This window comes from Raphanus sativus, chromosome 1 (assembly GCF_000801105.2).
Source record: "Raphanus sativus cultivar WK10039 chromosome 1, ASM80110v3, whole genome shotgun sequence".
NCBI classification, from domain to species: domain Eukaryota; kingdom Viridiplantae; phylum Streptophyta; class Magnoliopsida; order Brassicales; family Brassicaceae; genus Raphanus; species Raphanus sativus.
The window spans coordinates 25,689,217-25,970,097 of NC_079511.1; the positions used below are offsets into that span (position 1 = coordinate 25,689,217).

The window sequence follows — 280,881 nt, forward strand, 5'->3', positions numbered from 1 at the left end:
TCCCTTGGAGCGACCCCGAGAGAGCGACTCCGACTGCTCGCTCGTCTTCTCCGCAGCGACCACCCGGAGCGACCCTGCCTGGTCGCTCCGCACCCGCTCCAGCTCGAAGATTAACATTTCTCAGGGGCATTTTAGTCATTTGTATGCACGTTTTTCTGTTCAAAAACCTAAGTTTAAGTATTGTGTTAGCCACCAAAGGCTGATCTATCTTTGTTACTTGGTAAACATCAAAAAACTATTGGAGATTTCATCTTTTAATCATTGATTCTCTTGTTCTTATCTTATTTTCTTGTTGAATTCAGTTCTCACATCCCTGTTTATGATCAATCTGAAACTCAAAATGAGTTCAAGAATGATCATGAACCTTAGTGAGTAATCCACCATTGAATTCATGGGTTAGGAAGATTTAGGGTGATTAAGTTAGTTCTAGGATGTTTTAGTATTAATCAAACCTTATTCTTTGCCTAGGAGAGTAATCGTTATGCATCTATTGAGTTGGCCTCTCAAAAGTTGATCTTTAGACATATCCCACCCGCAAGGTGTTCGATGATATGTCTGAGTCAACTCTCCTAAGCTCTTAACACACTTTACCAAAGGCATTTGTTGTTAAGGGTGTTAAGATAGCCAATAGACTTGTTTGTTAATGATTGCTTTTGTATTATTCAGCCAAAGACATTTGATGTCTGAAATATGTTAGCAAATGAGCATTCATCTAGACATAGAGTTTGTTTAAGATTGTGTCTAAGCTTAAGGTTGATTAGTTTGATTGACTGTTGCCATCCTTAGTTCGGAGCTTGATCACCCAAAGTCTAAATTCCTATACCCATGAGTTCTCCTTTCTCATAAAAGAAAGTTCATTGATTTACTGTTTTTATTGTTTAAGTTATTGCTTATTAGGTTCTAGAAATCATCAAATCTTCGATTGCGCTTAGATTAAGGAAGTACTTGCATTCTTGGTGCTTTGAATCCCTTGGAATTGGTTCGACATTTCACTCATATTACAACATTTGTTTTAGGAACTTTGAAATTCCTAGCATCACGCATCACCAGCTGTTCCAGCAGGTTGTATAAGTCGTTTATCAATACCATCAAAACCCTTAAACCTCTTGCTTGGTTTTTCAACCAGCAAAATCGAAAATCCAAAGATCAAAACCATGAATCCAGTCAACCAAAAATAAAATCGAAATTAAATCCCATCATTGCATATCTTTGAATATTGATGTTTGCTTTGTAACTGTTAAAAGTTTTATGATTTTTATAAATGCAAAATCAGATTTTATAAATGCATATTTGATTTTATTAAATGCATATCTTTGACTGAAAATGTTTATAAAATTTTATAACATATAGTCTTGATTTTAATAAGATAGAATAAATATGCATGAAATCATTTGATCATATAGGTTGATAGCTAAATAATTGAACCAACCTTGAATAGATTTCATATCATATTGAATATTGATCACATAAGTTGATAGTTAATCTTGATCTTTTACCATGCTTGAAATTGATGATTAGATTATATAGTAATCTTGTTGCATACTTGATAGCATATTTGAATCATCTTGAATAATCTTGAACCAACTTTGAATGCAATTGTCATATTGTTTAAAATCTGACCATGCATAATTGTCATATTGCTAAGACTGATTTTATGTTTGCATATCATTGACAATCCTGATAAATAGTTTATATAAATTAAAAATGGTTCATATTGCTTGCATCTAAATGATTCACACTGCTTGCATATAATTAGACCAAATCGGTTTTCATTTAAACTTAGCATGTTTGCTTTGATTGAAATTATAAACCTGTTTAAACCGATCAAACATGGATAAGTAAATTGTTAGATCATTCACATATCATGAACTGATCATTTCCATGCATCTTCTTGTCATATAGTTTTATTAAGAATTAAGCATGCTTGCTTTTATTAAAATATAAACCTTCCTTGAAACCAATTGATTGAAAATATAATTGAATTTGGTTTAGACATTTGCTGAAAATTATAAATTTTCTTGTCTTGGTTTATCCGGTAAAGGGGGAAGGAATCGGTTATTATTTTATGATCTTTGAAAACCAAATATCCTCATGCATTAAGAATCACATTCATATTATTTTCGGTCCAATGTTTAGGACAGAACATACATCCGATTAGTTCTTGAGCCATGCATTTATCATTCGACCATTGTGATTAATTTTCATCCATATTGCTTGATCTCATTTAAAATAATGATTGATCCTTATTCAAAATTCTAAAGGGCTTGGAAACCCTATATGAAATTATATACATAATCAATCCAAATATGAATTATAATTAAAAGGATCACTAGATGCAGTGATCAATTGATCATTGTCATACTAGAATTTCTTAAAGCAATTATATTATATGATTTGGGGGAAGCCTTATTAAATTATTATTTAATCATATAAATTATGGCTTGATGCGTGAAAGAAATGTTAAATATTCAGATGTTGAAAATCATCTTGAAATCTAAATATTGGTGACTGTATCTAAATTTCTCACTTTTGAGATAGATACAAGGCGATTTTCTTAATCATACGCCATCACCTTACTGAAAGTCTCAATGATCAATATCTCACTATTGAGAATCCTCTTGACCTTTGGATAGAACTGAAATCCAGATATGATCACCATAGTACGGTGCTATTACCAAAGACCCTATATGATTTGAGGGACCTAAAGATCCAAGACTATAAGTCTGTGGATGAGTATAACTCGGCTCTATTCATGATAGTCTCAAAGTTGAAACTGTGTGGAGAGACTATCACATATGCTGACATGTTAGAGAAGAAATTCTCTACATTCCACAAGCAATGTTTTGCTTCAGCAATAATACCGTGAAAAGGGTTCCTCCACATATGCAAATTTAATCTCTTGTTTGTTGCTTGCTAAGCAAAACAATGAGTTACTCATGAGGAATAGTGAGATGAGGCCTCCTGGATTTTAAGGCATTGCCTAAGGCATATACGGCCACAGAGCCATTTGAAAGAGTCAAACCATGGCCATGTGAAAGGCCATGGAAGATGGCAAGGGTGTGCGTGGATATCACCCACAGTCACTCCATAGTCGAGGCCGAGGCCAAGGTTATCAACCTAGCCGTGGGTATAAGTCCGATTTTAATACCCATGCCTCGACCAAATCTGCTTGCCATCGGTGTGGGATTAATAATCATTGGGCCAACCGATGTAGAACTCCCAAACACCTTATTGAACTCTACCAGGAGAGCATAAAGGGATAGAACCCTATGGCCCATTGGGTCCATCTAGATGGTGCGAATGATTTCGACCATGAGAATGATGATTAGCTTGAATACGAGACTTCATATTGCCTTAAAGAGGCCAATTAGATTTCGACATCATTTTACTTTGTCTTCGTTCTCTATAGTGGACCAAGCCACATTACATTAAGAGATAAAAGATATTTTATTCAAGGTCATGGCTAGTCCAACCTCATGATGTCTAAAGGCACACATCTGAAAATCTCTGATGCATTACATTCCCCATAAATCAAAGTGGAATTTATCAAAGTTTCAAAGACATTCATATGAATGGTCTATATATATTGAAACTATGGGCAAAGGAAAGAAAGGATTCCTTATGATTTATGAAAATGCCCAAGGCCAAAGGAAAGTCCTAAAGACTATACCTACTATGTCTATAGGCCTTCATTAAGCCAAGATAAATATGATTGTGGGTTAAGTACCCCAAATCACTTTTCAAAGAGTTCAGATGGCACGACATGCTCGGCCATCCAGGCTCTATTATGATGCATAAAATACTCTTGAACTCATTTGGACATTCCTTGAAAGAAAGGAAAAGAAGTCCGACCAGGGCATTGCCTAAAAGGCATTATATTCACCCTATAAGTCCCATTGAATTAAGAAGAAAATATGGTTTCCAACAATGGGCAAAAAGAAATAAGAGTACCTAAATTAAAAATCGCCTAAGTGGTCGAGACTACATTCTCTATTGATCTAGAGATCAATATGATATTAGGCAAATAGCCAGGGTAATCATGTTTGATTGACCTACGAAAATTATCACTTAGATGGCATTACCATACTTAGCCATCTGAATTATGATGCAGAGATTTAAAAGGGCACAAATGCTATCCCATAAGATCTCACGTTTGTGCAATATATATATATGCACAAGGGAGTTTATTGTCCCAAGCACCACGAATTAGAGTATGTTCATGAGGGGGAGTGAAGACAAATTCCATGATACATGATCATACTAAAATCCGTGAAACATGGTCCACAACCATATTACATATTGGTTGAATTTATGATATTATGACCATTACCTATAAGGTTCAAAATCTAAAAGTCCATATGCTTGGGCACATCATGAGTTATAAAAGATTAACTTGCATCAGGCCATAGATATTATATCAGGCCATATAAGTGATAATAAATATTCCCACCTCAGACTAATACGGGTCATGAGTCCAGACATATATCATATTAAGATATTATGAATAAATCCACCACAAATATATGTGCCATCTAAGATCATATGATCTTAGAATCTCATAAGGAGGATTGGAAATATATGTTGGATATATATTATGAATATACTTTCTCCATAAGTTTAAAAGAAACCTTGAGTCAAAATGGGTGATTTAATCATATGCCAAGGAACAAGGATTACATAAAGTTTATGAATCCCAATATCCAACATTGAAAGGAGAAAAGTAATAAGCTGGTAAAGAATGGTATCAACCATCATTGTCTTGGCAAAGATCCTCGGACTAGAAAAGATTTATAGACGTCCATATGCTACAATGGTAGCAAATAAAATGCCAGACACATTGACCCGAGAAAGAATGACTATGTCATCCCAGCTTAGCACCACACGGTTTTGATGTCTTAAAGACACAACCAAGTTGCTACAGAGTCTAATATAAGACTGAATATATGTTCCAAAAGGAACCTCGGAAATTAAAGAAAGGTGCAAAAGAAACCGAGGTCATAGACTTTCCAGACAAGGCCGAAATGGCTATGCCGTCAGTATCAACACTTGGGGTTCGGGACGCCGGGCCTCATGGTACTGAAGGCATTGATAATGATGAGATCTCAATGAATTATTTGATGTTTGGAAGGAAACCATATATATATATATATAAATGTGTCGACACAATACATTCATAAGAAAAAGCGTGAATATGTAGCACATGAATAATGAATCAAGGATCATGAACCCACGCAAGAGTACTCATAATTATGAATAAAGAAAGAAACGTGGGGTTTCTAAAGTGACAAATTAAAGGCGTATTGAATTTGCCATGAATATGTAAACGCCATATGATGCCCAGTGAATAGATAAATCCTGAAAGAAGGATAAAATCGTGAGACAGACCAAGGGAGGTCTATATAATCCAAAGTGGTGGATAATACTACATATGTCACTACATATAATGTCTGGAAGAAATTCAAAAGATGTAGTATGTTATATATGACTCACTGGATGATGATAATATTATTGGTACCTAAAAGGTTTACCAAAATATACTGAGCTCAGAATCATAAGATGAGAAAAGAAGTTCTCATGAACAGCATTTTCCTAAAGCTGTCCATGGACTGAATTAAATTGCTACATGTAAGCAAATGAAAAAGTTCTATAAGAACAATTCAATTCAGTCAATAGAGGAATTTTTAAATTTCTTGTGATATACTAACCAGCCTAAGATAGGTTAAATGGTTATTCATCAAACCTTAGAAAGGTTATAGACCATCACCACCAATTAGCAAAATTTGGTAATACTTATGGTTGGTCAAAATTCTCAGCATGAACCAACCAAGCTGTGGTATGAATGAATAAGCTATCATAAAGATAAGCTATAAGATCAAAGTTCATCTTTGAACAAAAAGGTGTAGGACCGCATTATGCGTCCATATGCGACCCAACGGGTCCGACCATATTATAAGATTTGGTCCATGATAAAGCTGTAGATCATGGATGTCATTAGACATAAATTTGAGGATCAATTAGATAAATTCTATGTCATGACCATGTCCGGCCTAGATCAGTCTAATCGTCCATATATATATGTGTACGAATTGCCTGCACACTAAGACTGCAAAATGACTTAGATCGATCATAGATAAACTATGGATATAAGGATCATGATCTAACAGACATGACCTATGTATAAAGTTGTCTATGGCAAATAATATTATACTCATAAAGCTAAGGCATGTCCATAAGTCCTAAAGAGCTAAGTAGCTCATACTTGATATAATGATGATCTATATTATATAAAGGATCTAAAGTACTAGCCGACCAATATTATGAAAAGGAATATAAAAGTGATTTGGTCAAAGACCATAATCAAACGACCAGAGTATAAAATAGTACATTTTATCTAAAGTACTTAAGTGGTCGATATCAAAGTGGTACATTTTCTAAAGTATCATCAGGATTCTAAGAGACATGATATGTCCGAACAATACAAGATTGTTCAAGTAAGAATCCATGAACATCTATTCAGCAAGTGATGTTCAAATCAGGGAGAGTAGTATGTGTTGTACTCTTTTTCCTTAACTATGGTTTTATCCCAATGGGTTTTCCTAGTAAAGGTTTAATGAGGCAACATTAAGCATATTATGAACTCATATGGTTATGGCATCCAAGGGGGAGTTTTATAAAATCCATTGTGTTGATGGACCATAACCAAGTACTTAACCAAGTACTAGACAAGTCCAACAAGTACAAGAGGAAGTACAAGGAGGTTTACATCCGGTCTACATCGGTTCATCTACAAACCGGACCGAGATCAGAAGACTCAGTCAACCTTGGAGATATCACCATGACCAAGTCTTCTCTATGACATCAATGTAGTCAATGTAATCAATGTGTAGATTTTATTCCTTGTAAAGCATTTGTAAACCCTTGTATCAAACCACTATATATTGTGGTGTTGGCTAATGAGAAATACACACAACTTTCTCACAAATCACTCTCCACATTCTCTTTAGTTTATAACACATATGTTGAACTTGTTTGATGATTCAACACCCATGATGGTTTCTTTGTTTTCTTAAGACATACTATATGTGAAAAACCTTTAGTTTTTCAACATTCCACAATAATGTCGATAACATTATTGGGGATGGCTATATATCAGTAAACTTCAGGTTTACTACTCATTTATAATTTTTGCCATCCTTCTCTTATGCATGTATTTTCATCATAAGCTTTTATAGAACCAATAGTAATTTTTACATATATTACTAGATACTATATTTATTTATTTCGAGAGAGGATAGATATTTGTCACCTTTAATAGCCATGTATGATGACCCAATATCTGTCAAGTATATCTATCTCCATCCTGAATCTCAAAATATTGTTTAGAAAAATAATTTTCATGTCACATCGATATTTCCATTTATTTTCTGAATTACCCAGAAAATCTTAAAACATCAAGATGAATATTAAATCCATGAAAAATGGTCTGGATTCATAAGAGATGAAGTCTATTTCACTTCCTTTCTCTTTTCTTATCAATACAGATAGGCTAATATTTTGGCGTACGACAAATACGTACCAAACGTTTCTTTTCTTGCCATATCTGTAGCAAACCTTTTCTGTTTGCCTTTTATCACTCGACCATTTTCATTTACGTGCAAGTTCTTATTATTTCATAGGGACGGTATATTCTTCCTCGTCCTCTTCCACGACCACAAAAGCGGTTTCAACCGCATCTACACCCTCGTCCTTTTCTAATAGGACCAACTTAATGGTTTAGTATCATGATTTTCAACTTTTGAGTTTTCATGGAGGATTTACATCAACTCCAACTATTCAGTAAATCCTTTCTTTCAAGGATTTAGTTTCTTAAAGATCTTCTAGATCTTTTCTCATGATACACCTCATCTTATAAACCATCATCAAATTGGTGTAAATATCATGACTTTTCTTTTCTCATCTGATTAATTTATCGATGATTTCTCAAAGCTCATTTTCTCTCAGGTGTATATTTACACCCAGTGCCCAGATCATATAATTATTTTCGTAATATCTAGGGCATTAATTTCAAGCTTTGTCAAACTCAACATGATTACTGAATTCATAATAATATAAATATAAACAAGAATTAAAAGCATAATTTAAATGCAGAAATTAAAAGCATAAAATAAAGGCAAAAATTAAATTGCGTAAACTTAAATTGCAGAAATTTAAATAGCATAAATAAAATTGGGGGCCTAGTTCACCATATGATCCAGGAGTCTTAGACTTCCATATTGATCATTTTCAAAGGTTTGAGGCGACATAGTCGGCCATATTAACTTTTTTCTTTTAATCAAGGTCCGAGTAGGCTTAGCCTTCCATTTTTGACCTTTTATTCACGGAGGTAAAACCTACCACGTGTTTCTCTGATCGTGAAGGCCTAACCTATCTTAACGATCAGTTGGGAAGACAACGCCTATCATCCCGGAAAATAAACGGAGAAGGCCTAGCCTCTCACTCCGAAATAATAAATAAAAATTTAAATAAATTAAATATATTTAAAGACATAAATTTAAAACTTATCTCGCTGGTATAACTTTGCATCGGTATAAGAGAGCTTGTCGTGCTGATAACATGTTGTGAACTATTAGCTCAAATGCATCCTTGGTTATAATATGATTTATGTTTATTATAATTTTGTTGGTGTTTTTGGAGAAGAACAAAAACGTGAGAGAGAGAAAGTCATAAAGAGCAAAGAAGAGAGATGTATTCACTTATCAATGTTGTATCATGTACAAGCTATTTATACTAGAAGAAGAAAAGATTAGTCATCTTCTTTTTAACACATACGAAGACATGTGTAATTGATGACAATGATATAAATTGTAATGTCATCACACGTGTTTGCCAGATGGATGATCACCATTATTTAACAAGTTTTTTGTTTGATCAAAACTTTTGAGTTTTTAAAATACGAAATTCTATGTGCATGGCGCGAATAATATCTATACTAATAAAGTAGACTTTTTATCTCCTTGGGGGAAAACCAAAATTAGTTGATGTGATCTGGTGTTAGTTTATTTTTGTTATTCTGGTTTATTTTGGATTAATGTCTTGATTTTTTTAGATGTCATAATTCTTATGTTACAACTTTTTAGAATAGTCTAAACTATTTCTTAATATTTTGTATGTACACTTAAAATTCTTAACTTTAGTTTTTATATATATATTTGTTTTCATAGCTAATATATTATTATATAATAAAACTAATTTATTTTTTAACCCGCAATTCATCTGCGATTAATCGAATGATCCAGTAATTCGGTAAATCATCTGATTCAATGTTTGGGTCGGGTTTCAAAAAACACTGGGTTATAGGATTTTTTTGTATTTGATGTTGATGATGGAGAATATAGCCTCTACAATTCTTCCAGTTTAACGCAATCGACGTCATTCATATAATCAATCCAGAAATCACATTCATCCCACCATATCCTATTGAATGGTTCTTTAGTTCCTGCTTTCTCAGTTTCATTGTATACTAGAGTCGGCCCGCCCTACGGGCGGAATGTATTTTACTTGTGATATAGGTTATAATTAACTTTTAATGATTTTATGATTTTTTTTTATATTTTCATTTGTAAGAGATGTGTGTGATAATGATTTTTGTCTTTTAAAGAATTTTAGGTGAGAAAAGATTATATGTGATAAGATATATTTTAATTGTTTACAATAATTGTTTCTGCTGTTTAAAAAATTAACTTTATGATACTTTATGTTAGTTAAATTTTATTTACTAAATTAAATTATTTGACATATAATGTGTTGAATTTGATGATAGTGTATACATGTCTTTTATCTGTAACTCAATTAAAACATCAGAATATTGAAAGTTAACAAAAAAATGAACAATGAATTAATTTTTAATGATTTGTTTGTGTTTATAAATAGTTATGTTATTATTATTTTATCGTATTAAGTTATAGTTTTTACATCTGTCCAATTCAAAACCAGTAAATTTTTTTAATTATTTTGTCTATTCATTTGTCGAGTATTATAAACTTTCTACAATATATATATATATATTATTTATTTCATTATATTGTGTCGATATAATGAATATCCACTTATCGGTTAAATATTTATATTACCAAACATTATCGACTAAAGCAATAACTTCATTTATCGTAAAATTTGTTAAGAAAATAAATTTAAAACTGAAGTGAACATATAGAAGAGCACGGACCAAAACCACATTGTTATGTGTGATGAGCATTTCCAAAAATAATTTCAAAACTTCAAATAGGAAATTTCACATCCTCTTTAAAAAAACTTCAAAACTTCATATTTGAAACTCTAGTGTACAAAATTTCATATTTGAAATTCCTTATTTTTAAGTTCTTGCAATTACTTGTTTTTAGTGTCAACTTTTATTGTTATCACTTTAGTCCTTATAATTTTATTATCTTAAATAATTTTTGAAACTTTTAGTTTTTATAATTATCTTGTCAACTTTTATCTTTATAATTTGCCTTTATAATTTTATAATCTTATACAATCTTATATAATTTCATATATGTTTTAGTTATCATTTTAGTCATTAATTAAAGTTTTAGTCATTGTTCTTATTTCTTTTGTGTAATTATGTATTAGAATGTAATATTTTACTGATTGTATTAATTATAATATTTTATTATATATTCTACATTAATTTAAAAGTATTGTGATTCTTATTAAATTTTATCAACAATAAAGACTAAAGTGTAAAATATATAAAAAACTTAAAGTATCGTGATTTTATTAACTTTTATCAACAATAAAGACTAAGCGTAAAATATAAAAAATTTAGTTAGATTTGAATTCTTCTTTTGGAGAGACACAGCTTCAAATTACAAATTTGAAGTTTTGGCGACTTCAATAATCAAAATCTGGTTCAGTTTGTATTGATCTCAAGGCTATGTGTGAAAGAAATTCTGTCAAGGCCAAAAATTTATTTATTTAATTCAAATGAAACAAAGCCAAATAAACTGATTCAACCACAAACTTCTGAATACTTTAAAGAAACTAAAATCTGAATTCATTTTAGCATATGAATGGAGCATCCGACTATCGGTGAAATACAGCCCAAGTTGTGGAGCATAACATTTATAGTCAAGAAGCTATCTCAAACCTAAAACCAATTATTTGTTTGTGATGTTCTGACCATTTTGTCTCAGAAAGTATTTGTTATATTATCTTCCATAGGCTTCTTCCTTGGTGCTTACTCTAAAGTTTGATCAGTCTGACATCCACTAAGCTATGTACGCTTCTCTTTCTTTCTCGCTACTTGTTTCTTAAACCCTTGGCCTTCACTTTCCTACAGATTCATTATCTATCCTTCACCATCTTCTCAAAAAATTCATGTGAAAGAGTCCTTCGGATATGCCCAACTTTATATCATCCTTCCCTGTTTCTTGCGTTAGCATATTGATTATGCTCTGCAGAGACATAGATCTGATTGCGACATGGATAAAACAACCTTGGTTTCCAGACATAAGCTTTCTAGTCTTTTATGAAGCTCGATGGCAAGCCCATCAATACACAAAGGCTAGCACCTACATCACTGCGAAGAGGAGATGACGTTAGGTGGGATGATGGAGACAGCATAGTTAATTTTGCAAACTCTTCAAGTTTTCAGTTATACCTAGGATGGTACACTCAATTTGGGATTTGCAGAAAGCGATCTAAGTAGAGTCTCTGGTTTCAGCATATCATTCTTGAGGGTATATAACCATTATATTATCTTTGAGTCAGACCATCCACTTATGACACGTTTAAATAGGGATATATAAATAGAAAGTAGAAACAAAGCTGTTTGGAAACATGAACTCGTAAACAAAACTTATTAGAAATTAATTAGTTTTGAGAAAGTAAATGTGAAGCACTTGGAATTACGAATGCACGCTATGCGTATTTAACAAAATCCATCCAAAAAAGACAAAAAAGAAACAAAACTCATCCAAAATCCTTGCAGAGACACTCACCAGTCATTTGTTACAGGTGTTGCATACCTGATAATCAGAAAAGCATCCATTTTCAGCGTTTGTATAAAGTTATTAGTTTTCTATTATTTTTTTACTCTATCCAGATTAGAGTCGGAGTTAGAAGGTACCCAACTTCTAGTAATAATTTCACCGGAGACGTTACCGTTTTGCTGCAACTCATCAGCAATCACCGAGAAGGATCCAAGATGGCTGAGTTAGAAGGGAAGTATGTCCGGTAAGGTGAAGCGGCGGTGGATCTAAACTGTTGTTCACCGCTTAGGAAGACGACGAATCACTCAAATAGAGAAGCTCCACTGCTTGTGTAGGCGGAATCTTAATCAATGAAACCACCAGCATTCTCGGGAGTTGGCTTTGTTAGTTGTCGTTGCCACCACCGATATGAAGCGATCCAAGCTATGTTGCTTACTGGAACCGCCCAACCCCGCCAGATCTAGATCCGAATGCTCTGGTAAGATCGAGCAACATAACAATTCCGAGCAACACGGGAAACTCTCGAATCAGAGAGACGAAATTTACAAAAGCTTTTGGAAGCGTGAGAATGATTCTCAAGGGATGGGTCTGAATTTTTTTATAGGTGGAGATCTACTACTTGGAGGAGGGATAAGATTCATTGAATGACTGATCTTGGTTGCAGTGTATTGAAATAGTTAAGATCTCCTTAATGAAGTTGAATCAATGGAAAACGTAACGCGATCCATTATAGAAATGGCTACAAATCTCGACAGTCACCGTCTATGCCGAAGAACAAACCCTTTTCACCCACACGAATTGGGGTTAGCGCAGAGCAAAGTGGTCGCTGGGCTGAAAACGAAATACAAACTTAAGTCCAATTTTCAGACAAAGCCCAGATGGTAGACAAAATTATGAATCGCTGAGTTTTAAATAACAGGACACGTGGCGGCATGGCAGAGCTCGAATTGTTGCGCTGGCATCTGATGTGGAGGGCCCTGGAGAGAGGGAACTATACTTTATATATAAAGATGTATAGATGGTGTGAGAGTTCAGACGATACTCCCTTTACTTTTTCCAATTCAATCATTGTCGAATTTCCAGTTTCATTGCTCGGAGTTAAAGACAAATCAGTGTAGAGATGTTCAAACTAGGCTACAACAATTTTGGCAAGCTTGAAATGTTAAGAAAGGAGAAAGATATTGGGGTTGATATGTTGTTGATTAATGGGAAGGTACACCGATTTCTTATTTCAGTTTACCAGTTAATGATTGCTTACTTTTAAAGTAGCAGTTTTCTTATGCATCATCTCCTTTTTCAGGTGGTGTTCTACATGCGTTAATCAACTTTTTAAGGTTTAACACTTTTAAACATTTCTTGAAAGAAAGCTCAATCTATGACACGAGTATTTAAGATTCCAACTAAAAAAAAAATTTACGACTATTAATTTTTATTCTATTTTTATTAAATCGATTAGTAACAACTACTTATGCTATTTTACTTTAAACTAAATAATTTCAAAAATAATAATATATTACGATCGCTAATCATTATAAAAAAATCAGAAAATATTATTTTTTACATATTTTCATTTTACATATTTTATTTACTAAAAACATATAATAAATTATAAATTTAAGTAAGAAAAAAACATACAAATCCGGCGCGTAGCGCCGAAATATCACTAGTTCGGTAATATGGTAATATAGTAAAGTTTGAAAATGTGTCAAAAATCGCCCAGGACGAGCCTAGGTTGGGTTCAGCCCATGGGTCTTAGCATAAGTTTAAAATTAGGAAAAACCTCATTCAAGCCCACTAAAATAACGGAAGATTCTAATACGACATCGTTTCCTATCGAAGCCACGCACAAATATCCTCCGTGCCAATAGAGAGAGACTTGAAAATCAAATCCGAAATTAACAAAAAGGTTGAAGACGATATCCCCTCTGCAGCAAAAGAGGTTTCGACTCTCTTCCTTTTCTTCTGGGATACTCTTATATCATTTTACCTATTTTTGAATCTTAAATCCAGTCGTCGATCTGCTGAAACTCCGATCAGTCCAATTCGAAATTGATTCTTTTGAATTTTTCTTTTGTTGATTCCAAACTTACATAGATCATATGTAATCTTGGATGATTCTTCTGTGTTATACTAGTTCTGATTGATTCCGAGCAAAGTGACGTCGTTTTGTAAATTTTTTGGAGTTAGGTAACAGTAAAGTTTGCTGTTTTCTTTGTTATGTAATGATCATTTTTGAGGTTTGTCTTTTGTCTCTTTTACTTCAGAATGTCTGGAAGAGACCGATACCACCGAGAGATTCAAGACCCTTACCATGACCGACGTCGTTTCTCTCCAGAGAGACCATTCCTTCGAGCACCTCCACCTCCATCATTGTTAGAAGATCTTCAGATACAAGAAGCTGAAATCCGGAGGCTTTTGGGTGATAACCACAGACTAGCTGACGACCGTGTGCTCCTGGAGAGAGAGCTCGGTTCTGCCAAGGAAGAGCTTCACCGGATGAACCTGATGGTTTCTGATCTCCGTGCCGAGCAAGATCTGCAGTCGAGGGAGTTCAGTGAGAAGAGGCATAAACTTGAGGCGGATATTCGTGCTATGGAGTCTTACAAGAAGGAGGCTGTACAGCTGCGTGGCGAAGTTCAGAAGCTGAGTGAGATCAAACGTGACCTGAGTGGAGACGTTCAGATACTTAGGAAAGATTTGGTGAAGTTGCAGTCGGATAACAAGCAGATCCCTGGGTTGAGAGCTGAGGTTGATGACCTGCAGAAGGAGCTTATGCACGCTAGGTATATTCTAATGCCTGAAACATCTGGTTTTGGTTGTAAATGCTAAAAGGAATTGTTTTGCTTTTGGAACAGAGGGGCTATTGATTATGAGAAGAAGGAAAAGTTTGAGCTTATTGAACAGCGGCAGATAATGGAAAAGAACATGGTTTCTATGGCCCGTGAAGTTGAAAAGCTACGAGCTGAACTTGCGACTGTTGATAGTAGGCCCTGGGGTTTTGGTAGGACTCTCCTAGATCTCTCCTGGATAGATTTTTGTACTTCAATTGATGTCGCTAACTGCTGTGGTGTGATGTTATGTGTCCAGGTGGATCGTATGGGATGAATCTCGGCAGTATGGATGGCGCTTACCGTGGTTCTTATGGAGAAACCGATGGTTTTCTGGTACTCATGCTTGTATCCTTGTGTAGTTTGATTTTTTCTTGTGAACTTGTACTTTGACACGCCTTATTATATTGCTTGTTTCTTAGGGATCTTCGGAAAGGAGTCAATATTACAGCCATGGGTCTGGTTCGCAGAAGAAGCCTCGCTTGGATCGTCACTGAATCATAAATAATATTTGGAAAAGAGAAAGGTGAGTCTAAATTGGCCACTTTGAAACAGTCCTCTTGTTGTTTTATGGGTATGCATCTACTCTAAATCAAAACGTTAGCTCTTCTGCTCTCTCAATAAGACATTTTAATTAAGTAAGTTAGTTGGCTAAACTATGTCGTATGTTTCTATAATTCAGTGATTTGGTTTCTCCTGTTTGATAATAGACATGTCCTATTATCCCGCTTATTCTTCTGCTCGCATCTCTTACTCTCTGACTGTTTGTAAATGATAATTCCTCTGATAGAAACCTCAGAGGAGGATGCCCTTGTGCCAGTAAGTTTGAGAAAACATACTGGCACTAACAAAATAAGGGAAATCTATATGACATTCCCCTCTTCCTGCTTCAATCCCACACTCCTTCCTTCTGTTGTATTTTTATTTATAAAGATCTGGTGAGCTAACCTAACCTAACCTAACCCCTTTCTAAGGGGTTGAAGGCTTTAAATATAAGGAGAGGTTTGAGAGAATGTAGTTGATTGTGGCCACATTTTTTTGGAGAGTTGCAATTGCTTGTTTATGGAAGCTAAGAGAGAGAGAGAGAGAGAGAGAGAGAGAGAGAGAGAGAGAGAGAGTTTTACCACACGGGTCATTACTTTTATGTCGTGGTGTTATGTAATGTTCTAGTAGATTTAAGGTGTATAAGAGAATCTCAGTCAAGATGAAGTGGAAACTGGAACTATTGGAAGGCACAACATTATGGGAGGAACAGAGACATTGGTCCTCTATGGCCTTCGAACCATGATAATGATAGATACCGAATGCTAGTGCTGACGTGGATGATGGTTGCTGTGTTGGCAAGGAAGTGAAGTTGTTGATTCATAGAGACGCTTGGCGGTTACTGAACATGGAGAGTATAAATAAAGATCTATGAGTGTTGCTGAGGGGTATCAAAAGATCATAGAGAATTGTTAGGCAAATCAGAGGGTAATCTTCGGTTTTGAAGGCTCAAGGTCTTGTTTGATATCTTGAGATTGTATCGGTTCGTTGAGCAATAATATTGTAGGTGGTTGCTTATCAAATCACCAGCTTCTTAGAACGCATTCTGGGATTTACCAGTCACCCTCTTCTGGGACACGTTTGAGGGTCTTCTGGATCAACGTGAATGGGATCTTTCTTTCTGAGCGATCGGTGTCCTTACCCCCAACTGCATCTGGACAGAATATATGTGCCGCCTTGCCGGAAGCGCTTTTCGACTTGGTCAGAGTTGCAGGACCCTACTGCCTACTGACAATCGTCTGATGGATTGGGATAATATACACCTGGCCATGGGAAGAAACCTACATCAGAAACCTAGCCATGTGAAGAACGATGATCTGGAGCTGATGCACAGCATTTTCTGATGGGTGGCTGAATCTCAGTTTCATAGATTGAATACTCCGAACAACATAAAACGAGTTCAGAAGTTAGGAGGCTGAGGGTGAAGATTATAACTCATGGATGACAGATGGATATATAGAAGACATATCGAAGGGACGTTTCATGGAGTTGCTTCATCAGAGACATGGTAGTTAGTCTACAGAGTCATCAGGTTCCTTCATCAGTTTTTAAGACTCCTACATTTGCTATTGGGCGGGTCTACAAGTTATCATGAGGCCGGAATTATCTACCGAGATCCGAGCTCTCTGGTAATATTCCAGCGGGGAGACAACTCCTAACTACTCTATTAGGACTGCGTTGATGAATTGTGCAGAATTACTCCATATTAGTCTGAAACGTTGAGAGTAGATTTTCTGATGCATAAGTTTATTTCTTGTTTTGGAGCTTTCGGGATGAGCAGGAGAGAAGAACTTCGTTCACGTGCAGTGTGGCAAATAAGATGGGATTTGACGGCGGTGCATCCCATGATTAGGTGCTATTTTAGTGGATCCTAGTAGTTGATTGAAGAAAAGAAAGTTTGGAACATTCTTACGGAGAGAGCTATAATCTCAAAGTACCTTATTATCCTATCATTTACTTACCTTCAGAGGGAGGAATTTTTCGATATATCAAGAGATCGTCAATGGCTTTGTTGTTTATGTTGATGGTACATCAGTTTTTCGGTTTGCACTTTCCAAGGATGTTGATGTGCCTTACAAAAAAGATCTCCCAACGAGTCAGGTATGCGATCTTCCCAAGAAAACTTCGCTTACGAGAAAGTTTATTTATATAAATTCTGGTTATATCTTTTAGAGGTTAGCTATGTTTTGTTTGGCATATAGGTCCTCATATATGTCGTTAATTTTTTGCATATAACGGATTCATTTTTTTTTTCTGTGTCCCCAATATTATTTTTGCCACATAAATGTTGGATTCTCTTTAGTGATGTGAAAATAGAGGTTGTATCAGTCCTTTTTTTAAGAGAATTTGTGAGACGTTCTTAGATTTCACATTAGAATGTTGATAGAAATGAATTGCTGGACTGATGTACAAGTAGTTGTTCTTGAAGATGGTTCACTACATTGGTCTCTGGTGTTCCGTGGAAGAAAATTTCTTTAGAATTGACTGGACAGGACTATCTTAACGATGTGAAGAGTTTCTGGAGGCTGCAAGAGATCTATAGATAAGAATAAAGGCAAAGCTTTTGTAGATGAGAAAAACATAGGATCAGTTCACTTAACCTTGAGTTGAGAGCTACTGATGTAGTTTTAGTAAAGGAGAAACTTTGAAGCTTTAGAGGATCAGCTCACTTAAGCCTGGAGCTGACAGCCACTGCTGTAATTTCAAGCTTTGAGGCTTTATATTAATCTGAAAGTAGATTGGTGTAGGTTTGACCAGGATGAAAGGTTGTACCCGATATAAACCTAGAGGTAACTTTGTCTACTCCTCTCTTGCTTTTTTGAAGACTGAGAACCTGTATTTTAAAAAGCGCGCTTTATCTTCGCGCTTCTTTTTGAAGACTGAGACCCAGACGCCACGTCTTCTAAAGCGAGGCTAGGTCCTAGAGGAAGGCGCCTTGAAGTTTCTGTTGCTTCCATTTGAGTTGAATCTCGTCAACGAGGCTTAAGGTGTCTTGGGTGCGTTGTTGGTACTAGCTTTATGCATTGAAGAATCATATCTGGATGTGAATGGGTCAGGCTCACATGTGCTGCGTATCGAGTCTGCAGGATATAGAGAAAGCGTTTGTTATTGTTATTGCTGTTGAATGAATCAAATCGGGAGAAGCTGTTGGAAGAGGAGTAATCGTGTGCAACAGGTGCTTGAGACAGAGTCGAACATGAAGGGACTTCTTCATGGGAACAATTTGTCTGAACGGGTTTCCACCAAAATCAGACGTGCTATATGCAGGAGTTCGGACGGGGTTATCTAAAGAAGGATTTCTTTTCAGGAAACGTTGATCCGTAAGGCGAGCGCCTTAGTGCACCATGGCGCAAGTGGAACTGTATTCTCTGCAGAAGTGCAGATCAGCATGTTGAGGTAGACTAGATTTGTTACTCTGGATCTGCAAGACGATTGGTTCAGGTACTACAAAGATTCAAGCTTCCAATAATGAATCTTCTTGGAACAATACACGGTACAGGAAGGGACAGTTTGTACTCAGGCATTTGATGAGCGTTGACACGAAAAGAATAGTCCTTCAAGCTCCATACCCGTTTCACCTCTTAGACATATGTGTAGAGATACTCGTCTTTTTGTGTCATGTAGCATTTGTAGGCTTTGCATGAAATTTGTATTATTTTGTAGACATATGTGTAGGCTTTGCATGAAATTTTCAACTATTAAAAATCTGCTCTGTTTTGGTCATATGTGTAGACTTGTTTTGATTATTTTTATCCTCATTTCAGGAAACAAAGCTGGAAAATGACAGACTTCGAGGCCAGTCATCAACTAGTTGGAACCGAAAAAAGAAAACAAAATGGTTACGATAGAAACCAGTAAGTGTGTGAAAAACATCATTACATAGTCAACATCTATATGCACTTTATTATCATAATCAACAAGTTGAAAGTTACTTATACATTGCAAGTTATGTTCTGATAAATGATTGATGATCCTGACATTTTCTTTCAGGTTGTTAGAACCGGAGGCAACATCTTGGACCTTTTCCCTCTCACCAACGTCTTGGTATCAGGAAAAACTCCGTTCCCAATTTCCTCAACCGCACCATCTTTTGTAACACTAATAGGGTACGCCACCAAGTGGACACCGTTCATATCCACGACCTCGTCTCCGCTGTAAATGTCCCACATTTGCTCCCCAATTGTCATTAACCCTCGGACGCATTCAAGACTCTCTGGCTCCGAGAAAGATAACTCATTCACTGTGATCTGGCCACCTGTATGCTCGTACCAGAGCGACAACCGGTAAGTTCGAATCTCATTGGTGTTGGTTGTATCTGTTTGGTAGCAACCTATTGCAATCTCCGTGTCACGACAACCGTCCATTGATCTCTGGTTTATGTTGGCTGATCCTATTAAAACGTATGCGTCGTCCACTACAAGCACATAGAGACAATAATAAGTAAACAATCTTCAGTTTTGTTTCAGGTTAGGAGTTGAACCAAACCTATCATGATCTTGGAGTGGACATAGACCATGAATCTCCTGTTCCTCTGTGCGTTCCAGTACTGTGTTTTGGGATGCGGTGACGAAACTGCTTCATACTCTCCGTCTCTCTTCTCTTCTCTGTTTGCGAGACAGAAGAAGTTTAAGTAATCTCTCGGATGCGTCCCGTCTCCAGTCTCCCGTATCGCCTCTCCTATGATCTTATACATCATTGACATTGTCTCTCTCGTCCAATGAAGCATCTCTTCCACCGTTTCGCTCTCTGGTGGCCCTTCCGGCCACATTGGTATCACTATATACACCGCAAATCTCTCCTTCATGCGTATCTTAGCTACGATCTTCAACGCTATTTCAACCGGTATCAAGTTTGTGCATCCGCTTCCGTTCTTGCTCTCCCAATGCTCGCAGCTTCCCATGAAGTACTGATTCTCAATGTATATAAACCTCTCTGCTTTTCGAATGGCTGCGACGTAGCCGTCGTGTACACTCCTCTCGACCTGTAAGCCTCTTGGCATCTCCGTCGCGGACACGTGATCTATCGATCTCAGGACTTGAACGTTCCAGTTCCTGTCATCTTCCTCAGTGGTCTCTGGTCCGGTTCTGTTTACTAAGTTTCTTATCCCTGAGGTGTTGACCAAGACTGAAGGGTTACACTGTTTCGTCCACCTCTGTTCAAAGTTCTTCAAAACATCCCATGCTGCAGCCCCGACCACGCACACGTGACAGTCGTGCCACGGCTCTCTTGGTCCGCCTTTACTTAGCTTAGCTCCAGCAAGGCTTGTTTGATAGAAGTCATCACTAGTTCCGAGTGTGCGGAACAGAGAATGCTCCTCTGTGTCATATCGACCATCGCAGAAGTCGAAACCGCCGAGGAAGCTCATGATCTCTCGCTCTTTTGTGTTCGTATTCGTTACACGTGTGTCCACTGTGATGGTCTTTTGGTGATGTGCGAAAGCCGTAGGGAGCTTCTTGTGCGATCTTGGACACAGTCTACAAACAACACTTGTGTCTCTGAAGTAAGCAAGAGCTGTTTGGTCATTTGTTCGCATTACACCTTTGTTCCTGATCATCGGTAGAGAGGACTCGTCGTTCCACAGCATCACTCTCACCGCTACGCCTTCGTGTGCTTTCCGTTTCAGAAGCTCGCCGATTGTTACTCCCACTGCGTGTGGAATCTCTGTCTCTTCATCACGTACGAGAACGAGATTAGGGTTGAATGCCCATCCTGCAATGTAAACCAAGTGCCTAGCGCAATCAATCGCTTTGTAAACATCTTCCCATAGATTTCTTGCTTCACAAGAAACATCATGAACCCTAGGATCAAACGTGGCTCTATGGTGCGCGTCTTGGTATAATACAACTCTGCAGTTCGATCTCTGAGGAAAACTCGCGTTCTTAATACCTTGAAAAGGCTCTCCTTCAAGGGTTTTGCACCATCCCGGTTCTAGATAAGCCGGTCTGAACCACATCATACACTTGAGTTTCAAGTTAGGTTTTGTTGATCCGTGATTTGTAGTTAGAGGAAAGGACCCGTTGACAATAGCTGTATTAGAAGTAAGGATCTGTTCTGCAGAGATCCTGAATCTTCCGAGAACAGAACAGTGAGTCTTGAGCGTGATTGTGATGGTCGTGTCAGAAACGGGATGTGCGCAGAGGATCTGAAAAGTCTGGTTCCAGACACGGTCGTGTTCTGAGCTTGTTTTAGCAACTTTCTTATTGTTTAGCTTAATGGTCACGTAAGCTGGTCTTGGCTTAGTACATATACACTGCGAATAAGATAACAAATACCTCATGAGATTTTAAACACAATGTTACCGTTAACGATTCATCATAAACAATATCATACTTACATTGAAAGGAAATGTGGGAGAGAAAGGTGTTGCGTCGAAGATTGTAATCTCGAGTGTTCCATGGAAGAACTTCTTCTGTTCTCCAAACTCCATCTTTTACCTTTATACGAAAATGGATCTTTAAGAGTAAGAGAGAAACGTTTCTGCGATTATGTGTGTTGAAGCTTTGTTAGTTACAATCTGCACAAGGATATGTGTCTATGTTTATTTATACACGTGTGTTTGGTTTTTGCTAAAACTTGGAGGATTCTCTAAGGACAGTCTTAAAGAAAACATTCAACAACATATTTTATATGTCTATTAATTTAAAGGTGAAGTGTCTTGGAATACAGATCAAGCATTCGGCTTTGGTTTATCACTGCGAGTTGTAAAAGCAAACTATTGAAGTGTATCGAAATATAAGTTTTGGGATTAAGGTGGCAGATACAAAGAGAAAGTATGGTGGTCTTGGTAAATTTCATGTTGGATAAGCCACGTCTATAACACAGTAGCAGTAAGCCGATGCTGAAAAAAAAACACTTTGGGACTTAATACGACGTTATGTAGCTGATGACAAAATAATCCTTTTTAATTATGTGCAAAGACACTAATCCAATATGTCAAAACTCAACACAAACTCTAGCCCTTTTAACTGAAAGTAACTGAATATTGAAAATGACTGATGATTTTATTTGGTTTATGTTTTAAAAGGATGGCTAGTGATTTGTATACTTTGGAATGGAGAAAAACATCAATATTTTCATACGACAGGATGAATTAATATTTTATGGAATTGAATCCCGGATTATACAAGTATGAAGTAGCATATATAAGTATTCTTTTCTTTTTTGTTCAACTGAAGCACATATAAACCTCTAAACTTTTTTATAAATGTTTTATTAGAGTTGTACATTTTATCTTTTAAATTTGATTATATCTTTTTATATTATAAATTTGTTATTTAAGTTATGAAAAGTTACTTTTATTATAGTTTGTAAATTAATAAAAAATACATAAATTTCCGACTCAGTGAGAATAGAATTATGATACAAATAGTTTATAAAAAGAAGAATATGATATATAAACCATGTCTTAGTGGTTGGGTGGTACATATCATCTCCTCTAATTATTTTTGAGAGCATCCTAGTCTGATTGGTATCGATGATTAAATTTCCAGAGATTAGTTGGTTGGATCAGATCCGCCGGATATCCGAATTAATAAAAAAAGAATATAATACGTAAATTTTTGAAAACAAATAAATTTATTGATTATATTTTTTATAATACTCCTCATAATTTGTAATGATATATTAGTGTTAATATAATATAATATTTGGAATTATATGTAGAATTTTTTTTATTCTGTATATTACTGTGCAGGATTATATAACAGTAAAATATGTATAAGTTATGTATTTATTTGGTATGTTATATCTACTTCATTATTCTATCAATATGATGTCTGCACTATTACCTAATACGTAGGAACTGAGCAAAAATATATAATTTTCTTTTCCAGCAGATACATAAATGTATTATTTATTTATATAAACAAATCTCTCTCTCTCTCTCTCTCTCTCTCTCTCACCCCACGCCGCGTGAAACGAAATGACGAACTACGGCTCGATCCCGACGTCGTCTCATCCATCTCCGCCGATCGATCTCGAGTACATCTCACGCGCCAAGCACCGCATCAAAGCAGGTCTCGCCACGCGCCGGCCATGGAAAACGATGTTCGATCTCCAATCGATGAACCTCCCGCACGGCTTCTTCGACGCGATCTCGAGGATCAAGACGAACCTCGTCTACTTCAGAGCCAACTACGCTGTCGTCGTCCTCTTGATCCTCTTCCTAAGCCTTCTCTACCACCCGACGTCGCTCCTCGTCTTGGCCGTCCTGGTCGTGTTCTGGATCTTCCTCTACTTCCTCCGCGACGAGCCTCTCGTGGTCTTCGGTCACCAGATCGATGATCGGACGGTCATGATCTGCTTATCGGTTTTGACGATTGGTATGCTTTTGTTCACGCACGCGACGGCGAATATTCTCGGGGCGGTGTTGACGGCTCTAGTGTTGGTTGTGATCCACGCAGCGGTTAGGAGGAGCGATAATTTGTATCTTGGTGAGGATGCTGCGGCCGTGACTGAAGCTTCAGGGCTGACGTCATATCCATAACCGAATCAATTTGTTATTTTATCTTTTTGAATGTTAGTGTGTTTGATTGAGTGGCTTTTGAAAAAATGATCGTTTCTAGTCTGTACAATTTGTTCTACTCTGTTTATTTCTCTTCTCAACGATAATCTTGAAGTGATATGCAGAGAACTGATATAGTAGTAATTGGTGTTGTGAGTTAAAAGTTAGAACAAGTCATATATGACTTATGAGCCAGGCTATCTGGCAAAATAAATCAATTGGCAATTAGCTTCTGGATGGTCAGAGGTGTTATGCATGATTCAAAAATGAACTATGTTTCAATGATAATTTTGGAACAAAAGAACTTTGTGTAGGTACTCAATGAGTAAATTAGTGTATATTGTTAGCTACTTCTCAAGCTTAGAGATTTGTTTTCACCAAGAAAAAGCCATTTCAGTGGATACTTGAACAGCCTTATCAACAGTTATACAGACAACTTCCCTCTGATATTCTCTTTTGTTGACCAAAGATTCATCTAATATGGAAAAGAGGGATGATGATGTTACTGATGTTATGTAACCTTTAGGTGTCTCGCTCACAGGAGCTAAAATTTGATACGGCGTCGTATCCCTTATTTTGGATAGGAGAAATTTACACACAAAGTCACATTTCTAGTTATTAATAGAAACAATTACACTCAAAGGCTCGTTACAAAGCAAAAAGAAAAAGCAAACTCAATTGCCTTTTAACCATTAATCATGCTAACTAGATTTTAGGTTGGGCGGACTTCAATACCAGCCATTGATCTTTATAAACGACCGACGGCTCAGATTATTTTCTTAGATCTGGATAAGACAACTAACTTCCTTCAATCCAAACCGTCAGATCTGCATATATACATTGTACATCGACGGCCAATATTATCTAATATTTTTAATCTTTTTCTTCTAATATTCTTCACCGTCGACTTTTTACCTTTTTCAGTCCTCCTTCATCGTGTTTCACTGTCGGCGTTCATCATCTTCAGAGCACCATATTTGTGTTAATCAATCACTGGCAAGGGTTGTGTTTTTTTGGTCTGAGACAAGCCGTGTCGATTTGGTCAAAATCGATTAACAAATTGGAAATTTCAAAAATCACAACTATGGGTCTTAAATTGTTGTTATCGTAATTTTCTTGCTAGATTCATAAGTTTTTTTGCTTAAATGCTAGATTCATAAGTTAAGGCATAAACCGTGAGAAAAACTTAGAAAATGATTATATAGACCAAAACGGTAGCCATTAAAAGGTTGCAGAGAACTTAAAAGCTTAATGAAGAAGATGAAAAATTTACAATTATGCCATTAGTAAAAAAAAATGAGAAAAAAAATATTTGGTTCCACTGACCACGTCCATGTGTACAACAAAATGATACACATCCATGTGTACACCCGATCTCGTCTACAACTATACATATGTCACCCTTTTCTTATTTCTTATAGTACACAAAGAAAAAAGTTTACATTTCTTGTGTACAACTATACATATGTCACTCAATAGGATACAAATGAACATAGTACAATGAGATGTAACTTATCAAAAACTGTTTTTCCTTTAAATAGAAAGTGTACATATGTAGAGGTGTACATGTAGATATCGTCAAAGTCATTTTAAAATATAGATGTACATGTGGATTCTGAATTTGCTATCAAAACTGTTCACAATCGAACACATAACATGTACACATCAAATTTACATCAACAAACACAACGCGTACTTGTCAAAATATTCAACTAGTTTTGTGGCTTGATCATCAGAAATAATATACATGTGTATAACGAGACCTATGTACACTACTCATTCATACAAGCTACACTGTACATGAGGATACAATTTGGCTTTATCATCAGAATATGCAGATAAAGAATTCAGCCAACTCCATCAGAATATGTCAACAGAACAGTCAGACAAATCCTCCACATCTGGCTTCTCAACACCTGTAGCAACCAACTCCATAAACTTCACTGCTCCATAAACTTCACTGCTACTCAATGATTTGTAGCAAATAACCTCTCGGGAAGTTTAGGATCTGGTCCATCAGAATGGTTTTCCTCTTCTGCAAAATATAAAGAAAAGGTTCATCATCCATACAACACAAAAGAGATACAAGCCAGTCTTGAACCTAAAACACCTCAATAACCCCAAAATCGAAAAAACCCTAGATCCAAAATTAGAGAAGACCAGGATCCCTATCACCAAATTAGCACGAAACACCCAGCAAAAAAAAAACAAATCCGTTTTACACAAAAGAACTCCCAAGCAATGGTCTTTAAAGTTCAGTTGGGCATTTTTGCGAGCACATGGTCTGCAACTCTTAAAAAAATCGATTTACAAAGAAAATACTATGAAATTACAGAAAATTATGAGAGGATTCTAACCTGACTTCATGGCCTGAAAACTCTGTGGCTTTGTCACCACCGCGGCAAACTCTCGTCGGGTGTGTCGTCAGGACTTGGTCCATCTGCGATCCAAGATTTAAATCATCAAAACCACAATTAATCTCACTATTTTACTAAAACTGGCTTTCGCGCGGCTTAGATTGAAACCCAGAAACCCGAAAAGGCAAACCTCAACGAAATCTACGAAAACCCTAGAAATCAAAAAGCAAAAGGGAATGCCTCAGCCGGAGAACTCACCAGAAACATGCTCTTTCCCCTGCCGTCTACGCCTACTCGTCATCACCCTCCGGTCTGCTGTCTAAATCTCGCCTGGAAGTCTCTCGTCGCACAGTTTCTCTCAAATAGTTACAAAGTCTCGGGTTTATGAAATGAGAGAATGGTTCCCTTTCTCTGTCCTCACACCCTTCCAAATAAAAAACAAATATAAAAAAGCCCAAAAAATTTGAAATTCGAAATCCTAACTTATCTAAAGACCAAATCCAACTAAATCCACTCTGGTTTCCTTTTCCAAGGCTACTATAGTAATAAACCACAAATAAAGGGCCTCAGTAGTCTAATGTGATTTATCATATTGTCCAAAGTCAAAATGTGACTCAAACCGTCAATTTCTCTTTTGGATAGTCCAGACATTGGTTTAACCCGAACCGAACCGTAAAAGTATCCATGGCCAGTCAACACCATATCTTTAAACCCTAAAATGTAAACGCGATCTCAATCTGAAAATCAGCTTGTTCCGATGGCGTCTTCTTCTTCTTCGAAAGTGTGCAGATTATCATCGAAGATACACTCTTTAACCCAGAGGCTAAGGAAGACGAATGTCCACGTCTCCTCCATACCCTCTCCCATTAAATCTTCATTACCCACTCCCCCTCGTATCATCAATCCTTCTTTTAGGTCATCTTTCTTTCTCTCTCTCTCTCCAGTTTTGAATGCCCTCGAATTGGTCTTGATTGTGATGATTTGTTACAGAGTACCAGTGGAGCTGAGTAGCTGTGTATCACTGTTTCCACTACACAGTGCTATTGCATCCTCCAGATTAGTGTCAAGTCTCTCTGCTGAATCCATGAGCTGGGGTTTAGTTCCTCAAGGTCACTCTTCTCTCTCTCATTTTCCAAGAACTTACTTAGTTCAATTATCATTTGGCTTCTTCTTCTGGATTAAAGAATGAGGCCTTGTTATATTTGTACCTGAAGTGATATATCAAAAATATTCCACCTTAATGTCAGAGATTGGATCTTGCATACTTTTACATTCTTGTTTTTGCTTGTTATCAGAAGCTTAATTTGTGGTAATTGATATTGTTGTCTTTGTAGTGGAAGCTTTAGTTTCATTTCATGATTACTAGGTTTCTTACTTGTCATTGAAAGTCTACTTTGTTGTCTTTGTGTATGCGTATGGTTTTCATGTAGTAGCAGCTTTTCTAGTTTCATGATCACTACTAGCTTCCTTACTTGTCATGAAAATCCTACCTGTGGTTAATTGATATGGTTTTCTTTCTGTGTACTTATGGTTTACATATAGGTAGCATATTCATTATCTGAATTGGTCTAATCAGATATCATTCTTGAGGCTTATATTTGGATATCAACTTGTTGTCTAGCTAACTAAATCTAGAAGTTGACATTTTTTTTGTTTTGTTTTACTCTGACATTGCAGGTATTTCAATGCCTTTATAACAGTATTTTCATCTTACAAACCAGTTTCCAGGATGAGAAAGTTGTGTGGCTCTTTTCATCTCTCTTCGAATCTAAAGCTCCTGAATTCAAGACTGGTTTTATGCTCAAACTCTTATTTTGAGTTGTCTTTTTTTTTGTTTGTCGGTTTATCAGGAATTGAGTGATCAGTGTAATGTTGCTGGCAAAGATTATACTCTTTAGTTTTCATTGAAATGTCTCATCTTTTTACCATGAGTCGGTAGTTGTTGGGATTAATAAATTCTTACACATATATCATCTTTAGATTGACATAAACCATAAAAAATATACAAATAAAATGTTCAGGAAAATTGAAATCAATTCAGATTATCACAAAACATATCAAAGTTCGTTAATGTTCAGTCCAAGTATACATTTTTGTTTAATTCTTTATCCGTTAAACAAGTTTGCAATGAAGAAAATAAAAAGGATGTGAAAGGATGGAGGGTAGTTACTGATTAAAGTTTTTTTCCACTTGTTTTATTTATAAAAATGAGTATACGTTTTTCCAATTACACATAAAACAAGCATTTGCTTTTTAATAATCTTTTTTTTCAAAAAATTATTTATATTGAATAAAATCTAGCTGGTAGAAAATTCGGTATAACTTGCAACAAAAAGAAAACTTCATATTCATGCATTTTTAATAAGTCCACATAGGTATTAAAACGAAAAGTTAAATATAAATTACAAGAGTTTCAAAAAAAAAAAAATATATATAAATTACAAAACTCAAATAAGCCGGTAAGCCTAATTATACTACTTGTAAAAATGGGGATGATAAAGAGCAAATCAGAGCTCTTTTTCCAATAACTCCAAATTAGAGAAAAGTCAATCGAAAAAGATCATGAGCAAATCAGAGCTCTTGTTTACTTTTTCTTTTAGAATATAGGCAGTGCGTGTTGATAATGATTTAAAGAAATTAATATTTACGTTGTCTACAACTACAAGAGACATGTTTCTTGCAAGGGGAAGTCACGTAGTCAAGTTCAAAGTCTTTCCAATAATCAAGTAATTATACTACCACTAACCGATTACAATCAACTGCTGGATAAATAGTTATGTAGCGATTACATCTATTCTATTAATTCTTCAACATGTACAATTGATATGAAGTTATGTCTAATTTAAAAAAATTCAACTTTTATATAATTATATATAATCTACTTAATATAAAGCATGATTTTCTTTATTAAAACGGTTGGATCTATGTTTTTACCTTTTTCGTGTATCAAAGGATTTGATTTCTCCTCAACTCATCCTTTTATACCCAGATTATTAAAAACAATCACTAGAATTTCAGATATCTCCATAACCCAGATTATCAAAATAATTCATTTTTTCTATTTTTGAATCATTGCAATCGAATACTGGCTACCTGATCTGTATATTTGATGAAAAACAATAAGAAAAAGGCTAAGTCATAGCATTGTTACGATGAAAAGAGTTGCAGGAAACTTAAAAACTGTCTTGAGGAGGAAGACAATTTAATTATAATTGTACCATTAATAAAAAAAATCAAAACAAAAAAGAAACATACAGGTTCGAACAGGAGAGCAGTGACCATCCCTTCTACAACCACTAGACCATAATATCTTATTACCATAACTGTCCTATTCTCTTTACATATCAAAATACAACTAGATTTTATTTCAATTTCATGAATTACAAATTATTTGACTAATTTATCTACCAGATTAGGATTTTGCCTATAAATTAGTAAATAATTATTATTATGAAATTAAATTTAAATTGAATTTTTAAAAAATTATTAAATTTATCTAGATTTTTATCGGGTCAACCATTGCCAGATCACATATCAATGACGAACTTTTGAAGTTTTTAATCGGATTTTATGGATATCTAAAATATAGTTTTATAGCTAATCCTAAATTTGAGCCGGATTATATGAGGATCACTAAATTTACCTTTTTTATCCCGGATTTGGATCTAATATGAAAACATCACAATCAATATTTTCGAGTATATAGGCTGGACTTAATGGGATTTGAGATCCAGACTTCTGGGTAGGTTCCACATTGATTTGACCAATAGATATTATTTTCACCGAAAGGCATTTTTTCACCTATTACGAAAGAAAATATATACTATTTTCACCGACTATTGCAGTATAACATTTAATTATAATAAAATTTGATATTTTCTACAAAAATCATTATCGCAATAGGACATCATAACTTACATCACAGCTCAAGAAATTATGATTTATTCAACCATACATTAATTTATTTAAATTTTAAATATTGCACATACATTAAATTTATTAATTAACAAAGCACATGATGTTAAAAAGAGAGTTTAATAAGGTTTGAGTGGATTTTTAATAGAAATAATTATTTATATAAACTTATTTAGGTTAACGGGTTTTAAATAGGTTATTCGATTAAAATATACTTGATTAATTATGTTAGGTAACTATTAAGAAAATATAACATATTGTAACTTCTGTTAATAAGATTTAAAAATAATTTCAGAAGTGCTTATGGTATAAGAGAATAGTAATGAAACTTTATATATTTAATATAGTTACCAAAAATTATATTAGATTAAATTAATATTAAATATAATTAAAAAAAAATACAAATATGAAAAAGTTCTCAAAAAATAAAACAAAAAATATATCCGCCCTTTTAAAGGCAGGTCAGAATATATTACTTATTAATTCAGTAAACCATGGGACATAATCAGACGCCGATGCAAACCAAACCACGAGGTTTTTCAGATTACATATAAAATTACAAAAACACAAAATATATAGGGAAAATTTGGAAATATACTTTAAAAGAAGAATTTATTTTGAAAACTACACTTTCATTTACTTTTTTTTGAAAATTACACTTTCCACAAAGTAAAATGTCTAAACTATCCATATTGAATGTTTATAATCATTCTAATATTTGAATATAAAATAGAAACGATTGAAAAACTTACACTATATACTAGTCCTATTTCAATATTCTATTATATATGATGTAAATGTTGCTAAAAAAACGAAAACGCTACCATACCTAAAATCTAGAATGTGGAACGCAAGTTGTGTGATTTTTTTTCATTCATATCGCAAATATGATTTAAGTTTAATCTAGAAAGATGACGATGATGGTGAGTTTTGGTAATCATCAAGAATTAAATTGAAAACCTGTTCGTTTTCATCGTCATTAGAAACTTACTAGACCAAAGTTTTATTTGATCATAACTGAAGATACCCAGAGGAACACGCAGTCTTGCTAAGCCTTTCTTCAAAAAAAAAAAAAAACACGCAGTCTTGCTAATGACCAGAAATATAACAGGTAATCGATCCAGCGATTGTATTCAAAGTTCAGTAACCAATTACAAAACCTTAAAAGAAACTAACAATGCAGAATCTAAAAGAGAATATACTTTCTCTGAGTTGCTGAGACTTGAGATACAAAAACAAACACTCTCTTTTCCTTCAACATGTAAATAAAGAAACAAAGCAAATACCTAGTTTCAAAAGATCTAAGTACATAACGTACATTCAGACTTTCCATGTTACCCTTATGTATTATTCTGGTACTTCTTCTCAGTTCCAGATGTTGAATATGAGTTTAGGAAAATATATTTTTTTGGAAGATCAAATAAGAAAAGTAGGAAACTCGGGTATGTCCCTTGTACCGTGCAAATCAAACTCGTTGGAGAAATAAGTTAAGGGTCCTGAAGGACAAAGAGAGGAAAAGCTTGACCCCCATGAAATAGTAACACAAATAATAAATCAAAAATTATCAAAGAAATCACATAGAGTAGATAGCTTTTATTTATTAAGATTAATTCCAATTAAAATAAGGATAAAAATGTCTTATCACATAGACAAAGGAATAGTTTTCAAAAACAAGAAAAGAGAGATGTATTTTTCAAATTTAAAATCATAAATAAGGTATTTTTCAAATTATCCCAAATATATATGACAATTTTTATATTTTATATAAAAACCAGTTTAAGATACTCTGACCTCTCTTTAAAAACTTTCTCTTGGTATATTCAGTCAATTTGGAGTTCATTTAAAAACAATTTTTAATCTGATTAAATTAGGAATATGTCCAATTAATAATAGTTGATAGATGTATGATATTAAAAAAATATCACACATTTTCTCAACTGTTTAAAATTTTAATTTAAACAGTGTTAAAGAAAATACATTTGAAATATTTTTTATCTTTAGAAAAAAAATATTTAAATAGGTTTAGACAGGTGTTAGGCATCTCCAACTCAACTGCATAATTTGCTGCAAAAGTGGTTCGTCGAATTAAATATATAAGCACGTCCAAAACATCAATAATGCAGAACATAACAAATATACTCAACAGTAGCATCACCGTTCTTGAGATTAAACCACTTTGTCCGAGCCTCGACATAGCCTCTAGCAAATCTGAAAAGCCCACTTCCTCCAACGATCGGCATTTCTCTGACCTCCGAAAATGGGGTGTTCCGACCAAGAATCGTGATCGTGCTTCCGTTGTACTTCCCTGTCTTAAAAACAAAGTTCATCGCCATTAAAAAACCTAACTCTTTTTGGGCCGCTCCAGCGTAAAACCCTTGGGCCTGGCCAACTAACGTGGAGTTCGTCGGGACTTTCGCAGTCAACGCGTTGTCGATCATAGTGATTCCTCCAAAGTAGGTAGTAGAGTTTGTAACCGGTGGCTGGATCATAATGGAGGTTGGGTTTGGACCGCTTAAGATGTCGTGCCAATAGACTTTGAAATGTGTTAGCTTCTCTTTCCTGTGAAGACCGAGAAGTTTCCTATCTATGGTTCTTGCAAAGTTTTCTCCATCATCTCCAGTGGAAGAAACGACGGACAGAAGGAGGATTTGGAGAAAGATGAAGAAAATGAGCTTAGCCATGACTTTTTCTTTTTGGTTTTAGTAGAGGTTTGTTATAAATCATGCATGAAACTAAGGAGGTGTGCGATGTTATTTATACATGTTGAGCTGTAGAGATGTTTCTAGAGAAAAATTAAAAAACTGTATATATTACTATATTGTTTAGTAATAAATAATTGTATATTGTTTAATATATTTGTGAATTCGTTTTGATTTTATGGATTTGCTAACGAACATTGACTAGGGAATGTGATTTTTTTTGTTTATAAATTTAAATAAGTGGAGGAGGTTGATGTGTATTCATGTGTGATGCGCGTGTATAGTGTAATTTATATCTATATATAAGGTAGAGTTTAATCACTCTTCCTTGCGCCACGTCAGATTCCAGGTCATAAACTCATTGATCTTAGTGTTGACACGTTGAAACTCAACGTTTCATTTATTCAAGATTAATATTCGTTTGGGCTTTTGATTTCACACGGTTTTTTAATGAAGCTTTGTAAAGCTCATATGAAAAAATAAGAGAAAATCATCTTGAAATATTTCGTTTTCTACTTCAAGGGTTGAACCCTTAGTCTTCTCCGCCGTCGTGATGTAGTCTCCAACTCTAGGTTTCTATTCGTCTTCTTCCTCCCCTGAATTTTACCAGTTTCACATTCTTCTTAAAGTCCTCCTTGATTCCATCATTCACAATCTACATTTATTGTATGCTTCGCTCTTGCAAAGCAGTGGAAACCTCAGTATATAAAGGTTAGCATCCTTATTCTCGAAATTATCCTACAATCTATTCAAACCGATAAATCCATTTAGATTCTGGAAAATGGCTATCTCTCAAGTTTTTCTTACTGACTTGAAGTCTGGAAGATGTTCTTCCACGATTGAGATGAGGTTGCTTCGTTTCTGGAGGGCGGCGAGCTTAAGGACGTCTACATACTCCACCTCGGCGTTAAGGTAATCCCGGCAAAAGAAAAAATCAGTCTCTTTCCTTTTCAATGAATATATTTGAGCTTTACAATTTACAATACCAAACATTTGACAATTACAAGCTCTTTGATTTGATTTCTGAGTTATATTTTTAGTTCTGTTTACGTCTTTTTTTTTGGTTTTAGTCGAAGAAAAAATTCGATTATGTTCATCACACTCTAGAGTATGAACCTTGGCACTTGATTCTTCTTATGGCTTGCTTTTCCATCCGTTGAAATATCTCGCTCTAACAAGCAATATGATTTAACAATCATTTTTTTACAGATTCCAATCAATTGTATGGTGCATCATGAGGATCTGATAAGTTTAAACATTCTATGTCAATCAAATCAGCCAGAGAATTGTAAGTTTCTGATATCCGTCGCTCTAGATACTGTTTTATTTGATAGATCTAACATCAACCAGAGTTTGGAAAACAACTTTAATGATATGAAAATGTTTAAAAGAAGCTCTCTGATCTCCATAATACTAAGAGCTCTGTCTAATATATGTTACGCTGAGTCTTTGATTTGTATTTTGGTTCTTATTGGCCCAGGTTCTTCTTCGACTCGAACTGAAGTAATGCAGGTTGCTCTTGGTCGTTCTGCTTCTGATTGCAACCTGTCGTGCCATCTTTGAAGTCTCCAAATTTGTGTAAGATGCTTCTTAAAGTTGTATTATATGACTTTGTCTAGACTGTTGTCTGATGTGTTTTTACATATGTTTTGGAATGTTATTCAGCTGTGTCATGGTGGAGCTCGACTTCTTATTACGGATATGCCAAACGGAAAGTTGAAAAAGTATCATCTCTCTCCTGAAACTCCATTGGCTTACACAGTGAAAGACTTACACCGTATATATATCTCTCTTGGCTTTTCCGTTCCTTTTTTAACTGTTTCAAAATTATTCTTTGGCTATCATTGCAGCTTATTTAAAGCTTATGGTTTTTTTTTGATCAACTAGCTTATGGCTTATTTAAAGCTTATGCAGGATTAGAATTTTCAAGGACCGGAAGCACTGCAGTAAAAACGGTTTTTGATTAGAACTATTGCCAGCTTGATAAATAACCAAGCTTGATTGTATTATATGTGTATCTTATCGAATTTTGTTTAACAGAAATCTTTATTGTAAGTCTTTTTGTATGTTTTTGTACATTGAAATCAATGACAGGGTTATTAAAAAAAAGAATTGGTTAATAAATAATGTTGAGATATAATTAATGTGGAGGAGGGAATTAATGTTGTGGGCTCTAGCTACAAGCCTACAACGAACCAAACAAATATGGGTAAAACGTTTCTTAAAATTGCAAGCGGGTCACTCCCAAATTGATATCGAAAATGAAGTTAATCAAGGAGAAAGAAAGGCCTGGGCGAGTACATGGCGAGACCGTAATTAGTGTGAGCTTGACATATTGATAAAAGCACACAAAATGAACTGAGAAAAAACCTTGCGTTTAGTTGATTAGCAAAAAATGTAGAAGGGTAGGTGATGTCATACTATAAGAAGTTGATTGTGGGGGCTCAGTTGGTTTGTAGGCTATGCTCCACCTCTCGAGTTCAATTAAAGAAGATGAGAAGAAGAGAGGTTGTAGGTGATTAATGTATTAAGTATAAAATTTAAATACATGTGTAACATCTATACTTAACAATAATTTTATTTGATAGTTTACTAATGAAGCTATGTAACATTTTTCAGCTTCAAACAAATTATGGTAGAGTAGATGATCAATATTATAGTCTCTAAGACACATGTATTGTATACAAAGTTTTCTTTTTTTAATTGATATTTTTCCACGATTTTAAACACACCACACACTGATCCTCGACTACAACTTAAGAATTACAAGGTCAAGCTTCTCAAATATTCCCTACTATTTTACACACAACAGACGATGTGTTCACAATTCATAAAAAAAAAGAAATACGACACTAGGTGATCATACGTAACTCATACAGACTGCATGCACCTCTCCTCACCCCTCAAAAAAAAAATAGTAAAACTATTTGTAGCTCGAATGTTGTATTTGCGTTCATTATTTTTGTTCCATCCTATTTTTTTAACTGAATTCCATCCAAATTTATCGTTAAGACCTACGATATAAAACATGACCCGAATGTCTATTTGAATTGTGTTACTTGAAATGTGAGTATATTTTATTTTGTTGGAAATCACGAATTCGTGTATGATAGTATTCGGGATATAAATCTCTAGAACGACAGCTGACTAAATTATATACACTAATTATAGATTTTTTTGTATGTTTATTTCTTGAATTCATTAGTTTTTATGAAAAAATACATTTTCTCTAAAACAAATAATGATCAAATGATGCTGAGTCTAACAAATCATAGATTGGGTTCTATGCATTAGATTTAATAGACAAAAATCTAATGCATTTAGGCCTAAGCACCTCTTCCATTTCTTTTTGCTTCAAATAACAACTAAGAATGCTTTCATAACATTTTTAGTTGTATAATTGGAATTTGGTGAAGACAGTAATCATTTAACATATCACATTCACAATCAACTGAACCTAAAATAAAATTTACACAAAATTATTTTTCATAAAACCCGATACATCAAATCCCGCGCGTAGCGCGGACTTGCCCTAGTATCTATATAATCGTTGGTTTTATTCGCTGTCCCTTCGTTTACTTCAAAAAAGTTTCTGTTTCCATATACTTTTTTCTATATATAACGTATTTTAAGCGGCATTAAGCATCTTTATCGCTGTCTTTAAAGCGTCTCTTAAAGTAATTTTGGTTTTAAAAAAATGAAAAATACATAATTAGAGAAGAACCGTGTCTTAATTAGAGACGAGATGAGGCATCTCTTGGTGGCACGTGTAGGCGTGTAAGAGGACAGAGGAGGGGCGTCTTCTTTCTTCGTCGTTTCTCTCCTCTCTCTCGAAAGTTCTCTCCTGCGACGAAAATCATCGTCGTCGGACTGTGTTGATTCTTCTTCGTCTTCTTCAGTGGCTCCACTCCTGAGGAAATGCTACGAAATGGTCGACGATTCCTCAACCAATTCCATCATCTCGTGGAGTAGTAATGGAGACAACAGCTTCGTTATCTCGGACACGGCCCTCTTCTCTGCTCAACTCTTGTCCAAATACTTCAAACACAGCAAACACACAACACGACCCTCTTCTCTGTAAAGTTGATTTCTTTATTATTTTAAGAAATTTGATTACTTTGTCAAACTAGTGGTTAAATGATGAAATGGGTATATGCTAATCATCAAGAAATATGTTTTTTTGTCAATATAGTGATGTGGTGGTGAGAGTAAAGTTTGTGTTTTTTTTCTTTTTATTTTTGGTTTCAGGAATTTAGCAAAGTTGATGCAGATCGTTGGGAGTTTGCTAATGACTGGTTTGTGAGAGGACAAAAAGAGTTGTTAAAGAATGTTCAGAGTAGTAGTGAGCATCAGAGAAAAACTACTGCTGATGATGCTTATCAGGAAAAAAGGTCTGGGGAGAGTGAACTGTGGAAAGAGGTTGATATTTTGAAAGGGGATAAGAAGGCATTGGCGCAGGAGCTGGTGAAAGTTAGGCAATACCAGGAGAGCACATACGCTAAGATGCTACACTTAGAAGACAGAGTTCAAGGGATGGAAGAGAGTCAGCAAGAGATGCTTTCGTTTTTGGTTATGGTTATGCAGAACCCAAGTCTCTTGGTTCACATTGTTCACTAGAAACAGAGTAAAGACAGTTCCTTTGTGTATCTGAAAGGACATGATCAGTGAGTTGCCTGAAGCTTTGCTCCTGCATATATTGTCTTCAGTTCCAACAAAAGATGTCATAGCAACGAGTGTTTTGTCTAAACGGTGGAGATATGTTTGGAAGATGGTGCCAAAGCTCAAGTATGTATCTGAATTGACCATGTCTCTGCAGAGGATGTTAACAGGTTGCTGATTTTGCATGAAGGTCCAGTTCTGGAAATTTTGCATCTGTACGCATGTGTATGAAGCTTGTGTAGTCTGGTTTGTATTCTTTGTGTAGTCTAGTCACTTGTGTAATTAGGGATGGCAATTGGGCTCTCCCGTCCCGTCCCGTCCCGTCCCGAACCGCTGCGGGTTCGGCTTCTGGCGGTACACGGCGGACCTGTCCCGCGCGGGATGCGGTCTTCAAACTAGCTGCCCAATCCCGTACCGCGAAATATGCAGGACTTCGCGGGCCGTCCCGCGGGACATCGAATATTATATTGCTTGTTTTTATATGCACAAACAAACATAGAAAATAATTGAGTTTGAGCTTACACATGATCGAGCATACACATGATCGAGCATACTCTTACAAGATCAATATATTAAGCTTATACAAAACAAATGCTTTTATTATCACTTATGATAGCTTGAAGAAGCTCCGCCGGTGCAGATCAAAGACGCTTGGAAGACCGGAAGCATCATCGACCCTGAAACCACCGAGCTCCATAATGTCTAATCCATTATGATGAAAGCAGAAATGGAGACTTCAAAATCCCGCAGTTTAACCCATCCCGCTTTCGGTCCGTCCCGCTTTGAGCCCGTCCCGCTTTGAACCCGTCCTGCTTTGAGCCCGTCCCGCTTTGAACCCGTCCCGCGAGATCCGCAATTTTGCGGGTTTATCAAATGGAGGTCCAATCCCACCCCGCAATAAGCCTTTATAAACTATATCCGCGATCCAGATCCTTGATTGGCATCCCTATGTGTAATGTATTTTCTTAAAAACCCCTAAATAAAAAACTTGCATTGGAGGACATAAATATTCGTTTCTCTTAAATATACCTCTTAACTTCACATTTACTACTAATATTATTAAAAAAATATTAAGAAATCCATTTTGAGTATATGGGATAAAGATGGTCTTAGACTTTTTTGCCAAATTATCAACCCTTACATACGTAATTTGAATATAAACAAACTAAATTATTTATTAGCGAGAGGTAGTTCATGAATTTGTCGTGGTTCACCTACTAGCAATGTGGCCGTTTGTAATTGGTGCTTCGGTAGAGAGAAACGAAGATGATTGGTCTAATTTCATAATTCAATTCATAAGGAAATACCAACGCATGAGACATAATACTATTACTACATTATACAGAGTAACATATATTCATTATTCTTGAGTTTAGGGGAGTGCATGATCAACGCATACATATACAGAGTAACATATATTCGTTATTCTTCAGTTTAGGGGAGTGCATGATTTCATCAGAACGTCCGTTACGTGAGGACCACTTTAAGATTTAACCACCAAACATCTGTCTTTTTCCAGCGAAGTCGGTACTGACTAATTAGGTGACGTCTTTATGAAGAAAGTGTAGTTTGTAAGTACTAACAGTAGTGTTTCTTTTTTATGTGCTACCTCCATTTATGCCTTCGTTTTATGGCATGGGGACCGACATAGGCATCACAAATATGACAAAGTTAGAGAGATAGACACTGTTGCATCCCTGCAATTTGCAGTGAAACTTATGCTTAGTTTTGGAATTGCTTGATTCTCAACTTAGGTTGTTAGTCTGTTGTATATATATTCCTTTTGTATTTCTCCAAAATAAAAAAAATCTATAAAGTATTGTGTAAAATAGTTGATCAATAACTGGTGAATTTTACTGAAAAATTTCTACAAATTTAAAGTAATAAATGATGTTTGTGACTTCTGAGCTATCATTGCTACGTAGGATAAAATGATATGGAAAGAGAAAATAACATTTAAGAATTTCATTGTCCGTAAAGATCTAATTTCTTATCTGCAATAATAATTTTTAAAATTTATCGTAGTGTTTTTTCTTTTGATTATTGAATTTATACTAATTAAACAGAATTTTTTTTTCGAGGTGCCTTCTTGTTTTGTAAGTATTTACAAAACTGAGCAATCTAATCTATTAATTTAGGATTCTATTTTTATCTACTATTAGAAGTTGTTATTAGTTTTTGGACTTATTCATTTCTCTAGCTTTAACACACACGTCAGTTACCTAAAACCACGTTACATAATATTTACATTATATAGTCAGCAAGTCCCAGTCGTTCAAAAAAAAGTCAGCAAGTCCCCACGAAACTAATTTAATAATACTGTATGAACTGTTATCCAATATAATCGATCATAATAACATAGTTTAACGAAATAGTACATATCTAATCAACAAATATATATATTAACTGACGTTTTTCAGTGGTAGTTGGTCTACTTATTTATTTTTACTCATCAAGTTCTCTTTACCGCACACCAAAATCAATGTTTCTCCTCACTTGATGTCATTTACACCCAGCATAACTTCTTTTAAGGTATAAACTAAGACATAAGGTAGAAGAATATATATTCTATCACTGAAATATTTTTTTTAACTCTTTTATAATACTAACCATTCAAAAACACAATGGACATACGGGTAGTTTAATCAAAACTGGTTCGTTTTTGCATTTGAGAAATTTCAAATTTCAAATAACGATATATCTAGTAATATTTCAAATGTAGCAACAAACTAATCTTAAAATCAGTATATACTTAAAGAATATTCATTTTCATTGTTCCAAAAATTTATCAAAACACATTAAAAAGAAGTCTTTTCTTTTTGAAATTAGTTTTTCAAAATATTTACAGAAATGCCACTGTCATTTAGTCTGTTATATCAAAACAATATCATGACCTATTGATAATTGTTATGTCCAACAATATATTTTATTTATTTCAGAGATTATTCTATTAAATTAAATTAACATTAAATACAAATATAATTACAAAAAATTCAAATATGGAAATTTAATTTTCCAAAAAGTTAAAAAAATATCCGCCCTTTCGAAGGGCGGGTCATATTATCTAGTTACTTTATTTAAAACATATGCTTTTTAATTATCTTATAACACCACAAAATCTTTTTATTCCAACAAATAATATCTATTTGATTAAAATAGAAATACACATATAGAGTACCCCTAAGATTTGTACAATATATACAAATTAATACTACTGAGAATTTAACTAAGTTAGCGTTAAAAAATACTTGTCTTCTCCAGTTATTAAATATTTTCTTAAAATGATCAATACTATTTAAAATCACACTGACTCCCATGTAGAAAATCACACTATAGTTTAGTTTATATGACTGTATCTTTATATATTAGTCGTATTGTTTATAATATTTTAGGGAAAATCTCGTAAAAAACCTCCAAAGTGGCAAGTACTTCCACTTTAAACCTCCAAATTTTATGTTTCCATAATAAACCTTGAAATTGAAAACATTATTGACAAAAACCTTCAAAGTGGCTAACATGTTTTATGTAATGTTAAGATAAACATAATAATAAACTCCGTAAGCCTTCATTATTAATTATGTCTCCTTTTGATAAAATATGTGATTTATTGAGACATGAGTGAGGAAGAGATCATGAAATATTGTACACAACATGGAGTAAGATAGTTCTAATATTTAAAATCTTCTTATTCAAATTGTTTTTTTTTTAATTTGTTGAGATTCCCACAAGCTTTATGTTTGATTTGTAAAAAAAATTCAAATATGTTTGATTTGTAATGTGTATGATAATTCTGGGTTTGATATGTTATTTTAAATGAATTGTGTATACTGATAAACTTTATTCATTTACAATGCAGTGACGGAGAGACATTGAAACTAAATATATACTTTGGTGGAACAATGAAGAAAGAAGCCGATGATTATATTTATCTTAGTTATGTTTAAAATAAGACGTTAACACTTTTATTATTCTGTTTATCTTAACATCACATAAAATATAAAATATGTAAGCTACTTTGAAAGTTTTTGCTAATAATATTTTTAATTTCAAGGTTTATTATGGAAACATAAATTTTGGAGGTTTAAAGTGGAACTACTTGCCACTTTAAAGGTTTTTCATGGGATTTTCTCTAATATTTTATGTGATTTTTTATTGTGTAATATTAAAGGGTTTCTGGATATTAATCTAATTATGAAATAACCAAGTCTAGGTTATTAAAGGAAGTTCTTAAAAGCCTTAGAAAAGCTTTAAGAAAACTTATCATATTTGGATAGATAGTGAATACTGGATAGATGGCGTGAATATCTGACTTGGTTGTATTGTATATATAGTTTAACTCGACATGTGTATTAGGGTTGTCGAGAATAATTGTATTCTTAGCATAAGAGTGAAGTTCATTAAGCTTGTACACAAATGAATAATACTAAAGGCTAAGAGAAAGGCTCTAGAGATCTTGTATTTGATCTTAGGACGTGTGAAGATAGGGAAACAAATCAAGAATAGTCTTGATCTTGTAAGGATTCTGTTTAAAGAGAGACTTGTAAGTTCGCTTTTAAAGAATATTAGTATACATAATATCTTTGTAGAGATATTCTCTGGTATATTCTGTATTTTACGTTTGTGCTATAGCTTTTACATTAACAATTTGGTTTGAGTTTAGATCTAATATGTTTTTTTAATGTTTTGTACTTATTTTAGTCATTCATTTGGTTACAGGTATGGTTCGAGTAAAATCCAAGATCAAAAATCCCATATACAAGACAAATTCGGGTGTATGTATATATGGATTGATGTTTTTGGCTTAGTTCAGTTTGAATTTTGGGGTTCGTTTCTTTTTCCAGACCTAACATGGAAAAATATTTATTTATGGCACAAAACAATATATGCAACAAAAAAAACAAGTTATGCTATGAAATCCACTAGTTTCCATTGGTATCCCCCTATAAACTAACTGAGAAATCACTTTATTGACTTCTACTGACATGTTATTCATACATACACTTTCACAAAAATCCTTATGATTTCATTGGTCGAAATTCTTTTTTCGCATTTATTTTTAAATAATATCAAACATTAGTAACTTATCTTATTTTGAGTACATATTACTTGCAAGTTGATATCATATTTATTACATTTATTTAATGTGATTTACATTAATGATTCTTATTAGTTAATTGGTGATATTAATAATCTACTTTATCTCGAATATGGATTACTTGATATCATACTAATTGCAAACCACTTTATGAAATATAGTTTTAATATCTTTTAAAATTTTCTAATATCTTTCTTTAAATTGACATCATATTCGCTTCTATAGAAATTATAGAAAGAATCATGAAATATCATTGAAATGGTTTTCGTTGATAAAAAAGTAATGATATTACTAATTTTTTACAACTCTGAACCATTTTTTATTTTTATTGTAATCAACTAAATATTTACAATTGTAATAATTTTTCGTAACTATTTATTCTGTTTTGACGCTACTCTTATCAATTAATTATTTTAAATCATAACTTTTAAATGTTCAACCAGGAAACAAAAATTCATGTTTAAGTTGGTGAACAGTTCATCAAAAAATTTGAAACAATATAACTGAGCATGATGTTATGGTCATAGAGTTATTCAAAGTGTACACAATTGTTGGTGATTATTAGACAAGTACATTGCGCACATCTTTCAAAAGTAGTTTTTATCAAACAATTTTCTTGCAAAAGTTGATGATTCTCCAAGTAAAGTTACCAAAAATATTTTGAAGAGCTACAATAATACTAGCTGTTTTTCTATGCCGTGCACATAAATAAATTTTTTGTTAAAAATCAAAATTGATTTCTGGTATCCCAAAAAGTTCTGATCCCAAAAGTTTGTTTCAAGCTTGGCTTATTTTTCTTTATTAAATATCTTAACCTTATGTTTTCTATTTATACATAATTTGCTCTATTATTAAAAAAATCCGTCACTATCCGTCCGCACAGGGTGCAGACCAGTCACCTAGTAATATCTTAAAATATGATTCTAAGCAATTAAATATAGTAATCTGAAATAATATAATTATACAACTAAATTTAAGTTTCAAAGATAAAATTGAACCAATTCGAAAATGCCAAATGCTTTCATATTTTTAATGAACATCTCAAAGTTTTCTGAAATGAAAATTTCTCTTTATTCTCTTTTATAAGAAAAATACAACAATGAAAAATAAACTTTAAACCCAAAAGCCTGATGAAACTTGCTTTTTAAAATAAATTGTTTTTGTTCTTTAATTCTCTCCCAAATGAATTGCTCGAATTTTTGGAAATATGTAAGCCATAATAATTATCTCCAACACCTATAAATGTGAAAACGTAATAAATTCTCATCATCCAACCAACCAACACATCAACACTTACATCGTATATATAAAGACACTATCACACATTTATATTTATCCAAAAGCGAGCAATCAACAGATACATATATACAGAGAGAAAGATCACAAAAAAATATATATCAAAACATCGAACCATGGAGCAATCAACGAGAGCCCTAATCATAACCATCGTGATAACCTCCATGTTGGTAGGGTTTGGAAGATCAGATCTGAATCAAGACAGAGAAGAGTGTACGAACCAGCTGGTAGTACTTTCACCGTGTCTCACCTACGTGGGTGGAAACGCAAAAGCTCCAACAAAAGATTGTTGTGGAGGTTTTGGTCAGGTTATAACAAAGAGTCAGAAGTGTGTTTGCATATTGATCAAAGACAAAGATGATCCTAATCTTGGCCTCAAGTTTAATGCAACCCTAGCAGCTCATCTCCCCACCGCTTGTCATATAACGGCTCCTAACATCACCAAGTGTATTTGTATGTCTCACTCTTGCTTTTAGTTGTTCTTTTTTTTTATCTAAGTTTGGAGATCACGTACGTATACAAGCAGGTAGTCATCCATAGTACAATGTACAGCTTTATACCTATTATTACTTAATTATATGAATAAATTACTGGTGTTTCAAAATAAAAAAATAGTTCCAAACACAAAATATGAAGAATTCTTCATTTAGTTGTTATATATAAACTATTACGAAGGTCCATGAAGTTTAGCTAGTATATATGTACACTTCTAATTAATTTATTCTACTGTTTTATTATTAATTTTGTAATAATTAGATGATTCACTTCAGTTGGTTATACCATATGGAAATGACAGTATAGCTGATGGTATTTAATGAACTTTCCTGAATCACGATTTTATTATTTAAAGTAGTTGTGACTTGTGATCATTTAAAGTTAATTTAGTTAGATTCTTTTTTCTTTTCTTAAACGTGTTTGAATTTGATTCTATGGGAAGCGCTTCTGCATTTATCTCCAAACTCGACATTGGCTAGAGAGTTTGAGAGCTTAGGAAGGATTGAAGCAAGCGCCAACTCCGTACCTCCTTCGCAAAATGTTAAAGGTAACTAAAACTTAAAAAAAAAACTTGTTCTTTTAAATTAATTATCTCAACATTACTATCTAATTAGTTTCAGAAAAAAGCATTACTATCTAATTAAGCACACCCTTGAGCTAATCACGTAATTATACATATTATTAGGTCAATAGTTACATATGATCAAATGTACTGATTCTATAATCCTGCTTTTTGGGGGTATATATATGAAGATGGGACAGAAGGAGCAAAAGCTGAATCAGTGAAGAGTGATGGAGAGAAGAAAAAGAAGAGTTGGTTGGCCGTTGAGCTTTTAATGTTTGCTCTTTTCTCTCATCTTCTTTTTGTTATCTCTTCTTTTACTCCTTCCTCCTTTATTTAACGTTATTTTGCATTCAATATCTTATGTACTTTATAATGTTCTCAGTTACATAAAAAAATATTGTATGCATGTGTATGCATATGATCTTATGCATGTACATGATTGAAAAAAATTAATGGCTTAAGTGTTTGTAATAACTAAAAACTAGATTTTGATCCGCGCTTTCAAAACGCGGATTTATTTTCCTTTATTTTTTCTAAATTGATAAATATTTAGTAAATGTCATATTTTCATATATTTGTTTTTTATAAAAGACTTAAGCTTTTTATCTTTTTTTATCGTGTTTTATTTTAAATGAGTATAGGCCTAAGTAAAATATTCGGACCCGAAGAAAAATCCGATACCGACCCGAAAATCAGGATCCCGAACCCGATTAGACCCGGGGTAGATATTCGAATGAGTTCTAAATTGCTGTATCCGAAGAACCGGTCTCAAATCCGACTCGAACCGAGAACCGAATGAGTATCCGAAGATATCCGAAATGTGAATATATATCTTAAAATATATGTTTCAATTATATTTATAATTATTTAAATATTTTAAAATTAATATTATAAGTTAACTATAGTAGTTATTTTCGGTACTTTTGAGTATTTTTGGGTATTTTAAATATGATAGTTTGTATAAAAATTTACCCAAAAAACTGTATAGAATGGATATTTTTGGATACAAAAATTTGAACCGAATCGGATACTTTGGTTACTTTGAGTAAAATAACCGAACCCGTTTTAGATACTTTGGTTATCTGGTTAATTTTAGATTCTTATGCATGAGAACCGAACCCACCCGGACCCGGAAAGATCCGACTCGAACCCGACTCGAAATTTTATAATACCCGAATGGGATTTAATTTCAAAACCCAAAAAACCCGATACTCGAAAGAACCGATCCGTACCCGAATGGTATAACTCTGATAAATTAATTTTATGTGGTTAATTTTTTTAATAAAAAATTTATATACTTTTAATAAAGATTTATACTTTTCAATGAAAAATTCAAAATTTTTTATGAATGCTTAATTATGTTAAAGAAAAGAAAAAACATAATAATTAAGTGATTAATTTTTGTTCACTACACAAAATATTAAGAATGATTAAAAAGAAAAGGGGAGTGGGCTGATTTCTTAATCGGCACAAGAAAGATCTGATGTGGGCAGTGGGCTGGATAAGAAAAAATGAATCAATATAGATGTGTTATTAATATTACTTAATTGCCTTTAATGAAATATGCAATATTTGTTAAGAAAAGGGTATTTTTAGTAAAAAACACAATAGAATTCTGCTTTAATAGTATAGATAGCTTTTAAATTTTCCTCTTAAAGTTGTTAGTAAGCTTTTTTCTTATTAATCATACTGTTTAAAATTATTTTAGGAACTTATTACAACTTATACTTAATTGAAGGTTGCTCAAAAAATACTTAATTGAAGTAATTTCAGCAAATAATATTTGGGCTCCCCATTGAGGATTTACAAAACTGAGTGATCAGCCGCTAAGACTACGGTTCAGTGTTAATGACACAGCCCAAACTTGTCCTACTATAACAAATTAGCTTAAAGAAACTGAAATATATATTATTGAAAACAATTAAAAAATTGAAACAACAAAATGCTGATTTAATGAAGAAAACATATAAACTTGTAAAACAAATCCAAAAGCCTCTAAACAATATTGTTTTTTTATCATACTTCATATATGTAATTAAAATATAGGAAATGATGTGAAACATCAGCTTAGACAATGAACTGTAAATAAAGTATATTAACATCAATCTTATCCATTATTCAAATTTTCATATTAATTAACTAAAAAAGAAATGCGTATGTTCAATTATAAAAAAAATATCATCCTACTCTATATATAATACATATAAATGTTTATAGAATGATCGAATTATAGACAAAAGACTTGAGATTAACAAATCCACCAAAAAAAACCTATAACAATAGATAACCTTCCTAACAAAGATTCACAACACCAGCAAGAGATGGTCATTTATGTTCTTCTTACTCTTGTTTGACTGTTAAGACGAGACACAAGTTCTGAAGCATACTGACCTTCAAAGATTCTCTGTCTCTATCTTGAAACAATTCTGGAGCCAGTTAGCAAGAGTTACTTTGCTTCGTCTTATCTTCTTAGAATCTCAACGTGGTTGGTTTCTCCTCAACATTGTTGAGTTTCCTTTGTCAGGCTTGAAGCACAATACGACTTTTCACAGCTCTTCCTGCTTTATATTATAGACAATGCTCTTGGGTTGTCCTCTCACCGCAATATTATCCCATAGCCGAGGACTGTTTCTTATCTGAATTCAAAACATCAACCAGACTCATGCTCATGTTGTTCCTGATTATACAATGCTGGGTTCGAATACAGAGCTTTGAGCCGGGAACGAGCTTTCTTGCTATTGTTTTACTTTAAATTTGTTTGATAATCATACAAGTTTCTTTAGTTAAGCAACCAATTGGTTTTATAATCTGCAAGTGTACTTTCTTATGGAGATGATGGTTCAGCAGTTGGACTAATAAAAGTTATTAATTACCAGATCGTAACGCTCTTCTCTTCCTGACCACGAACCAATAAATGATAAAAGTGGTAAACATAGCTGCATTCGTTTCTTCAAACGTGATACATTCATAACCAACCTTTCACATAGAATCATCAGAATCTTCTGATTCACTTCTCTCCTGCTCAACTTCTGCTGGAGTATTATGATTGTTATTATTAGTCCCTGCCTCAGGAGCTTCTTCCGGCTTTTCAACAGGTGTAGCAGCAGGTGAAGAAGTAGAAGAGACTTTCTTATTTGTATTCACCTCCGCAACTGTCTCCTCTTGCTGCTCATTTCCCTACACACCAACACACACACCAAGAACTACATTGAAATCAAATTTAATTAACCAATCATCAGACTTGAAAAAAAAAAGAAGAAGAAGCAAATTTTACGTTTTCGACAGTTCTACCACTCAAGATGTTCAGCAAGTCCCTCTCAACGCGCTGTACAAGCTCCGGCTGCAACAATTTCGACATTGTTAAGAAACCATCTAGTAAAGTAATGGCGCAACAATGTGTTGAGAAATGGAAATTTTACATTAAGATCAGGCTCTCGACGAAATCTTCTCTTACGAGCATCCTTCATAGGAGGAGTTAGACCATGTCTGTACTCAACTGTATTAGGCGCAGGATCACCCTGCTCCCTAACCATGATCATCTGTGTATCATATAGCCAAATCAAAAAGGCAGATTTTGAGTAGTAATGCACAACGACCAAAAGTGGGAGTAAAAAATTTGAGATTTATACCTGGCCAATGTCAGCAGTTTTGACAAGTGCAGAGTCATCATAAGTTTTAAAAGACTCAACAACAGCAGGAAGGTCCAGCAGAGAAGCCGGGAACTCTTCGTTTCCAATTACAAACGTCCCGCTTCTCCCATCCTCTGCACAAGTCACACAAACCCCCATTAAACAACAAGTTTGATTCATATATACAAATGTTTAAATGGATCTCTAGACACACTTCAAAATCCATAAACCAGATTCAAGAATGGCTTTCAGGCTTGTCAGATAAAATAAAACATTGAATATACACAAATCAAGTTCCTCTAAGGAGATGCTGTTCAATTCTTGAAACAGATTCAAGAATGTTTCTCTATGGAACATTCAAGAACGCATTAGAGAGACATAAGCTTTAAAGAAAGAAAAAAAGGTTGAAACTTTGGAGGATTAAACCCAATTTAATGGAGCTAAAAGAGAGAGACAAAACTCTCAAACCTGAAAAGCACAAATCTAAAGGGATCTCGTCGGAAGTAGAAGAAGCCTCGTCGCTCAAAAGGCGATCGATTCGCTCTGAAACAGACTGTGGAACCCTAAGTATGAACTGTTCCTCCATCTTTACCAACGGGGCGTGGCTTTGAAGAGACAAGACAAGAGAAAGAATCTATTGAACCCACCAAGGCTTTCTCTCTCTCTATCTTTGTTATGTAAGAAAAAATCACAAGAGAGAGAGAGACAACCTTTCTAGAAGAATCGGAATAATGATCTTCTATGGTTTTACTATTTTCCCCCTTAAGTTTTAAGATTTTAGATTCTCACCCAAATAGTTTCCTGTGATGGAAGAAAAACCCACCAATGTGCTATCTATATCATTGATGTAATCCTCTATATATTATTTTATAAATAACATTTATGAACCTAAACCTAGACTCCCATAAACTTGAGGAAGTTAATTTATGGAAACTGGAATTTAAATCTCTATGAGGGGGTACATTATAAAAACAGGGAGTTTGAGGCTCAAAACAGTATTTTAAAAGGTTTCGAGGGCTAAAGTGTAAAATAGTATATTTATATAACCCTAATTCTCTCACAGACAGCAACGCTTTCTCCTTTAAGTTCTCTCGCCGCCGTTCATCATCACCGACCTTCGTTCTCCGGTAAGTCTTTTCTCCCCCGCCCGTATATACTATTCATCGTGTACACGGCTCCCTAGTAGATTAGAGATCCTTTGATCGTCGATAAATTGTAGTAAAGTCTGTATTTTTATATCTCGATTTTAAGGATTGATCGCACTGTAGACGAAAGGTGTCGCCTTTTATGGAGGCGAAACTAAACATGAATTTAATCTCCCCATCTGAAACTGTTTGGGATCTCAGTTAGTTAGTAGTATTGGTCTCTTTGATACGTTTTTTTAGTTTTTCAATTGTAACAAAAGATGGATCTTTTTGTGATGGCCCAGTCATTTAGGTGTGATGGCCCAGTCTTTTTGTGATGGCCCAGACTCTATTTGCTCTTGCGTTTGTGGTGTCTTGTTTCTTTAGCAAGCAACCGTTTTTTTGGTTTATTTTCTGACCTGGCTAGTGTTGACAGAGAGAGAGAGAGAGGTTGAAAGCTTGCTGGCAATGAGGGGAAGGAGCTACACTCCGTCACCACCACCAAGAGGTTATGGAAGGAGAGGTCGATCCCCAAGTCCTAGAGGTGGCCGATATGGAGGAGGATCTCGCAGCAGAGACCTTCCCACCAGTCTTTTGGTTCGCAATCTCCGCCATGATTGCAGGTACTTCTCTTATCTTCCCCTTCACCTAGCTATCTAATTGTTTGCACACCCTTTTAAGCTATAGGCATGATATTCTCTTTTTATCTTCTGTGAAAATTTCATGTATGCTATCTTGATTATTATGTCTGGTTTCCATGAATAAACCTTCTTCTTTGTACTCTTGACATTCACCCTTTTTTCTTCAGGCAAGATGATCTGAGGAGGGCATTTGAGCAGTTCGGCCCTCTCAAGGACATTTACTTACCAAGGGACTATTATACTGGGTGAGCATGACTAGTCCTTTAATTACCGTTTAAACAACTTATGTTTACTTGTTCTAGTTAGATAAGTTCTCTATTTTTTTAACATCCTCTTTACGACCTTTCTTGAATCTTTTTTTTACGATGAATATATAAGGCCTGGTGAGTATCTTCTAATATAGGCTGGCTGATTTCATAGAGTAAAATTAGGCTCCGTCTTTTCATAACATGCGCTCTTCATTTGTAGTTTTAAGCCATTAGTTTAAGGTGTCAAACAGATTGAATTTAGTACCTGTTGAAGCTTCATACTCCTTTTTAGTCCCTTAAGGATAAGGATACAATGTTTGATATGTTCCATGTGTGTGAACACACTATGAGTGTGATAATTGAGCTTGTTGAGGTTTAACAGTGGAATTTAAAGAATTGAAGACATCAAAGAGATAAGTAGACTTCTTATGAAGATGTTCTGTATGATAGTGAAGAGTAAGAGTTGAAGTGAAGTTGAGTTTGTATTCAATTTGAAGATGAATTCAAGTCTTCGTGAAGACATCTTTATACTGAAACTTTGCGAAGTTAGCAGGCAAGTGCTTGCTTATTTCATGTTTTATCTTGCGATATCTTCTGTTGCAGGGGATCATATCGCCAACTGTCCCTCAACTGGCTTGTTCTAAAAGTGGTGCATCGTTGTCTTCATTTTTGTATGTTTGGTTCCTATTCTGAGATTCTTCTGTTGTGTCAAATGCAGAAATCCGCGGGGGTTTGGTTTTGTTCAGTTTGTGGATCCTGCCGATGCTGCTGAGGCGAAATATCACATGGATGGTTATGTTCTTCACGGACGTGAGTTGACTGTTGTGTTTGCGGAAGAGAACAGGAAGAAACCTACTGAAATGAGAGCTAGGGAGCGTGGTGGAGTAAGGTGCATAGACCTTTCTCTTTTTGAACTTTTCTGTTTATCATCTATGTAGATAGATCCTAACAACCCTATCTTTTGTGTCCGTAGGAGGCGTAGCCCCCCTAGGTATTCTCGTTCTCCTCCCCGTCGACGTGGTAGATCTCGGTCAAGGAGTGGTGATTATTATTCTCCTCCCCGAAGACATCACCCAAGGTTTCCACATGTTCTGTCTGAACTCCATTACACATCTATGTGTGGATAGTAACCATTTCTGTGCTGACCATCTCAATATTCGTCGCAGGTCTATCTCTCCCAGGGAAGAACGATATGACAGGGGGAGGTCATACTCGCGCTCACCCGCCTACAATGGCTCAAAGGGTCGCAGTGTAACTCCAGCCAGAGGTAAGAGCCGCAGCATAAGCCCTAGCCCAAGAAGAAGCATAAGCCGTAGCCCGAGAAGAAGCATTAGCCGTAGCCGTAGCCCAAGGGGAAACAGGAGCCCGGGCCCTGGGAGAAGCATAAGCCGTAGTCCGAGAGGAAACAGGAGTCCAAGCCCCAGGAGAAGCAGGAGCTACACACCTGAACAGGCCAGAAGCCGCAGCCCACCGCGTGGGGAGCAATACGAAGACCGTTCACCAAGCCCGTGATTGATTGTCTTCACTCTTTGGATATCCATCTCTGTGTTATGGTTGTCTCTCTTTTTCGTAGCTTAAGACATTTGTGATGATTTGAAAAGATGAGATCTATCATCTATGTAGGATCGAACCTTGGCTTTAATGCTTTGTGATCCATGGAGTCTTATGAGAACCTGTTAGTGTAACTGTGTCCTCTTTTAAGATTAAGTCTTTATGAGTTATATCGAAAGTTGCAACGTTTGAGCATTTGTACAATATGTTGGTTTGAATCAGAATCTTGCTTGGTATTTTTGTACTACGTGGAGAATGTATCTAACGAAAACTCTTGGCTGCTGGCTCAGTTCCAACTGGAATCTCAGTTTAGACGGTTAGATTCGGTTTAGATGGTTAGATTTTGGAGGAGTGTCTACCATAGCGATGTTGATGCTGCAGCGGAATCTAAGTCCGAACCTTCTAAGAGATAGTTGGAGTCGAACACTTGCTATTACAAACGTTCTACAAAGCCATCAGACTGATTATTAGGGCTGGGCAAATAAACCGAACCCGAAAATCCGAACCGAATCCGATCTTATAAAAATGAATCCGAACCGATCCGAACCTGAAAAAAATACGAATGGATCTTGTTTTTTGGTATTTCGGGTTATGGATATTACCCGAACCGAACCCGAATCTAAATGGATATCCGAAAGAACCCGAAACGTTCAAAACCTCAAAAAAATCTATACCAAACATAATCTCAATTCATAATATGTATTCAAAATACATTAAGATATATTGAACATCTGAAATATTTTCTATTACATAAAGGTTGGTGGTTCTAATACATGAAAATTGATGATTAAAGGTGGCCGTTGAATTTTGAAATATTTAGATTTAGATTTAGATTTGTTTTCAGTAAAAAATGTTTCTCATTTCATGAGGTCGTAGTTTTCGTTTTATGATTTTTCTTTCGTTTGATTTTGAATGATCATGGTTGATGCTCCTTTCTTATTTTTAAATCGATTTTATTTATGTTTTGGTTACAAAAAGGTACAAATTAGGTATTCGAAACCAAAACAAACCAATTTTACTTATGTTTTGGTTACAAAGTAGATATAAATCAGATATTTTTAAACCAAAAAACCGATTGGGACCCGAACCCGAAAGTACATTGGATTGTACCGGTTCTTTGAAGATTTACTAACCCGACCCGAACCCGATAGAATCCGAACCGGTCCCGAACCGAACTTTTAAATAATCCGAATGGGCTGATTTTGATAAATCCAAAAAACCGAAACCCAGTTAGATAAAACTGAAACCCGATTGGGACCCCGAATGCCCACGCCTACTGATTATCTTCACCGAACCTGGTCTCAATGTAAGGGCCAAAGAAAAAATGTCTATATATGCAAAATACTCGAGTTTTGACTTTTTTTTTTTTGTCAACCATTGTATTAAGCCCATGGGCTAAACGTGATTACAAATGGAAATCAAAATTAAAAACCCAATACATTTGATAAGCCCACCCGCAAACCAAACTCTAAAGATAAGGATGACCAGATACAAACCATCTGTCCACCACGTGTCAATTACCAAAACAAGGTGAGAGCTACGTGTTACGCCGGGGCTCTGAGTCGCTTCTTTGCCGGATCCGCCGCCAGCTCCGATGGCCAAATCATTTCCAAACTCAGAAGATCAACTCTAATTTTGATTCCATTTGCTTGCCTCACTCCCTTATACGCCTCTGCCTCCAGAGATCTTCATCACTTACACCGGATGTGGATTCATCAAGAAGTTTCAATCAATTGCGTTCAGCCATCGTCGAAACACTTACAGAAAGCAAGCTTCAACTTTTCTTAAACTGGACCAAACGATGAAGACAAACATGCAAAACTCGATTCTTTATCTTATTAGAATACTTTGCTTAAATTTTTACAAGCAAAGATTGACATCTTCTGAAGATAGAGATCAAGCATAACCGATAATAAGGATAGGACCTCAAAAAAGCAGTCGGGATTTAAGATGAAGAAAGAGAGTAGAAGCATTAAGACTTTATTAAAATCAAATCAAAACCGAAAATAAATGATTAAGAGTGATGAAAAGCTTCAGTTTGATTTGAAAAGAAAAACACAACAAAATTCCGCAAACGGAAACTACAAATCGCCTAAGCGAAAAGAGAATTCGCCTAAGCGAAAAGAGAATTCGCCATGCGAAAGTCAAAATCGATCCTAAGATCGAAATATTTACAACCAAAAGATGAGACATCTCATCTCTTCTTCTCCCGTGAAAGATCCAGAGAGAGAGAACGGTGAGAAGAGAGAGAGAGTCTCGTACTCGAGTTTTGACCAAAGGGAACATATACAAACTATCTGTATTTGTATTTTCGTTCTTTTAACATTCTAAATTATTTATTTTGGGGGTTAAATTGTAGAGATCAATTCTTAGAGCCGTGTTCAGTGGGAAAGGGCCAAGATGAGTAGATTTTGTTTCTCAGCAGAGACAAAGACTATGGTCCGAATCTTGAGTAGTTTGGTTTCATTCACAAAGTCTAGATTTAGACCCTTTTTTGTTTTTTAGGGAAGAAAACAAAAAAAGAGTCTTTCTCATATTTTGGCAGTTGGGAGTTATCTTGTCCACGAGATCTACCTACCACCAGCTCCTAAGTATTAAAAGGCGATGATTTGTATGGAAAAGATAAAAGAAAAACATGTTGAAGAACATAAGAGAACTGAGTAGCGAGGATTATGTGAAAGCTGGATTGAGTTTGGAAGAGGCCAAGGGGTTTCAGAAAGTGGTAAAAGATGTGATTTCAAGAGCTATTGACCCAATAGTTCAGTGGAAGGCTTTGGTGGATGAGAGTGTACTCAAGCCATGGCATCCTCATCCTCTGCACCAGCTTCTCTATTACTCTATCTATTCAAACTGGGATTCCTCTATCCATGGCCCTCCTCTCTATTGGTTCCCTTCTCCGTACGTCTCTTGATCCCTCTCTCTCTCTCTCTCTCTGTCAAATAAACTTTATTTTTATTTGTGGAACTTATCTGTAAGGCACACCTGCTTGTCTGAGTTGCTGAGTGTCCGGCTATTTTCTTCTTTGACTGCGTTTTAGATCTCTGTCAAAATCCACAAACTTAGGAAGGCTAATGGAAATTCACGGGCCAAGGCTTCTTGGTGCTTCATATAAAAATCCTATAGAAAGTTTTGAGCTATTCAGGAGATTCTCAGTTGAACACCCTGATGTAAGCAAGCATTTGCGTTGAACATTAAAGAACAGAAAATACTCTTTGTAAAAGCTCTGCTTTGGTCTTAATGTTAAAAGGGTTTTTTGTTCCCAGGTTTATTGGTCTATCGTTATCGATGAGCTTTCACTTGTGTATCACACTCCTCCGAGGTGCATCCTTGAGAAATCAAGACCTGAAGGGACATGGCTTCCTGATGCAGTTCTCAACATCGCTGAGTGTTGTCTGATGCCTTCAAGCCATTCCCAAAGGGAAGATGATAGTTTGGCTGTTGTATGGCGAGATGAAGGCTCTGATGATGCTCCTATCAATCGAATGACATTCAGAGAACTCCGCCAGCGAGTAATGTTGGTGGCGAATGCGATAAGTGGAAGCTTTGCAAAGGGTGACACGATTGCAATAGATATGACAATGACAGTCGATGCAGTGATTATCTATCTTGCAATCATATTAGCTGGCTGTATTGTTGTCTCCATCGCAGACAGCTTTGCAGCTAAAGAAATTGCAACAAGGTTGAAAATCTCCAAGGCAAAAGGCATTTTCACTCAGGTTCGTGTTAAAGTCTTTATATATTCAGCTTACCGTTTCGGATATAATAAGATGATTCATTGTTCATATTCTTTTTCTCAGGATCATGTACTCAGAGGAGGTCGGAGATATCCTTTATACAGGTGGCTAATCTTAAAACTCCATGAACCAACAACATAAACTAAACTGAAAACTTGTCTTTCTCTATCTTCGTTTTCTATGTAGTCGGGTGGTTGAAGCTGGTCCATCAAAGATCATTGTCCTCCCAGCTTCAGGGACTGAACTGCGCGTTCAGTTAAGAGAGCAGGACATACAGTGGAAGGATTTTCTGTCCAAAGCGAGGTAAGTTTTTCTTACATCTCTACTTAAAAGAGTGTATATAACAAGAACATGGCTCCGATTTGTCTTGCAGTGGAGAGAACAAGTATCGCCCCATCTATCTACCTGTCAACTCTGTGATTAATATTCTCTTCTCATCTGGAACTACAGGTAAAATTTTTTTTTATTATTTAATCGATATGGTTAGAGCATCTGTTGATCAGTTCGTTTGTTTTTTTTATAAACTAGGTGAACCGAAAGCTATACCTTGGACACAGCACTCGCCAATCCGTAGTGCTTGTGATGGATGGGCTCATCTTGATGTCAAAGTGGGTAACACATATTGTTGGCCTACGAATCTTGGATGGGTGATGGGACCAACTCTTATATTTTCTTGCTTTCTGACCGGTACAACGCTTGCCCTCTATCACGGGTCTCCCCTCGGCCGCGGTTTTGGAAAGTTTGTTCAGGAAAAAAACACCACCTCCAATTTGTTGTCTCCTTTTGTAAACATTTGATCAAACCCCACACTTTAACTGTCCTTTGATATTAACTTCAGGATGCTGGAGTAACGGTTCTTGGTACTGTTCCAAGCTTGGTGAAAACTTGGAAGAGGACAAACTGTATGGAAGGCCTTAACTGGACAAAGATAAAGTAATTAACAACAAACCTGTGACTTATATGTTATGTTTTTTCCTGAGAAGATTTGAGTCAGATGTTGTGTGTTTTTTTTAGATATTTCGCCACTACAGGGGAAGCTTCCAATGTTGATGATGTTCTCTGGCTTTCTTCTAAAGCTTATTATAAACCTGTGATCGAAGTTTGTGGAGGTACAGAACTCGCTTCTTCCTACATCATTGGAAGCCCTCTTCAACCTCAGGCGTTTGGAGCGTTTAGCACACCCTCCATGACTACTAGAATCATCATCTTTGACGAAAACGGCGTCCCATATGTAACAAACTGATACTTTATGACATGTTTGGAGTGTTTTCTTAAGATTTGTGCAGAGATTGATTTGAGTCTGTTTTTGTGCAGCCGGATGATCAACCGTGTACTGGAGAAGTTGGTTTGTTCCCGCAGCACTTTGGGGCCACGGATAGACTTCTGAACGCAGACCATGACGAAGTTTATTTCAAGGGAATGCCAATGTATAAAGAAACAGTGAGTAGTTTAGTAAAGGACTTGTGTATTCACAGCTAAACCAAATTGTAGACTGAGCATCATTTAAAACTGTTTCCTCTGTTGTGTTCTGCAGCGACTTAGAAGACATGGTGACATCTTAAAGAGAACCGTAGGAGGATATTTCACTGTTCAAGGCAGAGCTGATGATACCATGAACCTTGGAGGAATCAAGGTAAACTACGTTGTGTTATATACATCTTGTTTCTCAAAGTTTTTAATATTCTTTTTGCGCATTTATATAACACAGACAAGTTCTATTGAGATAGAAAGAGTGTGTGATCAAGCCGATGAATGCCTCTCTGAGACTGCTGCAGTCAGCATAACGCCGCCTAACGGTGGTCCAGAGCTACTGGCCATATTCGCAGTCTTGAAAGAAGGGTTCAAGAAACAGAGCGAAGAAGAGCTCAAGAGAAAATTCTCAAGAGCCATTCAAAAAGATCTTAATCCTCTCTTCAAGGTAAGTAATAGCTTTGGATGGTTTCAGCAAATTCGAAGTACAAAGAGTTTTCTTCTTCTTAATAATGGATTTTTTTTCTTTGCAAAAATTTGCAGGTGCGTTTCGTGAAGATTGTGGCTGAGTTTCCAAGAACAGCTTCCAACAAGTTACTGAGAAGAGTGTTGAGAGATCAAATGAATCAAGAAATACGATCCGTAAGGAGTCGAATATAAAAGCTATGGAGAGCAGAGATACTATTGGACAACGTTGGTGTTTTATTGACTATGATCCTATTAATAAATAAGATAACAATTATGTTGCAAGAGACCTCTCCTGTTGCTTTTGGGGTAGAAAGTCCTACCAGAGCTTTGACTTGAGATGCAAGAAAGAAATGATTCCATTTAATCATCAATTTAATTGCCCTTGCGATATTCATTTAATAAAAGGAAGGATATAAGGGGGTGTGGAGGGGAGTGAGCTTTGAAGGTAAGTGACTATCACTAGAACACTTGGAGAGTGATCTTTGTAGTTGATGTTAAACTTTGAAATTAAGCCACCGTGAATCACAATATTAACTCACATGCATGGAAGGGTTTTATGAAAACTTGTTGAGTTAATATCCTTTTGAAGTGCTGTTGCACTTGTGGCATTGGCTTAGCTGCTTAGAGGAAGTATCATACAATTGATCCTAGTCTCCACAAAAAGTGATTGAGTGGTATCCTAGTTTGTTGCTGAATTTGTTTTCCATCTTGCTAAACTCGCTCGACATCTCTTGAGTGTAATATGGAAGTGGCGTCATTAAGAAGTTTCCTCTTTGGCTTTTTGCTTGGACATTCTCTCTGATGCCACACCAGATTTCTTCCTCTTTTTCTTATCAGAATGTGCCTCACGCTCAACATCTTTCTCATGCATGTCGTATGGACTCTCAATTCTTATGATTTGCATCTTTCACAAGAGCACCCCAATGTCTCTTTCCAAAGTTTGTGTGTTACACAAAACCCAAAGGGAGAGTTTTGGTCTTGTGAGAGCCACGTTCATTCTTCTAGCATCCGCATTACAGTAGGCACCAAGCAAAAATAGTTTGAAAACAAATAAGTGAAGATGATAAAGTATACCTTTTTCTGTATGCGGGTTCTGGTCATTTAGAAGCTTTGGACTTCGAAGAAGCTTTCTCTTTGGCTTAAGCATCTTATCCATATGTGTTGAAAACATATTTAGATATGTGGGAGCACTAATTCTTCTATAATACACACAACCATTATATTTTTGAGATATGGATATTTTGGACTTGCACTAATTTGACACTATGGACTATCAAAATAAAAATAAAAAAAATACAAAAGTAATGAAATAGATGAATTTGAAAATAATAGATAGTAAATGTTATCAGAGCAAAGAAGATCTCATAGCACATACCAAATCTCCTTGGCGAACTTGATTTGAGATGTCAAATTGTGGCCAAGAATAACAACTCTTGTCAAGAAGCTCCGGGTCTATTTTGATGAGAGCTAAACCATGCAATATATGATATTTCACCACTATCTCAGTCAACTATACATAATTGTGAAGAACTATTTCCATTTATACAAATAAAAAGAAATGAATAGTGAAAATTTGAACAATGAACTATACATCAAAATCTGCTGGTACCTCTTTTATAGAATTGTAGTATATGCAACTTTGAGCCAATTTAAAAAAAAAAGACAAATTTTATTTTCATTTTTTATTAGAAAATTTCCGTAGTTTAAATGAAAAAATTCTTCTAATGTTCTCTATGAATTTATGTTCCGATATTATGTCACCCCTTTTCATATATTTTCTCTGTTTTTATTATTTTTATTTCATTTTTTTTTTATAATTTCTATCAGTTGCGATCCCATTTTATTTTATTTTATTACTGTTGGTAACAATATTATTTATAGTTTTTTTGATCAACTATTACTTATAGTTTTTATAGTATAGTATGTCCCCCCCCTCCCACCATAAAAGTTTGGTCTAGCTCCACCACTGGTTTAAAAATAGTATGTATATTAGGTGATAACCTGCGCCTTGCGCGGAATGTGATTATTAATTTTGTTATTTAAAAAAAACATTAATCTGGATATCAGTTTAGTTTTAGGTTGGTTTTTAATCATGACTTTCATTTTAAATCAATATTTATTTGGTTTGTTAGGTTAAAATGTTTGATGTTGTTAGTTTTTTCTTGTGATAATCAAAAGTTACAATTATTTATTCGTTTTCAATGTTATGAATCTTAGATAGCTGTGACATCGAACCAATAGTTCCATATTATAGTTTCTAAACAGATAATAGTTAAAAAAAACAAATATTATTTATACAAATCATTTTACTTCAATTTGGTCGATACTGAAAAAAGCATTAAGAAAATATTTCAACTTCAAAAAAAAAATATTTCTGTTGTGGTAAATACATAATCTCATGTGCTAACGTTAATATGCAAATGTATATGTATGTAAAGTATATAAAGATGGTTGAAAATACATAAAGATACTGTTAACTAAAATTAAATGATATTTTTTCAAAATAACACATAAAAAATAAAAATTCTTAAAATGAAATTATTTAAAAATAAAAATATTGTAAAATTTATATAAACTATAATATATAACTTATATAATTCTTTAAATATATGCAAATAACGGATCAAATTGGATATTCGTTCCTATAAATATTGGTATTTGTGATTTGCTTCTTTTTTATGTATATTGCATTTTAGTATTTTGATTTGCTTCGTAGATATACAAATATCTTGATTTTTTGTTTGAATAAAAACGAATAACAAATCGAATCAAAATTTATGAATACTTTACCTAGCTCTATCTGTAAACAATAAAAATAATTTTGCTTTCGATTCGATATTTATTTTGATTCGGAAAAAATTGGATAAAATGAGTTTTGTTGGAATCATGCATGTGAGTTTTATATTAAAAATGAAAATTAAATAGGTGAACACATTTATATAGAGTTTGGCTGAAAAGCTCTCTGAACGTGACATGTGTCAATTTTAATGTGAACGTATTTATTACAATGCTTCTACATATGACATATGTCAAGTTTAGTGTGAATGTATTTATTACAATGTTTCTATTAAAGGGATATATTTCATTAAGAAAAAAAAAGGTTAGGGACGTGCCGATGTGCATGAAGGTTCTCGATCCATAGGCCTACTCTCCAGAAGTTGACATTGACAAATATCTTTCTGTTCTTATTGTTTTGATGATTTTTTTTTTGTTTCTTAACTCGACAGACCATGATGTTAATGAAAACCCCATAATAATAATATCTAATACAAAGAGTTTGTTAATCCATGTATGTCTACGATTGGCTTTAGCCATATGAGTATTATCCAAGCTAAGATGGTACATACAAAAGGATATAGCTTAATTAGCGATTGCATCAGCACATTAGTTAGATTGTCATCCTCCAAATGAATAAGTAGCTAGGTTGAAACCATCTTCTTGTCGTACCAAACATCTCTGTTGTGAATGTATGTAGTTTTGTCCCTTCCTCAGGATTCTTTAACACCTCGATTAAAGAATCTTAAGGAATGAAAATATATACACTTCTCTTCGGGTCCATCATTTGTGTATCCATGTGCATGATATAAGATGGATGACCAAACAGTAACGGTAAAAGTAAATTAAGAAAAAAAAAACACACACTAGGCTTCAAAACCTGTTATTTTTCGTCAACGTTCTCAATTATCACAAGTGCTTACAAACCTTTTCGATGAAGACAAAAACATACAAATAAGTGAATATGATATAATAAAAAAAGTTTTTTTTTATAATCACATGCACACTTCTTCGAGTAATGAATGTAACAATCCCCATTTGAAAGGGCAAAGATGTGACTGCTCTTGAGGAGTCTCGAATCTAAGTCAGTGTGTGTCGATGTCCCCCATACAACACAGTCCACTTATCAAGATAATAAGCAGAAGAATTTCTTAGCAAAAATGAAAAAGCACAAGGATTCCCTGACAAGAGGCAAGTGACAATATCACAAATACTATATGAGGAAACAAAAGCTTCAAGCTAGAGACATATCAATTAATCAAAACACTAACGAATGTATATGGGAAGAAAAACTGCTTAAGATGTAAAGAGTGATGAATTTACCAATAAGATACCCTCCAAGAGCGTAGACTTAGTTCATCACAGGTTGGTCTTTCTTGGCCAAAAACTTTTGTAGAGTGTTGGTATGAACTTTACTAATAAAGAGCTGCGTATTTAGTTCCATATTGTTTAGGAGTAAAAAGTAGGAGGTTGAAGACAAATTAATTCCACTGATTGATAGAAAATGCATGAGATTTCGAAAATGCAATATAAACAAGGACAATAAGATCACGAAATCAACGTTTCTGAACTGTTCTATCCCCAAACAAAACACACTCTGAGAACATGATATATATAGCATGCTGGTGGCTCCTACATTGTTTAATTTCTTAATATGTTTATATAATATAAAGAGCGAGAAAGCTTATCAACAAAGTGGCTGTAGTTTAGTGGTTAGAATCCCACGTTGTGGCTGTGGAGACAGGGGCTCGAATCCCTTCAACCACACTTCTTTTTTCCTTTGGACCAAGGCTGTTAGGAAAAAACCCAAACTAAGAGATAAATATAAATATAGAAGATAGGGTTTGTCGAAAATTAGGGTTTAGTGGAAAATGTTTAATTTGAGACGTCGTATTGCAACAGGTTATCTGATCCATCTATGGAAGAGAGAGACGAGAATGGTGGTGGTTCCGTTTTCTTCTTCTTCTTCTTATGCTGCTGAGAACCCCAACAGGCAGATCACTACTCCTGCGTTTATTATGACTTCTCCTGCTGTTGCTGAGAAGAGCTGTATTTTCGGGAAGCTGCAGCCTTTTGTCGGTGAGACCTTAGATTTCATCACAAGGGAGGAAGAGAAGAAGGGTGTTTCTGTTACCAAAGAAGATCTCGTCAAATGGGCTAAACAGCTTAAAAAGGATGGCAAATTTGAACATGCCTACGAGGTTCTGTCATTGAATTCATAGTGTTTTTTTTCAATTAATTCTTTGCTTGAGATTTGATTTGATTTTTATTTTGGTTATTATGTGTGTTGTTGATAGATCTTTGAGTGGATGGATAAAAAGAAGAAGATGGAATTTTCTCCTTGGGAGCTTGCTGTTTACGTTGGTCTCATTTGTCAGACTAAAGGCATAGATGTGGCTCAAGAATACTTCAATAAAGTAGAACCAGTCTTTGACAGAAGCAACAACCTTGCCAAGAATGCGCCTGCTTATGTTACTATTGTGGTGAGGATCCTTGAATATGATAGGAAAAACTCTTTGTGTCAAGAAAGGCCAAGGCGTGTTCGTCGCATTCGCAAGAACGTTTAATTCGAGAGTTGGTGGAATTAGTTTGTTTGTGTGTGTTTTCATCTCTACTTTTCTGTTATCCTTGTTTTAATCTCTCGCCCAAAACAATAGTTATGTAGTTCCTCTTTGTTAATTTTTATAAACCGTTTGCCTTTTTTTCAAGAAACAGTTGTTCAAAAAAAAATGAAACTGTTCTCAACTACTACTGGATCAATCTTAGGGATTAATCTCAATTTATTGAGGATGATCCAGAGAATAATGAAGAAGAGAAGTTGGATGCAAAGGAGGAAGGTAGCGAATTCGAAGGTGATCAGTTGGAAGATGACATATTAAAGCAACATACCAAAGAGAAGAATAAAGTGGGGGCGAAGAAAGGGGCAAGAAGAGTACGAGGGGTAAAGCTCAGGATGCAAATCCAAAGAGCACAAGGCCTTCTCGGAAAAAAAATTGATATGGCGGGCTTCTTTTGGAATGTGAGAGGATTTAACAAGTCTTTAAAGCATTCAGTAGTGAAGCAGTGGATAGGAAATAAAGATATGAAGTTTGGTTGTTTACTTGAGACAAGAGTCAAAGGAAAAAAGTCAGAGAGAATTATGCAGGAGGTGTTTAAGGATTGGTCATGATGAATAATTATGATTGCAGTCTGGGAGGTAGGATTTGGGTTCTTTGGAGGGATTCTGTTTGTATGACACCAGTTTAGAAGTCAGATAAGTTGATCACTTGTTCAGTTGGTGTTGAGAAGGAGGAAGAGTTTTTTTGCACTTTTGTTTATGCGCGTAATCAGGTGGAGCAGAGAAAAGAGTTGTGGGATGATAGTGAGTATTGCTACTGCTGGAGCAATGGAGAGAAGAAAGAGATTCTGCTTTCGTTATGCTTTTCATGCTGCCGTGTACTCTTTATGGCGCGAAAGAAACAGAGTCAAACATGGAGAAAGATTGACTCCGGTGACTGTGTTAAAGAAGCTGGTTGATAAGGGAATTAGAAATAAATTGAGCTTATTGAGATAGAAGGGAGTGAAGGGGATGCAGGATTCCATTCAGTCGTGGTTTAGCATTCGTGGCTGAGCTTGGTTCTCTTTGGAGTTTGTAGTTGGGTTTTCAGTTTGATGTAGGTTGTGGAGTTGCTGACTTGTCCCCTTGCTAAGAGATTCTTACTCTTTTCCCCCATTAGAGTTTTGTCCCAATTGAGTTTTCTCTAATGTGGGTTTTAATGAAGAGAATCTCTTAGCACTTCCAAATTTGACTTGTTCCTTATGGTCACATTTGAGAGGGATGGGAAAGCATTGGTGAAGAGAAGGGTTGGTTGTTTTCTATTTGAGTTTGTTTGTCTCTCTTTTTTCGCTTGTTACACAAGCAAATCAGTATGCATTAGTTTGTACCAAAGTTTTTTTGATGAATAAAAATTTAACATTTATTCAAAAAAAAAAAAAAAAAAATCTTGGGGATTACTTCATGTTCAAGGTCTAGCTTGTGTCGCATTGTGGTCAGGTTCTGACTCCAGCATGCCCTCATCTAGAAGTGTACTCAGCACAAGTTTCATATATTATTTTCCCTTTAGTATTATTATACTACTAGTTCATATTGTGTATTTTGTGGACTAGGACAGGTTTTTTTCAGGCATTAAAAATTCAATCTTTTCAACATCATCGGTTCTATTCATTTTTTTCCTTCTTGCTTGAGATTTATTTGGTTTCATTTTTTTTTAGTTTTGTTGCTGGTAGACTATTTTATATAACCATCATGGCTTTTGTGTGGCAGTTTTACTTAACTATGCTTTTGTGTCTGAGCAAACAGCATGAGTTTATTTAGCATCAAGTATGTCTTCTTTTGGATACGTTTATTACATACTAATCCTGTTTTCACTCTGAAATAATGATTCAATTCTCTGCAAGAAGACAAAGGCAACATTACCGAAGTGGTGTGTGTTCAGAGAGTGTCATTGGTTCTCCAAATAAGCAGAATCTTTAAACTTCCAGACAACAGAGGACATATGAGAGATTCTAGTCTCATGAAGCTTACTCATGAAAGATACTGAGATCCAAATCAAGAATCTATCCAAAGGGCTGGCTTAAGGGCCTTAGGACAAAAAAAATTAACCCTCTAAAATTTGTTTTTATTTAATATTTTTAATATTTTTTTTGTTTTTAAAATTTAGGCTGTAATATTTTGTTTATTTTTTGATGAAAACAAAAGTATATACATATAAAAGTATTTTGGATCCCTTTTAATTTTATTTATAAGTACTTTTAAAAATATATATGTAATTATAAAAAAGATTAGACCCCTTAATTGTTAATATATGGGGGACTCGGGCTTAGATCCGGGGCGGTCGCATTGTTTGTCCTCCTTATTAGCCGGCACTGTCTATTCACCTCTTTTCTCTTGGAACTAAATGTTTAACCACACATTCCTAAAATACTATACCAACTAGATGCTCTTAATTAATTCCTTCAAGAACACACTTATCGACTGCACAAGGCCGTCTCGAACTTTTGACAGATCCTGTTCAAAAAACAAAGACCTCTTTTCACAATCTGAAATAATTTTAATTTTTTTTACAAAATATCATTATAATATAAAATAAATACATCAATTTAATTAATTAAAATCTAAATAACATTAATTTTCTAATTTTTAATGCAAAATCATTGATCAAATTATTAAACTTGATTATTTAACATTTTCAATGCAAAATCATCGATCAAATCATCAAATTTGACCATTCTTCTAACTTTTTCAGTTTTTTTAAGTTTATTATATCCGCAATCAAAAATCATAATCTATAAATATAATAGATTAACAAAATCTGGATATTAAGCTATATACTCTTGATTGGACAAGTCACTTTTTTTTTCAACACAAGCTATATGCTAGCTTTATTTTCTTTGTGCTTACTATTTTTAATTAAAAATTATAAAATATATTTTTTCGCGGTATTTGTAATCACTAATTGATAATTGTTTCCTAAACATAATCAATTAGCTATAATATTAACTTTCTATACTACCATTGAATATTCACACACATCAACAACTATTTATTACTTTCCAAAATATATAATTGATATAAATACTAGTTACTTCCTAATTTATTGCCTCTTTAGTTGGTTATATAAACAAAATAAAAAATTATAATTTACATTTATTGGTTATAAATACGAAAACTAAATTCAAATAATAGTCATTTTGAACTTTTATAATAATATGATTTTAAATTTATAAATATTAGTAAAACAAACAAAAATTATGGACCCTCTAAAATTTTAGACCCTGTTCGACCGCTCCATTTGCACGTGCTAAAAGACGGCTCTGCGACTGCATATCAAATCTGAATATAAGAAGAAATAAACTTATATAACTGAAAACAATCTTTAAGAGGTGAGTCATTAATCAAGACAAGAAGAAGTAAACCATTTTAAATGTTTTACAGAGAATACTTAAAATTTTAATATCTTTTTGTATACATAATTAAATTATGAATTTGATATGCCATTAAAAAGATAATTATAATATTTATACATTAATTTTAAAATTACGATTATAGTAAATCAATAAAATTTAAAAGGACATATTACTAAATTGACGTGAGAAATCACTAAAGTGACAAAATAAAGATTTCTTAATTTATCATAAGTCATAACTCAAAATAAATAAATAAAAATAAAATTGGGTTTAATACAATGCAAAAATATAAAATAACAATTATAACACATAATATACTAGAAACTTGAATCTCATACTCTTGAACCACTTGCAACATTTTTACCTTCCCCAACTTTATCATCGACATAAGCTTCAACATCACCTAAAATTTAAAATTTAAATTAGTCAAATATATAACATAATCCTTTCAAGTGAAAATTAATATTTTGCCTTTATTTTTCATAACCACACAACCATTTAATAACGAAAAGTAATGCTTGCATATTCTTTTGGAATAAGACGGTTTTGATATGGAGTCAACATTTGACCTCCAATATTAAAAGCGGACTCTGATGCAACTGCAGTAATTGGAAATCTGAGAAAATCACATGTTAGACATGCTAAATCACCATGGTGTTTCTGAATAATTAGAAGAAGAACTCGTCTAATGCTAGCTTGTATATTATTTTTAGAGCAACTTCAATTATTTACATCGACTTCAATTTTTTTATACGAAGTACTGAGATCTAGCTTATCATAAGATGGTTTGAGTATTTGAGTCTTGAACCTTGGATCTAAAATATCACACATTGCTAAATGATACTATTCTCATCTCCATACTTTATAAACTTTCAATCTCTTAGCAAATAATTCCACATCTTCATCATCACATTTGCATATATCCTTATGTTCCACACTTCTATGAAGTAAATATTAGTTGTATGATACTTCACATATGAAAATATGTAGTGATGGTTCTAAAAGGCTTAAAAAATCACAAATTTTTTTGTCCACGATCATATTTTATCTTTTGATGTCAATGTGTTATATCTCATTTCACACGTTTTAAAATTACCAAATTCTTTACATAATTTAATATTTATAACAAACATCTCATAAGTCTAAGTTTCAACAAATGAGTACATCTAAAGATAATCTGAATCCACTTTTATTCCCTGCACTCTCAACATATGTTGCAAATGAAGTTTTTACTTTTTTTTTTTTTTTTGATAATGAGGTTTTTACTTGATTCAGAGGTTTTCACAAATTTCACACTGTTTCGAATATTCTCAAGATGATCATTATCTAATTATAATCATTCTTTCATTATAAGATCAAAGATATGAGCACATCACATCACATGTAAACATTTTCTTTGACACATCGATCTATTCCTACTAATCAAATGAAGATAATGTTTTAGATGTTTTTACATATGAGTATTATTAGTAGCATTATCCAAAGTGATGGGGAAAACCTTGTTTTCTAAACTCCGCTCCTTCGAACAATCCAAAATATTTTTATTAGTAATTAAAAAGGACCTTAAACGATCAGTCACATGGAGAAACAAATAGATAAAGTTTTCTATTTTTTTATAAATTCATAATTGATTTCATGAGTTTTTATCGATCAGTCAAATGAAGAAACAGATGACGCATGAACACAATCTTCACTGCGAGTCATGGGGATTAGAAGGAGAATCCTACATTCATACAACGATTCCCTAAACTATACCAAAACTATCATAGATTCAAACAAAATCATTGCTAAGTAATACTAAGTAAGGAGTATCTCAAGACCATCGATTGATCGATGTAAACCTAGAATACACTTATTCATCGATCGCCGAAGCTCTGTCCTCTTCCTTGTTACGATTGGTCGTCATAGATAATCTTAGATCTATTGCATGGAATCACTGGTGTTCTCACTCTTGGAATCAGAAACATGATTCCTTAAGCTCTTGGAATCACACAAGAATAAGATCCTGAAAAACGTGTTATAATGAAGAAAGTCCTTATAGTTTTTGCCAAAAATTTGATAACTAGAGTGGATGAAACTCTCAGGCACTTTTCGCGAGAAAGGTGTTTAACTTTTAGCAAGTGGGATCCTTCGCTTTGTCCAGTGTTTTCTTTCCTGTTTGGGACATTCCTTCCCTGCTTTCTGGATAACTTTTCAAATTATTCTCCACTTTTGTCTTTATCCCCTGGTTCATCCCCTGTTCTACGCCTAAATCCGCCGGGTTCTTCCCCCGACCCGAGTCGGAGGGACCGCTTCCGCCGCAGCAGCACCGCCGGAAGAGGAGATGAAGATGATGAAGCGACCAACTCATGAAGTCTGGAGGAGCTCGATGGAGAGGAACCGATTTTGAGCTCCAACTCTGTTCTTGAGTGGGGTCTCCCTGTTTTAAACCAGTGGTTACTGGATTTCCGACCTAGTTCCAATCTAACAGAGAAGCTTTACCTTCTTCCGATCTGTTTCTCTGAGACTCTAATCGACTGTACTCTGCAAGAAAATATTTTTAAGGCGGTTGCCTTCTCTGCAAGTACTCACGAATCCATACTGCTGTCACTTGAGCTCTTGTACTCAACTCAAGGATGCAAAGAAGAATTTCATCAGCTGAAAAAAGGTAAGGCGGTGGCTCTGGAGCACCGACCGGCACCTCGCAAAGCCAGAATCCGTGTGGCAGAACCGGATCTAGCCTCCGTAAAAGAACAACACTCTTTTGAAGATTATTGGTAGGGTAACAAACCCCTCAATGCAGAAGGTTGGGTCTCTTATACCCTTCTTCACCGATCATTGGAAGGCGGACATTCCCCCGGTTGGATCTGATCTTGGCCTCGGGATGTTCCAATTCCAGTTCGAGTTGGAATCAGACTTGCTCACGGTTCTGGAGAAACAACCATATTATTTCGCCCGATGGATGGTTATTCTTCAGAGATGGGAGCCTACTGTTGCCCCTGATTTCCATTCAATGATTCGTTTTTGGATCAAAGTGCAGGGTATCCCAGTTCACCTATGGACTGAAGGTACCATACAAACTCTAGGAGAAGATATAGGCACGATTGAGACATCAGAGATTAATACCACCACTGTTCGTATGAGGGTTCATATTAATGGAAGATTACCTCTTATCAAGCATTCTGTTATAGAATATGCTAATGGAGATGAAGTCTCTGCCACTCTGGTCTACGAGAGACTAGAAAAACATTGTGCTGTTTGCCACAGATTAGACCATGAGGTAAGAGACTGCTTGGAAGCAAAACATCAAAAGAAAGCTCTCCTGGCTGTGCAAGAAGATGCACAAAGGAAGCAAGGGACTCGAGCTATTGGCACTGCGCGTCGGAACTTTGAAACACACCCGCCATCAAACTACAGAGAGCTATCTACACACCGGCGCGAGGAGTTTCCCCGACGATCACACGATGGGAACCCCTCTAAATACTCTACAGAAAGACACTTGTCTGCTTCGAATAAAATGCAACAAAGAAACAGCCATAAAATTATTGAGGAGAAGACCCGCGAGCTGGATAAGGCTCTCGCGAACCCTGTGAATGATGCAGTGCTGATCCAGGATATCTCTGCAAAATTAAATGCTGCATACTTAGCTGAGGAAGAGTTTTGGAGACAGCGGAGTCGTCTTCTCTGGCTCAAACTAGGCGACAGGAACACCGGGTTCTTCCACGCCATCACAAAGTCCAGGAAACGAGCAAACGCCTTCTCAGTTATTGAAGGGGAAGAGGGAGCAATGTACTACAAAGAAGATGAGATTGTGCAGGTGATCGATGCATATTTCCAGAAACTATTTACCAGCAGCCCGGGTGAAAGAAGCGACACAGTAAGACAAGCTTTGAGGCCGATAGTTTCTGAAGCAGAGAATGAGATTCTCACTGCTACTCCGTCAGCAGAGGAAGTGCGAGAAGCTTGTTTTTCGATCAACGCGGATAAGGCCCCCGGACCGGATGGATTCTCGGCCGGGTTTTTCCACACCCACTGGACTACCATCGGACCAGATATTGTGAGAGAGGTGCAGGGATTCTTTAACGGCCAGAAGTTACCGGACAGTACCAACGACACGCACATCCGGCTTATTCCCAAGATTACTAATCCGCAAAAAGTCTCGGACTAACGTCCTATTGCGCTGTGTAATGTGTACTACAAGATCTACTCCAAACTCATTACGAAGCGCATTCAGCCCCTGCTAGATAAACTTATCTCCGAGAACCAATCGGCATTTGTCCCGGGCCGAGCGATAGAAGATAATGTGCTAATAACCCTCGAGGTCCTCCATTACCTCAAGACGTCAAAAGCGGAGCAGCGGTGTGCTATGGCGGTTAAGACGGATATGAGCAAGGCGTATGATCGTCTTGAGTGGGACTTTATATCCCTAGTGTTGCTTCGGTTGGGATTCCACCAAAAGCTCGTAGACTGCATTATGCAATGTATCTCTTCAGTTACATACTCCTTCCTCATTAACGGCTTGCCTAGAGGGAAGGTAGTACCGAGTAGAGGAATCCGTCAAGGAGACCCTCTTTCTCCCTACATATTCATTTTGTGTAGCGAGGTTCTCTCGGGATTATGTAACAGGGCGCAAGAAGATGGCTCTCTCCAAGGGCTGCGGGTGGCGAGGGCAAGCCCTCGGGTTAACCACCTTCTTTTTGCGGATGATACTATGTTCTTCCTCGATTCTAACAGAGGAAACTGCGTAGCGCTACGAGATATCTTGAGCAAATATGAAGAAGCCTCGGGTCAGACTATAAACAAAGACAAATCGGCAATTACCTTTTCTCGGCGGACGCCGGAAGCAATTAAGTTGATGGTGAAAGAGGAGCTGCAGATCCAAAAAGAGGGTGGTACGGGCATATATTTAGGTCTCCCCGAACAGTTTGGGCGACGTAAGCGAGATGTGTTTGCCTCTATTGTGGACCGAATCAAACAAAAAGCTCGGGGATGGTCTAATAAGTTTCTGTCGTCAGCCGGGAAACTGGTTATGCTTAAAAGCGTATTATCCGCTGTCCCCTCGTACTCCATGTCTTATTTCGAGTTACCAGTCTCTCTGTGTAAACAGATACAATCTGCGGTTACTAGATTCTGGTGGGATAATAACGAGAACAAGAAGAAAATGGCGTGGGTTTCTTGGTCATCAATGGCGACACCTAAAGCCCTCGGAGGCTTGGGGGTTCGGGATTTCCAGACCTTCAACATAGCGTTGCTAGCCAAAACGGGCTGGAGGCTTCTCCAAAATCCGAACTGCCTCCTATCCCGAGTGTTGCTGGGAAAATACAGCCCTGACTCAAATATCTTGCTGGCCACGGGATCTTCTGATATGTCTCACGGTTGGCGGAGCGTTCTGCTAGGGAGGGACCTGCTGATTAAAAACTTAGGCTGGCTTGTAGGAGATGGCAAATCTATTCAGGTGTGGCAAGATCCTTGGCTGAGCGCCACCACCCAGGAACGCCCAATGGGTCCAGCAAATGAGCTTCAGCTGCAACTTCGAGTCTCTGATTTGATGCTACAAGGGACGTGTGACTGGGATGAAGGAAAAATTCTTCAGTATGTCCCTGAATATGCAGAGAAAATCCAGTGCTTAAAGCCTAGTAACACCGGGGCTCCGGATAAACTAATATGGCTGGGAACAAAGACGGGCGTCTACTCCACTAAATCAGGATATTATTCAAAAGTGGACAAAATGTTGAATGGAGATGTAGGCCTGGGAGGAAGAGATTTTAACTGGAAAAGGAACGTTTGGGAGCTGGATTGTGCCCCAAAAATCAAGACGTTTGCATGGAAACTTCTTAAAGGAGCATTGCCGGTGGGAGAACGTTTAACTGATCGACATATCCCGGTAGACCCAAGCTGTAAAAGGTGTGGAGCCTCAGAATCTATTACTCATCTTTTCTTTCAGTGTCCGTATGCCCGGAAGGTTTGGCGCCTCGCCCCTTTCGTATCGACAGTGGAAATTAGCGGAGCAATAGATTTAGTCGGCTTGTGGCCGACTCTCGTTTCAAGCCAATGCTTACCACCTGCGGGAGTTACCTCTAAATCTCTAGCCTCTTGGATCCTTTGGAACTTGTGGAAGGCTCACAACAAGTTTGTATTTGAAGGGTTCTCCTGCTCACCGGAAGATACCCTGTCCTTGGCTATGCAAATGGCGAGGGAATGGGAAACAAAACAGAGTAAGGAACCTGTGCAGAAACAAATGAAGTCTCTGAACCAGATTCAGCCGCCTCCAGGCTTTACGGTGGTTCGATCAGATGCTGCGTGGTCCCCAACTGGAACGATGGCGGGGTTGGGATGGGTTGTCCTCTCTCCTTCTGGCCATCGACCTTTCCATAAGCGGACCACCTTTGTATCCTCTGCTCTTGTGGCGGAAGGACTGGCTCTCTTGGAAGCTGTTCGCTCGAGCGTTAGGGAGAAGCTGACGACGGTGGTCTTCGAAACCGACTGTTCAAATGATTAAGGCGCTCTCTTCTGGCAACTGCAGGCCGGAACTCTATGGTGTGGTTGCAGACATTCTATCTCTCTCTGCTTCCTTTGATTTTATTTCCTTTCGCTGGATTGGCCGTGAGCATAATATCCAAGCTGATGCGTTGGCAAAGTATGCTTTGAATGTTGCTGGTAGCTCGGTTGTTGATGAAATTATTGTAACCTCCAACTAACTTTTCTGCTTGAATTTATTAATATGTGTTTCAAAAAAAAATGAAGAAAGTCCTTTTTAATTAATTAATTAGTTTATTTAAATAAGCTAGATTATTGAAAATATACTTGTAACTAGTATTGCGTTTCATGCTGTACATGGATCAATGTCTTCTAAACTAAATGCTGATGAAATTCTAAAAGCTATAATAATTTATACAATTTTTTTAAACAGTATAAAGTGTTGTTTTAGTTACACATTTTCTTAGTCTTTATGAATAGAATACTTTTTTTTTGAATAAAATGTTAAATTTGATTCAAAGAAAAATACACTTTGTTACAGCATGAGCTATTTGTTTTTTACCTTTTCAAATAGAAGATAGAAAAATAATCAAACTATGTTCCCACTGAAGCAATCATTTTTCCAGTCTCTTATCTTGGTACCTAAGAGACATGATCCTGTTTTTGATCATCTTGTAGACCATTTTGAAGAGGCTCTCCATAGGTCGAGGGTTCTCGCCATGTTTCCTTGCATCGCGCTCTCGCCAGATCATATACACTGCCGTTTGGAAACATGTCGAGCTAGAAAACTCTCAATCTATGAGATCTTTAACTTTAGCTGAGACATATGATCCAGAATGACATTCCACTCCTCAGTGTACTTGTTTCCCATTATCTTGCTCATCAACTTATACCATAAAGTAGAAGAGTAACTATAGTTGAAGAAAAGGTGATTCCGCGTCTCCAAGTGTTGATTGCAAAGCACATAGTTCACATCTGTAGGAACCTTATTTCACTGCACTGGAGAAAACTGATATTTATAAAAATAATAAGAACAAAATTAAAAATTACAATACCGAAACAACAAATAAAGAAGAATTGCAGAGTTAGAATGATTAATCTTTTTCCTTAAATCTTTAAATGCCCCGTAGTATGGCGGTTTAATAGTGCTCAGATTCCCATAATACAACTGTAGTATTGTTTCTATTTACCATCACCAAAAAACAGAATCTATCGATCTTAGTTTTGTGTTGTACTCTCAGATTTAAATGAAAAAAATACTAGCATAACTATTCAATGTAGGAGGATTTTTCTTTTCATTGTTCATCTGAATGTTTCTTTTTCTACATTGCCATAAGGCTTTATATAGAAAATAATGAAAAGTACAAGTTTTATTTTTCAACATAAAATGATACCTCCCATGGTGCACTAATGGAATCTTTATTTCTTGTCAATTATTATGTGAATTCATTTTACATTTTGACCAATAAATTAAAGAGTAAAATTATTATTGTTTGACCAATTCAAACAAAATAATATACTTTAAAATGGTTTTTTATTTATATTTTATCAATATAAAAGATCAACATATATTTGGTTTACAAAATTAAGTTAATGAACATGAAGTCCAACTAACAAATCAAAACCCAAATCCAAATATCTGATGTGTATATTTGTAACTTTATACAAAATTTTCAAATCACACACATTAGACCTCAATTTATCATTGATACTAACTTTATTTTTAGCGTATTCCAAGCAACCATTCGGTCCCCTGTAACATCTCTCTAGAATTCTCTCTATCTTCTCTCTAAAGGTGATGTAATAAAGTTTTCGCATCCTCTGATCTGCGAATTTTGTCTGTCTAGTTGTTGATTAGTTGTTTACTTCAATCTACTGATGGACTTTTGCTTCCGCTTAGTCGGATTTCAACTTAGCTTGGGGTTGGGGAGTTTGTTTTTTCGTTTTATTACTTTTGTTGTGTTATCTCGAACATAGCTCTTCTTTCTTTATTTTAATTTTTATTCCGTTCGTTTCTAACACTACAATAAATATGGGTATTAATAGCAGACGATTAGCGCTATGTTAGTGTTTTTATAGCGTTTTCATAAATGCTATTACAGCCTATGCTATAATAAGATGGTATGATATGATATCATTTTTACCAAACGCTAATATAGGATAGCATATAATAGCGTACTAGGTGATTACCCGCGCCCTGCGCGGGATGAAAGGATTAAAAGAAATTATAAATTTAATCTATAGATATTGAAAACACGGAAAATGACATATTATACATAGAATAGATTAGCATAAGTAACATTGATATCCAGATTAATGTAAGGAAAACTAATTTGGAATGAGATATTTACTGAATTTTTCAAATAACAAAAAAGCTTACCGAAGACCCGGATAAAGATAACCTTATTATGGTTGATAAACAGTAATTGTCTTATTATTGAAGTTAAATCGTTATATTTCATTAAAATTATAATGGTTTTGAAGTACATAAAAATTGTAAAAGAAGATAAATATATTGAAGTAAATAATAATAAGTTGGAAAACAATAGAAAAAAGAAGAAACTAATATGAATTTTCAAATTTAGTGGACTTATTAAGACTCAAAATTTCAAAATAGACCCTTTATCGAACCTTAATATTCATTGTAATTCAAAATACATATGAACCTCTTCTAATTTATATTTTATTTATAAAAAGTGTTTTTACTAAAAAGTTTCGAGGAAACACGAGACCAGAAGCTACAGTTCGATTGTTGGATTCGATCTCTTTTCTCATCACCTGATATATCTAGATGTTGCCACAAAGTAATGTTGCAAATCCCTAATTGTTCTTAGATTTCCAAACAATTATATAAAGTATTATATGTATAGGGCGAAAATTAAAGAAATCCACATTAAAAATGACGTTCTCCTTAAATTTAATCGGAAATAATTATATGAATTTCCAAATTTAATGTATGTCACCATTTATAAAAAATTTCTAATAATTTTTTTTGTTGCAAAAATTAATAGACTGCAAGAAATTTAATAGGGAATTCCTTTTTGAATGTATTATATAATGTTTCAAGATTGCTCATAAAATTTTATTTACGACATTTTGATTTTACAATATAAAACAGTTTATATTAACCCCCACTTTGTTATCATTTCCCATAAAAATATTAATAAAAATAAAAGTCATATACCAAAGTTTTATAATCATATTTTCGAGTCCCTAAAAATGGCATGTATTATTTATGAATCTAAAGAAATTAAATATTATAAAATATGAATCATATATATATATATATATAGTCAAACCCTATCAATTTTGACTATATATAAAGACTATCCTATTAATTTCATATAGGATTATAATTGTAGATTTCAAGATAATTATAGAAATTATTATACACATATGGCGAAAATTAAGGAAGTTCACATTAAAAATGGTTAGTTCTCTAAATTTAATCGGAAATAATTATATAAATTTTCAAATTTAATATCTTTCACCATTTATGATAATTTTGTAATCAAAAGTATTGTTGCAAAATTTAAGGGATTGCAAGAAAATTAATATGGATTTTTATTTTGAATGGATTTTACAATTTTTCAAGATTGCTCATAATTTTTTATATACGATATTTATTTTACAATATAGAACATTTTGTATTGTTCAGTCCCAAAAATAAATGTCATGTATCCCATAAAATATAAAAATATTCAAAATAAATGTCACCTACTAAAGTTTTGTAGAAGAACATAATTATGAATCTTTTATATTTTCTACTCCCTAAAAATATCATGTATCATTTATGAATCATAAAGAAATTTAATATGATAAACATATGAATTGTATATATAGTCAAAACTCTATCAGTTGTGACTATATATATCAGACTAACCTATTAATTTCGTATAGGATATAATCGTAGATTTTTAGATAATTATAGAAAGTATTATATGCATATGACAGAAATTAAGGAAGTCAATATTAAAAATGATATTCGCCTTAAAATTAATCAGAAAAAATTATAGAAATTTCCAAGTTTAATGTTTGTCACCATTTATGATAATTTTGTAATCAAAATGTATTTTTACAAAATTTTAGGGATTGCAAGAAATTTAATATAGAATTCTTTTTTGAATGTATTTTACAATTTTCAAGATTGCTCAAAATGTTTTATATACGATATTTTGATATTACAATATAAAATAATGTATATTGTCTATCCCAAAATAAATGTCACATATTCCATAAAATACAAAAATATTCATCAAAATAAATTTCATGTACTAAAGTTTTATAAAATAACATAATTATGAATCGTTTATATTTTTCAGTCCTTAAAAATGACATGTATAATTAAGAATCATAAAGAAATTTAATATCAGAAAAATATGAATCGTTTATATATCGTCAAAACCCTATCAATTGTGATTATTGATATCATAGTATCCTACTAATTTTGTTTAACATTATAAAAACCCTACCGGATTTGATATTATCGTTCATATCAACACACGTAACCAATTAACATGACCAAAACATTATGTTAAGATACATCACAAAATCGTGACCAATTAACATGACCATGCTCGAGTCAACTTTTTATGATGTACTATGAAAACAATAATATAGACTTGTGATTAAGTCAAATAATCAATGTTGCCTTTATGAATATTCCATTTATAGATTTCCGAAACAGTCACACAATTAATACGGTTTTCTCCACAATTAATTGTAAAGACATAATGGTACATAGATGCATAAAATGAAGGATATACTATATGTTTTAGGCAATGGCATGACTGTAATAAGTCTAGGCAAGAAAGGGTTTTTGAAAAAAGGTTGTGAGGTGAATTGTGGTGATGCCAAGTAAGTAATGGCAAACTTGTTAATCACACATGATTAAAAGGTTTATTTATAAATGGTCTCCTCAAATAATAAGAAGGGGATTGTTAATGCTATTTTATATTTATTAATGACACATGAACCGTGCTATATTAAACTATATAATAGTGGATATATGTTGCTATAAATAATTCATTTGTAGCTATATTTCGTTGCTATGATTAATGTTATTGTAGCTTATTAAATAAAAATAATAATTAAGAATAATTAAATTAAATTTGATTATTTCAAAAATTAAAATTAAAATAAAAAAAAATTATAATTAAAAATTAAATTTATTTATCAATTTTAATTAGCATACAAAATAATTACAGAACACCTTAACCAAAGATCACTGCTTCTCTACACAAGCTAAAGTCAGAAACATTGGATAAAATAGGGAACTTTACAATCTAGAACGAAGAGAGAGAGATTAAGCGACGAGCAACGCCCTCAGCCTTGCCCTCAGCCTTTACCTTCGGTTATCGCAGTACCCTTTTCGCAGATCTGGAAACAAACAAAAACAAATCTAAAAACAGATGAGTGGAAGAGAAGAAACAAAAGAACAGTAAATCAGAAGAAATAAATCGCGGAGATGAATGCTAAAGAGGAAAACAAGTTTTGATTTTGTTGATAGAGATTAAGAGATTGAGAGAAAATCTATGAAGAGATGAAGTTTCAGACGAATAAAAAAATAAAGGGAGAGAGATAGAGAGTTGGTCGACAGAGAGGGAGAGAGAGAGAGAGTTGGTTAGATTTGGTGCGTTGGATGACATTCAATCCAACGGTACAGGATGTGATCCGAGTAGATCAATATTAGTGGTCCATGACAATTTTTATTTTTTTGTTGTTTTAACTTTTAGTAAATTTATATGGTAATTTCTTTTGGATAATACTAAATTATGATTTTATGTTTCTGTTTCATCATTAAAATTCAATTTTTAATTAAATATAATGGTTGTTATATAGCATTTGAAATATGTGATATGGTTTAATGTTTTGAGATGTAAAGTTATGATAATATATGTTAATATGTAATATGTAGTTTAGGGTTAAGAGTTAGAATAAAATATATTTTTAAGTTTGAAAAGATTGGATTATAACTTTATATGAAGATTTTATGTTTGGGGTATAGGGTGTAGATTTTGAAATTTGTTAAAATTTTAAAATTTAGATTGGAAGTTTGTTTTTAGTAGATGAATGATTTTGTTTGAAGTTGGGTTTAGGGTATGAAATTTGATGGAGAGTTTAAGGTTTACATTTAAGATTTAGAAGTTTAATGAAAATTAGATATAAAGTTTAAGTTTATATTTTGGGTTTAAAATCTGAAAATATTTTATTTAGTATTTAGAATACCATTTAAGTTTAAATTTTAGGGTATTAGATTTAGGGTTTAGGGTATTAGATTTAGTTTGAATATATATACATATATTTGTTAACAAAATTCTAATTGTCAATTTTTATCATTTAATTTTACACTCAAACATATAAACTAAATATAATTATTTTGCAATAAATGATATTTTTTATATCTAATTAATTGTATAAAAGATAATATTTTATAGCAAAGCTCCAGTTATCATCTCATACACTACAACTGGATCTATAAATAAAATTTTATATTCATTAAATTTATAAAATATACATTATTTCATATATCATCCAAATACACATAAACCAAAACAATTCTCAAGTCTAGCGACTTCATCTTTAACCCAAGCCATTGAGCCTGTTTCATCCTCGCCATCTCCTCTGTTAACAAGAAGACACAGGCCTTCTTAAGACACAAGACAGTGAATCAATGAACAAGATAACGTTCTTGTTGTAGTTCTGCAGAACTTTCTGCACACCACGAGCAGTGTTGTAGTGCTCCTCACCTAGAATGTGAGGCGAGAGCATACGGTGAAACCAATCCGACCGTACCTTGTAAGCATCATCCATTCCATGTATAACCAAATGAGAGACAACCTCCTCACTTGAATGGCGATACAGATTACGACATACAATCTTCCCATTAACTCCTAATTTATCAGTAACACCATTGACAAAACCTCGGGCAGCTTTCTCGTATGCAAGATCAACTCTTAAGTTCATGAAAAAAAAAAGTTATGACGAGAATTTTTGAAATGTATAAGCTGAACACTTAAAGAAATGTACATACCTACTTAAATGCATCCACGACTTGTCCAACATTAATATTAAGACCCTTGCCACAGTTCAAACAAGTGTACATGGTTCAAGCAACAACAAGAATATAAATTTTGCTTCAACGTGTAAACCGCAAACAACAAGATCAATGTCCACAAAAGTTTACAAAACAATTAGAAAATGAGAATAAGTGATCGATGTGTCTAACCTCGAGAGAATATAGAAGATGCAAGCTTGTGAAGACACGAACTTGAATCAATCGATTGAACCTGCAAAAAAAAAATTATTCTGATTAATGGAAACAAATATGAACCCAAAACCTTACTAATCACAACTTGAGTCAATCGAATGTAAAACCTATCTACTTTCACAACTTCAATCGAATCTAAAACATTGATCACAACTTGACTCAATCGAATCTAAGAACTATATAATTTCAGAACTTCAATCAATCGAAGTTAAGACCTCACTCTTAAATTAGGATGAGAAATCAAGTCGGAGATGGTGAAGAGATGTTGTGGAGAGGGAGGGTTGGTGAGCGATGAGAGATCGAGGCGGAGATGGTGGAGAGAGGTTGTGGAGAGGAAGGTTTGGTGAGCGACGGAGTCGGAGATGGTGGAGAGAGGATGTGGACAGGAAGGGAAGATTGAGAAAACGAGGCGGAGATGGTGGAGAGAGATGATGTGGAGAGAAAGGGATCGAGTCGGAGATGGTGGAGAGAGGATGTGGAGAGGAAGGGATTGAAGACGATGGAGTCGGAGATGGTGGAGAGGAAGGGTTTCACGGTGAAACGAGTGGGAGATGGTGGACAGAGCTTTGAGCTCGATGGAGGTAGAGAGAAAGGGTCGAAGACGGAGACAACGAGGAGAATTGAAACCCTTTTTTTTTTTTAATGCTATGAAAAGTTTATGTTCTTAAAACATACCGCCTAAATCTTTTTTTCATTAAGTGTTGACGCTAATTGAGTGATTAGTGAATTTTTTTTCTGTTTAGTGATTTTTCGGCATAGCATAAGTAAAATGCTATAACTTTGCTACCCAGACTTCCAATTACTTTTCTATAGCAATTAGGAAAATTGTGTTTTTGTAATCTGCTATAAATACCTATATTTGTTGTAATGTAAAAGAGTAAATTTATCTGTGTTAAAAAATGTTGGTCCTTGATGCCGTAGAGGAATCAATCTTCATCACTAATAATGAGTGGAGTCTCCTTGAAGATCAAGGTTTGAGATGTGTATAAGCTAAGAGGATTACGGAGCTTCCTATGTAAACGTTCCGACAAGGCTCTGTATTTGTTCTTTTCTGAAGCTTCTCTTGTAACAAAAATGTAAGAAGAGATGAAGAGGTCTAGAAGAAACGATGGCGACAAGAAGAAAGAGGAGCATGCAAGCAGTTCCAAACGGAACGGAGACGGAGTGTGACGTTGAGACCGGCAGAGCTCCGGCGACGCTTTCTCTTTCTTCGAGACGAAGCCACATGGTGCAACGTGTCAATTGGCGAGACAAATCGTATGTTGTTGCTTCGGTTTTGGTTATGGGCTGTATATTGGTTTGGACAGTTTGTATTCAATGCCCATTGGGCCTACGAACGAAACTAAAATGTTGACAAAAGAAAAATGGAAAAAAAGAAAACCAAAAAACCTAAAGGGGGGAGTTGAGTTCGTTTGGATCTGGTTTTACATGAAAAGTGAAACCACGGGAAACGAGTCGTACAGAGAGAGAGAAGATCGTAGAAGAAGAAGAAGAAGAAGAATCTTCCGATCACTCTTCCTCCGACAATAGTCTTTGCCTTTATGATTGGAATCGTGCTTCCCGAGCTTCATAGTGTCTTCACGATTCATTCAAAGTAGTGAGTTTGTTTGAGTGGGAGAAAACGATGTGGACCAATGTTTTCAGAATTGTAAGTCATTCTCTCTTTTATTCTAAACCTCTTCTTCTTCTTCTTCTTCATACTAAAAGCCTGAGAAAAGAAATGATTTTGATAACCTTGTACTACTACTTCTTCCACAGGGGGGTCTACATAATGTTTCTTGGTTTCAGTTTCTTCCTAGTGAAGCTGAGCTTAATCCTAGCAGGTTCTATCTTTTTTGTTCTTTTAATTCAATTGGGAGTTTTAGTGAGTAACTAATCTGTTGCTGTTGCTGTAACTAACTCGTTGTAGAGGTGAGCAGAATGATGTAGCGACATATCTTGTGCTTTCATCTCATCTTCGGTTGCACAAGGAAGGCTTTCTTACCACATGGACCAATTCTTTTGTTGGACCTTGGGATCCTTCTCAAGGTTTATACAACCCTGGTAACTACTTCAGCCCATCCTTGTAAGTTTTTAGCTGAATATATCTGATGATGATTATTTACTATTTAGATGAAAAGATCAAGCTTTGGCTTTTTCTTCCTGGACGGCATTCCTCAATCACTGATAAAGCCCAGTCTGCTGTCTCAAAACTTAGAGGTACTTTTTATTTTCCTAATGCTTAATTGATCCTTTATTTTTTTTAAAAAATCTCTATTCTGGTTCTCATGACTTTTTTTCTGTTAAAAGTTGTTGCGTCAGGAATCTGGGTAGCACCTGGGGACTCTGAGGAGATATCAGTTGCCTTTTCACAGTCTTTACGTAATTGCATTGAAAGGTTTTAGTTTCTCATGGTCTCTACTGATAATGGTTGGATTAGGGACATAATGGAGTTGAAATATCTCTTCTTAAGCTGTTTGATATTGTGACAGAGCGTTAAGTGGACTTTCCTACATGAGATTTGGAGACGTGTTTTCAAAAGTCAGCCCTCAAAGTGAAGAATATTTGAGGTTCCTTTAACCTCGTTTTCCCCCTTAAGCAAATATACTTGTTTTAGCTTCTGCTATTCACTAAATAGATGTGATCCTGCAAGACATTGGTTTCCTGAGTGTAATTTCTAAAATCAAAACAAGTATATATGATTAGGTGTGTGGCTAATGATCCTTGGTTCTTTATGCAGGAGGGGCCGGCTTACTGTTGAATTCGTATTCGCTGCCACTGAAGAGGCGGTTTTTGTCCATGTCATAGTTTCTGCCAAGTCCGTAAAAGACATACTTGTCATATATGTTCCATTAGTGTGTCTTATTGTTGCATTGTGAAACTAACATTGTTTTTAATGCGCGAAGGAATGTTCGGACACTTTCAAGTGGCGATACTGAGAGTCTGTCAAGGAGTTCTTTAAAAAACTCCAGTTATAGGCTTCCAGGTTAGTCCTTTCTTCAATCATCACCTGCAATGCTAAATTTTATTACTTGTCTGTGATAACTGAAAAGAAGTTGATGATACTAGTACCAGATGTTTCTTGGCCTATTCCTGATTTGTACTGATACTACTGAAGAATTTAGAGATGCGATTTTTGAACTCAGTATTCAGTGCATTCGACTCTGTAAAGAAGCTCGTGTAGTATAGTACCATCTAAGTTCCTTGAGCAGAGTCATAGAATCTCTCTTTCTTTGGAATGGCACAAGTGCTTATCGCTATTTCTTTTCCTTCTGGGGTTCTCCAAGAGTGGAGATAATAGACTCTGCTAGATGTAATTCTTTGAAGACAAAAAAATTGTTGAATTGAGACCTTAAATGAATCGTGTGTCTTCTCCACATGTTTCTAGAAAGATAGGAGCTTTTTTTCTTTGATAGTTACACTTCTCACTGGCTTATGTTATTCCACCAGTGATTGTTTCTCCTCATGGAATGCGGGGCAGCCTCACTGGATTCTCTCCCAGTGACCTTGTCAAGCAAGTCTACTTCAGGTCCCACTCGACGTTTTTTTAAAGTGCATAGATGTTAATCTGATCAAACCATTTTTTGTCAACTAAGATTAGATTATTTTTCTCATACAGTTCTGGAAACTTAAGGTCTTCAAGTGGATATATTGGTCTCCCTCCTCATGCTGGTAGTGGGTCGCGTCTGATAAACGGCGACCACTGTTACGTGGAAGTTACACTTGGTTGCTGCCAAAATATAAATGACAACACAAGTCAAACGAATTCAACCTTTGCGGTCAATTTGCCCTACAATCAGTGTCCTGAACCATCAGTTGGGAGTAAAGATCACCGGAAAGGACACCCAGATATATCATCCATGTGTGAAAAAAAGTTCATATATCCAGCTGAGGCAGTACTTGTGCCAATATTACAGTCGGCATTTGCTAAATTTTCTTTGAAAAGGTAAAATGTCAAGGTGAGGAAGTTATTTAGAATTTGTTGGATGATTAACGGTGAGATCCGAGTTGGCTATTAATGTTCTCTAATGACAATTTATATCGCTTCGTTGAATTTGTCTACAATTTTGTCAGGATGTATTCAGAAAATTGACTTTCTAGGATCATAGTGAGAGAGGTTTTAGTAATTGTTTAAGACACGCGTTACAGAGCGTCAACTTGAAATAGATGTAATACTTCTTATCTTTCCCCAGCTTGGAGCTGATGCAAGGTAAAATCATACTTGCAGATTTTGGCTTCAAAACTGGATAGGACCATCTCTGGCAGGCTCATCGTTATTTATGCACTGGTGAGTCCTTTTCTTCTATTTCGGATACATTCTGAACATCAAAGGGAACTCATAGAGGTTTGAAATGCAATCCTCATGATTCGCAGCTCCATAAGAGTGAAATCTGTTGCATTTCTGAGTTTTCAAATATTAAGCTTCACTATTTACTTTTTATTATAGTAGTCTGTTCATGATCCCTGAACATTTATTGTCTATTTTATGCAGGGCTGGTGATTTTGACTTCTTCGGAGCGTCTGGAACTAAGAGTGATGGGTTCTATGAAAAAAATGGCTATAATAGCAGTGGCAGTAGCGGTAATAGCAGCATTAGTTCAACAAGTAGTGCTTCTAGCGGCAGTGGTTGGAGAATGACTTCAAGAACTGGTGACCTTGATGCGGATGCAGATTCTTTGACTTGTAATGATGATCACCCAAACATGGTATGGCTTTTATCTGTGGCAAGGGTAGAGATGAATAGTACTGATAACCAGTCAGTAACATAACATCCTTTGCAGGGTTCCAAGCGGCCGCGAACAGGGATGGCAGAGTCATTCGGTCAAGTAGGTACTGTCTCTAATGCACATATTCAAGAAGCATATACGTCAGGATTGCGTTCTACTAAAACTAATAAGCTGATATTCCAGGCACTGCGAATGATCAATTTGGTTGGGATTGGGATGATGAGGATGATGATGATAGAGGAGTTGGCATGGATATCCAAGCACTTCTTTCAGAGTTTGGAGACTTTGGTGACTTCTTTGAGAACGATGCGTTACCTTTTGGGGAGGTAATTTCCGTCTTCTGTTATACTTATCCTTTATTATAATAAAGCAACTATTACTTGCGTTCCCTATGCTGGTGAATGATATTCCGCTCCTGTATTGGTTCAAAACTCTAGACTGTATCTCATAGAGGTTTGGGTGGATGGTTATGCCTTTTATTGTGTTTTGGTCATGTTGCCTTTGGTGTTCAATCCTTACCTAACAAAGCACCTTATATGTTTGTGTAGCCGCCCGGAACAGCAGAGTCGCATTCCCTCATACTTCCTTCAGAATCTGCTGATGTAGGTTCTAGTCCAATGGAAATGATGGATGTATCAGACCAGATAGTGTTACCCGTTGGGTTTTCGTCTTTTGAGAGCTTTAATCATGCTCCCCCTATCATTGATGAAAGCCTTATCAAAAGTCAAGAAGTCCTCAACAACAGTGTCATTTCAGCTCCTTCAAATCAAATGTCAAGCTCTTCCAATAGTGAGTTCGATCATTTGATGAAAGCAGAAGCTATGATGACCTTTGCTCCTGAGTATGGAGCTGTTGAAGCACCTATTAGCGAGATTTCCTCGACGTCTTTCAAAAGCCCATATCTTCCCAAGTCTTTTGAGAGCTTTAAAGCGGAGAGTTCAAATTCAAGAACCAGTAACTATGTTTATGGACCCACACCACCTGCCACTGATTCTGATGGAGCAGTCGATAAGATTTTGCTTGGATCAAAAGCATACATTGGTAAAAATGATGGGAGAACTTTGTACACTAAGGTAGAGGGCAGAAAGGACCAATATGATAAGCTACCTACTTTAATTAGTGATAACAACAGTAAAAAGGAGGGTGTTTCTCAGTTAAAATACTCAAACTACAATGCTGCTAGTACTGTTAAGACCGTGCAGGGGAAAAAGACTGACGGTATATCTGCTGTTGTTAGTACTTTATTATCTTCAAAGACCTTACTGGCAACAGACGTGGGAAGCGTTATGTTCCAAGCCTTCATGTATAGGATGCGGCACAAAGCTTTTTCTTCGAAGCACAGTTCACCTGTTAGCCTGAGTAGGCTTAGTGGAAACTTCTTCCTGAACCAGGTGCCAAATGAGCCTAGTAGTCTGACGGACAACGTATCTGCAAGGAACGAAATATATAAGAAAGAAGTACCTACTAGAATAGCTGGAGATTTCGATGGAGGAATGTTAGATAGCCACATGAGTGCACCAGTTGGCGTGTGGCGGACTGTTTCAGTCCCAAAAACAGCAAAACCTGCTAGTTCGCCAAATATTGAAGCAGGCTCATCCTTGCCTCATAGTTCATTTAGCGAAAACAGCTTACTTTCTTATGGACAAAGGCAGCCATTGCAGGAGCTTCTAGATGGAATAGCGCTACTTGTACAGCAAGCTACTTCTTTCGTTGATTTAGCTCTGGATTCAGATTGTGGGGATGGACCTTATGGTTGGCTTGCACTGGAAGAGTTGTGGAGACGGGAATTGTCGTGTGGACCCTCTGCTGGCCATGCAGGTTGTGGGGGAACTTTGGCGTCCTGCCATTCTCTGGACATTGCTGGTGTCAAGCTAGTTGACCCACTCTCTGCTGAGGTAACTTATAATATCTTTGAGCTTGTTAATATTTATCCTGCTGCAACCTCTTTTCTTCTCTGTGGGACTGCTGGTTATTTATATGGTACATGATGTTCTGCCGTTTTAAACCTGATTCTGGAGATTTGTTTTCCTTTCCAGGTTTTTCCTTCCTCTGTAATTACACTACTGCAATCTGACATCAAGACAGCTCTGAAATCCGCATTTGGTCAGTCAGACGGCCCGTTATATGTCACAGATTGGTGCAAGGGCCGAAATCAATCAATGGATGGAGTATCTATTTCCGAGGGATCTACTGCTGAGTCAGTCCTGAGTGAAGGTAGCACATGAATTTTGAATATTTATCGGTCGCTGGCTATCATCTTGTTGAACTCCCTATTGTTTTTACTGTGGTTGGTTCTGTTATTAATGAAAATCTTTGCATACAAGCAGTGTCAAATGCAATAGATGGTGGGAAAGGAGAGGAGTCCGCTCAGAGCCAAGATATATACAGTTCAGAGTTACTCCGACCAACACTTTTTGTTCTTCCATCACCCTCTATACTTGTTGGGTATGTATGCCGATGTCTGCTCTATTAGTAGTCCGAGTGTAAATGTTCTCAATAGAATGTGGTCGTTATCAAGATCCCCTTGTGATCGGGTTATTTCCTGAATTATTCATGATTTCGTTCTGTTAGGATTGTTACATTCTATATTGCTGGTGATTTTGAGCTCTCGTTATTTATGCGTCCATCCTCTGTGACAGGTACCAAGATGACTGGCTTAAGGTTTCAACCAACTCCTTGCCACATTGGGAAAAGGCCCCTTTCGAGCCATATGCTCTGCCGAAAAATGTGAGTAATTAAGGATTATGCCTGAGAGATTTGCTTTTGTTTTCCTCAATTTAGGCCCATTTGTACTCTTGACCACTAAGATTCCTGTGATTGTTTTTTGCTACCTTTCGCAGATGAACTATACTGTTGTATGCCCGGATATAGATCCTTTAACCAGTGCTGCTGCGGATTTCTTCCAACAACTTGGAACTGGTGAGTCAACGAATTTATATAAAGATTATAACTCAAACATACACGAATTTGTTTCTGCCAAAACCCAAAAGACTTTTCCTGGGAAAAAAATTTCTGACATTTTCTCATCATTGTTTTCTGATGAACCTTTTATTGCATAGTTTATGAGACGTGCAGACTGGGAACCCATTTGCCACAGATCCTGGGAAATCAAATGGAAAGTGACGCTGGAAGATTATCCTCATCAGGATTTGTTCTGCTTGACTGCCCTCAGTCGATGAAGATTGAAAGCAATAACACATCGCTTCTGGGATCTCTCAGTGATTATTTTCTGTCTTTGTCGAATGGGTGGAACGTGAGTAGCTATCTGAAGTCTTTATCAAAAGCGCTGAAAGGTCTTAAGCTTGGGTCTTGTCTTTACACAAACCAGAAAGAAGGATCAGCTAGTCCATGCATGGTAAGTATGAGTTAAAATATACAGATGTTAACTGGGACAAGTATTTATTTATTTTCTCACTTCTACCAAAGTGTAGCTGTTGATACTTGTTGGCTTCTACTTTTCTTTCAGGTAGTGTACATAGTGTGTCCATTTCCCGACCCTTCGGCAGTTTTAAGGACAGTCGTTGAATCGTCTATTGCACTTGGATCAGGGATACAGCCAGATAGAGACAGGAGATCGTTACTTAATAGTCAGGTTACAAGGGCGTTTGGTAGTTCTGCTGCTGTAGACGAAGCATCAATATCTCACATTCCAGTGCTTTCCGGGTTTAGTGTCCCCAAGCTAGTTCTACAAGTAGTATCTGTTGATTCTATTTTCCGGATAACAAGCCCAAGCTTTAATGAGCTCGTCATCCTCAAGGATACTGCTTTTTCTGTCTACAATAAAGCTCGGAGAATTTCTCGAGGCATGCCTAGTGATGCATTTCTCTCATCATCATTATCCAACAGATCCTCTTCAGCCTTGGCATCAGTGAACTCTATGTCAGGAATCTGGAAAGACTGCGTCAGTTCGCGAATGACAGGTTCTACACATCCAAGAGATGGTGAACTTGATGGTAGCATTAGAACGAGTAGTTGGGATAGTAGCTGGCAAATAACAAGGTCTGGAGGATTAAGCTGCGACTCAAACAGAAATGGAGATTTTTACATTAATGACGAAATTTTCTATCTATTTGAACCGCTTTTCATCCTTTCTGAGCCTGGTTCCGTGGATCGTGGAGTTTCACCTACTTTCCGCGGCTTAGGAACCGAGTCTTCAAAGCCAATACCTGAAGATGGTGGGAGAGGTTCAATGGAAGGTATAACATCAGGATCTAGCTCCCAGGGGGATGCATCCCAGGTTGAAGGAAAGGCTATTCCAAGTTTACATTGCTGCTACGGTTGGACAGAGGACTGGAGATGGCTTGTAAGCATCTGGACGGACGCCAGGGGTGAATTGCTTGACACACATATATTCCCCTTTGGTGGAATTAGCAGTAGACAGGATACGAAAGGGCTGCAGTGTCTTTTTGTTCAAGTTCTGCAGCAGGGATGTCAAATACTACAGGCATGTTCCTCCCCTGACAATGGATCTTTCAAACCCAGGGATTTTGTCATTACACGCATTGGGAGTTTCTTTGAGCTTGAGTACCAAGGTAAATTAGCTTCTTTTACCTTTTACATCATACTCTTAATCCAAACGGAAGTAGAGTTCTGCTTGTTTCATAACCCTGGTATTTTTTTTTTTGTCTACTTGCAACTTATGTAACAGAGTGGCAAAAGGCAATTTACTCATCTGGAGGTCCTGAGATTAAGAAGTGGCCTATTCAACTTCGACGTTCTGCACCTTCTGGCGTAGCCACCAGTAGCAATGGATCTTCCTTGCAACAGCATGATCTGAGTTTGATTCAAGAGAGAGCCTCGTCAGCTAGCACACTCTACGGCTCCCACTCAAAACCATCCACCTTTGTGAAAGGCGGTATGGGGCACTCTGCTGGAAGAAAGCAAACAATGGGTGGACAAACCATTTCTGGTACTCCAAGGGGTTTGTTTCAGTGGGTTCACAGCATCAGTTTTGCTTCCGTTTCACTTGATCGTTCTCTGCATTTTGTTCTTCCGGCTGAGTTGGTATCTCCTGGTTAGTTTCTTATTGTTCTCCTCATTTCATACAATTTTAAATTTCCTTTAGAAAGGGAGCAAGCTACTGACTTGCATGTTTATTTGCGCAATTACTCCAGGAGGTGGCCAGAGCAGTACTGGTATGAGTTCAGCAAATTACATTGAAGGTTTCACTCCTGTCAAGTCTCTTGGGTCAACGGCTTTCTCTTACATGATGATACCATCACCCAACATGCGCTTTCTTCACCCAAGTCCTCTTCAGCTTCCTACATGTTTAACTGCCGAATCACCTCCACTTGCTCACCTTCTTCACAGCAAAGGCTGTGCAATCCCCTTGTCTACCGGATTTGTTGTTTCGAAAGCAGTGCCTTCCATGAGAAAAGACTCGAGAATAAACATGAAAGAAGAATGGCCATCAGTTCTCTCTGTAAGTCTCATAGACTATTATGGTGGTTATGACAACGCTCATGACAAAGTTCTTCAAGGAATCATGAAGCAAGGCGGTGGAGGGACCAAAGAAACTAGAGATTTTGAGGTTGAAAGCCATCTTATCCTCGAGTCAGTTGCAGCAGAACTCCATGCGCTGTCTTGGATGACTGTTAGTCCAGCATATCTGGATAGGCGGACTGCATTGCCATCTCACTGTGATGTGGTTCTCAGACTGTGTCGTCTGCTTCATTTTGCGGATAAAGAACGCACCAGGCTACCAGATAAGTCCGGAGTTTAAAACAATGCAGGAGTACTTAAGTTCATTGTCTGTCAAGACACTTAGGTTTATCGGGCTAGTTCACCAGTGCTATACATTATAAAGTAGGAAGAAGTGGTGTAGATCTACTAGATGTAGTCCAGGTTTTTTATTCGGGGCTTATGAAACCTGTAAAAAAAATATTAGCATTTACGGCTTGCTCTACTTGTTATGATTTACTTTTAGGTGCATAGGTTAGTTTCCTTATAGCCCCTTGTATTTGTAATTTAATCATTCCTCTGTAAAGTCGACACAATATTATTAATATTGGTTTCTCAGGAAAATCTTGTGTTCTCTTGAAGAAATATTACTATCTTTGGGGCTAAAACGTAATAGTTTTCTCTAGATCAATTACATGATGAATCCTGCCTGTTGTATAAGTTTTGCAGCTAAAGATTCTGACAACAGACTTTTTTATCAACCACTCGGTCGCCTTAAGAGGCTAACGCACGGCGTTTGGTCTCAGCACCTCATATTTGTGATTCAGATTAGGTTTCAACTCTACTGAGTAGCTTACATGTATGGATGGATGACTACAGCTAAATTGTCTGGTTCATTCATTAGATATATTTACTGTGGGGTCACCTTTAGCTTTCTTTCTGTGGTGTCACATGGAACCTCATGTTACTACTACCTTAAGGCAATATAACACCATGATGATGATGATGATGATGATGATGATGATGATGAGGATGTCGGTTTCATAGTGCCCCACACATCCTTCCAAATACAGCTCATCACATCATTGATTCCACCCACTCATAGACAATTCCAGTGTATCCCCTCTCTCTTATTGAATTTTTTTTGTGTGAACCCAAATCAATGAAATATGATGTTTTGTACATTTAGTTATGTGATGCCTTCATGGATTTGTGGATAGTTTGTAAGATAAAATGAATCCATAAACAATGAAAAATGATGATGATACATACAAAGCACACATAGAAACGGATGGTAAAATTAAGAATACTACAACACTCTATAGCTTTAGAATCAAACCACACGCACAAATCATTAACAAAAACAACAAAAATTAATAGAGGAGAAAAAATGAATGATAAATGGTTGTTTTTGGCTCAAAAGAGAAGACCAGAGGCCAAAGCAACAACAGATGCAAACAATGCTGGTACGAACATAGTAGCATCCGAAGTTGGGCTTGGAGCTGGAGCTTCCACTGTGGCAGCCGCCACTTGTCCTACGGCTGAGAAAGCCACAGCAAAGATCATGAAAACAACCATCATCTTCACCTCCATTGCTTCTCTTTGATTGTACGAAGAAGAACAAGAAAAAATTAAAAGAAAGAGAGATTATGTTCTTCTTTAGTGTGTATGTGTTTGTGCTATGATGATAATAGCTGCGGGGATGGAATTGTGTCTATTTATACAACAATTGAAGGAGACTTACACAGCTGGCAAATTGGCTGTCTCTTGGCCCAAACCACATTTTTCTCCTTTGTTCATTTCCAACCTCACAACTGAAATTCAAAAATATTTTTTAGTAGTTAATTTGTGTTGAACGTTCACATGACTAGTTCAAAAAAGTTACGTCAATTATTTTTGATTCTAATTACTTTTGCTTTTAACACTAAACAAATTTAAAGTTATACGATTAGCTATTAATTAGCCTATTACTACTTAGTAATTTTAAAAAAACTAGCTCTAATTACTATCGTTAGAACACTAGATTTTTTTGTTAAACAAAATGAATTATTAAAAGAAAAGACTTACAGTAACATATTTGTTGCAGAATTTTTCTTCATTGAAACTATTTGTTTCCTTCAAGAATCACTTTATAATATATTTCATTTCATTAAAGGGTCAACTAGCCGTTTTAGTGTTTCCTTGAAATGTTCGTACCATCCCCCAACGTTCACCCGAAAGGCGAAACTATGAAAATGACCAACTATCCCGTTACAAAAAAGATTAATTAATTTTAAGAGAACTGTTTAATTTTTTATGTCTTCGTTTTCTTTCTTTTTTTGCCTCAAACTAAAAACTAGCTGGAATAGATTAAAAGAATCAAACATACAATTATGCATAATCATATGCCTATGACTATTTACAATGGTATTTTTAATGAAGTGTTGAAGGTGAGTTGGCATTCATCTCGTTTAAAAAATTAAAAGGTGTTGAATTTGGTTGGAGAGGGAAGAGATGGTAGCATAGGCTCTTCCTATTGGTCAAAACAAAAGTGTGGGCCATGACTTTTTTTTTTTAATTGGCTGTGTTGAACTTTTTTTCTTTTCTATATTATTTAATTCAATTATTGTAAATAAAATTAACTTTTAAAAAAAATATATATATCAAAATTTATCGTTTTCATAATTTATAAACAGAGACTTGTTTCATTAGATTTGGACACTGAAAAAAAATCATCTTTATTCAAACAACTCTTACTTCTACATTTTTTATTTTTATTGAAAAATAGATTCTAACAAAAAAATTTCTAATTATACCCAATATTTTTCAAACTACCATTTCCTATCCAAATTCCAATAACTATTCATTTCAAAATCAACCTCCCAATCATTTATATTAAATTTATAAAATTAAACATAAATTGTCTAATCATTTATATAGTCCTTAAGTATTGTCATTTAATTTAAAATAATTATTAATATGTAGCTACAAAACAAAAGATATAGAAAAAAATAAAAATAAGAAAATAAAAATAGTAGGGTAGAGTGTTGAATTTTATTAAACAAACCATTGTAAAGTATAAAAAATGAGTTGTGTTGAATTATTAGCTGGAATGTTTCTCTGGACTCAGGAAACCACATAACAAATGAAGTCTTAGAGCATCTCCAACTCTCCTCTACTTTTATCTCTATAATAGCATTTAGAGGTAAAATGACTCCAATTCACCTCTATTTCTACCTCTAAAATAAAGATTGTTATTTTTTCCTCTATTTATAGAGAAAGAAATAGCATTCCTTTATATTTTGCTCTATATTTGAAGATCTCTATTTTAGAGAAATACATTGAAGCAAAACACATCTCTATTATAAAGTTCCTCTATTTTAAAAATAAAAATAGGAAAATACATTGGAGATGGTCTTAGCTATTGTTTTTCGGTTTCAAAATTAAAATAACATATAACTCTCCTTTGTTTTTAATGAATTAGGAGTAACGGTTGAAGTTTCAGAAAATAATTTTAGAAAGGGCCCCAACGAGGAAGTCAGATTCAAATTTTCTTATGTTAGTTTTTGAAGTAAAAGATAAAACTTTTCTGACCAGTACCAATGAGTTCCAAGTTGGAACATTTGAACTTTGAAATTTGGTGGACCGTTGGTGGGATTCAAATATAGTTAGTTAGTTCAAAAATCTGTTCATGACAACTTTGTTCTTTTTTACTCTTTCTTGGTAAGTAATAGAAAAACATATGTAACTATTTTTTTATCAACATATGCAACTATTAAAAATGATTATTATAGTTTAAATAAATTTGAAAAGAGAACAACTCTTTTTGAACATTTTCTTGCATAAATTTTCTTTTACAAAAAGAACTATTGGCCGTTTGGAACTTCAGAAATATATGTAGAGCACTAGAGCCACGTATATATATATATATATATATATATATATATATATATATATATTTCTGGTCAAAGAGCCACGTTTATATATGTTTAAGAAAATGTTGTGCTATGTATTAGTGACCAATGTATTTTGCTTATATTGTACTAAATAACAAGTATATACTTTTTGCATTTGAGCTCTACATCTTATCTCACTGATGTTGGGAGTTCTATCTTCCTCTTTTGACTGTACTATTAGTAAAAGGAGAAGTACCGTGCGTTTTTACTTTTATGAGTTTATTTAAGAATGCTAGTACTAGTACGAGTCCTATGCTGTTAACCTTTTTCTAGTCTTTTGAAATCAGTGACGTCTGAATGAATTAAGTGAAGGACAGAAGGATAAAAAATTCGTCAGTTTCAGATTAAATATAATGTGAAACTCATTGGGCTTTAAAGCAGGCTAGCAGCCTAAACATTTAAAATAACTTACAAAATTATGAATCTAATTTCTTAAGAATATAGAAATTTATAATATTAATTATGAAATTAGTTGATTTTAAATCATGTTCTCCAGATTTAAGCTAATTTTGCTTATTTGTCATGTTTTCAATAATTTTAGTTAGCATATAGTTCTGCTTATATTTTACATATTTTTAGTTAAGTCATTATTTTAATATAATTAAAATAAAAATTTTGATTATTTAGAACATAAATTTACTATTTATTTGTTTTTTTGTAACTGATTTTTTTTAATATTTATTTGTTAGTATAGCTTTTCTTCCTTTTTGTGATAGCTCATGAATTAGTTGAGAAAATGAAGAAAATATAACAATCAAATTCTTGTGTTTATTTATTTAGAGATGATCACTATGTTTTTGTGAAAAGTTCAATATACAAAAAGTTGTTTTCCAAAGTCCGTGTTAAAATTCATGAATAGAAAATCAGTCTTATATTACAATTGTAATTTTCTATGTACGAGTAACTAATTGTAAATTATGTTATTGATAACTATACTATTAAAATAGAATCTCTAATAGGATTGTATCTTTAATTTTTAAATTATTTACAATAGCATGCCATTATTATATCTATAGTTAATAACATTAATTTTTAATATAATTACTATTTATCCTGATTTCTACTCTCATCATAATTAGCTGTAACTATGTTATTTATATCCTATTCATATTTCCCTTGCTATATTTACACAATCCATATGATTTAAAAACAACATGATAGTTTTTTTTTGAGAAAGAACATTATAATAGCGACGCTGGCTTTAATGCATTACATTTAATAATATACTTATTTAAACTTTTCAATATTAATTATTATACAATTTATATTTCATATACTAATGTTGTAAAATAATACCTTAGATGTATTATTTCCTTTTTGTTAACATGTGAGAAGATACGTTTTCTTTTAGATAATTCTTATCCATTTAGTCATATGTATTTCAATAACTAAGTAATTAGAAAAAGTTAAGCCAATCACAAACTTAAAAAAAACTCAATAAGTTAATATTTACTATTTTGAACTTTTGGGAAAACACTAAAATAAGCATAACAATATCTTTGAGTTATTTTATATTTTAATTCATAATTATAAAAATTTACATAGATTCAGTTATATATTTACTAAACACCTATAAATATATTTAGTTATATGATCACATATAAGAATTTTTACCTAAAATTCCAATAGATTTTGACATAGAAGATTTCAGTAGAATATTCATTGATACTATTTTAACAAATATATTATTTCATATATATAGGAGAATCCATAGATCAAAACTTAATATCATTTGTGACTAGAAATCTATGGATCTTTTGAATTTAAGTTTAACAAAATTCTGAATCTGTACTATTGAAATATAAATACTGGTCTTAAAATAAAATTTATATTTTTGATATTAATATAAATTTAAAATTGCATTTTAATAATAATTCTAAATTATTTAATTATTTATAAATTTATATTTTGTAATTGCTATCATTTAGATATTTTTAATTTAATTAATATTTACATAGCTAAATTTTACAGAAAACATTATAATATATAAATATTTACAAAAATAGTTAAATAATTATATCAATTAATAAACATAGGTAAATAACTTAATATAAAAAATACTTTATAACTATAAATTAATATTTTGCATAATAGTTATAGATATAATAACAAAATATACATATTCACTGATTTACATATCTAGATTGAAAAATCGTATTAGATCTTAAAACTAAATTGAAATAAACTGTTCGGGTTTTAAATTATGTGGCTCTTAAATGAGATGTGTTCTATATGAGTATGTGTGTTTGATGACAAAAAAAATGAGATGTGTTTAAATAGAGTGAGTTTATTTATTTTAAAATCCATAAAGTGTATTTGATGTGTTTTATCAGATTTTTACAACGTAAAGTATTCCGTGCTTTTAAAACACAGATCAAAATTTAGTAATAATTATATTATATTAAGTGTAAACCTTAAATGAAGACATATCTAAAATAATCCTACTATATAATCTACCGTGGCTTGGAAGCGTACTTCCAAAACATCTTTCAGATACTGGAAATCATTTCAGCCTACTTCCAAAACATCTTTACCTCATCTGGCTCCTCTGGCTTGGAAGTAATGCAATCGGCTATCTCCCCGTATATCTCAACAGCTATGAATGATCAGCTTACTTCGATACCATCTCAGCTGGAGATTCAGGAAGCCCTCTTCGCCATCCACCCTGATAAGGCACCAGGCCCTGATGGCTTCTCTACAAGCTTTTTCCAAACAAACTGAGCAGTGGTAAGACCTACAATCGTTTCAGAGATCAAAATCTTCTTCAGTACAGGCACATTACCATCTTCTATCAACGAGACCCATATACGCCTTATTCCTAAGATCCCAAGTCCTAAAACAGTTGATGACTATCGACCTATTGCCCTTTGTAATGTGTATTACAAGATTATTTCTAAAATCCTATCGTTAAGGCTCAAACCTGTACTACAAGATGTGATTTCAGAGAACCAGTCGGCCTTTATTCCAGGGAGAGTTATCTCTGTCAACGTATTGATAACGCACGAGATGCTCCACTTCCTCAAGATCTCAGGTGCAATCAAGAAATGTCTGATGGCTGTTAAAACAGATATCAGCAAGGCATACGATAGGTTAGAGTGGGGCTTTATACGCATGGTATTGGAACAAATGGGTTTTTATCAAACCTGGGTGCACTGGATGATGCAGTGTGTTACCACTGTCTCATACTCCTTCCTCTTGAACGATGAGGTGCTCGGCAAGGTGGTCACGGAGAGAGAAATCTGTCAAGGCGACCCACTCTCCCCCTATATCTTCATCATCTGTGCGGAAGTTCTATCAGGATTATGCAAGAAAGCTCAAGTTAGTGGAAATATGCTGGGAATAAGGATCTCAAGACAAAGTCCAAGGATTAATCACCTGTTATTCGCTGATGATACAATGTTCTTCACCAACTCTGATGAACATAGTTGTGCTTCCTTGGTCAAAATTCTTCAGGACTATGAAAGAGCATCGGGGCAAAAGATAAACGTCCTCAAGTCTTCTATCTCCTTTTCCAGCAAGACGCCACCTGAAATCAGAGCACAAGTGAAGTTAACTCTAGGTATTGAGAAAGAAGGAGGAGTTGGGAAGTATTTGGGCCTGCCAGAACATTTTGGACGCAAAAAGAAAGACATCTTCCCATCTATTGTAGACCGTATGCACCAGAGAGCTATTAGCTGGACTACTCAATTCCTATCTACTGCGGGGAAGACGGTTATGCTACAATCAGTCCTATCAGCTATTCCTAATTTTGCTATGTCTTGCTTTCTATGCAACAGGATTCAGTCTGTTCTTACCAGATTCTGGTGGGATTCCACGCCTGGAGAAAGAAAGATTTGCTGGATCTCCTGGGATGATCTCACGAAACCGAAATGTATGGGAGGCTTGGGATTCCGAGAAATACAAGCCTTCAACCATGCGCTGCTAGCCAAAATCTCCTGGAGACTGCTCACTGCTCCTGACTGCCTGTTTGCAAGAAATATATTGGGTAAGTACTGTCACAAAACGTCCTTTCTCAAAGTAACAGCAATGTCTAGCATATCACACGGTTGGAGGGGAATTCTAAAAGGACGCGACTTACTTCTACAACACTTGGCAAAGGCTATTGGCAACGGAGAATCAACGAGCCTGTGGAACGATTCCTGGATTAAACCGGAACTTAATCTGAAGCCCATTGGTCCTGTCTTTCTGCTAGATAATGGTTTCAGACATTTAACAAGAGAAACAAGGGAATGGAACCAGACTCGTATTAACAACTTACTTCCAGAGCTCGCTTCCCTCATCCTTGAGATCAAACCCAGTGTTCTGGATGCACATGACTCCTTCATATGGCCGCTACAGAAGTCGGGGAACTACACTGTTAAGTCAGGTTATTACTCTCTCCATCGGCCCCACTTACAGATGATTACAACTAGCAGTGCTCCAGTTCCTCTCCCCACTGACACTGAATGGAAGAAGCTGATCTGGAACCCTCCCTTGCTCCCGAAACTAAAATTCTTTCTTTGGAAAATGCTAAAGAACGCATTACCAACAGGAGCAAACCTCCAAGTTAGGGGACTCATGCACAATACTATGTGCTCCTCCTGCGGAGCTCTGGAAACCACTGACCATATCTTCATCCACTGCCCTATCGTGCAGGAGACTTCGGCTCTGGGACCGTGGAGTGTCTCTCCCCTACTGCCTCAGATGGAATCGACTCAGATCGTCCTACAGGACTCATACTCTTGGTGCACACTCCCTCCTGTCGGAGTTCGAGGTAACCTATTTCCCTGGATCGCTTGGAGCCTATGGATTGCTCGCAATAAGCGCATCTTTGAGAACCGCATTACTTCTCCAAGGGAAATCCTATCTTCAGCCATTCGATCTCAGCGTGAATGGGAACAGGCTCAAATCATTACCCCTATCTCCACTATCACTGCTGCCCCTCAGATGCCACGAATCGCAACCGTCACTACATCAGATCCCCCACCCTCCTCCATTGTGTTCTGTAACACGGACGCGGCTTGGAAGGGAGGATCGGCCGGTCTAGCTTGGATCTTCTTCGAGAACTCCTCCGGTGATCCCGCGGCGGAACTATACCATAAAGGTATCTCACTGCAACACGTTTCTTCCCCTTGCGTGGCGGAAGCCCTAGCGATTAGAGGAGCTCTCCTCCACGCGGCTTCGCTCAGCATCACCAATATCTGCATAAGATCAGACTCACAAGAGCTCGTCCGAGCAATTGACCAGAGGAAATCGACGATGGAGCTCCATGGGGTTCTATTCGACATCTTCTCTCTGGCTCTATCTTCATCATCGCCTTTTTAATTCTGTCGCTTTGTTTTCATTTCTCGCTTTTTCAATGGACCGGCCGACAGGCTTGCTAAAGCCCATCTTGTTTTTATGTAATCCTGAACCTTAAGCCTTGGGCTTTTTTAATGAAGTTGGTTGCGCAAAAAAAAAAAAACTACCGTGGAAAATATATTTTTATAAAAGGTATGTTTGTTTTATTATTTTATTTAAGAATCAAGTGGTATATTTTATATATTGCTTTGGATTAGGAATTATGATATCTGTAGCAAAAAAAAATGATATTTATTTGATATCCAATTATAAATTAATATCATAAAACTTGGACAGCAAATAAAATGTATTTTAGAATATAAACATAATTCTACATATATTGTGTTGTTATCGTAAAATAATATTGTTTCAATCATAAAAGTTAAAAAATATTATTTTTAGTTTACCTTAAATTTTTACTATTATTAATTATCAAAATCAATAATAATTCACTTTTACACATCCCAAATCAGTAAAATATCAAATTAAAATATTACTAAATGTTTTTATAAATAATTGGACTATTAAATAATCAGATGTTCATATATTTAAATTTTCTACTGGTTAAAAAACGGAAAAGTTTTGTTATTCGAAATGTTTTTGTTTCGCCACCAATTTGTTTTAATAATTTAAGATGACATATAGGCAAAGCAGGGTTTGGAGAGATGATTTTGGAACATTTGAATAGGGCACCCATTTTGTGGGGTCCCCAATTTACAAAAATTATATGCTTTTTCAAAAATATTTGTTTCTATACATATATACACATTTGCTCAAACAAATACATCTATCTATACACATATAATGCAAATGTAAAATAAATAAAAAGCAATATATATTTTTATCATGCATAAATTTAAAATAATATATTTTGGGTTATTATCATTTAAAATGAATAGATTTACAATAAATAAAATATATCATTTTATAAATTTATAGAAACTAATATTAATTCTTTAAATACAATTATAATTGAAAAAATCTTAAAATGTTTAAAATTATTATAAATTTTAAATATAAATAATTTTTTTTTGAATAGGATCCAAAATCTCATGACTAGCCCTAGATGTAGGTAATTTGATGTTGTTTATGTTTTTCTGATGAGTATTAATGAAATTTAATGTCACATGTTACAAAAAGTCGAATTGTTTTTCCAAAAAGAGACAAAATCGAAGATTTTGATAACTAATGGATAAAAGAAAAAGAAAACATAATGAATATAGAGAGTGTATAAAGAGACCTCCCAAAAAAATTATATTATGTTTGTGTTTTTCTATTTTCTAAATGCAATTAAAATTATATATATTGATAAAAAACTTTGTTATATAAATAATTTGAAAACATAAATAATAAATTATTATCCTGCTCTTTGTATTAAAGATGATCATTACGTTTCTCAGAACAGTCTAATACGAATTTTTTTCTTTCCAAAGTTGATGTTATTCCTATTAACTGAATTTTCTATATATGAATAAGTAGTTGTAAATCGTATTAGTAGTATAATTATAGTCGATTAAGTTTAAACCTTAAATAGAGATATATCTAAAATAAACCCTATTATAAATGGAATATTTGTTTTATTAGTTTATATATTAACCAAGCGGTGTATGATACCCTCAGTAAAAAAAAGATATATCTATTTGATATCCTTTTATAAATTAATATCATAGAATTTGGCCAACAAATAAAAATTGTTGTAGATCATAAATATGATTCTTACATATATTATGTTGTTATCGTAAAAGAATACTTTTCAATCATATAAATTAAAAATTAATTACCTTAAGATTTACCTTAACTTTTACTATCATCAATTATCAAAATTAATAAAACTCACTTTTATACATTCCAAATCAGTAAAAAACAAATTTAAAATATTACTAAGTTATTTATAAATATTTAAAAGATTTAAATAATCAAAGTTTTATATATTTATGTCCACCAATGGTAAAAAGGTAAGTATTTTCTTATTGGGAGATTTTTTTTTTGTTTTGCCACCATAACTTTTTATCATTTAAGATGACATGTATATAATTTAATGTTGTCTTCTTAGGAATATGAATGAAATATAATGCCACATCTTATGAAAGGTTAGATTGTTTTTTTCTAAAACAGTGACTAAATTAAAAATCTCGGTAACTGATAAATAAAAAATAAAACATAAAAATTATGTTTGTGTTTCTCTTTTGAGAAATTAGAACGCACACCAAAGAACTTATGTGTTATTAACCATATACCAATTTATACTATTTACGAACTGTATATAATCCATATTTTCTCTGCTACTCCTATAGTCATACATACTCATACCAATGAATTCCCATTGAACATCAAGGCAAATCTTAATTGAGATATGATAAGATTTTACTTAGTGCAAATCTTTTTTGTTAGACGAAAGCTTATACCTCTAAAATCTAAATATTTCCAATTCAAAATATTCATATTTTTTCTTCTTTCATCTACTTTCTTTTAGCTTAGTCTCCAGTTTCCACACGAATAACTCTAAAAATTAATCTGGAAAATTAAAACTAGAGAACGACTACAAGCGTCAGCGCCACCTTATTCAATCTCTGTTTTGTTTGTTTCTTCTTATTTATATTAACTTAAAAATCTTTCTAGTCACCGAAAGGTTTCATTTTTTCAATGTTGTTTCTTGTGCGAATGTAAATATTGAATCTTTAACTATTTTTTGTTCTGTTTTCTCTATCGCTATGGTGCTCTCAAGAAAAAAGTGAGATAGCTCTGACACTTCTGTTTATAGTTGTAATAAAGAAGAAAACTTTATTTATTTCTCAGCTTTAGTAGTGGATTGTATGATGTTATTCCTAAACACGATTTTGATTCTTTTTCCGAGTTAGTCTGAAGCAAAGGTTTTTTATTCATCTTCTTAACTATCGCCTGGTCTCACCATGGACAATGGATGGCCATGAGTTTTATGTTAAACAAATGATCAATTGATGAAGAGATTAAGCATTACGATAGAGAGAAAATTGTGATGAAGAGTAAATAGGTTAAGTTTGAAGTTGAGATCTATGTAGTAAAAACAAACATTGAGATGCGCATATCAACGCGTTGAACAAATATTTTGAAAACCACAAGCTGAGATACGACACTTTAATGGCAGAAAAAATGGAGTATGTGCCCAAAGTAGACAAGCTAAAATCACAGATGAATACCAGAGACATCCAAAATAAGCAAATGGAAGAGCTTATTTGTTAGCTGTGTAAATATTATATTAAATGTCTAACAATCTAACATTACCATCAAATATGTTTTCTAATATTCCAAACTCGGGTTAAGCAGTGTGATAGCAAGTCCACTCTGTAGTACAAAGTGCGTTCCTTCCGGGACCGACCGGATCAGTCGATAGGGTTTATCAAAAAAAAAAAATGTTTTTTAATCTCAAGTAACTCATCTTTTATTTATCTATACTATTATATTAGCTATCTAACAATTTGACATAACCAACGAATACATATATCTAAATTTTACTAGCATCTACGTTTCATGTCATAGCTATGATCTTAACTTCTTATGGTATTGAAGAATGTGATAAATAATTCTAACAAGGTTTATGCTCGTGTAATTTATTTATTAACCATGTATTGAGGAAAGTAACCGCTAACAATATATTTAGCAGCCTATTACTCTTGTTAACTCGTCGGTAACATACTTGCACGTCCAAAAATATAGAATCACCTTCGCTAGGGTTTAGCTTAGAGTTAATGGGATTATTGTCAAGCGTTTGATGTTCTTGGGTTGATGAATTCTCATTTAGGATTTAAGGTTTAGTATGAATCCTTTGAGGACTTGAGTTGAGGATTTAGAATTTTGCATTTAGGGTTTAGAGTTCATGTGTATAGTTTCAAGCGTTCATGTGCTTGAGTTGACGGTTTATCATTTAGGATTTAAGGTATAGTGTCAATCCGGTGGAAGTTTGGGTTGGGGGTTTACAATTCTGGCTTTAGAGATTACAGTTTATGGATTTATTGTCAAGCGTTTATGTGCTTGGGTTGATGGTTTACCATTTATGGTTTATGGGTATAGTATCAATTGTTCATGTCCTAAGGTTGATGGTTTACCATTTATGGTTTACGGGTGTAGTATCAATTGTTCATGTCCTAAGGGTGATGGTTCACCATTTATGGTTTAGAGTTTAGTATAAATCTGGTGATGTTAGCAAGTTTGACAAACAACCCCACGGTTTAGTGTTAAGATAATCGTTAACAAAATAATTGTCCGGCTAACCATTATTCATAGCAAATTGATGAATTACTTGGACATAGAAAACCGAATCACCTATATTTTCTTTTTGGTAGGAACCGAATCACCTATATATTATATACACAAGTACATATAATGGTAACCGCTAATAATGTATTTAGCAGACCTATCACTCTTGTTAGCTAGTCAGTAACATATTTGTGTGCGTTCTAATTTTTATTTACACATTTTTGTGTAAGTAGAAAACACAAATCTTTAAACTTGATTCGTTTTGGACATTTACCGCTTGAGTCAGAAATTGTGTGGCGGATAAGTTATCTGAATACGACAGTGTTCAAGTTTAGTTTACCGATTGAAATCAATAATATCTTTTAATATCTAAACAATATCTACACATAATCTATGTAAAATCTAAATTAATATTTTTGCTGCCTACAAACCCTACGTACCTATAATCTGGGAAGTCCACTAGACAAGTGGTGAGAATAGTTCAGTCATCAACCATATACCAAATTCTACAACTATTTGGATTTCTCACTGCTCTTGGCAAAATCTTATTTTGGATTTCTTTCATTGTTTTGGACCCAATTTATTTTTCTGTTTTTTTTTAGTACAATAAAAATTATTTATTTTATGATAAACAATTTTTGATATATAAATAATTTGATCTTAATTTTTTTTTAGAACATAAAAATAACTTATTATACTGATTTTTTAATTAATATTTATGTATTAATAAATATCTGTTGTAATATGGAAGGAAATCAGCTCTGTCATCAGCGCATGGTACTAAATATTTACTGTCTTAACCCAAAGATTTTCTCGCCAGAACTGGAGAGATTTTGTCTATCCAGTAAACACGGTGTGACACACGTGCCGCAATATTATTTGTTATTATCCATAAACACACAACAGATTAAGATTTTTTTAATTTCTAGAAGTCCATCTAACCGTCCATTTACAATTAAAACCAGCAAATAGGGTAAAATGGTGAGCGTCGCAGTAAAGACCAGAGAGGGGTAAGTAAGCAAAGCAATCTCATTTTATTTCTTGTGTGTTATATTTAAAGAAGATAGAAGGAAAACAAAAGACAGTGTTAGATGTCTTCTTATTTGCTAGGTTGATTCTTGTGTTGTGGAAGCGATAAAACCTTTTGAGTTTAAACTGCAGATCTTGTGGTTAGTGAGTCTTGTTTCTGCTGATTGGTCTTCTTCATCTTTAGTTTGTTTGAGTTGGTTGCTAGAAATCAGATAGATGTTTCACCTTTTTGTGTGCATTTAATCAAATTGAGGGTGTCTTGAACTTTTGATAATGTTTGTTGTGATTCTTTTGGTTGTTTAATTCTGGAAGTGTGTTTTAATGTGTGAGTCATATCTCTTTGTAAGGTTGGTGTTGATGGAAGAAGTGAAAGGACAAAGTGGAAATGGAACCACAGAAGCAGATTTTGTGTTGCAATGGGGGGAGAGAAAAAGAGTTAGATGCATGAAAGTCAAGAAAGATCAGAGCCTCACGTCAAGTGATGGTTTGTCTAAGCGTAAACTCATCATGTCCCCAGCTGGAGGCTCCCCTTCTCGACATCTTAACCGTCCAAACAAGTAAAAGCTGTTCTCTCTTGGAGTACTTTATTTTTTTATTTATTTAATGTTTTGTCTCTGTGGTGATAGGATCATAGATTCTCCAGGTAATGTGAGGAGATCGCTTGTGGCATCACTTGTGGCATCACCTGAGAAGGAAGATAGATACTACACAACGAGGGGTTCTGTGGGTACAGATGAGAGTGGAAAAGTAGCTGTGAAGGAAACCAATAAGGATGAGTGGCCAAAGCTGTTTATAACTTTGTCAAATAAAGAGAAGGAAGAAGATTTCTTGGCTATGAAAGGGTGCAAGCTTCCTCAAAGACCCAAGAAACGAGCCAAATTGGTTCAGAAGGCATTGTTTGTGAGAGTCCCTTTTGTTGTGTTCTTCATAATCTCTTCCGTGGTAATGCAAACAGATCTCATATGGGTAATGTAATGTCTAACGCAGCAGGGGAGTCCAGGTACTTGGTTGTCAGATATGTGCAAAGAAAGGTATGAAGTAAGAGAGAAGAAGACTCCAAAGAAGGTATACCATTGTCTGTTTTTTTTTTTCCTTTCTTGTCTCTTTCCACAATAAACTAACACTTTAGTTTCGATGCATTTGATAATTTCATGTTTTCTTTTTTTTGTGTGAAGCGGCCAGGTGGATTGAAGGCAATGGGAAGCATGGAAAGCGATTCAGAGTGAAGAGCGATAGACTTGAGAAATGTTCAAGAATTTGGTGAATGGAATAGAAAATGGATTTGTTTTATTTTTTCATTACATTTTGAGATGCTTATCTGTCATTATACATGTCTAAAACTAATCTATAGCTTTCCTGATAAAAAATCTCTTTTCTTACCTCTTTTAACTGTTCAAAATTTTGTTGATTCTGCGATTAGACAATTCATGTAAACATAGCTACATGGATGAGAAGAGATTCTTCAACCTCTATTTAGAAATGGACGAGGGGATCAATAAAGACTGAGATTATATTAGAAATGGAAACTAAATCTGCACACAGATTAGTGTATGAATATTACAACACACCAACCAAAACTGCAGGCTACTACCACAACCAATTACCAACCGCTTTACCTAACAAAGTGCCCAAGTCTTTTTTAAGAAATAGTCGATCTACATTTGATTAATCTGTACTCGTCACAATACCTACAAATGTACATTTGATGCAATGCTAGTGAGCCATGCCTGCAAAGTGCTTTCTCCAGTGATATGTATTCCTCTGAGCTGCTAGCTTTGCGCAGATCAGGAAAACAACCAACCAACCAACACATTTCATCCCAAGAACTCCCAAGATTCTTCACCAGATATAATGGCCAGCTACCAGATCAGATGCGATTAACGAGAGCCGAGTTTGAATGATTTGACCAGGATGAAGCAATCCTTGCAGAGCAGCAGTCTCTATGTAATCTACCGTCTCTAATGTTCACCTGATAGCTCGGGTAAACAAGTCTTTAACATTGAGAAATGAGCCGGTCTGGTTCCTCAAAACAACTGCAAGCGCTAAGGGGAGAGAGAGAGAGAGTGCCATCTATCTGCCTATAAGGGAACTCTATAAAGCTTCAAGTACAATGGAGGCTTTTGTAAAGACTGAAAGAACAAAAGGTGCTTCCTCCCCTGGGTGTATAGTGGTCGGAACAATAGTATAGCCCTTAGGATCAGGATCAAGAACCATTTCGCATGATATCTCCCGGGAATTCACATAGTCTGTTCCACCAACAGATTCATGAAGAAATATGTTGTACGCTGCACGATGTCCACGAGTTTTAAGAATCCTCATTCCAATATAGAACAGCTGCGAATCATGGCTGGATTGGTAGTTACGAAACCCAGGAGTTGTTCTTGAGAAACCTACGCCCTGTTAAGTAATCATTTTATCAGAGAGGTTAGGAATTACATAAGAATGAAGAACAAAAGGTTCCGATCAAAAAATATCAAGTACCTGAGTTAAAGTGATGAAAACATGAATAGGCAAAGATGCATCAGAACCAGTAGCCCTCAGCCGGAATTGTGGATTTTGATGCCATGAGCTATAATCTTGGCAGCCACCGGCACTGTAATTTCGCCACTGGCCATGGACTGAATGGCGCATCTCACGAGGGTATACTCGGCAAACATATATTGATCTGAAATGAATCTGGAAATCTTGCCAAGACATCCAGAATATACCTTCGTTTGACTGTTGAACAGAAATGCACATGATCAGTACGCAACATACTTTAATGAAAGGAACTAGAAGAATGATAGAAATTACCTGTGGAACATGTTTCAGCTTGTGCTTCATCCTATCACTCCACTCTGGGGATGAGTCTGACCAGGGACCATTCCACTCAACTTCATTGGCCCATGGATTTCGAATCTGAACAAGTCTGTGCCCATCGACCTCTCTCACCTGAAGACAAAAGACAATTTTCTTGAACGAGTTCCCCTATAATCAGCATAGCACAAACACAACCAAAGCAAGATGGCATACCTGTAAGACGGAGTAAGCATGCCCTTGCACAATGCCGCTGGAAGATACATGAACATCAGATCCTGATGGACTTCCAGCACCAAGTAAAAAACCTTCTTGCTTAAAGCGTAACAATTGAGACCATAATCTGCCACTTGCAAGATCAATTTGTGCTTGAGCACTCCTCAAGTCAATCTCTTCACCAGCACCTCCAGTTAGGTCAACAAGAGCGTCTTGAACCAGTCCCCCCTCCAGTGCCTCATAAGAACCATGTAGCTTGGCGTATGCTTTCTCTACTATGGAGACCCAGAGTTCATTGTGTTTTTTGCTAGTGGCAAAGGCTGGTTTGCCAGGTGATTCACATGGAATCCAGTCATCGATAACAACAGGAACCCACTCACCCTGCAAGTTGAAAGCAATTTAACTTGAATGGCTGTATGGATATCATATAGGAAGCTACAAGAAATGATCATCACGAGACCAAGGCAGCATGATAACAACCTGAATGCAAAAACGAACAGTGTAGATTCCTTCCTCGTTGTATTCAGGAGTAATGATCACTTCAGATATTTGTGAGACTTCAGTAAGAACTGCAACAGCGCTTAAAAACCAACAATCGCCCAAACGCCCCTATAGAACAAGTTAAACCAATCATACGGATAAATCTCTGGGTTCATTCTGAATCAAATTTGACTGGAAGAACTTGGTCAAGAATAATAGTTTGTGCATCAGAAAGATGTATATGACATATTAAAAATGTTTCAAGTGATCAAACCTGACAAACATCTGATGGATTTGCAGCCCCAGAGAACAGGCAGGGATGGGAATCACTACCGTTCTCTTTCACAATGGAATCAGGTCTCATCCATTCAGAAACAACCTGACAAGTTCAAAAAGGTTAGAGTGACGTTCAAGTTGTTGATTTTTAGTCTACCATGAGTCCAAAAATAATTACATAGAGAGGAAATGATCAACCAATAACAAAAGAAGAAAAAAAAATTCACAATTCCTACCTGCAATTTTGAAGGGGGGTTCTGTGTATCCACGAATAAAGAGCGATCATTTGGAGGAAACTCCTGGTCAGTAAATTGCTTATCGCCACGTGCAGAGAGAGCTTCTTTGACAGCCAACTCAACTGAACGCATTCTTTGATTTATTTCTTCTTGTGTCTCCATCCTGGATTTCCTGTGTCTTCTAGAAAACGAATCGGCACTGAATAGAAAGTCCCGACCTGATCTTCTTTTCCTCCCACTGGAAAATTGTCCATCCCAGTCTACATCATCCCTATCATAGAGATCCACATCGGCAGGATCACTATCCCAACCATCAACCTGGTAAAATAGGGAAGAACACAAGGGAGAATCAGTATGAGCTTAAACATTGCCCATGCCAACATTCAACAAAAGGAAACATACTCTGGGTGGTGAAGCCGTCCATTGCCAGTTGTCATCATTCAAATCAATCATGTCTAGGTCAGCCATGCCAATGGCTGCATGCAAAGAAGCGGCCTCATCTTCAGTTAAACATTTTCCCCAAAGGAAAACATCCATTATATGCATCTTTGACTCAGCTCCATCACTATCTGATCTGCCGAATGCATCGACATCTATAGGTGGCTTAACACCCAACCAAACTTCAGCGCCTTGTTCCCAAATGGCACTACCAGTAGTTAAAGGTAACCCAGTCTGGTAGCCATCAAACCCACCATCTAAGTAACAAGTAGCCTCCCCCGCATCAGCGTCAACAGTGATAGTCACTGTATGCCACCTGAGATGGAAACCACAGATAAATAAAATTGACTGAAGAACATGAGAAATATGTATCACAAAAGTCATGTAACAAAATTGGACAGTATGGAGACTGAGAGTAAAAAAGACAAACCTTCCATCAGTTATGCTAGTTGCACCAATATACCACTCTCTGCCAACGGTTGACTGCCTCTCACCTTTAGTGATCAACCTAAGCCCAACTAGGCCAGCTTCAATTCCTTGCTCAGAACCAGCAACCAGAACCTCCCAACACACTTTCTTTTGATATTCAGTGCCAAAAAGGCATACAGGTCCGGAATCGGGTTGGATCAATGCTGTAATGGAAAAGCTAATCTTCTGACTCTGGCAGACACTTGCGTCCATTTGGCCGCAATGTTTACCACTTATCATTGGTTCGTCATCAAGAACACAAACAGCACCAGCAATTCCAGTCTGGTAATAACTTGTATTAGCTAACTCTCCAGTAATCAGTATCTTTAGAATGTACACTTGACAGAATACAAATTAAAAAGTTACCAGCTGTGCACGTCGTTCTAATTGAGCTGTGCGTATCCTGTGTGCAATCCCCGATACTCTCTCTCTTGCAAAGGAATCCTCAAGGACAGAATCACCCCCAACAGCACGTATAGCGGCTGCCATAGCTGCTGCTTCTCTGCTGCCAGCATTAGGCATAGATGGAATAAGGGAAGCTTCAATTTCCTTCCATTTGCGCTCTTCCTTCTCCAAAAGAGCTTTCCTTCTTTCTTTACCTCTCCCTTCTTCTTCACGTCTCTGCATGAGGATTTCCTCTTCCATCTCTTTCTCTCTCAGATAACTGTGTTTACAAATACAGAACGATAAGTAACAAGTGTAAGGGTTCAGCTTCATTAAACCATATTTCTTAAAAAAGAAACATGTACCTCTCTTGGATAATTTCAAATTGTCTTCTATCTTCTGGCTTCCATTTACTGATTTTTCTGGCACTTAAGTCAGAGAACCCAATGCTATCTAAGAAGAGTTTCAAGCGTACCTCATCCTACAACATTGTGAGAATCTTTTGTTATAAACAAAAAATAAAAGGAGTATATATGGAAAATTAAGAATCAGGGCTCACCTGAACTTTCTCCGCCTTAGCTGTCAAACCTAACAATAGCAATAAATAACCACCAAACTTGTCCCACATGTACACCCATTCTGTATCAATTGCCTCTTCTAGTGCCAAAACCCTTGCATGAGCACACATGTCTCTTCTGTAATCCACATTTGTAGGTGGTTCATGGCGGAATCTTTTTCTGCATTGCATTCTGTAGAAGAAGGATCCAGCAACTCTTTCTTCATTCCTGAGACGATCCCTTAATTTCATGACATCGTCTCTAGGGAGCACTAAGTTCCCTGCTTTATCACGCATTGCAGAGGGGTCCCCAACCAGAAGAGCTGCAGAGCTGGCGGACCTTTGGGGAGCTGAATACGTGCCGGATAAAGCATTTCTCGTCTGTCATTAACAGGTTTCAAAAGGCGTAAGATATTATGCATCCCATAGAGCTCTATTGCATGCGAATGCATTAAGTTAAGACCACCAACAGAACATCAACACTAAATTTTCAAGAGAAAACTAAGAAAGATATCAGAATTTAACGTACTTTAGTGGCAGATCGAGAGATAGCTTGCACAACAGTATCCTTGCTGAGAAAACGTACAGCAACCTCCATCATCTGGACACCATCAGACAGAATTAGCAAAGAGTACACAACATATACATTAATATATATAGATAGATATAATGGAGGAGAATGAATTACCAACTGATATTATTTAAACTAAGGAACAGATAAATCAAACAAGAAGAACACAAACCTCAAGAGTCAAACACGGACGAGAAACAGCAAACCCAAATGCTACTACAAGGGTAATAGCTGATACAGCAGCACCAGCAAACGGAGGATATATTATCAGACTAGCAACAACACCCCACCCTTCAGTTGCCAATGCAATTCCATAAAGGACGAGAAACGCAGCACTGAAGAAATCCCAATACAAAACAATACGAAAGTTCATCAGTTTAATCTTTATTGGTTATTATTTCAGAATCGCAGCAGAGATCATAACAACAACCCAAGTGGCTGAACATACCTGACATTCTTTCCACTATCCGCGTGAGCATCATAGACATACACTGGTAGTACCCTTGGAGAATATACAACTATTGGTGGGGATAGAAGAACCTATGAGGAAAAAAAAGTTAACACATCGTTCGAATAAATGAACATGAGAAGCCACAATTCTGTTGAGCACTTCTGCAGAAGGTTAATGAACTCACAGCTAATGCTCTTCCAGCCAACAGAAACAAGAAGGTAAAATAACCAACAGATGCTCCAGCAAATGCTTTATCTGCGAAATAAACATGTATCAGTAGGGAAGGTCTCACCACTACGAAGAGTTTTAACATAAGAGATGGGAATCCTCACCTTGAAACCGTCCAACAAGGAATGCTGCCAAACCCAAAAGAAGGGCAAGAAAACAGACAAATGATGTCTGTTTCCTGGTCAAATAGAAATTATTTGACGCCCATAGATGGATAACACCAATAGCTACCACTATAAGGAGAAGAACTAAGAGAAAAGACACGCCTATCTGTTATAATTGAAACACAAAAGATGTATCAGATACATAAACTTCAGCCAAAAACATTGAGAATTGTGTGAGTCACTTTACACATACCGTCCATGGTTTGACTACAATAATAACAGCTGATATCGCTCCAAAAAGAAGAAGAAGACCTATAGAAACGAAAACATATACACCTCGAGACAGTATCCAACAATCGTCCTTCCTGCAAAGAACAACAAAAACAATTAAAAAGGCTATTTCAGTGAAACTGAGAGTTAGGTCTAATAGGCAATGAGAAGAAATAGACACGCACCATTTAAGCATCCCACAGCATAGTGAAAGTAGGGCCGGAATGCATGCAAGTGGAAGCAAGGCCGCCAGAAAATCGTTATTTGTGGGCAACTGATCATCTCTAGATTTCACAACCTCCAAATACGATGTTCCACAAAATGCCACAAGAACAACTAGAAAGTAGATAAAAAGGCACGTAAAGATTACTCAGAGAAGAAAAAAAAGAAAGCCCACCCAAATACAGATTAAACAAGCAGAAACACAAATTACCTGAGAATATTACTAGACAGACAGCAGAGGAGTGGGAGAACCTATATGTTGCAAACCATGAGACTATTGGAAGAATGGCAGTAACAACTAGGGAAACTCCAGATGCCATCGCCCAACCAATGTATACAGAAGATGTATATGGTGACGTGTAGTTGTTTTCTGTGGCACTGAATAGTTTGTACTTCAAATCATCCAAAGGTTTAGCAGATATAATTGCACCAAGAGCAATTACAGATCCCACAAACACCACAACACAAATCCAAAGAATAAACCCCTAAAATGGAAATAAACTTTATTTAGAAATATTTATCTTGCAAAGAGAGAAACTAGCAAAAGGAAAATTAGACAGACCTTCATCCTCGGAAATCGTGAATCTCTTGCCTGATCCCCGCATGATAACTGTGGAGCCCAAAATTGATACCCATTATGCATCCATATGGGAACAGCAATAGAAAGGCATGCTGCCATGAGGGGCACAGTCAGAGACATTCCCAATAGTACTGACGATTTACTGCAAAAGTGAAGCAGACACGAATTTTGTAATCAGAACATCAAAATGGGACCATGTGAGAAAAGTTATAAGCAGTTCATTAAATGAAATAATCCCTAGTACCTCAAGAAAGAGAGTGATAATCCAACTAATGTGCTCAGCAGCCAGGCAACAAAGCCATACTGAAAACATAGAAAGAGACGCTATTTAGAGTACATAATGACATAAACATCACATGGTATATCTGCATTGCGCGCAACCAGTACTATGAACATGCCAAACTAACGAGACAAGCCATACCTTGCGAGATTTTGATGTCAGTGCCATTTCTTCAACTTGAAGCGACCGAAGAAAAGCCATTACTGAACAGACAACAGGTGACAAGAGGAGCACCGAGAAACCAAATTCGAACTACAATTAGGTAACAAGTGAGTTAGCAAAGATACAAATAACCTTCATAAATGTAACAAGCACCAACTTGAGAAAGAGTGGAACTCACCTGCTGATGACTGGAATTTATAATTGTTATGGTCTTCGGACGAAAAATGGCTACAATGATTGTTTCAAGAATAAAAACAAGACTGAAGAGGCCCCATGCTCTTTCTGGTGTGCCCGCTACATGGTGCAGAACAAGTCTGGACAGCTTAAGCCACTTCTCGAGCCCCCGGAGCCTCAACTCTTCAGATAGAGAAATCTGATGTGGAAGAGTATTGTCAACACTGTTTGAGTCAATGATTGCAATATCAGTGTTGTCCCGGTGATCTCTATCTGCATCCAAACTACTCCTCTGAAGTAATGCCAATATGCTTGGATCCAACTTTTTCTCCTTCAACATTACAGCAAAGTCAGGGTCCAGCCCCTTGTTTTGCAACAGATTAGTCAGTTCAAGATCACCTTCTTTTGCTTTCTTTTTAAGCATCGAGGCTATCCTAGGATCGTTTAACTGATCCTGAAACGCAAGAGCCAGATTCAAATCCAAAATCTGCTCGTTTGCAGAATTGGATGTGCTAGATTCATAACCTTGGCTGTCAATACCACTGCTTGAACAAACGACCAGAGTGTTATTCGGATCAGAAACTTTATCCAGTGAATAAGACGTTCCTGCTTCAGGCTCTTGGATCACAGAACGACATGAGCTACTGCGTATACCTAAGCTTGGTCTTCCACTTTCTACGCTTTTGTCGCTATTGATACACTCCTGAGAGCTGCCTGTACGAGATAGAGTGTCGGCCATACACGATTCTGTGGTACGATTAGCCTCGTTAGTACAACCAGCTTGGCCTGCATCGATATTACTACTTCTTTTAATACTTGAGCCACAACCATCTGAAGAACCTGAAGAACTACTCTGCTCTTTTCTTCGAAATCCTTCTCTCAAGCGGATCACTGTACTCTGTAAGGCATCTCTTCTTGCAGCTGACGGGTCTGTTATCGACAGATGACGGGAAACTGCAGCTCCTGATAGAACCGACGCTACAAAAATGTAACTAATACAATGCCCTAGGTACCTGTAACAACAGAAAACATAATCAATTACATGCCTTCTAGGGAACAAAATTTAATCTTCAAAATAAGTAATAATTATTTTTAGCTCAGAAACAAACCAGTAGTGTATGCCAAAGCATATTAGGAAAATTCGAGAAGTGCCAGCAACAAAAAGTGCTAGAACGCGATTTTGAAGAAGCTTAAACCCATACAAGCATGCCCCAATATTCCAGTCTACATAAAAAAAAAAAATATTAAGCATCAGCATGAGTTAGAAATAATCCAACAGCAAGCTTTCTCCTCCAAATATATACAACAAAATTTCTCTATGTACCAAGAACAATAACTGCAGCTGAGGTAATGCCTCCAAGCCAACGTGATTCCCTAGCTGTGAGACCATAGAGGACCGAGTAGGCAAGGAGAACAATGAGTGATCCAAGGTACAGGAGGCCAAGATGTGAAGCCCTGCAAATATTTCAAGAAGAAAAGGAAATGTTTAAATTATATACAAGGGGGAAAACAGGTAAGAAACGAACTGCACCAGATTAAGAAAAAAGAAAAAAAGAACTTACCTGCTGGTTTGCCGGGGATATAATTCATTGGGGTCAGGTGGTTCTGGCAAACAAGCCACAGGGCCTATCTCTATACAATCTGAATAAGCAAATTTGTATGCCCTTCTTACATACTCGTCCACATCTAACCCGTTTCCTGTGGTGATGGAAAAGATTGGATAATTCAACAACTTATGACGAAATGAGGAGACTGAATAAGATGATTATACCAAAGTTGCATGTCATAACTGAGAAGCCATGTAAGGATTGCGAAAGCTTTTACCATTAAAGACCATGCGGCAGATAAAGAGCATGTTAATTGCCAACGCGATAGCCGAGACACCGAAAAAGAAACCAGAAGGAGAATACTGCTGAGATGCATGCGCACCAGCCGTAACATAGACAGCACAAAGTTCATACGCACAGAGTAAGGCAACGCCAAGAAGGAGAAGTAAAGCGACAGCTCCTGTTTAGCCAAAGGGAGAAAGTTCAAAACTTTCATTCACTATAAGTACTAGCTAAAGCAGCCTAGGAAGAGTTCAAAAAAGACTGCAAACTTACTTGAACTTTGCCACTTTGTCCTCCACCAAAGCATGATGGAGTAGAAAGCCAGTAAAAGCGCTGTTCCAGCCATTATAATCGCAAGTCCAATGATATGTCGATCCAATATAACAATCAGCCAGCAACCCCAAGCAATCAAGATTGCAATAGGGGACACCACCACAATCCAAGCAACAAGAGATAGAAAACCACATAGCGCATCGAGCTGAGGACCTTGCAATACTTTCGGCCATTTTCTAGCAAAGATCCAGCTGCCAATATCAGAAAACATTTGACTCAACTCCGGTTCTAGCTCAATACTAGATAGAAAAGGTAACTCTATGGAGTATCTATCAACAAAAACACCTAAATTAAAATGGATTTGTTACCTATAAAGCCGCCATGGACGCCAGTTAACAGACCAGAGAATCCAAAACGAACCGGAACCGAAAAAAGTGAAGAGGGCACCCGAAATAACACAAGCCAGTAAGACTCCTCGCTCATCCCCTTCCATGGCTTCTTCTCCCACACCTACAAGGGCAAGCATGCAACTCTGATATCAAAATTCCATCAAAGGGTAACTCAAAATCGAAGCTTAAAGGGGGGGGAATCCATACCTATTAGATACTGTGGAGTGGCATGACGGTGAAATCGAAGCAGAAAGGTCGAAACTTTACAGCTCCCTCAAGCAAAAGGAGACATCTTTGGTACGGATTAGGGCTTCTCTTGCTCCAAAATCAAAGCTGTAAAGCAAGAAACTAAGACTAGGGTTCTTCTCACTGTTGCAGCACAAAGTCAGTTACTTTTTTTTTTGAATAAATCTCAGAGAATTTTTCTCAGGGGAAATGGATGGCGAGCGAGAAGGTAAGATTAAAACCCTACCCCTTCCTTCCAATGTATGTGTGTGTTTGTGTGTGTGTGTGAACCGTAAAAAAGCTACTACCTTTATCTCTCTCTCTCTCTCTCTCTCTCTCTCTCTCTCTCTCTCTCTCTCTTTCTTTCTACTCAAAAACGAGTCTTGTGTAGTGAGAGAAAGTGCCTGTGGAAAAATAAAACAATTAATATAATAAATTAATTGAAAAGGTATGGCTCTGTCCGAACAAACGCTAGACGCGCGTGTAAAATGGGGAACCAATGAACTATCGCGTGCCGGATACGCACTGAGTTTTAATTGGTCAGTGAGAATGGAATGATTTTCAGCATTTTTTTAGCGATATTTATTATTGAGATTTATAAAACGGAAAACCAAACGTAGTTCTTTAATTGTTGACAAAAAAAAAGTTCTTTAATTTACCGATCCATTAAATATCTATAATTATTTTAGGAAATTTTTTACAAAATTTAGACAGACAATACCGGATGCACAAAACCAACAGGTTTGTTTTCATGTAAAAAAAGTATTGTGATTTTTTATGTTCAAATGATAAAATAGTACCTAACCTATCATTTCATATGACACAATTACTTAAATAATTAGTTAATTACAGCTAAATCTATTGAGGTTATACGCTCAAAGCTCATAACCAGGAAAAGGATGTGGAATACCAATGTCTCTGTCACAAGATTTAAAACATTCATCTGTATAGTATATTCTAAAATTAGAATTTTAAATAATTTTGTCTTCATATTTTCATTAAATCCCATATTTAAGCCGATTAAGTCAAAGATTGTCTACTGAACCCAGAAGACCATATTGATTTTCAACTGCAGTCCATTATCACTTTGTAGACCCATCTCTCTCCAAATGTGAAATCAAATTTAACAACAAAAAGCAAATGAGAGAACAAAAATAAAATAATATTTTTATTATAAAAATTTCTTATTGTCAAAAAGGTAATTAGGGAGTAGGTTACGAATATTAATTCACTCATTCAGGCAAATGTTAAATTTAACTTTCCAATTGAGAAACTTGTTGATATAAGAGCACTAAGAGAACATGTTCTAACATTTGTTCTTTTTTTTTGGTGGGCTTCTAACATTGTTCTAAATGTGTCATCATCTCAGTGGTATAATTTCTAAAAAGAAAATTAAAAATAAATAACTAATCAAATACTCCCTCCGTTTCATATTAAGTGTCGTTGTAGAGATTTTTTTTCGTTGCAAAATAAGTGTCGTTTTCGAATTTCAATGCAGAATTTATTAATTTTATTCTGTATTTTATTTTTCTATTGGTCGAGATACATGGGTAATAATGTCTTTGTATGGAAAATATGCAAAATTTAATGATTTCTTAATCCGTGTGCACAACTCTAAAATGACATTTATTCAGAAACAGAGGAAGTATTATATTTGAGAGCATGTGTGAGGGCAATACCATTGCTGATACTCTAAATGAGAAAGAAAGATAGCTCGGTTAAACAAATCACAGTACAAAATAGACAAAGTAAAATTCACTAAAGACAAAAGTTTCTAAACTTTCAAAGAAACTTGGGCCACACCTTCCTCTTTCCCATCTACTTACATGGAGAAGATGAAACAAACAAAACTAACTATTACATTACTTTTACCATCCCTAAAACTACCTAAGAAGGTGAGATGAGTTAATGTGTGTAGAAACAAACACAGTGTATTCACAAGACTAGAGAACCCCCATAGACGAGGTAGTGCATTATTGGTGCCTAGTTTATATATGGACACTTCTCATTTTTACCGGGACCTCCATATATAGTAGAAGTAATGACCCCAATCATCATTGTTTTCGGGTTGAACATTGTAACAGTTAGACAGTTCGGTGAATGTTCCGAATCTTTTTGGTGCCTTAAGGTTATTTGAGGAATCAACCACCTAAATGTACTTCTGAGGTAACTTGATTTGCTAAAGCTTTTTTTCGGAATCTACCACGGCCCATTTGTGTTGAAGTGTGGTGGCCATCTGATTGTGAGTTCACTGCTTCTCCTCCCCATTCAATCATCATGCACGTTTTGTTAAGTAGGATAAGATCTAGAAAAGATGGCCAATATCCTTAAACCAAGCCGTTTCCAAACTGCACCCACCAATGTCCCTCTTTTGGATCCTGTGACAAAGTATAACACTTAACAAACCATTTCAACATGGACAAGACTTAGGTTCACCCCTTATGGTGAACCTTTAAATTCACCACTTTCTTTAATACTAATCAAAGTGCCATGTAGATAATTAAATAAAAAATATTAAATTATTAAAAAATAGTTTAAAAGAGAAATAATGTCAATTTTAATGATGCTAACTAAACCCCAATCCCTAAATCATAAATTCTAAATCCAAATATATACACTAAACTCAAATTTTATACTCTAAATCCAAACCATATACCCTAAACTCAAATTCTAAACTTTAGACCCAAACCATAAATCTTAAATTCAAACCTTATACCCTAAATCCATCATATATCATATGCCCTAAACCCAAATCCTATACCATAAACCCAAATTCTATACTCTAAACCCAAATCCTATACCCTAAACTCAAACCGCATACCTTAAACTTAAATTCTATACCTTAAACCCAAACCCTAAATTTAAGGATTTGGATTTACGGTTTACGATTTGGGTTTAGAGTATAAGATTTGGGTTTAGGGTATATGGTTTGGGTTTATGATATATGGTATATGATGGGTTTAGGGTATAACGTTTGGATTTAGGGTTTAGAATTTGGGTTTGGAAATATGATTTGGGTTTAGGGTATAAGATTTGGGTTTAGGGTATAGGTTTTGGTTTAGATTTTAAAATTCAAGGTTTAGGGTTTAGTTAACGGCATTAAAATTGATGTTATTTCTTTTTTAAATTAATTTAACATTTTTAATTTAATTATCTACGTGGCATTTTGATTGGTTTTAAGTGGAGTGGTGAATTTAAAGGTTCACCATAGGGGGTGAACCTAAGTCTTGTCCTTTCAACATCACCATAGGCTCACATGTAGAAAAATAACAAGAAGCAATATACCAAACACGGAAAGAATACACACAAATCCTCACATTTTCCTAGATGTTTATTACCAAAAAAATTACAAGGGCTTAATTACCTGCCAGCCAGGTTCGATACTGTTAAAATTCTCGTCCGAATGTGACAAGCTGAACTCCTTCTGCTGTTGTATCTTTGGCTCCCACACATTTTATAGTTGCCTTAGCTCCATAATACGTATTACCTTCCACATAAGCTATCGCATGCTGCAATTCGAGACACCAAAACATTTTTAAAAAACATATATATACACGTATGTCTATATAGTGCACGCACATGGTGCATTGACGTCATGCATTCATGCTTTGAGATTACACTGGTTTCATATGTAAGCAAATAGTTTGTGGTAGCTGAAGATATACCTTTCTATACTTGAATTAAGACTGATACATCCACACACTTATCCTAACTGACGAGATCTTGGTTGGTGTTATGAAAATATAAAGGTAATCAATGGGGAGGATTAACCAAGAGGTGTTGATTAATTAATGTTTAATTTTAGAGTTAACTTTTAAGCCCCAGGCCCCCAGCTGATATCGTGTTTATCCATTATTCATTTACCTCACCAAATCCTTGCATCTACAAAAGTGAACAATAATGATTTAAGTGGTTGTTGGGAGATTTTTTTTTATAGGATATGATGAAAGGAGTTCAAAGGAGTAGCAATGGCATTATGAAGAATGATCAAAGACACTTTGATTAATGCATGCACAAGAGAGGAGGTGGAACCACAAGCTTTTCTTAACATTTTTTTCTTCTCTTCTTTTCTTATACCAATCCATTATTGTCTTCATAATGCAAACTTTAAACACTTTTAAGATTTAGATTCTCCTATATTTAAATTTTATTTATAAGTAGTTGAGAAAACAGTTTACGAAAAATGGAAACATTTGAAATGATGGGGAAAATTGTTACAAACTGTCATGATTTGTGCTTTTAATTCCAAACAGAGATTCCACGTGTAATTGGAAGGCCATATGTATAATATCGTGTGTGCATTTCTACATGTAAAAGAGACGGTAGAGTAGCGATTTATGTTTGACATGATGGGGTATGATCATGTGAATGGATGTAAGCGTTTGTCTCGAGGGAAAGACTATTGAGACATGTGACTTTTTCCTTGTTGTTTTTTCTTCTTACTTTTTTTTTTCCTGGTGAATCACAGACACTAATGAAAGATATGAAACTTTTGAATCCTAAATTGACGTGTTGCTATCATAATTGACACAAAAAATGTCAAGCATGTGTTCTTCTTTTTGTTTTACACTAAAAGTCATGCACTGTGTGATAGATTCTCCTAGATGTAAATTTTCAAACAATGTTACAAACTAACATGTTGGGCCAAAAGTCTAAGCACAATCAGTTGACCCAGTCCGCCCCATATGGAAAGGAAGATCATGGCATTGCCTTCAGAAAACAGCAACTGGATACATTGTGGTCTATACTAGGGAGAGATTGATTCTCCGCGTTTTGTAACCAGTATGAAACTGTGAAATGATTTTTAAAACAATGTCGCTCTAGAATCTAAAATAACCAGTATGAAACTAAACAATTCTATTTCTCTGTAGATGAACAACCAATACATCACATGTGTCAAGAACTCATTAGTTCATGCTGGCATATCAATCCAAAAAGCAAAACAAGAGGAATCGTCCTCGAAACCCTCACATGATCCCGTCTATCAAGAGTTCAAGACTTGTGTTTCTGAGAATCTTTCTGAGAAACCTCTGCTACTGCCGGTTCCATGACCACAATCTCAGTGTCCAAAACGATCAGCTTTGTGGTTTTATTAGGAAATGAAGAATCAATACTAGATGTTAGAAAAGCAAACCATTATTGAAACATCTAAAACGAAATCAATCTACCATGCATTCAAGACTTTATGTTCTTAATTAGGAAATGAAGAATCAACAGTAGTGATAAAAAAGAAAAGCAAACCATTTTTGAAACATCTAACACGACATTAATCTATTAGAAAGAACACAACCAAATGCTCAAAGAAGAAGAACATCAAATTGAAACTGGAAACTTTATTGACTTTGTATGATCTGTCTTTTATATTCTGAACATCCAAGAAGCGTAATCATATACAACAACAAAAAAAAAGATTATAACTTTTCTCAATAAACAGAGAGGCATCATCATCATCATCACCTAATCAATCAGCTTAGAAAAGTCAATCATAATGGGAGTACGGACTGTAATAGTCATCAAACGAAGAAGAAGAAGATCGATCATCATCATCATCATCATCAGAATCATAAACACGATGATTCTGATAGAGATTATGCTCAAAAGCAAGTCGATCTTCATCATCAGCATCATCAGACAAAGAAGAAGAAGAAGAAGAGGAGTGAGATTCGTTGTGGTAGGTGTAGGAGTAGAAGGAATCATCAGGAGGGAGACACATAAAAGTCCATAAACAGAGAACCAAACGACTCAACTGATACATCGGGTAGCAAACCGCCATGTCCACAAGCTGCCGCGTGTTGATCCTCTGCGACGACGGTATCCTCCACATCAGCTGCCATGTCTCCGTTGAGACGTCGGCGATCGCCACAACCGCCGCGCTGTTGAACACCATTACCACCAAAAGACTCTCTCTTTCTCTCTTTTTGGTTTAGTCGTCGATTTGACTTTTCTTGCGTTGGTTTGTACTAAAGAGAGAAAGACTTTTAAATGTTTTTATTACACAACTAAACAGAAAGAGATATGTTTTCTTTATTCAATGTCGACCATAAAGTTGTTATCTTTGTAACTACAATCTATGTCTTCGGGTCGGGTTCACGGGTTCGGATCGATATTTTTTAGATTTTTTCTTTTTGATAAAAATGTTCTTTAGATTTTTGATATTTGGATCTAATTACATATTCAAAAATCTCTTTATTTTATATGGATCGGTTCTTTTAGGATCTGTGAGTACATTATCAATTTATATGTAGTAGGTGGTTCGCCCGCACATGCGGGGCTAAAACATTTTATAAAAATTTATTAATATATATATTACTAATTAAAAGAGTATATAATGATAAAATTATTATATTTTCATTTGAAAATTATTACGTATTATAAATTTTTTGAAAATTTATTTGTACACTATATTAACTATAGAATAAATCTTAAAATTATTTAATATCCTCTTTTCAATTATATAAAATTAAGAATTTTACTTGATTAATGTTTAGTTATATGTTTTCTTTTAACTTTTTATTAAAAGTTTTTTTCAGATAACAACAAAATATATATAGAACTTATCTTTTTATTTTAAATATATTTTTTAAATTTTGGATAATTCTTACTATTATTAATTTAATCAATAATCTAATAAAATAAATTAAAATTCGTTTTTAGTTAGTTTATATATTTATTCATTAAGGGTATAAACGTTATTAACTACTCTAACTTTTAACGTGAGAGCTCTACTGCGAAAATCACTTCGCAAATAATATTATAGATTTTTTTGATACGTAATGGATTTCCGTCGGTTTGAATATTTAGGATTTCAAAAAGATTTTAAGTATCTAAGATAGAATCGAACATCCAAAAAGAAAATGAAAATACCTACAAAAAATAAATAAAAGAGATATGTTCTGTTATTTATACTATTATTTTAAAAATAAATTTGCTGATTTATCATGTTTCTCATAATAATATTATAAAAATTTATTGTATACAAAATATAATATTTGATTAATTATTAAATATTTCAAAAACATGAAACTAATTTCTTTAATGGTTTTTAATTGATAAAATTTTATTTATCATTTTTTATAAAATTATAAAACTCGTAAATGCGGGCAAAATACCTATTAACGCGGACAAAAAGCTGTGTGAATTATTTGAAAGTTGGAACATTTTAGTTCTAAAGCCCAAAGTCAAAAGCATTCTGAGAAGAGCTAGATGTGTAGTTCTGTTACTTCGGTTATAAGCCCGGCCCATTACTTGTCTTGATATTCAGCACCAGAGGAGAGACAAAGATAGAGGCAGCAAGTGGTTATATGAAGTGCAAAGAAGATAAGGGCATTTTGTGAGACGTTTTCAGACCCGTAACAATGGCTCTGTCTCATTCCACGATTGTTTCATATAGTAGTTGTCTTCCTATGTGTAGATACTCAAAGCTTCGTCTTCTTAGCTCACATCCTTCTTTGCCACTTCATTTCAATAATAACGTCAAGAGGTTAGAATCTTTTCACCTTCCACCACCAGCTGCAGCAGCTGCTTCGTCCTACTTTCCGATCGACGTTGAGTATCTCCAGCGAGAGTTCTCTGGCCATGGAGCTACTTTTGAGGATATCGGTATATATTTTTCAAACTTTTAATTGTCTGACATTCGAATTAATGTGAAGAAGCTTACAAACTTTGATGTGCTGATTAGGTGAGACATGTGTTGCCAAACTGAAACTAGACAATGGAAGTTCAGCCAATGTGATGCTAACACGTGGCGTGGTGACATCGTACAAGGTCAAGGTCTGGCACGGAGGCAAAGTGGAGCTTCTACACACATGGGTGGACCAAGAACAAGAAGAAGTAGTGATAAGAGGAGGTGTTTCATCTGCATTTAGCTCATCAGACGAAACTAATGAGTGGAGTCTCCATGGGATCACTGGAGATTCAGAGAATTGTGTTCAAGTGGAACTGAGAAGAAGTGACAAGAAGATGAAAGAGATCGAGATGAAACAGATTATAACTCTGAGAGGAGACACACTAAGTATTGAGCTTTGGGTGACAAACAAAGGAGTTTCACCAGTTAATATTAAAGGCTGTTCACTTGTGAGTTATTTGACAGTGAGCACACCAGAAGCTACATATGCAGTTGGGTTGGAAGGTTCAGATTTTGTTGAGAAGACTCCTTTTCTTCCTCGTTTCGGTTTGGTTCAAGGCGAAGAGGAAGAAGAAGATGGTCAGTATGGGTTGAGTGGGGAAGAAGAGAGCAACTATAAACAGTTAAGTGAAGAGATGAGTAGGATTTACACACTTGCTCCAAGTAGCTTCACTATAATTGACAGGGTAAAATAATATACATTTAGTAGACTTTCAAAATTTTGTTTTGTGGATTTAGTTAAGTAAAATGATGTTGAACTTTTGTCAGGGAAGAAGGAACTCAGTGGTAGTGGGAAGAGAAGGGTTTGAAGAAGTGTATATGTACAGCCCTGGTTCCAAACTTGAGAGTTACACAAAATCTGCTTATGTCTGTATTGGACCATCTTCATTGCTAAAACCAATCTCTTTGGATCCTGGTTGTGTTTGGAGAGGTGTGTTGCATCTTCACAATCCTAATTCTTGAGGGTTTTCATGAGCTGACTTTATTATAAAAAAGTCTGTAAGAGTACAAAAAAAATTTTACAGACTTTCTTACCGAGAAAAGTGAAAATTAAATTGAACTCAACAAAATATTTGGTTGTATTTGTAGACATGTAATAATTCTTGGCAAAATTGGACACAACAAATGAAAATATAAGCCTACAGCTAACGCCTGAGCCAACTCAATAGGCCACAGGAGAAACAGAATCCAACTTAGCTTTATCTCATGATATTTCTTAAAACAACATGTTGGGATAAAAGTTTACACCTGAAAAGCTAGAGGCAATTCTACAGAAAAGCATTCAATTCGTAAACAAAAAAAAGCAACCTTTATACTAGTACTGTTGGTTGCTCAAAAAAAAAAAATACTAGTACTGTTGATCCGGTTGGTCAGGGGCCACTGAGTTTGGTTGGTTCTTAGGTCATAATAACAAACATACCCTCAAATAAATAAAACTAACAGAGAAAAATAAAAGAGAGGGGAATATTAACAACACATACGAGTACGACTACGAGGCTACGACTTTTGATCTATTCTCTCTGTCTCTCAAATCAGAAAAAGAAAAGTATCTGCCTTTTTTTACAAAATCTCTGCTTCTTTTTTCAATCGCTTAAAAGGGAAATTTTTATTCTCTTTCAGTTTATAGCATTTACCACCATTGCTTTGACTCTTTTGTCAGTTTCCTCTATAAATCTGTGTGCATATTTATGCTTCTTCGATTCTCTTAAAAGAGCCGACCTTTAATTTTTACACTTCTCAAAGTTGGTAGCTTTATTATTCCATTCTGGGCAATGGGCTAAACTTGGAGAAAGATAGGTTTAAGAAGTTTGTTTCTCCATTTTGATGATCAATTGTTTCAGAGACCTAATTCATGCTTTCATGACTGTTTTGCTTTGTAAGTTCCCTTTTTTATCATTCTGTTTCTCTGTTTTTTTTTTGTAAACGATTCTGTTTCTCTGTTTCTTTGTTAAAAAAAAAATATGTTTCTCTGTAAGCACTTGTCTGACATATAAGCGGCAAGTTGGGGAATAACCACCTCACAAGTCTTTGAAAATACTCTTTTGTTTCAGCCACTAGTGACGATGATGATAATCATGCAGATGGTCATGGGAATGATTCTACAGAAGAAGATGATGATGTAGTGGATGCAAAGGAAGACGAAATTCAAACTGGTGGTGATACTCTGACTCTGACTCTGACAAGTAGTCTCAGAAAGGTGGATTCGAGTTCAAAGAAGAAGAAGAAGAAGGTACAATGGGTGGATGTGATGGGGATAAAGGACCTTGCTGAGATTCGTGAATTCGAACCCTGGTATGCTCTCTCTTCCAACTGGATTAATTATTTTTGTTTGAGATTCTCATATTTATTTAAGGACTAGTCAGAATTTGGTCATAGCGCTTCTTTGTAATGGAATCATATTCTTCACTCTTTTGGTTGGTTTCTGCTATACATCATGAACAATGGTTTTTTCTTAACTAGTTCAAAGCACTACGTTTCTTTTTTTTATTTTTTATTTTTGTGGAGAATTTAATGGATTTTGTATTATCTCTTTTTTTCATTGCAGTGAAGATGATGATATTGACCAGCGGAAGAACTGTGTGTGTGTTATCCTATGATCTGTTCATTTTAGTTTTACCGGAAGATCCAAGACCAGCATTTGAATCTCATATACATAGAGAGGTACACAGAGAGATGATCTGCATTTGTGTTCTTCTTCTTCTAGAGATGCTAATTAGTATACATCTTTAACTGTATTTGTTTCTTCAACCATTCAATGAAAGTCCTTCCTCATTTAAAATTTATCGAAAACTTAGCGTTCACTATGATGTCCCTCAGTATCTACTTATGCAAGTTAGTTCATATGAGTTGGGGTCAAATGTCTACATGACAACTTTAAATGGTTTGTAACTTTAGCAGCTTGTTGTCCTTTGACACAGACAGCTCTTCTTTTTTTTACATTTTGTAAATTATAATAGTAATACTTTTATGTGTATAGTTGTTGGCATAACAAAGAAAGAGATTACCAGAGCTGAGAAAAATGCTGGTTTCATTAAGCAGTAGATTGAGGGAGATTCAGTTGAGTACCTCTTGAAACCTTCTTTAAAAGTATTGTTTTGTGTTGCTACACCAAAAAGTAATGTATTTTGGCTCTTCTGAACTGTGTAAGTAGATGTAATACTATTTGAGAAAGAAAGAACAGAAAGCTCAACGGGAGAAGGATTGCAATTTCTTAATATTAACTTGTATCTCTAATTGATGGAGTAGGAATGATAAAAATATGAGAAAGCATTACAGAGGTTTGAGTCCGTGTTAGGTTCTAAACCAACACCAGATGAAGCATCAGTTGCAAGTTACAATGTTGATTGTTGGTTGCTACTCAAAGCTTAATCAGGTAAATAATCTTTCTTCAGATACTGCATTTTGACTTACAAAGTTATATAAGAATTGTGTTGGCATCTCTATTATTCAGATTCATCTATTTCATTACTTTTTATTTAAATTTTCCATTTTGATCATTCATAGTGTCAAATTAGTGCAACGGCCAAAATACTCATATCTCAGAAATATCATAGTTGTGTATATTATAGAAGAACTAATTGTTCCCACACGTCTAATTATGTTTTTCAGCACATACTGATAAGATGATTAAGCTAGAAAAGCAAATATTAATAAGCCAAATATATTGAGATGCTACAAGTTGTTGGAGTAATCATATATATCGAGATGCTACAAGTTACAGTAATTCTAATCTTTTTTACTTTTAATTTTATGTGGTTATATTTTCTAATTATAATGCATGTTTTACTTTGGTTTGTTAATATACTATAATATATAATTATTCATTTTTCGTCACAGAGTAATTCTGGAGGGCCTATGATGAATATGAATGGCGAAGTAATTGCAACTGTGAGGTTGTAAGTAGAAACACATACTTGAACACAACCATTGAAAGGATTGAATTTTTCATTCATTTCGACATTGTATGCAAGTGCTTAACATTTGAAAAGTATTTTAATATTATTTATTATGTTTAAGAGCAAGATGTTTATTGACAATTTCTTTTAGTTATTGGTTTTATGTTTCCACTTGAATTGCTTTTAAGTTATGGATGCATGATGATTTTAATTTTATAATATTATGTTAATGTTTCCTTTTGTTATTTCTATTACCAGTATTTAGAAAATACGTTTTGCATATTTTTATAAATATGACGTATAATTTTGTTTTAACTTCAGTTGATATGAATGTTTATGCCACAATCGTCTCTTATTGAGGGCCGATCCATCTTGGTTAAATCACATCCGCTTTCTTCAAGTCATTCACTTTAAACGACACCTCAGTACCAAAAAATCAATTATAATGAAGCCAAAATTAAAGATAGGTTGTTAACCATTAATCTGGTCGAGGTTAAGCATCAATTCATACATGTGCAGCACTGACATAATGAACTTGGAGAATAGACCCTGCCTTAAGATCCTTGTTGTACCATTTGACTTGTGTTTCACGCTAAGGTCTCAAACTCTTCAATCGGCCAATGGAAATGATTGTCATGTTTCAATCTAGGGGAAAGTTTACTTTCCCTGAACACCAGACCAACCCTTCGCAATATCTGTCTGTCCCATATATATGAAGCTAAGGAAACAAAAAAAAGGAGCAAAACCAGCTGTGTAGTTGCATGTTGAAGGATCTTGTGCTTCTCCAAGAAGTAAGTTTTAGATTCCGTCTGTTGGTCCAAGAGTCCTTCTTGGCTTTAGATATGAATCTTGTTCAAATCTTATTTAAAGTAGAATTTTCAAGTTTCGAATCTCAACTTTAAATAAGATTTGAACAAGATTCGATTCAATTCATTTTCTTTAAGTAGTAGATCTCTACTGATTTCTTTGAAATCTTTCGAGATTAAGCTGAAGTCTTGTTCTTACCCGTCATCACGGTGGTTGCAATCGAAAAATGAAGAGTAGATATAGCGGAAACAAAAGAAAAACACAAAAAGTTGTAGAAATTAATTGGATGACAGCTATAAAAATTTGCAAAAAAGGAGAGGATGAAGACAAATTATAATTGTGTCATCCATTAAAGGAAAAATAACAAAAAAATATTCTAGCTTAGCTATTTCAGTGTCCATCAAACTTTCATAACTTATTAGTATAATGTTTATGAACCATTTGATATATACATATTTATCTGAAAACTGAAGAAATATTCAAACTAATCTTTTGATTAATTTCTGGTTAACTGATTTGACGCTAAAACCAAATCATATGCAAATGTTTACACCCGGAGAAATTCCAATCAAGGTTTTTTTTTTTATCTAAGTGACTCTAAACCAAAGAAAACCGAAATATTTGGCAATTCAGTTAGGAAATTTAATTAAATTCATAACTTTAAAAAAAAAATTAGTTTTTTGGTTCGATTTGAAAATCGGTTAATTTAGTTTTCAAAAAAAAGAGACCAAATTGTATTTGATCAGTGGCGGAGCTACGATATTGGCAGGTGGGTCAATTGATCCATGTGAATTTTTATCAAAAAAACATTTACATGTATAATTCTTTAGAAACTAGGTAAAGTTTGTAAAAAATCCAAAATGACCCCTATAATACTGTATATGCTGATTTTGAAATTGAACCCTCTAAAAGTTTTTCCTACCTCTGCTGGACTGCTACTGATATTGATCTTATCTAAAAGTTTTCAAAACTGTAATCAATCTAAACCAAAATTTAACAGAATTTTGAAAACTTCGGTGGAAAGTTTAAAGACGAACCAACTGAAAACCAAACCAACTTTTTTCTATCAATTTTTGTAAAATTATAGCCAAATCAAACAAACCGGATCTCGAACTAACCAAACCAGCATGCATAGTTTTTGATACATCGGCCTAAAAAGAAGGAAATATTTAACAAAGCAAATAACATGTCAATAGGGCCTACATATCAATGGGTTATGGGTTGGAAGCCCAAACAAAAATCAAAGCCCAGAAGATAGAATAAAACGAGAAAGGCAACATAAGGTTGCAATCTCGGTTGTCTCTCCCGCCTATAAAAGCAGTATCGACATAGGAATAGGATTGATCTGAAGGGAGGGTGAGAGAGCCGAGGATTTGCAAAGGCTGAGCAGGAATGATTTGATTCGATCATTGCCTGAGGTACTTACTCACTGTGTGCGTGTGTGATATTGATTTGATGAAAGCTGTAGTATCTTGCTTTTAGTAAAAGAATTCTTCTTTTGAATTCCAAGCAGCTGATTCGAAAGTTTTTTTTTTCCCGATAGCTAGGTGCATATCCAAGACGTGGAAAAGGACAATTGATTCCCGAACCTTCCAGAAACAACAGTTGATCCATCGTAGAAGGCAATCAGGGGATGCAGATGATGTCCTTTTTGTGTGCATTCTTGATTATAGTGATTACGAAGATGGAAGGATGAGAATTGTGTTGGGGTCTCAAGTAATTTGTGTTGGGATTGTGAAAGCAATGTCCAACTCTATTTATCCGATTAGTAAGATATTGTCCACTTTGGGCCCGAAGGCAAAGCCCGCATGAATTTACTTTTGGTTTCTATCCCAAAAGGCCTCGTACTAATTAGGGTTGGACTTCTCTTTATATATTAGACATTCTTTGTCTAATTCTCCAATGCGAGACTTAGTTTGATATCTCACATTCTCCCCCTCAAACTAAGGATCACATTCATCTCGTGTCCCACAACTGACTTTCAGGATCTTTTGACTTGATCTCTGCCACACACACCTCTCATTTCTAACTCATAGCCATAGGATATACCATTCATCACTCGAAGGGTATTTAGGTCTTCTTGCAGATTTCTCGTCAACCGCTCTAATACCAATTGTTGAAATTGTGAAAGCCTATGTCCAACTCTATTTATCCGATTAGTACGATATTGTCCACTTTGGGCCCGAAGGCAAAGCCCGCATGAATTTACTTTTGGTTTCTATCCCAAAAGACTTCGTACTAATTAGGGTTAGACTTCTCTTTATATATTAGACATTCTTTGTCTGATTCTCCAATATGAGACTTAGTTTGATATCTCACAATTTGCACGGTCATGCTCCCTTTTCGTGTCATCCAGGTTTGCCATGGTAGTTGTGACGGTCTGCTATGCCGCCCATTTTTTCACACCAAATTTTGTGATCAACCCCGTAACTGGATGGCATCATAGTTTTCCACTCTCTAGATTCCAACAGTTGTGTCTCGAGTGTTTCGATAAAGGAGACTATAGCACTTGTAGGCCTAAGATTGGTTTCGGTAAAGACAAACTCAGGGGCACATACAAGCCCGTTTGGCTATACAATTCATCGGAATTTGGACTAGACAATGTTACTACTTGTGAAGTGTTTGATTTTGGGACCAACGCTTGGAGGTACCTTCTCCCTGCTTCTCCCTATCGGATAAGTGATTACCATTTTCCCCTGTAATTAGATGGCTCTCTCTATTGGTTCACTGAATGTGACGAAACCAAGGTATTATCTTTCTGCCTTCAAACCGAAACTTTTCAAATTATCTCTAAAACTCCCTTTACCCATCTACTACGTAAACCTAGTGACTTCATCATGTCCGTCCTTGATAACCGCTTGTGTGTCTCCAAATATACATGGCCCAAACAAGTCATATGGTCGCTCTTGTTAGATGATTTTTCTTCAGGTGGTACATGGGAGAAATTTTGTTGCATAGATGTCATGAGAACTTATATTTGGTTTGGGGCACTCGACTTCGCACTGGAACCAGTAGCAATTCTGGACAAGAATAAGTTATTACTTCATGGTTTTGGAAGCTTGATTCCAATGGGGGCACTGGTGATGTATAATCTCCATACTAAATCTCTTTCTTTATTCTACACACCCACCACCCTCGGACAATGTGTTTGTTATTTCCCAAGCTTACTCACTGCTTTACCAAATTAAATTATGTCTCTATATTTTCTCCATCAATTTGTGTTTTTGTATCCTTAATTTGTTGTTGTATTTTTCATTTTCTTTTAACTTTTAACATTTTTAACGGCTGTTATTCAAAAACATTTTAATGGCAAATATTTATAAGCAAAAGAGAATCAGTTTCATAGAGTGACAACTTAGCATTTTATTAAGTTTTAATGGCATTCTCAACAATGTAACACATAACAAAATACTGAGTTAATAGTTTAGATGTTACATTAGTAAACCAAAAGACTCGCAGGATTTGCCCACCTCGGTTCAACAAGTAAGCAAAGCAGCATGGAAGAAACCACAAATGGTTGTTGTTGGCCTCTGCATTTATGTTTTCTTTTCTCAGTCTTTACTGATGACCCTTGCTAAGCAGGTGATAGTGATAGAGGTGAAACCGTGAAAGCCATCTTCAGCTAGTAGAAAACAGCAACAATGAACGTGGCTAGAGTAATGATTTCTACAACAGGTAAACGAGTGATTTGAATCAAGGCCTAAATAAGCTACTCATTAGCTCTTACACACACCTTCTTGTTTATCATTTCTCAAGGCAAATCTGGAGAATATTCTTCTTGATAGCTTGTTTGGTTCGCCTAGAAAGTGTAAAGAAACCGAGTCTGATACCAAGCAAAGTAAGGCATCCTCATCAGATCAATCAGCACAGGAATGGGTACGTTCTACTTCTACATAACTCAGATAGTATTTCATAACAAAATTGCATATTCTCTAAACCAAACAATCTTTACCTTTTCAGACTCAGTATGGGCAGAAGAAACAAGTGTATGGTTGAAAGGCGAGTAAGATATTATCGAATAGACCAGCTTTAGGATATTATTGAAGAACATATGCTGTTACGTGTTTCACAAGAATGCTAATGTGTGATCTGGTACAAGAGAGTGACACGACTATCGGTAACCACGAGATTCCAATCGTCTGAGATGAATTGGATGGGTCTTTGAGTCGTTGGTCGGCGTTTTGAACATAATTCTGTCTTGGCCGACACAGAGTATGCAAGAAATGAGAGTGCCATTAACGCCATCAAGTCCTTGTTTGGATTTACCAAGAAATGGTTCACCACACAAAGTTGATATCTTTTTGATGTGATATGTTCATAGCTTTTCCTCTTGGCTATACATATATATACCTGTGAATTTCTTTTACCATTTTCCAGTAATTTTGTATTTGTATTCATCATAGGAATGAATATAAATTTTCAAATGATTATCATCTTCTCAGTTAATATTCAGTCTCTTGTTGTGACAGGACATGTAGTGTAATGGTTTGTGTTAAGTGTATCCATCATCAACCTAGATTCAGATCTGGTGATGTGCGTGCATGTGTTAGTTGCAAACTACATACATGATCACAGAAAACAGTTTTTATATTCATATGACTGATTCAAAATTTCGATTCACACGGCACCTCTCAACCAGTCGAGTTCAAAATTAAGCCATACTTAATGTTAAATAAACTCATGATGCATTCTATTTGATCAGACACAAAAGCATTGTTAAGTAAACTGCCACAAAAGCCGTGATGGATAGTCTACACGATTGAGAAGCTTATTCAGAGCAAAACACACAAACTAAGCTTATTCGGAGCAAAACACACAAACTAATCCTCCATCAGCATGATACTAGCGAAAGCAGGCCAATTCTTGGCACGAGTGTTGGTTCGGTCAAAGTCTGGTTCTACTTGATTGAAGTATTCTTTAGCAGCAGCTAGGCTTTTAGTCTTAGCAATGAGATCAACAAAAAAGGCAAGCTCCGAAGGAGAAAATTCCATCTTCTTTTTATCCATCCACTCAAAGATCTAAAAACAAAAACAAAATAACCAAAATAAAATCAAATCTCAAAGGAAAGAATGAGAAAAAACTATGAATTCAATGATAGAACCTCCAAGGCATATTCAGATTTGCCGTCTTTGTTAAGCTGTTTTGCCAACTCGACGATATCGTCCTTGGTAACACCCTTCTTCTCTTCCTCCCTTGTGATGTAATCTAAGGTCTCAGTGAAAAGAAACTGCAGCTTCCCGAAAATACAACTCTTTGCATTCTCAGCAGAACAAGAAGAAGTAATGATCTGCCTGTCAGCAGAAGAAGAAGAAGAAAACGGAGCCACCACTATTCTCATCTCTCTCTTCCAGACATGATGGAGAGAACCTGATGCAATACATCGTCGCAAATTAAACATTTTCCCTAAACCCTAATTTTCGATAAACCTATCCTCTTGTCCCTCTATCTATATTATTTAACTTCTAGTTTGGGCTTTACGTGCGTGCGTATCTGGGTCCATCCAATAAGTTCCGGAGCCGGGTCGTCGGAGTCATACCCGCACGTTATGCTTTTCTCCTCTCTCTAGATTAGATTCCCTCTCGTGCAAAACCCCATGACCTTGGGAGAGGCCTTGCTCACGTTGGTAATGTTAGCTCACATATCACATCTCTACTCTTAGTGGTTCTTGTTAGACTTTTACCAACCGCTTATGTTACACAAAGATCACAGTGTGTTACACACAAGTTCGGAATAAGAAATAAGATAGACGTTTTAAGGCTTATTCAACAAGTTACGAATTTTGTATACTTGTCTGGAAATACTTTGTCTTTATTGAGATTCTGTGATAATGTTTACAACAATTGATTGATCTTTATATATAGATCGAATCAATACAATAGAAGAGACACACCTCTTCATGAAGAGTTACAACTCTTTGTGTAATAACAAACAAATAACTAACTTATGTAAATGTATTAAGGAGAGATTAGATTATATAGTTTAACACTCCTCCTTAATCATATCTCGACTTGACTCCAAGCTGCTTCCTGAGATCTTCAAACATTGAACCGCCTAATGCCTTTGTGAGAATGTCTGCGAGTTGATCATCCCCTTTGCAATACTCGAGTTCAATGATTCCTTTCTGCTCAACTTCTCTCACGAAATGATACTTGATCTCTATGTGCTTCGTCCTTCTATGTTGCACTGGATTCTTCCCAATTGCTATTGCTGATTTGTTGTCACATAGGATCGGAATGCCTCCTTCAAACTTCTGACCAAAGTCTTCAAATAGCCTTTGTAACCACACGGCTTGATTTGTTGCTGCACACACGGCTATGTACTCCGCCTCAGCCGTTGATTGTGCCACTGTTTGTTGCTTGCTTGACTGCCAACAAAACATGGCTGAACCAAGAGTAAACACATAACCTGAAGTGCTTTTCTTGTCTTCCTTAGAACCACCCCAGTCGCTGTCCGAGTAGCCTACAAGTCTTGGTTCTTCCACACTTGTAAAGTACACTCCAAAGTCTGAAGTTCCTTTGACATACCTTAACACCCTTTTGGCTTCTTGGTAGTGCTTCATGCGAGGTGATGACATGTATCTTGAGAGATAGGCGCTTGCATACATCACGTCCGGTCTTGATGCACACAAGTACAAAAGCCCTCCAACAATGCTTCTATACTTAGTCGGATCTCCATACTCCTTGTCATCTTCAACTTTTCCTCCTTTCCCTTGTGGTGTAAGTGGATTGCTTACACTCTTGTTGTCTCGCATCCCAAACTTATCTACAAGTTTGTTTGCATATTTTTCTTGTGAAAGAAATATGCCTCCATCGTCTTGAATAACTTCCATTCCAAGGAAGTAGTTCAACAATCCAAGATCCACCATCTCGAACTTCTTCTTCATGTTCTCCTTGAATGTGTTGATGATCTGAGTATTGTTTCCTGTGATGATTATATCATCCACATACAAACTTACGATCAACACATCTCCTCATTGCTTCATGATGTATAAGGCTGCATCATTCATACTCCTCTTGAAACCGTTGTGGAGAAAGTATGAATCTATCCTTCCATACCATGCCCTTGGAGCTTGCTTTAAACCATATAAAGCCTTGTGTAGCCTTAACACCTTGTGTTCCTTCCCATGCGTCACATACCCAGGCGGTTGTGTGACATACACTTCTTCTCTTAACTCCCCATTGAGAAAAGCTGACTTCACATCCATTTGATACAAACGCCACTTCATCTGAGCTGCATATGCGAGTATGGCTCTTATTGTATCATGTCTTGAGACAGGGGCAAACGTCTCAAGGTAGTCAACACCATATTCTTGAGAGAATCCTCTAGCAACTAGCCGCGCCTTGTGCTTGATGTGATTGCCATTTGCATCGGTCTTGATCTTGTAGATCCACTTCACACTTATCACATTCTTCTTCTCTGGCTTGTCTACTAGTTCCCATGTCTTGTTCTTCTCTATCATGGCGATTTCCTCATCCATTGCCTTTCTCCATTCCTTCTTACCACACGCTTCATCATAAGTGTATGGTTCTTCTTGTGCATGAAGACAAGCTTCTATTGCTTGAGCCGCCTCATCAAGGTCTACTCTCGGTGCCTTTTCCATGATTTCAATCATAGACTTGTACTTCTTTGGTGGCTCAGACGTTTCTCCATCTTCATCACTAGTATCATGATCATCATTTTGAATGAAAACATGGCTAGAAGTACCTTCGGTTTGTTGAGTAGGCGTTTGAGTGTCTTCCATAGACAACTCCAGTGTCTTCCTGACTTCTTCTTGCCTTTCCCAATCCCACTTCTTGTTTTCTTAAAACTCTACATCTCTTGATACTTCAATCTTCTCATTCTTCAGAATGAAAAATCTATAGCCTTTGGATTGATTGCTATATCCAACAAAGACTCCACGCTTTGCCTTGACGTCTAGCTTCCTCCTCTTTTGATCCGGATATGTATGTAGCATAAGCTACCAAACATCCTCATGTGTGACACATCTGGTTTGTGTCCACACCACTTCTCTATAGGAGTGACATCATCTTCTATTGCCTTTGATGGTAGACGGTTCTGAAGGTATGAGGCAGTGTATACCGCCTCTGCCCATAACTTGAGCGGTAAGTCTTGCTCTGCCAACATCGATCTAGCCATCTCCACCAAGGTCCTATTCATCCTCTCTGCTGCACCATTTTGTTGTGGTGAATAAGGCAAGGTAACTTGCTTGTTGATTCCTTCTACTTCACAGAACCGGTTGAATTCTTGTGAAGTGAACTCACCACCTCCATCTGATCTCAACGTCTTGATGGAACAATCCGATTGCTTCTCTACCATTGCCTTGAACTTCTTGAACAGTGAGAAGGCTTCTGACTTTTGCTTCATGAAGTATACCCAACACATGTGAGTATAATCATCTAAGAATAGCAAAAAGTACCTGCTTCCATCAATAGATCGGTGCTGCATTGGTCCACATACATCAGTATGCACAATCTCAAGCTTTTCTCTTGTCTTAGTTTGAGATTCCTTTGGGAAGCTCTTGCGTGATTGCTTTCCAAGCCTACACGCCTCACATGCTTCCTTCTTGACTTTAAACTTTGGTAACCCCTTTACCAAGTCTTTGTCTTGCATTTGTTGCAACCTTTTGTCGCCTACATGACCAAGTCTCTTGTGCCATGTCTCCATCTTATCTTGCTCACTTGCGCTCATGGCTCCTTCTTCTTGAGCCGATCTCATCCTGATCTTGTAGCTTTTGTGAGTCATTGGGATATCCATTATCCTCCTACCTTTTGCATCATCTATGATGCACCTCTTCTCTTGGAAGTTCACTCGGTATCCGCTTGAAACAATTTGTGGAACACTCAACAAATTTTTCGCCATACTCGGAACCAAGAACACATTTCTGATGGTTCTCTTGCCACCTTTGGTTATGACAGTGATATCTCCTTTACCGGCTGTCATGACCATACTTCCATTTCCAATTTGTATTGGAACCTTGATACTCCTATCAAGCTTTGAGAAATAATTCTCCTCCTTTGTCATATGATTAGTTGCTCCACTGTCAACTATCCAGACATCTTCCATCACTGTTGTTGCTGCTTCACTCGCACTGAACAACGTGTGGTCTTCATACAAGTCTTCTTCTTCAAGACTTAGATGTGCTTTCTCCTTTTTCTTTGAGTAGCACTGATTTGCAAAGTGGCCTAACTTACCACAGTTGTAACACTTCTTGTTACTCTTGTGATCCTTCTCTGGATCATCCTTCTTCTGTTTCTTCAGACACTCACTCTCATTGTGGTTGTTCTTCTTGCAGAAACCGCACCACTTCTTGCCTCCACGGCGCTTTGAGTTGTCGTGTGTGACACCAGAATTTTTCTGTTTAGCACGAGCATCGAATGCTCCTTCACTTGTGCTTTCTTCTCTTACAGCCAGCCTTGCTTCATGAGCCTTCAAGATCCCGATCAACTCTGCCATCCTTGTTGAAGTCAAATCGCTTGTTTGCTCCAATACACGGACTATGCTATCGAACTTGGCTGGGAGAGAGATGAGTATCTTTTGTATGAGTTGAACATCGGTCTTCTGCTCTCCATGATAAGTTAATTGATTTGACAAAGCAACCAACTTATCTGTAAAGGTCTTGACGTCTTCATCCTCATTCATCTTCAGATTCTCATACTCCCTTCGCAACGTTTGAAGCCGAATCAAACGAACCTGAGGAGAGCCTTCATACTCTGCCTTCAATGCATCCCACGCCTCTTTGGATGTTGATGCTGCTGCAATCCGTGAGAAGATCTCATCTGATACGGCAGTTTGCAAAATTTGCAAAGCCACCGTATCATTCGACATCGCTTCTTCTCTAAGCGACCTCTCCCTCGTTGTCTCAGGGGTATCATTCACTTGTGCTGGTGGCACTGCCACGCCTTCTTCAACCACAGACCATAACTTTCTGGTCTTGAGAATGGTTGTCATCTTAATGCTCCAGAAGTTATACTTCTCTCCATCTAATATGGGTATAACTTGATTGTGATTTTGCATCGTCATCCTTCTTGATAAATCGTATGCAAAAATCCTCTATTCTCCACGCAAAGTGTTTCTCTCAATAGTGCTTTCTTCTTCGTCCTCTCAAACGTAAAGCTCTGATACCATGTTAGACTTTTACCAACCGCTTATGTTACACAAAGATCACAGTGTGTTACACACGAGTTCGGAATAAGAAATAAGATAGACGCTTTAAGGCTTATTCAACAAGTTACGAATTTTGTATACTTGTCTGGAAATACTTTGTCTTTATTGAGATTCTGTGATAATGTTTACAACAATTGATTGATCTTTATATATAGATCGAATCAATACAATAGAAGAGACACACCTCTTCATGAAGAGTTACAACTCTTTGTGTAATAACAAACAAATAACTAACTTATGTAAATGTATTAAGGAGAGATTAGATTATATAGTTTAACAGTTCTAAACATAATTCTCTTACCTCCTTGCTTGATCCTAACCGAGTCAAATGTGTGGTGGACAATCGTGGCTATGCTATCTATTTCTTCAGGGGTTTGATTCCTTATAGCAAGAGATATTTGTTTTTAAATAGTCATATTATATACTTGCCTATATGCCCAACTTCAGGTTTGATTTAAGAGTGGTAATGTCAATCCGGATTTTTCCCTTGCATGCTTCATCTTGGAATACAGGTAATCATCACTTATGTTATCTACGGTTGTGTGTTTTTCTTTTGTTCTTAGAGCTTTGATTCAAATTTTCTGAAAGTATATATTCAGAGCTTCAACCAACTCCACTGCAGCTAAAACAGGACCATTAACTCTTTCACCTAAAAGCATCTAAAAAAAATAAAAGAGAGACTTGTTAACTTAAGGCACTAAGGTTTGGTTGTCACAGGCGAAATGATTGAATCCTCTTAATGCGTGAATCAAACCTGTCATAGTCCACCATATATAATGCAGATGAGCGCATGCTGGAGTCAGAACCTGCCCACAATGCCAAGCCTTGTGCACACGAGCTAGACCTTGAACATGAAGTTATCCAGTAGTGGTTAATAACTGTTTCATTTTTATCTTTTCATGCTTATGTTGCTAAAATTAAGAAAGATGGACTACATAATTATTGTTTTGGACGAAAGAAGGATAACAGAAAAGTAGAGATGAAAACACACAAATTAACAAACTAATTCCACCAACTCTCATATTAAACGTTCTTGCGAATGCGACGAACACGCCTTGGCCTTTCTTGACACAAAGAGTTTTTCCTATCATATTCAAGGATCCTCACCACAATAGTAACATAAGCAGGCGCATTCTTGGCAAGGTTGTTGCTTCTGTCAAAGACTGGTTCTACTTTATTGAAGTATTCTTGAGCCACATCTATGCCTTTAGTCTGACAAATGAGACCAACGTAAACAGCAAGCTCCCAAGGAGAAAATTCCATCTTCTTCTTTTTATCCATCCACTCAAAGATCTATCAACAACACACATAATAACCAAAATAAAAATCAAATCAAATCTCAAGCAAAGAATTAATGAAAAAAAAACACTATGAATTCAATGACAGAACCTCGTAGGCATGTTCAAATTTGCCATCCTTTTTAAGCTGTTTAGCCCATTTGACGAGATCTTCTTTGGTAACAGAAACACCCTTCTTCTCTTCCTCCCTTGTGATGAAATCTAAGGTCTCACCGACAAAAGGCTGCAGCTTCCCGAAAATACAGCTCTTCTCAGCAACAGCAGGAGAAGTCATAATAAACGCAGGAGTAGTGATCTGCCTGTTGGGGTTCTCAGCAGCATAAGAAGAAGAAGAAGAAAACGGAACCACCACCATTCTCGTCTCTCTCTTCCATAGATGGATCAGATAACCTGTTGCAATACGACGTCTCAAATTAAACATTTTCCACTAAACCCTAATTTTCGACAAACCCTATCTTCTATATTTATATTTATCTCTTAGTTTGGGTTTTTCCCTAACAGCCTTGGCCCGATTTCAGATACTATCTGTTTTATTTTTAATAATCTGCGAATCAAATGAATAAAATGTGTCTTGTTTTTTTCATATAAATAAAAAAAAAGACTACACACTGATAGATAGGGGTGGGCAAAAAACCCAAACCGAACCGAACCGAACCAACCAAACCGAAGTTAAACCGAACCGAACCAAACCGTGCTCTTTATGTAATCCAATTGGTTCATGTTTTACTCAACCTGAACACTTTGGTTCGGTTTGGGTTTAAACCGAACCAAACTGAACCAAACCGATAATCCAATATATATAGTAAAAATATATATGATATATATATATATATATGTATTAACATATTGTAAATTTTAGTTAAAGTTTTGTTTTTTATTTTTTCATAACTTCCATATCTTTTAAAAAAATTATAAATACGATTCAAATCTAATCTATTAAAACTGAAGTACAAATATGATTTTACCTTTAATTTTGCTTAATATTTACTTTCTATGCCACAAGATTTTTTCTACTTTCTGGCTGGCCTAATCGATGAGATATTCCCGAAGCCCAAACACTATAATTGGCCCGAAAAATCATACTGTTTAATAAATGATACTGTCTGTTATTGATATCACATGCAATATATTTTTCAGATTAACCCAAGATATTAACTAATATCCCGAAAATATGGCCAAATATGTGAACAGTATTTACAATTTCCAAAGTAGAAGACACACAATAAATCGTACGTATTAAAGTAGCTATGTAAATATTGTCAACCAATCTATTTTATTTAAAATGAAGTACAAATAATAATTCACCCTTAATTCTTCTTAATATTTACCAACTTGTGTCATTAATACTAATTATTTTTTAATAAAATCGAAAATAAAATATAATTAATGGAATATTTTTTTAAATGTTAGTTACCTTAAATTTCAAAACAAAATCTCAGTAGATATGTACAACATCTGACAATAACTAAAATATGGAAAGTAAAATATGGAAAGTCATTTTGCTAATGTTAAATCACAATGTATTTTTGTTACATGCATAAATAAATCATTGATTAAATTGTTGTCTATTAATGACCTGATTGGCTGATTCCACTGCATCTATAGTTTATATTATAAACTAAGATTTCATAACAATATATAGGAATTCACTATTTTTAATCTATGTATTTTATTAAAAGTGAAGTACAAATTATGTTTATTTGGAAACATAGATAACAATTTCTAAAAAGATGTTTGTTTGGAAACTTGGATACCAATTAAAAAAATAGGTCTGTTTGAAAACATAAATATCAATTTAAAAAAATAGATTTATTTTGAAACATAAATAGCGATATAAAAAAATATAATATTGTTTGGAAACATAGATAGCAATATATTAAGAAAAGAATGAATTTATGTTATTAAGAAAAATTAGAAATCTATTATATTATGAGAAACTATATATTTGTGTCAATTTTAAAATATATGAAATGAGCTAATCTAATAATCTAAAAATATCATTTGTCTGAAATAATCATAAAACAAAATTTAAACTTTATATATATATATATATATATATATATATATATATTTCAAATCAAAATAATAATTTAAAGTTTATTTATATCAAAAATTGATTTTAAATATATATATTTCAAATCAAAATAATAATTCAAATTTTAATTGATTTAAAAATATACATATTTATATATACTTTCAACTATTTAAACCAACTTTTAAATACCATATATTATGTATGTTTTACATACATTAAGTCTAATATATATATATATATAAGTATATAACTATATTTGAAATACATTCAGGCATCTGAAATACTTCGGTTCGCAATGGATTTCGGTTTCAGTTCTTTAAATACCAAGATATTTAATCAACTTCGGTTCGGGTTTTGTACTTCTTTTGGATCGGGATCGATTCGATTTTTTAGATTCTGACTTTTTGCCCAACTCTAATATTGACATGAAAAACAACATATTTTATAAAAATATACACCCGCACGGGAGTGCGGGTCAAAATCTAGTAATACTATTATATATAAAATCATGTAGCATAAGTTTTTATATTCTTACTCTATCGTTTATGAATTGATCATAATTTAATAAAAGTATAAAACTGATGCCTTCATATTTTATAACTAACCCGAACTACACCGAACCAAACTATACCATAATAATGTAAACCGAACTAAATCAAAATCAAACCGAACTGAACCGAACCGAATTAAACCCAAACCGAACCCAAACCAAAGTTACTTTGGTTTTAATTGGTTTGAGTTTTATAAAACCAAAATTACCCAAACCAAACCGAACTCAAACCGAACCCGAAGTGTTCAAGACTTGTGTTTCTGAGAAACCTCTCAGCTCAGCTACCGGATTCATGACGATAAATCTCAATTTCCAAAAACGACCATCCACCTTAATGGTTTTATTAGGAAACGAGAACCAACACTAGATGTTCAAAACGCAAACCTTTTTGAATCATCTAACATAAAGTCAAGTTATTAGTTTAGAGAAAGAAGAACAACATTAAACTGAATTTGGAAACTTTATTTTGTATTTTGAAGCATAATTATATACAGCATGTGAAGAAGCTTACAGACTTTGATGTGATTAGGTGAGACGCCAAACTGAAACCGGACAATATTGGAAGTTCAGCCAATGAGATGTCGACACGTGGTATGGTAACATCGTACAAAGTCAAAGTCTGGCACGGAGGCAAAGTGGAGCTTGTCCACACATGGGAGGAGCAAGAACAAGAAGTAGTGATAAGAGGAGGTGTTTCATCTGCATTTAGCTCATCCGATTTTTCTGATGAGAGTGATATTGACATTAATGAATGGAATCTCCATGGGATCACTGGATATTCAAATGAGTGTGTTCAAGTGGAAAGAAGAAGTGACAAGAAAATGATATCTTGCAGCCCACGCGAGCGGCTAATGTCGCAAAACTCGAGCTCTCTTCGAAGCTTCCATGCTTTGTTCGAGTGTGCAAGCTTGTTTGGACCTAAAGCGAGCAAAGCAAAGATTATGGAGAGCCTAAAGAATCTGAGAAGCCATTTGAACTTGCTAAAGAAGTTTAGGGAAGCAGAGCCGAGTTTCTGGTTTACGAAGCTGTTCAAATCTTGTCAAAATTGGCTGATCTGTTGCAATTCAGCGGCTACGCGATAGGGTTTGTTGACGGACCAGGAAGATGGAAATCACCGCCAGTGCAAGGAGATTCTTGGCGACATAGACAACGATCTCAAGAGTCTAACGCAAAGCATAAGTCTTCTAGCCATATCTTTCGAGGAAATCACTCTTCTCAAATCACTCGACGCCCTCGAAAAGACGCTCACCAAGAACGGTAACACTTCATGATATTGAGTTGAGGAACACCGAGAGCGAGCCAGGGAAGATTATAAATACGTATCCCAGCATTGCAGAGGAGTCGGGGATGGTAAATTTTAGTGCGGGCCAAGAAGGAGAAGAGATTCAAATCGACAAAAGTGAGGTTGTGTTGAGTTTGAGTGCATTAGGGTTTTGTGTGGAGAAAATGGGGAAAGAGGCAAGAGAGTTGAAGAGAGGTTGTGCAATCAGAGAATCCTTCAAACCACGTTAACATGCATGAGACCTCTTGCAAAATACCTTCTTTATACATATATAAATGTAATTTCTATTGATAACACAAATGGCGTGTGTAAGAAGGAAACTTTGGTGTTTTTATGTTTGTTTACCTTCTTTTTTCTTGCTAATAAGTTTGGAAGACTAAACTAAAGTGTTGCTAATAAATTTGGAAGACTAAACTAAAGTGGTGGTATACATGGGAGCTTTCAGGCATTACGTCGAACAGCTTCCGTGCATAGGCGATGTGGCCGCATAGAGTGTATGTGACGGAGAGAGTCGAGAGGATGTGGTCGGAGACTCGGCCGTTGGTGATGACGTGGTAGTGTAGGTTCAAGAGAGATTGGTATTGTTTGACGCTGAGTGTGTGTTTGGCTCTGCGCCAAACGACGCCGTTTGAGAATACTGAGCGAAGTGATGTAACGGCGCCGTTAAGTTCTATTTTCAGGCCAAGAGATACGGCGTTACGGTGTGTCGTTCAATTGATCTGCAGGTTTTTTTTTCTTAAAGGAAAAAGAAAGAGCCCTACCGGATTCGAACCAGTGACCAATTGATCTGCAGTCAACCGCTCTACCACTGAGCTAAGGACTCTTGTTGTTCAAATCTTGTCAAAATTGGCTGATCTGTTGCAATTCAGCGGCTAAGCGATAGGGTTTGTTGACGGACCAGGAAGATGGAAATCACCGCCAGTGCAAGGAGATTCTTGGCGACATAGACAACGATCTCAAGAGTCTAACGCAAAGCATAAGTCTTCTAGCCATATCTTTCGAGGAAATCACTCTTCTCAAATCACTCGACGCCCTCGAAAAGACGCTCACCAAGAACGGTAACACTTCATGATATTGAGTTGAGGAACACCGAGAGCGAGCCATGGAAGATTATAAATACGTATCCCCAGCATTGCAGAGGAGTCGGGGATGGTAAATTTTAGTGCGGGCCAAGAAGGAGAAGAGATTCAAATCGACAAAAGTGAGGTTGTGTTGAGTTTGAGTGCATTAGGGTTTTGTGTGGAGAAAATGGGGTAAGAGGCAAGAGAGTTGAAGAGAGGTTGTGCAATCAGAGAATCCTTCAAACCACGTTAATATGCATGAGACCTCTTGCAAAATACCTTCTTTATACATATATAAATGTAATTTCTATTGATAACACAAATGGCGTGTGTAAGAAGGAAACTTTGGTGTTTTTATGTTTGTTTACCTTCTTTTTTCTTGCTAATAAGTTTGGAAGACTAAACTAAAGTGTTGCTAATAAATTTGGAAGACTAAACTAAAGTGGTGGTATACATGGGAGCTTTCAGGCATTACGTCGAACAGCTTCCGTGCATAGGCGATGTGGCCGCATAGAGTGTATGTGACGGAGAGAGTCGAGAGGATGTGGTCGGAGACTCGGCCGTTGGTGATGACGTGGTAGTGTAGGTTCAAGAGAGATTGGTATTGTTTGACGCTGAGTGTGTGTTTGGCTCTGCGCCAAACGGCGCCGTTTGAGAATACTGAGCGAAGTGATGTAACGGCGGTGTGTCGCGAGAGGATGTGGTCGGAGACTCGGCCGTTGGTGATGACGTGGTAGTGTAGGTTCAAGAGAGATTGGTATTGTTTGACGCTGAGTGTGTGTTTGGCTCTGCGCCAAACGGCGCCGTTTGAGAATACTGAGCGAAGTGATGTAACGGCGGTGTGTCGTTCAATTGATCTGCAGGTTTTTTTTTCTTAAAGGAAAAAGAAAGAGCCCTACCGGATTCGAACCAGTGACCAATTGATCTGCAGTCAACCGCTCTACCACTGAGCTAAGGACTCTTGTTGTATGAAACTACATATGAACATATATATATAATAATCACTTCCTCATCTTCTCACCGATGTGGGACCTGTTCCTTTACATCATTATTAATGTTCTTTGGGCTGCTATATACACAGGCCCAAGTCATTTGTTTTTCACACTTCGGGTTTTTTTTAATTGGTCCAACAGTCTCAATACAATTTCAAGCACCGTTCGAACACACGAAAGGAAAACGGTTTAAGAAATGATTCCCATGGCGCATATAGAAAACACAACAAAAAGAAAAAAAACATGGTTCCAGATCAAAACAGTTCAATAGTTTCCAACTAAACCACCCATCTTCGTAAGCTGATGAGCTCACAAGGAGTCACGTGAGAAGTCTCGCCGAAGAAGAGACATCCAAATACATAGTTGAAAAATTCTCTGGCTTTCACGATCCCTTTCCCATCTATGGTTTCCATGTCGTAGGTGCAAGCCCTCATGCAGTCAGGACAGTATGTAACCTGTGTAGTAGCATAGACTATCATGGATAAAGCAAGTTGCGTTTCCAGAAAGCTTTTCTTGTTAACACGTATAAAAGGAAAAAGGAAGGTGAGACGTACCTCCAAGATTTTTGGCTGGAAGGAGCTGTCGATCATCACATCTGCTCCGTACATGGCCCTAGATTTGTCAGATTTCATTTCCGGATGCACAAGAGCTGCCGCCTGCCGTATCAATTGCTGCACACCGACCGTTTTTCTTATCATATTCAAAGACCCTCATCATAATACTAAAGAAGAATACTTCAATAAAGTAGAACCAGTCTTTGACCGAACCAACACCCGTGCCAAGAATTTTCCTGTAGGATGTTGAAAATGAATTTTCATATTAGGAACTAGGAAGTTTGAGTCCGTATCAGGGTCTAGAATCATTTATTTATTCATACGAAATTTCAGCTCACACGACATATTTTAAAATCATTACTCACTTGACTCCTCTATCTCCTTTAGTATCCATATCCTGAAACAATAGTAGAAAAAAGAATCAGAGTAAGAGACATGATGAATTAAGTGGATCTTCATCAGAGATCATTTAATGACTATATATTGTTACATATTTGGCTAATAAATTATTACATAATACATTTTGTTTATATTATAAATCCATATTATACTACATAATCATTTTTAATAAGACGTATATAACATTTCTTATCATTTCATGAAAATCACTTAGTATTTTGTAAATATAAATAAATAATTTTAAAATATTAATAATGATATATACAATTAAAAAATCTATTTTATTAAAATATGAATATAACCTATTGATAAAATGTTATGTCCAACTATGTATTTCATGTATTTAAGAAACTATTCTATCAAATTAAATTAATATTAAATATAAATATAATTATAATAAAAAAAAAAAAAAAAAGGTTAAAACACAAAATACACCCGTCCTTTTTAACGGTGGATCAGAATCTAATTAGCTCTTAATTCTGCATTAGTTTAGTGAAACTAACAACTTTTGGCCTAATAGTTTTATATACTCTTCAAAGGATTAAGGTTCATTAAAGACTCTACAATCCTTATAAATATACTAGAATTTGATCCGCGTTTTAAAAAGCGCTGGATTTGTTCTTTTTAATTTTTTTATAAAATTTGTTAATTAGTTTAAGATTATGTGTTGTTATATAAGATAATATAAATACATTTAAAATTGTGTTGATTTTTTGCGTTTGAAAATAATCATAGATGTAATGCTATAAAAAGTTGTATATTTATATTTATAGAAAATAATTTTTAAGAAGTAATTTGACAAAAAAGAAGTTAATTATTTAATAAAATATTATATAATTTTTTTAATTTATTCTAAAATTTTACATTTACAAACATAATACTAAAGATATTTCTAATTGCATATTTTAATATTATTCTTTGCATTTTAGTTTTTAATAAAAATTTAAATAATTTTTAATTACTTAGATGCATATATTTGTTCCAAGAATTTGAAAAATACACTACAAAAAGACACATCACTAAATTTATATAAAAATAAGGGATATTTGTTTTAATATTTTTTACCTGCAAAATTAAGTATATGTAATTGTATAAATAACTAATTAACATTTATGATTAGACCCTTACCGAAATAAATGCTACAGCCAATTAACATTTATGATTTTTTTATTTGTAAAGAAATTTTTTTCGTATTAAAGATAAATATATTTGTTACCATAAATATAGTGATATCTCCTTGTTCTTCTCACCCACAAATTTATATTTTCCTTATTAAAAGTATACTATTAAAACGTCATTGAATCTAATTTGCTGAATAAATAATTGTCAAAAATAGTTAAAATATTTTTTTAAATGATAATGGCATAACTTTGTAAATAAATTCAATAATCAAGGGCAGAATCCTATGAAAGATTATGCTTTAATAGTATAGACTAGATTTTGACCCGCGTTTTAAAAACGCGGGATTATTTATTTTTAAGTATCTAATTTTATGATATAAAATTTATGATTATTTTTTTTATAATGCATTTTGTAACATTTTTAATAGTTGTTTATATGTTTTAGGATGATCAATATCTAAAAAATAATATTTTTTGAAAATAATTATTAATTTTTGCAAAATTGAAACTGAACTCGAAACCCATATACTAAAACGTTTAATATGAAAAAGAGAACTAAATGTATTGGACTCAAATCATATCCAAACTATGATAGATTTATTGAACCTAAATTATAGATTTATTTAGGAAACATACTTTTTTGGTCAACTCCTTTATAAATACAAAAATCCCAATTTTACTATCTAAAAACACATTATCTCTTCTCATTTCTCTTATATCTCTGTCTAACCTTGACTAAAAATCTAATTACTTTTTTGGTTATTCGGCAAATAAGTTATTTTATTTATCTGTTTGAATATTTTCAGATCTATTTTTCGGAATGCAAAAAATCTTGTAAGGGGAATTTTCAAAAATACCACTTTCAAGGTACCATTATTCATCTTTACCACCACAAAAGACACATTTTCAAAAATACCTTATTTATTAAAATGGTAAAGACTCTTATATCTTTATTTTTATATGTTTTTCAAAATTCTAATCCCAAATTCTAATTCCTAAACCTCCAATTCTAAACCCTAAGCCCAAAATCTTCAACTCTAAACCCTAAACCCTAAACTATATACCCTAAATTCAATATCCTAAACCCTAAACCCTAAAGTCTAAACTATAAACCCTAAATCCTTAACTCTAAACCCTAAATCCTATACTCTAAACCCTAAACTATATACCTTAAACCCTAAAACATCAAATCTAAACCCTAAATCATAAACCTTTAAATCTAGACCCTTCATTAAAAGTAGTGGTAAAAGTGATTAGTGTAAACATGAAAAGTGGTACTATGAAAATGGTATTTTTGGCAATTTCTCATCTTGTAATTATATTTGGAAATATGTGCACAATCGGTTATATTGAACGATATAGATTGTTGCTTAAAACTATTCTACGCAATTTTTAAAAAATAAAAGAAACTTATATAAGTGAGTAACATGCCACTATAAATAACTCAAATAATTAAGGACATAATCTTATCAAAGATTCTGCTTTAATAGTATAGATATATGAGTATTGCATAAATTAAGATAATGAATGATCCCATTAGTTATATCTTTGGCACTGACATAAATATTTTTTTTTAAAGAATTAATAAATATTTTGGGATAAAAAATATATTATGATATAGACGTATGGGTAAACTATATAATCTCACAGTAACAAAAAATGCAAAAGTATATATAATCTCTATCATATCATTTATTTTGAATAAAAATACTCCACCAGTTTGAATAATAACTGATCGTAGTAGAAGATTTGTCGTGATTCACTATGGTAACAAAATCTTTCTTTGACAAATATATAGGAATTATTTATGTATACCTTGTATATTCAAAGCCCGGGTATTTTCTGGTTGATCATTTTTTATATATCTATGAATCTATAACTTAATAATTTTATATTTTATTATAATTTGAGTTTCATATGGTGGTTTCATATCAGATGCAAACTTGAACAAATAGACCCTATATATAACCCATATATAGCATATATTAACATATATAATCTGTTAATATTATTAGTTTCCTAAAATTAATCTAACGCCCTATATAAATTTACATATATGAGAATCATATTGTATAATATGTCTATTTATACCTTCTTTCATTACTTTTAAAATATTTTTAATTTCTTAAAATTAATATAATTTTTAATGCTAAAAATATATTTGAAAATATTTTGCTGAGGGATATAATTTTGTTAATTTTTTAGAAAAGAAATTTATATGTTAAATTAAAGGATTTTATATATTGTTTGTTAAGATATTTATTTACATATTAAGGTATTTCAGACATATTTATAATATTAATTTTACGTACTGAATTTTCATTTCAAACATTTTAAATTTAATAAATTTTCATTATTACTTTTATAAAATATATATTGTGTTTCCCTTTATTGTATCAAACAAATTTTTTATTCTCTTTGTATTAAATATTTTTGATATATATACATATATATATATTTACAAACGATGTAGTAAAAAAATATTGTTTATTGCTCAAGTCTAAAACATTACATAAACATAGATAAAAACGAACTATTTCTAGCATTTTAAAAGTACAATGTATATAATTGATACATTATAGTTTGATGTGTAAATATGTCGTGTTCCCCTTGCTATTTTGAATACAATGTTAAAATTAATATTCATTTAGAGTATAATTTGCAAAATCGATCAAACAAAAAAAATCACAACAAACAAAAACTTAAGAATTAAGCTAAAGGTTTGATATAAATTTGTAAACGGAAACGTTGTTCTATCATTGATGTACGTTCTTTTTGTTATCAGTTTTGCTTTATATGGGCCTAGGGAATGTGTTATAGTCGATGGTTTTGAACTTTTGATAAATTAGTTTGTTTTTTAGTTAGGGATATTTTCTTATTTATTTATTGTAATTAAAGCAAAGAAAAAGTTAATGGCATGGAATTGTAATTATCTTAGAAAATCAAGGGCATAATCCTAGTAGGAATTCTGCTTTAATAGTATAGATTCAGAATTAGTTTAATAACCAAAAGATCCGATCTAGTACAAAGGTTAATTCGAGAAATAGAAGAAAGATTTTTAATAATCTGGGTTCGAAGTCCGGCCACGAAAAGATTTTTTCCGTTTCTTTTTTTTGTGTGTCCAGATGGGGGTTATCAGATCCTAGAAATATTTTAAATTATATCTTAGTTTTGTATTAATAAACTTAACAACTTTCGGCCAATAGTTTTATATAGTGTTTAAAGGATTTAGGCACATTAAGTCTCTATAATCTTTATAAATATATCTAAATAAAACCAATAACCATAAGATCTGCTGTAGCACTAGGTTAATTCGAGGATTTGAAATAAATTCTGATAATCCGGGTTCAAAGCCCGGCAGCGGATATATTTTTGTACCTTTTTCTTTTCGCTTAAACCAGTAGTAAAACATCTATATATACTATACTAAAAGGGAAATAAGGTCATCAACTAGAGTGTGCAAGTATGCAAATTAATTCCAGCCAATAAAATGGTCTTAAGATGCCATGTCAGCTTAGCCAAAAAAATCTAACCTAGCGATAGTGCTTCCTTCCTCTTCTTCGACGTCTTTCCAGTGTCTCTATCCAACTTCTCGGCCGTTCAAAGTTTTCTTCCATCATCTACCATTAATTTGACATATTATTGCTTTTTTCGAAACACTAGCATTCACATCATGAATCTCTCTTCGACTTCTACTTTCTTACCCTATCGTATTCGTCTGTATAAGATGGTTCCAGAATTGAAGAATTTCTATTGAGGGCGACCAAAAGTGAGCTGTAGTCTATCTAATAGATCCTACCCGGAAAAAAACTGCAGAGAGGTTTCAAGCAAAGATTCAACAACACACATCACTGATGTGTATATATATATTTGTTGGTCTACAATCGCGTTCTGAGTTGCAAATTCATTGCTTTTATTGCAATCTTAACTCCATAGACCTAAGTTATGATCTGATATTGAATCCGATTTATCCCTATGCAAAGCCTGTGTATCCACTTTTATATAAAGGTTAGCCTTCTTCTGTTCAATAGCATCTTCTCAGTCTGTGAAATCATCAAAGTTAATCTGTTTTCTGTGAAATGACGAACTCATCAATCCTCCTTTCTGATTTGAAGTTTGAACTCCAGATTCTGGAAAGCCAAGAACATCAAACACTGTGGCAAGCTGACGGGAATGGATATGATCCTACTGGATGCAAAGGTTGTACTAATCTTAAACTCATGTTCATAATTTTATTCAACTTTTCCAGTGGGTTAAATCCTCATTATCAAGTTTCTTTTTTCGGATCTTTGTTGGATATATTTTTGAACAAGTAATTTTGAAACCGTCTATTTGATTATTCAGTCTATTTCACATATGTTTCAGAATTTAGTTTCTTAGTTTTTTTTTTCTGTAAACTTGGTTATCAGCATTTCTTCTGTGTTCATAAGCTAAGGCTATGACCTTATGTGTATATGTAGCTCTGACAAGATGTGTATCTTGCTTAATCTTGCCGCCAAGTGTGTGCATATCTTCTCAGTTATTTTGCAGGTTTTAATTTGAAATTTCTTTTTGGTCTGTTTTTACATTTTTATCACTTACTAATGAATGCAAAATATGTTTACTAAAACTGATTCAAGAATGTCAGGAGCCACCTTCAATGCAGACATGCTGAGGTTGCAGATAGAGAATTTTTACTACACTCTTGAGGATGTTCTGTCTGAAGAGATCAAGTCGAAAGAGAGTGTGACTTGGTCTGTGGATAGACCAAACACTATCTTCGGCTTCTCTCCGTATAACTTGATGAACATTGTGGGGACTCTCGGCGTCTACGCAGCCATCTGCAAGCACGAAGGGTCTAATTTGGTTTTCCCGGGAGCAAGAAGGCGTTGGGAAGGTTTCACGACGGCGTCGGGGGCTGATCTGATCGCTGAGCAGCAGTTTTGGGCTGCGGTTGATCCTTACGCCAAGTGGAAGCGTTTAACTGCAGCAAGGGGAAGATTCTTGCTGAGCAGTTTGGGATCAAGGAGTATGGATTCAAGGAAGGGAAGAATGTGGGGTGGTGGAGATGATGAAAGGGAAAGAGAGGGTTTGGGAGGAGATGGTGAAGGTCAGTTGCAGGAGAAGAAGCTTGATGAGGTTGGTGTGTGGTGGTTTGCTGTCGTTGTGCTTGGTGTTGAAGGAATGATTGATAGTATGAACAATAGCAAAGAGAATGGCTTTCTTGGTTTCAATAACTCCAACAACTCTTTTATCTCTTGGATTGACAAGTACAAGGCTTTCAAGATTGTGCCTTGATTCATCTTCTACATAACATACGCTTTGATGTTACTCTGTTCTTTGTTTCATGTTTATGTTTCTATCAAAATCTCAGTTCTTTGTTGGTTTCTATGTTTTTCTTTTCCTTATGTTCTCATCACCACCTGTAAATTATTTTATATCAAAGTTAACGTTATGTTTTTGTATGCCATGTGAGTTACTGTACTTGGGTTGAGTCCGGCAGCAGTAGATCACGTGTAGGTTTAACAACAACAGATGAGGGGGAGAAAATAAAAACTGATGAGAGGCAAGAACTGAGAGATAATCTTGGAAAGAAGAGATAAATATTTAAAGCATTGAAACAGGGGACAAAGCGTTGATAGAAGGAAAAAAAATTAGAGGCTGACATGGAAACAATGAAGGAAAATCTTTATACAAATCTGAACATAAAATTTTCAAATAGTTTGATAGGATCTTGATATCTGATGAAAGCACGGTAAGGTCTATACAGCCCACTAAAATTATGACCTGATCCTGCCACTTAAAGTCACTTTCAGTGAGTTTTTCAGTGTATGGACTTATAACATTATAGTGAGCTTAGCTTGGGCTCACATACAAATGAAAAAAGAAATATATATATGTTTGAGTTGTTTTGTTGCTGTCGTAGTGATTCCTATTATAACTGTTTTTGAGATTATTTTGTGATTGTGTCTCTCTCTCCAAGACACAGAGCTAACGTTTTTCAGAATTTAAACAGATTTAAAAAGAGAGGACTTGGGGCAATAATAGCGATGTCAACAACATGGATGCGTTATGGTATCATAGAACATATCAAATTGACTCGGCAAGTGATTGCTGAAGCCAAATGTCGTTTGATAATCAACTGAAGATACAGAAGCGGAAGACATGTTTTTACACGGTTACTGAACATTTAACCAATTGCTAAGAAGCAAAGGACAATCAGGTGGTGGATACGATGCACAATCTGAACAACCTCCAGGAAGGTTGTCTTTTTTAAAAATTGAAAATCAAATGTAAAGAAGAGGAACTAGCTGTGGCCAAAACCAGCATTAATCAAGTTTTGTAACACGGAACTCCTAGGATTGGATTGAAATCAAGTAGCATTTATTTTGTAAAAAGAGACTGATTCAGTTGTTATATTTGGTTTTATTGTAGAAAGAGAGATTGTCCATGTGAACTTTGGCTTGATTGATGAAGGAAAATGGGTCTTCCAAGCCAGGATTACTGAAAAATTAATATAGTATAGACAATTTATTCATTGATGAAGGAAAATGGCTGCGTTGAAACATTTCTAAGCAAAAGATCAAGATTATTAGACACAAGTTTAGTAAGATCATATTCATATACCAGATCACAAGTTTAGTATAGTATAGATTATAACATAGTTTCACTAAAACCATCTCAACAGTTGAATAATGAAAGTTTAGTTAATCATAAAGAAATTAAATTCACTGATGAAGGAAAATTTATTCATTGTTTAAGTTACCAATCTATTACGAATAAACAATCAGAAACTTTTGGTATAAACTTTTGCTAATTACTTTGTATCTGCGTTGAAACTTTTGCTAATTCATGAGAAAGAAGGTAAATCAATTTAAGCAATTAATCTTTATACATTTCATTTGATTTATACCAACGAAAATAAAAATAATAAACAGCATCACCAATTTCACTAAATCTAAGTAAGGCAAAATGATGTGTCTTTGTGTTTTCTAAAATAAATAACTAATTAAGATATTGAGGATTTTACATTTTAGGAAGTCTCCCACAGCTATGTATATGCAAATATCATTTTTACAAAGGATAATAGGTTTACTTAGGCCATATAATTTTATTACGCTGGAGATCTCCAACACCTTTCTCAAACCAAAAGCTTCTCACAGATTCCCGAGATTCCCCTTGTTCAGGAAACTGGTATTGTTTAAGTTATTTTTGTATTCGAAATATGAGTATACTCTGGTTTTCTAAATACATGAGAATCCTTTTTTTTTCCTGTGTTCTAGAAAAAATGTTTTCGAAATAGCCATATGATACAAAAGAGTATGTGGTGTTTGAGGCTTTAACTCATTAGTAGATTCTGGTTTCTAACGAGAGGTAGAGACTTATTTAGTTATCTTTTGGTTTAAGCAAAAGGGCTAGGAGTTTCGTGGAGTTATTTTTTTTATTGATATTTCAAGCCAAAACAAATATTCCTAGACTATTCAAGAGATAGAGATTCAGTGTACGAATTATTTGGATGATCATTGTTTTAGTCACATCTGTTATTCATTTATGATTTTCTGTTTTATCATATGTATTTTGTGTATAAAGTAAGAAAAAATTGATTTCACCTTTTATACATTAACTAAATTTCATTGATGTAATTTTAATTTAACAATATTATTAAATATTATCAAAATTTATAGAAGTGTAAGAAAATAATGATGTATTACATTTTTAATAGAAAAACAATGTTTTATTTCTACTTATATGAATAGTATGTATAAATTAATGATTTATGAAAATGAAACTCTATGTTTAAAAAATCATAAACGAAACACTGTAATATTACACTAAAAATCATAAATTTAGTAAAACCAAAGTTCAGAGTTTAAATCTGCCAAAAACGGAAAATGGCCGAAAATTAAAAATATGTTGGAGAGAGAGTTCGTACCCTGGTCCAGGCGTCTGCACGAAGGATACTCCTATGTCGAATGAGATATCATGGAAAATTTTTAGGGGTTTATAAATATCTTCGGCCAAAGTATATAAACATCTAACTATATAAATAAATATGTTTCATTTAATAAATGAAGATGACTGAGGCTTTGAAGAAATAAAATATTTAAATAATCATTATTTAAATAATCATTATAAAAATTGAGTAAACCACGTTTGTTTGGAATATTCTGGATAGTACGGTTTCTTAAAAATCACATCTATTCGGTATATTATGGATTACCAAATTAAAACCACTTTTTAATCTCGGTTAGGTTCGTTTATAATTGGTTTGTTTTTACCGGATTGAGCACCCCTAACTAATTCACTGACTTTCTCATTGCTTTGAGAAATACAACACTCTCATTCCAAACACAAACATTAAAATATATGATCGAGAAATAAACTATCAACACACTTTTCTGCCGTAGCGCGGAGAAAGAATCTAGTATTTATAAAGTGAATAAATATGTTGAAAAGAGACATCTTTGCTCTTGCTTCTTGGATATAAATTGACCTTGAAAAAAAAACTTTGTAATAAGCATCCTAATGACTAATGAGTGTTTAAGCACCGTTTTAGACGATCCTGATTGATCCATAACCCTGCAAAAACTAACGCTGCAAATTGAGTTAACGAGTTTATTACAGAGACTTTGGTTTCTTATTACATACGGTTAGCCCACTGAAAAAACATTACAGGAAACAAGATACTCTGAAGTAACTCAGAACAATAACAAAAAGAGAAAAAATATGTATACAACATATAGGGAATCTCCATTCCTGTATTTACAATTTTTGGTTTACAATGTGAACCAGACCTCATCAAGGCGCTTGCTACCACCACCACCGAGATCTCTAGTTCATGGCAATCCAAAACGTGAATATGTTTTGTTGGTTTTTGATGTATAGGCTCTGCTTGTATCTAAAGATCATTGATTGATACTCAAGAGGTATGTAAAAAATAATAACTATAACAAGGATCAAGAAAGTGGAGACTTACATACTCTGTTGTTATTGCTGGATTTTCCTGAATTCTGTAAGAACTGGGTGGATATTCTCAAAGGCTGTCTACGTCTCTTCTCTTTTCTGATAGTGTAATTCATCAGATGACCCCAAATATTTTTAATGACAAAAATGTGTTAAATCATTCAGAGAGAATGTAAAAGATTATTTGTTTTACCTTGGCTCCGGTTATAACAATCTTTCCAGACACAAAAAATAAGGAGTACTATCTTTGGTTGTTTACTTTCATCCTATATATCAGTCCTGGGAATAGTTCAGGCTCGTACTGGAGAGAGAGAGAGAGAGAGATGCGAACCATCAGACATATTATCTCCATTTTATACAACTAGAAATGCTATACAATTCGTGAGGTTATCACTTACACTTGAGAGTACGCAAGACCTTCAAGCCTAATGGGGAATTTGACATCACAAGACCCTACAATGTTCTGAATCTTGAAATCCTGCAGTACGTTAACAGCAATTTCATTACAAGACTTGTATTCATGGTTTCTTCTTTCATTGGAAAAATATACAGCGTATACTGGATCCGAACCAGAGATATATATATATCTATGAGTACCTTGAATTGTGCAGGAAAGCGAAGCTTTTGAACAATCCGAGCGTACTGGGAAAAGAAAAACAAAACAAAAAAGTAACTGAAATTATTTTAAAGAACTCAGGACAGTATGAGAGGAGATTGTTTTACCTTTCTTGCAGCCAGCTTTGAAAGTTGTTCACTCTTAGCTCCTGTACACACCTAAAAAAGTAGACAGCATAGAAGCTACGTTGCATAAGAGAACATGGTAGATCGATCAATAAGAGAAAAAAAGGTGACCAAATATGCTATGAAGCCAATGTAACAATACCATTTTCCCAGAAGCAAAGATCAACGCTGTGGTCTTTGGCTCTCTAATCCTCATAATTACCGCTGGAAAATTTAAACACAAGGATGAATAGGATTTATTTAGAGTATACAAACAAAACTAGTTTGAACTTCCTACAGCCAACTAGATTTTGACCCGCGCTTTTGAAGCGCGGAATATTTTACGATGAAAATTTTCACTAATAATTTAACAAATATTTTGGTAAATTTTAAAGAGTGTGTATTTAAAATATTTTTGCATTTAAATCAGTATTTTTAAATTCAACCCGATTGTGATTATACCGGTTAATCCGGAGATCTGACAATTCAATTTATGTTTTTAAAATATTTATATTAAAAAATCACTAAAATCCCAGACTAACCGATTGAACTGATGGATGACCGATATATAATCTAATTGGATTTAAATTGTAATAGCTTCATAATTTGTAATCTTATAATCGAAATTTTAAAGTTCACTATTTTGTAATTTATGATAGTGAACTTTAAAATTATGACGTTTCTACAAAATTTTAAAAAGAAAATGATAGATATGAAATAACTAAGATTAATTATTGTATTATTTGGAAACATTGATAGTAGTATAAAAATATATTGTTTGGAAACATTGATAGTAGTATAAAGAAATAAATATATTGTTTGGAAACATTGATAGTAGTATAAAGAAATAAGTATATTGTTTGGAAATATGGATAATAGTATAAAGAAAGGAACATAAAGTGATTTAATGTATGTTTAACTATAAAATATAAAGGTGTATTTAATTTAAAAACTTACAAAATAAATGTTAGGTCCAACAGAATGTTTCTTTTTCAATAAGATAGATAAGGTTCAGAAAGAAAGAAAAAATGAAAACTTTGCATAAGTGTAACCCAAAAATGAATCATTTTATAAATGAATACAGAGATGTAGAAAAATAGTGGCTCTCAAAGGTAGACAACAGTCGAATTCATTGATTGTATCACAAGGGCTTTGATTATTGAACTCTATACGCTACATTTTTATATAGCTTCGATCGCGCTAATACATGCCTAAATATGAACGATTATTGGGTGAAGTTCCAAATCTTGTAAACCGTCAATATCAGCAAACCACATCCAACAAAAATGGTCGTGTAATATTTTTTTTTAAATGGTAGTTTTCTATATCTTATCATTCAAATCTTTTTTTTATCATCTATCTTGTTAAAACATAAACATTCTAACTTCTTTTAGGTGGATTTTAAAATTGTACATTACATTATTATTCTTAGCCTAACCTTTCATTTAAATATTTCTTTAGAGAGTTTAATATCAAGCACCTATCTTTTAACTCCACCGTAAGTAATATTATCCTATCATTTAACTCCACCGTAATTATCATTTAACATCACCTCTTTTTATCTATTCATTCATTTAACATTAACTCCATTGAACTTTCATATGAACGTAAATCATTTGACTATAATTTAACTCCACCGCAAATTATTTACAAAATATCTAAATCATTTGACTATCATTTAACACCACCGTATATATTATATAATAGTACAAATATAACAACCCCTCTCTTTTATTATAGTCAAATGAATACAACAAATGTCTCCAATATAAATATTACACGAGTCTGAGTTCTTAAAAATAAATATATAAATAAATAGAAATAAAAATAAATGTTACACATGTTATTAAAAATATAAACGAGTCCAAAATATGTCATTGCCCAGTTTTAACTATCTTGATCCAATTATCTCCCAAACCAATGGAATAAATTAACCAAATAATTTAACAACATGTTTCAACCACATCAGTACTTTTTGTTGAAACTCAATACTAAAGATATCATAATATTTTTTTCTTGATGCTCAAATAATAAATATACACTAAATAGAAACATCAATTTATTCTTTAAAAATAATCAATTTTGGGAAAACCCTTCACCAAGTTAAAAATATATTCTTATTTCAATAATAGAAACATCAATTCAAACTTTTAAAAAATCGATTAAGAGTTTACTATACCTAAAATCTTGGTGGCAATCAAATATTCACAATCAAATTTATAGATTTGAAATATCGTAAATATGGAAAACCACCTTTCTCCAAGATTAATCTACTATACCAAAAATCTCGGTTTCATGGGATTTTGTATTTATGTATATCTAACTTAATAGGTAACTTGACGTATTATGGGATTTCAATAACAGAAACATCAATTTTAACTTAAAAAATCAATTATGAGTCTACTAGCCTAAAAATAAATTAAAGAAAAGGAAAATAAGATGTAGCTATTTTTTTTCTCTCTTTCCTGGATAATTTGTTGTTACTAATAGGCTTATTAATTATATATGGACATGTACATTTATAATGAAACTAGGTGTTTTCCTCCACCATGTGCAGTAAAAGAATTTTAAAATATTTTTAATCTATCTTATTAAAACATAAACATTCTAACTTCTTCTAGGTGGATTTTAAAATTGTACATTACATTATTATTCTTAGCCTAACCTTTCATTTAAATATTTCTTTAGAGAGTTTAATATCAAGCACCTATCTTTTAACTCCACCGTAAGTAATATTATCCTATCATTTAACTCCACCGTAATTATCATTTAACATCACCTCTTTTTATCTATTCATTCATTTAACATTAACTTCATTGAACTTTCATATGAACGTAAATCATTTGACTATAATTTAACTCCACCGCAAATTATTTACAAAATATCTAAATCATTTGACTATCATTTAACACCACCGTATATATTATATAATAGTACAAATATAACAACCCCTCTCTTTTATTATAGTCAAATGAATACAACAAATGTCTCCAATATAAATATTACACGAGTCTGAGTTCTTAAGAATAAATATATAAATAAATAGAAATAAAAATAAATGTTACACATGTTATTAAAAATATAAACGAGTCCAAAACATGCCATTGCCCAGTTTTAACTATCTTGATCCAATTATCTCCCAAACCAATGGAATAAATTAACCAAATAATTTAACAACATGTTTCAACCACATTAGTACTTTTTGTTGAAACTCAATACTAAAGATATCATAATATTTTTTTCTTGATGCTCAAATAATAAATATACACTAAATAGAAACATCGATTTATTCTTTAAAAATAATCAATTATGGGAAAACCCCTTCACCAAGTTAAAAATATATTCTTATTTCAATAATAGAAACATCAATTCAAACTTTTAAAAAATCGATTAAGAGTTTACTATACCTAAAATCTTGGTGGCAATCAAATATTCACAATCAAATTTATAGATTTGAAATATCGTAAATATGGAAAACCACCTTTCTCCAAGATTAACCTACTATACCAAAAATCTCGGTTTCATGGGATTTTGTATTTATGTATATCTAACTTAATAGGTAACTTGACGTATTATGGGATTTCAATAACAGAAACATCAATTTTAACTTAAAAAAAAATCAATTATGAGTCTACTAGCCTAAAAATAAATTAAAGAAAAGGAAAATAAGATGTAGCTATTTTTTTTTCTCTTTCCTGGATAATTTGTTGTTACTAATAGGCTTATTAATTCTATATGGACATGGACATTTATAATGAAACTAGGTGTTTTCCTCCACCATGTGCAGTAAAAGAATTTTAAAATATTTTTAATAGATAAATATAAATTATATTTAATTTTTTATTAATATTATAAATTTTCTGTTTTCTTATCAATATTTAAATATAAATTTTATTTAACTGAACACTAAAATTAAGATAAAAACAATTTTATTTATTTTGAATTATATTTAAGAATGTGCATGTATATATTTAAAATTATAATCTTAGGTAGATTTTTCTATTTATTTATTTTAATTAAATATATTAGATAAATATGTAAAACTGCATAATTGTGAAAAATTAAAATTAAACAATATTTATAAAATCTATAGATATATATATAAGAAACTAATGATTTTACGATTTAATTGGATTTTATGATTTAATTTTTATAATTTTCTAAAAATATATATATTTTGAATTTTTTTTAATTTAAATGATATTTCGAAATTTTAAATGTCATAATTGAATATATTTATTTTAATGATAATTTATGAGTTACTACCATATTTTTAAAAAGTCCAAAAATATAAATCGACAATAAAAGTAATATATGAGTTATTACCATATTTTAAAAAGTTTACCAAAAATATAAATTAAAATTATATATTATTGTCCATGTCATATTAATATATAAGACATATCATCAATTTTAGTATCCATGTCACAATTAATAACCTAGGTGTTTCCTACACCATGTGTAGTGATGAATTTTTTTAAAAGTTGAATTTTATATTTTAAAATTTAATTTATTAATATTATATATTTTATTATTTTGACCAATAATTAATATAAATATCATTAATTAAGCATAAAATTAAGAGAAAATCTTTTTTTTATTTTAAATTATATTTAAGAATATATATGTATTTATATAAAGTTAAAATCTTAGATAAAAAATTATTTATTTCATTTGGTTAAATGTATTATATCAACTTGTACAAAACTACTAAAAATCATATAAAATTTTATAGTTATCAAAAATTAAAACTAAATAATATTTATATAATTTGTAGAAATCTAAAAGAAACTAATGATATTACGATTTTTTTTTAAAATTTAGAAAATTTTAGATAATAATTTTTTATAATTATAAAAATAAAATTATATAATATTTCGAAATTCAAAATTTCATATTTGAATATATTTATTTTATTGATGATTTATGAGTTATTACTATATTCTATAAAGTTTACCAAAAATATAAATCAATATTAAATGTAATATATGAGTTATTGCCATATTCTAAAAAGATTTCCAAAAATATATATCAACATTAAATGTAATTGTCCATGTCATATTTAACCATATAACATGTTATCAATCTTAATTGCCACGTCACAATTGTTTTTGTGAAAACGATTGTAGAAAAGACACGTGGCAAATCACTTCGCAAATAATGTCTAGGGAATTTTTCTTTCTTGGGCATAATAGTTATTTTGTCAATAAATATAAAACAAAAAAAATTGTATATTTTTATTGCACTTAACTTTCTAAAAAAAACACATTGTCATTTTTAATTTATTTATTTTTTTGCATACACATTCAAAATACTATTCTTCTAATAAAAATTTGAATCTATAATTGTTTTTGGATTAATACAGATTCATTTAAATTATTTTACTAAACATAACACATTTATGTATCCGCACGGTTAATCTTTTTGCTATTTTTATCCATTAAATTTTCTGTTTATCTATCTTATAATAATTAATAACTATTTTATTAAAATTATAATGAAGACTTCAGTTTTGTTCGTCTAAATCGTATTGGTTAATATTAGATTAGTGTCTCCATCTTATGTCTATATCTATAATACACTATTATGTTAGTCCAAATCGTATTCGTTACTATTAGATTAGTGGTTCACAATACATCTGTAATACACTGTTATTTTAATCCAAATCGTATTGATTAATATTATATTAATGTTTGCACCATACAATTATATCTCTAATACACCAATGAAAAACTATTAATACAAAAAACAGTTTTCATTGTTTTTAAACAATATGTTTTGGACAAATTCGAAATTATATAAAACTACATTATGTGAAATAGACAAACTCTAAATTGTATTGACTACTATAGAATATATGTTATTTGTTAAAACAAAAATAAAACCCGCGCATCTAGTTCAAATCTTAAATAATAAACATTGTTGTATTGTAACCAAACAATCTTATTATATAAAGCTTGGTTCTTCAAAGTTACTAATTAACATGATCACGAAACGTGTCATTAAAAAATTTTAAGATTGCGACATGTGTTAATCTATATTATAATTAAAAATATGTATTAAGATAATATCTTATTATATAAAGCTTGGTTCTTCAAAGTTACTAATTAACATGATCGCGACACGCGTCATTAAAAATTTTAAGATTGCGACATGTGTTAATCTATATTATAATTAAAAATATATATTAAGATAATAACAAAAACGAATTTTGTTAAAAAGTAATTGTAAGTATATCCAATAGTAATTTTCTATTTTAAAATCCTAAACAAAATATAGTTGCAAATAATTATTTGATAGTAATTTTCTTGTTAATATTTTTAAAGAGGTTAAAATTTATAATGATATAAAATATATATACTAAGATAACAAAAAAACGAATTTTGAAATAAATTAATTTTAAAATTGATTTAATAGTAAAAAGGAAAATTTTAAAAATACTTAGTAATATTATAAAATTACTTAATAGGAAACTTGGTTCTTTAAAGTTGTTAATTAACATGATTGTGACACATGATAGTTATATATTAATTTTAAAATTGATTTAATAGTAAAAAGGAAATTTTTGAAAATACTTAATAATATTCTAAAATTACTTAATAGGAAACTTGGTTCTTCAAAGTTGTTAATTAACATGTATGTGACACATGATAGTTATATATTTAAAATTGTGATATGTGTTAAACTACTTCATAATTTAAAATAAATATCTAAGATAAAAAACGAATTTTGGTGAAATTAATTATATAGTAAATTTCCATTTTAAAAATCTTAAACAAAATATTATTTAATAGTAATTTTCTTTTTTAATAATGCGACATGTTTTAGAATATATCATGATTAAAATAATATATACTAAGAAAATAAAACAAATACGAATTTTGAAATTATTTAATAGTAAAAAATAAAATTTAAAAATTACTTAATAATATTATTTTAGAAATATTATTTGATAGTAATTTTTCTTTTAATATTTTGAAGTTGTGTTAGAATATCTCATGATTAAAAATATATATACTAATAAATTAAAAGAAATTGAAGAAATAATTTTCGTAAATTTAATAGTAAATTTTAATTTTTAAAAAATATTTAATTGTAAATTTTAATTTTAAAAATTATTTAATAGTAATATTTAGAAAATTTCCCTTTTACAAATCTTAAAGAAGAGAAGTTTGTAAAATAACTTATTTAATACTAATTTTTATTTTCCAAAATCCAAAAAAGATAAATGTAAGAGATTATTTGATATTAATTTTCTTTATAAAATTTTGACATTTGTTAAAATATCTTATGATTAATAAAATATATAGGAAGATAATTAAAACAATTTGTGTTTTAAAAAGTAATTTTTGCAGGATTGAGCAAGAAAAATATATGGTGAGTTTTCTTGCATGTTCTTTCACATCTTCGCGTGTTATCTTTTTTTTTGGTGTCACATGAGGAAATAACTAGATATCCTGATCTTCACATTAAACTGATGTTGAACTTTTTCTAAAAAGAATATAATTGTCATACTGTTATACATTAGTTATTATTACAGTTATACTTAGCCGTTTGTACATATAGATGTAGTGGTGAACATGAATCGGATATCTGGATTTTTGGAGATATTCTGATCCGATCCATTTTATTATAATAATCAATTATTTGATCAAATTCTATCTGTAGCCACACGGATATTCGGTGCTCCAGATATTCAGATAATTTTAGATTTTCGACCGGATATCCGATTCGATCCACAAAAATAAATTAAATTTAGTAAATAAATTATAAATTCCAAAAATAAGATAAAATAATAATAACATTTTATTACAAAAAAATTACTACTTCTAAAATTCTAATAAATAACTTAATAAATTTATTAAAAAGTACTATAAAACTTATATACAATATAATATTTATATAAATTATATATATATATATATATATATATATATATATATATATGTCTTTACATACATGTAATATAAGTATTTTCTTTGCTTCGTAGAGTTACATATATTTAGAATTTCGGTTCAAATCGAAACAGATAAAATCAAAATTTACGGATATTTTGTCCAGCTGTTATGCTATTGTGACTAAGTTAATGTGACTATTATTCTTATATGTGATTATGATTATGTGTGTTTATTCTTATCAACATATAAAAATTGGTTATGTTGTTGTAGATCATGCTACTATGAAATTTAAATCAAAGAGAACGATTTTCCAATGGATTGTTGTAGGTCATGCTATTAAGGAATTTAAATCAAAAAGGAAGACTTTCCAATAGAATAATAGAATAATGTTATGAATAACTCGCCTATACAACATGAATATTGAAGCCGAAATCCTAACCGGAAGTTATGTGGAAAAACAGATTTGTATTCCTAGAATAAGTCTCATACCGACATATGCAAGATGACCTTTCAAAATGAAAAGACTTCAATTTTCTATAAGAGTGTTCTATGAAATGACTATCAACCTGAGTTAAGGTCAAAGCTTAAAAAGTTGGTCTATTTATCAAGACCAGTCTTACAATTATATGTCGCACTATCAAGAGTTACTACAACTAGAGAACTTCAAATTTTTAAAACATTGCGACAATAGTGATTTACAAAATATTGTATATAGAAAAAGATGTTAAAATCACACCATGAATGTTAAAGTAAATAAATTTGATGTTTTATCTAGAAATATATTCGATATTTAGCTTACTATCAATAAAACATATTGACTGGTGTTATGTAATATTAATATTTTTAATTGTATCGTTTTTAGTTTGTCTTACACAATATAAACAATATAGAGAGTTCACAGTTCTATATATTTTAATTAACTATAGCTAATATTATTTTGAAAAATAATAAAAAGTGAAGTATTTATTAAAAAATAAAAATATCAATGTACTATTTAAAACACCATTATTATTGAAATAGAATATCAATCAAAAATTATTTAAAAAAATAAATTATTATTATTAAAATGTCACCAATATATACTGAAAATCTAAGAACTAACATGAGAAAAATATTTAATGTGATCGTGAATTAAAACATCAAATAAAATTCGTGCAACGCACGGGTCCATATCTAGTTATTTTAGTAAAAGATAACAAGACTGCCGGTGGTCAAAAGAGACATATAACCGATGATTTGTTTCAGTCATTAATTAGCTTAGTTCACTCCTCATAGGTTCCTATTACCCTTTGGCGGCCCAGCCTTTTTACCCTGCTGCGATTTACTTCTTGAGACTTCAATTCTTTTGAAATTTCCCAACACTTGTGTTCCGTTTGTGTCCCCTTAATTAAAAAAAAACAGCGATGAGATGAAAAAAAAACAAGGAATGAACATCGACTTCTGTTAAGAGTTAATAGAAGTGAAAAGATGAATTTTCAAGAGGGTGGTCACTTACTGGGAAAAGTTCGGGCCATAGTGGTCGTGGTGTACGTAGCAGCGAGTAAGAGAAGAATCAAAGTGACCAAGTATACAACCTGACGTGTTCCTTTCATTATTGTCTTTTGTTTATTGTTGAGATCTTATTCTGAGAGAGAGATAGAGGTAATGATGCTATATAAGCTCAGGGGCTAATCTCTACTTATATAGACATTGGAATTTGGTAAAGTGTTCATATAGTTTTATAGTATAAAAATGAAATTCGTCAAAGCTTCACCTCACCACACCTTGGAATGAAAATTTCGTTTGTTTTTACAATAATTAAGTACTAACTTTTTATGAATCCAACTAATCTTCACGCGTATACAAGACAGTAACGCGTTCATGTAATAAACAAAGCATAGGAACAACTCTAAATTATACTTATCTTCCCTGAGAAGATCATGTTTTAAACAAGCCGCATGCAGTCGGTCAAAAAGAAACAAAACCATTCACATGCAATGGTGATGAACGTTGAGATATGTTTCTACTAATTTTCACTAACTGCAATTACTTACCATGACAAGTAAGCTCCACCAATTTCACCAAACAAAATACGGAACTAAACATGTCACAAAGAAAACCACATAGCGACTTGTAGAACTCCCCCCAAAAAGTATTGAAAACCATAAACATGTCACAAATTTGAGTTTGTTATCCAAAAGGGTAGTAAAGCTAGAGTTCAACCAAAATCCTAGAACCTTTATTATGTGCAGACAGAAAAAAAAACAGCTTATGGTAGTAGAACCCTTGGTTGTTTCATCGGAATTTCCTATCTTGAGAACCAGGTGGCTAAGCTTCCATGGCATCGAGCATGTTCCTATCACCATCATCATCATCACGGTTTCCATGGCTGTTCTCATATCCCTGGCTGCTGCTTGTAGAAGAAGAAGAAGAAGAAGAAGAAGAAGACCCACCACCACCACTAACACCATTTGTTTCAGGTAGCTGATACCTACAAACAGGGCATGAGCTATGAAGCTCAAGCCATGGGAGCAAGCAGTGAGGATGAAACCTGTGGTTACACGGCATCTGTTTCCCCAAAGTTCCAACCTCAAAATCATCCAAACACACAGAACACTGCAGCCCAGGCTCTTGGATTATCACACTAGCCAAAGCCTCAACAGCATCTCTCCGAGCTGGAGGCGTTCCGTATCTGTTGGGATCAGTCTCAGTCAAATGTGAAAGAACTAGGAACACAGAAACACATAAACAATGAACAAGATTCTCCAAATAAGGTTATCTTTTATTAGAAATCTGTTAAACAAATTACACTCTTTGTTTAATCAGGTTTACTCGACTTCACACCTGTGAATCGACACTGACCAATTTCTAATCTACCCAACCTTACTCTAACAGTCAAGTCGTACGACTTGTTCAACACCCAAAACCTTGTTCAACTTCAACACAACACTGTTTTCTCTCTGCACTCCCAAAACTGCAGAAAACAAACTTGCAAAGTTTGATCCCTTTTATCCTTCAAACCAATCTCGTTTTAATCTTGATAAGTCTAAATCTTCTGATTCATCATTATCTCTAAGCTTCAATCATTATTTCTTGTCAAATCGTAATTAATATTTCCAACCACTAAGATGATGCCACGTCATAACACGTTGTGACTTGTGCAACCATGAAGAAACGTTGAACACATTTGTTTGCAGACTCCTGGTCTCAACAATCTCCCCTTTTTCACTGAGTTTTACAACTCAAGCTTACTAGCGAACACTTGCAAGAAACTCCCCCTCAACTAAGTACCATCAAGCTGGAACAACAGTACCATCAAGCTGAAACAACTCTTCAGAACGCTCAAGCGTGGCTTCAAATTCAGGACCGATGAAGTACTCGCTGAGGAAACCAGCAACAGCAGGAGGCAGAGTGTCGGAAACAGCAGAGCTCGGGACAGCCACAATCTGATTGTAGGGATTGGTGACGATCATGCATCCTCTCTCTCTCTCTCATCATCAGCAGCAGCAGCGGCAGGTGCAAGAGTTAAACCAGCACGTGTACCTTGAAGCAGCTGGTCAATGGAAACAGAACGTCTTCCTCTTCTCCTAAGCATCTCTTGAAGCTGAGATTCCATATAGTCTGCTCCTCCACGGTGATTCTCAGTCTCAACAATAGTCTGGTTCCTTGCGGAGTTGTTGGTCATTTCCATGAGCAGTGAGGCCCAGACAGGAATGTCTGGTCTCCAAACATTGGCGTATCGTTCTTGTTGCTCCTGCTGCTGCGTCTCTTCAAGGAAGCAGCGGCTTTGACAAAAGGGGCATTTGATGATGTCAGCTGCTGGAGTCACTCTTTGACCAGTACCTCGTCGTTTCTTCTGCCATACTGTTCAAATCCAAAACAAAAGAAGTCAGCTTTTGAACCACCAAAAACAAAACAGCAAATCTCGTCGTAAGGCAACGTTACATCCAAATAGTGTGGGATTTGAGCAACGAAGGGAGAAACGAAAGATTTGTTTTCTTTTTTGCCTTCTACTTGCGAATCAATCGTGAATCCAATCTCTTACACGAAAGCAACCCCCCCAAGTCCCATGAGATTAATAAATACGAACAACCATCATAACTAGAAACAATGAAACAAGTTAATTAATGCAAGAGAAAGAAAGTAAGAGCACCATTATCCCAAATACCCTAATGGGTCTTTTAATTTGTTTTTTATTGTATTTAATGAGTTAATTGTGGTAAAAGAGTTGATTAAGAACCTTAAGATTTTTTCCACCTCCATTGCAAGTCTCTTATTTTAAGGTTCTTAAAAAAATTTGAAAACAGTTATTTTAAAAATAAAATTTATTTTTGTTACATAAAACATAATAAAAGACAAGACAACATTTTAAACATACATTATTAAATTAAAACATGAAAACAAAGATTAGTAAAATATAGGAGAATAATTTGAAAAAAACATCCGGGATCAGTTGTCGTCTTCATCTCATCCAAATTTACTCCATATATGTTCAACCAAATTGTTTTTCAGATGTTGATGCATTTGTGTATCACGAATACTTGTCTCAACATTCATCTGGTTTGCGAAACTTTTAGGGGCACCTGTATAAAACGTGTGATCGACATGTAAAGTTATGTTGTCTTCGCCTTGCGTGAACTCTGCATTTTTCTAGAGTGTATCCACTTCGTTCATCTTCTACTATCATATTATGGAGTATGATACATGCCATCATAATATTCCAAATTTTGTCTTTATCCCAAAACAGCACTGGATTTTTAACAATGGCAAACCGAGCTTGCAAGACTCCAAAAGCACGCTCGATATCTTTCCGAGTGCCTTCTTGACGTTGAGCAAATAAAACTGCTTTCGGTCCTTGTGGTAAAGGAATAGATTGGATAAAAGTTGCCCATTTCGGATAAATACCATCGGTAAGATAGTAAGGCATATGATACTCGCTTCCATTGACAGAGAAAGTGACATTCGGAGTTTGACCATGTATTATGTCATAAAAAACAGGCGAACGTTCAAGAACATTGATATCATTTAAAGTACCTGGAGCTCCAAAAAACGCATGCCATATCCAGAGATCAAATGAAGCAACCGCCTCTAAAACGATTGTTGGTTTAGCCGAACCACGAGAGTATTGCCCTTTCCAAGCAAAGGGACAATTCTTCCACCGCCAATGCATACAGTCGATGCTTCCTATCATCCCGGGAAATCCACGATACTCTCCAGCATCGAGTAGACGTTGAAGATCAGCCGGTGTTGGTCTTCTTAGGTATTGATCGTCGAACAAAGATATAATTCCTTCCGCAAATTTTTCCACACATAACCGAGTTGTTGATTCAGCGAGCCGGAGGTATTCGTCGACCGTATCAGCCGCAGAACCATATGCCAAGACACGAATGGCTGCAGTACATTTTTGAAGGGGAGAGAGACTAATCCTTCCGAGGGCATCGCGCTTTTCCCGAAAATATTCAACCTCGGTGGAGAGTCGATCAACAATGCGCATGAACAATGGCCTGTTCATTCTAAAACGTCGGCGGAACATATTTTCGGGAAACGTTGGAGTTTCACTGAAATAATCATTCCATAAAAGAATATGCCCTTCTTCACGATGTCTTTCGATGTAAGCTCGTTTTTTTCTTGCATTTCTTCTTGCTTCTTGATCATTACGAATGGTTAGATTCTCCATGACTTGATCAAAACGTTTATCAAATGCAGCATCAAATGCATCATCAAATGCATCATCAAATGCATTATCTAAATTATTTTGAGAAGAAGAAGCCATATATGGTGATTAAAGAATTTTTAGAAGAGAAGATAAAGATGGTTGTGGTTTTTGAAAAACAGAAGATGAGTTTGTAATGTTGCGTTGGATATAGAGAGAAGATGAGTTTGTTGTTGTTGTTGATCTTATAAATAGAGAAGATTCATTTATAAATACAGAATATGAGTTTGTGCATGACACTAAACTACAAAACAAGACTCACAAGCTAACATCTCATGTGACACTAAACAACAAAACAAGACTCACAAGCTAACATCTCATGTGACACTAAACAACAAGACTCACTACAAGACATCTCACTACACTACAAGACTCACTACAAGACTACACTTCACGACACTTCACTTCTGTGCTTCTTGCACTCCACTTCTTAGCTCCTGTCGACACTGAAAAGAACAAGACACAGAGATCAAATGATTCACAAATTTAACATAAATCACAGCAACCAACAAGTCATGAACAAGAACCATTAACATGAACAGAAATCATTTCATTAGAAAGAACAACACAAATGAAACAGAAACAGAAACCATAAACAGAAACAACATGAAACAGAAACAGAAATAACAGAAATCACATGAAACAGAAACAGAAACAGAAACCATAAACAGAAACAACATGACCGAGAATTACATCAACTCTTTTATGAGTTTTTTCTTGAGAACTTCTTCGTATTCATCAAGTGGTACTTGTTTATTAACAAGACTCTCACGTAGCCTCATCTTCGTGATCTCTGTCTTCATTGCCAAATCCTCCTTCTTGATGCTCCACATATTGTTGAAGCCAGCGACCTCTTTTTCCTCACCCACCTTCTTCCACTTCTGTGCTTTTGCTGCCTTAACACCAGGAGGACGAGGTGTTCCTTCAGCATCTACAGAAGCATTTGTTTCATTTGTAGCTGCGTGAGAGCTTTCTGAATGTGAACCATTGTCGAATTTCCTCCTTTTCGAGCTGCTTTCATTTACTGAGAGTAGACACCACTTCTGGTCATCGCGAAGCTCCTTCCACGCATGCTCAAAGGTGAACTTCTTTTGATGGTTGTTCAAGAAGATATCGTGGGCCATTTTGAGCACATCATCCTCGTTCATACCACTGGTTCTGTTTCTTGTTGCTGCTTCATAAGCCCCACAAAACTTGTTAACCTTATCATTCATCTTGTGCCAACGTTGCTTGCACTAAGTTTTTGTGATTTTTTTCCCACCAGCAACCTTAGGAGACGCCGAGAAGTAATCTGCAATTCTCTGCCAGAAAGCCGTGCATTTTTGCTCATTCCCAACAAGTGGATCTTTGCTCGTGTTCAACCACGAGCTGATCAACACTATATCATCTGTTGTCGTCCACGTCCTTCGTCCCTTACGCTCTGCTGGTGCTTCTTGACTGGCTACGAGAGGAGCTTGCGATGCAGAGAGTGAAACACTTCCTTCACTTTGACTGCCAAAGACAACATTTTGTTGACTATTAAGTAGTTCAACAAAGTTGGCAGAGTCATGAAATGGATTGAAATCCATTACCGAAGTGAAAGAGATAGGAGATAGAAGAGAGATAGGAGACAGAGGAGACAGAGGAGAAGGAGGAGAAGGAGGAGAAGGAGGAGAAGGAGGAGAAGGGGGAGACAGAGGAGAAGGAGGAGAAGGAGGAGAAGGGGGAGACAGAGGAGAAGGAGGAGAAGGAGGAGAAGGAGGAGACAGAGGAGAAGGAGGAGACAGAGGCATTCACATGTTGGAGATTGAAGTGAAAGACAGTATCCATAAATAAGCCAAAAAGAAAGACAAGCAGCATTCAACACACTCAACCAAACAAACAACAAACAATGCTTTAACACACTTGAATGCATTAAGACTTGACATATATCTAACAACAAACAATGCTTTAAGACAAATTTCACGTTTGATCTACTATCTAACCATCAGTTCTATTTATTACCATTGACAACCATAATCGTTTAATTACCCTACCTTCCACAACTACATCTTTAATTACTCTACTTTCAATTCATCACAAAAGCTAACCACATCAGTTCTAATTCAATTCAATTGACTTCATTTATAATTACTCTACTGTGACATTTAAATTTGCACACAGAGACAGAACATGATTAATAAAGAACCTGTATTGATGAATCTTCCTCAGCTCTCTCTTTCCACTGAACATATCAAACGCGAGTTGATCCCTTCATCTCACAACACAAAGACAGAAACACAAAAAAATATTAATCACCAGAAAGAAGCCAAATCTAAATTGATAAACTTGCAATAAACAAAACGAAAATGAATCAATATATTTTACACCTAAAGCCAACAGAATGAACAGACAGAAAATATTATCAAAATTGATAAGCTTGCAACACAGATATCACAACTGATCAAAGCCACATGTATGATTGAAGAAGATGCAACAGAAGCTTTACCTGAGCGCGGAGAGCCATTGACAGAGAGCTCCGACGCCGTTGACGAGAGCCACCGCCAGACCGAATCGAACCTACAAACAAATAAAACTTCAAATCAGAACAAGAACAAGTCTAATCTAAAACATGCATGATTGAAGAAACAACAATAGATATACCTTCCGATTCAAGTATCTCGACAGAGAGAGAATGGTCCTTCGCCGTCGAGGAGACCCACAGAGAGGGAGATAATCCAATCAGCGATGAAGTCGAGGAGGCACGAAGATAGAGAGGTTCATTGTCGGTCCATCGAGGAGCCACAAAGAGAGAGACTCTTCGCTTCATCGACGAGCCACGGAGAGACATGATTCTGTGTCGTCGACGAGCCATGGAGACAGGGAGTACCGCCGTTTCGTCGAGGAACCACGGAGAGAGAGAGAGAGAGAGAGAATCATCTTTGAAAGAAAATAGAAGAAGAAGAGGTTTCGGAGAAAGCGAGAGAAGAGAACCAGACCCCGAAACCAAACCACGCTCTTCCTCTTCTCTCCTCTCACTTTGCCTACACGTGTCACTAATTACCGTCTCTTCCTTGCCTCAAATTAGTGACGCCTCTTCTATTTTTTTCTCTTTTTGATTTTCTTTTAAATCAGAATTAGCATAAGAACCTGTCTAAATACGACCGATATTAGTGCTCTAACCCTTCTCCGGTGGAGAGGAGAGTCCAGTCCTCTTCAGCAAACAAACAAACAAACGAGGAGGACCAAGTTAGTTTTTTGTATTTATACTATTTCTAAGAAAGGGGACGGACGAGGAGGATGATTCTTCTAGATCCTTCCTTCTTTCTGACTTGTCTATCAAGTTGTTACTCAGCTAACTACAATGCTATCATCTACTAATTAATTAAGGGAAATGTACTAAAATGACTCAAATTAGTTGAAAATTTACTAGAATAACTCTTAAAATTTTAAAATTACTAACATTATTTTATGGTCAAAAATGTCATTGATTCTAGTTTTAATCAAAATGTAATATTACAAAAATGCCATTTAAATTAATTAAAAAAAATTTGACGGCAGACTTATTTGGCGAAAAACAAATCTATCGTAAGGTAAGTCTGTTATAAAAAACTGTTGTAAAATATATATCTGCCAAGTATTTGATGACAGACATTTCTCGTACGACAGATTTTTTAAGCCAGCCGATTTTTGTGGCCGATTTAAGATTTTTGATAGATTTATCTATTTTAATCTGTCATATGTAGTAACCGATTTGTTGAAGTCACAAGTTTTTTTTGAAGTAGTCAGAGTTTTGAGACAGATATGTTTATCGGAAATAGACATATATTTTGCTGATAGATATGTTTGCCCGATTTAATTTTACGGCAGACTTTTGTATTCATTTGGTGGCAGATTTTTTAAATTGTAGTCTTTGACGGCAGACTTTTAAAACAATTTTAATTACTAGAGTGGGACACAATTCGAATTTCTGGCTAAATTCATCTAAATTTCGGTTTAATTTAAATTGGATCTCGGTTTGGATTGACTGAATTTGGTTTTAATTAATTTTGAAATTTGGTTTAGAGTTATTTTCGGTTTAAATTAATTTAAACCAATTTGAAACATTGGTTTAATCTAAAAGATATGTCCACGTTAACTCCAATTAGGTTTTACGTTCTTTGACTGTCTTCTTCTTCCTGTGCCCTTCCACTCAGAAACACGTGGTCCACTTTCATGGTGACTTACAACTGCATCTTTTAATTCAGATCGAGGAGAGAGTAATGGAACACATAGTTCTCGTCTGTGGAAAATGGAAAGTTGAGAAAACTAGGTGGTTATTAGAAGTAGATAACAAGCGAGGGAGTATATTGGTTGCTGCGAATGAAAACACCTGATTATTTGTAGCTGGTATCGTTTCTGTCTATGAGGAAGAAGATGAAAGAGCTATTGCGAAGTTCTGAAGAAGCGACAAAGAAGAACACAGTCTAACCCTAATTTTGAAAACGACAAAAGGCCTATATGCAAATAAGCCCAAACGAAGTTCACAACTCTATTAATGAAACGCAGTGTACCAGGTTAGGAGGACACATGTCATGCTCAGAGTGAATTATTTGATGATGTGGCAGCCTAAAAGAAGAGAGTAGCTCTTCTTTATAGTATTAGATTTCCATTGTTAACACAAATGGCGTGTGCAAAAAGGAAACTTTGGTGTTTTTATGTTTGTTTACCTTCTTTTTGCTTGCTAATAAGTTTGGAAGACTAAACTAAAGTGGTGGTATACATGTGATACGCCCAAAATAGGGAGGATGGCTTTGGCCGGGTGTTGGATATGAACCGAGAAGGCGAAGGCACTTCTGGAACTGGGATGGAATGAATGGATCGTCAAGAGGTGCGGAATGACTCTTGATATACCAATGATCTAAGGCTAACCACCAAAGAACGGGTGTAGTGCGTTGGCTAACCACCAAATAACACACAAAGATGATTGGCTGACCACCAAATCAACAAGCCGGTTCAAACCGATGAACTAGCTAAAGAACTCTCTCTCACTCAAAGAAGAAGAACAAAAATAAACAACCAAATTGATCTGATTTTATTCATGAATGAGACTACATATTTATAGTGTTTGTAGTCAAAGAAAGAAATAAAGAAAGTGCGGAAAAAGATACGTAGGAAATACAACATTTGAGTAAAATTATTAAAGAGAGTCAAATGTGCAGAAAATGATGTAGTCTTGGTCAAGGTTGGTGATTTTGATGAAGACTGGTCAAAAGTGCGGACTCTGATGTTGACCAGTCAAGATTCGTCCAAGTGTCCAGGTTCATCCATGATGATCGGGTCCTTCGCGTAAGGAGAAGAACGCACGTGGGCTGGTCGAGCTGGTTGGCCGGTGATCTTCATGAACTGATGGTGAATCCTCGGTTTGGTTGAGCTGGTTGACAAGATCGCCACTTTGGTTCGTGTCCATGAACAAAAAAGAACGGTGCTCGATTTTGGTTCTATCATACTCTCCCTCTTCAAAAAGATTTGTCCTCAAATCTGGAACATTAAAAGGAAAAGGGGTATAAGCACAAGAATCATAATCAATACATTGCTCACCTTGGGTATGGTCCGGTTCTTGAATGGACGAAGATTCTTCTTGGTTTGTTTGATGACCATGGTTTTGCTCTCCATCTGACCCTTCATTCGGTTCATGTGGGTACTCATCGAAAATTGGCAATGGATCTGAAAGTCCTTCTTTTTCTTGCTCGGTTTCAACTTCCTTTTCTGGCTCGGTTTCAACGTTCTTCAAGGTCACCAACGTTTTCTGTTTTTGGCACTTGTTAGCATAATGGCCGACCTTATGGCATTTGAAACACCTGGTAGAAAGAGCCTTGCTTGTGGGTTTCACAGCTTTGCTTTTATCAAAAGAATTATCATTAGTTTTCAAATCAGAATTTGAAAGATAAGAAGACTTACATTGCTTTTTTGGTGCTGAAGAAGTGTTGGTGTTTTCCTTCATTTTGAGTTGTCGGACAGCATGAATCGCCTTATGCAACATCTTCTCCAAACTGGCATAAGTCTGAATCTTATTCTGATCAAACACATCACGGCTTCTTCTCTTGGTTTTGGTGAAGGGACGATCACCACTTCTGACCAACTTCTCATCATCGGACCTGTTTTGTCTCTTCCTTTTCTGCACAAAATCAAACCTATTAGCAGCAAACTGTTTCTTTTCAAAAATCAATTGCTCCTTTTCAAAAACAGTTTTAAAAGGAAAGTAGACATCTTGTTGTGGTTTTGATTTCTTGAGAAGTCCAAACATCCTGAAACACTTAACAAACGTTAGCACATAAAAATCCTCACACTCTCAAAGTGTTTAGCTCACGATTTTTAGGTGGTCACTCAGAGTTCTTTCTACTGGTTCAAAGGATGATAGACAGTCAAAATTCAGCAATCAAAAACCCAAAACAAACTTTGTGGAAAAAGAAAAGAAATGAAGATGAAGAGATTTTTTTTTGTTTTGTGTGGATCCGCCTTAACTGTCCTAAGGCTGGGTTTCTCTTCAGCCAGCAGGATTACTCTTCCACCACTCCAAGTGATTCAAGCCAATCTTTTATTTTTTTCTTTTTTTTTCTTTTTTTCTTTTTTTTTTCTTTTTTTCTGATTTTTTTTTTTAAATGGCGATCACAAGGGAGTAAAGGAACAGCCCGGATCCAAAAAGAAATAAGAAATGATGAAGAGATGAGAAGGTGAAAAGAAGATAGAAAACAAACCAGCCAAAGTGGCTCTGATACCAAATGATACGCCCAAAATAGGGAGGATGGCTTTGGCCGGGTGTTGGATATGAACCGAGAAGGCGAAGGCACTTCTGGAACTGGGATGGAATGAATGGATCGTCAAGAGGTGCGGAATGACTCTTGATATACCAATGATCTAAGGCTAACCACCAAAGAACGGGTGTAGTGCGTTGGCTAACCACCAAATAACACACAAAGATGATTGGCTGACCACCAAATCAACAAGCCGGTTCAAACCGATGAACTAGCTAAAGAACTCTCTCTCACTCAAAGAAGAAGAACAAAAATAAACAACCAAATTGATCTGATTTTATTCATGAATGAGACTACATATTTATAGTGTTTGTAGTCAAAGAAAGAAATAAAGAAAGTGCGGAAAAAGATACGTAGGAAATACAATATTTGAGTAAAATTATTAAAGAGAGTCAAATGTGCAGAAAATGATGTAGTCTTGGTCAAGGTTGGTGATTTTGATGAAGACTGGTCAAAAGTGCGGACTCTGATGTTGACCAGTCAAGATTCGTCCAAGTGTCCAGGTTCATCCATGATGATCGGGTCCTTCGCGTAAGGAGAAAAACGCACGTGGGCTGGTCGAGCTGGTTGGCCGGTGATCTTCATGAACTGATGGTGAATCCTCGGTTTGGTTGAGCTGGTTGACAAGATCGCCACTTTGGTTCGTGTCCATGAACAAAAAAGAACGGTGCTCGATTTTGGTTCTATCAACATGGGAGCTTTCAGGCATTACGTCGAACAGCTTCCGTGCATAGGCGATGTGGCCGCATAGAGCGTATGTGACGGAGAGAGTCGAGAGGATGTGGTTGGAGACTCGGCCGTTGGTGATAACGTGGCAGTGTAGGTTCAAGAGAGATTGGTATTGTTTGACGCTGAGTGTGTGTTTGTTTAGTTCTATTTCAAGGCCAATACAGCGTTTAAGGTGTCGTTCAATTGATCTGCAGGTTTTTTTTTCTTAAAGGAAAAAGAAAGAGCCCTACCAGATTCGAACCAGTGACCAATTGATCTGCAGTCAACCGCTCTACCACTGAGCTAAGGACTCTTGTTGTATGAAAACTACATATGAACATATATATAATAATCACTTCCTCATCTTCTCACCGATGTGGGACTTGTTCCTTTACATCGTTATTAATGTTCTTTGGGCTGCTATATACACAGGGCGGGCCCAAATCGCTAATACATGCCCAATTCTTTACTTGTTCACAGAGAGAGAGCCAAAAAAAAAGAGACTTTTTAACGTTTATGTATGAGCTATGTAGAGACCGGGGTGTGGGGGGGTGAATTGGCTAGATATTTTTTGATGGCACATTGTTGTAGCCGCGTCTAAGGCCCATTCTGTTTACCCGGCCCCGATATACTTCCTGCGACACCAATTCTTTTGAAATTTCCTAAAACGTGTGTTCCATCTGCTTCCCCTAAATTTTAAGAAAACATCAATGAGATGAAAATAAAAAAAAGGAGTGTTGAATATGGACTTGTGTTAGTGTTAAAAGAAGTGAAAAGATGGAATTTTCGTAGGAGTGAAATTTTCAAGAGGATGGTCACTTACTAGACAAGGTTCGGGCCATAGTGGTTGTGGTGTACGTTGCAGCGAGTAAGAGAAGAATCAAAGTGACCAAGTATACAACCTGACGTGTTACTTTCATTATAGTATTTTGTTTCTTGTTGAGATCTTATTCTGAGAGAGAGAGAGAGAGAGGTAATGATGCTATAAGCTCAGGGGCTACTTACTCTACTTATATAGACACTAGTTTCATAGCCCCCGCGCACGCGCGGGGCCGGGTACATTGTCGACACGGAAGATATTTTTGTGTACGTGATTTTGTTATTTGATTAGGCTGATGAATATTTACGGGATATAGTATTACTATAATTTCCGGAGTTGTAAGCGATGAGAAAATTAATTAAGAGTTTGAAACTTGTTTGTTTTTTTATATTATTAGCATGTATCGGTTCATAAATTACTTGCCCGACACACTGGGCAACTTATATTTGTCCGAAGCCAATGATCAATGCAAAGAAAATGAAATTTATGCCCGCAGTTGAGGGTTGAAATGGTCACGTCGGTGTAGTCCTCAAAGCAGATGGAGCATAGATGGGTTTCCTCTTCAATTGTCGGCGGTCTATCAGTTCCTTCAAGATCAGTGATGATCAGATCTACATCAAGTCTTGCGGTTGCATTTATATTGTAGTCTGTGATGGTCAAAGTAACTTGAAGATTTTGAGGTATAATATTATTGTTTTCTCTAAGTAACCTCATCACATATTTGTAAGTCTCTTCAATTAGAAACGTTGAGTCGGGGTGATGAATATTATGGTATGATAACATGAAATCCAATGACTCAGCGACCAAATCATTGTAATTACCTACATCGTCAAAAATTCTTGGTACCTGAAAATCGATGACTGATTGCTGTGTGTTCGGTCTGTGTATATAGACTTGGAGGAATTGTCCTCGATTTGGTCCTAACGATCTTGAGAATCGATGAGTAAGTAGTGGAGTGTTGTTCATGTTGTGTTTGTTGTGAAAGCATAGCACAATATATTTTTGTTTTATAGGTGATTATTAGTTGTTTTTTTCTTAGTTGTTTTACGTTTGTTTATGTATTGTATTTATTAGTGAAACTTCTAAACATTAAACTTCTAATTTAGGTAATTTATTATAACAAAATGTTAAGTTTCTTAAATGCATTATATGGTAGTAATATTTTGTGAAGTAACTTAAACTTTATTGGATAAGTGTAGAGTATTTAATAAACGGTATTGGAATAATTGATGTTGTTAGGTTGGTTTTCTTCCCTAGTATATGATATATATTATGTATTTTTGTATTGAATAAAATGAAGATGAAATCTGTATAGTAATAGAAATAGTTAGTGGTTTGGTTAATTTCTTGATATATTAACCACCGAATTTAAACCGGTTAATTGTAATGTTCAATGGGTCTATTAGCAAACATGGATATAAAGAGGTGGGCTCAGATTAAGTTGGGTTTAAAAAGTTTTGTTATGTTTTGTTCGTGAAAATATTTTTTTTTGAACAATTGAACTGGAAAAAAATACGTCCGGCAACTTCGTTTCCTCCGTGGTCGTGTATACGTCTCCTCCGCGATACCTGCACTGATTATTACATAAGTTTTTCGAGTTTAGTGATGGGGGTTTGCTCTAGACTGTTATTGTAAGGTGACAACTTACTTCAGCTATGGTTGATCCGCATCGGCACGGAATCATTCATTCTCCGAGGGTTCGTCGTCGTCAGAATCTGCAACAATTGAGGTTTTTAATTTATTTGTTTATAATTTATGATAACTAAATCATTTTTTTCTGATTCTAGTATATATGTTTTTGGGTTAATTTCTCTGATTTCGAACTCCTAATCTCAGATGTTTTAGCCGGTATTTCATGGAGCCAGAAAATAGATGTGAAGATCTAGTCATCAGGAAACGTACCGGTCGATCGTGGCAAGCCTTTGAATGCCTCTCTGTAGACGATGTTGGCTATTGTTCTGCTCTTCTCTCCTGTTCTGCTCATGTCTAAAATTTTGAGGCCTTTCGGTGTAGTAACTCTCGACAGTGCCACGTACAGCTGACCGTGGCTGAAGACAGGTTTTGGCAAGTATAGTGACACGTTTGATAAAGTCTGACCTTGTGATTTGTTGATTGTCATCGCATAACAGACCCGGATCGGAAACTGCCTTCTCTTCAACGTGAAAGGATGGTTTGATTCTGTTGGCGACAGTATAATCCGTGGCAGGAGAATAGGCTCTCGCTTTGTTGTCGATGTAAGCATTTCTGTCTTGATAACCTTTTCTCCCATGTGTGTCACTATAAGTCTTGTGCCGTTGCATAAGCCTTCGTTTTGGTTCAGGTTACGCAGGAGCATGACTGGGACACCCACTTTGAGACGTAGCTTATGAGCTGGTAAACCTGGAAACTCCAATGAGTTTAGATATTCCAATGGGTATGACATTTTTAATTCTTCTGAATCCTGCTCATTTTCTGCAAAGCTGTCCGCACTGAAGTACTCCTTCTCTTCTCCAGGTACTTGAGACACCAGATAATTGTTGATCTCGTCAACCGTGATATTTCTTGGTGTCAAGATGGCTGTATCCCTGAGTTTTTGCCGATCTGTGTAGTCATTTGCAAAATCCGAAAATGCAGAAGAGCAAAGTGTCTCCAAAGGGTCTGAATTGACAGGGAGTAGAACAGTGTTGTCTATGAATATTTGATCTTCTGGTGTTTCACTGTTGGACATTAGCTGATGTTCTGCTTCTGCTCTGCCATCACCAACCTGAAGAATCCAGTCTGCGAAAGCCTTTTCATCCGGATCTACACGCATGTTCTGTGTGAGAAGGAATATCTCGCAGTTTCTCCATAAGAGCGAACGATTAAGAGCTGCGTTGACTGTTTCTGGTCTTGTTCCTTGTGGGATTACTGGCAATATCTGGCGGAAGTCACCTCCTAGAAGAATGGTCTTGCCACCAAAAGGTTTCGTTGATGCCGATGGATCTGAGACAGACAAAATATCTTTGAGAGTACGATCAACAGCTTCAAACGCGTGGCGATGTGCCATAGGTGCTTCGTCCCAGATGATCAGGTCTGATTCGCCTAGGAAGTTTCCTAAGACTGTTCCGGGTTTAACTTCGCAGTAGGTGTCTTCGTAAAGCTTGAGTGGGATACCGAATCTTGAATGTGCTGTTCGTCCTCCAGGTAAGAGAAGCGCGGCAATGGCGGAGGATGCTACGGGGATCACCTTCTTTCTTCTCGATCTTAAAGCTGCGATGATTGTTCGGTACAGAAACGTTTTACCTGTACCTCCTGCTCCATAAAGAAAGAAAAGCTTGCCTTCGTTCTCATACACGGACTTGATCACTGCATCATAGACTGCTTGTTGTTGCTGGTTGAGTTTATCAAAAAGCTTCTGGTGGGTCCTGGCTTCCTCGGTTATGTCAAAGTGGTTGTGCTTCTCCATTGCTTTTTTTTTCATGTCATCCATAATAGCTTTGTTAGGAAGTGGCATTCCCGTGAACTGAGTCAATGACTTCTCAAAACCTTGTAACATGCTTTCTATCTCGATGAGAGTGTAATGCTGGAGTTCGCATGGTGTCAGCTGAAGGCCAGGGAATCTAAGCACACGTCTCTGGTGCATGAGCACATCTTCTGCCATGTCCTGCCAAGAGTGTTCCCAAAGTTTTTGTGGATCTGAGACTTGACAAAAGACGAGGATGAGCACAAAAAGATAACGAAGACTTCTTGGAGATGAGAACTGTGATGCATCCGACATTGAATCATGCCAGTCCTTGTCTGACCCGAGCAAGCCTCTTGCATAGCAGGCTTCTTGGAAAGAATCATACTTGATGTCACCCACTGTGTACAAATCATCATAGCTTGTTGGGCCTCGAAGCAGGCTCACCAAAATGCCAAGGTAATATTTGTCGCCAGCTGCTGGGTTTATGTTGACGATTCTCCCAATGCTTCCTCTCTGCTTTCTTCTTGTGTAAATTTTGTTTGAATTGTCCCACACAAAATAAAGCAGCATCTCGATGTATTTTATTTTCCTAACCTCCTCGTAGAGTCTGTTCATTTCGAACCACTCGGTTAACATTGTTCTCCCATGTAGGTACCGGGTCTGGACATCCTCAAGGTCTTCATCCTCATCAAAAATAGCCGTCTGTTCTCCAGGAAGGTGGACTGGCAACTTCTGTACTGCTGGGGTGTTGTGGTGAATGTCGAAAGCAAATATTCTCCACATTGATTCACAGGCTGAAAGGTACCTACCCTCAATAAAATCATCTATCTCATTCCTTGGCTTTCCTTTTTTACTACCAGAGGGACCAGACTGATCTGTGTTCTTTACGAACTTGAATGCGGCTCTATCAACACCTTTTGTAATGTACTTGAAGAGATATTTGATGGCGCTTGATTTGTTGCACCATTCGACGTTGACATGCGCCTTGTATTTTTTCAGTATCTCGATGTTGTGTGGGACGACAAACTGGTTATCTAGCTTTATGTTTCCCTTCTGAACGAACTGATCTGTGTTCCGGCGCTTATAGACGATGTAACCAGTGTCGTTGACTTGGGTGTGCGGGACATAGCTGCGGGGGAACTTCTTAGTACAGACACCATCTTCCATGCACGGAGAATTTTTCCTGTCTTTCCCACAGGGGCCATGCATCATGTGCTGCTCCACCAGACAATAAGCTTCTGGATCTTTTTCTCTGTCGGGAAGCTCTGCCGAAACGATTCTGTCAATGTCTCTAGCTGTTGGGTTTCTGAAGTCTCCTTCGAGCCATAAAAGTATGTGACAATGTGGTAGCCCTCTCTTCTGGAACTCTATGGTGTAGACAACTGGTTGTTCAGAAATGAAAAGGTTAGTATTTTTGGAAAAACCGTTTAGAAATAGATGCCGTAATGTATAGGATTAATTTTTTTTTTTAAATTGTATGTCGCAGGGATCAAACCTGCTTTAGCACGGGGGAAGAAGACGCCTTTGTTGAAATCTGAAATCATCTCGTCAAGTTTCATCTTGAACACTCTAGCCTCCAGGTCGGGGCGGTCGTTGGGATCGTCAGAGCCATACATTTTCAGGTGGTCAGATATCTCCTCCCATTTAGGATTGGTTGTAAAAGTGATAAATAAGTCTGGATTACCTTCCCATCGACATATTGCCATCGCATCGTGATATTTTTCCGCCATATAACGGGGACTCCCTGTATGACTTGAAGGTAATATGACTCTCTTCCCAATAGATTTTGCGTCAGTGTCACCATTCATGACTGCATCTTCTACATTGTTGTACAGGTCAGCCCTGATTTTCTTCTGATTTAATCGAAACCAACGCAACCTCTCCTGTTCTATGCATGTGTAGGCGTCAACGATATACTGGTGCAATAACCTTTTCGAACCCACGATAACCATGCCTTCATCTAAGCGAGTCTGTATCTGGTAAGCAAAGAATTCTCTCTTTGTGATGTATTCCCTTTTCCTTGTGTTCCCATCAGTATTAGTGACATGTATGTTTTCATTGAAGCCCGCCTGCCCATATGGGAATAGGAGTGGATATTGCAGAGTCATAAAGAGTGGATGCATATCACTTATATGCTGCAGTCCTGACGATCTGTGTTGAACAACTATATCTCTCTCGCCCATATCCTCGTTGAAGTCACCAACGATTAAGCCTGCTATTTCATCTGTCTGAGGCAAATCATATTGACGATTACGTTTGGACTTGCCGGTCAGTTTTATGCTGAATTCCTCGCAGCCACCAGACTCATGAAGGTCTCTTGCTTTCCTGAAAATCTTGGTAAGACAGTTGTAAGTGTCCATTGTTTCCACCAGCTCTTTCACTATATTAGGATCCAGTTCACCTACTTTAGCTGTTCGACTGACTGTTGAAATTCTATTACGGATCTCATTCGCGGTATCAACGATGTATAGCTGACTGAATTTTGGAGTTTTCCCTGGTTCAGGTACTAAAGATCCGATCCTGTGTGCATTTTGACCATGGATGCGGTAAGTGAAAGGACCTGTTTTGTGCATGACCGATTGATCCATCTGAGCCCCCATAGACGTGAAAGCCAAGATGGAGTTATATGTGCGGATGTCACGTTGGAATTGTGTTGAGCTGAGGAGTTTTTTCAAGACAGGAGGAGCTTCTAGTTCAGGTGGGAGTTTTACACGTCCTTGTTGACAGCATATACTGAATAGAGGTGTCTTGTTTCTGGTTCCTTTTTTTTCCTTTTCCCAGACCAGAGCTTGGCAAAATGGGCATTCAAGAATCCCGTTATATGTCTGTTTCTGAGACTGTGGCTTCTTCGCCTTAGATTGTGACTTGGACCCTAAGAAAAATAGAAGTTGGCCTGAGTTAGGTAGATTGTTTGGAAGAAATTTGGTTAGTTTCAGAAAGCATTTCCATAGTAGACAATCACCTTTCCTATTGGGTTTTATTCGGATTGGTCTCTTTGATAGAATGATAGCTCTCCGCATAGACCTTGCTATTCTTTGGGTTTCTGCATGAACTATAGTTGTTAGTGACATCAGATTGGTAGGTATTATATAGAATCGGAGCTGACCTTTACGGTTTTGAGTTTCATTGCTCGAGCCAGCAATCATCAGAGCAGTGTCTGATTCATGTGAAGTGTTTCCCTTGTGCCGTTTGTTCCATCCTGTTGCAGATTGATCGTGTGTTTTTCTTTTTCCCATGATAAGCTTCTTCCAATGTTTATTGTAAAGTCAACTTTCTTTGATCAAGAAATGGAAATCCGTGGGAGTGATGCCGACTTCTGTGTTACCTCTCTATTTTGTAACGTACAATAAATGAGACTGTTGGGTTTATGTTTTGAAGCTTTTGTTAATGTTTGATCTCCATGTTTTTTTGTTAGGTCCATTTTCATAAGGAAATCGATATGTAAAAGTGTCTACTTGTGGTTTTAGTGAATGCCTAATAATTGTGGTTGTATTATGAAGCAAACATTTGAGACCGATCTCATGAAAATAGAATAATTGATTCTACACAGTAGATACGTGATAAAAATTGGAAAATACGAAACAGGGTGATGGACTCTTGATGGTTTCCCAAGTGAGTGATTGAAGACTTGCAGTAATTGGGCCATTATATGGGAGTGAATGTTTATAATATAGTTTAGTTATACAATTTTAAATTAATTTATTATTTTTAATAAAATTACGTTTGTTTCTTATTCAAAACCTGGAAGTAAGATGTTGAATATTAGGAGTGTTGTGTAAGGAAACATTTTTCATTGCCATGAGTAGAAAAGGTATAATAATAAGTATATTTTCTATAAAAGCAGCCACTCAATATTTCGAAATTATAACTCATTTGGAAATTTAAAGAATAAATCAATTCCGCTGTAATCAAGGGGGTTAAAAATTCCAAGCAATGGTAAAATGTAAATAACAGCTAAGAACCACTACTTATTGCATTTTTAAATCTTAAGTATGTAGGAAAAATCCAGACTGACTGCTAAACTATAAATCAAATAAAGCCCGTCAAGGATGCATTAATAATTCAAAACAGCAAAAAATATCCGTTCATGTGAAATGGCAAAAAGAAAAGCATAGATAGAGGTCTTGACATAGCTATTAGAAGCTTTTAATTAAGAAAACATAGATAAGGGGTTTGACGGGCTGAGTGGGGAGAGTCTTCACGATTACTCACGTCCACCACGCTTGCGTTTCTTCAATCCATCTTCCTTCCCTGTCCCCGAAGTTGAACCTGCCACTTCCACGTTTTCCTCAGCGTGGGGAGGGATCCTCTCAAGTTGGTCCTGAGTAACATAAACTTGAACTGTTAATAAAACGATGACACCAGCAAACATATTAACATGTTGTTTAGACAACCTTTCCATGGTTCACCAAAGTGTCATCTTCAGTCATGGTAGAGACGGTGAAGGTCCGGTGGTTAGGAGTGAAGTTGAAAGGTGTCACACGTATGTGAAACAAAAACTTTTTCCCTTCTAACTCTTCAAGACATGCTGGGAGTTGCTCCTCTCCACCGTCATGCACCTGCAGCGGATGAGCAATAGTCAGGAGTTATATTATACCTGCATAGAATGCTATAACTGATCTGATTGTTTTAGTACCACATCAAGGGCAAGAGCAGCAGCATTCTGTTTAGTCAGTTTTGACATCTCCTTATCGAAGGCAACAAACGTGGCGCTGTCTTTGCCATCATCGACGGCGAGCTCAACACGGAACCTAACACAAAGGGTTGGAATTAAGGGTGAGAATATAACTATATCTGGGTTGATAACTGTTAAAGTGTAGACCATCTTACCTGACGACACCAGTGACGTCAGAGGTTAAACATCTGGTGCAGTCAAGGGATGTTCCATTCCTCTCCAATTTCTTGTTGCAGCCAGTGCATGACACAAATGACCAGCCATTTTCCTGATTGACACAAACAATCTGTGCCTTGCAGAGAAAGTCAGCTTCCTGTGTCTGCCCAAGCGCAGTGTTTTAGTCACCGGTAATTATGGAAAAACTTCTGAATTATACCAGAGTAAGGAAAGAGAGATGATTACCTGCTCATTGGAGTTGGAGATGTACGTGTTCAGATCCCCAATGGTGACAAGCTCTTTTCTCTTGATCCCTTCGAGAGTGTCAACACAAGTGTACGCCTGAGTTGCTGTAACTCCAAGACCGCCGATAAAATCTGCTATCTCAGGGATTCTGGTGTCAAAAAAGAACATAGTTCCTTGTGTGGAGTTCAGGTATAGGTTCCCTGTTTATTAAAAACACATGTAAGTCAGTCTTTTAGAATGTAAAAAAACTTTTAAAAATGATAATTCTGTTTATACATACACACATTCAGTGTGATCAATAAACCAAACTGACTAATAGGATAGGCTACATTAATATTATTGTTTATAATTTTTCATTTAGGTGCGGTTAACTAATAGGCTAGCTACTCTTAAACAGCCTTATATAGATATTAGAAGATGCTCATATTATTTTTTACCTCCAAACAGCTTAGGATTAACAGAGGTCACCAACATCACGGATTGGGATCTATCCCCATCCTTCAAAAAACCCCTAAAGGTGGACGCAGCCTCATCCCACAAAGAAACGTACACGGTTACATTCCTGTGACAGTAGAAAAATGCAGACAGGACAACAAAATAATAAGTTCATATGAAGACAAATTTCATACAAAGTGTCTTACATTGTAACACCATTTAAACTCAAAAGACACACAAACTCAAAAAGACCATTTCACAACCTTGAGGATATAACAACATTTAAAAGATAACTTACGGTTCGATTAGGAGGCGGACAACGATCCTGGTTGTGTCCGCGGTGTTATTGAGATCAGAACCTTGCACAGAGCGAATCTCCCCTACGACATCTGGGGGTGTAAAAATAATATTAGCAACTGTGAGTGATGATTTAACTACAAACTGTTATAAGAAAGTTAACAAACCTGGAAGCTCCAAGTTAGTATTGGCGAGAACTTGAAATTGGCCAATACGTCTCACCATGAAGCTGTTGGTTTTGATCACGGGGGCATCCACCTGGACGTCAACAATACGTGTCGAAGGAAGGAATCGGATCAGAAACTGATGTTCGGTGACCTTGTACTTTTCGGACACCCTACCAACCTCAAAACGTTCCAATCTCACGATTGAACCAGACACCAGAGACGACCGGTAATAGCTGACCCGGTTAGCTGGGATAAAACAATGGATCACAGTGTCCTGTAATAAGAAAACATTATCTCATTAACTTATCATAACAATTTTGACAGGAAAAAGAAAAAATAAAGATGAAGAGTTTTCACACACGACCAATGAATAATCAAGTTCATATATCGACTTTAAAAAATTCACGCAAGTATTTTGGAAAGAACCATCACCATCTCATCGAGGAGCAGAATGGTTATTCCCAGAAGCTCCCCATTCTTATTGATGTTCTTAGCATCCCAAAATCGGATGATCCTACCGACCACAGCCTGGGCGGATCTTCCAAGTCTGAGTGAATTGAAGGTGGAGTAGGGGACGGCAGCGACGGCGGAGACGGCAGCGACGGACGGGATAGCGGCTTAGGCAGCTGGTGAAGTCATTTTCGCAAGAGAGTGAAGAAGCTGTAAACGATGTTGTGAGAAATTAAGAGAAAAGGTTGAGAGATTACCTCGAGAAGTCTATATAAATTAGGATTTGACAGGCGTTACGAAAGAGTCTTAATGATGGTCATTAAGTGATGAACAACGGAAGAGAAAAAGGAATCGTCAGGAGAACGACCTTGAACGTCACAGGCGGATGCCCTGATTAGTCCGTCGCCGTTGAGAGGAAGAGATATGGGCCTGCATAAGGACATGAATTCTAACAGACATAGCTCATTAAAACAGATATGCTCAAAGGCCTAAACAGACATAAAGCCCATTGGTTAATCTTAAATTAACTATTCAGAAATTGTTAATGAGCTATCTCTCCGATAATGACATTCGACTCGAGGGTGTAGCTTATGTGAAATTCATAGGACTATATAATCATATTCATATTCAAATACTTGATTAACCTGAATATATATCTTTATTTAATTTGGGTTTATGTAACTGATTATACATGTAAATAAAATGGACTGACCTATCAACCTAGAGAACTTTTGTTGCAATCTCTTGGTTTAGTATTAATATTATAAAAGCAGTCATGTCGATGACTACATTTGAAAGTAAATATTCTGTTATATTATTTCTTTTTATGTTACATGAATATCTAGTAATCCAACTTAAACCAAATAAACCGAGTTCGGTTTGCCCTAATCCATAACGGTTTACATAGAAACCGGTGAGATTTCAAAATAAATTAGTATTATGTGTGAACCGGGAAACGGTTAACAAATAAAGTGAGATTAAATGTTAATTATGTTCTATACCATAAATAATGTCCTAGATACCTCGTGAAACACTTTTATGGTCATGGTTTAAATCTATAAGCAATGGTCAAATAGATATGCAGCTGATAAATCACATGAAAAAGGTACACCATTCGTAAAGTAGCAATTAAATAAAGCCCGTCAAGGATTCATTAATAATTAAAATCAGAAATAAAAAATCCTTGCATACGAAATGGCAAAACGAAAGCATAGATAGAGGGTTTGACAAAGCTAGTAGAAGTTCTCTTAAAAACATAGATAAAGGTTTTGACGGGCTAAACGGGAAAAGGTTTCCCAATTACTCACTGCCACCACTCTTGCGCTTCTTCTGAGCATCTGACTCCCCTGGAGGGGTGTCTGAAGCACACTCCTCATCCATCTTGTTTCCCAACATAGCAGGCCCAGAAGATGAAGCTGCAAGTCCGACGTTTTCCTCAACGTGGGGAGGGAAGCTCTCAAGGTGCTCCTGAGTCACATAGGTGTATCCCTGAGCTGCTGTAGCTCCGATACTGCATATAATATGTCGACACCGTTAACTTACAGTTGTTGCATCATATTAATTAAGTTTGATCTTTACCTGCTCACAAACTCTGCTATCTCAGGGAGGCCGGTGTCAAAAAAGAACCTAGTTCCTTGGGTGGAATTCAAGTACAGGTTCCCTGTTTATTTTTAGAAAATCATGTAAAGTGTGGAATAAAAAACATTCACAACTAAATCAATTACAAGATGATCATATAATTTTTTTTTACCTCCAAACAGCTTAGGACTAACCGAGGTCACCAACATAACAGACTGGGACCTATCCGCAACCTTCAAAAAACCCCTGAAGCTTGATGCAGCATCATCCCGTAAGGACACATAAACGGTCACAGCCCTGTAATAGCAACAGAACCGAAGATTTATGAAGCTAAAACTTAGGCAACACAACAGAACAATAATCTCAACCGAACCGAAGATTTATGAAGCCAAAACTCAGACAACAGAACAGAACAATAATTTCACAGATAGACATCACAACACCATTAAAATTTTTAAAACAGAACATGCTTCCCAACCTGAGAGAATATAAAACTTCACCGAAGATTTATGAAGCGAAAAATTAGACAACACAACAGAACAATAATCTGAACGGAACCAAGATTTATGAAGCCAAAACTCAGACAACACAACAGAACAATAGTTTCACAGATGGACATCACAACACCATTAAAATTTTTAAAACAGAGCATGCTTCCCAACCTGAGAGAATATAAAACTTCAAAACGACTTACGGTTCGATCAGGAGACGGACAAGAATCCTGCTCGTGTCTGCGTTGTTCTCCAGATCGGAACCCTGCACCGATCGGATCTCTCCTACAACATCTGCAGAGTTTAAAATATTTAAGAAACAGTCTGTCATGATACAACTAAAGCGGCAGTACAAAAAAACAACAAACCTGGAAGCTCCAAGTTAGTATTGGCAAGAACTTGCAGATGGCCAATACGCCTCACCATGAATCTGTTGGTTTTGATCACAGGACCAACCACTTGGACTCCGACCATTCGTGTTGAAGGAAGGAATCGAATCACGAACTGATGTTCGGTGACCTTATACATATGGGACACCCTTGCAACCTCAAAGCACTCCAATCTGACAATTGAACCGGGCACCAGTGATGACCGGTAATGGCTGACCCGGTTAGCGGGGATGAAACCGTGTATCACCGAGTCCTGTGGGTACAAAAGATTATCAATAGCTTCTCATTCAAAATTTTTACCAAAAATAAATTCAAGAAGTCATAATGAGTAGTTTTCAGAAACGAAATCAGAATCAGCAGGTCAATTCTACGGAATCATAATCTACCTAACCAATACACATACGCATAAGTCTATATCTTAATGTTTTCAACCTCAACACTAAAAACCTTCATTCCCCTAACACACGGAGTAAACGAACATAGCTATGAAAATCATATTTCTGAATCGTATAATAATCAGAGAGGAACATCACCTTCTCATCAAGTAGTAGAAAGGTTATTCCCAATAGTTCCCCGTTCTTATCGATATCCTTAGCATCCCAGAACCGGATGAGTCTACCGACCAAAGACTGGGCGGTCCTGCCAAGTCGGAGTGAGCCGAAAGTGGTGTATGGGACGGCGGCGGCGGCGGAGACGGCGGAGACGGCGGCGTCTTCAGAGACGGCGGGGACGACGGAGACGGGGGCGACGGCAGAGACGGCGGCGAAGACAGCTGGTGAAGTCATTTTTGCAAGAGTATTAAAATGATGACAACGATGCTATGAGGAGTGAACAGAAAAGGGTTGGAAGCTAACCTCGTAAACTCTATATAAAAGGATTAGAGAGACGTTACGGAAGTCAGAAGAAGTGCCCAGTTGAGTGTTAATGAACACCATAACTGCAGAAGAACGGAAGAGGATGAGGAAGAGGAAGAGAGATCGAGGGCGATCAGAGAAAAAAAAAAAACCTAAACGACACGTGAAAAAGAGATCGATGGGCCATAGGAGAAAACAAACAAAGTGAAACAGGTTAAAAGCCCATAAAAACGCCACGTGGCAACTTTGTGGGAGTGATACTCCCCTATTATTATATAGATTGGAATTTGATAGTGTTCATATAGTTTTATGACTACTGTAAAAATGAAATTCGTCAAAGCGCGTAAACAAGACATAGTAACGCGTTCATTGAATAGACAAAAGATAGGAACACAGCTCTAAATTGTATTTATCGTCCCTGAGAAGAGCATGTTTTAAACAAGCCGCATGCAGTCGGTCAAAAAGAAACAAAACCATTCACATGCAATGGTGATGAATATGTTTCTACTGATTTTCACTAATTGCAAGCAATTAACAATTAACAGGTGGCTAAGCTTCCATGGCATCGAGCATGCTCCTATCACCATCATCATCATCACGGTTTCCATGGCTGTTCTCATATCCCTGGCTGCTGCTTGTAGAAGAAGAAGAAGAAGAAGAAGAAGAAGACCCACCACCACCACTAACACCATTTGTTTCAGGTAGCTGATACCTACAAACAGGGCATGAGCTATGAAGCTCAAGCCATGGGAGCAAGCAGTGAGGATGAAACCTGTGGTTACACGGCATCTGTTTCCCCAAAGTTCCAACCTCAAAATCATCCAAACACACAGAACACTGCAGCCCAGGCTCTTGGATTATCACACTAGCCAAAGCCTCAACAGCATCTCTCCGAGCTGGAGGCGTTCCGTATCTGCTGGGATCAGTCTCAGTCAAACGCTCAAGCATGGCTTCAAATTCAGGACCGATGAAGTACTCGCTGAGAGAACCAGCAACAGCAGGAGGCAGAGCGTCGGAAACAGCAGAGCTCGGGACAGCGACGATCTGGTTGTAGGGATTGGTGACGATCACGCGTCCTCTCTCTCTACCAGCATCAGCAGCAGCAGCAGCAGGGGCAAGTGTTAAGCCAGTACGTATGCCCTGAAGCAGCTGGTCAATGGAAACGGGACGTCTTCCTCTTCTCCTGAGAATCTCTTGAAGCTGTGAATCCATGTCGGTGGTGGTTCCGTTCCTTGCGGAGTTTTTCATCATTTGGATGAAGATGGGAGCCAAGACTGTATCCATTGGTCTGTAAGCATTGTTCTCCTCCTCCTCTTCATCCCTGTTTTCCATGCCTCCTGATGATTCCTACCCTTCAAATCCCACACCAAAAAAAAAAAAACGATAAAAGGACTCAGCTTTTTTTTTTTAAAACCAAAACAGTCTAGTTGTAAAGACAAAACCCTAGAGCTAATCAGATCAAAACCCATTTCTCAAAACTCACAGACTAAATCCAATTAATGTTATGTGGGATTCGAACAACTATTCCAAAGGAAAAGAAACAGAAAGATGGCTTTTTTTATCATTATTATTATTCCTCCGAATCCTGAATCTAATCTCTCTCTTACCACTAAAGCAAGCCCCAAGTAATCTCCAATCAAAACAATGAAACAACAAAATGCAAGAGAAAGCAAGCACCTTTCTTTCTTTCTTTCTTTCTTTCTTTCTTTCTTTGAACCTTTGCGTCGAGAGTCCTCTTCAACAACAAAACAGACGAGAAATATATGGGTGAATGAAGTTTAGGGTTTGTATTTATACTACTAGGACAGGGAACGACGAGGAGGAGGATTCTAGATCCTTCCTTCTACCTTTTATTATTTGTCTCTACTCTACCTACTGTTAACTAATCAACTCATCTATTAATTTACTAAACTAATTACATCAGCTGATCCCATTAATTAACTATCTCTTTTTTTTTAGCTCGTGGGCCTTTTCGAAAAGAATACATTTGTTATTCATTGGGCTTTTTACTACACGTTATTATTTTATTCGAGCCCTCGGAATTAAAAAAAAAATAGGAAAAAAAAAGTGTGGCTGAAGGTAGTCGAGCCCCTGTCTCCACGGCCACAACGTGGGATTCCAACCACTAAACTACAGCGACTTTGCTGATATTGTATCCCTTTCTCTGTACTATATACAAATTAACATATTAAGCAATTCTATTATTAAAAGAGAAGTACAAACGAGAAATACCCCTTAATTACACCATTTATTTACATTATAAAGTCACTAAAAATTTATTAAACATATATTTAAGTATACTTGTCTTTTTCCAATTTAAATAATAGATTTAAGCATTTAATATATTTCTTAATTTAAATAATAGATTTTCTTAATCAAATCTTTACGAAAATAGATTTCCCAATATATTTCGTTTAATATATTAAATATTTTTTTAATATTTATTAGTATAAATAATAATATAAAAAATCACACATCATAATAAATTTATATAACATATAAATAAAATATAAAATAATTTATTCATATATTATTAGTATAATGGTTTCATAATATAAGTCTAATTAGTTATAAATATTAGATTTGTTTATATGATACACTGTGATATAATAGACGATAAAAAATCACAAAATATAATTATTCAACGTAATAAATAAAAATTTATGTTTTAAAATGTTATTAATAATTATATAATACATTTTAATTTACAAAAAAAAATGTATATATATATCTAGACTATTAAAAGGGGAGTACCAATATAAATTACCCCTTACTTTTCACAATTATTTACAATGGCATGCCACTGAGATTATTAATTAATTTACTTTCTATGATTCTTTGTCTTTTATGTTTAATTAGTGCATTTCCTAAATAGAATTCTAGCTAAAAAATATAACAACAATAATTAACAAACCTAACATATAGTATTCATTGTTTTTTTCTTATTTTATTATTTATGTGTGTGTTTGGAAATCTATATATATAAAAGAGAGTTGGTTCTCTCCTGCTGACACATAAGCGTCCACGTCAGAAATTCGAGTGTTCTCAGTGTGACACCTGTCCAGTTTACAAAAACTCACCGTTTCATTTAAACAGGAATACATATGGGCTACGTTGTATCTTCAATTAAATGGGCTATATAGTTGATCTTAGACACATTGTAATTGGGCCAAACAATACATCAAACAAAAATCCAAGTAGTATTTTGAAAAGTCGAATCTTTTCCATCTTCATCTCTCTCGGGGACTTCGCCACTGTGATGTCGATCTATAATCCATGTAATTGCTATGAAGACGCGACGGCGTAACCGTAGGCTGCATTCAATTAACGTCATTTAGGTTACTTTTAACACCACCGACCCACTTTATCGCATTCAATACACATGTTAAACTTATAAATAAGAGAATTTCGATTCCCACAAATTCATAGATTTTTCCTTCTTAATTATTAAAATCCGTAGAAAACCAAACCTTTCGATTGCAGCTTCCTCAGACGCTGGTGAAAGACCAGTGATGTAACTCATCAACAAACGTCTCCGTGATTGCCGCAAGAAACTCAACTGAATCACTCAAATGGAAGAATCAATCTTGGAGGAAGAAAAACTAACGGAGCAACAAAAACCTCCGCTCCAAACCCTCCGTCCTCATCCTCATTGAAGAGCTCCAAAGCTCCGCACTCCTCTCTCCACCGCTGTGAAGAAATCGAGGGCGAGGTTGAACAGTGGCCCTCGATTACTCAGCACCACCACCAAGCTTTCCTCCGATCAAGACGAAGCCATGAACAACGTAGTTGGCGTTCCCAAAAAAGATGAACTTATCAAAAAAAGGAGAGGAAGATGATAACAATGGCGGCGTTGATTTCTATAGAAGAAGAAGCTATAAATAATTAGGTTTGTAGGCACACATACACACATGACACACGGTTAAAAAAAATATTTTGGTTCACAAGTTAATTACCAATTGGTTAAGCAAACCAGCTCGCTACAGCTTTTTAAAAAAACAGAGAATGCTTTGGTTCGAAAGTTAATTAATTCATTAACAAAACCAATTGGTTAAGCAAACCAGGTTATGTAAATTTTGATGTTATGTATCGAAAACAAATTCAAAAAATTAATACCTCAACAACCTAAATATATATAGAATGAACTAAACTATATATATATATAACATATTATCAAAAAATTAATACCTCAACAATCTAAATATATATAGAATGAACTAAACTATATATATATATAGAAAATTCTATCATTTATTATTTATAATTAAATATACTTATTAAATATCTCTAATGAATATAATTTAATTAAAATATATAGTTTTGCCTGACGTCCGCAAAAATCTTTTATAGGTATACCCTAAAAAACTCATTTGATCAACTAATGAATTTAGAAAAAATGTTATGACAAAAACGACGGAAAATCAAAAGAAAATTGTTCAAAAAATCGACAGGTGATAATTAGACATTAGAGTTTATATGTCGTCTAGATGACGCCTAAAACAATTTTTCGACAAGTCGCTTTGTTTATGGCGCTATTATTAGAACATTGAAATACTATTACATTGTATTAATGATTAAAATCTGTAGTTCAAAGGTTACCCACAGCCTATTAAGCTATTATATCTTATGTTGGTAAGAAATCAACACATGCTTGACTACTATAACAACTAGCTGGCTGTAGTAATTGAGGTATAAGTATACTACAAGTTAATAATATGATTAAAGACTAATAATGTTAGTATACAGAAGTTAAAAATTGCATACTCAATCCATCTTCTGAAGTTTTCTCCAGCACGAGTCTGAGAGATTCGTTTTCCAAGCTGAGACCCTCATAACTCACAAGATTTCTACCACATTTTTCATCTTTTGTTAATTTTTGTTGCATTAATTTGGAAATAAAAAGCAAATCAACAAGAGTCATAACTCAGCAAGATTCCTCTAATTATCAATCAAAAGAAAAAGCATATAATTATGAAAATAACAATCCCATGGTATTTACAAAAATAGAATTAATAATAGTAATAATCCCATAGTACTACAATTAACATATCATAGCTAATTTTTTGCCACATCTTGATACCAAAGGGTCAATCCAAAAAAAGATAAAAGGATGTGTAAATAAAGAAACATTTAACCATCAACGTCATACTCTAAATAAATTTTCAATATATATAAACAGAAAATTAGTTCTCACTTTTGTACAAAAAAATTATACTTTAATAAAACATGCATTACAAAACACTATATAAAACATGAAAGCAGAGAAATAGATATTCAGTAACTAATAAAATTAACATGTGTTATATTCAGACCAACATATGCTTATTCTAAATTAAAATTTTATGTTAGAACCAAGAAAGAAAACATCTCATGTATCCTACATAAGAATGAAATAATATTTCTCAATTGAAATGAAGGTTTATTATGTTTTTAAATTCAGATAAATGTTAATATCAGTTTCTCAATTTAAAATAATACATTTGCTACCCTTTTTCTAACATTTGGATTTGTTATTTGTTACCTTTTTGCCTTATTATTAACATATTAGTACAATTAGTTCAGAATATATAAGCAGTTATAACCAAAAACATCAAACAAAAGAAACAAAGAAAGACAAAGAAATTTATTACTCTTTAGCCAACAATTCAATGCGATTAGTTATGTTACAATTCATTCGGTTGTAAGTGAAGCTACTGAAGTGACCCACACGAAACCCATCTTAGCCCAAGACATAAAAAGAAATTCTGGTATTTGGAAACTCAAAAATCTCATTTTCTTAACATAATCACACTTATTACAACCGAATATAGAAGAAAATTTACACAAAATTATATATTTTATTAAAACCAATGCATTGATTGGCACTGCTATAAACAAATGATGAAATTCTTGGAGTTGTTTTTATGGTGACTAACAAGTGCATACACTCATCGACCGCTATTCAGTTATAACACTTTCCATTTTCAGTGTTTTTTATTTTAATTAAATACACTTTACCTTTATCGCATTAAATATAACATTCATTCTTTAATAAGAAATGCATCTTCAAATAATCACTACTTCCGTTCTAATAACAATTCAAAAAGACTATGATTTCAACATAAAAGTTAATCACAATCCAATCTTTCCGAACCCAAAATATTACAAGATATCTGAATATGAGATCAAATTTTTGTTAAAGGAAACAATATGAAAACCATTCGAAGCCTTCACAACATATGAACGCCACAACTCTTTAATTAAAAACAACTATTTAGTTTTAAATATATCTTATCATACTAATCTTTCTATACTTAAAATTTTATGGAATACTGATGTTAGGAGTTTTGAGGCTCCTAAGTCAAATGATAGTATAGTGGTAGTAATTTGTCGAACCAGTTCTGAGGGACTCAAAGCAGTGAGAATGCAAGTATTTGCCTAATCTAAGTGCAGCCAGTGATTTGATGATTTCTAAACTAATGATTAAAGCTAATGCAAAGCAATAAAAATGATATTTTTAAGCTATTGGAAAAGAGAACTCATGGGTATAGGGATTTAGACCTTGGGTGATCAGGTTTCGAACTAAGGAATATAAATGATAAATCAAACTATCAACCTTAAGCCTAGACACAATTCTAAGCAAGCTCTATGTCTAGATGAATGCTCATTTGCTAACATGTCTCAAACATCAAATGTCTTTGGTTGAATAACATGCAAGCAATCATTACTAACAAGTCTATTAGCTATCTTAGCATCTTTAACAACAAATCTCTTTGGCAAAGTACACTAAAAGCCTAGGAGAGTTGACTCAGGCATTTCATCAAACACCTGTCGGGTGAGAAATGCCTAGAGATCACCCTTTGAGTGGCCTACTCAAATGATGCATTAAGATCACTCTACTATGCAAGGAACAAGTATGATCTATACCTAAAACATCCTAGAACTAGCCTAATCACCCTTAATCACCCTAACCCATGAATCCAAAAGGTGATTACTCACTAATCTCCATGATTCCTCTTAAACCCATGGTGGATTTCAGATGAATCATATAGAGAACTAGAAAAGAAAATCACAAGAACACAAGAACAATCAAATCAAAAGAGAACTTTCTTGAGAGAGTTTTGTGTTCTTCAATAGATAAAAGATTATCTGCCAAAAGGTGGCTACCACATCCTTAAACATTAGGTTTTTCAGAGTAAAAACGTGCATAACAAATTGCAAAAAGGTCCTTGAAAAATCATAAAATCGTGTAGCAAAAGGGGCTGGAGCGACCTTGGGGGGTCGCTCTGAGAGGTCGCTCCAGCCTCCTTTTTTGTGTCTCCGGGCGATGAAAACGCGAGCTACTTAGGTGGGTCGCTCTGGTTGGTCGCTCTGGTTGGGAGCTACCTTAGGGGGTCGCTCCGGAAGGTCACTCTGCGGTTCTCGACAGGATGGATATGCCTCTAGTAAATTGATCGTAACTTCTCCATTACATCTCCAAATGACTTGAAACCACTTCCATTAGAAAGCTAACTCAATTTCCTGTGTCTCCACAAAATCTTAGCAAAAGAAGATTTCTCTAAGGCCTCCATCCATGCTCATCTTTCACCTCCTTTTTGATCACATTGCTTCCAAATGTCTCCAAGAACTCCATGTGGTGTTCCAATACCTGATAGAGACATATGTATGCCAAATGCAACCTAAACATGCCTAAATCCTAATCTATATGATGCAAATGCTTATGAATGAATAGCTAAAACAATGCAAATATGCAAGATATCAACTCCCCCACACTAGTCCTTTACTTGTCCACAAGTAAACTTTCAAGAACCAAGGAGAAAAGGTTTGAAGATGGGGACTCATAACCAAAAGGAACTCTTCTTAGTTCTCAACCTAACAACCTTGCATAATCATACCAAATAGCAAGAGCAAAGATTTTATCCATCTCTAACTTCTCTAAGCCTATCTCAGCTCCTTTGATCTCTACACTCATTAATCATGCATCCACATACCATAAATCCACATCTCTCTAACATTTATGAAGCAACTCAATAGACATCTCACACATGGTCAACTGGTCCAAGTCATTTGGTTTGGTAAGACAAAAGATTTAATGCAAGTGAAATCAGAGGTTCAAAATGATCTTTTAAGGTGGTTTACTCTCAAAACAAAGTAGCTTTGACATTACACATAATATATCTAAGAAAGGGATCAACTCATGCATACAATGCTCAATCTCCATTGTTCTACCCTTTCCCAAACATACAAGATATTTAATTATTCCGCAATGTCAAACCCAACTCACATCTCTCACCAAAAGATTCCAAGAACATTTTTCACTTCAGACTCTTTCTTTTTGAAATCAATAAGGGATTTTTCACAATTTTAAAACAAATCTCAGCTCCTAACAACTTTGCTAGCCCCCTTTTTATTTTTATTTTTTTTTCTTTTCTTTTTTTTTTTTTTTTTTTTTTATTTATATATGGGGGCCAAGACTTTTCACAATAAGAGCTAGATACTTCTCCACTTATCCCATAAAGACTAATCATTTAAGCACAAAGAGTCAAACCTTTCATATTCCCAAATCACAATCACAACACTCACCCCCTTCCTATAGCTAGACAATAGAGTGACTAATCTAGCAAGAATGGAGACTAAGCATTGTCGTTCCCAATACTCTCAACATTATGCACATGTAAAGCTTTCCAAAGAGGCCTCACTCAACAAATAATGATGGTTTAAAAAGGAGGTATGGGTTTTGGGAGTGGAGTACCACTTGAGTTTGTCAAGAAGATTGGTAAAAAAGATAGGACAACTCAAGTGTGTATATCCATGACTTAGCACACAAGGGACCATATGCAAGAGACATTAAAACAGGAGCTTGCTTCAAAGAGAGAGTATCAACAGTCAAATGAGTTTCAAGAGGAGCATTCAAGGCGCGAAGTTTACAAGCTTTCCAAAGAGTGCTCAAGCTACTTGTCATGATTACAAAGGTCAACAAATTCAGTACTTAGCATGAGCTCTTTACAAGATTGAAATCCCCCTAATGCATGAATGCAACCTATATGCTTCTAGACTCAATCCTACAAATGCAAATAATGCAACTAAATGATTCTTTTTGTGTTTTTCAAAATTTTTTTTTTTTTATGCAAATAAGAATGTAATATGCAATGCATGAGACTCAAAATCATGGAAACAAACATGATCAAATACTTGGTACCTCCCCCACACTTAAATCACACAGTCTCTGTGTGAGTGAGGTACCCAATGGAAATGTGAAATACAAAGAAAAAAATGGGAGAAGGGAAGTTTCCAGTTACCTGAGACGGGAGCGAGGTGGAAGGGTTGCTGTGGCAGGTCGCTCCCAGCTGGAGCGACCTTATGACGTCGCTACGGACACCTCGCTCCATGGTCAGTTTCGCTCCGGAGGACACGAGCGACCTCTGGGGGTCGCTGTGGGCAAGTCGATCCCAGCTGGAGCGACTTCTCTCTCTCGCTCCATGACCTCGCTCTGATGTCTGAGTTTCTGCTCCACACCTGCAAACAACTTCATTTTCCCATTGTTCTATGCAATAGAATGATAATGCAAATACTAATGCAATATATACAAGGATACTCATGGGACTTCCTCCCAAGTGAGCTTGTTTTAAGTCTCTAGCTTGACTTTGCCTCCTTTGGATCAGGCTGGAATAGGTGCAGAGAGTGGAGTTGACACTCCATCTTCCTCAGGTGGTAGCTCATCAAAGTTATCATCAGCAGGAGGAGGATTCATCTCTTCAATGGTGAAGGCTTGTCCACATACAGTGGGGTGCCTCATCTTCTCCTTGATGTCAAAGTGGAGGATGTTCTCCTTGCCCAAATGGAGGTCAATCTTCCCTTCCTTCACATTCACAATAGCTCCTGCTGTAGCTAAGAATGGCCTTCCAAGAATCAATGGGTCTTGAGCCTCCTCACCCATTTCAAGCACCACAAAATCTGTAGGTATCTCATACCTTCCAATCTTCACAGGGAGGTTCTCTAGGATGCCCACAGGGTACTTCACTGATCGATCAGCCAACACCAGAGAGAGTCTACACTTCTTGTATTGAGTGAAACCAAGCTTCTTTGCCACAGACAAAGGCATCAAGCTGACACTAGCTCCCAAATCGCAGAGACATTTCTCAAATACCATAGGTCCAAGAGCACAAGGGAGTGTGAAGCATCCTGGATCCTCTAGCTTCTCTGGAGCATGTAGCCTCTGAATGATGGCATTGCACTCATGACTCAGAACCATCATTCCCTCCATCTCCTTCTTCTTAGCAGCTACAACATCTTTCAGGAGTTTGCTGTATTGAGGAATCAGCATGAAAGCATCAATGATGGGCATTGTAACCTGAGCTTCACTCATCTGCTTCTCAAACAAAGCCTTGTACTTCTGTAGCAGCTGCTTCTTGAATCTACCAGGGAATGGAAGCTTTGGTTCATAGGGAGGGGGGACAGGAGAGCTCTCACTAGCTGGAGCAGCAGATTCACCATCTTTTATTGTTTTCTTCTCTTCTCCAACCTTTCCTTTACCCTTGGCTTTTACAATCTTCTCCAAGATCTCAGCATCTGTCTTCTCATCAACAATGACCACTTCATCATCTAGGTTGATGGCCACCTCCTCACCTTGTTTCTCAGCATCCTTGGTGAGGGTTAGAGGAGTCAACTGCTTACCACTCCTAAGTGTGACAGCTTTTGCTTCCTTGGGGTTTTGATCTGACTTTCCAGGTAGAGATCCTTGCTGGCGGTTCTGGTGGGAGCTCATGGAAGCAAACTGATTCTCCAAATTCTTGACAGAAGAAGCAAGGTGGGAGAATTTGTTGTTGAGCTCATTGTAGCTCCCATCAATCTTGGAGTGAAGGTTCTTCAGCTCATAGCCCACATGCTTCTCACTTCTAGTCTGAGACTCCAAGATCTGTTTCAGTAAGGCATCAGTGCTGCTCTGTTGAGGGGCAGAGGAGCTAGGAGAGGAGTTTTGCTGAGGCTGATAGTTGCTCTGCTGGTTGTTTGAATAGGGCTTCTGTTGGTAGTTGTTGTACTGAAAGTTGGGTTCCTTCTTGTACCAGCTACCATTACTGTTGATGAAACATAATTCTTCTTGCCCTTCCAAACCCTCAACCTCATTGACAGTAGGAGGTATCTCCTGGCTTGGGTTGCCAACAAAGTACACCTGCGCTTGTGTGGCCTTATCAGCAATGAGTTTGTCAATCTTCTCCTGAAGAGCCTTTATCTCATTCCTTGTTTGATTGTCCTCACCTCTGCTGCTTCTGTCATGGTCTCCACTGTAGACTGCATCACTCTTAACCATGTTGTCAACCAGAGCCTCTGCCTCTTCCTCAGTTCTCCCCAAAAAGAACCCATTGCTAGCTGTATCCAGTCTGGCTCTGTACTTAGGAAGAGCACCTCTGTAGAATGTGCTCAGCAAGCTCTCCTTAGAGAATCCATGGTGTGGGCACTGAGCTTGGTAACCATTGAATCTCTCCCAAGCTTCACTGAATCCTTCCAAGTTCTTTTGTTGGAAGCTGGAGATCTCGTTCCTCAACTTAGCAGTTCTTGAGGTAGAGAAGAACTTCTCCAAGAATGCTCTTTTGCAGTCTTCCCAAGTGGTGATGGAGTCACTTGGTAGAGACTTCTCCCATTGACGTGCTTTATCCCCCAAAGAGAAAGGGAATAGCTTGAGCTTTAAGACATCCTCGGACACACCATTATTCTTTGACATACCACAGTAGCTGTCAAACTTATCCAAGTGATCAAATGGGTCCTCCACAGCCAGACCATGATACTTGTTGTTCTCTATGCAGTTTAGCAGTCCTGACTTGATCTCAAAGTTGTTAGCAGCCACAGCTGGTGCTCGGATTCCAAGTCTAGGACCATGGGTGTTGGGGCAGTCATAAGTGCCAATGGGGCGAGCTGGTCGCTGTTGGGGCCCTTGTAGAGCATTGTTTACTCCATTGGGGTTCAGAGGATTTTGTGGATCAGCCATCTCAGCTTCTTGTGTCTGCAGTAAAGCTTGTTGCTCTTCTTCTCTTCTTTTTCTAGCACACTCTCTCTCTAAAGCTCTGATGTCTGCGGCTCTTGGAACAAGGTTTGATGTACCCTTGCTCCTCAAGTTCATACACCTGAAAATCACAAAGAGTGAAGAAGAGAATCAGTAACTTACAAAAATAAAAATGACTTAGTCTCAAGCAAATGACTAAATCTCAATGTTCAAATCAAACTCAGAATTTGGCAACGGCGCCAATTTGATGTTAGGAGTTTTGAGGCTCCTAAGTCAAATGATAGTATAGTGGTAGTAATTTGTCGAACCAGTTCTGAGGGACTCAAAGCAGTGAGAATGCAAGTATTTGCCTAATCTAAGTGCAGCCAGTGATTTGATGATTTCTAAACTAATGATTAAAGCTAATGCAAAGCAATAAAAATGATATTTTTAAGCTATTGGAAAAGAGAACTCATGGGTATAGGGATTTAGACCTTGGGTGATCAGGTTTCGAACTAAGGAATATAAATGATAAATCAAACTATCAACCTTAAGCCTAGACACAATTCTAAGCAAGCTCTATGTCTAGATGAATGCTCATTTGCTAACATGTCTCAAACATCAAATGTCTTTGGTTGAATAACATGCAAGCAATCATTACTAACAAGTCTATTAGCTATCTTAGCATCTTTAACAACAAATCTCTTTGGCAAAGTACACTAAAAGCCTAGGAGAGTTGACTCAGGCATTTCATCAAACACCTGTCGGGTGAGAAATGCCTAGAGATCACCCTTTGAGTGGCCTACTCAAATGATGCATTAAGATCACTCTACTATGCAAGGAACAAGTATGATCTATACCTAAAACATCCTAGAACTAGCCTAATCACCCTTAATCACCCTAACCCATGAATCCAAAAGGTGATTACTCACTAATCTCCATGATTCCTCTTAAACCCATGGTGGATTTCAGATGAATCATATAGAGAACTAGAAAAGAAAATCACAAGAACACAAGAACAATCAAATCAAAAGAGAACTTTCTTGAGAGAGTTTTGTGTTCTTCAATAGATAAAAGATTATCTGCCAAAAGGTGGCTACCACATCCTTAAACATTAGGTTTTTCAGAGTAAAAACGTGCATAACAAATTGCAAAAAGGTCCTTGAAAAATCATAAAATCGTGTAGCAAAAGGGGCTGGAGCGACCTTGGGGGGTCGCTCTGAGAGGTCGCTCCAGCCTCCTTTTTTGTGTCTCCGGGCGATGAAAACGCGAGCTACTTAGGTGGGTCGCTCTGGTTGGTCGCTCTGGTTGGGAGCTACCTTAGGGGGTCGCTCCGGAAGGTCACTCTGCGGTTCTCGACCAGGATGGATATGCCTCTAGTAAATTGATCGTAACTTCTCCATTACATCTCCAAATGACTTGAAACCACTTCCATTAGAAAGCTAACTCAATTTCCTGTGTCTCCACAAAATCTTAGCAAAAGAAGATTTCTCTAAGGCCTCCATCCATGCTCATCTTTCACCTCCTTTTTGATCACATTGCTTCCAAATGTCTCCAAGAACTCCATGTGGTGTTCCAATACCTGATAGAGACATATGTATGCCAAATGCAACCTAAACATGCCTAAATCCTAATCTATATGATGCAAATGCTTATGAATGAATAGCTAAAACAATGCAAATATGCAAGATATCAAATACAAAAATCATTATCATACATTTCTCTTACAAATGCAAATCTAAAACACAAACCCAAAATCATAAAAAAATAATAATAACATATATCACAAATAAAGAATATTCCGCCCGTAGGGCGGGCCGACCCTAGTAATTAATAAACATAGCTTTAAATAGTTAATGAACAATATTATTTTCAAATTTATGTAATTATAATTTTATTATTTATAATAACTAAAAAATAAAAGTCACATAAAAACAATTATTTATATAATATATAAATATATTATCTTACATATATTTTCATATAAATAATACCCCAATGTAAGTTGAGTATGATATGTTGAAAATATAAAATATATAGCACCATATATTTTAAATAATATATACAACAATTTTGTTATACATTATCATAAAATTTTGATCCACAAAAATAAAAATATGTTTGTGCGGATATACGGGTCATATTCTAAAAAGTATGGATGATACCATTGATGGTTTACCAGACAAAATAAAATAACTCAATATAAACTATAAATCATTGTATTTAGAAATGTCCTATTAAAATTTATTTAATCAGGTAACTTTTTAAAATATATATTATCACTTATAAAAATAAATACTTATTACAAATTTAGATCATGTTCCTAGTCATTTTAACTAATTAAAATTTTCAAAAAAATCTATACTTTTTTTTGAAAATCTTGTTAACCAAGTTTAAATTCATATATTCAGTATTTTCATAATCTTTAGTATAACAATAGTATTTAGAAAGACCAAGAAACAATTAAAATTAAACATTATACTCATTGCAAATCATGTAAACATGTAAAACAAAAATAAAAATGAAAATTGACACATGTTCGGTTGAGCGGGTCAAAATGTTAAACATTATATTAGTCAGCAGCATGCAATATAATGTTCTCAGAGTCGTGTTTTGTTTGGGATTCAGAAACGTCCAGTCTTTCAAGGTGATCTTATTGTCCTTATTGCTTTTCGAATTCTCATTTCATTTTTATCAACCAATGGAATTTCTCTTCAGCCTTCTACGTTTTACTCCTAAACAATCGACATAATCATATGGTTGCTAGGCAGGCAAGATACGAGAAAAGAAGGTGAAATGGACTTGGTTGGTTGTGCTCTGCTGTGAGGAATCTGGAAAGTGGAAGTTTCTCAAGCATTTAGATAGATTTTTGTAAATTTAATGGACAGATCATGGTTAGGAAAGAAGTCTAGCATTTTAGATACTCGCACTATGTTGTTTCTTAGCAGATAATTAGAACTGAATTCTATCTCTGAGCTAGTAACTTCAATGGAGCACTCTGGAACTAAGTAAGCAGCTCTGTATGTTTCTGATCCTTATTTGTAAAGTTCATACCAACACTCTACACAAGTTTTTAGCCGAGACCTCCACAGTTAAAGCTGTTACAACCTGTGACCCTGCAAATTTAAGTCTACGCTCTTGGAGGGTATCTTATTGGTAAGTTCATCACTCTTTAAATCATAAGTAGTTTTCCTTCCCATACACATTCGTTAATGCTTTGATTAATTGATATGTCTCTAGCTTGAAGCTTTTGTTTCCTCATATAGCATTTGTGATAATGTCACTTGCCTCTTGTTAGGGAATCCTTCTGCTTATTATCTTTATAAGTGGACTGTGTTGTATGGCGGGTATCGACACACACTGACTTAGATTCGATAGAGACTCCTCAAGAGCAGTCACATCTTTGCCCCTTTCAAATGGGGATTGTTACATTCATTTCTTGAAGAAGTGTGCATGTGATTATAAAAAACTTTGTATTAGTATATCATATTCACTTATTTGTTTTTAGTTTTGTCTTCATCGAAAAGGTCTGTAAACACTTGTGATAATTGAGAACGTAGAAGAAAAAAAAAACAGATTTTGAAGTCTAGTGTGTGTGTGTGTGTGTGTGCGTGTTTTAATTTACTTTTACCGTTACTGTTTGGTCATTCATCTATCTCATGCACATGCATACACAAATGATGGACCCCATGAGAAGTGTATTTATTGTTTTTTTTTTTTTTGCTAAAATTTGTGAGTGTATTTATTGTTGCAGAGCCTTAACTACAAAGGGCCGTATATGTCTCGCGAGTTGCGATCCATTACCCATCACTACCAACTTACTTTCTTCACCAACAAACCAGGCGCTAGTGAAATGTGAAACGAGAGATGAACTATAGATTTTAGACATGTATTTATTGTTTTTCAGAAGGAAGATTTAGAGTTGTGTGGTACAGGATGGGGTTTTGAGAGATGAGAAAGGAGAGGTGAAGTGGGATGGGACGTGCCAAAGCATCCTATGTTTAGGTCTCTTCTAGAACCAAGAGGCTGCCGCAATATTTGCGGATACTGAATTGTTGAGACAATTCTGATAATGAAAAAGGAAAATTTGAAAGTGAATCTAAAATGCTAATCAAGGTGTTAGAGAATCCTCAAGAAGGGCCCAAAAACTACATACTTTCACAGTGAGGTGCTTGGCACTACAAGAAGATGGTTTAACCTAGATACTTATTCATTAGAAGGATGACAAGCTAACTAATGTGCTGATGCATTCGCTAATTAAGCTATATCATTTTGTACGTACCAACTTATCTTGGATAATACTCATGTAGATAAACTTAATCGTAGACATGCATGGATTAACAAACTCTATGTATTAGATATTATTATTACGCTTTTATTAACATTATGGTTTGTCGAGTTTAGAAACAAAAATAACAAGAACAGAAAAGATTATTGTCCATGTCAACTTCTGGAGTAGAGAGCCTTCATGCACATCCCTTTTTCTGAATGAAATATACATATTACTTTGAAACAAAACATTGAATAGCTAATATATTTTTGTTTAATTAGAGTTAAAATAACTAATGACCTTTAAGGAAGTGTAGAGTATTTTCACCCTGCTGCTGTATTTGAATTCAAAGTCACCCTATTGGTATCGATCTATCTTTAATAGTTATTGTTTTTTTCCCTTTGTACTGATGTTTTTATGCAGTACATGTTTACTGCATCTATGTATGATCAGTTTGGTCACAGACTTTTTATTGGAATAAAACGATTAAGAGTTATCTCATCTTTGATAAGCTCTGATTCCTATCTTCCATACACAAGATGCGATCCAATTCTTAGCTGTAATTCTCCTTGATCGGTTTCCGTCAATACGACTCTGTCAACACGACTTTCGGGGAAGGTGATTATCCTAACAGTGGTTGAGCTTGATCGAAAAGGCCGAAGCAGTGCCTGAATCGCTCCCTATACCTGGAAAATCATCGAACTCGTTTGATCAATAAGACTTTGTCAACACGACATGATCGGTTAAAGACTCTTAGGAAAGAAAATCATGCATGCGACGCAAAGAAAAAAAATTCATCATAGATTCATAGAAACTATATAAGAAACAAAATTCACCCATGATATGCTTATTTCCTGGGGAAAAGAATTTAAATTTTACAAACTGTATTTTTTGAATATTAGGAAAGTTAACACTATTCAATAATCAATTATTCATATATATATAACATATATTATATCCGTTCATGAGATAAAAAAAGTTAATTGACATTACGTAATATTGAATACTAACTTTTTTTGAGAAAGAATAATCTATAGTACGTTGCATAGATATTTGGGTCAACCTTCTGTTCATCCATTGGTCTATGTTGGCGTTTTTCTCCAAAACATGATAATATTGTTTTAAGTTCATCTCTTCTCTCTAGTTTATTTTTTTTTCTGGTTAAAAATTATGTACAGTTTTATAGCTAATGAAAGGTTAATAACTTAATATATTTGTAATATGGGCATTTTTAAAACAGAAAAAACAAGAAAAAGAAAGAGACGTTGAAGAGACTTTTACTCTAACCATAGACGATAACAAGTGAGATTGCGTTGTCCATTGATGGATCCATCGTGGCAGGTGGCCTCTTTCATTGCATTTTATACTTTTTATGCTGCAAAGTATCCAATTATTTGGGTTAGATTAGAAGTTTAAAACATGTTGTGATATCATTTGACTGTGCAGATAATTTTTTAGACTACTACACAGAACAATCTTTTCATTTGAATCAAATAGCATGCACTTAAGTTATTCTAATTAATAGTTAATAACATTTACATAGTCTAACCTATAGAACTAATTACGTTTTGGATGTAGCATAATCAATGCCAATGAAAATAAAACAAATAGCATAATTGATAATACGGAGAATTTTCCAAAACATATCATTGCATGTTAAAATTAACTATCAAGAAAAGTATAGCATAATTTGGAAGCGGAATTCCAAAAACAGAGAACATGCTAACTCTAAACTTATAATAATGTTTATAAAAAGGTATAAGACAAACTACTATTATCATCATGAAATGTTATGCTTCATGTTATTGTCACATGGGAGTTTCATCAGTAGTGTTGTATTTCATTTATTTTTTTTGTATAAACAACAAAATTAAGGAAAAAATAAATCAAGAATGAAATATATTGCTCGTTTTTATATCCCTTTGTTGTTGTACAGTGATATGAATTATTCTGAATTTACATTTGATGGTGATGAAACCATACTACTAGAAGAGACAAGTATATTACATTTCGTAAGCTAGAGCTATTAGTAATATCCACACAAGCATTTTTACTAAATAAATCACATTGATGGCAATTAGTCAATCAGCAGCACATATATATTGTGTGGTTAACGATTTGTTTTTCTTTTACACAAGATAGATGTGATCAGAATGCATATCATATGTTTTACTAATAATTTATATAACACATACTAATAATTGGTATTTGTTATTAATAGTGATATTCTATTAAAAATATTAAAAGGATACTATTTTAAAAATGATTATTTCGGTATTAGTGATATATTACTATTTGGCGATTTATAAAAATCTAAACTATGACTTTAAATTTGTTTATACAAATTAAAATATAACTCTAAAACTACTCTAAACTTATAATAATGTTTATAAGAAGGTATAAGACAACTACTATTATCATCATGTAAATCATAATATATACTAATAAGCGGTATTTGTTATTAATAGCGTATCTTATAAAAATCTAAATCTTACTTAGACAATCTGTATTTGTTAATGAAAAATATTCTATGAAAAATATTAAAAGGAAACTTTTCTAAAAATTATTAGTTTCGATATTAGTGATATATTACTATTTGGTGATTTATAAAAATTAAAACATAACTCTAAAATAAGTTCTAAATTAATTATTTTGGAAAAGGGGGAAATAAAGTTTGCTAAATATTGACAATTTGGATAAACTCATCTACAGCCGTTAAAACCTGATTAAGATTAAAAAAATCACCAATGACAGTCAAAGTAGCATCATTTTCATCACCACTGTTCAAGTTAAAAAGGGTGAATAGTAATTAATTTATTATAATAGTAGTTAACTTAAATAATTAACTTTTTTCCATTTGGTGATATTGACAAATGTTACATTCATTTACAATGTGTATATAATGGCACCTGCAGCGATTTTGATAATGAAAGAACATTCTCTCCAAGTTTTCTTGTCTTCTAAAAAGTAAAAGATAATCCCTAGATTTTCGCCATTGATGAGCTCTGACCCCTTCAGTCTCACTACTTCCTCCTCTGTTTCCTCTGTTCAAGATCAAGATTTAGTTTAATGGAGAGGAGAAGATCGAAACCGGTTAAGAATCTACCGGAGACAATCCATTCATTGCTCGGTACGAAGTCTTATTTGACATCAGCGTGGGTCAAATCTGTCTGCAACATCGTCAAGAACGTTTCCTCCTCTGAGATTGCTTCGACGTCGAAGGAAGAAGACGACTCTGCTTTCATCCAAGTACAGAGCATCAGAGGTCTTCTCTCGGATTCTTTTCTTTTTTTAGATTTTTTTTCTTTCTTTGGATTTTTGTTCTTCAATTTATTTTATTTTCTTCTAAATAAATTTCTTGTTCTCTTGTGAAAAATTAAAATCCTTTGGTGAAAATCACCTACTACATGCAACGAATATCATCCGTTGGATTAGCTGTTCTCATACTGTGGCGATCATCCAACGGCTATTTCATTATTCGTCCTCACACAAAATTGTAGAATATGAATGGGTCCAATATTGTAGAGAGTCAAGAGTTCAATCGCATAATAATTATAATAGTGATAGTCAAGAAAGATTTGCCAAACCATGGTTTATTATATAGAATTAAGTGTGAGAATATATGTTTTATTAGAATATTTTAGTTCTGATTATTTATTTATGCTCTGTGTCCTCTGTTTGGTTACAGATAAACTCTCTGCATTAACAGTTGAAGCAAATGAGCAGAACAAACGAAGAAGGCAGATTCTTAACGAGTTTTTGGACCTCAAAGGGAACATTCGTGTGTTTTGCCGAGTGAAACCCTTAGACTCCAAAAACTTGAGAGCACCGGTTGCTTCGGATGCAAGAAACGTTATCATCAAGTTAACAGAAAGCAAGAGGAAAACCTACAACTTCGACAGAGTCTTCCAACCTGATTCATCGCAAGGTTAGGTGGCTTTGATCTTCTTTGAGAATTTTCCACTATGACGTCGCTTACACGGCTTGCTTATACATGAAAGTGTTGTTGATGATACTATTCAAAATGTGCAGATGATGTTTTCTTAGAGATTGAACCGGTAATCAAATCGGTTATAGATGGCTACAACGCTTGCATTTTTGCTTATGGACAAACTGGTACTGGAAAAACATTCACAATGGTAAGAAGCATTGATTAATCAGAACATCTCTCTTTGGTTTCATTTCTTGTTTTCTTGAATCTCTTTAATTTTGCAGGAGGGTCTTCCGGAATCACCAGGCATCGTTCCTCGAGCAATCAAGGGATTGTTCAAACAAGTGGAGAGCAGCAATCATAAGTTTGTAATCAAATTTAGTATGCTTGAGATTTACATGGGGAATCTCAGAGACTTGCTTGTTTCTCAAGGAACTAAACCCCTTGGTCCAATACCTCCAAGGTAATCTTCACTGAGAATTGGTTTTTGGACTACATGACTCAGTGTGTTTTGTTTTCCTGTTTCAGTCTTCTGATACACACAGACGCAAAGGGAGAGATAGATATAGAGAACTTGGTGACTCTTAAAGTGTATGACTTTGATGAAGTCTTCAAGTTATACAAAATAGGTTGCAGAAACAGAGCAACTGCCTCCACTAACTCTAACTCTGCATCCAGCAGATCACACTGGTAAGAGAAACTCAAATTATTATTCTTGTTACACATTAATGTCTCTAATCTTGGATTATATAAAAAAAAAAACAGTATGATCCGTGTATCGATTGCTTGCGCTGGAGCTCCTGAGAGACGGCGTGAAACAAACAAGATTTGGCTAGTGGATCTTGGAGGAAGCGAGCGTGTGTTGAAAACTAAAGCCACTGGTCGCCGTTTCGATGAAGGCAAAGCCATTAATCTCTCTCTATCTGCTTTAGGAGATGTCATCAATTCTCTCCAACGCAAGAATCCTCACATTCCTTACAGGAACAGCAAGCTCACACAAGTTCTGAAAGACTCTCTCGGTAACTAACATCTTGATCTTAACTGAAATGTTAATGTTCACTTCTTGAAGTTTGGTTCTTGATTTTTTTTTCAGGGCAAGACTCTAAGACGTTGATGCTTGTTCATGTCAGCCGGAAAGAAGATGATCTTTGCGAGACCATATGCTCTTTAAATTTCGCAACTAGGGCAAAGAACATCCATTTAGGGCATGACGAATCAAAGGTAAAGAACTTGCATAACACGTCGACTAGCTTTATAGCGTTTACACTTTCTGATGGGTTAAATATTCTTTCACAGGAAGAACAAGAGAGAAAGGAGGCTGTGATGATGAATCTGGAGAAGATGATGGAAAAGATAGAGCAAGAACGTGAGACAACGTTAAAAGAGATCAGATCTTTAAACGAGACATTAGAGAAACTCACTGGTAAGCCTCATGGTACTGAAGAAGCAGAAGTAGATGAGATAAGAGAAGAGATTCAAGTTACTCCAAAGTTAAAGAGAAACAAATCAAGACGTGCTTCCGATGTTTTCCCTAGCTTCATGAGACCGACAGCTAGTAGCAGCAGAAGGTTATCAGGGACAGATTTCAGCGTAATCTCTCACGGTCCTGGCCTTAAGTCTAGAAGAAACTCGATGATATCTGTCCGAGCTGAGTCCGTGTGTCTTCCTGTGAAGAAGAACGGATATGATTCTGTGTGTGACTCATCAGAGAGGAGCGTCTCCAAGTCTACTTGTGTAATGCGTCGGAATACAGTAGATGATGCAGCAACGGTTGATAGTCAGGACATTTCTGAATGTGATATCAAGTTGGTTGTGTCTGAGCACAAGCCAAAGGTACAGAAGATGGGCCCCGGATATGCTAAAAAATCTAGTTCTTCAAAGATGGGTGGAACAGAGTTTTCAAAGGTTAACAGTTGGCTTCATTCGCAATCCGCAAGCAAGAATTACTTGCTTGACAAGAAACTACTTCCCAAGACCCCTTCTCCGGTTAAAGCATGCAGTCTAAGCAGAAACAGGTCGTTGGAAAAGTCATCTGCAAAACTGGAAGACATAGAAGAATCCAAAACAGAGGAAACAGGGGTTAAACCTACACCGATGCTTATAGATCTGTTTGAGCTGCAATGTCTCTGTTCTTCCGAAACAGAGGATCAGATTCTGTCCAAATACCCAAATCCTGGCGACGAAGGACTTAGCCAACACATAGACAATAACGTAAGGGAGCAAGGGTCACTTAAGCCAAAATCTCAGAGAGGTTTGGCGTTCCAGGAGGATATAGCTCCACCATTGCTTAGACCACAAGTACTATTGGGCGAGGAGAGAGGTAAACTTATTTGGATCCAAGTTTGTACAAACGCAAACGCTTTTGTGTTCTTTTGTTATCTTTCTGAGATATTCCGTTTTGGTTGCAGGAAGAGCTCAAACGTTTATCCAGAAGCTTCAGGCGTTATGCTTATGCATACTTCTGGTACTAGGGTTTATTGATGTGGGGTATGGTAATGACTTCTTCAATGGGTTAACGAAGTAAAGACAAAGAACCGCAGGAAGTCTTGGTCCCCAAGCAAATGATGGAAGTTTAGATTTTTCAATAGAGATTGTGAATGTATTATTTCTTGAATAACCGGTCAATGATTCTGAGTAAAAGACAAATCAGAAAAGCCTGTCATGTCTTGTTTTATGGGGTAATGTCAAAAGGTTTTATACTTTTATGTCTTTTAGAGGAAATTTTGTCTCCTAGCGTCAGTTTTTTTATGCATTTTTATCAGGAGTCAATGAGGCGTCAGGGATATTCATTGATGTAGGAATCTAGTTGGTCTCGTCTTTTTGTTTTTGGTTGATCTATTAGAAAAAACTCTCTGTTTCAGATGATGTTGGTTTAGGCCCTCTCATGAAATTTTTGGTCAAGAAATGGTGGTCACTTTTCATTTACTATTCTTCTGTTTTGTTTCAATCCTAGCCTCATTGAACAATAGTTTCTTGTGTGAAATGAAGAAGCAAATCTTGATCTGTGATTGTGGTTAATGATAGTGTGTGAAAGAAGTTGCACTGGTTGTATACAAATTACACACTTAAATTTAGTAAAAGGGTTGATTAGCAAACTAATAATACACCTTTACTTTTTGGAGTAGTTAATTAACTTAGGTGTAGCTCATGGCAAGCGGTGATTTACAACCTATGGTGGGAGAGAAATGAGAGGCTTCACCGTGGTGGCCATCGATCCCCTGATCAGATTATTGCAAAGACCTCCATCATCATCAGAAACAGAATATCTGCCTTGAGACCGGAAAGCAACGAACGCGCCAGTGATCTAATGCAATACTGGTTCTCCATTTTCGTCTGAGTATCTTTTGTTCTAGTTTCAACACTGGTTCTATCCTAACTAGGGTTCCTTAATCTCTTTGTCGTCTCGTTGATCTGTTCTAGTTGGAACTTCTACTTAGACAAAGGTTTGGGCTGGGCTTTTGGGTTCTAAATGGGATTCTTTTCTTAGGGCTTTATTTAAAGTGGATGTTGTAATCACTTTTGCTACTTATCTTTTATATTAATGCACAAATCAGTTTAAAAAAAAAAAAAAACTTAGGTGTAGCTTGTAGTCAATGGCAAGCCCTTGACGCAGCACAGAGGATAGTGTTGAGGGGTATGTTGTTCTAGTCCCTTAAAGATTTTTTCTGGTGATAGAACGCCAACATACAACTCCCCTCCCCGCGAGGTATCTCCTTTCCCAGTTCTATTTGCAAGGAAACATAGATTCTTTTGCAAGGTACTGTCATCATATTTTACGCTTCAACTCTGAGTCTCTGACTCAATTTTCTATATGTGAAAAATGGTGAGGCAACAAACATCTCAAAATGAAGAGACGATAAATTTCATACATATTTTTTTGTGAGAAAAAATATAGAAATTAATTCATCAAAACAAGTATATTATTCTGAAAGATATAATTTAGGACATCCTTTTTCAAAAAAAGTTAAAATTATTTCTTGTCAGGCACTAACAACATTTTTTCCGCTTTCGCTCAATTTTCTTGTTGGCGACCCCTAAAATATCTTTCGAGTTATTCTCACAAAAATCAATTTGTATAAACATTTCAGTCGGACAGAATTGTATTGTATCCAAAACATGACATAAAATCATAACTATGTTTTATTCATATGGGAAATAAAGCTTAGTTATAGGAGCCCCTACTAAGCCCTGCACAAGAACGGACTCATCAAGACTCTGAAATTAGCAAAAAAAATCTCAAAAGAATATGGGAAGAAACAAATTCTAGAAAAATGGTAAGCTCAAAATAGATAGAGTAAAAAAAAATAATAGATAAGTCATAAGAGTCGTAGAGGTCAAAACTGAATAGTCCTAATATGGACGACAGGGGGAACGTAATGAGAGGACCTAAAGAAACGAGAAAACAAGAAACTGTATTTGAACAAACTATAAAAACGTCATTTAACAATTGAAGAACAAAAAAAATCAAAATTCAAACCTTAAAAACATAATAAAACCCCAAAACAAACTAACCCATTCGTTTTCTAACACTTGAAAAACAAAAAAAAAAGTTACAAGTTCATTGTTAATGAAGGGTGGGGTTAAACTATGGGCCGTGTGCCTATGTCTAGCGACGGTGACCGTCGTGATGGTCCAAGCGGAGGATCCTTACTTTCATCACGTGTGGAACGTGACGTACGGAACCGCATCTCCTCTCGGTGTTCCACAACAAGTTATTCTCATCAACGGTCAATTCCCTGGTCCTAACCTCAACTCAACTTCTAACAACAACATTATCGTTAATGTCTTCAACAACCTAGACGAGCCTTTCCTAATTACATGGTACTTTTATTCATAATAAACCGTGATCCTTATTTTCCTACCATTGCTAGAGATGTCCATTTAGATAATTCACTTTGATTATTTCCTATATAAAGAGAATCAAAGCGAATTAAAATGGTGAAAAGTTAGAAAAGGTTTTCAAATGTGCAAATTTTTGTTATTCATCACCAGTAATATAGCTCCTTTTGATTCAAAGTTCTAATGCTACCAATAAGGAGCTTACAATTTAGGTTTCATTTGGAAACAAATTATATATAGGAATGGAATCCAGCATAGGAAGAACTCATGGCAAGCAGGGACTGCTGGAACAATGTGTCCTATCCCACCGGGTACGAACTTCACATATCATTTCCAGCCAAAAGATCAGATCGGTAGCTACTTCTACTACCCTACCACGGCAATGCATCGTGCCGCGGGTGCCTTTGGTGGCCTCCGTGTGAACAGTCGTCTTCTTATCCCGGTCCCATATGCTGACCCTGAAGATGACTACACTGTCCTTATCAACGATTGGTACACCAAAAGCCACACTCAGCTCAAGAATTTCCTAGACAGTGGCCGTACTATTGGCCGCCCAGACGGCATTCTCATCAACGGTAAGGCCGGGAAAGGCGATGGCTCTGACCAACCTCTTTTCACATTGAAGCAAGGGAAAACCTATAGAGTTAGGATATGTAACGTGGGTCTCAAGGCATCTCTCAACTTTAGGATTCAGAACCACAAAATGAAGCTTGTTGAGATGGAAGGCTCACACGTTCTACAGAATGATTATGACTCGCTTGACGTACATGTTGGTCAATGCTTTGGCGTGATCCTTATGGCCAACCAAGAACCTAAGGATTACTATATGGTGGCTTCCACAAGGTTTTTGAAAAACGCTTTGACTACCACAGGGCTCCTCCGCTACGAGGGAGGCAAAGGTCTCGCCTCTTCTCAGCTACCCGCGGCCCCTGTTGGCTGGGCTTGGTCTTTGAACCAGTTCCGCTCTTTCAGGTGGAACTTGACAGCCAGCGCAGCTAGACCTAACCCACAAGGCTCTTACCATTACGGAAAGATTAACATCACTCGCACCATTAAGCTCGTGAACACTCAGGGCAAGGTCGACAGCAAGCTCAGGTATGCTTTGAACGGAGTCTCGCACATAGACCCCGAGACCCCGTTGAAACTCGCTGAGTACTTCGGTGTTACCGATAAGGTTTTCAAGTACGACAGCATCTCCGACAACCCTACCTCTGATCAGATCAAGAACATAAAGATAGAACCCAATGTTATCAACGTCACTCACCGCAACTTCATCGAAGTCGTATTCGAGAACCACGAGAGGAGCGTCCAGTCTTGGCATTTGGATGGCTACTCCTTCTTCGCTGTAGCGTAAGTGACACTCTACATCCTTTTTCTTGAGTTATATGTAAACAAAATTACAAACCCTAATTTTAGATCAATTTACAAACCCTAATATCAGTTTCTTTCAATGAACAAAAAGGGTTGAACCAGGGACATGGACACCAGAGAAGAGGAAGAACTACAACCTTCTAGACGCAGTGAGCCGACACACAATCCAAGTCTACCCCAAGTGTTGGGCTGCAATATTACTCACATTTGACAACTGTGGAATGTGGAACATTAGGTCTGAGAATTCCGAGAGACGGTACTTAGGACAGCAACTCTACGCAAGTGTCTTGTCGCCGGAAAAATCTCTCAGGGACGAATACAACATGCCGGAGTCAAGCCTCCAATGTGGTCTTGTCAAGGATAAACCTAAGATTAACCCTTATGCCGGAGCCTAATTTATTTTCTTTTATACTTTTATTTAACAAACAAAAGGAGTTTGGCTTTTCTTTTGTTGGAGCCAGTTTCGAACTGAACGGATTAATTTTATGTTTTTGGGGTCTTTTAATTATTTAATTAAAGTTATTATTTTAATTAAGACGATATCCATGCTATGTACATGAATTAAAATGTATGTATGTTCATCACTTCAGTTTGTCGTCGTCTTCTTATCTATCGGATGCGTTAACTAGTCTTTGACAATTTAATTAATTTAACTAATCAAATGAGCATAAATGATAACTGTTTTTTTTGTACATAGCTAACGATCTGTTTTTTTCTACATAGCTAATGATAACTATATTATTTGTTATTACATTACCGGAATGCTAATTTTTCCTTTCTTCACCAAACCTAACTACTAATATTGAGTTTATTCAAATATCCTATACTGAGAAGTGATTTGTTTAAGTGTCTTCATCACAATCATTCTAACAACTAAATGATGAGATGTCCTACTAAAATAATGATACGGATCCTATATAATTATGATATGGCTTAACACAATTATAATATAAAGTTTCAATTATATAAATTTAAATATAAAACAATAAATATATGGTAGTTACCATAATTAAAAAAATTATAAACGTAATAACTTAAATATTAGATAAAAATTATTATAAACTTACACATTATACAAATTAATAAAATATATTCATTTATTTTATTAGTATTTTATATATTTTAATGTTTCTAACGAGAACATCAATATATGATAAAATTGTAGTGAGATATTGTACTATCACTATATTTTTATAAATAATATAATATTATCTTTCAAAAGTTATTACATGATGTTAAGATTTTTGCAACATGATCAATTTATAATCTTTATATCATATCAAATATAAATATTTATATAAATATTTATACTTTTGTGGAAATCTAAATGATTAAAGCTATAATTAAGTGTATCTATACTATTAAAGAATGATCCTACTTAAAAAAATTAGGATTTTACCCCTGCATTTCAATATATTTACAAATCTGCATTTCAATAGAATATTTTCTATAACTATAGTAATTAATACTTTCCATATTTTGTAAATGATAATAATTTTAATTTCATGCAGTATATACTTTACATTTAATTTAAATATCATTTTTTCATCTATAATATTATTTAAAGATTGGATATGAATATATACATGTAAATTAAAAAAATATTATTATGCTATTTTTTTACATAATAATGATATGGCAATTTTGAGTGTTCAATTTTTTAAAAAACTTATCATAAAATTAAGTTTTAGATCTAAACATAAATAAAAATACAAACTTATCATAGTAACAAAAAAAGAAAATAATATTTTCATATTAATAATAAAGTTTCCTATTACCATTGTTTCATTTTTTCAAATGACATAATACAAATCTCATTAAAGTCTAAATATTTAATTTTTCAATTTTATATAATATTAAAAAGTATAAATTATTTAACAAACATTTCAAATATAATTTTTTTTTGTTTTCAGCGGGTCATCTCATATAGGATCTTAGGTTAATAGCATATTTTTAGATTCTTACTAGGTTTTCTAAGATTATAATTATAATTGTTTTTATTAAATTGAACTGAATTATACACATATCACTGGATTTATCGGTTCAATCATAGGTCTGAGTTGGATATGAAAACACCGCTTGAAAATTAATTATTATAATAGAACAATTTTATTTGAAACACAAATAAAAAACTTTAAAATTATTTATTCTCTAATCAAAATTAAAAATTCAATTAAATTTTATTAAAATAAAAATATACCCGCGCTTTTAAAGTGCGGGTTAAAATCTAGTTATTCAATTAAAGGATAAACCTAATCAAGTTTCTAAATTATTGAATTGCATTTAAAATTAATTGCAGTAAAATAATTTAATTGAGTGATTAGCATTCGATTAATTAGGTTTAATAAGTATCTTTTACAAGTTAAACATTCTTAACTAAAACCAAAAGGGTATAAAACTATTATTTCGAAAAATGAAAATTAATTTATTCAATTAAACTAATTTAAATAAAATCAAGTTAGGAAATTTTTTTAAAAATATATATGTGATTACTTTCTACTTTTAAAATAAATTTTAAACTTAAAATTAAATGTAATAAAGACATATATTAAAGTAAATAAAAATATTTTTAACAGTTATTATTTTTGTGCATGGTGCAGGAAATTATTTAGTTCATGTTATAATCAAAGGAATTAAAACACACTTATATTTTTGTCAAAATATTTACTACTAAAAGAGAGAAATTTGGAAAAATATTTGGTTGTTAGACCATTTGATTAACTAATAATATTTTTGGTCTTACCTTATTTCTCTAACAATAACAGATTATTACTAATAACTATATTAATGGGAAAATGGTCATTTGATTTTTTTTTCTTTTTGCTACAAAATCGCCTACCATATATCGATACACTAAAAACAAAAACAAAATTTGGCCGGTTAGTTTAACTAGTTGCATAGCCCCCGCGCAAGTGCGGAGCCAGGTTCGGAGTTGATGCGTTAAATAGTTTTGTGGACCGATGTTGTTTAGTTTATTTTCTGAAATGGTTGTGTTTCTTTGTTGTCTACAATGATGATGAATGGAACATTGTCCAATAGGTTTAATAGAATTAGTTGATAGAAGAATGGTATAGAATTCATATGGTTTGTGTTTTTCAAAAAAAAAACTAATTTTTTTTTAATTGTCCAATAGGTTTAATAGCGATTTCAACTTCATGAGAGTAGGTTTATGGGTTGACATGTGTTTACGTAGGTAGTTGTAAGTATTTATATTTTTAAAATGAAAGGGAAAATGTATTAAAATTGTTTCATTTTAATTAAAGATTTATTCCATCAAAATTTTTAATTTACACTTAGTTTACCCATAATTAATTTCGAGAATATAGATTTTTAATAAACTGGTCTTTAAATTACTAATGTTAGTATTTTTAAAAAAGATAATATCAAGTTTTATATTTTTTACTGGGCTTAGATAAGTCTTGGACCCAAAAGAAGTTGTAATATGCCGACAAAACTAAGGCTCCAATTGGTAATCATGTTGAATAAAAAAAATATGGTGAATTATTTGTTTCTCAAAAATTATACCAGGTAAGTTAATTTTTTTCCTTCAAATTATTAATAGGTAGATCCAACTCTTTACCACTAAATTCCTTAAAGATGAATGAATTTATAAAGAATTTTTTTCCTATGCAATTTTGATGAGGTACAAAATGAACAAAAATTCTTATTTTTTTTTTTCAATTCCTCAAATGAAATTTTATTTTTCATTTTATTTATTTATTTTATTCATGTAGTGGTCACCAATCGAAGCCTAAGTATTTGATATAGTGTTTACGTACGTCTAAATGGGTTTAAAATGCTTGGGCTTCAATAAAGCTGGACCTTGAATCTGACTGTTGTGAGATGATGAGTAAACGGTGAGGTGGTCGTGTTCTTTTTTTGTTCATTTCGGCGAAGTCGCCACATTTTCCTTTGATTCTGACGGTATTTTGATTTTTTAGTTTGTGAGATTGAGTAACGAATATTGTTGTAAGCGCGATTGAGGAGAGATTGGCTTACATTAGGTTCGTCGGCGTTGGCTATCCGCATTTCCCTTGCTCTTCTTTGCGTATCTGCAGGAATTGTAGTTGTTCGCAGTATTGTTATTCTCTTTGATTCAAGATGTTTCATATGCAGGTGTTTTGGGTGAAGTTTACCTTTACGGTTCGTAATTTCGCTAGAGGAGCCAGTGATCGTTGATGCCGTGCCTGCTCTGAGAAGAGTGTTTCCTCTGTGGCGTTTGTTCCATTCAGTGGCTGTTTCGTCGTTGGTTTTTCTTTTCCTCATTGTGAACTGGTCTGATTTTGCTGTAAAAATATTTGAGCGACTTACTATTGCGGACAAGAATCTAGAGTTCTGATTTACTGTTTTATCGTGTTTTTGATTACGAAACGGATATTTGTGGTTGGAACACTTGAATATAGGACGACATTTATTTTAAATCAATCATTTGTTACGTTATTAGAATATTAATATGATAATCTAGGGAGTAGAAAGTGGGAGCTTTAATAGAATGACCGTTGAGTTGAAGAATTTGTATCATTTTAATTGTAGAGTTTTATTATTATTTTTTTGTTGGTGCAAATTTTTTTTTTCTGAAACCTGTTGGTGCAAAGTTTTAATATTTTTTCCTTCACTATTGTTGCCAATTGTATATGTTGACCTTGAACACTTATAGTAGAAGATTGGATTTTACCAATTGTCATTGTTGTTTCGGATTCACGTGTTTGGTAGCCGTTATAATTGTTTAGACTATAAGCGTAGACGCCGCCGTTTCATCTCTAATAAGAGTAAGCTGTCGGGGTGGGTTGCCGTGTAGAGCCCGTTAAGCGTACTATTTCTTTTTTGAAAATCAATTCTAACCCATGAAACGTTTGCTTGCATATTAGAGGCTTGGAACGGTTTTTCCTGTTAAATACAGAAAGCGAAGCAGAGGTTTTAAAAACAGAGGCATCTGTTTTGTTTTTTTTGTGCAAACATGAAACAAAGGATCTGAGTCTACGCTCAGTAACAACAGGAAACGGGAAATGAGTGAAACAGGAAACGGGAAATGAGTGTCTGAGTTCATTGAGACCCATGATCATCTCAATGAACTCAGACACCAAGAAGTGAAAACACTCGCTACATACAGTGTTGAGCTCATCGAGGTGGCAATGAAGTGCAGACTGCATGTTTTCATATGATTCCAAGTAAACTTTCTTCATAGAGATGTCAAACCCGCTCAATGCGATCTGGATACTTTCCCAGCTTTGCTCAACGACAGTGATGCCTGCAGTGTTGGTTAAATTGTTGAGGACTTTTTTTACCTTTTTTAAACCTCCCAAAACACATGAGCATCACCCCAAAAAGATAGGTTCTTCCTGGATGACCTCTCCTAGTAGCGATCTCAAGGTTGGTGGAGACCTAGGTATTTGTTCCCTCTGTCAAAGAATTCAAGGACGCCTTTTGATGTAGTGAGTATCTAGGTTGGCCACCTTCAAGCAAGAGTTAATCAGAGAGCTGGCTTAGCTTTGGAAGGGTTTTTAACCAAGGAGGAGAGCTTCAGTGATGGTCAATCAGCATTAAAATGGTTCCCTGTTTTTTTGTAAAGAAAATATTGAATTAATCATTAGGTAACATAAAACAACAATGAATTAATCAATTATGAAACAGTACACTCAACTCATTTCATAGGGGAAAACCTAACCTAAACAAAACAGTCTAAAGCTTAATCAATGCTGCACAACTTGAGAGCATACCGAAAGGTTGAAAGAAATTTAAAAGATTTCTTACGGTTTGATTAAGAGCCGGGCCACAAACCTGGTGGTGGCTGCATCGTTCCTAAGATCGGACCCCTGCACAAAGTTTATTTCACCCACAACATCTGCGATTTGAAAGATACGTTACCGACAGAGGAATATGATAGAAATTTAAATGGCGAAAGAGAATAAAACAGATCGCAAGCACTTGAAGTTGGTCGTATACCGGAGAGCTAAGTTTAAGAGGCAAATGAGAGCTAACCTATATAAAGGAGGGGAGAAGGCCTTATGGGAAACAGAATCGCTTCGATGACAAACAACGTGCACGGAGGAGGCCAAGAGATCGAGTTACTAAATTAAATTCATCGGGAAAGGAAGCGCCTCTCTGTGAAAGAACATTCTCGATGAGAAAAAAAAACCTAGCCGACGTTCAGACAAATATGCAATGGGCCAAACCAATAACATCAAAAGAAACCCACACAAAACAAAACATGGTTACGAATCCAAATCAAAGCCTACTTGAGACATGGGTTTAAAACAAAAAAGAAAAGGCCCACTGGACAGAAAAATAAAATAAAAACGGACACGTGTCTCTTATACAGGAGTGATACTTCCTCATTATATTATAGATTATAGATTACGATTACAAAATACAGAAGCAAGTTCATGTTTACTCATTTCAGATATTTATTGAATTCAATAACAGCTTGCCAATCTTTATATAATATACATAAAATAAGTGTACGAGTACATACTAAAACAAATTTATAGCAAACAACAAACTCAAATATTTACAAATTTAGGAAACATTAAATTTAGAAATTCAAATATTTACAAATTTTGGTTTGGTTATTTTGATATTTGATTTTATGGATAATTTCATGTAATCTAAGTAAAAACATCAGATAATTCAGATGGGGGGGGAGGGTGTTAGTTTAAATATCATGTAATTTGGGTTATTAGGATAAAATATCAGATAATTTTAATGTTTTAGATAAAAGAATATTCGGATAATTATTTTTTGGATAATTCGGTTTATAAATAATATTTTAAGATATTTGGTTGTTAAAAAATAAATATAACTAATAAATGTAGGTTTATAATTTGTATTTTTTAAAATGTGGGTCCCATTCAGTTTTTTGGTTTGAATCCGGTTTGGTTTTTTGATTCCAAATTGTGTTTATATAACATAATATAACATATATATATATATATAATGTCAATTTCAATTTGAACTTTATGTCTAATGTCTTTTTCTTTTCTGAACTATGTATTAGTGTGTATTCTATATTGAACTAAACAAAAAAATGAAAAAAATAATACATGAACTCTATACGTCGTATCTTTTCATTCTTGAATTTTACAGTAATACATATTTCATACTGAAACAAATAAAAATTCAAAACTACTACATAAACAATCAAAATTTTGCTTTTGTATATATTGACCGTCAAAAATGTTTGTTATCCGTTAATTTATCAAAACTATGTCATTTGGATAAATTCTGTAAAATTAAACATTTAAAAATACAATATAAACTTTCAAAATCGTGTTTATATATATTAATCGTCAAATTGTTAGTCATTCGTTAATTTATCAAATAATTTTATTTTGGTTAAATTGTAAAAAAAAATTTTGGGAGGTTTGAACTCTCATACTAGTGGACAAGTAAGAACATATTAGCTATTAAAACAAAATAACATTCTTTTATAAATTGTGTGAACATTAACTTATATATATATATATGTTTTAGTTTAATCAGATAGATTCTATCAGATTTTGATTGTTCTAGTTTCATCAAATAAATCTATAATTATTTATCTCTTTTAATTTTTATTTAAAACAATTATTTTATAAATTTAAATTAATTATTGTTAATATATATATATATATATATATTATATATATATATATATATTTACTTTATAGTATTCCCAAAACTGAAATATAATGTAAATTTTAGAATTTTGTGTTGTTTATGTATATAAAGTTACATTTAATAAAGTAGTAATTTAAACTAATAACATTTTTGATAATTTAACTTTATTTAAATTTTACTGTCAATATATAAATTAGTACGATTTTGAAAGTTTATGTAATATTTATCGAAAATGATATCTTTTTGATAAATTAATAATTAACTCAAAGTTTTGATAGTTAATATATAAATACGATTTCGAGAATTTATGTATTTTAAAAAAATTGTTTAGTTTAATATGAAATATACACAATCATAAGTTTGGAAATGAAGAGGCACGTATAAATTTATATAATTTATTTTTATTTTTATTTTGTCCAATATTTTTATAAAATATACACTAATACAAAGTTCAAAGTTCCAGAAGAAAAAAAAACACAACGCGCCTAAAGTTCAAATTAAAATAAATCATTTTTTTCAAATTGAGTAATCACGTTCGGACAGGCCACGTAGTATCGAACTATCGATATCGGGCCGGAATCAATAGGGCTATCACTAGGCCTAGAGTATCATCACAAAATATCATAATCACCGTACTAAAATATTCGATCATATACAGAAGTTGCATGGGATCATCGTGTATGGAAATAAATGGATTGAAATACAATAGCGTGATCCGCTTTGTAAAAGGAAAACATCAAATAATTTGTCGGGAAATTATATATATACATACATATATGTATATATGGAAATAGCCAAATAGATTAGGGACATATTGATATCAAAGGCTTGAGAGTGGAGCTGACAAGGATCTTGACGTGAACGTGCATGTCGCGTGCAACACTAATGAAGTGAAACGGTAAAAAGGGATTTATTTGTTTTCTTATTTACTTTTTCCACTGGTCTCTTTGATCTTCAACCATGAATATATACCAACTAGCATGTTTAGCTAGTATAATAGTTTTGAACAAAAGGAAAGTTAGTACAATGGTTAGGGATGATTTGTTGATCAGAAAGAAACTAAACTAGTATTATCTTCTAAAATGCATAAAATCTAATTGCTTAAGTCTAAAAAGATAATTAATTAGGAACAGAAAGAATGTTCGTACGAGTTATATTAATTATAGAAATGGCAGTGGAGATTAGGAAGGAAATGTCTTATTCCAGTATGTCCCATCCAACGTGGCAGCAAAAGAAACACAAAATAAATAATTTGATAAACTGAAAGAACAAATCAAAGTGAGAAAAAGGCAGAAGTGTCAGCCTTTCGTCCAATCTTTTGGGTTAAACTTCCTGCCTTCTCCCCCTCCCTCATTTATTTCATTGCGTGCTTCTTCTCATTTCTTATTTCATATTTCATATTTCTTTTTATTTATTTCCTTTTTAACATTACTTTCTGTTGGAGTATTATTGTTTGAATAATCAATAGTCTTTTTATTCGGGTTAATCATAATGTTAATGTAAAAGCATCTTTGGTGAGAATCGTAAACCAAAATTTCTCAAATGTATGTATACAATTCTATTATGGGCAAATCCATTAAAAATCTCAAATCCATGAAATATTTTAGTTAATATTAGATTTGGAATTTTGAGGTGGAATTTTATAGACTTAGGTACAAAAGAAATATTTTATTAATATATATATATACTTTATTAGTTTATTTTTTTGTGAAAACTTCTATTATTTATTTATTGATGATGTTGCTTTAAGAGCATTTCTAACTTATTGTTATTTTTGTTTTTATTATAGTATTTAGAAGTAATTTCATTCTGATCCATTGCTATTTCTTCTAAAATAGAAATTATTATTTTTTCTCTATATCTAAGGGAAGAAATATTAATCTTAATTTTTTATTCTATATTTTGAAGATTGTTATTAAAAGAATATATTGGAACAAAACTCTCTCTCTTTAAATTTAAAGCTGGTACATATCTTTTTAAAAACTTTATCTCTTTAACGTTAAAAGCTGGTAAGTATCTTTTAACGCCAGACCACTCCGACTATATGATTCGTTGTTTCGAACAACATTGTAGGATCTAAAGTGAAGCTTGGATTTTTTCCCTCCTTCAAACACATCTATGTTTTATCTTCTTGTAGTATTTTTCATTCATCATTTTTTGTGGAGTTGAATTCCGGATGTAACCGACTAAGACCATCTCCAACCCACCTCTATTTATATCTCTATATTTTTCTCTAAAATAGAGAATCTCTATTATAAAGGTGGATTTGCTCTAATGTATGCCTCTATAATAGAGTTCCTCTATTTATAAAAAAAATATAGAAGAATCTCACTTTTTGCCTCTATATTTAGAGATGAAAATATAATAGAGTTTCTCTATTTTAGAAAAAAATATAGAGGTGTACATTAGAGATGCTCTAAATCCATAGGGCCTTTATTTTAATATAATAGTTTTTGTGACAAGAAAAACTCTATTTCTATTATTAAGATTTTTTATTTTAGAGGATAATATAGCAAAATACACCGAAAACGGTTTAAGTAATAATATAAACTTTGATCTTTTCTGGTTATTCCTATAGTAAAGCTGTTGTTGTAGTACTTTTCATTCATCATCTTTTTTTGGAGTTGAACTCTGGAGATAAACGACTAAATCTATAGGGCTTTTATTTTAACATAATAGTTTTTGTGACAAAAACTATATTTCTGTTATAAAGATTTTTTATTTTAGAGGAGAATATAGCAAAATACTAAGTAATAATATGAACTTCGATTTTTTCTGGTTATTCCTATAGTAAAGCTGGTACATATCTGTGTGTTGGTGTTATCTCTTACAGCGTACTTATTATAGCCACTACTCACTAGAACTTTAAATACCAGCTAAAAGACTTTTTAATAATTCAAATTCTAATAGTTTAATAATTTTCTGGCGGGTAAAATAGTCGAATGTATATTAAACAAATACTATATATTGTTGAGATTAAATTGATTTTTTTTTTGTCATCTATGAATTTATTAAAGCATTTCAAACCAAACTTACAACGCAAAACCGACAAGGATCGTAATCCTTTCGGAGTCTAAAGCCGGCGAGTTCACAGACCGAACATCCCGGAGATAACAAGAAACACATGATTAAACATAAGACCAGAAGATGAATTCATAGCCTTAAACCCAACATAACTAAAACTAAGAGGGGTGTACTTGAGATGCTTAGGAACCAAGGAGCCAAATCAAACTCTAAGACAGAGATGGACAAACGTTCATTCTGAAGACGACCTTGGAGAAACACGTGCTGAACCCAGAAACCAGAACTTGAGAGGACCATAAACCACCATAGGTCGAAACCACAAACTCACGATTACAGACACGGCAAAAACAAACGAGCGACAAAACCACCATAAAGCCAATAACTACAAACCACCCGCCTATAACAACACATCAGGTCTACGAGAAAGCAAAGCACAAGATCGAGTCTTGAAACTCCAAGTGGGGATAACGCCAAAAGGACCAACGGCTCAAACACGCGGACACTCGTGTACCCAAACTCAACCATCTACAAGCAAGAGAATGGTCACCTCCTCGCAAGAGAAGAGCCAGAGATCGAAACCACTACTTCGTCTTGAAACCTCATTCCACACCATGAAGGCATATAAAAAGCAAGTACATACCTCCATAGCAATTTACCATCCAAAAGACGAACCCCACAAACGAGACTTTGACAAACACAAACCACCGACGGATCGAGAGAACGTGAAGAAGCAGGAACCCGCCCAGTTCAGAAGCTACGACTAGCAGAGAGCACAGCTGTGTAAAAGCCATATCCGGAATACATAGCCCCGCCATATAATGACCCGTCGATACAACTTACACACCGCTAAACTCCGCAGAAGACAAGACAACACCAACCCTCACAAGAACATAACTTAAATATTAACTAGATAAAGAGAGAGAAGAGAGGCAAACTGGATCAAAAAGGTTCCATGAACATCGATTAACAGACCACAAACCAGGTTCGAAAGAACAGCTAAACCCCATATCTGAACCGGCTCAAACCACCACCACGAACCAGATCAAAGATTCGAACAATCACAGCCACGCCAACCAACAATGAAACCGAGAAGAACTCAGGTCCTCAATTTTCCTTGACAAGAAAAAACAGAGATTAAACAGAGACTAAACTTAAACTAAGACGAGGAGGGCCTCCCCGATACCGGCGAAGAGCGCCAATGACCGGAGAGACAGATCTAGAAGACAGTCGATAGGCGGCGGCAGAGATGAGAGAAAACTAGGGTTTTTATTTTATTTTGTCCTGCTCGTGATTAAATTGATTTATGTGGATGGATGAATGTAATGTTTAGTCAAAACATATATCATAATAATTGAAAAGACTTGTCATAAGGAAGTATATCTAATAATATTTTTAGTGCAAACAAATACGTATGGGATCGATATGTGTTATCCAGATAAAAAGCACATCCATCTCCTTTGTCCTTATTGATGGCTGCTCTTCTTCTACCAGCTCCTAATTGTTATTCATTTAATGTAGACGCTGTTTATTTTTATTACTTATGTTTTTTTAGCTTTGTATTAAGCTGATTTGACTAAACTTGAGATCTCCCATCCGTTTAGTACAACTTGGCTATTTCAAACACAATCAACGGACCTGGTATTCTTATGGTTTGATTTTTTTTGGAGAATTTCAATTTTACCATAAATTTGATACCACTCTCCAGATTTATAATCATTTTCATAAATACCTTAAATTTGTAATAAAAAAAATAAATCGACACTCCTAAATCATTTAAAAATGTTTTTAAAATAATTTATAAAACATTTATAAAAGTTTATAAATCCAACCTCACCTACTAAATAATAAATCCTAAAATAATCAATAATTCATAAACCTAAATGTTGGAATATTTTTATTAGGTTTATTTTTGGAGAGAGTAATCAACTTATGGTATATATTTTAAACAAATTTTCTTGTTTTATATAATTGGTGTTATTATTTTCTTTTACAAAGTCAATAATGTGTTTGAATGAATTATAAACGAAGAGAGAACTAAATAAAAAGAGTTAAAGCAAAAGGAATGAACCATTCAAGAACACTTTTAAGCCAATATGATACATACACCAACCGTTAAAACAGTTTAAATCTTGAACTTTGAAAGCATCTTTTTCCTTGGTGGAATTATGCATGTAAGATTTTATATTAAAAAGGATATGTAAATGCATTTATCATGCGATCAGATGCTTTGTATTTATGGTACAAAAAGAAATGAGGAAGTGAGCAATAAAGTCTCTAATCCTATAATAGATGCTTTGTACATTTACATATATACACAGTATGAGAGAGAGAGAGAGAGAGAGAGAGAGAGAGAGAGAGAGAGAGAGAGAAAGAGAGAGAGAGAGAGAGAGAGAGAGAGAGAGAGAGAGAGAGAGAGAGAGAGAGAGAGAGAGAATCCTTTCACTTGAAGGGTCATGGAGAGATCTTTTTTGCAGCATTTCCATTTTGGTAAATCCAATAAGTGAAAAGGTGTAATAATTAGCAATTTGGGGGTTAGCTTTTCGATTTTGCAAGCAAAGCTACTTCTCTTTTCGGGATCTTTTGTACATCCCGAGTCACTCAAACGATGGTATAATATCTACGAAAATAAATTAGTACTCCCTCTGTTTTAAAATAGATGAAGTTTTAAGATTGTGCACGATTATTAAGAAACTTGTTTTTTAATCTAAAAATTATTATTAAAATATAAATTAAAAATTGTTTAACCAATCACAAAATAGATTACATTTTATTATTGGTTACACAGTTTTTGATAAAGTTAAAAAGTACATTGATATACTTAAACATCAACTATTTTGAAACATTAGAAATTCCCTAAAACATCATCTATTTAGAAACGGAAGGAGTATTAATTAACAACTATCCAAATAGTCTGAAATGTCTTTGTTGTAAATGTAGATTTTGTTATAATAAGTTCTGCCATGTGAATTTTAGTTGCTTTTATGTAGGTTTCTATTTTTGACGTTTTTGCATTTTTTTCACCGATTTATATAAGTGTATTAAACTTAGTATTTAAAAAAATATCATCCGAGAAAAAATTATCCACTGAGTATTATGTTGCTTAACTGTGAAATTTAGATGATGAATTACAAAGTTTTCTTACATTTTTTAAAAAAATACAAAGAATTCTACAATACTGGTCAGTTGTAAAAAATCTTTTTATTTTCCTTAACTGTTTTTATTTTTTAAAAATCTCGTAATTTGGCATACTCGAGATGAGAATCTTAACGAGAGTTCCCATTTTACGCACCTAAAAATTGGAACCTATGAACATAATTCCTGCAAACGCATCAATTAACACAGTGGGCCATCTTCACGATCCACCGCACAAATATAAATATACATTCATAGATAACTATATAATATCTTGTCGACGAAGACGTGTGAATGGAGAAAATATATATTATACGGCTGATGTAAAACTGTTTTAAATTTTAGTGTATATATTTGTAGCGATACATTTAACTAGTAACTTTATCCTTCTCGCCTTCAACATTTTTAGTGCATTAACCGAACTAAAACCAAGTCTTAGTTTTTACTTTTAGAGTATACAGTTGAAATACCAAATGAAAATTAGTTATATCGTTGCAAAGTTATTAGAGTTATGAGTTTCAATGTTGTGGTTTATGGATCTTATATGACGTCATAAAAAAGGTATACATTACATGCATATATTTGAAAGTTTAGTTCGTATTTAACGTTTTGACTCGAAACATATAAGTTACATTAACAAAACTGTTTTTTTTTAATATATAATTAACCCTAAAACCGGCTTGAGGATTCTCATGGACCCTTGAATTGCTTGGTCGGTCCATCTTGATCTCCATCCATATATTTTATGTTAAATAAGATATGCGTGTACACACATATGCTAAAGCTAGTGTTGATTTTATTTAAGATAAAAATATTAAAATAATGCAAGCAATATACCTTCAGGTCAAGAGAAATGATATTTATTATTACCCATTGAAAAAGACTCATTTGATCGAGAGAGAAAAAGAATCTATCATATGAACCAAAAAAGCATCTTTCTATCTTATCAAATGCTTGCTTCCTTCAAATCCTCTAGCTCCTCCTCCGAAGATGCCACCACCGAGAACAATCCTCCTCCGTTATGGCTCGCCTCATCCTCAGCCGCAACATCAGCCGCTCATCACCTCCGTCGTCTACTATTCACAGCTGCTGATTTCATCTCTCAGTCAAACGTCTCCGCCGCTCAAAACTTACTCTCAATTCTCTCCACAAACTCTTCCCCTTACGGCGACTCCACGGAGCGGCTCGTCCATCTCTTCACCAAAGCCTTGTCCGTACGGATCGGCTTGACTGAATACACTGCCACGTGGACAACGAACGAAATGACTAGCTCCACGGTTTTTACCAGCAGTGTATGCAAAGAACAGTTCTTGTTTCGGACCAAGAACAACAACAACAACTCCGATCTCGAGTCTTGTTACTATCTTTGGCTGAATCAACTAACGCCGTTTATTCGGTTCAGCCATTTAACGGCGAACCAAGCGATCCTCGACGCGACGGAGACAAACAACGGTAACGGTGCTTTGCATATACTCGACTTAGATATATCACAAGGACTTCAATGGCCTCCACTGATGCAAGCCCTAGCCGAGAGATCATCGTCAAACCCTAGCAGTAGTACTCCAGCTCCTTCTCTCCGCATAACCGGATGTGGTCGAGATGTAACCGTATTAAACCGAACCGGAGACCGGCTAACCCGGTTTGCTAACTCTCTAGGTCTTCAGTTTCAGTTTCACACGCTTGTGACCGTTGAAGAAGACTTCACCGGACTTTTGCTACAGATCCGACTGTTAGCTCTCTCGGCCGTACAAGGAGAGACCATCGCCGTCAACTGCGTCCACTTCCTTCACAGATTCCTTAACGAAGATCACGGAGACATGTTCGGTCACTTTTTGTCGGCGATCAAGAGCCTAAACCCTAGAATCGTGACAATGGCGGAGAGAGAAGCGAACCATGGAGATCCTTCGTTCTTGACTAGATTCTCAGAGGCTGTGGATCATTATATGGCGATATTTGATTCGTTGGAAGCGACTTTGCCGCCAAACAGTAGAGAGCGGCTAACCCTAGAGCAACGGTGGTTCGGTAAGGAAATTTTGGATGTTGTGGCGGCAGAAGCGGCGGAAAGAAAGCAAAGACATCGGAGGTTTGAGGTTTGGGAAGAGATGATGAAGAGACATGGCTTTGTTAACGTGCCGATAGGAAGCTTTGCTTTGTCACAAGCTAAGCTTCTTCTTAGACTCCATTATCCTTCGGAAGGTTATAATCTTCAGTTTCTCAACGATTCTTTGTTTCTTGGATGGAAAAATCGTCTTCTCTTCTCCGTTTCATCGTGGAAATGATTTAGTAGAGAGAGATAGAGAAAAAAATATCTGATAATTTTTGGTGTTAGGGCAAACAAAAAATATAATTTTACAGATGACGACGGAGGACGGTGGCTCCGGCGATGAGGAATCTTGGGATGTGTGTCCTTTTTTGTTTCTTGGGAAGCTGAAACAAAGAGAACCTAATCTTTTGTGTTCAACCTACTAATATCTATTTTTTCAAACTCAATCTTAGGTGTATCGGTTAAACATATATAATCCCATATGTCTCTTTTCTTTTCATTTTTATTTGATTATTTTAGTTGATCCACTCGTATATTAGTTGCATTTTGAGATTTATTATATGCATCCACTGATCAGATTCGAATGTAATTTATATTTTCTATATTAATATATGATGATGATAAGTTTAATGGGTATTGTTCAAAAGAAAGTTTGTAATGGTAGGTGAGAGTTATATTTAACTAATTGGTTGAAAATTGTCCGATTTAAAATTAGTCACGTCATAGTTATAAATTTAAAGACCTTAAAATTTGTGGAAATGGCCTTATATTTGGACTCAACCGGTTTAATAATATAATCAGCACGAAAGAGTTGTTAATCTGTCTCTTCAATCTTTTGAGAGATTCCCCTTTCGCATGCTCTTTTTAATTTGTTTTGTAATTATATATATGACCGCCCTCTTTGTTGCACAAGTCTGTGCCTCGACTTTTTAAAGTTTTCGATTAGAATGGAACATTGTAGTTTAGGTTGCATGGAAGTTTCAACGGAAGTACGCTTCCCGCTTCGGAATCGAAATCGGAATCGGAAGCTTGTGGAAGCTTGCGGAAACTCGCTTCCAAAGCATTTCCAAAATATTTTCTTTAAATATCTTTTGGAAGCTTACGGTTCCATTTTGGAATCATGTTTCTAATTTTTAAGACATAATGGTATAAATCAATAAAAATATAAAATCATAGTTTTTAATTTATATAAAATCCAAAATTTAATAGTAATGAAATAGAGAGAATCGAAATATACAAACTCTAAAATTAATATTATAAATTATTCTTTTGTATTAAGGTTTTTATTAAAGATATATATATATATTAAAATATATTTTTTAAAATTATTTATGAAGTAATAAAAATAATTAATATAATAATTTATTTAAACTTATTTTATGTGTGTTTTCAAAGCTTTAATACAAAATCATTTGAAAATTATTATAAATGAATAAATGATTTATTTTAAATTTAAATCATATAATATTTAGTTTTAGATTTTATAAAATTTTATTATATTTTAATATATATATATATATATATATATATATAGACAGATAGATACACGCTTCCAACACGTATCCGCTTCCTAATTTTTTGAAAAATCTTGCTTCCACGTTTCCATACGCTTCCGATTTCACGTTTCCGCTTCTGTTTCCATGTAACATAGGTTTTTAATAGTCCTTCGGACCATCTATTCTTCTTTATTTTCATCTCCGTACTTTTTCTTTAAAATAGAAAATTTCTATATAATAGATAATTTTTTTCGAATATATATATGTATAATAGAATTCTTCTATTAATAAAAGAATATAGAGATATATTATTTCAACTTTTAAATATAGAGATAAAAATTAATATTCCTCTATATTTAAAAAAAAAATTATCATAAAGATATACATTAATTGGAGTTAATCTATCTTTATAATAGAAATTTTTATTTTAGAAGAAAATATATAAGCATACATTGGAGATATTTTTAGTCAATCCAAACAGTCAAAATACACGAGAAAAATAAAACTATCAATAATCCATCGTGCCTCAGAAAAGAACTTTTAAGTCATTTTTTCTCACTAATTTTTTAACCGTGCTTATTTTTATCATCAATTAAACATAAATTCAAAAGAATTTAGAAAATCTTTTGGCAAAAAAAGAAAAAAACTTTTAAGTCAAATTTGAAGCAGTTGACCATTCTGAGTTGTCTTTAATATATGTTTAGTACTAAGATGGTTCCAATACACAGCTCCTTAATTAAGAGTCAAAATGTTTCCGTTAAGAAGAATAGGGATAACTGTTAATCTCGATGTCCGGAGCACAGATAATTTTTTGATGTTTTTCGTTTATACTTCTATAAAAATCCAAACAAGTTTTGGTGGTATATTTTTTTTTTTTTTGTCGACAAGATTACAGACTCATGTGGACTCTGTAAACCAAACTGATTGCTCTGTATCCATATAGACAGTAAACGACGTCTGTTGCCTCACACCACATGCTAAGCTATCCGCCTTTTTGTTTTACGTCCTTGATATATGAATAATCTCTGAGCTGTGAAAACTTCTCTTGAGACTTCTGATGTCCTCTAAGTAGCTTGCAAAAGCTGGCCATTCTTCTGGTTCCGAAACCATTTTCACCAATTGAGAACAATCCGTTGCAAAAGTAACATTATACTGCCTTAAGTTCCTCATACATTTCATTGCCCATATGAGAGCCTCCACCTCCGTATGTAAGGGTGATTGACTTGCCCTTGTATTTCTAGCTCCCAGTAAACCTTTAAATCCTTCTAAAGTGATATACTATCCCTGACTGGAAAAGGTATCTTCTGATTTCCAAGATCCATCCGTAAAACACCATCGTCCCAGTCTAAGCGGTAAAACAGATTCAGATGCCTCTAAAACCTGATTCTTCTCTATTATAACTTGTTGTGCATCTGACCAGAGTAAAGATTCGGTCATAGCCAGTTTAAGGGTATCCCTTGGGTCTATGTCTAAATTACTAAATATCTTATTGTTTCTTCCTTTCCATATGTACCAAAGTATCTACGCAAAATGATGATCGTCCATTGCTGGTTTGATTCTCCAGAACAAATAATTCATATTCGTAAACAAGGATTGTCCTGGAAAATAATCCGGATGCGAAGGAATCCTCGATAGAGCCCAAACCTAGATTGCTGATGGGCATTCAAAAAATACATGATTTATAGATTCCTCAGCCGCTCCACATCTGTCACATCCAATATCTCCCTTGAGACCCCGGGTTTTTAATTTTTTTTTAACAGCTATACATCCTGACAACAACTGCCATAGAAAGTGTTTCATCTTTAGTGGACAACGCACTTTCCAGCAATATACTTTAAGATCCGTAACTATTGGACCAAACTCTATTATCCCTTTCCCTCTATCTAGATATGCTCTTTCTATTTGATATCCTGATTTAACCGTATATTTTCCATTCTTTGTAAAGTGCCAACCATCTCGGTCTGCTGTTTTGTACCCTACTCAAGGGTATACTTTCAACAATCTTAACATCCGCAGGTTCCATTATTTTCTGTAAAGCCACTGAGTTCCAAGTACGCGACGAGTTATCAATGAGAGAGTCGACCGTAAGATCTGGTAAGAGAACATTTTGGCTTTTATTTGCTGGTCTCGAGCGGTTGGTTGGGAGCCATAGATCATTCCATACTGATATAGAAGATCCTGATCCCACCTTTTTGATTAGTTCTTTACTAACCAGAAATCTAGTAGAGATTATACTGCACCATCCATAGTCATGGACGAGTTTTGGTGGTATCTATTGACAATTTCACATTTTCAAAAGTTTTTACGTTGTTTTATATAATTAATGTATCAATTTAATTAAAAGTAAAACATGGTTAATTTACTAAGATAGTTTGCTCGCGTTTAATAATACCGAATAATAATAATAATACCGACTTCTTCTTTTTTTTCAAATCTTCTCATTTATTCTTCGAGTTTTCGGATTTTACGGACTTAGCGATCATGATTTGCATCATTGCAGGATGCATTTTCTGCTATCCAATTGTCTCCAGTAATTAACCTTTTGTGGAAACCATTTTTGAGAAGGTTATGAAGCCAAGATTTCTCTTGGTAACTAAAAGAGAGAGCATTCGGTCACAAGTTGATTTCTCATGATGTGTATGGAAGTTGTTATGGTGCATATCATTGCGTTTTCCATATAGTATAAGCGATTATTGAAAAACTAAATGGAGGAGAATGTACACCAAACGACCAAACCTATGGATAGAAAGATACTACAAAGTATCATCGTACTCCAGGTTAAAAGGCCATGCGTCTTTATGGTTTCAGTTTATGATTTGCACATATTTACAAATCTATTTGAAAAGATTTCTATATGTTTTGTTGATAAGATGAAAACAACTCATAGAGTCTTACCAATTAAAGTGGATATAAATATATAAACAAAATTTTTTGGACTATATATTCATTAAATAAAGTAATATAGATTTATATATCACTAGTTGTATAGTCATATGAAAGACCGAAGCCAACTCTCTTTTACGTCGACGAAAGCCTATCCGACCAAATTAAAGTTAAACTAACTACTAATATCTACCACTAATTAGTATCATAATCCTTGCTTGGACAACTAAGAAACCACCATTTGGATGCCAAAAGAGAAGCGATCTGATTAATTAATTATTAGAATTAGTGTCGATTGACAAAAGAAATCTTAAAAGGAATAATCAAACAGCCACTGGTTTCCTCTTGTTTCCCGAAAATTCTTTTTCATTGTCGAGTTTTAAAATGTCGTTAATTCCAAGAAAGGTACTGATCGCTAATTTATCAATAAAGTTGTTAGTACCACTTAGGCTTATACTGGGAGAGAGTAGATTAATAGGGTAAAAAAATGAATGTGTCTTTGGGGAAGAAACAGGCAATGAAAACCCTAAAAGGTGCCGATTTGTCGGGTGAAACAAAAGCATCAAAGTTGTCAAAAATAAAACAAAAGGGTGTGTTTATTCATACTTATGTTAGATGCTGTACTAAATTTTAGTTAATATGAAAATGTGTTTCTCTTTAGTAAATACTAAATAATCATGCTAATAGATTTTAATTAATGAAACACAAACACACAAGTCGTAGTTCATTGGTATCTCCTACGTCTCTCGTGTCTTGTTGCCTCCTTCTCTTCCCGTTGTTTCATACCCTTTTGTTCACTCTTTGCCCTAGCACATTTATTGATTTATATACATAAGACGAAGACATTGCGCACATATCTATACACCCGCATACGCGTCTAGATATGTCTGAATTCAAATGAAATGATAGGATTAATTTAGATCCGATCTTTGTGATCAACCATACACGAACACGAGTCCATGCACTATGGTTGAGATAGATTTCCATTACTACTTTCTATTTGATCCATCTTGTTTTTATTCTTTTTTTTTGCCAAGATGGCTCAGGCTTAGATCCTTTGAAAAACTTTTGATCATTTATGATATTCACAGTTTAGCAAAAAAAACATATATACTAAGGAAATTAACGAGAACATGTTTACTTCACTTATACCGGCATTTCTCTGTGCATCATGCATATATAGCTACCATGCTTATACGTAGATTCGTTATTAATATCTATTTATTGATTAGTACATGTTCCAAGGTACCTATATTACCTTACAAACTAGGTAATAACCCGTGCCTTACACGGTATAAGATTATTAATTTTGTTATCTTTTTAATAGACATGAATATTCAAGTACCCGTCGAGTACGGATACACACTTTCAGAATATCAGATTTTTCGAATTTGAAAATTAGGTCCCGATCGGGTATTACAAAATTATAGGTGGGGATCGAGTCGGGTCTTTCCTGGTTCGGATGAGTTCGGTTTTGATGTAAAAAAACCAAAAATAACTGAATAACTAATGTATCTGAAACGGGTTCGGATAATAGTACCCAAAGTAACCATATTACCCGATTTGATTCGGATATTTTGTATCCAAACTACCAAAATATACTAAAAATAACTAAAATTACTCATTAGACACGTTTTTTGGATATTTTGTTCCAAACTATCATATTTTATCCGAAAATACACAAAAATGATTAATATATCTAATTTATAATTATAATTTTTTTAAAAAAACAATTATATATATAATTATAAATAATAGTTTTAAGTATATATTTATCGGATATCTTCGGATACTCATTCGGTTCTCGGTTCGAATCGGGTTGAGTACTGGTTCTTCGGATACATCAGTTTAGGATCCATTCAGTTATTTATCCCCGGTCTGATCAAATTCGGGACTCTGATTTTTGTGTCGGTTTTTGATCGGTTCTTCGTTCTGGATATTTTGCTCAGTCCTACTTTTTAAAATAAAAAATATTATATCTGTTTAATCTGTATATTTGTTCGATATTACATTATTTTTATTTTAACCTCCTAAAATATAGATACCATTCTAAATCTGGTTGACTTAATATACTACTAAAGCTATCATATTTTGAATATTTTACGTGGGATGCAAATTTTGCAATAAAATGAATGTGCCTGCGAATATAGAAACACTGTATTATATCTTACGTAATTCTTAAAATATTTATTAGGCTTTCTATATTTTTAGTGTTTTTAAAACCGGACATGCGACCGAACCGGAAATATTTTGGATCATGCGTCATTGTGGTTCGACCAGGTTCGGTCGGTTCGATTAATCTAAACTGAATTTATTATTTTGTAAATACTACGTATATTTTTTTCAAAGATAGATCATATTAAATAAAATGTTTCAATACGGATATTAATGTAACTAAAAGGCAATATATAAATTTGACTGTAAAGAAGTGACGAAGAATAAACAGTATATATATATCATATACACCGATGGATACGTGGCAGTCTCAGAATAATTTGAGAATGAGCATTCACACTTTATATAAATGTTTTCACACTCTACATAAATGTGTTTACAATATGTATTTTATGTTTTCGTTTTTTAATATAAAACTCACATGTAAGATTCAGAAAAATATGAATATAAAATCTAATTCTACAATAGGATATTAAGATATGATAAAAAATAACCTAAAACCTACTAATATCTAAATTAGTGTTGTTCAATATATAAAACCGAATATTATCGAATCGAACAGAAATAGATAATATGGTTTTGTTTTGGTATATACAATACAAACCGAATGGATGTGATTTTATAAAAATTGTAGGATTGAATATGGTTTGATTTATAACCAATTAACCCGAACAAAACCGATCAAAAGTAGAATCATGTAAAATATGTATATATTTATAATTATAACGACGTATGAATGTAATAATAAAATCAAAACTATAAATGTCAACTATTCACTGCGTGATAAAATAATGACAACATTTTCCATTAGGGACCAAACCAAAATGTGCTGCATACTCTGTTTCTTATTGTGTTCTCATTTATTTATCTTCCCTAATAAAACTCATCAGTACACTCCAGTGTCTTTTCTCGGTCAACTCTCTTCCTCCTCTTTTTAATTCCTTTCAGACCAAACAATAAAACTCAAAAGATAAACTGAGAACTCCCCGGAGACAAAAAAACGGTAACTTCTCGTTCTACCCTTTTCCTTCTTCTCCTTCCTCCTCACTTTCTCCGCCCAAATGACTGGAAACTTCAAATGCGGCGAACCAGGTGACTCACCCTCTACGTGTCGCTCTCTCGTAGATTACTCAAGCAAGCAAGGCACAACCTACGGCAATATCAAAACTCTCTTCGCTGTGAAGAAGCTCCGTTCGATCTTCGAATCCAACCTCCTCCCACTCTCCACCCAACGCACTCAGTGCGTGAACCCGAACCAGGTCGTACACGTCCCAGTCCCTTGCTCTTGCTCAAACAGAACTGGCGTATCGAACCGGACTCCGGTTTACACCGTCAAGAAGGGAGACACGCTCTTCTTCATCGCATCTGAGATTTTCGGAGGGTTGGTTCAGTACCAGAGGATCAGTGACCTGAACAAGATTTCCGACGCAAGCGAAATCGATGTTGGTCAAAGGTTTTGGATCCCTTTGCCTTCTATGAGATCTATATGAATAACATGAACATAATTATCTAATCTAACTAAATTTTTGTCTCATTCATCGACAGAGACACTAAAGAGAAACAGAGAAATCCCTATATAACATACCGACGTGCATTGTATTTTTTTATCCCCTTGCTGAAATTGTTCGAGCATGAAAAAAAAATGGTTACGTTTTTTGTCATTAAAGCAAATAAGGAAAAAAAGCTAAGAATTAAATGATCCGTTTTTTCTTAAAATCGCTCCCAGAGTGACACGTGGAATGAAGTTTTCTCATGCATTCTCACCAAAATCGTTTAAGGAAAGCCTTAAAAATGCTTCTCCTTTAATATATAAAGGATTATAAGGATTGGAAAGAAAAAACATACAGTATTTCTCAAAAAAAAAAGCCATACAGTATGTAGTGTTAGTGATAATCTATCTTATTAAAACAGAAACATTCTATTGGACTTAATATTTATTTTGTAAGTTTTTAAATTAAATACACATTTATACTTTATAGTTAAATCTACATTAATCACTAATGTTCCTTTCTTTATAATACTATCCATGTTTCCAAACAATATATTTATTTCTTTATACTATTATCACTATTTCCAAACAATATATTTTTTATACTACTATCAATGTTTCCAAACAATACCATAATTAATTTTAGTTATTTTATATCTATCATTTTCTCTTTAAAATTTTGTAGAAACGTCATAATTTCATAAATTGTAAAATAATGAACTTTAAAATTTGGATTATAAGATTACAAATTATGAAAAAATTATAATTTAAATCAAATTAGATTACATATTGATCATCTATCAGTTCAATCAATTAGTCTCGGATAGTAATTTTTTTAATATAAATATTTTAAAAACCTAAATTGAATTGTCAGATCTCCGGATTAACCGGTGTAATCACAATCGGGTTGAATTTAAAACACTAATTTAAATGCAAAAATATTTTAAATACACACTCTTTAAAAATTAACAAAATATTTATTAAGTTATTAGTGAAATTTTTCATCGTAAAATATTCCACGCTTCCAAAGTGCGGATCAAGATCTAGTGTTATTTAATATTTTAACATCAGTATGTAGTAAGGAATTAATAATACATATATCATTATATGGACTGAACAAAAACATTATTATCCCTACAAATTCCACACTTTTCTCATGTAAGTATATATATCAAACATCAAATAATTATGACAAGACGGTGAGATTTAATATGTAACGAAGATGACGTGCGTCGTCATGAGCTGAAAGACAATTTTGCGTGTGGATAGAATCCAAAACTTCACCCAACAAATTAAGTAGCATATATATAAATAAATATTAAAATTTGTAAATATTTCAAAGAGAAAAAAGAGAGGAAATGGATTTAGGGTTTTAGGTGAAAAATAAATATTTCATATGCCTACTGACAGAAGCAATCCCTCATGCTCTTCTACACACCCACTCTCTTTTTACTTCCATCCATCAATCTCAATCCTTTTTTTTTGTCTTGACTTTTTTTACCTTTTTTGTTCATATAAGTTTACGAATTTTAATATGTTGGCTAAGGTCAAATGATTTTCCCTGCTAAATAAACTTGGTTCCTTCTCATATTATTTACGTTTGAATAAATATCTGCCATAAAATTGAAATATAACTAACTACGTACGTAAAGTATATGTATTAAGCGTACAAGAATTTTGTTTTTTATATATATTTTTAAGATTCTATGTTACTATTTAATGTGACTGGAATAAAGTTATGTCTTGATGGAAAATAAAATACGACTTGGTAGAATACAGATTAGAATATTGTAAACGATAATAAGGGATTGTAAAGGAGAAGACAATACTCTGGTTTCCGGGTGTTTGGTTTCTTAGACCGACACGTGATGTTAATTCAGGTTACATTTGTCGTTAATCTGCAGATAACTGACTGCCTTCTTTGATTTAATTAAATCAGAAATTGTTATCTTGTTTATTAGTAATTAACGAACTATTAATCAGTTTGACTATTTAATTAATCATAAGTCAAATCTTAAAAGCAATCACCAGATTTCAAGTGAATGCTGCCATCTGCCAAAGCTAACACATAGGCACTTTGAGATATAAGACTAGAACGAATCAAATAAAAAAAATCTATACTTGAGTTAACGACTTTTTTTCTTTGGACAATGAAACTTAAATAGTTTACATTTATATTCTGTTCAAATATGAAACAACTTTTTTTGCTATGTTTATATTATTAAAAATGCCATTGAATTTCTTAGACTTTTTAATTTTTTTTGTGACAAATAAATTCAATTTAAATGGCCGAAACGATGGCTCAACTAGATACCTATTACAAAGAGAAAGGAATGGAGGACTCTCTTTGTCATTATATCGGTTTCAGAGCTTTTCACTCGAAAGAAATGAGAAAGATATTTTTGTAAAAACATAAAATAGTTTTTGTAAAAACATTAGATCGAATATTGTGAACGTTTCCAATGATCTTCTTTATCTAATAACTACCCTTCGGGCGGGATTTTCTTCATAAACTTAAATTGTCAAAAAGAAAATATATTTAATGTTATCTATTATTAAAATAAAATAGTTTAAATTTGTCTCTCGATCTATTTTGATGTATAAAAATAATAGATGTATTGTAATTTTTTTGATAATTTGGTTATTTTTTAATATTATATGAAAATCGATTTATATAGATTGTTGATTACATGTTTAGAAAATTTTAAGGAATCTCTCTCAGTTAATATTGAAAAATTTGAAGTAATATGAAATGTAGATGATATTTGTTGTACACTTTAGATAAAATGTACTTGTATACTTTGTGAAATTTATTTTTATTTGCAAAACATTATTAAAGTAATAAATTAATTTAATATTTTACATGATATGAATGTATGTCATATTAAAAAAATTACACAGTACTTAAAGTAATTAAAATAGGCTTTTACAAAAATCAAATGGTAATATTTAGAATACTTCTGAGTTAAAAAATTAATGATAGTGTATCCTGGAATACTTTTAGAACACGCTAACAGTTAGTTGCATTTTTGCAAGAAAAGAATGTAGAATTTTCAAAAAAAAAACTGAATAGGAAATATAGTTTAGAAATTAAATATGTATAACTATAAAAAATATTTTTAATACGACCCGAACATTAAACGAAACTGAACTACTTTCACAACATTGGGTTATTGGATCGACCGCATGCGAATGGCAAATTAATAAATAAATTAATTTTCTTATATAATAAAATATTACATATTAAATACATAAGAGGTATTTTATGTTTAAAAATATAAAAATACTTAAATTTAGTTTTTATCTTTTTTCATCTCACATACACAATATCAAAAAATAATTTAAACTATTTGTAATTTTGGAATATTTAATAAAAGATATCAAGAATTAAAATCCATAAGTATTTAAATCTATAATTTGAATAATAAAATTAAACCTAATTACTTTTTTAGAGTACAAAACCTAATTAAAAAAGTAATTAAAAACTGATAAAATAAACAAAAAATCATCTATTGGATCAACTATGGTTCAGTCGGTAGCCAGTTTTTGGATCTTAACGGATTTGTGTGAGTTTTATCAGGTTTTTAGATATTGATTTTTATAAAATTTAAATTGGATTATATAACCGGTCACCGAATTTACCGGTTTCCTCGTAGATCCTTTTCGGGTTTTAAAACACTAACGACAACTAATTTAATGTGTAAAATCATTTTTGTTATCTATTTTTAGTTGAAAAATGATAATTATCCCCAACACAAAAAATATTCTTAGAATACTTTAACAGTTGGTAAAATTTCTATAAATATGGAATACAGAATTTTCACACGAAATAGAATTTTTTTAGATATTATCCAAATCTATGTTTTTCCGAATATTCTATATTAGTTATGCATATATTGATAAAAGTCATTTTCAGATCTGGAAAAGATATTAAGGAAACAAAGTAAACAACGATTCCAGAATTTTCTTACTACTTAATTTGCTTTTATTAGATATTTAAGTATGCACCAAGATGTGATCTTATACTAATTTTATACTATGGTTTCAAAAAGTGTAACAAAATTATAGTGTAAACTATATACTATCTTAAAAACCGGTTTACTATTGTACGATGTACATATATTACTCATACGTATATATTAATCTTAATAAACTATTTAGCTACTCTGGTTTATATCAGATTTTAATATTTACTATGGTTTAGATTAGTTTCACAAATTTATTTATAAACTTTACACTAACACACAGACTGGTTATAGTATACTGACACACAATCCGGTTATACCAAAATTAAAACTTTTAAATATTCTAACAATCAGTTGTATTTTTATGGAACGTAAAGTTTTCAAAAATATTGAATAAGAAATTGTTATCCATTTTCCAAACCAATACCCCTTTTGACAAACCAATCGTATATGGAAAAAGAGGAAATTGCCAAATATGATTCACAACTTGATTTTAAATGCAAAAGTATATCCAAACTTGAATTAAATGCAGAATTAACTTAAAAGACTATTGAAATTACAACCAGTCCCTTGTGACCAAACAAAGAAAAACAGTTTTTTTTACATTTTTAACCCCAATAAGTCTTCTACCCAGACGATTTTCAAGTAAGTCGTCCAGACGACTTACTTGAAAATCTTCTGGTATAGTTAATCTTAAAAATAACTTAATTTTTTTTTAAAAAATATTTTGATAAGTGAAAAATTGAAATCATGTAATTAAGATATGTTAAAGTGTTATAAATTAAAATAAAACAAAAGTGAATTGTTTTCAACATAGATGAGTGAAAGTAGTGAATCATGATATTCTTTGGTTTAGGTTTTGCCATCATATGTTGTAGTATTGTATGTGTTCTTAGGGTTAGATTTTGGAAAGTATAAAAGTATTTTTGAAAAATATGAAATTTACCCAAATGTGTTTATTTATGTGTATAGTAAACACTAAGCAAGTTTAATTTGATTTTATAACGTGTTTAGTTAGTTAATTTTAGTCAATTTAGTTTAGGGGTTAAATTTAGGGTCTCGACGACTTACAAGTAAGTCTTCTAGACAACTGGACAACTTACAAGTAAGTCTTCTAGACGACTGGACGACTTACAAATAAGTCTTCTAGACGAGACGACTTACAAGTAAGTCTTTTGGACAAGATGACTTACTTGAAAGTCTTCTGGTATAGTTGATCTTAAAAATAATTTATAAAATTTGTAAAAATATTTTGATATGTGAAAAATTGAAATCATGTAATTAACATATGTTATAAATGATAAAAATTAAGATACAATAAAAGTGAATTGTTTTCAGATAAGTGAAAGTATTTAGTTTCCCGCTAAAAATATTTAGTTTCCCGCTAAAAATATTTGAGTTTCCCGCTAAAAATATTGAAGTCTTCTGAATCTAAAATATTTAACCTAATTGGATTTTTTGTCTCCCTATATAAAGAAAAAATTACACATTCTCTCTCTTCCTCTCAAATGGCTGCAACAAAAATGTAATATTCATCATTCTAAAACTCCAAACATCTCTCTAATCTCTTTGAACTTATAAACACCAAGCTTTATATCAATTGATTGTTTTTGTCTCATGTCTTTCTCACTAATTTATCTTGTTTTTACAGGTTTTTCATCACATGATTCTCATCTTCCACTCATTTAAAGGTAGATCTATTAATTTTAGATATGTATTTTTATGTCTCATTTTTCTTCATTTTGTAACTTCTTATTGCATAAAGTTCTTAACTTTTTTCTCAAACTAATACTCTCCAATACCACTCTAATTTCTTAGACTTCAAAACACCAAACTTTATATGAATTTTTTAGTTTTGTCTCATGTCTTTCTGAATAATTTATTTTTTTGCAGGTTTTTAATCAGATGGTTCTCAACTTCCACTTGGATATGTACGTTGTCTGTTCTATATAAGTATGTCTATCTAATCTTCCACTCATTTTCTATGTTTTTAAGCCATTTGAACGTTTTTGGTTGTGCAGATTTTTCAGATCTGGATATACAGGTTTTTTGGAAGACTTCTGGGACGACTTCCAGGAGGTCTAGACGACTTCCAGGAGATCCAGAAGACTTCCAAGAGGTCCAGACGACTTACAAGAGGTCCAGACGACTTACAAGAGGTCCAGACGACTTCCAGGAGGTCCAGAAGACTTCCAGGAGGTCCAGACGACTTCCAGGAGGTCCAGAAGACTTCCAGGAAGTCCAGACGACTTCCAGGAAATCCAGAAGACTTACAGGAAGTCTTCTGGATCTCCTGGAAGTCGTCTGGACCTCTTGTAAGTCGTTTGGACCTCTTGGAAGTCTTTTGGACCTCCTTGAAGTCGTCTGGACCTCCTGGAAGTCTTCTAGACCTTCTGAAAGTCGTCTGGACCTCTTGTAAGTCGTCTGAACCTCTTGTAAGTCGTCTGGATCTTATGGAAGTCTTCTGGACGTCTTGAAAGTCTTCTCGACGTCCTGGAAGTCGTCTCAACCTCCTAGAAGTCTTCTGAAGAAGTCTTCTTCCATATTAAGTGGAGTCTAAGCTTGTCTTTGTAGAGAAATGATATATAATAGTTTGTTTGTGGTATGTTTTGTGATTTGCATGTATACTCCCTTAGTTGTGACTTTTTTGTAAAATCATTAATAATGTTTCCCAAGATGTAATATATGTAATAAATAAGAATGTTGGTAGCCTCATACTGATACAACATTTTAAGAAGCATTTTAATCATTGTTCCAACTCATAACAATAATCATTATTGGTTTCTATAACAAAAATACTTATGTGATGGAAAAAATAATAGTAACTAGTCAAAGCATATCACATTTTTTACAAGTTTGTGTTGAAAATGTTTTTTTGTAGAAGACTTACCAGTAAGTCGTCTGGTAAATCTTTTGTGTATAAGAATTATCAGACGACTTACTGGTAAGTCTTCTGTAATTGTTAAATCTTCAGACTTGTATTGTTTTATACGCAACATATGGATGCTTTTATTCTCCATATAATGCATGTATCTAACGCGTCATCTGCAAAAATTCAAAATAAAACACATTAATAAAGATAGAACATGTATGAGTTAAAACCATATTAGCTAGAAACTTTGAGTAACATGAATATTGGTAACCTCATAAATATCACCAATTATGTTATAAATTTCATTCAGTATCCCCAATATTGATTAATATACATGAATTAATAAGAAAATGTTAAAAAGTCTTTATATTATTAGATAAAATGAAAGTTTACTAAACATAAGTCTGGAAAACTTACTAGTAAGTCGTCTGGAAGACTTACACGTAAGTCGTCTGGAAGACTTACAAATAAGTCGTCTAGAGAGGTCATTTTTGCAATTGACTTTTAAATGGGACGACTTACTTGTAAGTCGTCCAATTTTGTTTGTTAAAAAAAACTCCAGACGAGTTACCAGTAAATCGTCCAGGATAAACAGGTTATTTTTGCATTTGACCGAATTGTGTCATATATTTGACTTTTCCTGGACTACTTACTTGTAAGTCGTCTATGAGAAAACAATAAACTCAATATTTTATTATTTCTAGACGACTTACAAGTAAGTCTTCTCAGGTTAGTTTTGCAATTGGAAAATAAAATTTAAATATTTAATTTTTTCTAGACGACTTAGTTGTAAGTCGTCTAGTCAGACGACTTACTTGAAAGTCGTCTGAGATAAGCAAGGTTTGACCAGAATCTCAGAAAAAAATTCTGGACGACTTTAAGTAAGTCGTCTGACTGGACGAGTTACAGTAAGTCGTCTAGGAAAAATTAAATATTTAAGTTTTATTTTCCAATTGCAAAACTAACCTGAGAAGACTTACTTGTAAGTCGTCTAGAAATAATAAAATATTGATTTTTCTGTTTTCCCAGAGACGACTTACAAGTAAGTCGTCGAGGAAAAGTCAAATATCTGACACAATTCGGTCAAATGTAAAACTAACCCGTTTATCCTGGACGACTTACTAGTAAGTCGTCTGGAGTTTTTTTTTTTTACAAACAAAACTGGACGACTTACAAGTAAGTCATCCAGTTTGACCAGAAAAGTTATCCTTAAGTCTTCTACAGCCAGAAGACTTACAGGTAAGTCCTTCTAGGCGAACATATCTGGAAAAAAATCAATTTCATATCTTAAATTAGCCAGATGACTTCTTTAGCACACATAAGTCTTCTCCAACCACATAGAACCTCAAACGAAAGTAACCCACCAAAAATCATAAGCTTGAATGGTTCTATCAACCATAAAAAATTTATAATCAAAAACTTGAGTTTTTGGATGAATATGGAGACAAAGTGAAAGAGATGTTGTTTTTAGTTCATAACAATTGGAAAAAAGAGAGTATAAATCGATTTGAGATGCATTAAGAGCTTCAAATTGGTTGTTCATGGTGGTTAGGGTATTGATGACAATGATAATCTTGTAAATACTTGAAGATGATGAGGTTGAGAGAGTAAAAATGTCATTTAAAAATAAAAAATTAGTGGCATTTTCGTAAATAATGTGAACTTGTAGGGTGAAAAGGACAAAAGAAAAATTCAAAAAAGCATATGTTAGTTTTGTGTTTGACTTTGAGTTCTGAGTCAATTTTGCAAAAAATCCATGAAAAAATCAAATATATGATTTAGTTAGATCTTATTAATGGATTAGTTTTTTTTTATTGACAACGTAATGGATTAGTTAGTTTTACATATTAATAAGATTGATGAATATATCCAAATTTAAATAACAATCTTTATATAGTAGTAGATAAAAATATGATTCTAAATTAATAGATTAGATTATTGTTGATTACTCTATAACGAGAACTAAGTTGTTGGAGTACACCTAAGTTAAAAAAAAACTCAAAGATCGCTGCCATCCCAAGAGCCGATCCCACTGCGAGGGTTTCTACAATTAGGGATGGAGAAAATTGGGAAAGTGAGTCATGGGGGAGTTATCAAATTGTGCTTTGGGTCGCTTGTAGTTATTATTTGTGGAGTGGATCGCGACACCATTTGACCTTATCAGGGATGAGTTGATGAAATCTGAGACCTCAGATCTATGTGTATGGGTTCAGATGAACGATTCCAAATATATTAAATCAACTTGTATAAAATTAATAAAGATTGATATAAAAAAATTAATAATTATCAGAGAGTAAAATTAAACAGTATTTTAAAATTCGTAGATATATAAAATAAATTAATAACATTACGATTAAAAATTATACTTTTTAATTGTTGTAAAAGATTTTAAAATCTTTTTAGTAATAAATTGTATAATTATTTAAAGTATAGAAATCAATAATATTTCAAAATTTATAAAATATAATTATATTTTTATTATTATATTATATTATTTAGTGTCATATTTTAAATATTTACTTTAGTGATAGTGTTCAATTTTCAACCATATTCTAAGAGTTTACTAAAAATATTAATAAACATTAAATTTAATTATCTATGTCGTATTTAATTATAAACATCTCATTATTATAGCATGTCATGTCATATTAATTTAGTAAAAATGATTGTATATAAGATATTGTATGTGTCAAAATCAATTTGCAAATAATGTAATTTACCAAAAATATTAATAAGCATTAAATTTAATTGGTGATGACTTGCTTGGACCTGGAGCGGTGAAAATTAACCCTACTGATGGGTTTATAATTGGATCCCCTGAGAAAACAGCTGAGGGAAATGCTGCTGGAATGCTTGACAGAAGTGATATCGAGCCTGCTCTTCCACCTGTTGGACCTGTGTCAGGTGGATCACAACAGCTGAGAATGAACCAGTAATGGAGGATAAGCAGGAGGAGAAGAAGCCATATATTACTCAACGTCACTGCTTAAGAACCTAAGCTCAAATTGGACAAGTGACAACCTCAACTCTATCCCATCTCTGTTTTTTTTTTAAATGTTTTCACTACATTTCGTTTAGCATGATTTTGTTTTTAATGGTTTATGTTCTTACACTTTTCCACAGATGTTACATTCTACGCATACTCATGTTAACCTTATACTAAATATGACGACAAGATAGCCACTTATAACTAGATTTCCATAATGACAGTCATAAACATGCTTCTTATAAACCAGGAACATACGGAGAAGTAATGTACACGTTACTTCGAACCTACGAATCTTCAACTAAGTTTATAACTCTGAAATTAATGTCAATGCATGCAAGCTGCCTAACTCTACTCTTTCACTTGAGTTTTAATTTTACATATCTTCTTTTAATTTTACATATCTTCTTATTCTAAATAAAAAAGGAAGGAACTAACGACATATAAGGGTAGAAAACACATGTAACCGCTTAGACCAGAGTAGTAGATGTCCTTGACACTAAAATCATGAAAGCTCCAAAAGCTGGAGCCAAGGCTTCAGAAGAAGCAATAAAAATGTGGAAATAACACAGATTCTCTGGCTAAGTAATAGATTTATCTGCTTCTCTTTATGAATGGACATGGTTCAGGACTTCAGGTTGATAAGTGTCGTATGATTTTGCAGCCTAATCGTTGCAGCACAAACCCAAGACCCATGGACCTTAGCTAAAGATGTATTGCCACTGCTCTCCTATTTTGCTCCCTTTACAATATGCCATCAGTATTTACAGGTATGTGTCCGTACGAAAAAGTTTTACAGTGTATTTGGTCTACATGCCAAGAATGGTTTTGTTTTTAATGGTCTTTTGTCTTAGACTTTTTCAACAAATGTTTTTTTCTTAACAATTGTTACATTCTCAAGTAAATTAATAATTATTCCTCAAGTACTTCCCTTATCCTAATACACAATATGTTGATGCTTTAGCAAGTTATGAGTAAAGCTCCAGTATAAAAGCTATATACATGCTTCGTAGAAAAATAAAAGTCATACCAAAACATGATGCATAAGTAGCTTCCAACCTAATGAACATGCCAAATGCTTCATCCACTAACTCTACCACAAATCACGACACAAATATTCACTCACCAATCCCAACAACCAACTAATAAACATGAAAAATTCTATTAGAAATGTGGTAGTTTAGATAATTTCCCTAAGATTATATACAATATATATGGGTACTTATTTTTATTTTTGATTTTAAAAAATTATGAGTTAATTTTTTTTGGAATACACAATATAAACTATTTTAAAATAATGATAATTATCAAATCAATGAAATTTATTTTTTTAATTTATGTTTAACTATAATATTATCAAATTTATTTATCATTAATGGTAAGAGATACAACAACCACTTTAAATTTTTAGTTTTAATGTGTGATCTTAGAGACAAAAATCCTATTCACAAGTAATTGTATAGATTTAATAAATAATTAAAATAGAAATAAAATAATGTTTTAATGTTAAACTATACTTTTAAATTCGCTGAATTTTGTAAAAAATATTTCAAAATTTGTAACAATGATTTTCCATAACCTACTTGTAAATAGTTATTCAAGTTGTCTGAAAATCTTATCCAACACAAATACTCTTTGCCTTTATCCATTTACTAAATAAAATATCACTTTTCTTTCAAAAATCATTTATTAAAATATAATATTTTATATCATAAAGTTTATAAAAGCCAATAAAATGAATTTATTCCACTTTTAACAACTTAAAGTTTTAGCTCAAACTAAATCAAACATATTTATTATAGAAAAAACAAACAAATTTTAAAACAAAAGTCGAAAATAAATTTAAAAATATTTCCACATTTTAATTAGAAGCACAGATGAAATCTAATATACACTCCCTCCATTTATTTTGGTTGTTGTTTTAGATTTTTGTTTTTGTCAGCATCGTTTTAGATTTTAAATTTTTATTTTATTTTAAATATCGTTTTATGTTATTAATGCATTTATATGATAATTTTGTCAATTTTACCCCTATTCTTTCTGCTTATTAATTAATACTCCCTCCATTTCTGAATAAGTGTCGTTTTGACACTTTTCACACAGATTAAAAAAGTTATTGAAATATATGTAAGTGGTAATTAATTATACCTCTTTGACCAATAGTATTTTAGATAAATAAAATTATTTATAAAAGCAATGCAGTTTGCAATTAATTTTCAACTGAAAGTTAGTATAATTTGCATTGGAATTGTAAAGTGACACTCTTTGTGTAACAAAAAAATGAATTCAGAATGACACTTATTATGAAACAGAGGGAGTATAACTAAATAAAATTATGTATTAACTAGGGGCAAAAATGTTACAAAAAAACTAGGGGCAAAACATTAAATTTAGAATATTTGCACTCCCTACACACCAAACCATACATATTTGTACTCCATACACTAAATCCCCACAATTTTCTTCCCCCATCACTATCATTCTCCCCGCCCCTCCACCCCCCCTCTATGGTATCTGCATTGTTTTAGGATATTCAGCCAATTAACTCTTAAATTTAATGGTTTTCTTAATTTGTGAGAAAATCTATATTGACAAATAAAATAAAACGGAGGGAATATTATATTAGGTGTTTCTTGCATCATAAGCAATAATTAAAAATTTTAATTTAAAATTATATTTTAAACTAAATTTAATTAATATTTTATATTATATATTTTATTATTTTTATCAATATTTTAATATAATTTGGTTTAACTGTACATGGAATTAAAATGAAGTATTTTATAAAAATTATATTTAAGAATAAATATTTATATATTTGAAATTATAATATTATATATTTTTATCTATTTATTTTGGTTAAATTATATTAAATTAACTTGTATAAAGTTAAAAAATATTTTTGATATAAAAACTGTACAGTTATCGAAAGTAAAACTAAATATTATTTCCCAAATTTGCATATATAAAAAAGAAACTAATGATGTTACAATTGAAAATGTATAATTTTGTTTCAAAAAATATAATTTAAAAATAAAATTCTTGTATTAATAAAAATTATATAATTATAAATTTAATGTGATATTTAAATAAATTTTGTTTAATAATGATATATTAGTTATTACCTTATTTTGAGAAATTTACCGAAAATATATATCAACATTAAAATATAATTGCATATCTCATTTTATCATTAATCATATCATCATTTCTAGTCTAATGTATATTTTCGTAATTTTTAGTGAATCAAAAATAACATGAGTAATCAATTTACAAATAATGTCCGGAGAATGTAAAGCCTAAAAAGTACACAAATTATTGAAAAAACATAATTTTCATTAATAGAACTTTTGCAAACAAAAACTAATTATGCACTTTTATAACGCTGATCAAAAATTAGTTATGTCATTAATTTTACATTTTTGATATTAATTTAACCGCAAGCAACCACACTTAAATTTAACTTACAATCAAAGTTTCATTAATGATGTATAATTTATTAGTTTATTATCATATTTTGAAAAATTTATCGAAAATATTAATCAATATTAAATATAATTATTCAGATCACAATTAACCATGGTTTATTATCATTTTTAATGTGTCTTTTCAATTTTTTTTAGCGAGCTAAAAATGACAAACAAAATGCGAGAAATCACTTTATAAAGCATTCAGAGAATGTAAAGCTTCGAAAGTACATAAATTGCTGCAAAAAACATAATTTTCATTAATAAAACTTTTGCAAAAAAACTAATTTTGAACTTTTAAAAAGCTGATAATTCTACATTTTTGATATTATTTAACCGCAAGCCACCACACTTAAATTTAATTTACAATCGAATTTTCATTAAAAAAAAAGTCAAACAAATCACACATTCTACTGAATCATTTTTGTGAACGAATATATAATTTATAGTACAATACATAAACTGGTAAGACGACGAGCTTTCTAATGGCGTTGGGGCGTGTGGAACTCCCAACCATCATAGCATCCAAGCTCACACCCATCAAAACACAACGTGAGCCACGGTCTCTGCTCGCAGATTGTAGCTGTGACCGTCTCCCTTCGACCAGCAAACCGTGTCTGTCCTAATCCGAGCCAATGGAGACCCGCAAATGACGGTTTACTTAGCCATCTCAGTGCTCCAGTCGTCAAGCTCACACAGTTATGGACATTGAGCTTCCTCAACTGTTTATTTCCTCCCTCTGTTTGTCTTTCCCTTGTAGCCAGCAACTCTATCGAAGAATCTGTCACGTGGAAGCAACTCCTGAGGCTTAGCTCTGTTAAAGCCTTGCAATACCGCGTGATTGTGTGGATGGCTCTGTCTGAGATTCCTGGCATGTGACCAAGATCAAGCGTTGATAATGTTTTGCTGATTGTTCCTCCACTGTTCAACAGATAAGAGATTCCTCTGTCACCGACTCTCTTACAGCCGCGGAAGGATAGTTGCATGATGGGAACATCCGACTTACCGAGTGCAACCAAGCCACTATCGGTTACATCAGCTCCTGCGAGATTCAGAGAGGTCAACTTCCGGAGTGCTGAGACAGTGTTGAGGCAAGAATCAGATATACTTTTGCAGCTGCCTAAGTCGAGCAGCTCAAGATTGGTACACAACCCCAGTTTCTTCACGGCTTCGCTAGTTATGAGAGGGCACGTGGAGAGTCTGACCTCTTGAAGAGAACAAGAAGATCCTGTGACATCATGGAATGCCAAATCAGACAAGAGGAAAGCACCTCGTACTTCAAACCTTTTCAGGTTCCGGCATGAGTGAAGGAGCGATGCAAAACCAGCGTCACTGACTTTTGGAAACCCACCAAGCCTAACTGACTCTAAACCTCTGCAAGCCTCGGAAAGAAGAAATATACCCATGTCGTTAATTCTCTTGAACGAGATCTTGCGGTTGTAACAAGTTCGAACTAGAGAGAGGGTTGTGAGTTGGTGGCAATAACCAAGAGACTGAAGCCCAGTGTAGGTCAAGTCATTGTCCGGAAATGGCTCTTTTTCAGGACGGTCTTCAAGGTCCAGTTTAACAAGTAGAGGAAGAGAAGCTGTGATAGCTATGATAAGCCTGTCAGATATCAGGTCCAGGACAAGAGAGAGGCTTTGCAAAGTAAAAGAAGAGGAAGGAGCCTTAGATAAACAAGATGCAGTGACTTTGAATCTGTTCATGAGAAGAATAGCCTCAGACTCCAGCAAAGGCTGTAACCTTAGAGATTTGAGAGTTTCGGGCAAGGAGAATCTAACACAGTGGAAAGCGGTGGCATCAACAAGGATACCTCGGATATTAAGTTGCAGAGACTGCAAAGCATGACAAGAATAATAAAACCCAATTTCAATTTTTTCACACTTTCTCAGCTTTCTTCTGACCAATGTGCCTTTTTAACAAATTACCTCCAGATACGGACACCCGTTAAGCAATTGAGTGAGGTTAGCTTGAAAAACAACAGGTGGATCCAAATCTGCCATTTCCAGGGTAAGAACCCTGCAATAACAAATTAGTTACTCACTGTCACACTTGGAATAAAAAACTATACTTGTTGTCAAGAAAAGATATCATCATAAGACGTAAAAAAGGCTAGATAATTAGCATGATGTTGGATTCAATTCTATTAGTGAAATGAGGATCAGAAACTGAACCAATGCAGTGGATGCGCTAGATAGATGATATCTCTATCTTTACCGGAGATTGGGGCAGAGGGTGGCGATGGAAGAGAGGACGGTGGAACTAAGAAGTGAACACCTGAGCAAGTGAAGTTCCTGGAGGTGTGGCCCGATGACCCCACGCACAGCAGCGACGCTGAGTCGGAGACAGTTGAGCGTTAGGCTCCTGAGCCCGATGCAGCCACGCAACACGTGGTTCAGAGTCTCCTCCTCCGGCGAGAAACCCTACCAAATACAATCTCGATCAGTTTCCGATAGTAAATTACGGAGTGGAGTGGAGAAATCGTCGAATCGGGGACACTCACAGATAGATCGAGAGCGGTTAGCGAAGGGAGGACGTCGGAGACGACGGCGGAGCGGAGCGCTGTGGAAACGCACGCGACTGAGCAGAGATTCTCGAGATCTAAACGCTTCAGTATCTCCTCCGCTAACACAGATTTCGCCACTTCCTCCATCGTCAATGATTTCTCTCTCTTTCTCTCTCTATGATTCAAATTCAATCCAGTTCTTCACAAGAATCTTCTTTCCCTTTTGACAAGATTAAAGAGACGGAGACGAGAGGATGTTTGGACGCAGAATTTATCATATCCTTACCAACTTGTCCCGGTTTTTAACGACCCGTTTACAACTAGAATGTCGACAAGTAGAACCCGGTTTGTGCTATTTAATACAAACTAGATTTTGAATCCGCACACCCGTGCGGGTATATGTTCTAAATGATTATATGTTAAATATTCATGTTACCGTTTTATAGTTGACTGAGTTTTGAGATTGATTTATCTTGGTCAGCTTGTTCAGTGTCCGTTGTTTAACAATGAGAATGTATTTTTTTTTTTTGATTTTGTACAATTTTTTTTTACTTGGTAAGATCAATATTAATCTGTTAAAATATTTGAGAATTAAGTTTAGATTGTGCACTTTTTTTGAAATTATACGAAAACTTTTATGATTTAAATTACATTTTAAAATTACAATTATAGATTTTTGAAACAGTAATAATAAAAACTAATAAAAATGTACCCAAAAACACAAACAAAAAACAGAATTCTGGTATTTAAACTTAGCAAGTCCACAGTGATATATTAAATTGGGCCAGTTATTTATCATTTTAATTGGGTGCATGATTTTTTTTGTAAAAACACATTTGGACCGTGAACAAAGAAAGACGCAATTGGACCGTGAACAAAAGAAACACTTGTGTCTCTTTGTGGACCTTGAGCAAGTGGTTTAGTAATGGTTTAAATTTTTTATGGTTTATTACTAATAAGGAAGTCGTGTGTTTCGGTTTAATTAAATGACAAAACTTTGTGTTTAATACCAGTGGCAAAATGAAGTAAATATTGAGGAAAACTTAGGGATAAGTACAAAATGTACTTCCCTTTTAATAGATTAGATAGTGCGGATATTTATTTTCATGTTTATATATATATTTGTTTTATTTAATTAGTATATATTTTTGAGATTATTCATATATTTAAATGTTTAAATCACTATTTCAACTACAATAATTTTATAGTGGTCATACTGTTAATTAACTAATTATTTCAAATAATCATACATATATATATATATATATATATATATATATTGCTTTTTATTATGTGTTTGATTTTTCTTATTAAATTTGATTTTGATGATTTAAAATGACATACTTCAGAATTATTTTATATTTAATATATTATAATCCCGATCCGTAATTCAAAGTGCTAGATTTTTTTGAAAAATTTTGTTTTGTTTATTCAGTTTATATAATAAATAATTGTATATATAAAAGTTTAAGAAAATTTAATTTTTATACATGTATTATATAGTTTATTAATGTTAAATCATTCTACCACATATTATATTTTAGAATAAATGTTTTGTATTTATGAAAATAAAATATACTAACTTATCAATTTAAAATAATTTTATCATATTTAGTTCAATATAATAGTTTTAATTGAAATGATAGATTTGTTAGAAATTGCATACTTCAGAATTATTTTGTATTTAATTTATTATGATCCCGGCTCGTAATTCAAAGTGGTATATTTCTTTTAGTAATTTTTTTTGCTTATTCAGTTTTTATAATAGATTATTGTATATATAAAATTTTAAGATAAATTAATTTTTTATACATGTTATATAATTAAACGTAAATGGATATTGCTTTCCAACAAAATCTTTTTAAAACTTTGTAAAATGTAATTTTGAAAAGTAATCATTTTAAGTGGCTATTATCATTACAATATTTTATATAATTTTTTTTGTTTATAAATAAAAACTAAATTAAATTAAAATTTCTAATTTTATTTTATTACGGGTGGGACGGATCGAGTATATGGAGTAGATTATGATACCCGGATTCGGATCCACCGGATCCGTGAAATTGCTATCCGGATCCGGATTCGTGCTTTTCGGATATCCGAACTAAAATCCGAATACATGCGGATACCCGGATCCAAATCTTTTTTAAAACATAGATTAAATTAAAAATTAGCTAATTAATCATTTATTTAGTCTATTTAAAATTATTTAAGAAAAAATATAATTGAAAATTATTGAAATTTAATAAAATTTAAATTTTAGTTATTTTATATATAAAATATATATTGTATACATATATAAATATAATTATATTTTAAATATATAATAGGTCCGGATCCGGATACCCGGATCTAAAATTTCACTATCCGGATCTGTATATGGGTCTGCCGGATCCGTAGAAACACTACCTGTACCCGGGTTCCCGGATATCCATTTTTTGGACCGGCGGAGCGGATACCGGATCGGATCGCGAATCCGGATTTTAATTCCCAGACAATAACTAAATTTTAAATTAATCAATATTCGAAAATAAATTTTGAAAAGATTCTGAAAAGACTCTTCAAAGATTTTGTTAGAATTTTTTTAAATAAATATTTATATATAAAAATGAAGATATTAAATGATATTATAGTAAAATTATGTGTATTTTATAAATCTTCTAAATAATGGTCCAACTTAAAATATCACACATGAAATGAAGTTGTGACTTCTATTTTAATATAATAGATTCACGGTTTATCTTATATATTAAAACAGAAGTCACAACCTTGATTCATCTGTGATATTTTAGAAAATGGACATTCACTAGAAATCAATTATCATTCATTTATTTATAATAATATGGTTTCATAATATTTTATTCCTAATATAACAATAGACTCCTATAAAATCGGATTGGTTAATAAACACATATTTGATTCCTTAGTAAACACATTATAATTTTTTAAAAAAATCTAACAAACCTTTTAAAAAGATTTTAACAAGATCTTTTATTTTCAAAAATTCTGTGTAAATATTTTAATAATTCGTAATTAGTTTAAAAAGTTTATGATACATTAATATATTTTATAAAATGTAGAATAAAAAAATTAACTAAATAAGATAAATTCTACTGAAATATTAAATTTATATATTTTATTTTCAGAAGAATTTATGTTCAAAATATAATATGTGTGATTTTTTTTTAAATTGACCTTCATTAGAAATCAGTTATAATTCATTTATTACTAATAATATAACTTAATAATATCAAGTCTGTTCCTAATACTATGGTATAAAATTATGTTTTAACAGTATACCTTCAAATCTAACAGACTAAAAACATATATCAATAGTATTTGTTTAATATTCAATAGTTTAGTTTGTGTTACAAAAAAATGAAAACAAAATTCAATAGTTTAGTTTACATATTTATAAATAAAATATGAAGTGTTTAAATACTAATGTATATGAATATGAAATCATTGCATTAAAATACAACTATGTTACTAAAATTATAATTATTTATTCTTATTACATGTAATCCGTAACTATTCAATAACATATGGTTTAAATACAAAATAACTCAGATATCTGTTGAATTAAATATATTTTCATATATCTAATATTCAAACACAAATCTAGAGGAATAAATATATAATAAAAACTACAAATAGAAATGATGGTATAAATTTGAGTTTTAGGTGATAAGTATGTAAACTATAACATTTTGAAAATGAAAATGATATATATTCATTTCAAAATATGGTTAATGTTTATAACTTATACCACTAATGATATAAAAATAAAATTTTGACATATATATAAAACAAAACGAAAGTCGAAATCTAGTGAATTGAATTAATACGATAGTAGGGATCTGCGGTTGGATTCATATGGTTTGTCTGGATTATAAATTACAGAAAGTGCGGGTTTTAATTTTTTTTTCTTGTATCTTTATTATTATTATAATATTATTTAAGAAGTCACTCTTCTATGTGTCACATTCACATTAATTCTTACGATGGCTATTTACAGAAGTACTCTTAATGAATTTAAAATAGTAAATTTAAATACTATTATGGATTTTTAATTTAATTTCCTTTTCAAAGTTTTCCAAATAACATATATTAAAAGGTAACATCTATAAAGTTTTTAAAAGAATATAAAACGAAAATATAAGTATAAATAATATGATTTCATTAAAAAGGTAAGTTCACAAAATAGTAATGTTCCATTTAAAACATATTTTAAAAATAACTTAAAAATTCTTTTGAAGTAACAAATACATTATTTGTATACTTTCTTAGATGAAAAATATATTTGTATTTTCTTAGATGAAAAAATATAAATGTGATCATAAAAAAGTTCACACAGATAATCTTGATATTAGAAAAAGAAACATTATTTATTTTAATAAAATTAAAAAAAAAGATTTTTTTTTTAATTTATAGAAACTTTTTTATATATCTATCTATTTTCTTAAATTAATGCATAAAATAATTATTAAAATAGTTTATTTTCTTAATATATAGTTTTCTTTTTAATTTAATGTCTAAACTTGTGGAACTTAATATAACCATAATAAAAAATACCCACGCAAATCTGAATTCTCATTTGTAAAATTATTTAAAATATATTTCAGTTTACCATTCAATAAATTTAAGGCATAAATTTATTTAGAATTTATAAAAATATTTTGATTATTATAAATATTTATATGTGTTCACGAGATTTTAAAAATTTATTAGTTCCTTATGTATGTAATACCTTCCTATTGAGCATCGCTTTATTTTTCTAATATATATATATTTTTAATCAACATATAATTTGATAAATATTAAGTACACTTATTATGGTATATTTATTTTGTATGCACGGGATAATCACCTAGTTATAGATTGTTTGATGATATTTTTAAACATGTACAGTGAAACCTCTACAAATTAATAATGTTGGAAATACATCAAAATTAAATTTTTTATTAATTTAAAGAGATTATTAATTTATCGATATAGTAATTGAATCAAAAACTCAATTTGAGACTATAAAATTATATTATTTTATAAAAACTTTTAGTATATATTAATTTATAGATTATTAATTTAAAGAGGTTATAATACTGTAGGTTATTTGGATATTTCTAACCTTTCGCGAACCTACCCGGATACAGAAGGATCCAAATCGTCTTCGTCCATAAATTTATAATATCCGAATGAAGCTTAACTTAAAAAAAAATCAATATAAAAAAATTGATTCGTACTTGAATGTATACTTGAATGTCCATATCTGACTGATTACGTAAACATATAATTTTTTTAATTGATTTGAATTTTTGTCACGAATGAAAATTTTCATTCAAATCTATGAAATTATTATTGTTAACACGTAAAATAAATGATGTGAATTATTATCGTAAATACAATTAATGAAGTAATTAGAAAGATAAAAAATATAATAAAATATTTTAAGATATGTAAGCTTTATTTAACATTTTGTAATAAATGCGGTCAAACTAATCTATTTATATAAAAGAGAGTTTACTCTCTCCTGGTGAAGCCACGTATGCAGACAGCCTGGAAATTCCTGTGATATCGTGCCGCCACGCGTACCGTGTATTGATTCGCTTCGTTTCATTTAAAAGTCGTCGTTAGTGGGCCTGTTTATAGAGTTTATGTTTTCGTGGTCCGTTTGGCCTGTTTCGGAAATTGTTCAAGCCCTAAATTCATTCACCATGTTCTCTCTTCTCTTCCATCGGCGCCGAGAGACTCTCCACCTTCACTATCGATCTAAACGGAGGGTGTTATCGTGTCTGTTGTTTATGGCAATCAATTCTAACACCCATTATGAAGCCTTCAATGCGACGATCTAGAGTGTGAGGCGGTCTTAGCTCTGTATAAATATGTAAGTTATCCTCACATTCAACTCACAATCCCTTCTTCTTTCTTTCTCTGATATTAGATTCGTGTTGATATGGCAATTCCTAAAATTTTCTTTTCCGATCTGAAGACCGGCAAGAGCTTTGGCGCCTAAACTAAACGTACCGTTGTCATCAAAGGTTGTATCCGTGTTCTTCTTCGCCTCTTCTTCGTCAAGCGATCTTCCATCTTCTTCATCCCAAGCGATGCCAGTTACGGATTAATATCCCTACAACCCTCATTTAATTTTTAATCCTCGATCTACATTCAGTGAGAATTTTTTTTCCTCTAAAAGACGGTGGAGGTTCTACTACAAAAAAGGTGAGCGCTCCTGATTTGATAATCATCCTCTCATTCCTTTTTAAGCCAACCAGTAAACTAAATCACTAGGTTTTGGTTCTCTCAGATTTTCATCTTTCATGAACCTTAAAAGAGATCTCAAAATGTCGGCAGCCAGCCATGGCTATCACTAAAGTCCATAGAATTATGATCCTGCTAAATGTAGGTTACCTATAATCTTTTATCTTTCATTTCTTTATTTGCTCCGTAACTTAATTTTTAGGTTTTTTCAAAGTTTAAGCTCCAAGACAATGGATTTGAACGGTTTTAACTTATCAATGCCTTTTATGATTTGTCTGGTTTTTTTTTCTGTATTTTTCATGCAGAAAGCTAAGATCCAAATTTGGCTATTTAGACAGAAAGATCTGGGCACTGAAGAAATATTAATGTAAGTCATTTTATCTTTTCTTGCATTACGTTTAGCTACCAATTTCTGCTATGTTATTCATAGCTTAGCTTAATTGGTAGAGAAAGTGTGAATACTTAAAACATTGTGACTATTTCTCTAATTTAGTCATTATACAAATACAGATCTGAGCGAGAGTATGAGATTGGGTAATTGATGTCTCTTGGGTTTTGCAAGTGTTCAAGAATTCCGGGTGTTTTCTTGGTACTTATGGTCTCTTATGTTGATCTAGAGTACAAAAAATACACAGGTAATGACTTCTCTATTATCTGCTTAATGGCTTTATCTTCATCACTTACTTATTGCCATTAGCGTTTAAAAGGATTCTGTGTTATGTTTGTTGCTTTTATATGGCTTGAGCTAAAAAACGCTAGCATTTTTAGTGGATATAGATCGATCATCAATTACTTGGAGATGCAATCCATTATCTCAACGACCGTTTGCAGAGGATGAATGATCTTCACAACGAACTTCGGTCAACTCCACCTGGATCTTTGCCTCCAGCTCCAACAAGTTTCCATCCATTAACACTTACACCTCATACTCTTTCTTTCCGTGTGAAGGAAGAGCCATGTCCCTCATATCGAGCCTTAAAGGACAACAATCAAGAGTAAACAAAGCTTCATGGGTAGTTTTTCGTTTCATAGAGTAGTTTTCGTTTCATGTGTTTTTGTTATCTACATGTTGAGGTTAGACTAAGGGAAGGAAGACCAGTCAACATTTGCGTGATTTGTTTGGCTTGGATGTTGTTCACGTTGAGGTTACATTCTCTTCATCTTTTTAATTGTGCTTCTCACCCTTTTTTATTTTGTGATTAATGGGCTTTTGTGGTTTGATTGCCCAGCTTTCGCTATAATGTTAATTCAATAGTTAAAAACAATGTGAGATCAGGTAATCCAAAATGTGTCAACACTTAACAGAACTAAGTAGACAAAATGCGACAAGTAAAGTACTTGCCTTTGGAGATTGATAACCGAGCATAGATGCTGCACCACTGAACCCGACCCGAGACGTCATACTCAAAAGGAACCGATCAGAAGAGGAATCTTGGTTAGTAGTTGTTTAAGTCAGTTTCTTGAAGATATCCATGACGAAGAGCATTGAGATGAGATTGTAAGTACCTACTATATCCAACGGGAGGCCATGGATTGCTCTTGGTGTCTTCAAGTGCTTAAGCTATCTCCTTTCTGATACCAAATGTTAGTTTGGTCTTTGTCTTGCGAGTTCATAAATGTGCAAAGAGAAGTGCGATGAAGGAGAAGAGAGTGACCAAGTGTGGCTAATGTGAAAGAGTTGGAATTTATTTGAAATTAAAAATTTATAACTTTTTGGGACACACATATTGCCTTCTGTTACTCAGCTTTTCTTGAGATTTCCAACGAAAATAATTATATTTGATTTGCTAAACAAAATAGAAAATAATGATGTTTGATTACTAAACTAATTTAATTTAATGAGAAAAGAGGATTATGCATATAAAGATTTTAACATTTACCTTGAGCCAAACCCAGCCATACAAAAGATTATGTATATAAATAATAATCTAGATCATAAGTAAAATATATCCCAGATAAAACTCAATAGCTCAAAAATTTACAATTGCTTAATTGCATAATTGCAGAAAAAAATAGTTAACCTGTAAAAAGAAATAATTAAATGAAAAAATTGTAGCAAAAACTATAATTACAAATAGATAAAAATTATTAAAATTTAAAATACATTCTTCCCATAAATAATGGAGTAAGATTTCGTGAAATTCATCACCTCCCTTTCTCCTCTCAAATCTCAATCAATATAATCTGAAATCCAAGATATTATAAGCATAAAAATAAAAAATATATTATAAAACATCAAATAACCTATAAAAAATAGTAAACGAAACATAAAATAAATGAAAAAAATAACAAATTGAAATATATAATCCCGCCCGTAGGGCGGGCTGACCCTAGTTAATAATACAATAAAAAGGTTGTTCAAATTAGCAAAAAAAATGACTGAAAATCTATAAGAACACACTTAAAAATAGGCAAATGATATTTTATATTGTTTTAATAGAATAGATAGATAAACTCAAAGATCAATATGCATTACAAATAATAATTAAGCTGGTGAGTACAAGTTTTCTGCATATCTTGTATACTATTGTTTATCAATGCTGAAAAAGATGAAAAGAAAGGTCTACATATAAAGTTTTTTTCTCTGGTTTGTTGAAGGTTAGCGATTTAATGTTTAACACCAAAGTTAGCCAACAGACGTTCCATGATCCACTTGTAGACCTCTGTACCATCCGGTATCACATGATCAGTCTTCGGTTTATCATTCTGGCCCATAAGCCCATGATTCTGGTTAATACATGGTTCAACATTGTCGCCCATAAACCCATGATTCTGGTTAACCCATGGTTCAGCATTCTGGTCCATAAACCCATGATTCTGGTTAACCCATGGTTCAGCATTCTGGCCCATCAACCCATGATTCTGGTTAATCCATGGTTCAGCATTCTGGCCCATCAACCCATGAGTCTGGTTAACCGGTAAACTCGGCATCTTCGACAGTCCGGTCTTGTAGAGATGCGTCATATCAACTCCTGAGTTCAAGGAAGAAGGGAAGGGCCTCATGTCTTGAGTGGCCGAAGCAGAAGGATAAGCGAAAGGCCTCATGTTTTGAGTAGCCAAAGGCCTCTTGTCTCGAGCGGCCGAGGAGGAAGAAAAAGGTGGCCTGCCTAAACGAGCGGCCACTGATGAACGGGGACGATTCTTTGGACCAGAACTGCTGCTACTACGTGGACCTGGTTCAGGGTGCACATGTCTCCCATTGTATGAAACTACCAATATTTTCACATCGTCTGCTGCTCTCTCCACATGCTTCTTCACATTGCACCCACTGTATGAGCATATGTAGTAACTCCTGCGGTTACCATTTATGCCAAAATATTATTTTTCACAAACGACTGACTAGATATGGAGTGAGCAACAGTATCATGCTAAAGAGTTTCTCAGAACCACACTACATATCAAATATTTGAGCTAAAAGTATAAGTGAAAGATACCAACCTTGGATTTGGATTCGCTTTGACAATTTTCTGACCGTATTTTCTCCAGCGATAACCATCGCAAGGTTGGTCTTCTTCCGTTTCCATACGAATTATGACGCTTGGGTCCTTGCTTGTTATTCCGGCTGTAATCATGTCTGATGCCTCGTATTTCCTGTTAAAGAATTATATATGTAGTTTATGTTAATGTAATTAGCTAAGATGTTAAGTATATTATTATTATTGATTTATAAGATGTTAAATTGAGGACCTTCTCTTTGGAGACGAAGGTTTGATTTCTAGTTCACCAGCAATGTCATCATCTTCCTGGCTCTCGCTCTCATCATCCAGCGGGAAGGACAATAGCTTGCTGAAATCAGGGTCATCAGCTAATTCAGATTCAAAAGAAGCGACTAAAGGAGCACCAATTGGATCAACTTGAGATTCATGAGATGGGATATAAGCAGAATTTCCCGTAACTGGAACCATCATATAAGACCCTGATACGCATATAAAAGAAAAAAAAAACTTACAAAAACATTTGGAAAATAAAATATGGAAGCATGAGACACAAGCAACTCTATATATTACCTTCCTGAGGAGGCAGATCAAAGTGCATCGGCTGATAAGGAACATTATTGTTGAATATCATCGTCGCTGCATGGTCGTCACCAGGATTTTCCACCGTCTCTGGAGGCCAGTCATTGGGGAATGAAAACGGAGAGATAAGCTGGCAAAATAAGGTACCAAAGACAATAACAGTTAGGATTTCGAATTGAGATATTTCCCCCGACAAATGATTATATTACTTCAACAAAGATTACTACCAAGGCGTTACAGCCATACGACAACAACATTCGAGCAATCATGCATATCAAAAGTTATATACAAACATGATGCTAACAAAAACCTCCACAACAACATCAACCAGAAGAAGAACCGTTCTCACAGATGAAAGATCTAAAGAAAATATACTTTTATCACTCACTCATGCATATAGTTCGTAATTGGCCGTGAAAACCACTCCCTCTGTCCCATTTTATAATGTTTGATTAAAAAAGGGTGAATCAAACACTCATAAATGCTCTACTTTTTAGTAAAAATGTTATTTAACATTTGATTAAAAACATTATAATCAATAGCAAAATCTGGTGCAAAATATTTATAGCCATCGACAAGGAAAAAATTGAAATCATTTTAAATAATGTGGAACATATTTTGGGTCTTTTTTTTGAGCAACTATATCTTGGGTCTTAAGCAAACAAAAAAACATATATTGGGTCAGAGAGAATATAAAATATAAAAAAGATATGGAAACATACGTAATTATTCCTAAGTACTTTAATATTCAAATATCTATCATATGATAATAAATCATGCATTATCAAACAATCAGAAACATATAAAAACATTGTTACCTGTGAAGGAGACTGCAACATCACAGATGGGCTCAATCCGGGAGAGATTTCATTGACACCAAGAACAGTTTTTTTGTTCTTGAATAGAGCGGATGGCCTCAGGTTCTCTATTCTGAGCGGTGGAATGTTACGTCCTACTCTTGTAGATACTCTTTCGACCAGACTGGTTTTTTTTTCAGATTGATTGGTTGGAAGGAAGGTGTTGCTGATTGGATTTAGACCATTGTCAGTTTGGTCCGGCATCGCAACTATCTCTCCTAAGATAGGACTAGGAAGTGAAGTCCAATGCGACACCATGTCCATGAAGTTTCCATCACTATAATCACTCATCTTTTTATATGGAGATGTAAAGAAACATACACACAAAACAAAGAGATCAAAAACGAACTCTGATATCAAATTTATGAAAATATTTACCAAAAACAATGTATAGGAGATGTACAAGAGAAACCTTTTTCTTCGGAGAGGGAAAACTAGCACGGAACAAAGACGATACAGAAGGAATAGATGTGATGCATATGAAGGATTCGATTAAGTTTTATATAATAAAACTCATAATCTTTTTTTTGTCGGCTACCTATATTCATTTCCTTTTTTTGCAACAATTTTATTCAGTCAAAGTTGCATCCTCCATATGTCAAAATGCATGAAGATATTTTTTATTACCTTTTCTATCGGTTTTAGTTTTTGGGAGGAACGGTTCAGTTAATATTAAAGTTATACCGACCGGCAAACTATTGAAATTGAACCAAAATATACGCTTTTAAAAAAACCAAAAATGATAAAAAAAGGTAATAAAAAGAACTGGGATATGCATTATTTATAAAAACCAAAATGATAAGTGTTAGAAATCTTTTCATGCAAAAAAATCCATCTCTTTTCTCTGTATTTTTATTACCAAGGAATGTGTTAAAATGGTTAAAAATAAATCCAGTAAAATTTTATGTGTTTTAATGATATTATGAATATCTTAATTTTGTAAACATGATTGAGTTTTTATTTATATATAACAAAATAAAATAAACTATAGAAACATTGAACTATTATTTTCCAAAACCGAATTAAATCATGTTTGAAAATAATTGTTTAGTGTAAATCATTTAGTTGTTAAATTTATAATAATTATCACTATAACCTGAACGTCATTTTTGTGTGCAAAAACCAGAACATCAGTCTAGTAGATGTTATTTGTGATTAAATTAGTTATATAGCATCATAATTTAACATTTACTGATTGTTTATTATTAAAACCATTTTGAATATTATTTTACTTAATTTTAATTAATTGTAAATAAAGTGACAAACCGATTTAAATTATATATGTTAGTACCATAAATTTACTTTTATTAATCGTCTGAATTTTTATATAACTATAAGTTATACAAATATTAAAATATTTTTTAGATTGTGTAGATATTATTAATATTTGTTAAAATATAATCACTATTAATGTAAAATATTTAAACTAGACAAAGTATCATGATGATTATATATTTATTTATACTACAAATTTTGGAAAACAATTACTAGATTACACACATAGTTCAATGCAATTTATTTGTAAGTTTTATTTAATTTTGTTAGAGCATCATAAATATTTTAATGTTCTTAAAACTCACTGAATTTGTTAAAAATTCAATCGAATATAGTATAATTTATAGAAAACACTAATTAAAATTATGTTTTTTTCAATATTTTTAGCTGAAAATTAATATATCAGTTTAATGTTAAGGTTCAACCAATCGGATCTTCTTTAACCAAAGCATTTTGGTTAAATTTTATTTTGGTTTTAGTGGTTAGCATAGACAATGAAGTAACATAAATAGACTAAAAAAACTGTTGACTGAGAAACATGGCAAGTGCATGAAACTGAGAGGAAAATATTTTTCCACAATCAGCCATGAGTACACCTAAAATTCAATTCACCCGCAAACCAAATAATTAATACATTAAAAACTCTAAATTAGTTTTATCAGATTATAATATTTTTAAATTTATCAATTTAAAACAAATTTCTTTTGTTTTATACTTTATAAACTAAAATTATTTACTTTCAAGATCTTACATATTCAATAAAATTTAATATTTATCTTTCATCTATTTTTATTAATGGAATAGTTGATGTTTTAGAGTATTTGAAATACATCATCCTAAATATAGATGAGTTTTAGATGTAATTCTACCAAAAAGAACTAAAATATTTAAAAATAAACTATTTTATTTTGAATAAAATATATTATTTAGTTTCTGTTTATATAAATATTATATAGTAATTATAAATTTATAATATTAATAGAACCATACACTTTGATTTTTCTAAATGTTATTATTTTTATCTTATTAAACTATGTTATATTTAAAGTGACATAAATTAAGATTAATTTTATTAATATGTTTATTAAATTTTCGACGGTTAGTTTATTGAATATTTCTATAGATATTAGAACTATTTTTTATAAATATATCTTGAATGCTTTATTTCCATGAAAAAGGGTTACATGCAAGTTATACGAATTTTCAGAAGTTTATAGATCAAGGTTTATGTTTTTAGGATGATGGGACATCTTGTGCTAATTGATTTTTTTTTCAATGCGGTATTGTTTTTGGTGAATACGTGGAATACATCCATGGTATATTATATATAACTATGATAATTCCACATGCTGCATGATTTTATAAAAATAAATTTCAATATTGTTTTGGTAATATATAGTAAATCTCAGATTTTTAAATATTTTTTTAAATTAAATTTATGAAAAATTTACCAAAAAAATGTATATGAGATGCAAAGGAGAAACCTTTTTCTTTGGAGAGGAAAAACTAGGCTCGAACGAAGACGATATAGAAAGAATGGATATGATGCATACGAAGGATTCGACGGAGTTTTATATAATAGAACTCATTATAATTTTTTGTGTCGGCTACTTATATTCAGTTCCTTTTTTTCGCAACAATTTTATATTATCAAACTTGCCTCTTCCATATGTCAAAATGCATGAAGATACTTTTATTACCTTTTTTATCGCTTTTAGTTTTTGTGAGGATAAATTATTGAAATTGAATCGAAATATACGCTCCTAAAAACTCCAAAAATGATAAAAGAGTTAATAAAAAGAACTGGGAATATGTTAAGTGTTATAAAAGCCAAAATGATAAGTGTTAGAAATCTTTTCATGCAAAAAATTCAATCTCCCTTGTCTTATTTTTACTACCAAGGAATATGTTAAAAATGGTTTAAAACAAATCCAATAAAATTTTATGTGTTTTAATGATATTATGAATATCTTAGTTTTGTAAACATGATTGATTTTTTTATTTTATATATAACAAAATAAAATAAACTATGGAAACATTGAACTATTATTTTCCAAAACCAAGTTAAATCATGTTTGAAATAATTGTTTAGTGTAAATCATTTAGTTGTTAAATTTATAATAATTATCACTATAACCTGAACTTCAATTTTTTATGCAAAAACCAGAACATCAGTTTAGTAGATGTTATTTGTCATTAAGTTTCGTATATCATAATTTAACATTAACTGATAGTTTATTATTAATAAAATAATTTTAAATATTAATTTTACTTAATTTTAATTAATTTTTTAAAAAGCGATATATTTGTCAAAAAAATAATTATTAATTTATTATAAACAGATTTATATTAAATATGCTAGTATAACATATTTAAACTAGACAAAGTATAATCATGATTATATATTTATTTATACTATAAAATGTTGGAAAAGAATAACTAGATTACACATATAATTCAATCAAATTTATTTGTAAGTTTTTATTTTATTTTTAGAGCATCATAAATATTTTAATGTTCTTGAAACTCACTGTATTTGTTAAGTTCAATCCAATATAGTATAATTTATATAAAATACTAATTTTTATATAGTATAATTTATATAAAATACTAATTAAAATTATTTTTAAAAAAATATTTTTAGCTGAAAAGTAGGAAATCAGTTTAATGTTAAGGTTCAACCAATTGAATTTCTTTAACCAAAGCATTTTGGTTAAATTTTATTTTGGTTTTAGTGGTTAGCATAGACATTGAAGTAACATAAATAGATTAAAAAAACTGTTGACTAAAAACATGGCAAGTGCATGAAACTGAGAGGATATAATTCACTTTCAATTAGTTTCACCGGATTATAATATTTTTTTAATTTATCAGTTTAAATAAAATTTTATTTATACTTAGCTTTCATCTATTTTTTTTTTTTTTTTTTTGTCGATAGCTTTCATCTATTTTATTCTTGGAATAGTTGATGTTTTTAGAGTATTAGAAATACATATCCTAAAATATAGATGAGTTTTAGCTGTAATTCTACCAAAAGCACTAAAATATATTAAAATAATTCAAAAACTATTTTATTTTGAATAAATATATTATTAAATTTTATGTTTATATAAATAATATATAATAATTATATTAATAATATTAATACAGCCATATAATTCTATTTTTTAAATGTTATTATTTTTATCTTATTAAACTATGCTATATTTAAAGTGACATAAATTAGAATTAATTTTATTAATATGTTTATTAATTTGTCTACTGTTAATTTATTGATTATTTCTGTAGATATTAGAACTTTTTTTTTGTAAATATATCTTAGACCCTTTCTTTCCACGAAAAAGGGTTATATGCAAGTTATATGAATTTGCAGAAGTTTATAGACCTAGGTTTATGTTTATCTGTGATGGATTCTTAGAAATTATTTTAATACACCATTTCATTTATATAATTAGTTGTATGTTAGGATTATGGGACATCCTGTGCTAATTAAAATATTTTTTTTTGTCAAAGCAGGTATGGTTTTTTTAGGTGAATACATGGAAAACTACATCCATGGTATATTATATATATATATATATATATATAATATATATATATTATATATATATATAACTATGATAATTCCACATACTGCATGAATTTAATTTTATAAAAACTAAATATGCAATATATTTTGTTTGTAATATAAGTTTTTAAATATTTTATTTATTATTAAATAATTAAACTTTTGGTTGTTATAAGTGGGGATAAAGGAAATAAACATTTTATTATTAGTGAATTTTAGTATTATTATTGAAAAATACTTTACCACAAATCAATTATTATATTATTTTCAAAAACGATAAAAAAATTCTATATTTTGATAGAAAGTTTTTATTTTTTTCAAAAAAATCAATCTCTTCAATAGATTTTCAAATTTTCATTTATATTGATTCTTGGAGGATCTTTAATTTCATAAAATCCATCACCAACTATAAAGACTAGGGAACAAAAAAAACTAGTTTGTAGTTAATTTTAACTTGAATTTCAAATATGATCTAAAACAAAAAAAATTAATAATAAGTTTACATACTATATTTGTTTATAAAAAGTTTGCGAATACTGTTACAAGGTTCAACAAATGTTATTATGATATAAAATGCCCATAAATATTAATTTAACTAAAAACTTAATTACAAAATTTAGTTATTTATGAAAAGTAATTTTTTTTTGTGACAAAATTTTTAAAATAGTCTATTCTGGAGAATTACTCTATATATTATTCTAGTTTGGTTTCATTCTCTTTTCCAAAATAAAGTAAGATTAAAGTTAAACATAAATATATTTTGGAGTTACTATAGGATTAAACAAGAGAATAATATATATTTGATTATTCCAACTTCCAAGTAACAAGATAATAAAATAATAGACGCCATTGTTAACAGCTCGAATAACTTCAATGTCTACTATCTCTTGTTTTCAATCTGACCTTTTAGCTCAAGCTTCTGATATATACACACTGACACCAAGAACATGGAACAAAGTAATATGAGCATCCGCTTCATAGATTCTTTTTTTTTTTGCTAAATAAAAATATAATGCTTCATAGATTCTTCCGTCTTAAGGAATCAACAGTTTCGTTTTCCAAGCTCTTTGAACATGTCCATCACTTGAATCATTGTTGGCCGCTTAAACGGTTGATCATCCAAGCATTGAGATGCGATCTACAAGTAATGAAACAGCTCAACATCGCCTGATGCGTGGGTCACAAGCACCGGATAAAGAATATCTATGCCTCTTTTCTCTCTATAGAGTTGTTTCGCCCACCCGAAGAGGTTATTTGTCTTCTCCAAACTCCGCTAGATCGGTAAGTTTCTTACCAGAAAGAAGCGCAAGAAGTTTAACTCAGTAAACTGTAAACATCCCCTTTGGCCGTACACTGAAAACTCTGGTAATATTCTAGCCGAACATATCCTGGAGTACCTGCAAAGTTTGCTAACTAGCATGGGCATTCCAAAGTCCGAGTCAGATGCTGCCATTTTCTAGCAGATCATGTTTTAGAGCAATTTTTGCATGTGGTGCCAACCCGGAGATGGTCAGGTCTCAGGTGATCCGAAAGTTCATTCAACTCCAGTTATTTACGGGGTTTGTATTTTCCCCATATTAATTTAACAGTTGTACATCACATTCATGCAAAATAAAAAGAAACTTATAACAAAAGGTAATGTAAAGGTCAATAAATGTAAATATAAACCTACACGATGAACAAAGAAACTATACAATTCATCCCATTATATGATATAGTCGATTCTGAATATCACAAGGTTTGCTAAGACCTAATGATACAAAGTAGAGATCTCATAATACATGTCGTATATATGTTACACTCGATTTCTCTTTGATTAGTATATGATAAAGAGGTGTTACTTTGGCGAGAACGATACAAAACTAAATAAAGAGGTCTTATTATACGATCATGCTTTCCTCCGTTCTAATCATTTTGACATCAAAATTAAAAGGGAAGAAAAGAGGAAAAAGCCTTTACCAAAATGGTCACAAACCCCAAAAATCAATGGCCATTTGCCGCACCAACCTCCTTGTCTTTTCTCCGCTCGTTGATCATCGATCTCCTACGACTCATTTCATCTCTGCAAGTGCAACAAACAGATAAATATGGAATTCAGATTGTTTCAAAAATTTCTATTATGTTTTCTTTTTCTTGAATACCTGAGAAAAGTCCAGATGGAGTCGTAATGAAGAAGGCCAAGCACTTTCCTTTTCTTCCCTTTGTGACTTACTTCACCTCGTTTTACGACAGGTAATTGCTTCACACCTCTTGCCTCCATTAACTCTTTGGCCACACCAACCGTCGTGTCTGGATAACAAGTTAGCAAACTTCGTTCTTGGCCTCGGTACGTTATTTTCTTAGTACACACAGAAGAAACCGGACATGTGTTCTCCTGCAAGAGACAAAAGAGTTCATTCAATTCAACTTGAAAACATAAACAAAAGAGGGGGTTTGATACGTTTAACTACTTACATCTAAGATTGTAGACACCTTACTAGACAAGTAACGTCTGATGTCTCCTTGTGTTAGGATTCCAGCTAGAAACTCATCCTCATCGACCACTATAAGGCAGTTCTGGTGGCTGTCTTTAAGGATCTTTCTTGCTTCTCTTAGACTTGTTCCCAGAGAAACCTTCACGTAGTTCTTTGACATAACCCGAAAAGCCTTCAACTCTTCCAGAATAGTTTCTTCATCCAAGAAAGATTTGTGGTCTGGGTTCTCTATGACGGAAAGCTCAAGGGAGTTTGTATTATCCGTGTGTCTCCAAACGCCTTCAGGAGTTTTACGATCGGAAGGTGAAAGAGAAGAGTATCCTCTTCCTGTGCTACGACCCTCAGTTGAATCACTCTCTTTGCCTTGGTTTGCCACAGAGGGAACCCATATTGCTAAACCAACCGCCCCCTATTAGAAGAAACCCACAGAGAGATCAGATCAAGAACAAAGTAGAAACATGATGAAAATTTGATCTCCGATTAAAAAAACAATGATATTATAGCGTACATATGATAGCTGGTCATTTCATAGTTTCAATAAAGGCTTTACTGCTCGATCAATTTAACAATCCAATTCGGAAAGAATTTGTTACATAAGCACCAGAGAGAAAACTGAAAGTGAAAACGTATGTTTACCATGAGAGGAAGCAAAATTCTATAATCTTTTGTTAGCTCGAACAACAGTAATACTGATGTTAAGGGGACTGAGCACATGGAAGCTAGTGTCGCTGCCATACCAACCTGCATCACATAAAATGACGGCATCTTGATGAGTCAAAATAATTACCAACCGAGTTTTTCATTCTTAAATTTAGAAAAAGCTACATTGAAGTAAGGGACTGCGACAAAGCGAATACAGTACCAGGGCGTAAGCTTGTGGTTGAGCAACAGCAGCGTTACCAGGAATAGCTCTGTTAATAATCTCAGCAGCCGAACCTCCAAACACAGCACCAACAGCAGCACCAATCATCAAACTTGGTGCGTATAGACCGCCTACAAGCCCAGAGCCTTTGCACAAAGCTGTAGCCACAACTTTTGCTGCGGCTAACTGAGCTAATAGCCAAATTCCCGGAGCTGAAGCACTCTTTCCAGTATGCAGGATTTCTTCAACATTTGTAAACCCCCAATACAAAATTCCGGGGTACTTGAGAGCAATCATCCCAGCTCCAAGCCCACCTAATGCAGGGCAGACAATAGCAGGAAGACCAAATTTTTCTTTGATGAACTCGAATGACTTGGTAAACCAGGTGACGAGACGAGAAAAAACAACGCTGACAGCACCGCATAGCATGCCTAATATCAGGTACAGAGGGAGCTCTGGAGACAAGTGAAAACATGTTCGGAAACTTATAAGCAGCTGCTAGCTTAGCTGAACCAAATTAATAAGATGCCAAGACTCTCTATGTATGATATATCACCTATCCATCAGGATACTAAATCATAAATTAGTATCACAAGATTAACTGAAAGATTTGAAGTTGAGCTTAAAAGTAATAGAAGTATACCTGCAGCGGACTTGAGGTCGTACGAGGGGACAGTGAAAGCTGATTGAGTCCCAAGCAAGGCATTTGACACAGTCGATGATATAACAGAGGCCAAAATTATCATTGCAGTGGTAAATGGAGGCGAGTTCTCGGCACGTAGAGGTCTTAATACAGTCTCAATAGCAAAGAAACAACCCGCCACAGCTGCATTGAAACCTGTAACCAGAAAGAAAGATCAGGCAAATCAGATTTGCAACCATGAACGAAAGTGCAGCAATTTTAATTCTTTATTGAGAAGAAAAAATAATAGTAAAAACACCATTACACATAAATCTAACTTCTAACAATTTATCACTAATACTATCAAAATGCTTTGTCTAGTGCAGATTATAGGAAGAGCCATACAGATTGAATGCCAAAACGATCCCAGGAACCTAGTACGAACACTTATGGATCGAGCTCACCCGGCTAAAGCTAATGTTAATAGGCAATAAACTAGAGTGAGAGAGCTATGCTGCTGCTCCATAACTATAAATATATTAAAAGAGGCAGGGTCTAAATAATACCAGATGCAATTCCAGAAGCGGCACCAGCTGCAGTGAGAGCTATTCTCCTTTCTCTGTTGTTTTCCATCATCAGTGCAAAACCGTTGGCACATGACTTGCCAATGTCAACGCTAGGTCCCTCAGGACCCAGTGAACATCCTGTACCAAGTGTGACAGCAGCCTGAATAGCTTTAATCACCGGGAATATACCAGCGAGTAAATCAACGCCTTGTCTCTGACTCTGAGAAGAAGTGGACTGCCTAATTTGATCCAAGATCTCAAGCAAACCATGCATCATCCCAACGATAACACCCCCAGTGACAGGAATCAAAAGAATCCGATGCCAAGTATCGGCTAGTCTCTGTAGACGAAGCCAAGCAGCACCCTCGTTTGGAGTACCAGCCCAGGCCCATTCATGAATCACATGAACCTAAGACAATAAACACACACTAATCAAATTTAAGATTCAAAAATTAGATCTGAGATAGTAAGTACATACCCCTTTGTTGAAGCCTGCGACGCAAATTCCAGCGGCGACACCGATAAGGCATCCGATGAGAAGGAGAGCCCACTCAGGTGGAGCACTATCTCCCAGCACGTCGTTTCCGTCATCAAAACCGTACTCGTCGTCACGATCATCTTCATCTCCGGGGACCACACCGGAAGAAGAAGAAGGATGGTGGTGCTCTCTATCGACTCTGACGTTCTCCAACCGTTTTAAGCTTATACGACGGCCGGAGAGAGAGAATCTCCGATCCAGATGTTTGAAGAGATCTCTAACTCCTCCTCCGGTGGAATTTCGGATTGCCGGAGACTGAGATTCGACATCGAGATCAGTGTCTCCTCCGCGAATGGCGGCTTCGTCGTCGTCAGTGGATCGCAAGAGATGCCTGTCCTCGGCTCCTCCCGATGACATTATCTAATTAGTAGTAGCCTCAGTTTACCAACACATCATCGTCCCAGACCCAGTCGCCGTGATTATTCACGATCTCTCTGAGTGGAGTACGTCTCAGGTATATGATTATATAATCTACCGCCTCAGAGATTCTTCGCCGGTTGTCCTTCAGATTCGATCGGCTTTTCAGATTTGCAGTCTTGATGACGAAACACGCGGCATGCGTCGTTAGAGAAAGCGTTAGGTAGAGGATCCAAGTCAGCGCTTATGGGCCTTTATTGGGCTTAGTTGTTTATTTGAGGAAATTTTCTGTTTTAAAATCAAAAATGTCGATATGTCCGAGTGGTTAAGGAGACAGACTTGAAATCTGTTGGGCTTCGCCCGCGCAGGTTCGAACCCTGCTGTCGACGATTATTTTTTCCTTTTCTTTTTGCTAGTTCAGTCTTTTGAAATAATGCCGTATTAGCTTATATACAACACTGCGATGCTCTAAACTTGTTTGAGAAAGGAATATGAACATAATGAAATGAGACCAGCTATAT

The 280,881-nt window shown here is 34.3% G+C and overlaps 33 protein-coding genes, 8 long non-coding RNA genes, 5 other non-coding genes and 4 pseudogenes across 59 annotated transcripts in view; 23 read left to right on the plus strand and 27 right to left on the minus strand.

The window, feature by feature from the left end:
* Positions 1-10,958: 10,958 nt before the first annotated feature.
* Positions 10,959-13,215, minus strand: LOC130496735 (uncharacterized). The gene is made up of 2 exons (XR_008935906.1): positions 11,663-13,215; positions 10,959-11,581 (listed from the first exon to the last, which is right to left on the minus strand). It is a non-coding gene; the product is annotated as an uncharacterized LOC130496735 (long non-coding RNA).
* Positions 13,216-13,780: 565 nt separating this feature from the next.
* Positions 13,781-15,348, plus strand: LOC108805700 (protein FLX-like 3). 2 transcript variants are annotated; one of them, XM_018577644.2, is made up of 5 exons: positions 13,781-13,932; positions 14,258-14,776; positions 14,849-14,994; positions 15,081-15,157; positions 15,244-15,348. In XM_018577644.2, the coding sequence occupies exons 2-5, from the start codon at positions 14,259-14,261 to the stop codon at positions 15,316-15,318; spliced, it is 816 nt and encodes a 271-aa protein (XP_018433146.2). In that variant the 5' UTR covers positions 13,781-13,932; position 14,258; the 3' UTR covers positions 15,319-15,348. The 2 variants fall into 2 exon arrangements, with proteins under 2 accessions (XP_018433146.2, XP_056845074.1); XM_056989094.1 differs by lacking the exon at positions 13,781-13,932 and adding an exon at positions 13,987-14,180.
* A 3,885-nt stretch (positions 15,349-19,233) lies between these two features.
* On the minus strand, positions 19,234-21,864 carry LOC108805689 (phospholipase D alpha 4). Its single transcript, XM_018577627.2, has 3 exons — positions 21,699-21,864; positions 19,850-21,614; positions 19,234-19,778 (listed from the first exon to the last, which is right to left on the minus strand). The coding sequence occupies exons 1-3, from the start codon at positions 21,789-21,791 to the stop codon at positions 19,351-19,353; spliced, it is 2,286 nt and encodes a 761-aa protein (XP_018433129.2). The 5' UTR covers positions 21,792-21,864; the 3' UTR covers positions 19,234-19,350.
* Positions 21,865-23,228: 1,364 nt separating this feature from the next.
* Positions 23,229-23,985, plus strand: LOC108805753 (PRA1 family protein F2). Its single transcript, XM_018577693.2, has one exon. It carries the CDS (start codon positions 23,286-23,288, stop codon positions 23,847-23,849), a length of 564 nt encoding a protein of 187 aa, XP_018433195.2. The 5' UTR covers positions 23,229-23,285; the 3' UTR covers positions 23,850-23,985.
* Positions 23,986-25,526: 1,541 nt separating this feature from the next.
* On the minus strand, positions 25,527-26,876 carry LOC108805762 (uncharacterized). The gene is made up of 3 exons (XR_001942441.2): positions 26,483-26,876; positions 26,225-26,307; positions 25,527-25,902 (listed from the first exon to the last, which is right to left on the minus strand). It is a non-coding gene; the product is annotated as an uncharacterized LOC108805762 (long non-coding RNA).
* A 42-nt stretch (positions 26,877-26,918) lies between these two features.
* LOC108805770 (uncharacterized) lies at positions 26,919-28,192 on the plus strand. Its single transcript, XM_018577708.2, has 3 exons — positions 26,919-27,139; positions 27,215-27,333; positions 27,902-28,192. Exons 1-3 carry the CDS (start codon positions 26,982-26,984, stop codon positions 27,919-27,921), a joined length of 297 nt encoding a protein of 98 aa, XP_018433210.1. The 5' UTR covers positions 26,919-26,981; the 3' UTR covers positions 27,922-28,192.
* A 4,019-nt stretch (positions 28,193-32,211) lies between these two features.
* Positions 32,212-32,859, minus strand: LOC108835397 (dirigent protein 20-like). Its single transcript, XM_018608657.2, has one exon. It carries the CDS (start codon positions 32,818-32,820, stop codon positions 32,251-32,253), a length of 570 nt encoding a protein of 189 aa, XP_018464159.1. The 5' UTR covers positions 32,821-32,859; the 3' UTR covers positions 32,212-32,250.
* A 3,538-nt stretch (positions 32,860-36,397) lies between these two features.
* Positions 36,398-38,018, plus strand: LOC108808616 (uncharacterized). Its single transcript, XR_001942744.2, has 2 exons — positions 36,398-36,915; positions 37,087-38,018. It is a non-coding gene; the product is annotated as an uncharacterized LOC108808616 (long non-coding RNA).
* Positions 38,019-43,927: 5,909 nt separating this feature from the next.
* LOC108808623 (non-specific lipid transfer protein GPI-anchored 6) lies at positions 43,928-45,378 on the plus strand. Its single transcript, XM_018580740.2, has 3 exons — positions 43,928-44,341; positions 44,826-44,930; positions 45,137-45,378. Exons 1-3 carry the CDS (start codon positions 44,005-44,007, stop codon positions 45,283-45,285), a joined length of 591 nt encoding a protein of 196 aa, XP_018436242.1. The 5' UTR covers positions 43,928-44,004; the 3' UTR covers positions 45,286-45,378.
* Positions 45,379-47,795: 2,417 nt separating this feature from the next.
* On the minus strand, positions 47,796-49,318 carry LOC108808633 (transcription initiation factor TFIID subunit 7). The gene is made up of 5 exons (XM_018580750.2): positions 49,046-49,318; positions 48,578-48,711; positions 48,368-48,487; positions 48,223-48,288; positions 47,796-48,125 (listed from the first exon to the last, which is right to left on the minus strand). The coding sequence occupies exons 1-5, from the start codon at positions 49,161-49,163 to the stop codon at positions 47,928-47,930; spliced, it is 636 nt and encodes a 211-aa protein (XP_018436252.1). The 5' UTR covers positions 49,164-49,318; the 3' UTR covers positions 47,796-47,927.
* Positions 49,319-49,573: 255 nt separating this feature from the next.
* On the plus strand, positions 49,574-52,311 carry LOC108808641 (serine/arginine-rich SC35-like splicing factor SCL33). Of its 3 annotated transcripts, none has more exons than XM_018580757.2 (6): positions 49,574-49,704; positions 50,138-50,324; positions 50,510-50,587; positions 51,309-51,479; positions 51,564-51,668; positions 51,757-52,311. In XM_018580757.2, exons 2-6 carry the CDS (start codon positions 50,170-50,172, stop codon positions 52,100-52,102), a joined length of 855 nt encoding a protein of 284 aa, XP_018436259.2. In that variant the 5' UTR covers positions 49,574-49,704; positions 50,138-50,169; the 3' UTR covers positions 52,103-52,311. The 3 variants fall into 3 exon arrangements, with proteins under 3 accessions (XP_018436259.2, XP_018436280.1, XP_018436274.1); XM_018580778.2 differs by lacking the exon at positions 49,574-49,704 and adding an exon at positions 50,973-51,143 and having other exon boundaries at positions 50,262-50,324; XM_018580772.2 differs by lacking the exons at positions 49,574-49,704; positions 50,138-50,324 and adding an exon at positions 51,041-51,143 and having other exon boundaries at positions 50,569-50,587.
* Positions 52,312-53,995: 1,684 nt separating this feature from the next.
* LOC108818735 (probable acyl-activating enzyme 18, peroxisomal) lies at positions 53,996-58,095 on the plus strand. Its single transcript, XM_018592732.2, has 13 exons — positions 53,996-55,039; positions 55,179-55,308; positions 55,405-55,857; positions 55,939-55,979; positions 56,062-56,178; positions 56,249-56,325; positions 56,404-56,619; positions 56,709-56,808; positions 56,890-57,106; positions 57,190-57,315; positions 57,410-57,508; positions 57,584-57,793; positions 57,889-58,095. The coding sequence occupies exons 1-13, from the start codon at positions 54,777-54,779 to the stop codon at positions 58,003-58,005; spliced, it is 2,166 nt and encodes a 721-aa protein (XP_018448234.1). The 5' UTR covers positions 53,996-54,776; the 3' UTR covers positions 58,006-58,095.
* Positions 58,096-62,412: 4,317 nt separating this feature from the next.
* LOC108857587 (pentatricopeptide repeat-containing protein At1g02370, mitochondrial-like) lies at positions 62,413-63,293 on the plus strand. Its single transcript, XM_018631587.2, has 2 exons — positions 62,413-62,789; positions 62,886-63,293. Exons 1-2 carry the CDS (start codon positions 62,460-62,462, stop codon positions 63,153-63,155), a joined length of 600 nt encoding a protein of 199 aa, XP_018487089.2. The 5' UTR covers positions 62,413-62,459; the 3' UTR covers positions 63,156-63,293.
* Positions 63,294-70,879: 7,586 nt separating this feature from the next.
* On the plus strand, positions 70,880-73,012 carry LOC108849897 (uncharacterized). The gene has a single exon (XM_018623505.1). It carries the CDS (start codon positions 70,880-70,882, stop codon positions 73,010-73,012), a length of 2,133 nt encoding a protein of 710 aa, XP_018479007.1.
* Positions 73,013-79,460: 6,448 nt separating this feature from the next.
* On the minus strand, positions 79,461-80,934 carry LOC130495660 (uncharacterized). 3 transcript variants are annotated; one of them, XR_008934801.1, is made up of 4 exons: positions 80,481-80,931; positions 80,219-80,279; positions 80,024-80,068; positions 79,461-79,945 (listed from the first exon to the last, which is right to left on the minus strand). It is a non-coding gene; the product is annotated as an uncharacterized LOC130495660 (long non-coding RNA). The 3 variants fall into 3 exon arrangements; XR_008934804.1 differs by having other exon boundaries at positions 80,024-80,279; positions 80,476-80,934; XR_008934800.1 differs by having other exon boundaries at positions 80,024-80,279; positions 80,481-80,932.
* A 722-nt stretch (positions 80,935-81,656) lies between these two features.
* On the plus strand, positions 81,657-91,019 carry LOC108807073 (mediator of RNA polymerase II transcription subunit 13). The gene is made up of 23 exons (XM_018579317.2): positions 81,657-81,908; positions 82,019-82,083; positions 82,170-82,303; positions 82,373-82,459; positions 82,550-82,637; positions 82,732-82,809; positions 82,980-83,057; positions 83,146-83,225; positions 83,690-83,768; positions 83,859-84,185; positions 84,468-84,527; positions 84,732-84,945; positions 85,021-85,069; positions 85,150-85,292; positions 85,515-86,861; positions 87,003-87,180; positions 87,294-87,411; positions 87,606-87,693; positions 87,807-87,885; positions 88,026-88,321; positions 88,433-89,498; positions 89,615-89,980; positions 90,081-91,019. Exons 1-23 carry the CDS (start codon positions 81,885-81,887, stop codon positions 90,686-90,688), a joined length of 5,652 nt encoding a protein of 1,883 aa, XP_018434819.1. The 5' UTR covers positions 81,657-81,884; the 3' UTR covers positions 90,689-91,019.
* A 698-nt stretch (positions 91,020-91,717) lies between these two features.
* LOC108840828 (arabinogalactan protein 12) lies at positions 91,718-92,011 on the minus strand. The gene has a single exon (XM_018613645.2). It carries the CDS (start codon positions 91,957-91,959, stop codon positions 91,783-91,785), a length of 177 nt encoding a protein of 58 aa, XP_018469147.1. The 5' UTR covers positions 91,960-92,011; the 3' UTR covers positions 91,718-91,782.
* Positions 92,012-104,776: 12,765 nt separating this feature from the next.
* LOC108862403 (uncharacterized) lies at positions 104,777-106,264 on the plus strand. 3 transcript variants are annotated; one of them, XM_056989134.1, is made up of 5 exons: positions 104,777-104,863; positions 105,230-105,439; positions 105,509-105,782; positions 105,873-105,947; positions 106,058-106,264. In XM_056989134.1, exons 1-5 carry the CDS (start codon positions 104,832-104,834, stop codon positions 106,106-106,108), a joined length of 642 nt encoding a protein of 213 aa, XP_056845114.1. In that variant the 5' UTR covers positions 104,777-104,831; the 3' UTR covers positions 106,109-106,264. The 3 variants fall into 3 exon arrangements, with proteins under 3 accessions (XP_056845114.1, XP_018492021.1, XP_018492030.1); XM_018636519.2 differs by having other exon boundaries at positions 104,778-104,863; positions 105,870-105,947; XM_018636528.2 differs by lacking the exon at positions 104,777-104,863 and adding an exon at positions 104,881-105,022 and having other exon boundaries at positions 105,870-105,947.
* A 110-nt stretch (positions 106,265-106,374) lies between these two features.
* LOC108862394 (calpain-type cysteine protease DEK1) lies at positions 106,375-116,831 on the minus strand. Its single transcript, XM_018636507.2, has 31 exons — positions 116,473-116,831; positions 116,245-116,386; positions 115,877-116,127; positions 115,599-115,781; positions 115,337-115,472; positions 115,099-115,229; positions 114,884-114,998; positions 113,779-114,787; positions 113,580-113,690; positions 113,403-113,461; positions 113,141-113,300; positions 112,790-113,063; positions 112,542-112,692; positions 112,340-112,451; positions 112,087-112,252; positions 111,939-112,009; positions 111,752-111,843; positions 111,476-111,638; positions 111,262-111,333; positions 110,736-111,113; positions 110,542-110,657; positions 110,159-110,456; positions 109,755-110,074; positions 109,289-109,640; positions 108,887-109,204; positions 108,649-108,753; positions 108,375-108,503; positions 107,895-108,275; positions 107,676-107,813; positions 107,364-107,600; positions 106,375-107,279 (listed from the first exon to the last, which is right to left on the minus strand). The coding sequence occupies exons 2-31, from the start codon at positions 116,367-116,369 to the stop codon at positions 106,974-106,976; spliced, it is 6,459 nt and encodes a 2,152-aa protein (XP_018492009.1). The 5' UTR covers positions 116,370-116,386; positions 116,473-116,831; the 3' UTR covers positions 106,375-106,973.
* A 4,972-nt stretch (positions 116,832-121,803) lies between these two features.
* Positions 121,804-122,490, minus strand: LOC108852267 (uncharacterized). The gene has a single exon (XM_018625777.2). The coding sequence runs from the start codon at positions 122,375-122,377 to the stop codon at positions 121,970-121,972; it is 408 nt and encodes a 135-aa protein (XP_018481279.1). The 5' UTR covers positions 122,378-122,490; the 3' UTR covers positions 121,804-121,969.
* Positions 122,491-123,768: 1,278 nt separating this feature from the next.
* On the plus strand, positions 123,769-125,184 carry LOC108841600 (protein NDH-DEPENDENT CYCLIC ELECTRON FLOW 5). 2 transcript variants are annotated; one of them, XM_018614359.2, is made up of 3 exons: positions 123,769-124,089; positions 124,169-124,800; positions 124,888-125,138. In XM_018614359.2, the coding sequence occupies exons 1-3, from the start codon at positions 123,846-123,848 to the stop codon at positions 124,921-124,923; spliced, it is 912 nt and encodes a 303-aa protein (XP_018469861.1). In that variant the 5' UTR covers positions 123,769-123,845; the 3' UTR covers positions 124,924-125,138. The 2 variants fall into 2 exon arrangements, with proteins under 2 accessions (XP_018469861.1, XP_018469854.1); XM_018614352.2 differs by having other exon boundaries at positions 123,770-124,089; positions 124,883-125,184.
* Positions 125,185-125,560: 376 nt separating this feature from the next.
* On the plus strand, positions 125,561-128,156 carry LOC108841617 (uncharacterized). Of its 4 annotated transcripts, XR_008935921.1 has the most exons (6): positions 125,561-125,990; positions 126,166-126,406; positions 126,660-126,775; positions 127,092-127,171; positions 127,361-127,487; positions 127,952-128,152. XR_008935921.1 is itself a non-coding variant. In XM_018614370.2 (3 exons), exons 1-3 carry the CDS (start codon positions 125,939-125,941, stop codon positions 126,709-126,711), a joined length of 345 nt encoding a protein of 114 aa, XP_018469872.1. In that variant the 5' UTR covers positions 125,562-125,938; the 3' UTR covers positions 126,712-127,082. The 4 variants fall into 4 exon arrangements, 2 of the variants coding, with proteins under 2 accessions (XP_018469872.1, XP_018469880.1); XR_008935920.1 differs by having other exon boundaries at positions 127,092-127,487; positions 127,952-128,156; XM_018614370.2 differs by lacking the exons at positions 127,092-127,171; positions 127,361-127,487; positions 127,952-128,152 and having other exon boundaries at positions 125,562-125,990; positions 126,660-127,082.
* A 2,968-nt stretch (positions 128,157-131,124) lies between these two features.
* LOC108849915 (F-box/LRR-repeat/kelch-repeat protein At1g09650-like) lies at positions 131,125-132,019 on the plus strand (annotated as a pseudogene).
* A 1,427-nt stretch (positions 132,020-133,446) lies between these two features.
* LOC108859612 (pentatricopeptide repeat-containing protein At1g02370, mitochondrial-like) lies at positions 133,447-134,451 on the minus strand. Its single transcript, XM_018633526.2, has 2 exons — positions 133,919-134,451; positions 133,447-133,835 (listed from the first exon to the last, which is right to left on the minus strand). Exons 1-2 carry the CDS (start codon positions 134,213-134,215, stop codon positions 133,638-133,640), a joined length of 495 nt encoding a protein of 164 aa, XP_018489028.2. The 5' UTR covers positions 134,216-134,451; the 3' UTR covers positions 133,447-133,637.
* A 5,395-nt stretch (positions 134,452-139,846) lies between these two features.
* LOC130496751 (pentatricopeptide repeat-containing protein At1g02370, mitochondrial-like) lies at positions 139,847-140,782 on the minus strand. Its single transcript, XM_056989144.1, has 2 exons — positions 140,371-140,782; positions 139,847-140,274 (listed from the first exon to the last, which is right to left on the minus strand). Exons 1-2 carry the CDS (start codon positions 140,698-140,700, stop codon positions 140,005-140,007), a joined length of 600 nt encoding a protein of 199 aa, XP_056845124.1. The 5' UTR covers positions 140,701-140,782; the 3' UTR covers positions 139,847-140,004.
* A 4,115-nt stretch (positions 140,783-144,897) lies between these two features.
* Positions 144,898-144,969, minus strand: TRNAC-GCA (transfer RNA cysteine (anticodon GCA)). The gene has a single exon. It is a non-coding gene; the product is annotated as a tRNA-Cys (tRNA).
* A 1,127-nt stretch (positions 144,970-146,096) lies between these two features.
* Positions 146,097-146,168, minus strand: TRNAC-GCA (transfer RNA cysteine (anticodon GCA)). Its single transcript has one exon. It is a non-coding gene; the product is annotated as a tRNA-Cys (tRNA).
* Positions 146,169-151,754: 5,586 nt separating this feature from the next.
* On the plus strand, positions 151,755-153,722 carry LOC108850094 (3-oxo-Delta(4,5)-steroid 5-beta-reductase-like; annotated as a pseudogene).
* A 3,518-nt stretch (positions 153,723-157,240) lies between these two features.
* Positions 157,241-161,041, minus strand: LOC108849923 (TATA-box-binding protein 2-like; annotated as a pseudogene).
* A 6,983-nt stretch (positions 161,042-168,024) lies between these two features.
* Positions 168,025-169,681, minus strand: LOC108849933 (E3 ubiquitin-protein ligase SIRP1-like; annotated as a pseudogene).
* Positions 169,682-170,127: 446 nt separating this feature from the next.
* On the minus strand, positions 170,128-171,691 carry LOC130495088 (uncharacterized). The gene has a single exon (XM_056986146.1). The coding sequence runs from the start codon at positions 171,584-171,586 to the stop codon at positions 170,387-170,389; it is 1,200 nt and encodes a 399-aa protein (XP_056842126.1). The 5' UTR covers positions 171,587-171,691; the 3' UTR covers positions 170,128-170,386.
* A 524-nt stretch (positions 171,692-172,215) lies between these two features.
* Positions 172,216-172,740, minus strand: LOC130497798 (glutathione S-transferase T3-like). The gene has a single exon (XM_056990997.1). The coding sequence runs from the start codon at positions 172,738-172,740 to the stop codon at positions 172,216-172,218; it is 525 nt and encodes a 174-aa protein (XP_056846977.1).
* A 6,487-nt stretch (positions 172,741-179,227) lies between these two features.
* TRNAC-GCA (transfer RNA cysteine (anticodon GCA)) lies at positions 179,228-179,299 on the minus strand. Its single transcript has one exon. It is a non-coding gene; the product is annotated as a tRNA-Cys (tRNA).
* Positions 179,252-179,995, minus strand: LOC130495039 (uncharacterized). Its single transcript, XR_008934287.1, has 2 exons — positions 179,810-179,995; positions 179,252-179,675 (listed from the first exon to the last, which is right to left on the minus strand). It is a non-coding gene; the product is annotated as an uncharacterized LOC130495039 (long non-coding RNA).
* Positions 179,996-181,251: 1,256 nt separating this feature from the next.
* Positions 181,252-186,615, plus strand: LOC108826570 (uncharacterized). 2 transcript variants are annotated; one of them, XR_008935923.1, is made up of 10 exons: positions 181,252-181,535; positions 181,643-182,040; positions 182,127-182,219; positions 182,300-183,683; positions 183,879-184,028; positions 184,227-184,631; positions 184,714-184,986; positions 185,130-185,206; positions 185,292-185,564; positions 185,731-186,615. It is a non-coding gene; the product is annotated as an uncharacterized LOC108826570 (long non-coding RNA). The 2 variants fall into 2 exon arrangements; XR_001945483.2 differs by having other exon boundaries at positions 181,253-181,535; positions 185,063-185,206.
* Positions 186,616-187,256: 641 nt separating this feature from the next.
* Positions 187,257-190,067, minus strand: LOC108826620 (uncharacterized). Of its 2 annotated transcripts, XM_056988032.1 has the most exons (11): positions 189,911-190,067; positions 189,636-189,829; positions 189,382-189,477; positions 189,204-189,294; positions 189,038-189,128; positions 188,742-188,866; positions 188,305-188,504; positions 188,058-188,221; positions 187,864-187,978; positions 187,622-187,786; positions 187,257-187,548 (listed from the first exon to the last, which is right to left on the minus strand). In XM_056988032.1, exons 2-11 carry the CDS (start codon positions 189,636-189,638, stop codon positions 187,432-187,434), a joined length of 1,167 nt encoding a protein of 388 aa, XP_056844012.1. In that variant the 5' UTR covers positions 189,639-189,829; positions 189,911-190,067; the 3' UTR covers positions 187,257-187,431. The 2 variants fall into 2 exon arrangements, with proteins under 2 accessions (XP_056844012.1, XP_018455509.2); XM_018600007.2 differs by having other exon boundaries at positions 189,204-189,477.
* Positions 190,068-190,794: 727 nt separating this feature from the next.
* On the minus strand, positions 190,795-192,953 carry LOC108853608 (uncharacterized). The gene is made up of 6 exons (XM_056986878.1): positions 192,645-192,953; positions 192,091-192,364; positions 191,926-192,016; positions 191,404-191,528; positions 191,232-191,313; positions 190,795-191,163 (listed from the first exon to the last, which is right to left on the minus strand). Exons 1-6 carry the CDS (start codon positions 192,894-192,896, stop codon positions 190,953-190,955), a joined length of 1,035 nt encoding a protein of 344 aa, XP_056842858.1. The 5' UTR covers positions 192,897-192,953; the 3' UTR covers positions 190,795-190,952.
* Positions 192,954-193,314: 361 nt separating this feature from the next.
* Positions 193,315-194,806, minus strand: LOC108837600 (E3 ubiquitin-protein ligase SIRP1). Its single transcript, XM_018610631.2, has 2 exons — positions 194,643-194,806; positions 193,315-194,317 (listed from the first exon to the last, which is right to left on the minus strand). Exon 2 carries the CDS (start codon positions 194,295-194,297, stop codon positions 193,515-193,517), a length of 783 nt encoding a protein of 260 aa, XP_018466133.1. The 5' UTR covers positions 194,298-194,317; positions 194,643-194,806; the 3' UTR covers positions 193,315-193,514.
* Positions 194,807-204,382: 9,576 nt separating this feature from the next.
* LOC130497941 (small nucleolar RNA R71) lies at positions 204,383-204,489 on the plus strand. Its single transcript, XR_008936983.1, has one exon. It is a non-coding gene; the product is annotated as a small nucleolar RNA R71 (small nucleolar RNA).
* Positions 204,490-212,090: 7,601 nt separating this feature from the next.
* On the plus strand, positions 212,091-215,855 carry LOC108820414 (kinesin-like protein KIN-14T). Its single transcript, XM_018593379.2, has 9 exons — positions 212,091-212,456; positions 212,880-213,119; positions 213,224-213,330; positions 213,407-213,585; positions 213,651-213,812; positions 213,888-214,141; positions 214,216-214,343; positions 214,419-215,442; positions 215,531-215,855. Exons 1-9 carry the CDS (start codon positions 212,261-212,263, stop codon positions 215,644-215,646), a joined length of 2,406 nt encoding a protein of 801 aa, XP_018448881.2. The 5' UTR covers positions 212,091-212,260; the 3' UTR covers positions 215,647-215,855.
* Positions 215,856-217,592: 1,737 nt separating this feature from the next.
* On the plus strand, positions 217,593-219,867 carry LOC108820490 (L-ascorbate oxidase homolog). The gene is made up of 3 exons (XM_018593474.2): positions 217,593-217,943; positions 218,202-219,311; positions 219,424-219,867. Exons 1-3 carry the CDS (start codon positions 217,690-217,692, stop codon positions 219,725-219,727), a joined length of 1,668 nt encoding a protein of 555 aa, XP_018448976.1. The 5' UTR covers positions 217,593-217,689; the 3' UTR covers positions 219,728-219,867.
* A 4,333-nt stretch (positions 219,868-224,200) lies between these two features.
* On the minus strand, positions 224,201-225,472 carry LOC108850079 (uncharacterized). Its single transcript, XR_001949256.2, has 3 exons — positions 225,312-225,472; positions 225,084-225,174; positions 224,201-224,885 (listed from the first exon to the last, which is right to left on the minus strand). It is a non-coding gene; the product is annotated as an uncharacterized LOC108850079 (long non-coding RNA).
* An 8,493-nt stretch (positions 225,473-233,965) lies between these two features.
* Positions 233,966-235,651, plus strand: LOC108854307 (scarecrow-like protein 18). The gene has a single exon (XM_018627834.2). The coding sequence runs from the start codon at positions 234,002-234,004 to the stop codon at positions 235,361-235,363; it is 1,362 nt and encodes a 453-aa protein (XP_018483336.1). The 5' UTR covers positions 233,966-234,001; the 3' UTR covers positions 235,364-235,651.
* Positions 235,652-242,743: 7,092 nt separating this feature from the next.
* On the plus strand, positions 242,744-243,172 carry LOC108849943 (lysM domain-containing GPI-anchored protein 2-like). Its single transcript, XM_018623544.1, has one exon. The coding sequence runs from the start codon at positions 242,744-242,746 to the stop codon at positions 243,170-243,172; it is 429 nt and encodes a 142-aa protein (XP_018479046.1).
* A 13,591-nt stretch (positions 243,173-256,763) lies between these two features.
* LOC108813789 (F-box protein At-B) lies at positions 256,764-259,210 on the minus strand. The gene is made up of 4 exons (XM_018586446.2): positions 258,965-259,210; positions 258,679-258,884; positions 258,390-258,480; positions 256,764-258,296 (listed from the first exon to the last, which is right to left on the minus strand). The coding sequence occupies exons 1-4, from the start codon at positions 259,112-259,114 to the stop codon at positions 256,944-256,946; spliced, it is 1,800 nt and encodes a 599-aa protein (XP_018441948.1). The 5' UTR covers positions 259,115-259,210; the 3' UTR covers positions 256,764-256,943.
* A 5,466-nt stretch (positions 259,211-264,676) lies between these two features.
* On the plus strand, positions 264,677-266,818 carry LOC130499606 (uncharacterized). Its single transcript, XR_008938510.1, has 6 exons — positions 264,677-264,851; positions 264,957-265,186; positions 265,272-265,366; positions 265,531-265,592; positions 265,736-265,860; positions 265,994-266,818. It is a non-coding gene; the product is annotated as an uncharacterized LOC130499606 (long non-coding RNA).
* A 1,014-nt stretch (positions 266,819-267,832) lies between these two features.
* LOC108849951 (probable WRKY transcription factor 10) lies at positions 267,833-270,389 on the minus strand. Its single transcript, XM_018623551.2, has 5 exons — positions 270,060-270,389; positions 269,233-269,371; positions 268,913-269,120; positions 268,664-268,816; positions 267,833-268,517 (listed from the first exon to the last, which is right to left on the minus strand). Exons 1-5 carry the CDS (start codon positions 270,387-270,389, stop codon positions 267,833-267,835), a joined length of 1,515 nt encoding a protein of 504 aa, XP_018479053.2.
* Positions 270,390-276,617: 6,228 nt separating this feature from the next.
* LOC108811964 (chloride channel protein CLC-f) lies at positions 276,618-280,563 on the minus strand. Its single transcript, XM_018584093.2, has 8 exons — positions 279,944-280,563; positions 279,466-279,874; positions 278,921-279,115; positions 278,278-278,732; positions 278,052-278,156; positions 277,396-277,824; positions 277,083-277,315; positions 276,618-277,003 (listed from the first exon to the last, which is right to left on the minus strand). The coding sequence occupies exons 1-8, from the start codon at positions 280,358-280,360 to the stop codon at positions 276,925-276,927; spliced, it is 2,322 nt and encodes a 773-aa protein (XP_018439595.2). The 5' UTR covers positions 280,361-280,563; the 3' UTR covers positions 276,618-276,924.
* A 104-nt stretch (positions 280,564-280,667) lies between these two features.
* Positions 280,668-280,749, plus strand: TRNAS-UGA (transfer RNA serine (anticodon UGA)). Its single transcript has one exon. It is a non-coding gene; the product is annotated as a tRNA-Ser (tRNA).
* A 103-nt stretch (positions 280,750-280,852) lies between these two features.
* Positions 280,853-280,881, minus strand: part of LOC108840133 (pentatricopeptide repeat-containing protein At1g55630) — a 1,663-nt gene continuing 1,634 nt past the window's right edge. Inside the window, exon 1 of the mRNA XM_018612963.2 lies at positions 280,853-280,881. This exon is cut by the window's right edge and continues 1,634 nt beyond it. The gene's annotated coding sequence lies outside the window, so the exon portion shown is untranslated.

Excerpts from the sequence above, each read along its gene's own strand:
- LOC108854307 (XM_018627834.2), top strand. The coding sequence starts at position 234,002 with ATGAACCAAAAAAGCATCTTTCTATCTTATCAAATGCTTGCTTCCTTC.
- LOC108857587 (XM_018631587.2), top strand. The coding sequence starts at position 62,460 with ATGTTTAATTTGAGACGTCGTATTGCAACAGGTTATCTGATCCATCTA. Across the intron at positions 62,790-62,885 it reads AATTTGAACATGCCTACGAG|ATCTTTGAGTGGATGGATAA; the intron begins GTTCTGTCATTG and ends TGTTGTTGATAG.
- LOC108805770 (XM_018577708.2), top strand. The coding sequence starts at position 26,982 with ATGGCGTCTTCTTCTTCTTCGAAAGTGTGCAGATTATCATCGAAGATA. Across the intron at positions 27,140-27,214 it reads ATCATCAATCCTTCTTTTAG|AGTACCAGTGGAGCTGAGTA; the intron begins GTCATCTTTCTT and ends GATTTGTTACAG. Across the intron at positions 27,334-27,901 it reads CTGGGGTTTAGTTCCTCAAG|GTATTTCAATGCCTTTATAA; the intron begins GTCACTCTTCTC and ends CTGACATTGCAG.
- LOC108808641 (XM_018580757.2), top strand. The coding sequence starts at position 50,170 with ATGAGGGGAAGGAGCTACACTCCGTCACCACCACCAAGAGGTTATGGA. Across the intron at positions 50,325-50,509 it reads AATCTCCGCCATGATTGCAG|GCAAGATGATCTGAGGAGGG; the intron begins GTACTTCTCTTA and ends TTTTTTCTTCAG. Across the intron at positions 50,588-51,308 it reads CCAAGGGACTATTATACTGG|AAATCCGCGGGGGTTTGGTT; the intron begins GTGAGCATGACT and ends TGTCAAATGCAG.
- LOC108807073 (XM_018579317.2), top strand. The coding sequence starts at position 81,885 with ATGTGGACCAATGTTTTCAGAATT. Across the intron at positions 83,226-83,689 it reads CTCCAGTTATAGGCTTCCAG|TGATTGTTTCTCCTCATGGA; the intron begins GTTAGTCCTTTC and ends TTATTCCACCAG. Across the intron at positions 87,412-87,605 it reads TCACCCTCTATACTTGTTGG|GTACCAAGATGACTGGCTTA; the intron begins GTATGTATGCCG and ends CCTCTGTGACAG.
- LOC108849951 (XM_018623551.2), bottom strand. The coding sequence starts at position 270,389 with ATGAGTGATTATAGTGATGGAAACTTCATGGACATGGTGTCGCATTGG. Across the intron at positions 269,372-270,059 it reads TGTTGCAGTCTCCTTCACAG|CTTATCTCTCCGTTTTCATT; the intron begins GTAACAATGTTT and ends TTATTTTGCCAG. Across the intron at positions 269,121-269,232 it reads TGATCTGCCTCCTCAGGAAG|TTACGGGAAATTCTGCTTAT; the intron begins GTAATATATAGA and ends TGATGGTTCCAG.
- LOC130495088 (XM_056986146.1), bottom strand. The coding sequence starts at position 171,586 with ATGGCTTCTTCTTCTCAAAATAATTTAGATAATGCATTTGATGATGCA.
- LOC108820414 (XM_018593379.2), top strand. The coding sequence starts at position 212,261 with ATGGAGAGGAGAAGATCGAAACCGGTTAAGAATCTACCGGAGACAATC. Across the intron at positions 214,344-214,418 it reads TAGGGCATGACGAATCAAAG|GAAGAACAAGAGAGAAAGGA; the intron begins GTAAAGAACTTG and ends ATTCTTTCACAG. Across the intron at positions 215,443-215,530 it reads ACTATTGGGCGAGGAGAGAG|GAAGAGCTCAAACGTTTATC; the intron begins GTAAACTTATTT and ends TTTTGGTTGCAG.
- LOC108818735 (XM_018592732.2), top strand. The coding sequence starts at position 54,777 with ATGTTGAAGAACATAAGAGAACTGAGTAGCGAGGATTATGTGAAAGCT. Across the intron at positions 55,040-55,178 it reads CTCTATTGGTTCCCTTCTCC|ATCTCTGTCAAAATCCACAA; the intron begins GTACGTCTCTTG and ends ACTGCGTTTTAG. Across the intron at positions 57,107-57,189 it reads ACGAAAACGGCGTCCCATAT|CCGGATGATCAACCGTGTAC; the intron begins GTAACAAACTGA and ends GTTTTTGTGCAG.
- LOC108808633 (XM_018580750.2), bottom strand. The coding sequence starts at position 49,163 with ATGGAGGAACAGTTCATACTTAGGGTTCCACAGTCTGTTTCAGAGCGA. Across the intron at positions 48,712-49,045 it reads TTTAGATTTGTGCTTTTCAG|AGGATGGGAGAAGCGGGACG; the intron begins GTTTGAGAGTTT and ends TGACTTGTGCAG. Across the intron at positions 48,126-48,222 it reads GTGGTAGAACTGTCGAAAAC|GGAAATGAGCAGCAAGAGGA; the intron begins GTAAAATTTGCT and ends GTTGGTGTGTAG.
- LOC108849943 (XM_018623544.1), top strand. The coding sequence starts at position 242,744 with ATGACTGGAAACTTCAAATGCGGCGAACCAGGTGACTCACCCTCTACG.
- LOC108862394 (XM_018636507.2), bottom strand. The coding sequence starts at position 116,369 with ATGGAAGGGGATGAGCGAGGAGTCTTACTGGCTTGTGTTATTTCGGGT. Across the intron at positions 110,457-110,541 it reads TTTGAAATTATCCAAGAGAG|TTATCTGAGAGAGAAAGAGA; the intron begins GTACATGTTTCT and ends TTGTAAACACAG. Across the intron at positions 109,641-109,754 it reads ACTAGCATAACTGATGGAAG|GTGGCATACAGTGACTATCA; the intron begins GTTTGTCTTTTT and ends TTTCCATCTCAG.
- LOC130497798 (XM_056990997.1), bottom strand. The coding sequence starts at position 172,740 with ATGAATGATAAGGTTAACAAGTTTTGTGGGGCTTATGAAGCAGCAACA.
- LOC130496751 (XM_056989144.1), bottom strand. The coding sequence starts at position 140,700 with ATGTTTAATTTGAGACGTCGTATTGCAACAGGTTATCTGATCCATCTA. Across the intron at positions 140,275-140,370 it reads AATTTGAACATGCCTACGAG|ATCTTTGAGTGGATGGATAA; the intron begins GTTCTGTCATTG and ends TGTTGTTGATAG.
- LOC108862403 (XM_018636519.2), top strand. The coding sequence starts at position 104,832 with ATGGTGAGCGTCGCAGTAAAGACCAGAGAGGG. Across the intron at positions 105,440-105,508 it reads CATCTTAACCGTCCAAACAA|GATCATAGATTCTCCAGGTA; the intron begins GTAAAAGCTGTT and ends CTGTGGTGATAG. Across the intron at positions 105,783-105,869 it reads TGGTTCAGAAGGCATTGTTT|CAGGGGAGTCCAGGTACTTG; the intron begins GTGAGAGTCCCT and ends TGTCTAACGCAG.
- LOC108849897 (XM_018623505.1), top strand. The coding sequence starts at position 70,880 with ATGGCGGTTAAGACGGATATGAGCAAGGCGTATGATCGTCTTGAGTGG.
- LOC108813789 (XM_018586446.2), bottom strand. The coding sequence starts at position 259,114 with ATGGAGGAAGTGGCGAAATCTGTGTTAGCGGAGGAGATACTGAAGCGT. Across the intron at positions 258,481-258,678 it reads ACCCTCTGCCCCAATCTCCG|GGTTCTTACCCTGGAAATGG; the intron begins GTAAAGATAGAG and ends TTGTTATTGCAG. Across the intron at positions 258,297-258,389 it reads ACGGGTGTCCGTATCTGGAG|TCTCTGCAACTTAATATCCG; the intron begins GTAATTTGTTAA and ends CATGCTTTGCAG.
- LOC108840828 (XM_018613645.2), bottom strand. The coding sequence starts at position 91,959 with ATGGAGGTGAAGATGATGGTTGTTTTCATGATCTTTGCTGTGGCTTTC.
- LOC108835397 (XM_018608657.2), bottom strand. The coding sequence starts at position 32,820 with ATGGCTAAGCTCATTTTCTTCATCTTTCTCCAAATCCTCCTTCTGTCC.
- LOC108837600 (XM_018610631.2), bottom strand. The coding sequence starts at position 194,297 with ATGGAAAACAGGGATGAAGAGGAGGAGGAGAACAATGCTTACAGACCA.
- LOC108853608 (XM_056986878.1), bottom strand. The coding sequence starts at position 192,896 with ATGACTTCACCAGCTGTCTTCGCCGCCGTCTCTGCCGTCGCCCCCGTC. Across the intron at positions 192,365-192,644 it reads TTCTACTACTTGATGAGAAG|GACTCGGTGATACACGGTTT; the intron begins GTGATGTTCCTC and ends TTGTACCCACAG. Across the intron at positions 191,529-191,925 it reads GTCCGTCTCCTGATCGAACC|GGCTGTGACCGTTTATGTGT; the intron begins GTAAGTCGTTTT and ends TTGCTATTACAG.
- LOC108841617 (XM_018614370.2), top strand. The coding sequence starts at position 125,939 with ATGATCAATTGTTTCAGAGACCTAATTCATGCTTTCATGACTGTTTTG. Across the intron at positions 125,991-126,165 it reads TTTCATGACTGTTTTGCTTT|CCACTAGTGACGATGATGAT; the intron begins GTAAGTTCCCTT and ends CTTTTGTTTCAG. Across the intron at positions 126,407-126,659 it reads ATTCGTGAATTCGAACCCTG|TGAAGATGATGATATTGACC; the intron begins GTATGCTCTCTC and ends TTTTCATTGCAG.
- LOC108805700 (XM_018577644.2), top strand. The coding sequence starts at position 14,259 with ATGTCTGGAAGAGACCGATACCACCGAGAGATTCAAGACCCTTACCAT. Across the intron at positions 14,777-14,848 it reads AAGGAGCTTATGCACGCTAG|AGGGGCTATTGATTATGAGA; the intron begins GTATATTCTAAT and ends CTTTTGGAACAG. Across the intron at positions 15,158-15,243 it reads GAGAAACCGATGGTTTTCTG|GGATCTTCGGAAAGGAGTCA; the intron begins GTACTCATGCTT and ends CTTGTTTCTTAG.
- LOC108811964 (XM_018584093.2), bottom strand. The coding sequence starts at position 280,360 with ATGTCATCGGGAGGAGCCGAGGACAGGCATCTCTTGCGATCCACTGAC. Across the intron at positions 277,316-277,395 it reads AGGTGTCTACAATCTTAGAT|GAGAACACATGTCCGGTTTC; the intron begins GTAAGTAGTTAA and ends TGTCTCTTGCAG. Across the intron at positions 277,004-277,082 it reads TCCATCTGGACTTTTCTCAG|AGATGAAATGAGTCGTAGGA; the intron begins GTATTCAAGAAA and ends TTGCACTTGCAG.
- LOC108808623 (XM_018580740.2), top strand. The coding sequence starts at position 44,005 with ATGGAGCAATCAACGAGAGCCCTAATCATAACCATCGTGATAACCTCC. Across the intron at positions 44,342-44,825 it reads TAACATCACCAAGTGTATTT|CGCTTCTGCATTTATCTCCA; the intron begins GTATGTCTCACT and ends TTCTATGGGAAG. Across the intron at positions 44,931-45,136 it reads TCCTTCGCAAAATGTTAAAG|ATGGGACAGAAGGAGCAAAA; the intron begins GTAACTAAAACT and ends ATATATATGAAG.
- LOC108805689 (XM_018577627.2), bottom strand. The coding sequence starts at position 21,791 with ATGGAGTTTGGAGAACAGAAGAAGTTCTTCCATGGAACACTCGAGATT. Across the intron at positions 21,615-21,698 it reads CTCCCACATTTCCTTTCAAT|TGTATATGTACTAAGCCAAG; the intron begins GTAAGTATGATA and ends TCTTATTCGCAG. Across the intron at positions 19,779-19,849 it reads CCACTCCAAGATCATGATAG|TGGACGACGCATACGTTTTA; the intron begins GTTTGGTTCAAC and ends ATGTGCTTGTAG.
- LOC108805753 (XM_018577693.2), top strand. The coding sequence starts at position 23,286 with ATGACGAACTACGGCTCGATCCCGACGTCGTCTCATCCATCTCCGCCG.
- LOC108820490 (XM_018593474.2), top strand. The coding sequence starts at position 217,690 with ATGAAGGGTGGGGTTAAACTATGGGCCGTGTGCCTATGTCTAGCGACG. Across the intron at positions 217,944-218,201 it reads GAGCCTTTCCTAATTACATG|GAATGGAATCCAGCATAGGA; the intron begins GTACTTTTATTC and ends AATTATATATAG. Across the intron at positions 219,312-219,423 it reads TACTCCTTCTTCGCTGTAGC|GGTTGAACCAGGGACATGGA; the intron begins GTAAGTGACACT and ends ATGAACAAAAAG.
- LOC108841600 (XM_018614352.2), top strand. The coding sequence starts at position 123,846 with ATGGCTCTGTCTCATTCCACGATTGTTTCATATAGTAGTTGTCTTCCT. Across the intron at positions 124,090-124,168 it reads AGCTACTTTTGAGGATATCG|GTGAGACATGTGTTGCCAAA; the intron begins GTATATATTTTT and ends TGTGCTGATTAG. Across the intron at positions 124,801-124,882 it reads GCTTCACTATAATTGACAGG|GGAAGAAGGAACTCAGTGGT; the intron begins GTAAAATAATAT and ends AACTTTTGTCAG.
- LOC108859612 (XM_018633526.2), bottom strand. The coding sequence starts at position 134,215 with ATGTTTAATTTGCGACGATGTATTGCATCAGGTTCTCTCCATCATGTC. Across the intron at positions 133,836-133,918 it reads AATCTGAATATGCCTTGGAG|ATCTTTGAGTGGATGGATAA; the intron begins GTTCTATCATTG and ends TTTTGTTTTTAG.
- LOC108852267 (XM_018625777.2), bottom strand. The coding sequence starts at position 122,377 with ATGGTGTTCAACAGCGCGGCGGTTGTGGCGATCGCCGACGTCTCAACG.
- LOC108826620 (XM_018600007.2), bottom strand. Across the intron at positions 188,867-189,037 it reads GTCCGCCTCCTAATCGAACC|GAATGTAACCGTGTACGTTT; the intron begins GTAAGTTATCTT and ends CTACTGTCACAG. Across the intron at positions 188,505-188,741 it reads TAATCCTAAGCTGTTTGGAG|GGAACCTATACCTGAACTCC; the intron begins GTAAAAAATAAT and ends TTTAATAAACAG.